Source organism: Phyllostomus discolor, chromosome 1 (genome assembly GCF_004126475.2).
Source record: "Phyllostomus discolor isolate MPI-MPIP mPhyDis1 chromosome 1, mPhyDis1.pri.v3, whole genome shotgun sequence".
In the NCBI taxonomy this organism is placed as follows: Eukaryota; Metazoa; Chordata; class Mammalia; order Chiroptera; family Phyllostomidae; genus Phyllostomus; species Phyllostomus discolor.
The window spans coordinates 157,655,977-157,904,980 of record NC_040903.2 but is presented as its reverse complement, the minus strand read 5'-3'; the positions used below and the strand labels follow the sequence as shown (position 1 = coordinate 157,904,980).

Genomic DNA, 249,004 nt, shown 5'->3' with positions numbered 1-249,004 from the left:
AGCCCAGACCCAGGTGATGACTGAAACCCTGGGAGTTTGGATACAGGTCAAGGCTGGTAAACACTACTTGGCCAGGTTCTGGTTCACTATAAAGTCTTTCTGTTTCCCTCCAGTATTTTCCAAATTTTCCAGGCTTCCTCAACCTGAGGAACACCCTTTAAAACACAGCTGTCTACTAGAAATATATGTGATGCAAGCCCTAGATCTAATTTTAAATGGTCAACTAGTCAGATCAAAAAGGTGAAACAAAACAGGTGAAATTAATTTTAATAATATATTTTATTCAACCCAATATATCCAAAATAATATTTTAACAAATATCTATATGAAAACAACTTTTGTGTACTAAGTCTTCAAGATCCAGTGCATATTTTATCCTCATGTACATATCAGTTCAGATTAGCCATATTTCAAGTGCCCATTGCTAAATCTGGCTGGTGGTTAGATTAGACAGCATGGTTCTGGAGTAACTTGACTTGCCTCCTCCTTCCCACTCTGCCTCCCACTTCTACCAGGTGCAGGGATTTGAGTGGTGGGCCAGAAAAGTTCAGGGGCCTTGTTGTGCTGATGTATGAGTCCACTGGAAAAAAACAAAGTTTCTCTTCTTATGAACCCTCCTCATCTATTCTAATATCTCTCTTCTTTCCCCTCCTGAAATCAGGTACTAGGACTAGTGCTTTCAGAGAATTTGGTCTGTACTGAATTATAGCATCTATTTCTCTCTTTTTTTTACAGTCAATTGTTTGTGTTTCAAACCCCTAAACTAGATAACTAATGCCCTAATGGTTTTTGTCCCACTCCCTGTCATTTCTCTTTGCAGTAGGTTTAGCACTTAGTCATCAATAAATGTTTGTTGAATGAATAAATGAATGAATGGAGACAACACTTACAGCATTGATGAACGTGTATTATGGAAACCTTTGTTTCATCTGGCACCTCCAGGTCCATACAAATCATTTCCTGATAAACAGTGAAGCCAATCAGGACACTGTTGGTCCCTGCCTAGAAACTGAGGGAAATACTTGCCTTTATCCTCTGGAATCTCATGCTCACGAATTCAACAAACAGTTCTGAACAACTGCCATGTTGCAGCTGTGGGAGCTGCAAAGATGAGTAAGAAATATCCTTACCTTCAAGCCCCTACATGTCTAGGAGGGGCCTTCGATAAGTATACATGAGTAATTATATTTTCAAAAAATTTTAATCCTCATCTAAGGATATGTTTTTTATTGATTTTTAGAGAAAGAGAGAGAGAAACTTCAGTGTGAGAGAAACATCAATCAAATCGCTTCCTGACTGGGGACTGAACCCACGACCTAGGTATGTGCCCTGAAGGGAATTGAACCCTCAAGCTTTTGGTGTACAGGATGACGCTCTGACTGAACCACCTGGCCAGGGCACAAGTAAGTATAATTTTGAGTTGAGTAAGTTGAGTTCTATAAATAGAATAAAGAGTCTTGTGGGAAGAGGAGTAAGAAAGGGGGTCTGCAAAAGAAGCTTCATTCAGACTTATCCTTTGAGATGATGCTTGAAGGTGGGACAGATGGGAATGGAGGAAGGGAAAGAAATAGCTTTAAAAAATATGACAGATGAGGAAGAAACACAATACAGAGGGGGTGTGGTAAAGAGACCAACTCGGGCAAGGAAATGAAACTGATTCCAAAGATAAGATCAGGATGGAAGAAATCACAACAGGATAGCAGAGGAACAAAACCCATTAAAGGGGTGAGGGGTCCACAGATGGCAGGTACTCTTGTTTAAGAAGGCAATGCCACAAAGAAGAGCTCACCAGAGCAAAGTTGGGAATCCCAGGAGGGGGTGAGGTAGGTTTGTGTCACATTCATAGCAGCAAAGGCAGGGACTAGAGGAATAAAAAGCCCTTAGGTCGAGGAAGAAGAAATCTCCTAAAGAATGTTATGCAACCAGATTTGAGCAAAGCCCCAGAGTGAGAGAGAAAGGATAATAAGAGATTAGGTAAGCCAGAAAGAACAGTACATTTCATGGGAGAGATATTGTGGCTGTCCTGTACTGAATGCCCCAGAGATCACAGGAGCAGTTACAACAGGGAATCATACACCAGTCCAGGAAATTAACCCTGGGTGGGGAGGTGGAAGGAGAATGGAAACAGAAACTAAGTTGGAGTCTACCTTACAAGACCTGATAGTCTTTTCCAAGCCACTAAAATCAGGATTCATGCCTGGAGGTGTGTAGGTAGTTTTGTACACATACAATAGTTGTGCCCACAGCAGTGGGAAAAATTCCAAAACGCATTGGGGCAGGTGTACAAAAGGAAAGCAGAGAGAATCTGATTTAAAGACGAGAGTGATTCACTTTAAATTTCATTTTTTAATTTTAGAGTCCTTTTATTTTAGAAAAAAGACAGACCAGGCCCTTTTGTAACTGGGCAGCCTGGAGTATGACTGCATTCCACCACGTAAAAGAATGACAGGAAGATTTGTAGGGAAGAGAAGAGGTTTTTATTAACAGGGCACACAGTTTGAGGGGGGTGGAAGCATCCCTGTTACGGGTTAACCTCTGCTGCAAACCACAGAAATTCCCTTGTTTCCAGAATGACTGAAGTCCAAATCCATGCCCAGAAGTTCCCCATTATTGCTCATCTGTAGCCCAGGGTTGTTACTTGAATGGGTCTCTATCTCTCCCGCTCCAGGCTGTCTCCCTCTCACCTGGCACAGCTCTCTCTCTCTCCTGGGGTCTGGGGTGTGCTGCTAGATCACTTCAGATGGTCATGCAGGGGAAGCTCCATCCATGGAGCCAGGAAGCCTGAGGCTACCTGTGCCCTTGGGGCCAAGGAACTTTCCCAGCTCAACCTCTGTGTGCAGCTCCCAGCCTCCATTCACTGCTCTCAGTCCAGGACCTGTGTGGAGTGTTGCACAGTGTCCCAAGGGCTGGCACCTATCAAGGCACATCCCAGCATGGGACTCTGCCTCCGGGAGCTGACTCCTGACGCGCGAGGCCTAAGCCCCAAGCACACCCCAGCCTGGGGCCTAGGCAAGAAAGAGAGAGGCTTCTGCCCACGTTCTGTTTTAAAGTCTCCTCCCAGAAACCCATGTACTGTGAGAGTGTCCAGTTTTTCAATCAATGCGCACTAATGTTGGCCATGTTTGTCTTTGCCCCTCTTCCAGCTGCTATGTTCCGGGGCGGGGGGCAGAGTTCCTAGCCATGCACAAGGGCGCACAAACGTCTCAGCCTGGGGTGGCACACCTGAACTCTGCGGCAGCTTGCTGACCTCTGCCATACACATGTGTTTTGAGCTTTTCAGCACCGCACAGTTGCAGTGCAAGCTCCCTCCCACTGGGTCACAAGCTGCAGTAATTGTTTGCTTTCCCTGGGAATATGGAAGCGTGCCCCAGCTCTAGTTTTGATCGCAGGCTGCCTTCCACACTTCCCCACCCCACTCAGGGGCCCTCTGGAGAGTGCGGCTCTGCTTCTCTGTCCCTCCTCCTGCTAGCTGTGCTGCTCAGCTGCTGCTCAGCTGCTGCTCAGTTGCAGGAGCAGCGCATGCTGCCTTGTTTACAGTTGCCTCTGTTTACAGTGATCTCAGGCAATCGCCCTTCGGAGAAGGAAGGCTCCCGCTGCCACTTTTCAATCTGTCACCTTAGCGTTTCTCCCTGCCCTTCTGTGGAGAGGTGCTGGTTCTGGTGTCGCTTCTGGGGTCACCCCTCTGTTCCCCAGCAATTTGGCCTGACCACTCTGTTACACTTTCACCTTTCAGAGCATGCATACAATAACACCCGAAGAACACGTGTTTTTGCACTCGATGACACACCAAGTCTGTAAAGGGAGCTCTTATGGCCAGACACAGCCTGCGACAACTGCTAGGCCCTGTGCAAAGCGTTTTTACAGGCATTAACTTACTCCTCACAATGTTACCTACCTTTCATACTATCTTTATCTTTCAGATGGGGAACAGGTTACAAGATCATAATGCTATTGAAAGTTTTTTTATGTCATAAATTATTTTTATCATAAAACTATTCAGATTTCTTCTTTTTTGTGTCAGTTTCAGTAAAATATATTTCCTAGAAATTTAGATAGTTCACTTAGATCTTCAAAATTATTAGCATCAATTTGGTCAAATTTTCTCTTATAATTTCATTAATTAATGTTTGTAGGATCTGAGATGTAGTCCTCTTTTCATTTCTGATACTGGTTATATATACTTCTTTTTCTTTTTCTTGACAGTCTTGCCAAAAATGTATCAACTTTATTAGTCTTTTCAAAGAAATAATTTCTTGATTTGTTGCTCCTATCTGAGTTTGTTTCCTGTTTCATTAATTTCTCCTCTTATCTATATTATTTCCTCCCTTCTATTCTTTTTGGGGGCATTTTTGGTGATTTTTTTCCTAATTTCTTAAGACAGATGCTTAGCTCATTGATGTTCAGCCTTTATTCCTGTCTAAAGCATGTGTGTAAGACCACCCAGAGCGGGGCACTGGCTGCATCCCACAACGTTTGTGCTTTATTACCACTTAGTTTAAAACATTTTCTAATATCTGTTGTGATTTATTTTTATACATGGGTTATTTGTTTTTATACATGGGCTTATTGTTATATTGAACATTTTCAATATTCAGATATGAGAATTTTCCCAGTTATTGTTTTCTACTGATTTCTTGCTTCATTGCACTTTGGTAAGAGAATATTTCAATTCTTTGAAATTGTTGAGACTTGCTTTATGGCGCAATGTATGGTTTACAGCAGATTATATTTTCTAAAGTCTGTAGCAGGTTACATTTTTCAAAATGGCCACAACAATATTTCCAATGCCACATGATCTTTTGCTAAGTGATTTTGCCACTTGCCCATCAAGGCAGAGGGGTGGGGGGAGTCTATGTTTCCATCCCCTTGAATGTAGGCAGCCCTATAACTAACTGAGAGAAAATAGCTGGCCTGATAGCTTTTGCTTCTAGCTTCTTAGAAGATGGCCACCCTGTAAGAAGCGTGACTACTCTCAGACCACAATGCTGTGAAAGACTTAAGTTATGTGGTAAGACCCTAGAGGATGAAATATCTTGAGAAAAGAGGCCAAGGAGCACCAAGGTGCCGGGACATGTGACTAATGTTGCCATCTTGGATTTCTAGTCTAATGGAGACTGCAGTCAAATGGGAGAGCTCAGGTGAAAACTGCCTATCTAAGCTATCGACCACAGAACCCTGAGAAATAATAAACTGTGACTCTGAGCTCTATATCTAAGGTTAATTTGTAATGTAGCAATAATTATCTAGAACATGGTTTTGTTTAAATGCTCTATTAACAACTGTAATTGTTGGGTGGGATGTTCCATATGAGTCAATTAAGTCAAGTTCATTAGTTTGTATCAATATGTCCAAATCCATGTCCTTAATGATTTGTTTTGTTTTATATAAATTACTGAGATAGGTATCTTGAAAATTTCTCAGTATGACTTTATATCTGCCTAGTTCTCCTTTTAGCTCTGTAAACTTTCAATTACATATTTTGAGGCTAAGTTATTCAGTGAGTGCAAATTTAGAGTTGTATTATGTATCTTCCTGGGGGAGACAACCTTTTATCATTGCCAAGTATCCCTCCTTATTTCTAGTAATGCTTTTGCTTTAAAGTTTACTTTGTCTGATATTATATAATTACACCAGATTTCTTTTGGTTAGTTTTTGCATGTTATATAGACTTTTCCATTCTTTTACTTTCAACATTTCAAGATCCTTATATTCTATATTATATACATATGTGTATATATGTATATTTTATACATATATCAACATTTCAACATTCTTACATTTAAATGTATTTTATAAACAGCACATAATTATTTTTAAAACCAGAACTGCCAGTAGTGGTCTTTTAATTGAAGCATTTAGTCTCCTTACCTTTAAGGTAGATATTGATATACAAGGTCCAGCACAAATGACACCCTTTTTATTACAAAATGTTTTATTACAAAATCATAAGCATGTAATTCTGTAGTATAACAATTTCACACTCAAGCACACCATAGGACATTTCAGGTGAAATGTTCAAATTGCTGTCCATTTCATGTGAGACATTCACATAACCTACCAACCACACTCAAGCGGGTGTTATTTCTGCTGGACCCTGTATTTAAGTAAAAATTAACATTTCTACTATATATCTTTCTTTAAAAAGGGAAAATTTTTTCTCAGAAAAAAATGTTCACTTAAAAACTGTTGAGAACCGCCCTGCCTGGTATCAGAAGCTGTAACCCCCAAGGCTAAGGCTGAGGGAACGACCTTGGAACTGTAAGCCACCAAGGAGACAGACTTAACTCCCTGGCAGGAGCACTGCTTCTGCTACTTCATTCATAACTGGCCCCCAGTGTTTGGTCGGTTAGCCAATGACAGGTAAGATTCCCCAAGGGGGGAATGACCTAAGACAGGCACAATCACGTGGGAGGTACCCAAGGAAGGACTTTGGGGGCTACAGCAAAAGGGGGTGATGGACCCTCGCCCCTCAGCTTTGACATAGCCTGAGTCCTCATCCTCTGGGAGAAAATCTCCTTATCTCTTGGTTGCCTTAGTTCCCTGGCTCCATCTAAGCCTGAAACAATGACAGGGTGGTGCTGCTCTGTGCTGGAAAGGGTGGATTCCCTGGGTGATCCGGCCTAAGAAAGAATATGTAAAATCCTGTGAAACCTGCTTTGTTTAGCATGCTCTCAGTTGAATGATAAGGGTCCAAGGAAGAAGTAAGTTTGTTCCTTAAAGTTTTACAGCTCTTTGACCCTGACTCAAGATAGGCCCTCAGACTTCCTTGTTATCTGTTGTTTGATCCTTACTTCCTAGTAATGAGTAGTGAGCTTTACCTGAATTCTTATGCAAATGAAACCAATAAAAAGCATCTCCGGCGGGGGAATGGGGTGCTCGCCACTAGAGAGAGTGGCCATTCCGTTCCTACTTCCCCATAGCACCTGGTTGTCTCTGTGTATGTTTTTCTTGTGTTTCGATGAGCCATCCACAGCTTTCCGCGGTCACTGCCTGTCAGTGATCATGTCAAAAAACTACTCCAGCCCCAATCGGTGTGGCTCAGTTGGTTGGACATTGTTTCTCAAGGCAGAAGGTCACCAGTTTGATTCCTGGTCAGGGCACATGCCTGAGTTGTAGGTTTGGTCCCTGAGTGGGCTGCATACAAAAGACAACTGATCAATGTTTCTTTCTCCCATAGGTATTTCTCTCCCTTTCTTCTCCCTCCCTTCCCCCTCTCTAAAAATAAATAAATAAAATCTTTTTAAAAACCTACTCCAAATACATCGTCTCTGTCAACTAAGATGTTTTACAAGCTTTTGTTCAAGGTCTCAACTATGTAAATGTCTTGGATAAATATATTTTTTTACCTTCAGTTACTCTGGTGTCTTCCAATCCTTTAGAAAAAAAAATGGAGCTACCATGAACTTTTTGTGTCTTACAGGAGACCTAATGCCTCCATACACAATAATCTAAAATTCAGTTCAGAAAGTATTAATTTAATGATCATGCATCATCTATTTTGTGACAGAAACCAGAATATGTTAGTAATAGTAATAATGAAACTATAAAGCTTTATTATTAAGTGCTTAGTAAGTGCTAGGTGTTGTCCTAAGCACCTTACATGTATTACCTCCTTAATTTGCACAATTTGCTTATAATTTTGGCATTATGACCCCCATTTACCACAGACAGGTTAAATAACTATTCTAACATCATACCACTATAGTTGGAATTTAAAACAAGACGGTCTGATTCTGTGCTCTTAGCCATACCTTTGTACCACTACTGACCTGTGCTGCCCTCTTTGGTGCAGAGGGTATGAATCCAAGTAGCATTTATGAGAATGTTTGCTTTGGCATAATGCAGAATGCAAAGTAAACATAAAAAACAGATAGGTACTCCAGGCATAGTCAGTATATTTAATGAAATATAAAAAGCTTTAAGTGGATTCTCCTGGTTTGCAGTAGTAACAGGATGACAGATATATCACTGGGCCACTAGGTCTTTCATTCGAGTACTTCAGGGAATCACTCATGTTAAATAGAAATTTATGCTAAATAGTATTTCTGGGAGTAATTCGTACCTAGTAAAAATTTATATACTCATAGGTCTGAAAGGTCCCTTAGAGAACAATTAATCCAGACCACTCATTTATAGTATTGGTAGTTATTATCTCTCCGAGGGGGCATTCTAAGGGCCTTTTACTTTCATATTATTTATTTATATGCTGTTTACGTTTTTATAAAAAAACATCACACATAATCACAAAAATAAGGTGGTTATTTCTGCTGAGACAATTCAGTGGAAGAAAGAATAGTCTTTTCAACAAATGGTGCTGGAACAACTGGATATCCACACGCAAAAGAATGAATTTGTACCCCTGCGTCACATCATATATAAAGATTAACTTAAAATAAATCACAGACCTAAATGTAAAAATTAAAGCCAGAAAGATCTTAGAAGAAAACAGCATTAAATCTTTATGATCTTGGTTTAGTCAAAGACTTCTTAGCTACAAAACCAAAAGCACAACCAACAAATGAAAAATAGAAAAATGGACTTCATCAAAATTAAAAATTTTTGTGCTATAAACAGTGCCATCAAGAAAGTGAAAGACAACTCAGAGAATGGGAGAAAATATCAAATCTACAAATCACATATATGACTGGTATATGTACCCAGAATATGTAAGAACTCCTAAAATTCATTAATAAGATGACAAGCCAAATTTAACATAGGCAAATGACTTGAAGAAATGTTGGTTTGCAAACTCAGGAACTTCCCAGCTGAGATCTGTAACTGGCCTCCATACGTGAAGGGCAAGGAGAGACTGAAGAAAGAGGGAGACCATTCCAGATTGGTAGGTGGCAGGTTAATAAGCAAGGGAACTTACTACATATGAGTCTTGTCTTGGACAGCCACAAGACAAGTAAATCTTTGCAGCTGTCCACCAGAATCTTAATAGTTTATATAGAGGCCTTAACTTGGTTCAGTCCCATATGCCATCCATATACCATCCACATGGTCTCAAAACCACATGGCCCTCAAAGCTGCATCCTTGAAAACGGCTCCCACCATGGGAAGCATGGACAGAATGTACATTCCGAGGATGGGAAGAGGTAAAGAACCTTGGATTGCCCAGATCCAGCTCATGGGTCAACCAGTGTCACATCTTCTTGATGACCTCCTCCAACAATAGACATTCCTCCAAAGAAGATATTAAAAAAGCGGTCAATAAGCACGCAAAAAATGTTCAATATCATTATCCATATGGGAAATACAAATCAAAACCTCCATGAGGTACCACTTTGCACCCACTAGGCTGGCTATATTAAAAAAGACAGATAATAACAAGTATTGATGAAGATTTAGAGAAATTGAAACTCTCATACATGGTTGATAGATTTGCAAAATGATGCAGTTACTTTTGAAAACAACTTGTCAGTTCCTCAAAATATTAAAACATAGTTACCATGTGATTCAGCAATTCCACTCTTAGATATAGATCCAAGACAAATCAAAACATACATCTACACAAATTGTACACATAATGTTCAGAGCAGCATCAGTATTCATAATCGCCGAAAAGTGAAAACAACCCAAGTGTCCATCAGTTGATAAAGAAATAAAATATGTATATAGGTGATGTAATGTAAGTTACATTTAAACTTATATAATCTTACTAAAGAATGTTACTCCAATAAATTTAATTTAAAAAATGTTTGAATGTGACATATCATACAGTGGAATACCATTGTACTGGCAATAAAAAGGAATGAAATACTAAAACAACCAATACATGGATAAACTCTGAATACATTATGCTAAGTGAAATAGACTGTCACAAAGAGCATGTTTTATATGATTCCATTCATATAAAATGTCCAGAATGGGCCCATCTATAGACACAGAAAGGAGATCAGAGGCTGCCTAGGGCTGGGGGAGTGGGCATGGGAGAGGGATATGGGCAATGGCTGCTAATGCATAAAGGATATGTTTTAAGGGTAATGAAAATATTCTAAATCAGATTGTGATGATGGTTTTACAACTCTGTCATTACACTAAAAACCATTGGACCACACCCATTAAATGGGTAAATTGTATGGTATGTGGTTATATCTTAATAAAGCTGTCAGAAGAAAAAATGGCAATTTCATGAAATTGATGCAATATGATTTAAGATGTCATTCATTACTAAAGGTTATTTTCAGCCAATACTTTACAGACAAAAAGACAAATACTTTATAGATATAAAGAACTAGTATCTTCCATGCAATTCTCTCCCACAGAGTGAAGGCAGCAGCTTGTTCATCATCAAGGCCTCACTTATGATTAGTTTGGAAGTTTATTTCTGTCACATGAAAGTCTAGGGGTAGGTGATCCAGGACTGAGATGGCAGCTACCTCCACCATGCCTTCAGGATCCAAGGATCCTTTCAGTCTCCTGCTTTGCCACCCCTAGTGTATGCTCGTGTGGTTCAAATGATAGTTATCACATTCTCATTCCAGACGACAAGATGAAAGAGGCAGCAAGAAAAAAAGGAGTGAAAGGAAAGGGAGACAAAGGGCACCTGTTAGATGTCTTTAAGAAAGGTTCCCAGATGCCATTTCCACTGTGCATCATTGGCCAAAACATTGTAACACAGTCATACTTAATTTTAAGTGAGACTGAGAATATGGTCTTTATTCCGGGTACATGTGCCCAGATAGAAATTAGGGGTTCTATCATCATGGCAGAAAGGGAAATAGACATTCAGAAATAACTAACAGACTGCCAATGACACATAGCTTATCTAATGACACAAACCCTTACCAAAAGCTAGAAAGAAAAATAATCTGGTCACAAAGGATAAAAGAAATAAGATGATAAAATTATACACTTGAAACTTGTATAATCTTATTAATCAATGTCACACCAATTTATTTTTTTAAAAAGATAAAGTGAACTAATAACTAAGAACTACACACTAAATTAAACAGTACATAGTCATTCAGAGTCATTCAGAGGAATGACTATGTCTAATAGTGAAAAGCATCAGAGGAGACATAAAAGGGTAGAGAAATACCAAAATTGGGGGGAGCATTTTTATTTTATTTTATTTTATTTTAAATTTTTATCCTCACCTGAGAACAATTTTTTCATTGCTTTTAGAGAGAGAGGAAGAGGGAAAAAGAGGAGGAGGAAGTGGAAAAGAGAGAGACAGACAGACAGACAGACAGGCATCGATGTGACAGAAAAACATCGATTGGTTGTCTCTTGTACATACCCTAAGGACTGAACCCACAACCTACGCATGTGCCCTGATCAGAGATCGAACCAGCAACCTTTTGGGTTATGAGATGATGCTCCAATCAACTGAGCCATGCCAGTCAGGACAAGGGGGAAGCATTTTTAAAAGATGGGAGCCAGGGGCAATATCCATCAGATATGCTGTGGCAAATAAACAGTTCAAACCAGCAGTAGGTAAAATCATACTGCTTTTTACTTCCTGTTAAGACAATAAAATTTTAACAAAACAGTTTATCTTTAGCTATTTTATTCATGTGCTTTGAATTCCTGAAAGGCTTATCAACTGATTTTTATTGCTTCTGGTGGTATTTCAAGGATATATATATATGGCTTCTGACCTTTTCTATATACACCTAGTGATACAATCACTTTGGGAATCACTTTTGTTTTGCTGTAGTGTTTTTTAAGGATTTTGTTTATTTATTTTTGGACAGAGAGGAAGGGAGGGAGAGAAACATGAATGTGTGGTTGCCTCTCATGCATCCCTAACTGGGAACCTGGCATGCAACCCAGGCATGTACTCTGAATGGGAATTGAACCAGCAACCCTTTGGTTTGCAGGCCAGTGCACAATCCACTGAGCCACACCAGTCAGGGAATATTTTGCTATAGTGTTTGATTTACTATTTTATTACATGAATACTGCCTGGCTGGCACAGCTCGGTGGATTGAGTGCAGGCTGCGAACCAAAGCATCGCAGGTTCTATTTCCAGTCAGGGCACATGCCTGGGTTGCAGGCCACAGCCCCCAGCAACTGCACATTGATGTCTCTCTCTCTCTCTCTCTCTCTCTCCCCCTCTCTTTCTCCCTCCCTTCCCTCTCTAAAAATAAATAAATAAAATCTTTTAAAAATTTTTGAAAAATACATGAATACTACAGAGGTCAAAAATACTTGAACACTCTAAATGTACACAATCCCAATGTACACAGCTTGTTGTAAATTTACTTAATCCTTTTAATAATTAAAGATACACAGACAGGCTTGGTTTCTATATAAGAAAGATAATCTACTGGATGTGACTAAGATAAAGTGTTCAAGAAAGACAATATGTATTATGTTTCAGGAAAAGATAATTATTTAGGGTTTTTAGAAGTTTTTAAATTCAGAAGAGTTAAACCAAAATCATGAATATAAACAAGGAAAAGTTACTATGCAGGGAAAAATAGAACTTTCAAATGCTGATAGTGAGATTATTGTTAAACTTTCGTATTATGAAATTTGATTCATGAGAAAAAAAGCCAGAGCCCACAACATTCATATAACCCAAATACTAAAAAAGGGTATTTTCTTTAGAAAATGCTATGGCTGGTATGTACTTCCTAGGAGAGATTATAGTTTTAAGAAGATAATAGCATCACAAATAATGTCATTTATAAGTCTCCAAAATGTAATAAATCCACCAGATTCTATAGAGTATGACCATATGAATAAAGAAGTTGCCTTCCCGAAATCACTACATCTCAAGACACAGTATATCTGACACAGACTAGAGCAAATACCATGTGGGAGAGTAAGGATAACTGGCCTGGAAAATCAAAAGCATTGTGTTCTAGTCCTGGTTCAGCCCCCAATTAGTCATGTAGGCAAGACTCCCATTCTAGGCCCTCATTTCCTCACTAAAAATAATAAATGGGCCCTGGCTGGGTGGCTCAGTTGGTTGGAGCATTGTCCCATACACCAAAAGGTTGCAGGTTCAATTCCTCGTTGGGGCAAATACAGGAAGCAACCCATTCATATTTTGCTCGATCTCTCTCTCACTCTGTCTCTCTCTCTCCTGCCCCTCTCACTCTCTCTCATCAATAAAAACATTTCCTAGTGTGAGGAAATAAAAATAAATAAATAAATGGGTTAGACCTCACATTCTCTGACTATATTCTCTCAGATACTTTCTAGTACTATGATTCTAAGACACAATGAGAGTTCATTTCAGATGACATAACACTGTTTGTTTTAAATCACTGTGTGTGGGGGGGGCGGCGCTCCACCCTCCATGGGTGAGATTAAGTCTACCAAGACAAGATCTGCTTGGGGAGGAAAGGTGGCCAATCTCTCAAAGGAGAAGGGACTTGAGCCTGTTCCTCAATGGGCTTTTATTGGGTTTAATTTGCATAGGAATACAAGTAAAGTTCATCAATCATTGTCAGGCAGTAATGTTGAAACAATAGATAATATTCAAAGAACTATGAGGCTTTATTCTGAGTCAGATAACTAAAGGGCCATGAAACTTTGAGGAAACAAACTCATTCTATGCTTGGATGCTTATCATTTGAATTGAGGGTATTCTTAACAAAGCAGGTTTCACAGGATTTTATGCATTCTTTCTTAGGCTGGATCACCCCAGGGAACCAGCCCTTTCCAGTACAGAGCCGCACCCACCTCTGGCATTGTTTCAGGCTTAAGTCAGTCAGGGGAAGTAAGGCAGCCAAGAGATTAGGAGACTCCTTGCAGACAGAATGAGGACTCAGGCTATGTCAAAGCCTAGGGGTGAGGGTCCACTACCCCCTTTTTCTATAGCCCCCCAAGTCCTTCCCTAAGGGCCCCTTCATGACCATTCCTGTCTTAGGTTGTCCCTCCCTTGAGGAATCTTACCCATCATTGGCTAACCAGTCATCTATCTGGGGCCAAACAGGGTAAAGTAAAAGGGGGCAGAGGCAGACCTCTGTCAGGGAGATAAACTTTGTCTCCTTAGTGGCTTATGGTTCCAAGGTCCTTTACTCATCCCTAGCCATGAGGGATTACAGCTTCTGAAACCAGGCAGGGTGGTTCCCAACAAATCACTTCTGCTACATTATCAGAAATTGTCCACACATGAAGTCTGAGTTATTAAAATGTTTTACTTCATATTTTCAAGTGAGAAACAGTAATTCAGAATTCAACTATAGCATTCTAACTTTTAATCAAAATAAGATAACCAGAATCATACATTATCATACATTTTATATTTACATCACTGAACCTAGAAAAATATATATAATAGAATGTTAAAGCCAAAAGAGGATGAGAGAGAGAGAGACAGAGAGAGACTGAGACTTCTTATCACATGTTTCAATGACAATTACTCAGTAACAACTGCACACTCAGAATTTGTGGGCATGTGTTACAAGCTGGGGAAAAAGCCCAGCCCAAATATCAAAATACAGAGACAAAATGATTCTGAATTTCCTAAAGACATATTTTTTAAGAAGAACAAGAAATCATCCCCATTTTCCCACAACTGTGTCCCAATGGGAGAATTTAAAATTATGCCCATCTTTGATAATATTTTATAAAAAATAAATGCCCAGACATAAGGATAATTTAACTTAACATTTCCTCTTCAACTTATTTTTTATAGAAGACAAATTAATTTCATTTTGAACATGGTATGCCAAATATCCTGAACTTCCAGGAATAAAGTCATGTAGCTCCCCAAGGAATTTCTTCATGGCATCAATAGATATATAGTCTACAAGATAAAAAAAAAAAGTATATATTTGAAATCATATCATATTATCTGATTTTCAGTGTATTTGGTTTTTTAGAGCTAAGATTTCTTAAGTTTCTTATAAAAGAAAAAATAATACCAGTGAGAAGATTCTTCATGACACTTGATAATTATCAAGGAACACCCTTCTTAACCCCTTACCTGCTCCCTCCAACCTTCTAACTCCTTTTAAAATATAGGTACTTAATTACCATTTTGACTTTTAAGAGTGTGATGTCAAGGTTGGGATGGAACATTAAAGTACCTAGACCAAAAAAAGCGGAAAGTGTGCATCTGGCTTAGAGTGTAATCACCTAGAACTGTACAACTAGCTATTAATGGCACAAATGCTTCATCTTTCCTAGTAGAGCAAGAAACATTTTCCCACACTGCTAATGATAGGGTACTTAAGAGTTGGAAAATTTTAGTTTAAGGTTAATAGTTATAAGCCTAGGAAGTAATATATATGTTAAAGCTTTTGTTTAAGAAACTACAGATAAGGCCCATCCTGGCTCCTGGGAAAACAGCCAACCTCCTGGGGTGTTGCTAAAGATTACCACCTGGGGACAAGTGGAGGCAGGCAGGACATTGTGTTTCAGAGAGGGGCAAACAACCACCTGCCCCTGGGAACAGCTAACTGCCCAGGACAAGAATGTTGCAGTTTCTTCTACCTGATCCTCCTTATTTATTCCCTGCTATAAAAACCTTGGCCTGGAAAGAAAAAGGAAGATGGTCTGTTAGGGTACAAACCCACTGTCTTCTCAGATTGCCAACCATCTGAATAAAACACCCATAAAGATTCAATCACTGTCATTGCTTATTGGGTTTGGTAATGACAGGCAGCCCAAACACCAGTGTCTTCTGGTTTCACTAACATTAAGATAATATATATATATTTTTAATTTTGAGAGTACATTTATTAAAAGTGGGGAAAGGAGCCCTGGCTGGCGTAGCTCAGTGGATTGAGCGCGGGCTGGGAACCAAAGTGTCCCAGGTTCGATTCCCAGCCAGGGTACATTCCTGGGTTGCAGGCCATAACCCCCAGCAACCGCACATTGATGTCTCTCTCTCTCTCTCTCTCTCTCTCTATCTATCTCTCTATCTCTCTCTATCTCCCTCCCTTCCCTCTCTAGAAATAAATAAATAAATAAAAAATCTTAAAAAAAATGACATCTTTAAAAAAAAAAGTGGGGAAAGGCTTAGGAAAGGCTCAGGAAAGAAAAAGCAACAGAAGAGCATGGGCTGGGCTGCTTTGGCTCTGTAGAAAGTCAGAGAAAACAAGATCTTGGAGACAGGTTCAGGACAAGCTGCCACTGCCCATTGCTCTCCTTGTTGCAAGTCTCAGGGGCACCCTTAAAGTTTAGGAGATGCATGCCTGTGGAGGAAGAAGAGGGGGCAGGGAAAGGCATGGTTATGCTCCCAAGAGGGGGAGTACCTGAGATAATATTCTTTTAATAAAAAAAATTAATGGGAAAACTGATATTATTACTTAGTCAACAAAGGTTATGGGTATGAGTAATTTTGATGTGATAAATAATCTGAAATAGATATGAGTAGCAGATAGAACACCTAGAATAGGGAGAGCTTACTTAAGGACTCAACCATTTTAAGCAATATAACTTCATAGCAATTTTTTAATCTGAATGATAATATTTATTGTTTTTAAGAATTTTATTTATTTATTTTTAGAGAGAGGAGAAGGGAAGGGAGAAAGAGAGAGAAAGAAACATCAATGACTGTTGTCTCTCACAAGCCCCCTATGGGGAACCTGGCCCACAACCCAGGTATGTGCCCCAACTGGGAATGCAACCAGCAACCTTTTGGTTTGCAGGCTGGCACTCAATCCCCTAAGCCACACTAGCCAGGGCTCAATGACTATATTTAATATGTAAATAAGTATTTGTGGTTTATATTGAAAGTGAAACTTAATTTAAAAGTAAATCCTGTATGAAAAGAACAATTAAATTTAGTATTTCCTAGTTAGTCAGTTAGTTAGTTAGTTAGTTTTAGAGAGAGGTGGGAAGGAAAAAGAAAAGGAGAGAAATGCTATGCACATAGACAGGTTGCGTCTTGCATGCCCCCAACTGGTGACCTTGCTTGCAATCCAAGCATATGCCCTGACTGGGAATCAAACTGGCAACCTTTTGGTATGCAAGTTGGCACTCAATCCACTGAGCCACACCAGCCAGGGTGAACTATTGAATTTAGGACACCACCACCATCAACAGGTTATCTATGCATATAGTTTGGTTGTTTCTTTGAATAGATAATAAACTCACGGTTAATAAATTAACCATGAATTCAATCATATAAAATTGGTTAGTACTATTTTTAAAGATATTTTAATCATAGTCATTTACCTCAGAAAATACCTAGAAGCACTATTACTACATTAGTGATATCACCTATTACCCTATGGTTCATGATATTTGCCTTAATGGCTATTTCCTGTGTAAAATAAACTAGTGCAGAAAATATTAATGTCTAGTTAATTGCATATACATACTGTATGAAGTTTCTAAAGATGTATGTGAGGATACAAATTTTTAAAATAATGGCTATAGTAATAACATCTACAGTAATAAAAATATTCCTGTAAGTATAAGAAGGCTAGAACATTTATGGATCAGAAATTGTTTATTGTAGCAATTTTGAAGATTATTGTGGAGATAGTTTTGACACTGCTAAATAAAGGGAGAAATAAATATGTAAATGTTTTAAGTAAAATTTCAAAAACCCATACTTTTAAAATTGCTGTTTGAAAAACAATTTTTTGAAACCTCTATTTTTAAAATCATCAATGGCCCACTGAATACTACCCGAATCAAGTATCCAAATATCCACCTCATTTAGCACTATCCAAATTCCAGTGGCCACTATTCAACTGCTTTTCTGGTTCCATCCTCTCGATGTCAGCTTCAGTTAGCTGTTTTTTCTGTCCGGCACTAGGAAACCCAAATATGGAGTCCGTGGACACCTGAGTGATCCATGAATGATCTTCTAGGCATATATGAGCCTCTTTAAATTATATGTAAGTTGGTAAGTGTATGTGTATGTGTGTGTGTGTGTGTGTGTGTGTGTGTGTGTACTAGGGAAAGGGACCTATGTTTCATCAGATTCTCGGAGGAAATGGTGATGAGGGCTGTCCATACAATTTTTCTTCCAAACTGGGACACTTGAGAGTAAAAACTAATACTAAGAAAATAGGCATAAACGGGAATGTCTGTGTAAACTGGGACATGTCTTTACCCTACCTATAGACTAGCACTTTAACACAGAAAATATGGGGCTTTCTTTTGGTCAGTTCTACAAATTAATGTATTTAATGTGCAAATCTCCTCTATTAGCATGTATAATAGAGAAGGTTCTACTGCTAGGCTAGTACAATAGCAGCTTTATTGTATAAAACATTCCCTTGGCCCTGGCTGGTGTAGCTCAGTGGACTGAGCTCAGGCTGCAAACCAAAGGGTCGCCAATTTGATTCTCAGTCAGGGCACATGCCTGGGTTGCAGGCCAGGTCCCTAGTGGGGGCCATGTGAGAGGCAAACACACATTGATGTTTCTCACCCTCTCTTTCTCCCTCCCTTCCATTCTCTCTAAATGAATAAATACAATCTTTTAGAAATAATAAAATATTCCCTTGTTTCTTCCCTACTTGAGTTGACTCTAAATTGTATTTTAAATTACCTGTTACCATGTTGTTCACTGGATAATTCTGAAGAGGGAAGTACATCTGCTTTTCTGCAATTGGAGTCCTTATAAAATCCTTTCTTGTGCTGTAAATTGAAACATACAGAAAATCACATTTATATTTATTTTTGGACTTGTTTTACAAATGAGAAATTATTCCAGGCAATATACATAGTAATCTAATTGCTCTTTGATCAGATTTGAGCCTTAATTGGGTAAAAATATTAAGTGTTAACAACTTATTTTGTGTGTCTAGGTAATAAAAGGGCCCATGTAGATATTTTTTATTCTCTTAGCCACTTCACAAAATAAGTATTTATTGAGTTATATAGATGCCTGAGTCTTTCACTCAGTATTCCTGATGCACAATAATTCAACAATACTTTAAAATTAGATAAAATATGTAATGTTAAATATGCCAAAAGAAGAGCATAATAGGCTCTATTTAAATAATCATAGCATTTTTTATTTGATTTTAGAGAGAGAGGGGAAGAGGGAGAGAGAAACAGCACTAAGAAAGAAACATCCTCCGGTAGACACTCTGACCAGGGATCAAGCCTGCAGCCTAGGTATGTGTCCTGACTAGGGATCAAACCCGTAGTCTTTGGGTGTCCAGGACGACACTCCAACCAACTTATCCACTTGGCCAGGGCAATCACAGCATTTTTTGTTATTCAGTGTTCAAATAATTGGAACTCTATTACCTAGACCTTCTATATTTTAAAATAAAAATGATGTCTGGGAAAATCAAGAGTTACACTAAGATTCTGAAGTGACTTCTGAGTTAAAAAGAAAAGAAATTATTCTGAGTGTGATTGTATAGTATAATTAATTATATTATACTTTTTAAATATACTTTTTATAAATACTTTTTAAAGAGCTAAGCAGTTTTCAACTAAAATATCCTATTTTCTAACTGCACCAAATAACAATGCTTACTATATTTATATTACACATAAAAATAAACAATTGTATGAAAATTAAAAAACTCCATAATAAAAACTGGATCATCCTTAAATTTATTATTTTCCTAAAAATCTAAAATTATACTGAGTGGTAATACCAGCTCTATTTTAAATTTGGTTAAAATAAGATTTCCTCTAAACTCTTCTAAAAGAAACTAACCATACCTCGCTTAGAATGAGATCCTACAAATAAAGCAAAATAGTGGTTCCTCAGTGGGGATTAAACAAGGATAATATTATCATTTTTAGTATTTATCGTGGCTCTAAAATTTCTAGCCAAGCAATAAGAGATGGAGAAGGGGAGAAAAAGAAACAGAAGAACTATTTAGTGAGAAGGAAGAAGCAATACTTTCATTATAACAGATGATATGATTGGTCACCCTGAAAAGCTAAGAGAATCAGCTGAATCTTAGACTCCAAGTAGGTCAATATAAAACAAATACATCCAAATCAATAACTTTCCTGTATAACAGCAATAACTAATACAAAATAAAATGGAAGAAATCTAGAATAGCAACGAAATACATTAAAATTTAGGAACAACCATACTAAAAAATTTATGATATTATATGTAGAAATATAAAAAACTTTGCTGAGATATAAAAGACAAAAGTACAGGAAAACCAAAAGCATTCTCCTGGATAAGATTATTAAAAATTATAAAGACAGCAATTCTTCTGAAATTGAAGTTTAACACAATTCTCAATAAAGTCTTAAAGGGATTTTAGAGCTTAAGATAAAAAATAATTCTAAAATTCACCTGAACAACATGTTAGAAGTTCTAATAGGAAGCAAGACTAAATTTGTAATAGAATGAAAAACATATCTAGGAATAATCTTAAAAGAAGTACAAGATTTATATAGAGAAAATATGAAAATATTCCTTAGGAGACACAAAAGAAAATATGAACAAATGGAAGAAAAGAGCACTACTTTTCTCAGATAGGAAGATTTGGCCTCAAAGGTATTGTCCCTAAATTAATCTATAAAATTTTGTTAATGTCCCTAAAAAATAACAACAGGTATTTTTTTAAAACATATGAACAAAGTGGTTGTAAAAATCAGATGAACAAGTTCAGAAAAAATAGTTAAGAAAACTTGAAAAAGTGTAAGGAGGAGGAACTAGTTCTAGATATTAAATCATATTATAAGTAATTAAAACACAGTGGCACTGTTGCATCACAAATGAATGAAATACAGTTTATTACTTTTGTGCAAAAAAGGATAAATTAAAGAATATTTATATAAATTTGCTAGTATATGCATATAAGAAACTGATAATATGGGTTGCCTCTGGAAAGAAAGTGGCTTGCTAGAGGCCAGTATACTTTCATAGTATCCTCCTTTGTATATCCTGAATTTTGAACCACGTGCATATGTTACTTATTAAAAGTAATTAAAATTTGAAAAAAGAAAAATATCAAGTAGGCATGAAGAGCTAAGGAAAAGGAGTTTTGGACTTATCTTTAATGTATTAAAATACTGAAATAAAATGATCTAACTTAAAAGAATATTGTATTGATATAAAAATAGATTCCCAGATTAGTGGAATGAAACAGTCTTTTAGGTATATAGATCTCCATATACATAAAAACAACATATGACAAAGGGAAATCACACATCAGTTGAAATAGATTTATTTTTCAAAAAACTGATGGAAATTTCTTATTTGCAAAACAAAAATAAATTTAGATCTTCACCTATTATTTTACACCAGAATAAACCTATTTGATCTCTGAATGGGAAAGGACTTTTCTTAAGGTAAAGGCAATAAGAGGAATTATAAGGAAGAAGTGATTAATTTAATGATATAAAAATTTAAAATTTGTATTTCTGAAGAAGTATAATCCAGACAACAAACTGAGGATATAATGTTAGAAACTGACAAAAGTATAATATAGGTATTATACAAAGATGTCAGATAAGTTGATAAGAAAAACAGTATGACCCCCCCAATAGAAAATGGAGAAAGAATAGGAACAAAAAATGCCACAAAAAAAGGAAATATAAAATTATAATAAATTCAAAAAAAGTTCAACCCTATTACTAATCATAGAAAAATGCAAATTAAAACAAGATGCTATTTTCATCTATTAAATTAGCACAAGGCTTATTAAGGCAATATAATGATGAGGATGTAGTGAGACCAACACTGGTGGTAATTTAAATTTGTACTTTTGTGGCAAGCAATCAACAGTAGGCATCAAGGCCTTTAAAAATATTCATATCTTATTATATTGTAAATTACATTAAGAAAATTATCTTTAAAAGTAGAGATTTATTTTTTAAAAGATTTTGATGAAGGTGCCATAAGAGAAAAAACTTGAAAATAATTTAAAACTTTTTAATTATTACTGATACTATTACAGATGTCTCCCATATCCCCTGACCCCTTTGCCCACCTCCCCCCAGCCTTTGCCCACCCCAGCCTTCACCACACTACTGTCTGTGCGTTCGTATATGTTCTTTGGCAAATTTCCTCACCTTCTTCTATCCAGCCTGACTGCCCACCTCCCTCCCTTCTGAAGTCTGTCAGTCTGTTCCATGTATCCATGCGTCTGGTTCTTTTGTTCATCAGTTTATTTTGCTCATTAGAATCCACATATAAGTGAGATCATATAGTGTTTGTCTTTCTCTGACTGACTTATTTCTCTTAGCATAATAATCTCCAAAATACCACATAAAACCATTACAAATCATAATACCAAATAAGGCTTTTCAGAATGAGGAACTGCCCATAAAACACTAATGGGAAAATTAAGAGACAGACTATATATGCAGTCGATATCAACTCTATTTAATGAGTGTATTTGTATAAAACTAGCAAGAAATGTACTAATGTTGATGGTAATTATCTCTGAATAGTAGGATTATTTACAGTAATTTAAATTTTCTTTTATATATATAGTTTATTGATTATGCTATTACAGTTGTCCCATTACCCCCTTCATTCTCCTCCACCCTGCACACCCCTCCCACCCACATTCCCCCTTTAGTTCATGTCCATGTGTCATAAATTCTTTAGCTTCTACATTTCCCATACTATTCTTGCCCTCCCCCTGTCTATTTTCCACCTACCATCTATGCTACTTATTCTCTGTACCTTTTCCCCCTCTCTCCTCCTCCCACTCCCCTGTTGCTAACCCTCCATGTGATCTCCATTACTGTGGTTCTGTTCCCATTTAGTTTCTTTTTGTTTTTGTTTTAGGTGTGGTTGTTAATAACTGTGAGTTTGCTGTCATTTTACTGTACATGTTTTTTGTCTTCTTTTTCTTAGATAAGTCCCTTTAACATTTCATAAAATAAGGGATTGGTGATGATGAACTCCTTTAGCTTGACCTTATCTGAGTAGCACTTTATCTGCCCTTCCATTCTAAATGATAACTTTGCTAGAGAGAGTAATCTGGGATATAGGTCCTTGCTTTTCATGACTTAGAATACTTCTTTCCAGCCCCTTCTTGCCTGCAAGGTCTCTTTTGAGAAATCAGCTGACAGTCTGATGGGAAGGAACTCCTTTGTAGGTTACTGTCTCCTTATCTCTTGCTGCTTCTAGGATTCTCTCCTTCATTTTTACCTTAGCTAATGTAATTATGATGTGCCTTGGTGTGTTCCTTCTTGGGTCCAACTTCTTTGGGACTCTCTGAGCTTCCTGGACTTCCTGGAAGTCTATTTCCTTTGCCAGATTGGGGAAGTTCTCCTTTATTATTTATTCAAATAATTATTCCACTTGTTGCTCTTCCTCTTCTCCTTTTGGTACGCCTATAATTCAGATGTTGGACATTTCAAGATGTTCTGGAGGTTCCTAAGCCTTTCCTCATTTTTTTTTTTTGAATTCTTATTTCTTCATTCTTTTCTGTTTGTATGTTGTTTTCTTCCTTCTGGTTCACTCCATTGATGTGAGACCCAGCTTTCTTTCCATCACTATTGGTTCCCTGTGCATTTTTCTTCATTTCACTTATTGTAGCCTTCACTTTTTCATCTAATTTGCAACCAAAATCAACCAATTCTGTGAGCATCCTGGTCACCAGTGCTTTGAACTGTGCCTCTGATAGGTTGGCTATCTCTTAGTCGCTTAAAAGACTGGTTCTGGGGCTTTCATTTGTTCTTCTGTTTGAGCCATCTTTTTTTTCCCCCCTTTGGTCTGGTCGTGCCTGTTGCATATGAGGGGCAGAACCTTAGGTGTTCACCAGGGCGGGGCACCCCAGTGGCTGGGTTGTGACATGTATGTGAGGGCGGGGTCTGAGAGGGAACAATGGCGCTTGCTCTGTTCTCCCTTCCGCCAAGCAAACTGGGCCCCTCTGGTGACAATTCCTGTGTGGGTGAGCTTGTGCATGCCATGAGACTTTCCAACGACCTCTCCTGTACAGCTGAGAGTCTCTCCCTGCGTCTCAACCCCAACAGGTGTTTTCAATCAGTGCCCCAAGGTTCTATTTCCCAGTGCTGGGATCCTGGGTTGCATGCAGTCCCTTGCTTCACAATCTCCACCTCTCTGGGTCTGCTGGTTGCCACCCTTGGCTGGGGTCTGCCAGCTGCTGCTTGTGTGCCCAGGGTCTGCCCACTGAAATCTTGCACACGCTGGATGCCTTATGTGCCCAGTCCAACACTCTCTGCTCTCTGCACCACAACTGGCACCTGGCTGCTTGACTCCGCCCCTCCTACCAGTCTGAATGAACACTATTTTAACTCCTTGGTTGTCCGACTTCCATACAGTTCAATTTTCTGTCAGTTCTCGTTGTTATTCTGTTTCTAAATAGTTGTCCCTATCTTGGTTGTCTAAATTTTCTTTATTCTTATTTATATTTTCTATTTTGACAAATTGCATGCACTATATTCATAATAATAAAATCACTGTAATTAAAAACAAGAAAAATAAACAAAAATCCAAGCAACTTTCTGTAGATTTTGGGGACATATTGAGAAGGGAAACAGCATAGTGATTAAGAGTTTGAACTCTGAATCAGCTAGGTAGCCTTGGTTTTAAATTCAGCTTCACTACTTAAATAACATTGGGTGAATTATTTAGCTCTCTTACTTGTTTCCTCAATTGTAAAACAGGGCTAGTAGTATTTATCTATCTTATAAGGTAGATAAGATTTATCTATCTTATACGGTTGTGAGAATTAAATGAATTGTCATGAAATGGTGAGCTCCCAAGTCTTGTATTTAACAAGTACTTAATAACTAGTTCACCACCTAGTGTTCAATACTAGTAGTAGGACAAAATTAAATGCCTCAAAAGTTCAGTATATTTTATCTGTGTTTGTACTGCACCCTCTGGTGGTCCCACAAAGAAAAGGCTCTAGGCAGACACCTACTGAAGGTGTCTATCAATATCCTTTGTCTATTTCTGTTACTATTGGATTGATTTCCCCAGGTTTGTAAACCTTCTTTGTACATTAAAGAAACTAGCCTTTTTCAAATGTTTTTCCCAGTGTGTATTTTTCTTTTGACTTGGTTTGTAGTACTTTTATTGCCATGTACAAGTTTAAAATATTTTTTGTAGTCATATTTACCAATCTTTTCTTTTATGGCTCCTGTGCTTTGCAGGACAACTGTTTCTTAAAGAAAGAATATATTTTATGTCTTTCCTAGTCAAGTGAGTCACTGGGAGCTATTTTTTATTTCTATTTCCTATTCATCTCTTACAAGGTCACTTAGGATAATTGTTCTCTCTTTTATCCATCCCTTAAGAATATTTTCACGGTCTCATCTCTTATATTCTCATTTTTCTTCCTCTCCTCACCAGTTCTTTATCTCAAAATGCATAACAAGAAAATTCATAAGAATGTTACACATAGAGACACAAAAGATCTAAAATATGGAATCTCAAACTTAAGTGGTAGAATATCTAGAAGTCACAGGACCATGAAGTAGTGGTTTACTAAACTTAATATAATTGAATACAGAAGTTTTTGTTAAGTCAGATAATAGCTTACATCAAATAGTAACAAGCCAAAATAACAGGTATTAAAATATAAGAAAGATGATGGGAGAAAAACTTAAAATGGAAAAAATTATATAAATTAAACCTATCACATTTGTATTGAAGAAAGACAACTACTATTGCTCATTTTTACTTCAGTAGCCAAATACCAGACTTCCATATGATAGTGTTCCCTATGAATATTTTAAGACCACTGAAGTAGAAAATGTGAAATTAGGACTAGGTAACAAATAAGCCTGTAACAAGGGGGACTCTCATAGACTGGCCCTAACACAATTTCTTAAGCCAAAATAATCACACTACAAACAATTTGCAAAGGAGAGGGGTAAATCACTCAGAACTTCCAACCCTAATACAATTATTGCTAATATTTAGTATATTTTCTTTTTATTAAAAATATTTTTTAAATAATGTAATAGTAATTATAATATAGATAAAATTCTAGTTTCTTTTCTGTAAGGTTAGTCTAGCAGAGTATTTAAATGCATGGGCTCTAGAATTTGACTGACCCAGTTTAAATCCTGCTTCTCCCCATTTAATAGAAGACTGGGCAAATTACCATCTATGTAATCTTAGATCTCTTTTTCTGTGAAATGGCAATGTGATAATGATAATACAATCTCATAAAAAGACTGAAAATTACATGAGATAAGTACACAGTCAGTGCTCAAATATGTCTACATTGAATTGAATATCATCGAAGTATATGAATTCAATACCTTTTGGATAATTCCCTTTTGTGATCTGTGGCTAGTTCACTGCTTTCCTTATGGGCATTTATTTCATTTGTTGTTACTTCATCATGCTGTGGATAGCAAGAGAAATCACATTTTTAAAAATCAGCATACTGCCCAGGTTGTGTGGCTAAGTGGATTGAGTACCCACCTGTGAACTGAAAGGTTGTAGGTTCAATTCCCGGTGAGGGCACATGCTTGGGTTGCCCCAGTTGGGGGTGTGTGAGAGGGAACTGATCAATGTTTCTCTCCCTCTCTTTATCTCTGCCTCCCCCTCTCTCTGAAAATAAATAAAATCTATTTTTTAAAAATCAGCACACCAATGATTCAATCAATACTTTCTTAATAAAAGAGTATGTTGGCAATATATATTAACAGTCATAAACATATTTGTATACTTATATACATTCAATCTAGTTTGGTGGAAAAAACTTTAAATTTTGTATATACACGCATAATTAAACTATTTTTAGAGATGCATAAAGAAAGAACAGACTTTTTAAAATATCAGCTGTGGTTATAATAGATAGTAAAACTTTTGGCCAATTTTATTCTTTTTCAATTTTTCAAATTTTCCAAGTCATATTACTTTGTAGTTTTTTTAAAATAAGAAAACAACAAAAAAGTGTCATTAAACTGTCTTGAAATTTTTGAATTGAAGATTCTTAGGCTGCCTATGAGGTACAAATAAAAAATATGAAGTAAGCTGAACAAATCTTCCCTTTCAAAATCAAAGTGAAGTATTTAGCTATGAAGTTACAAAAGGACTAAATGTATACTAAGTTTTTCCAAAAGATTACGTGAAAGTAACTCAGATACTGGTAGCTATCACATACTATATTTACTTTGTATACCATTAGGAAATTTCTGTATTTAGGTCACAAATCCACTCTGAATAATAATAATGTTCCTCCAAATTACTTTCCAGATTTACCCTTGTTGCCATTCAATGAAGTACCTTCTAGTTATATATACTATAATTACATTATAATTGGCTGATATTCAATATCAATCAATATTTTAAAAGAACTAACAAAATCCTTTATTATATAATCAGATAATTTCTAGTGCCAATAATCTCCAGTCTATAGTATAGCAGACATGTTCTACTAAATTTTAGTAGAGAAAAAACTGGACTGGGTTGAAGCTGAGAAAATTTTGTTTCACTATGCTAATAATATCTGACTATATGAACCTAGAGAAATCTTTACTTCTCTTTACCTCAGTTTTCTCATTTCTAAAACTGAATGATTAAATTAACAATTTAAGGACTTTTTAGCTCTAGAGTTCTGGTATACTCAATAATTACTGCCAAATAATAACCATTCTATAACCCTTCGTGTCCCTGGAAGCACTGTGACAAGTCAAGGATTAAATATTTTGGTCCTTTGTACAAGATAGACAAAGAAAATACAGAACTAGTATTTTCAGATGATGACACTTTGAAAAGAAAATATAAATTAATAAAAGGAGTACAAAATGTGTAACTAAATTGTTTGGTTTTAGATATATTATGCAGATTTTCTCCTTTTTTTTTTAAAAATTTTAAATTTACCAAAAGTCGCCCTGGCTGGCGTAGCTCAGTGGATTGAGTGCGGGCTGCGAACCAAAGTGTCACAGGTTCGATTCCCAGTCAGGGTACATGCCTGGGTTGCAGGCCATGACCCCCAGCAACTGCACATTGATGTTTCTCTCTCTCTATCTCCCTCCCTTTCCTCTCTAAAAACAAATAAATAAAATCTTTAAAAAAAATGATATTGTTTTAAAGAGCCTAAGCCAGCTAGTTATTTTGTGATATTTCCAATGTTCTAGAAGCACCTGAGTGTTTATTCATAATTAGATTCAGCTTAAGCATTTTGAACAAGAACATTACATATATAATATTCTGAACTTTTCATTATATTATATCAAGCTGAACATAATGAGAGGTTGTTTCAGTATTGGTGATGCTAAATTTGATTAGTTGGTTAAGGCAGTGTCTGATAGATCTCTCCGGTCTAAAGGTACATTGCTTATCTTTATAATAAGTAATCTATGGGGTGATCATTTAAAATTATAGTTTTAAGATCCATTAATGACACTTGCCCAAATCAATTATTCTATTGGGAGTGGTAAAATGGAGATTTTTCTATTCCATCATTCTTTGTGTATTTACTAGCTGCTATTCTATAAGGAAAATTTCTCATACCCCACCTCTTCCTTCCTTCCATTACTCCTTCCTGCCTTCCTTCCTCTCTTCCTTTCCTCTATTCTTCCTTTTTTTTTTTTCTTTAGGCTTTAAGGTATCACTATAGAATCATGGATGTTTTATAACCCATTACAGTCATTGTTGTTTTTAATGTTCAAAGAATCCCAAATTTGGCTACTGCATAAAGACTCTGAAGTAAAAAAATACAGGCAAATTTGAAGTAGGATGGCAAAATTCATAAAATGTGTTTAGTATTGTACACATTTATTGAGGGGTGTTATTCAAAACATGTAACAAATGGCTCAACACAGTAATTAATCATTCAGAATCTATACTGGCAGTAAAGAGCTAATATATACTGTACAAATATTACTCCCTTAGTATTACTGAGAGATGCAAATTTTCAAGTTATGTGAATAATTTTATTCATACACAATATTTCAATATTACTAATGTACTAGTATAAAAACAATGTCAAATCAGATATTGGACAATAAAAGCATGGCCTTTAAATTCCTTAATCTGGGTCACTGGTGCTGACGTGTCACAGGTAAACATTCTGAAAATTACATTGCTTTCAAAAATTTTTGAAACTGTAGATTCTTATTAAGTATCTTATTTTACTCTTACCTTTTCTGTCAGAAAATGTTGGTCTTGTTCCCAAATAAAGCTACCAATTTTTCTTCTTATTTCTGTGGTAGGGAAAACAAATCCAATACTATTTTTAGAAAAGTAAATGTAAAATTTTCTAAATTTTACTAGGAGTTTGACATTTCTAGGCCAGTATTATTCCACTTGTATCAAAATCACCTAAGATACTTGTTTAAAATGTAGATTCCTATTGAATGAGCTTAGGAATTTGCATTTCTAACAAATTTTCCAGATGATTCCAATGCATTGTAAGAATCATTGTTGTAAACTTTTCCTGCTTGAATATACATCTTCATTACATATCAGTGTCTTTAGGCCAAGCATTAAAAAAGAAGGCAATTGTCCAACCAAAATAAGAGCTATACAATTCCTGAATTTGTAGAATAGAGGTCCTCAAGAATTCAGTAATTTACTCTGCTAAAAGAAGAGTAGAAAGAAACATGTCTACTGGGCATGGTAGTGCAGAAATTCTATAGTGCTCAGTATGTCAAAGGACTATGTAATCATCCTAACTCAAAGATCTCAAAAATTTTCACAGTAGCCCATTCAAGCACAAAAAGGTAACATTCCTTCAGGGGTGTCCAATCTGTGGCCTGTGGGTAACATGTGGCCCAGATGGCTATGAATGTGGCCCAATACAAAATCATAAACTTACTTAAAACCTTTGTTTTGCTCATCAGTTTTCATTAGTGCTTGTGTATTTAATGTGTGGCCCAAGACAGCTCTTCTTCTCCCAGTGAGGCCCAGAGATGCCAAAAGGATGGACACCCCAACCTTTAGTTAACAGTAGCCACTGGACTAGTTACATGTAGGTACCTTATTGACATGTGCCACTAGTTCAAACCAAGATGTGCTGCAAGCATAAAATAAATATTTAATATCAAAGACTTAGTATATAACAAAAGAATGTAAAATATCAATAATTTTTTAAAAGATTTTACTTATTTATCTTTAGAGAGGGAAGGGAGGAAGGGAGGGAGGGGGAGAGAGAGAGACATCAATGTGCGATTGCTGGGGACCGTGGCCTGCAACCCAGGCACCCAGGCATGTGCCCTGACTGGGAATTGAACCTGCCATGCTTTGGTTCGCAGCCCACACTCAATCCACTGAGCTACGCCAGCCAGGGCAAATATCAATAATTTTTATATTTATTTCATATCAAAATGATATTTTAGATGTGTTAGATTAAATAAAATATATTCTCAAAATTAATTTTACTTTTTATTCTTTTTAATATGGCTACCAGAAAATTTAAAATTAATATTTAGCTCCCATTTGCATCTTCATACTTCTACTAGACAATACTGGTCTAGGTGGATAATAATATATAGTTTTCATTTTTTAAAGGAGCATGTTTTCATTTCTGACAGTTTTAAAAAATTTAAATACATTTTAATGTAAGATGCTAGACCCGAAGACAGGAGTTATTAATTTATTTACTTACATAACCACTTTGAGCAATTTATTGTTATAACTAGGTCCTATCAGGACATTAATTATGAAAGGAACCCAATCTTTGGGGTTTCTGAAACTCTTCTATAGAAATCTTTTTTAAGTTTTTTTTTTAACACTTTGCTCACAGGGAATTTGTACTAGCTTCCATCTGTCTTGATATGGATGGATACAAACACATCAAGAATTGGGTGATAATGCAAGACCTACAAAAATGGGATATTTAGAGTTAGCCCATATAAGGTAGGTAGGATTTTAACAGAACAGGATAAGAAAGTGTGTTCCAGTCATGGAAAAGTAAAAGAACAAATTTCAAAAAGCAGTTTATTTTCTTGCCCTTTAGTTCACAGCATTGCTGAAATAATGTGAAAGTACTTTCAAAAGTATAAAGAACAATAGTCATATGTGGATTTATTATCATCATAAATCTTTAAATATCAGAGAACATAAAAAATTGTGAAATATAATGAGAAGATTCAAAACAAGCAAAGAACATCTTATTGAATGCTCACTTATTGGACTACTTAGGTTATCTCATTTTATCCTCAAAACAACTAGAAAGACGTTGCTAAAGGTCACAGACATAGGAAGTGTTGGCTCCCAGCCAGGGAATGCTATGAGGACAAGATCTACATGTGTGTTATTCACCATGGAATCCCCAGCACCTGGGTTGAAACCTGGCACACAGTAGGATTTCAGTGAGTGAATGTGTGAATGAAGGATAAACAAATAAAACTAGAATATAGACCCAAGACAATCTGATCCAAAGGCCATGCTTTTCCACTTAGATCATTATAGTTGGGTAACAGCTGGATTTGGCTGTCTAACAGGGATCGGGTGAATGATCTTTGCTAACCTTCTTGTAGGCATGCAGGAGGAAGCAGGAAATGACCTAAAGCCACCGAATTTTTAGCTTCAGCTTTAGCTACTGCAGAGAGATAGTAGGCATGAAAAACTGTAGCATTATCATCTGTGTAATCGAGGCTCTGATATATTCTAGGAGAAAGAAAATACTTTAGGTTATGAAATAAACAATAATATTTTCAACCTTTCAAAAATAAATGAATGAAAGTAGGGAGAATTATCTGTAGGTAACAAGGAGACTGGGGTGGAGAAGCAGGACAACCAGGACAGTGCTTAGGCTTCTGCTTCGTAAACACAATCAGACAGCAATATGAAGGAGGATCACAGATGGACAGATTGAAGGCTGGGCGCCCTCTCGGAAAAATACCCTGATAATCCGGGCACGAGGTAATTAGGCTGTGTACTAAGGTAATGACCGCGAGTGCTAAGAACATTTACAGGGGTACAATCCATGGTGTTTGGTCACCGACTGATTAATGGAGGTAGGGGTTGGTATTCAAAAGAAACTATGAAGATTTTAAGCTTGAGAACACAGGACCTGGTGCCCGTCTGAGAGGCGATCAGGAGTTTGGTTTAAACATATTGAATAGGAGGGGCGTTCGAGATGGGGAAAGGCAGCTGAAAACATTGGAACTGGAGAACTGACTCGGGGACCAGGTAGGGAGCCATGCTAGTGTGGCGGAAGAGAGAAGAAAGGTTATCTGTTTTCATCCCCACATCTAAGACTGAAAACTTGCTCATTTCCAGTCTATTCTGTCATCCCTATTTATGCGTGGACTTCGATTTCCACCTCCAGCTCCCAGCTCTTCATGATGCGAGAGGCACTGCCAGGTGGCCTTCAGGTACCTCAGCGTGTCTGGGTGGGAAGCATCACAGCTGAACAAGAAGTCAGCAGCCCTCACGTCACTGATCGTCCCCCCTTCGGCCACTGTGGAGGCAAGAGCAAAGAGTAGGCTAGCAAGAACCTTTGGGCCAAGGCACAAGAGTGGGGAGGGGTGCTACTCTCACCACCTCACCCACCCCTTCCACCCAGCTTCCTACCCCAGAATTGCCTCAGGTCCTGGCTGACGCTGCGGCAGAACCAACCCCGCTGTCCTTGAAACATGGCGCCGCCTGGCAGACTCGGACGTGCGTGAAGGGGCTGTAGCAGAGATCGCTGATTGGTCTCAGGTCTGAAGCCTAGTTCAGTGATTGGTTGTCAGGGTAATGGGCGGGAAAAACCTGAGGCAGGAGGAAGAAGGGTCAAAGCACTACCAGACTGAGTTGACCAACTCATAGGATTGTGGAGAGGACTCTCGGTTTACTGTCCAATGGAGGGGAGGGGTCAGTATTCATGCTTGTGAGTTTTAAACCCTAAGTATTAACAAAATTATTATGCTATGTTGTACAGGCATGGCACAGGTCCTGTAACATCAAATATTTTTAAATGAAGTAAAATTGACTTACGATATTATATTAGTTTCATATAATAATTTGATATTTATGTACATTACAATGTGATTACCCCGCAGATCTAGTTACCTCCTGTCGCCATACAAAGTTATTACAGAACTATTGGCTATTATCTATGCTGTTTGTTATAATCTCTGTGTCGTATTTATTTTTTAACTAGATATTGGTACTTCTTAATCTCCCTCACTTGTGCTCCACCCCGCAACCCTCTACCTCTCCACCCCTGCCTTCCTCTGGCAATCACCAGTTTGCTCTCTGTATCTATGAGCCTGTTTATTTTATTCTATTTGTTCATTTGTTTTGTTTTGTTTTTAGATTCCACGTATAAGTAAAGTCATATGACATTTATCTTCTCTGTCTGATTTACTTAGCATAATGCCCTCCAGGACATGTATGTTGTTTCAAATGACAAGATTTCAGTATTTTTTATGACCCAGTAATAAAATTCCATCATATATACACCTCACATCTTTATCCATTCATAATTCCACAAACACTTATCTTGGCTATTGGAGATAATGCTGCAACAAACATAGAGATGCATATGTCTTTTTGAGTTGCTTAAATACCTGAAAGTGGAATTGTAGCGTCAATTGTTATTTTGAAGGAAAACTCATTTTATCATTTCACCTATAAATATTTTAATCGGACTTTTTCAAATTGATTTTAGAGAGAGAGGAAAGGACAGAAACATTGATTTGTTGTTCTTCTTATATGTTCATTGGTTGATTCATTTTTTTAAAAGATTTTATTTATTTATTTTTAGAGAAAAGAGAAGGGATGAGGGAAGAGAGGGAGAGAAACATCAATATGTAATTGCCTCTCACATACCCACTACTGGGGACCTGGCCAGAAACCCAGGCATGTGCCCTAACTGGAGACCTAACCAATGACCCTTTGGTTCTCAAGCTGGCACTCAATCCACTGAGCCACACCAGCCAGGGCATTGGTTAATTCTTGTATGTGCTCTGACCAGGGGTCAAACCTGCAATCTTGATATATGGGGACAACATTCTACCCAATTGAGCTACCAAGGCAGGGCTTAATTGGACTTTTTTAAAAATTTAAATTATTATATCATTGTTCAATTACAATTGTCTATATTTTCTCCCCACCCCTCCCTTCCTTGCTTCCACCCTTCCCCTTTGTTTTGTCTGTATGTCCTTAATTAATTGGACTTTTTAAAAAAATACAACCACAGTACCATCATCACACTTAAAAATAATAATTTTTTAATACCGTCAAATATCACATGTTCAAATTTCCATTTGTCTCAAAATTATATTTTTCTTATACAATACCTAGCCTCCTCCTTAGATCAGTTTTGATAAGTTATACTTCCTGGAGTTGGGCCCATTTAATCTAAAAGTTCAAAAATACTGATATAAAATTGTTCATAAAAACTTTTCTAATGTCTGCAAGGCTCTGTAGTAATGATACCTTTTTCATTGTTGATATCAGTTATTCGTTCTTTATATTTCTTAGTTTTGCCAAAGGTTTGCCAATTTTATTAGTCTTTTCAAAGAAGAAACTTCTGGCCTCATAGATACTCTCCTATATTTCTTTTCTATAGCATTAATTTCTGCTCTTATAATTTCCTTGTTTTTAAACTGCTGTTAATTTTCTAATGTCTTGAAAGAGATGACTGATTTCCATCCTTTGTTTTTCTAAAGTGTGCATGTAAGTCTATAAATTCCTATTAAATTGTGTGCCACAGTTTTTGAGATCTCATTTTTTGTTTAATCCTCACCCAAGGACATGCTTATTGATTTTAGAGAGAGAGGAAAGAAAAGAGAGAAATATTGATGTGAGAGAGAGACATCGATCAGTTGCCTCCTTTTTGCACTCCAACTAGGAATCAAACCCACAGCCTAGGTATGTGCCCTGACCAGGAATTAAACCCTCATTTTTCAGGTGTGTGGGATGACACTCCAAACAACTGAGCCACCTGGCCAGGGCAAGATGTCATTTTTTATTATTCAATTTAAAATATTTTTGGATTTCCAACAGTAAGTTATTTGATCCATGGGTTAAAATATTTTAAAATTTGCAAGTACATGGTATTATTTAGTTACTTTGGTTGATTTCTGGATTTTTAAATGGATTAAGGTCAAAGAATATGGCCTGTGTGACAATAATCCTTTAAAATTAGTTGAAATTCTCCTTATGACTGAAGTATATGGTCGGTGTTGTGTGTTTAAAGAATGTTCTACTGTTGGATGTTCTGAGGTGTTGGGTGCAGTGTTCTACATATGTTCATTGGGTCAAGTTTGTTCATCATATTGTCTGATTCTTCTATCAATTACTGAGAGAGGCAGGCTAAGACTACTTGTGGTTTTATCAATTTCTTCTTGTTAATTTTTGCTTTATATATATTGAAATTATGATGTTAGTTGCATGCAAATGTACTTGCTACTTTCTGGTTGATCAAACCGGTAAGCATTTAAATATGTAATGCAAAGCTTTAAAACATATGAATAAAACACAGGAGACTATCTCTTGGCCTCTGAGTAGAGAAGGATCTTTTAAATGAGACACAAGTATTAATCAGTAGGAGAAGATATGGTAAAGGATTGGTATCCAGAACCTATAAATGACTATATGGATCAGAACAAGACAAACAACCCAATAGACAAATGGCCAAATACCTGAAGAGGCATTTCACAGATGAGGGAACTTAAATGGCCAATAAACTTTTATGAAAACATGCTCAACCACAGTGATAATTAGGGAAATGCAAGAAAAAAACACACATAAAAAACCCTACAATAAGATAGTATTATGTACACTCTTTAATAGCAAACATTTAATTGGCAAAGACAGATTAATAGGAACTCCCACTGCTTGTGAGGATGTAAATTGGCATAATCACTTTGACCAACAGTTCAGCATTACTTACTTGCAGGATTGCATACTGTATGTCCCAGCATTTATTAGGTATATACCTAGAGAAACTCTTGCTCCTATTCATCAATACATATATATAATGTTTATGGAAACATTGTCGTTAAAGCAATAGCAACAAGCAAAAAACAAAAGTAAAAAAACAGTAGTTTGGATATTTAAATTGTTTTATTTTCATACAATGGAACACAACATAATTTTAAATTTTTAAATAACTGAGGAAAACATACAACATGATTCCACTCATTTAAAGTTCAAAAAACAGGTAGTGAAACTATACTTACATATGTCTTATAGAAAAAAATTAAACAGTACATTTGTTGAAAAAGCAGACCTATAAATTATTTTCAAAAAGGAAAAAGCCAGATACAAAATGTAGATTAGTGATTACCTCATGGCTAAGAGAGGTACACAGGGGCCTTCAATGGTTTTGATACTGTTCTAAAAAGCTAGATGATCAATCAATGAGTGCTTGTTTTTATATTATAATCTAAACTGTACATATACATTCCATACATTCTTCTGTATATATTTTACAATTTAATTTTTTAAAAATAATCAAGAAAGTAACCCTGGCTGGTGTGGCTCAGTGGATTGAGTGCTAGCCTCTGAACCAAAAGGTCATCAGTTTGATTCCCAGTCTAGGACACATGCCTGGGTTGTGGGCCGGGTCCCTGGTAGGGGGCGTGTGAGAGGCCACCACACATTGATATTTTTCTCCCACCCTTCTCTCTCCCTTCCCCTCTCTAAAAATAAATAGTTAAAACCTTTAAAAAATAAAAATGTTATAAAAGTAATTAAGAAAGTATGTTAACTTAAGAGGACTTTTTCTAAAGTGATTAATCAAATATTTGGCCTTAAATAAACCATGTTTACTCATCTGAAAAATTAATTTATTAAAAGCATCTCTTTCCCTGAAAATACCTAGTAATTCAGTTTTACTATTTTTTTCTTCCTGTATTTCAGCTATGTTATACAACTGTGACTCTAAAAGTCCAGTCAGTTAGGAAAGAATGCAAGGCATTCTCCTTATAGGGTTATCAACTCAGTGAATTCTAACACACTGGGGCTTCTTTTATTTTCTAGACTTCAATCAAGGAGGTTTTGTTACTATCAGCCTCATCTCCCATAGCTTGAGATAAAAACAGTGTGTGATAGCCCCAGTCAAGCTTCTTAGTGAATACTGTTCAGAGTCTATATCTAGCAGGGAGGTCCCATATTGGTGTTTTATGACTCATATTCATTAGAAGGATTACTGCCTTTGATTATAATCTAAGTTCTAAGTAGAGGGATTTTTAAAATTCTTCAGTATAGAATAACCAGTTACTTGGGAAAATAGATTTGTGACATCTAAGTGTTAAGGCAAGTGCTGGAGAGCAGAGTTAGTATGTGAGAGAAAGTATTAAGGTAGACACCTATAGAAGTGGAAAATATGTGTACACTTGTGGTCTGTCCTTTTTCTCCTGGTGATCTGAACAATACCTTAATATTTTTCTTTTCCTTTTTTATAAAAACAGCTTTATTGTGGTATAATTCACAACCTGTAAAGCCTGCCTATTATAAGTGTACAGTTCACTAATTTCCAGTATATTTACATAGCTATACAAATATCACCACAAAAATTCACTTTAAAGAAACATATTCTCTAAATTCAGATTAGTATTTTTATTCATTTCTACTCATTTTGTACTATCCAATTTAGTCACAACTTTTCCTTATCATTTTCTTCTCTTATTCTGGTGAATATTGACCTCTCCTTTCTCTGATCTCTGTAACATTTGTCTGTCCCCAAGGACAGATTTTAGATGTCAATTAGCTGGAACTATGCCTATTACTGAAGAAGAAGCAACTAAGCCCACTTCTATCCTCCAAACTGTTTGTCATGCTACATGAAATTCTTTACCACAGTTCCTAAAACTCCACCATTAGAAATATTTACTTATTAAATATGGACTGAATATTAGTAAGTAGTATCATGTCAACGTTAAATTTTCTGAATTTCAGAGTGATTATATAGAGAATATCTTGGTTCTTAGGAGAATATCTTGGTTCTTAGGAGATACTTGCTGAAGTATTTAGGGATAAGAATTATAATACCTACAACTTAATCTAAGGTGGGTCAGCAAAATAACATTAGTAACAATTATATACATACACAAAATCCTGTGGGGTAGGTGTGAGGGAAACTAAGAAAATGTGAGAAAATATTAATAACTGGTAAAGTACTTTAGAGTTAGAAAGAAGGAACAAGCTACATGATGAGTATATTGGAGAGGACAAGATGAAAAATACTTAAAATGACTTCTGGTCTAGATGACAGCATAAGCAGACATGGCTCGTTTCTTATCACAACCACATCAAAATTACAATTAAAATATAGAACAACCGTCACTCAAAACCACCAGAAATTGAGTTGAATAGAAGTCTGACAACCACAGAACTAAAGAAACCACATCTGTTCAGACAGGTAGGAAGGGCATAGACTCGGAATGGGCTGGTCCCTCACCAACATGGGTGGATAAAAATTCAGGAGGGATATCTCAGGAACAAGGAATCCCAATCCCAAACTAGGCCCCAAGCCTACGGTTCTAGTGTCAGGAAGATAAGTCCCCATAACTTTTGGCTGCAAAAACCAGCAGGAATTGAGTCAGTGGAAGAAACTGCGGGAGCACCAGGTAGTTCCTCTTAAAGAACCCACATATGGACTTCCCTACTCAGACTCCCTCCCTCTGAGCTCCAGCACCAGGGTAACAGCTTAAAAGTCACCAGTGGAATAGGGGGGAAACTGAAGTGGCTGGCATCAAGGCAAGCAGAGGTCATTGTCCCTTTTCTAAACCCTCCCCACTCAGAGCCACAGAGCCCACAAGCTGGTGCCATATATGAGACTCCATCAACCTGGCTAACACTGTTTGGCCCACCTTGGAGATCCTGAGAGACTGCCCCACCCAACCTACAGGCCCACCCAAGCTGCTTTTCCATGTGAACGGCTGGTCTTGTCTCATGCTGCACAACTTCCTAAATCCTTTCAGATAACCAACAGCTGGCTTCAGTGAGCCTCAGGCCAAGCACTAGCAGCAGCCTACTTAGATTCACAGCTTGGCTTTGCCTGGGAATCTCCAATCCCAGCACAAGTATCAGCCATCTCAGATTGCTTTATAGCTCTGGCAGGGTGGCCCCTGGCAAAACACGGGTGGGGGCTGACCTTGACCTGTACCACCTGGGAAACCTCAGGGCCAGCACACCCAGTGGACAGCTACAAACCATGTTGGAGCACCATTATTTTGCCCCTGTATAGCTTATGTCAACAGCAACCACAGCTCAACTACAAGAGGAGGGTGTACTCATCCCACAAGAAGGGTGCACCTCAAGAACTCAGCTTGGGTAATAGGGGAGGCTGTGCCACTGGACCCCATAGGACACCTACTACATTAGGCCACACTACCAAGACACGGAGTCAGAGCAGCACACAGAAACAAACACAGGGAGGCTGCCAAAATGAGAAGACAAAGAAACATAGCCCAAATGAAAGAACAGAATAAAGCTCCAGAAATAGAGCTAAATGAAATGGAGATAAGCAATCTATCAGATGCAGAGTTGAAAACACTGTTTATCAGGATGTTCAAGGAACTTAGTGAGGACCTTAGCACCATAAAAAAGATCCAGTCAGAAACAAAGGACACACTAATTGAAATAAAGAACAATTTACAGGGAAACAACAATAGAGTGGATGACACCAAGAATCAAATCAATGATTTGGAACATAAGGAAGCAAAAAAACAACCAACCAGAACAAGAATAAAAAAGAATTAAAAACAAAAACAAAAAACAAGGATAGTGAGTGTAAGTGGCCTCTGGGACAACTGCATTGTGGAAAAGGTATAGGGATTAAGAAGCATAATTGGTAGGTACAAAATAGACAGGGGAACGTCAAAAATAGTATAGGAAATGGAGAAGCCAAAGAACTTATATGCACAACACATAGACATGAACTAAAGGGGGAGGGGGTTGCTAGAGGGAATAGGTGTACCAGGCAGAGGGGTGCAAAGGGGGAAAAACTGGGAAAACTGTAATAGCATGATCATTAAAATACACTTAAAAAACTAAATTAAATAAATAAAAACTAATTTTTCTTCTATAAGTAGAAAGAGAAGAAAGATGAAGGGAGGGAGGGAGGGGAAAGAAAGACTCAAAATTCTCTTAGGAAACTGAGAATGCAATTCAATTTGTGAATCCTCTTTTCATTATTCCAGTTCCCCATAAATTGGGAAAAGAAACCAGTGAGATTGGGAAACTATTTCAATACCTCTTTAATAATGCTTTGAATTTACACAATAGTATGACTAATTACTGTGGATGTAAGATTTGTAATGGTTGTTTATTCTGCCCACCATCATTGAGGCAAGGGCAAAAGTAGGGATAAAGTTTCTCCGTGAAAGTGCTACTAAAGGTGTAAATGTGTGTCATGGTTTTGGCATTGTAGAAGGACACCTGCCCTCCTTCATAATGTAGATATATGCCCACCTTGTCGAGGTTGTTAGTCAGTTTCATGCTGCAAGAAGGCAAATCCAGAGCCTTTAGATCATTTTGGTTCCTTAGTCTTAAAAGCCAGAATCCTTGCTCGGGAGTTAGAGGACAACTACCTTTTCTAATGATGGATTCTCTGACAACTCCAACTGTCCACTTTGTCTTCTTTGCTACTCCTACCTCCCAGTACCATTTTCCAGATGTGAAGCCTTTTGAGCCCAGCACAGCCACACTTGAGTCAAATCTCTCTGGATCATCGGGCATTACCTGCTTAAGGTCATCATGCCACACACTGGTTCGGTCTTTGGAGAGCAACAAATTTGGGTGCGCTGTTTTAGGGTCCAGAGTTAATGGAGATAAGCCTAGTAAGAAAATGAGAGCAAGCAGGGCATGGGGGGAAAAGCATGAATGCAGTTTTCTGTAGTAAAAGGCAGTATTTACATAAACACCGTAATTTATCTCCCCATGCACATGTACTCTCAGGCAGGTAATTACTTATATATAGTCTTTATTACTTTGGTACCTTTGTGGCTATATTCTAGACATTCTTATATTTGTGGTAAAAATCAGACTGTATTCTGAAGCAATTCTCTAATAAAGAAAACAGTACAAATAATATACAAATGATAAAGAGGTAATGATTAGATAAGTTTGTCCTAGAAAAGCTTTTTAAGACAGTAACTATTTCAGCTGTGATATAATATCTCTGAGATGTATTCAGGATGCTTTAGATAAACAGAGGCAAAAAAGGAATGGATTAAAAGCAATAGCTTCTCTGGCTGGTGTGGCCCAGTGGATTGAGCGCCAACCTGGGAACCAAAGGGTTGCCAGTTCAATTCCCAGTCAGGGCATATGCCTGGGTTGTGGGCCAGGTCCCAGTAGGGGCACATGACAGGCAACCACACAATGATGTTTCTCCCCCTCTCTTTTACCCTCCCTTCTCCTCTCTCTAAAAATAAATAAATAAAATCATAAAAAATATACAAAGTTCAGAGGCCAATGGTGAGAAGTTTATATTTGGTTTACTAGATAATGAGACTTTTGAGATCTAGAATGGTTAATGCGACTGCTAATTAAAATGTGGTCCACACTGTGTGGTTACCAGTCTGGAATGAGATGGTACTGACATCAAGAGTTAGCTCTTAGAAACATTCTTAGCAATCTGACAGAGTAATTTTATGTCACTGAATTTAATAATTTAAAAAACTGGGCTTGTACTTTGTAACCTTTGTTTTTTAATTCCACTTCTTCAAGTAATTTATGTTTTATTCTACAAACATATCAATCCACACCATGTTGAGATTTTAAAAACTACCCCTTCATTACACTAGTTTTATTGATTTATAATTGAAAATAATGTGTAAGTTTAATCACAGGTAATTTAATAAGAATTGGTTTAAACAAATGAATGGGCAGCAGTATAAAAAAGAATTTCTGAATAGAGAGAGGTTGGAAACATACCAGCAAAAAGATGACACAAATTCTATGTGTGAGATAATTGAATGCTGGCACAAAATGTGATAAAAGGAACAAAAACTATGTATGTTCATATCATGGACAGAAATGCACATATACGTACATTTGTTGTTAATAGACTTATTTATCCTTGTTATATCAGTCCAGTCCAGCTCTCTCTTCCCAGAAAAGCCTGAGTCTTTACCATTATCCCAAGGATTTCTTTTTCTAACAAGAGATTTTGAAGAATCCTGAATTTCTCCATACAGGCTGAATCTTCTCTCCTTCACATACCCCCATCCACCTTGGGTTGTTACTCTTTCCCATGTGAGGACTAGGGCTTCTCTGGAGGTATTAAGACTTCTTACCAATCTAGTTAAAGCCCCAGTCAGCTCTTATCTCCAGGCTTCTGATACCACCAGCTAGGTCAGTCTGCACTGGCTCTGAATATTTCCTAGGAGTCAGCATTGGGTCTTCTCTTTTCTCCTCATGCAATATTCAGTCCAACAGTAAGTCCTGTCAGCTACATCTTTAAAATATATTCTGAGCTTACTAAGAATATATAGAAAGATAACTTCAAAAATACCACTGGCCTGGAACTACTGCAATAACTTTTTAACTGTTCTACTTCCACTCTTGCCTATCTGCAAAATATTCTGCCTGTAACATGAATGAGCTTATCCAGTTCTTCTACTCAACACATTCTTATGCTTTTCATCACCCAAGATAAAATGCAGACTCCTTACAGAGCAAACAAGGCCTACATGGTTTACCCACCTCTCTGACCTCATTTGCTACCACATTGCCCTCATTTACTTTGATCCAACCACTTTGCTTTTTGGCTGTTTCTTTTTCTTTTTTTAATTATATTTTATTGATTATGCTATTACAATTGTCCTAATTTTCCCCCCTTTGTCCCCTCCACCCAGCACTCCCTACTCCCTCAGGCAATCCCTTGGGCCATAGTTCATGTCCACTGGTCATGCATACAAATTCTTTGGCTACTCCATTTCCTATACTGTACTTTACATCCCTGTAGCTGTTCTGTAACTACCTATTTGTACTTCTTAATCCCCTTACCTCTTCACTAATTCTCCCCCAGCCACCTCCCATCTGGCAACCACCAAAATGTTCTCCACATCCATGATTCTCTCTTCTTGTTTGCTTAGTTTGTTTTTTAGATTCAATTGTTGATAGATATGTATTTTTTGCCATTTTACTGTTCATAGTTTTGATCTTCTTAAATAAGTCCCTTTAACATTTCATATAATAATTGTTTGGTGATGATGAACTCCTTTAGTTCATTATCATTTCTTGTCTGGGAAGCTCTTTATCTGCCCTTTAATTCTAAATGGTAGCTTTGCTGGGTAGGGCTAAATGTAGGTCCTTGCTTTTCATGAATTTGAATATTTCTTGCCAGTCCCTTGCCTACAAGGTTTCTTTTGAGAAATCAGCTGACAGTCTTGTGGGAACTCCCCTGTAGGTAACTAATGTCTATCCTCTTGCTGCTTTTAAGATTCTCTCTTTATCTTTAACCTTTGGCATTTTAATTATGATGTGTCTTGGAGTGGGCCCCTTTGCAATCATCTTGTTTAGGATTCTCTGTGCTTCCTGAACTTGTACATCTATTTCCTTTACCAAATTAGGGAAGTTTTCTTTCACTATTTTTTCAAATAGATTTCCAATTTCTTGTTCTTTCTCTTCTTCTGGCACCCCTATATGTGAACATTGGATAGCTTAAAGTTGAGTGAGTATGCAGGGACTTCATCTGTTTTGTTTTTTCATATATCTTCAAAATTTGATACTGTTCTTAGATATTCAAGTAACTATTTGTTAAATAAATAAGTGAACTTAAAGTTTTGATTGAAACCGTGGCACCATCTAATTCCACTATGCCTCATATTCCTAGTATCTTTAGCCCAAACCCAGAATATAGACTCCTCCAATGATTTATCCTCTTACATGCTCTTGTCCTCATTATTGTGTTCTTTACTTCCTCTGCCTTCATGTACTCTCCTGCTCTCATCAAACCCTTTTCACTCTGACCTTTGGAACTAACTACCCTCCTAATGAACTCTCATGCATCTTCAGTTTACATAATTCTCTCATTACTTCCTTACTCTAACATAAACTTGACTGGTTCTTCTTCCAGAAACATAGCTGTTGAAAGTTCAAAAGACTATTTTCTAAATTCGAATGCCAGAGATTCAATGGCCAACACTGCCACTTCCAGACCCCTACTCTACTCCTCATCCTTATGTAAAAAAATCACTTTTCATTTAAGATGTTTGCTATTCAATTTCATATTACCCTCTGTCTCTGTTTCATGCTATAATGTACAAACTTCCTGTTATACTCCCTGCATTTGGGTTAGCTTTACTTCTCTACCCCGATTCCAGCTCACCATCTCAAATAATTTCACTATCTTTGGATCTATAGCTACTTTTCTACTCTTGTGGGTCCTTGACTTCACTGTTAATGACTTTTGACTCCTTTTCAACTGTTCATGTCAATGACCATATTCTGGACTTCATAGTCATCAGGAACTATTCATTCTCTAAAATATTAAACTCAGATATCCCATTATCTTATTTTTTGAGTTTTTTCACTCTCATTTCCTCTTATAACAATTGCTTGACTTCATTAATCTAATTCCTAATTTCTCTTTATTATCCTAAGCTATCTACTTCATGGCTTAAAATCCTTTCCCAAATAGCTTAGCATTGGCAGTTTTGTTGTCAGTAACTTCAACACATTTATTTTATTTTCTGCAGCACCTGTCATGCAACTCTCCAAATCTGGATGTACCCAGTTATTCAAATTCACACCCCAATTTGTTACCACTGCAGGAAGAAAAAATCACAAAATTATATATATAGATACCACAACAGATTCATTATTTCCACTTTATATTTGACCATCAGCACTGCCCAGAATTCCTATATTTACCAAATCAAATCATCACCAGTTCCTCACAACAGCAATTTCAAACCTTCAACTCCCTCTGCAAACCTCTATTCTACCACTTCTCTCTTTATTTTTAGGATCCTGATGTCATTTGTTAAGTTGCACAATAATGAGATTAGCAAAATTATAAAACAATGCCACTCATTTTTTTTGTTTTGAAAAATAGAGATCTCTTTTAATAGTTTTACATTATGTTCACATACAGTAGGTTCATTATTATTTTTAAATGAATAAATATTTTAAAATTTTCCTAGTTTTAGTCCTGGCTAGTGTGGCTCAGTGGACTGAGCATTAGCCTGAGAACCAAAGGGTCACTGGTTCGATTCCCAGTCAGGGTATATACCTGGATTGCAGACCAGGTCCCCGGTTAGGGTCATGTGAGAGGCAACTGGTCAATGTATATCTCTCACACATCAATGTTTCTTTCCCTCTCTTTCTCTCTCCTTTTTCATCTCTCTAAAAATAAATAATAAAATCTTTAAAATTTTTTTCCTGGTTTTAATTTCTAGTACAATGAATATTGACAGCGATAACTCACAAATCAAAAACCCTTTGGAGTTCTAAATAAGTTTTAGAGTGTTACAGGGGCCAGCATTCAAGAAGCACTGTTCCAGACTGTACACTCTGTGAGGGTGTAGGTTGCATTTATCTTGATCACTACTCCATTGTACCTGGGAGATATTTGAAAAGTGGTTGGCAATACTTGTTGAAAAAGTGATTGACAGAATGACTGTATGACTGAATGAATGATATTCAAAATGGACCTTGTCAGGCATTCCAGACAGATAGACAGTCTGATAAAAAAGTCCAGAAACAAGAAAGTAAAGATTTTAGAAAAAGAGTGCTCGCCCTTCCCTTAGATCTCACTCATTTTTCCCTATTTTCACCAACTTTCCCCTTTCTTATAGCAATGATTTCTGCTTTTATACAGGCTGCTTCCCTTCAGTATGTTTTTAAAGTCCTCTTTTTACTCTGCTCCCACATTCACACCTCTCCTACTTAGTGAAACTTTTCAAATGAGTGATCTGCCCACTTCACTACTGCCTCATTGCAAATCACTCCTGAACCCTTCACAACATAACTTCTACCCATTCCACTCTTTTGAAATGGCCCTTACCAAAGTCACCAGTTGTTGTTAAACATATCTTTTCCAGTAGTTTTCTAAATTGATCTTCACATTTGATATGAATGATCACTCCCTCCTCTGACAGTGTATTTCCTTAGATTCTATGCCAGTTTCAGTTCTTGGAATTCTCTTGCCAGAATTCATAATCTCTTTTGGGTGCTTTATTGTCCTTTATTTGTTGGTATTCTCTATTATGTGCTCCCTTTTTGACTGTATGTTATCACTTTCCTTTGGAAATCTCATTTACATCAATAGCTTCAGCTACTTGACTCTATATTTATTCCAGCCTTGGCCTCTCTCTTAAGCTTAAACTGGAATAGCACCTATTGGAATATATTCACTTAGTTATCCTGTAGGATCTTCCACATGACATGACCATAATTGAAGTCTACAATCCCCTCCAAAATCTGCATCTCCTATATTTCCATCCTTGGCATCACCTTCCTCATCCCTTACCACTAATTACTGTCCAGTATATTTCAGGTCCTAGAATTCTTCTCTGGAATCTATTCTTCATTTTCCAGTACCTCCCATGCCTTTGGCTTAGATCTTAATAATTTTTCGCCTAGATAGCTACCACAGACTCTAAGTTTGTCTTCTACTCTTTTGGGAGCAGAAACTGTTTTATATTTTTCTATGCTTGGAACCCAACCTAGTGCTTAGCATATAGTAGGTCCTCTTTAAGAGCATATTGAATGAATGAGTAAACATTGGTGATATTTTACTGATACACACAAAACTAAAGGAAATATGTTAAAATATTTTAAATTAGAATTGGTAAAACTACAATCAGCAGGCCAGGCTGCCAGTTCTATAAGTAAAGGTTTCTTGGAACACGTCAATGGCCATTCATTTACATTTACATATTGTCTGTGGTTGCTTTTTCACTACAATGGCAGAGTGAAGTAGTTTTGACAAAGACCATACAGCCCACATAACCCAAAATATTTACTCTCTGACCATTTACAGAAAGAAAATATCAGCTCCTTTCCTAAAGCAACAGTCTCTATTATAAGGCAGGGAAGGAGAGAATATGAACATACAGAATAAGCAAGGGCCTAGAAATAAGTATGAAGTATATTTTACCAGGGTTTGATCACGGTTACATTGTTAGTAAAATAGCCATATATTAAATAAATCCCATTTAATTTAGATGTGAAATCTAAATTAGATGTGAAATTATAAAAAAAAATAAAGAAAATCAATTTGTGGTTTAAATGATTGCTAGAAGTAAAGTTTGATTTTACAGGGCAAAGAGTACAGGAAGAAAAACACAATATTATCCCAAGACAGCTAGAGTAGAGTAACACAGAGAAGGGAGCTGCACACAGACTTTTGAACATCTACAAAACGATTCCCTCAAGACTATGACTGAGTATTGATCTTCAGTGAAATTCATTAGGGTCCGAGAAAGAATATCTAGAAAGCAGTAGGCTGAACAATTTCTAGAGCTCACACAAGACTGGTAATAATTTTCAATCTTGCCAGCCAGAATGGAAAAATGTCATAATATATGGAATACCAGGCAGAGGACTCAGAAAGGTGTTACCTTAGGAAGTGGGCTAAATTAGCCCTAGTTTAAAAGCTGCCATTGAACTACTTCAATAAAGCTTGAAAGCTTCAACAAAGCTTAAAGAAAGTATCAAATAGAACAAAGTTATTTTAAATAACTTAATTACATGCCAAAGTTAAATCCAATAGGGCTTAAAATTAACAAAATCCAGCAAACATCAATGCAAAATTGATCATGTTTGATATCCAATAAAAAATTACCAGCCAGAAGAGACAACTCTCCCATGCAGAAGAATTTCAAATAATTTATGTAAATATGCCATTTTCAAGGAGAATGCGCATAACTCTCCACTTTTTAACTGTGGGCTCTGCATAGTAACTTCCTTCTGAAGAGAGCAGTATGGAAAGTGGAGGGAAAGAGTAACATTACAGTGGAGAAACCTGGCACTCACTGCCTCAGCTAGGTGATTAAAACCAACATCAATGGTCATAAATCATGTTGACAGTATATGTACTTGATATGATATGATATGATGAAAATGGCACTTTTAACTATGTGGCCTTCCTTTTAATAACTTATAACCTTGATCTTATGAGAAAATGTCAGATAAATTGCAATAATGTGGCATTCTACAAAGTACATGACCAGTGCTCCTTAAAAATGTTGAAATAAAAAAAAATATGTCAAAGTCATCAAAAACAAGGAAAGTCTAAAAACTGTCACAACCAAGAACTTAAAGAAATACGACAACTAAATGTGATATGGCATCATAGATGGAATCCTGGAACAGAAAAATAAAATTAGATAAAAAGAAAAGAAACCTAAAGAAACTATGGATGTTATTTAATAATAATGTATTAAAATAATAATACATTAATATTAGTTCATTAATTGTAAAAATAAATCACACTAAATATAAAATGGCATTAACAATAGGAGAAACTAGGGATGAGGTCTATAAGAACTTCATGTACTATCTTCTCAGTTTTTCTGGAAATCTAAAAATATTCTAAGAAATAAGTTTGTTAAAAAGAAAAAAAAATTATGCCCTGGCTGGTGTAGCTCAGTGGATTAAGCACTGGCCTGCAAACCAAAAGGTTGCGAGTTTAATTCCCAGTGTAGGGCACATGTCTGTGTTACAGGCCAGGCCAGGTCCCCAGTAGGGGGCGCACGAGAGGCAACCACACATTGATGCTTTTCTCCCTCCTTTCCCCTCTGTCTAAAATAAATAAATAAAATCTTTTATTTTAAAAAAGAAAAAATATTACTAGCCATGCAAAGCAGCAGGAAAATATGACCCATAGTCAGGAGAAAAATCAAGCAATAAAAACATATGCAGAAATAACAAGGAGGAATTAGCAAAGACATTAAAACACCTATCATAAATATCTTCCACTTGCTTAAGAATATAAAGGAAAGCATGAACATGGTGAGGAGAAAAATGGGAGATATACAAAGACCCAAATGAAACTTTTAGAAGTGAAATGTATCTGAAATGAAAAACATCTTGAAAATAATTAACAAAAGATTAAGCAGTGAAGAAAAAATGAGAGAACTTGAATAGCAATATAAACTATTCAAAATGAAGTACAGAGGGTAAAAAGAGCCAAAAATTACTGAGCATCAATGACAGGTGAACCAATATCAGGCGGTCTAACATATACAAATTAGAGCACAAGAAGGAGAGAAGAAAGGGGGATAGATGAAAAATACTTGAAGAACTAATAGCTAACATTATTTTGAATGTGATGACAACTATAAACCCATATATTCAAGAAGCTCACCCTGGCTTGTGTGGCTCAGTGGGCTGAGTACTAGCTTGCAAACCAAAGGGTTGCCAGTTCAATTCCCAATCAGGGCACATGCCTGGGTTTCGGGCCAGGTCCCCAGTTGGGGACATGAGAGAGGCAACCACACATTGATGTTTCTCTCCCTTTCTTTCTCCCTTGCTTTCTCTAAAAATAAAATAAATAAAATCTTAAAGAAAAAAGAAGATGCTCAATGAACCACAAGCAGAATGAACACAAAGAAAATCACACCAAGACCCAGTATAATTAAACTAGTAGAAAGAAGTAACAAAGAGTAAATCCTAAAAGTAGCCCCCAAAAATGCATACAGAAAAATAAAGATAAAAATGATAATAGACATCTCATTGGAAACTAAGCAAGTCACAAAACAATGGAGTAATATTTAAAGTACTGAAAAAGAAATCCATCAAACAAGAGTTCTATTCAGGGAAAATATCTTTCAAAAAATAAGGTAAAATAAATTTTTTTTTCAGACAAACAAAGGCTGAGGTAATTCCTCACAAGCATACTTGAACCATAAAAAATTTAAAGGAAACTCTTCCAGCAGACAGAAAAATGATATCAGATGCCAGATAAAAAATACATAAAAAATAAAGAGTGCCAGAAATTGTAAATATGTGAATGTAAAAGATATTTCTTCATTTAAAAAATTTTATTTAAATGATAATTGACTGTTTAAAAATATATGGAGTTTATAATTTGTAGAAATAAAATGTATGACAAAGGGTAAAGAATATAAAAGTATACTGGTGTAAATTTTTTACGCTACATGCAAAGGGCTGGTACTTGCAGGTAGATAGTATGGGAAAGTAAAATATATATTGTAAAATGAAAGAAACTGAACATGTAAAAAATATGTTTAAATAAAATAAAGAAGTAGAGATAATAGGCCACTAGTGAAGATGAAAGGGAAAACTAAAAGACATGAGCAAAGATATCAAAACACCTGTCATACCTATCTGATTTGCCTCTTGCTCACCCCCAGCTGGGGACTTGGCCCACAACCCAGGCATGTGCCCCGACTGGGAATTGAACTAGCAACCTTTTGGTTTGCAGGTCAGTGCTCAGTCCACTGAGCCACAGCAGCCAGACCAATGAGGTTTCTTTTTTTCACTTAATCCCTTCACCTTTTTCATCCAGTTCCCCTACATCCCTCTCCTCTGACAGCTGTCAATCTGTTCTCTGTATTTATAAGTCTATTTCTATTTTGTTTGTTTACTTTGTTCATTAGATTCTACATATAAGAAATCATATGGTATTTGTTTTTCTCTGACTGGCTATTTCACTTAGCATAATGCTCCCCATGCTCTTGCAAAGGTAAGATTTCCTTCTTTTTTATGGCTGAGTAGTATTTCATTATGTAAATGTACTACAGGGTTTTTATCCACTTACCTACTGACGGGCACAGACAACAAAATGATGATTACAAGAGGAAAAGGAGGGTGGGGGGAGATAAAAGAGAATAAAAGTAGGAATAAATAGTGATGGAAGGAGACTTGACTTTGGGTGGTGAACACACAATAAATACAATATACAGATGGTGTATTATAGAATTATACACTTGAAACCATATAATTTTATTACTCAATGTCACCACAATAAATTCAATGATTTTTTAAAGTGAGTTTCTTCTATGTTAATTACACCAGAGTAAGACTGATTTTTTAAGTGTCAATTACCTGGAAAAATTGTTAACAGGGATAGATTTGTGATTTTCATTAAGTCAGTAACTACTACTAATAATTAGTCTATATGAATTCTATAAAAATTATATTTAGAACTTTTTAATTTTTATAAAGATTTATATTTAGAACTTTATGTTCTTGAAATACCATTTGTATTCATTTGTCCTGCTCAATTCTTTGGTATCTGCAGGATGAAAATAACTTAGTGTTCATATTAGGCACACCTATTGAAATTACTGGTTTTCTTGTATTGTGCTATAGATCTCTAAATAATCTTCTAAGATATTATACTCTACATTAACATCAAACACAAGACTTATAAATACCCTATTACATTCAAAGAATATGTACAATAAATTTCCATGGCAGAAAAGCTCCAGGGATCTATGTAACTCATTTAGAAAAGCAAGATAAAATATTCATTGTCACAATGTATATAACAATTAAAACAAAATCATAGGCTGAGAGGTAATTCTTGTATCGGACTCTATTTGCCAGTAAAAAGCCATTAATTCTTAGGTCATAGTACCAGAAAAAATTCAGTCACACCAACTAGCCTTATTTTGCTAAACTCGATCCTTCCCCCATCCCAGTCTCCAAAGTACTAATTAAGGCCACAGAAGTGGTCCCACAGATGAAACATACATTAGGAGCTTCAGGAACCAATAGCTATTATCCACCGATACCTGGAACAAGAATGGACTGCATTTCCCTCCACACCATGTACTGGATGGGACCTTTGTACAGCCCTGGGTTCAGCTTTTTGGAGATAAGCTCTCTGGGTGTCAGCATCGTTATTCCTTGCTCCAAGCTGGAAGGGACATAAATCATTTATTTTAGACATCCTCCAAGGACTGAAGGTAGGGTACTAATATCATATAAAAACACCACCTACCTATCCAAGAAAGGTGTGATGTCCTAGAAGAGGAAAGGAGAAATAGAAAAGTTAGATGCCTGTTCATCGACTGCAGAAATTTCTTAGGTGGTACTGGCCCCCACTAGAGTTTAATGGTCAATACTGGAATCCTGTGCAGATGGTCCCCATTCCATCGCCACCTTTCACCCTTCATGTATGTGTCTTTCTAATCTGCATCCTTCATCTAACCCAAGATAAATTGGCTTTATCTTGCTCTAATTTTCTAGTTCTCTTTCACATGGAAGAAGAAAGAAGTTAAGATTAAGCTATACTTACCTATACTGCCACATAGTCTCAAGAGAAAAACACAATAGGTATTCGTACCCCAAGACCACTGTTTCTTAGTCTGGGTGATTAAACTGCTGAGTGTTGAGGTGGCAACCAAAGCCACTTTAGAAGTGAACCTTCAGTTAGCAAAGATTGGCAAACAGCTTTTTAAACAGATCTCTTTATAATTGCTGAGAGCCAAAGATACAGCTTAGGTCACAGCATTCTTTTTGAGAAATAAAGCTTCAAAGTTCTTTATGGAGAAATATTAAAATATTAATACAAATGTCATTGATAGCATTTTATTATCTTCTTTTCTAGGAGGATGAAAGTAAAACCTTATAGTGAGTGTAAGGCAAAAGTAGCCTCCTGCTTTTCTCCCAGAGAATCTTCAAAGCACTACAGCAGGTCCCCCCGCCACCTCCCATGGGGAAAAGCTGCTTCCACTTCCTTTCTAACCCTCTTTCCCCTAGTAGTGTACCCATAGTCATGTTAATATGGAGTCTTACTTGGAGAAAGTCGAAGGGGTTCTGCTGTTCCATCCGTGCCTGGACTCTCAGCAACATGTCCTTGACTAGAACATACTGTTCTTGAAGCTGGTTGACATTCAGTTCCATCTGCTCATTCAAGGCTTTCCCCTCTTCCCGGAGCTCATTTAAAATGTCCTTTTCTTTGCATTGAAGAAACTGATGTAGCTTAAAAAACTCCAAGGAGATGTGTTGTTGCAGATGTAGCTTGTTTTCCTGGAAACCTCCATGATCATCACCATGGTAATTACTGAGACTAGTTTTCGGGGATGGGGGCCCACACCACCAATACTCACACAACGGGAAATACCATAACAGGAAAATGCATTAAAATGGCTACTGAGTATCCACATTCAACCATACTAAAAGAAGCCCTTTTGAGGTGGAAACAGAGACTTAGCTCCATCCTTCTCAACTAGTTTAATGGTTCAGGATGAAATAGTCAAAAGTGACCTACAGGTTCTTATTACAGTACTGAGGTGGTAAACAATGCCATATTAAATAGGACTTTAGGGTTAATTAAACATTCTAGAATGAATGATAATACCCTCCTACTCCAAAGTGGAAACCAATATCTACTAAGTGATGTTGTTAGATAGGGCCATAAGGAAGCAGAAAGAAGTGTCCTTATCAAGAATTCAGATCATCAGAACTGGGGGGATGCCATACCTGCTGCCAGAACAATATAAAAGAAGAGATGGGAAATGTCTGAAGCACTAAAATTGATAACTGATACACTTGCAGCTTTTAGGTGATCTCAACATCCTCATGGGTGACCCATCTGATATTCTGGCTTCTTGGTTCCTTATTCTCATTTTTAGTGATTTCCACCTTTATCTGCTCATTCTCTTAATTACACTGAGGATTTTATCATCCCCAGCAATTTCACCATCTCCAAAATTAACTTTTTATACTCATTTACTCAGGTACCCCTATTGCAATTGTTGGGTCTCACTGAAACCTGTATATTCACCCTTTAATTTCTATTCCTTCAGCTTCTCCCTTTATGTCCCCACTTATCCAGCTTTGATTCCATGGTCCATCATTGTCATTGCTTTTAAGATAGGCTTAACTCTCTTTCCTCTAGGTCACACTTTTCCAGTTTTTCTTTTACCTGTTTTACCACTGTTTCTGTCTTATTTGTTGGTTCTAGAGTTACTTATATTCTGTCTTGGGCTCTTTTCCATTCTCATTTTACACTCTTTCTCCAAGTAATATCCTCTTTTCCCGCAGCCTAAATGCCATCTATTTGCTGACTTCTTATCTAGCCTAGTCCAACTTCTAAGCTCCAAATTCCTATACCCAACTATTTATTTGACATCTACACTCACTCCTAAAATCTAACGAATCACCCCATCCAGGTTATTTTTATCTCCAAAGCATACACTGAAGCTGTTTATTTCTTTCCATCTTCACTGCCTTTCTAGGGCAAGCCACCATCATCATTCCCTGGGATCACTGCAGTGGCCTTCTGACCATTATCCTTGTCATTGTCTCTCTCAATTCATTCTCTGCACAGCTACCAGACTGAAGTTTTCAAAACGAGATTAAACCATATCTTATTTAAACCTTTTAATGGCTTCTCATTATTCTCTGCATGAAGTCCAAAATTTCTAACATTTATCTACAAGGACCTACATCTTTGGGCTCACATCTGCCTGTTCAGTCTCATCAGGATCCAGTTTTATTGGCTTTCTCTCTGTTTAACATAACAGCTGACATCCTCTCTCAGGGCTTTTCTGTATGCTCTTTATTCTTTATAGAACGTTCTTCCGAACACTTCCTTCATCTTCTCCTCACTAGTTCACTTAGATAAGTTGCTTACCCTTCATTTCTCAATAATTAGTAGGTGACTTTTTCAGGAAACAGCCCTACCTCAGTCTAAATTAGGTTCTCCATTTATATGCTCTCATAGCACCCTATATTTTAATTAAAAGCAATTATCACAGTTGTTATCTTATTGCTATTGGTGGGATTATTCATTAATATTCATCTCCCAACTGAGTGGAATATAGAATCTAGCCTAATGCCTGACCCGCTCAATAAATACTTTTTGAATGAATGAATTTTAACTGTAATAGCTGACCTAGGAACTCTTGCAACAGGAACAAGATTGTTTACAGGCATCATTATTTCCACCTATTCTTTCTCTCACTGTATATAATACTTCTTTCAGATGCCAAACACCAGAGAATACTCTCCTCCATAGAATAATTAATAAAAAAAATAGAACTCCCAATTTAGCCCCCCAATCTAGGGACTGATTTGCCAAGTCTCTAACCACTAATGTCCTAGAGCTCCTTTGAAAGTATAGGCAATAGTGTTACTTTGTTAGGGGGAAGCTAGGCAAGATCAAATCAGATGATAAAAGCCACCAATCTGAGAGACCTTGTTTCAGAGGTAGACTGGTTGTAAACCCAAAGAAAAGAAAGGTGTTTCTTTGGACATAGCTATCTTCAGTTGATTTGCCATATGTAAATTTCTTATTTTGCCAGTAACCAAGAGGAAGGACCAGACAAATCACAACCCCACAACAATCACCCAGTAACTGAACCATCAAAAGGATCAGCATATTAGGGGAAAGGCCAGTGTGCTCTCTCTCTCTGTTGCTCCACTATTGGGAACCTACTCTACTGCTATACTTCTTTCTACCCTATTGTGTCCATTTTTTTAATTCTATAGCCCAGGTCTCTATAGCCCAGTGTGTTGATAATGTATGTATAGGCACATTTCTACTCAAATAACTAAAGTCATAAGGAGGGTATATTCTAGTTCTATCTCATTACCCCCTACCCTGCCCCTCACCTTGTAATCAGCAATAGCATCTTTCTGCGTGTTCTTCAGGGCCTGAAGTTTCTTCAGGGTTGCCTCCAGTTGACCTTTATAAATGATAATCTCCTCCTGAAAATACCACATAGAATTAACCCAGACTGTTCCGAGAGATGAAGGGCCATAGGGGGCATCTCCCTCAAAGCCCTAGTATGTCAAAAAAAAAAAAATCCAGCTTTTGCTGCAAAAGTCTTTCCTTTCTCCACTGTCATAGTTTCTGTCTCTTCCAAGAATTTTGAAGGAAATTATAAGCAACAGAAAAACTCAGGGGTTTTTTTTTTACCTTCTTAGTAACTACAGGGGTTTGAGAAATGTAACTACTATGTTTTCTACTGTAGTTGTGCTGTTCTCACTATACCTTTATTTACATTGTTCTCACTTCAAATACTCATTTCTTCCTTCTGCCTATCCAAATCCAAATGATTTCCCAGTTCAAACTTTCTTTCACCATATATCCCCTGAATATTTCAGTTTTCTATCATCTTTTCTGAAATTCTGAGCATTTATGAATTACTAAAGTGACAAAATTTAGCTGTCAGTAGTATACTATATTATATTACTTCTGTTGTTTTATTCATTTTGGTTGAATTTCAAAACTCTCATAACAAGAGCAATACCTTTAACATTCACATTTTACATGAAGTTTAGTACAGCACTGTCATGTCAAGGTTTAAGTAAATATTCAATTGATTGAAAGACTAGGCCACAGCTCCTCCACTACTTTCCTGTATCAGCACCTCTAGAGAAAGAACACTGTAAGATATATTGTATTTTCTGAGCATTCTGAGCTTTCTAATAATTATCTGAAAAAAAGATGAATCATCTGGAAGAGATAAGAAGCCCTACGAAAGATTTTCCCCACAGCTTTCCTCAGGTATTGTGCAAGACCCGGGGCTCACCCACCATGAAGAAATGGACAGCATCAGAGATCTGCAGGTACTCTTTAGATGGTTCCACAGACAACTGAGCATCTTTGCATTGAAAGCAGATCAGCTTCCCTTCTGGCTTACTGAACAGTTTCAGGTTCTCTCCATGTTCTGGGCACTGTGGATAGCCCTTGAGTAGGTGTAGTTCCTTAATCTTATCTATCAGCTTATCCAATACAAGGTTGAATGTACAGTTGTTATATTGACATGTCATCTTACACTCAGGACAGAATGTTTCCTGTGCTTTTTGCTTCCAAAAGTTTTGAATACAGGCCTGGCAGAAGTTGTGGCCACAGGTTAGCATCAGTGGATCCTGGAACCAATCATTACAAAGTGGGCAGTGTAGCTCCTTAGTAATATCTTGTATCTGCTCTTTAGAGGGTATCCGTGTGATCAAATCATTCACTTCGGTGTAGTTGTATGGTTCAATGTTGGAGGAGGATTTGGAAGATACCTTTAGGGAAAAAACAGCTAAAATGAGTTCTCTTTCTAGCTGTCCACCCCAGGATAGTGGACTCCATTCCTAAAGAAGCTGAGAATTGGTGCAGCCAAAGTAAAAGCACCCTAATCCTTTCTATGAAAGTGACCCAATAAATTTAGTGTTTTGTAACATCATCATTTATTACTACTTTCAACCATATTTAAACTTTAATAGAGAGCCAAGACAAAAGAAGAAAGAGTACTCAACCAACGAAATATATTTTGTTGTGCATCCCTCCCTTCACTTCCTTTCCCCATGTGTCAGTTGAAAGTTAAGGGCTCAACAAATTAATTAGGAGAATGGATGTTTGCCCTTACAGTAAGTGAGGTTACCACTTTGCTTAAGGTAACTTGTCTGAATCTCTACTCTTATAATCCGTCCTCTACCCCACCACTTGATAGAAACTGCTTAAACCTTGCTGTGGAGTTTGCAAACACTCATGTAATGACTTGCTCTCAATCCTCATTCTCTTTGACTTAATGAGTCAGTCCTTTGGCTCTTGTGGTGCAATACTGTCATAGTTCTCCTACCTCTGCCTTGGCTGGTTTCTCTTCCTCTTCTTACTTTCTTAAGTGTAAACAATCACTGTGATCTGTCTTTACCTCTCTTCTGGTTCTATTCTCTCTTCTTACCAAGTGAGCTATTCATTCCCATTACTTCATGTACAACTTCTATAGAGGTGACTCCCAAATCTGTATCTCTGAGGTCACATCCCTGAGCCCACAACTGGGTCCTTCAAGCTGGAACAATACTGAAATAGAATTCATATTTCCCCCTAAACCAGTTCCTTTTCCCTACTTCCTTGTTATCATACCACCAATATCCCATTTGTGAAATCTGAGTTATTTTTCGTGGTTCCTTTCTTCTTTTCCCATCATCTAATCAGTCGTAAAGTCCAGTTAATAATGATTGCTAACCCTCCTCTGCCTCCAAAATCTTCTGTTGACTTGAATAGTCTACCAAACATTTTGTGGGTTTATTTTAAAGGGCCGTAGAATTCAGAATTCTCTACAACATGTTGCAAACTAATATTTATAGTTTATTTCCCATGATTTTTTGTACAGTGAAAATTTTAAACTTAACATCATTTTACACATTAACAGTTCATTCAAATTCCATTTAACCAAAAGAAAACAAAAGGGTTTTTTTTTAAGACTTATTCCATTTTTTGTACTAAGTTGAGTGGACAATTCTATGGAAGTGAAGAGAGAAATAAACCTGTTTATTCTCCATCCCCTCAATATGTGCTTAGAAGATCAAACTCAGAAAAATATGCCCATCAGGGAATATCCAAGTACAAAATATAGTACATTTTAAGCCTATCAGGCTGTCTTAAAAAGTTTAAAATTAGATGTATTCCATATAAGGTAAAACTTGTGGGAGAACCTGGCCAATTGAAAGTGACTTAAGAAAAGGGTTGCCTAGCAGAGCCAGTTTTTAATTCTAGTGAATGCAGTACGTTTTGGAAACAGAAGCAATTTAGGAACTTTATTGAATGTGGTTTTTTTTTTAATACATTTAAAGTACATTAGTAGTTGCCAGGGCTGGGGAAAGAGGGAAATGAGGAGTGATTATTGATGGGTATAGAATTTTTTTTTTGAGGAGAGGGATGTGCAGTGAGAAAAGAAACTTTATTCAGCACAAATAGCTCCATTGTGATACAGCACAGCTGTGGAATAGCTAGATAGTGTTACGGCTCAATTATGAAGCAGTACCACTGTGAAACAGCATGGCTGTGAGGAGGCCCTGGGGCCAGGCCCCTCTTTGGCTAGACAGCTCTGCTCTGCTCTCTTCCGCTCTGCTCCACCTGCTCTGGTCTTGGTCTGGTCACTGTGCTCCACTCTGCCCTGTTGGAATTTCTTTTGAAGGTGATAGAAATTACCTAGAATTAGATTGTGGTGATGGTTGTACAACTTTGTGACTATGCTAAAAAATCACTGAATTGTACACTTTAGAAGGATGAATTTTATGATATGAAAATATATACTTAATGTTATTGATTGTTGATTGTTATTTAATCAATTCATCTTGCTGCTTGAAGTTTTGCCAACTGCCCTGACTTTCAAGAATATGTCTTATGCTATAAAACAAGTGATTAGACCTGGCTGGGGTGGCTTAGTGGATTGAATGCTGGCCTGTGAACCAAAAGGTTGCTGGTTCTATTCCCAGTCAGGACACATGCCTGGGTTGTGGGCCAGGTCCCTGGTTGGGGGTGTGGGAGAGGCAGCCAACTGATGTTTCTCTCTCCCATCTATGTTTCTCTCCCTCCGTTCCCCTCTCTCTGAAAATAAATAAAATCTTTAGGGAAAAAACAGATTATTTTAATCATATTAGCTAAGATTTACTCAGCATTCACTGCAAAAATGGTTTACGCGCATTATTTTATCACCATAACAGTCTAGCCCACAGGCTCCAGACCCAGCAGCCAGCTGTGGTGGCTTATCCTAGCAAGCAGTCACCACTTAGAGAAGACAGCAAAAGGAATTTATCTGATTACCAGTGACATTTAAGTATTTGTGAATTTAAAAATTATAACTGCAGTTCTGGTTCATGATTGTCAAAGAAAGCAGAGAACATAGGGTTTACAAAAGGTAAACCCTAGGGTTTGGGCAGATATGAAAACTCATGCTTTGTAAACTTTAAAATAGGAGCTGGAAATATAATGGTGAACAAAACAGTTGTTTCCTGCTCTCACAAAACTTAAATTTTACTGAGGAATATAAAATCAAACTAACAAGTAACAAAGACCCATTCGAGATGTAGTGGTTTCAGCAAGACCTCAGTTTCCTTCTTTCTGCCCTTGTAATTTAGACAGCTGTTCCTTTCAGATTTTCATACATTACTGTCATAACTCTCTATCGTGTTGACCCTGCTTTGCCTTATATCAGTGGTACCTCCAGAAAAATACTTATTTGGGGCAATGTTAAATTTTGCTGCAGTTTTATGCTACCATTTATGTTTGTTATAAGCAAATTCATCCTCTGAATCCTGAACAGAGTTGTATCATCAGATTAAACAAAGCTGGCCTTGTACTTGGGTTGCTGCATTGTTTAGGATTTTTCTAGGTGGCAAACTTCCAGAAAACAACCTTTGTTATTGTATATAGTGGGGGAAAAGTAACTTTACAATTGTTCATATGAAAATAATGTAATAATTAATAAATAATAATACAAGAATAAACTCTGTGTTTTGCATAATCACAACTATAAACTTACTTTTGCCCCACCCTGTACACATATGTGGAGCTGTGCTCACCTTTGGTATCAGATTATTATATATGTTTGTTCAAGCCATCCTTTCCTACTGAATGAAGCCCAAAATTCATGGCAAACAAGTCTTCTGGATCAGACTGCTGTTGGTTATTTGGTGTGGAGTAAGGGCATTTAGCATGCTGACTTGCTCATCACTTTTGTACATTGGCAGTTTTGTCACAGATGTAGCACAGAAACTCCACTAGAACTGCAAGGACAAAGGTTATTTGTTTCACATGATCACTACTGCAGCAGAATGGCCTGTGTCATTTCCTTTTCTTTTTTTAAATTAACTAAGCTCCTTACTTTATTCGGACTTCCTTAGTTTTGGGTTGGTTTTTTTTTTTCTAAATTTTTAATAAGGGAATAGTCCCAGTGATGGGACCTTTTTTTTTAAGACTTTATTTATTTTTAGAGAGGGAAGGGAGGGAGAAAGAGAGAGAGAGAGAGAAACATCAATGTGAGGTTGCTGGGGGCCGTGGCCTGCAACCCAGGCATATGCCCTGACTGGGAATCGAACCTGCGATGCATTGGTTTGCAGCCTGAGCTCAATCCACTGAGCTATGCCAGCCAGGGCCAGACTTCCTTAGTTTTTCCATGATATCCTTTTTCTGTTTCAGGATCCCATCCAAGCTGTCATATTACATTTTGTAATTGTCTTGTCTGCTTAAGCTCTTCTGAGCTAACATTTTCTCAGACATTCTTTGTTTCTGATGATCTTGACAGTTTTGAGGAGTACTAATCAGATATTTGTAGAATGTTTCTCAATTTGGGTTCATCTGATGTTTTCCTCATGGTTATCCTGGTGTTATGCGTTTTTGCAAAAGAAGCCACAGAAATCAAGTACCATTCTCAACTAGTTCTATTTCAGTAATGAGTAGTCATATTTCTTATGAGTAGTAATATGGTACTACTCATATTTCTTATGAGTAGTACTATTAACTTAAGCAAATTGGCCAATGACTTCATGAAAATTATCTTTGTTTCTTCATAGTAAAAGGACATTTGACTCATAGTTAATCAAAAAACAATTTTTTTCCTCTGTAATTAAAATGTACCATAAAAGACTACAAATTTGCATTGTGGTAGTCAATAGTTTAGCTTAGTATTTCCCTGTTTATCCTTTCTCACCCCTGTTCTTTGAGGCTAAGAATTTATCTAAAATGCTGCACATTCTCTTTTTTTCCACTTAAATTGTGTTTTACTGATTATGCTATTATGGTTTTCCCATTATTTTCCTCTTTGTCCCCCTCCATTCAGCTTCTCTCCTCAGCTCCCTCAGGCAGTTCTCACACCATGGTCCATGTCCAGGAGTCATATATATCTGTTCTTTGGCTACTCTATTTCCTATGCTGTACTTTACATCCCCATGGCTATTCTGTAACTACCTATTTGTACTTCTTAATTCCTTCACGTTTTTCACACATTGCCCCTGCCCCCCTCCCATCTTGCAACTACCAAAATATTCTCTATGTATGATTCTTTTTCTGTTCTGATTGTTTATTTTGTTTTTATATTCAATTGTTGATATATATGTATTTCTTGCCATTTTATTATTTGTATTTTCAATCTTCTTCATCTTAAAAAGACCCTTTAATGTTTTGTTTAGTGCTGGTTTGGTGATGTTGTATTCTTTTAGCTTTTTCTTGTCTGGGAAGCTCTTTATCTGTCCTTCAATTCTAAATGATAGTTTTGCTGAATAGAATAATCTTGGTTGTAGGTTCTTGCTTTTTATCACTTTGAATATCTCTTGCCAATCCCTTCTAGCCTGCAAAGTTTCTTCTGATAAATCAGCTGTCAGTCTTATGAGGGCTCCTTTGTATGTAACCTACTGCTTTTCTCTTGCTGCTTTTAAGATTTTCTCTTTGTCAGCTTTCCAGACAAAAGGAGGCTAAAAGAATACATCTCCACCAAGCCAGCATTGCAAGAGATGCTAAAGGGACTACTTTAACAAGAAGAAGAAATAGAGAAAGGGGGAGTACACAGGTACAAAGGGAAAAAATGACAATGAATAAGTACCAATCATTAATAACCTTGAATATAAATGGATTAAATGCCTCAATCTGATGGATAAGAAAACATGATCCACACATATACTGTCTACAAGAAACCCACATTAGGACAAAACATACACACATGCTGAAAGTGAGGGAATAGAAAAAAATATTCCATGTAAATGGACATGGAAAAAACCTAGGATAGCAATACTTATATCAGACAAAATAGACTTCAAAACCAAGGCCATAAGAAGAGACAAAGAAGGTCACTATGTAATACTTAAGGTAGAGTCCAACAAGAGGATATAACTCTTATAAATATATATACACCCTAATAGGTGCACCTATATATATAAAAAAATTTTGGAGGACTTTAAGAAAGAGATAGATAGCAATACAGTCATTGTAGGGGATTTTAACACCACACTGTCAACAATGGGTAGATTTTCCAAACAAAAAAATTAACAAAAATATTGTAGCATTGAGTGACACTCTATATCAAACAGACTTAATTGGGATTTATAGAACATTTCACCCCAAGGAGCAAAATATGCATTCTTCTCAAACACACAAGGAACATTCCCAATGACAGACCATTGTGGGACACAAAACAAGCCTTACAAATTCAAGAAAATTGAAATCATATCAAGCATCTTCTTAGATCACAGTAGCTTGAATGGGTTAACAATGATATCAAGGAAGAAATTAAAAAGTAGCTGGAAACAAGTGAAAATGAACACACAACAACCCAAACCCTATGGGACAAGCAAAGGCAGTCCTGAAAGGAAAGTTCATAGCAATACAAGCCTACCTAAATAAGATATAAAAATCTCAAGTAAACAGCCTAACCCTATATTTTCAAGAACTAGAGGAACACCAACAAAGCCCCGAGAAAGCAGAAGGAAGGAAATAATCAGATCAGAGAAGAATTAAATGACATAGAGACAAAAAAACAAAAACAAAAACAAAACAATTCAAAGGATATATGAATCCAAGAGCTGTTTTTTGAAAGATAAACAAAATTGACAAACCATTAACCATAGTCATCAAGGAAAAAAGAGAGGACTGAAATAAGTAAAATCAGAAATGAAAGAGGAGAAGTAACAGCTAATACCACACAAATACAAAGGGTTGTAAGAAATTACTATGAACAACTATATGCCTAAAAACTGGACAACCTGGGTGAAATGGATAAATTTCTAGAAACATACAATCTTCCAAAACTGAATCAGGAAGAAGCAGAAAACCTGAATAGGCCAACAACAACTAGCAAAATTGAAGCAGTAATAAAAAATCTACCAATACACAAAAGCCCTGGACCAAATGGCTTCACAGGCTAATTTTACCAAACATTCAAAGAAGAACTAACTCCTATTCTTCCCAAACTACTCCAAAAAATTCAAGGAGAGGAAAGACTCCCAAACTCTTTTTATGAGACCAGTATTATCCTAATCACAAAACCAGATAAAGACATAACAAAGAAAGAAAATTATAGGCCAATATGCCTGATGAACATAGATGCTAAAACTCTCAACAAAATATTGGCCATCCTGATCAAGGGACACATTAAAAAGGCCATGCACCAGAATCAAGTGGGATTTATCCCAGAGATGCAAGGATGGTACCATATTTGCAAATCAATAAATGGGATACATTTCATAAACAGAACAAAAGACAAAAATTGCATGATCATATCAATAGATGCAGAAAAAGCATTTGATAAAAGCCAGCACTGATTTATGACTAAAAAAACACTCAGCAAAGTGGGAATAAAGGGAGCATACCTCAATATAATAAAGGCCATATATGAAAAACCTACTGCCAATATCATACTTGATGGGCAAAAAATAAAAGTGTTTCCCTTATGTTCAAAACAAGACAAGGGTGTCCACATCCACCACTCTTAATAACATAGTACTAGAGGTTCTAGCCACAGTGTTGAGACAATAAGAGGAAATAAAAACCATCCAAATTGAAATGGAGGAAGTAAACTGTCCTTGTTTGCAGACAACATGATGGTGTACATAAAAAACCCTATAGGCTCCACAAAAAAACTTCTCAACCTAATAAGTTAATCTGGCAAAGTAGCAGGATACAAAGTCAATATTCAGAAATCAATGGCATATGTCTATACCAACAATGAAATATCAGAAACAGAACCTAGGAAAAAATCCCAATCAAGTACCTAGGAATACATTTAACCAGGGAGGTAAAAGACCTGTACTTAGAAAACTACAGAACACTGAAGACAGAAATTGAGGAAGATACAAATAAATGGAAACATATATTATCATAATACCTTGTTCATGTATTAGAAGAATTAAGATCATTAAAATGTCTGTATTGCCCAAAATGATCTATAGATTGAATGCAATTCTTATTAAAATACCAATGGTGTATTTCACAGACCTAGAACAAATACTACAAAAATTTATATGGAACAAAAAAAAATACCCCAAATAGCCACAGCAATCTTGAGAAAGAAGAACAAAGTTGGAGGGATCACAATACTTGATATCAAATTATACTACAATGCCAGTGTAATCAAAATGCCATGTTACTGGCATAAGAACAGACACATAGATCAATGGACAGAATAGAGAGCCCAGAAATAAACTCATGTCGGTATGGTCAATTAATATTCGACAAAGGGGGCACTAGCATACAATGGAATAAAAATAGCCTCTTCAATAAATGATGTTGAGAAAGCTGGACTAATACATGCAAAAAAATGAAACTAGACTGCCAACTTCCACTGTGCACCAGAATAAACTCAAAGTGGATGAAAGACTTAAATACAAATTGTGATACCATAAAAGTTGTAGCAGAAAACACAAGCAATAAAATTTCAGATATCACACATAGCAATATATTTGCTGATATATCTCCCAGGACAAGGAAAATATAAACAAATGTGATGTCATCAAATTATAAAGCTTCTCCATGGCCAAAGAAACTATCATCAAAATGAAAAGGGAACCAGCTGTATGGGAGAAGGTATTTGCCTATGATACATCGGACAAGGGCTTAATCTACAAAATATATAAAGAACTCATATGACTCAACACCAGGAAGACAAACAATCCAATTTAAAAAAATGGCCAAAGGACCTAAATAGACACTTCTCCAAGGAGGACATACAGATGGCCCATAGACATGTGAAAAAAATGGTCAACATCACTATCATCACTAACCATCAGAGAGCTGCAAATTACAACCACAATAAGATATTGCCTCACACCTCTCAGAATGTCTATCATTAATAAATCAATGAACAACGAGTGCTGGCAAGGATGTGGAGAAAAGGGAACCCTAGTGCACTCTTGGTGGGAATGCAGACTGGTGCAGCCACTGTGGAAAACAGTATGGAATTTTCTCAAAAAATTAAAAACACAACATGCCTTTTGACCCAGCAAATACATTGCTGGGAATATACCCCAAGAATCATGAAACACCAGTTCAAAAGAACTTATGCACCCCTATGTTCATAACAGTGCTATATACAATAGCCAAGTGCTGGAAACAGCCTAAGTGCCCATCAGTAGATGAGCAGATTAAAAAACTGGTACGTTTACACAATGGAATACTATGCAGCAGAAAGAAGGAATTCCTATCCTTTGTGGCAGCACGGATGTAACTGGAGACTATTATGCAAATAAGCCAGTCAGTGAAAGACAAATACCATATGTTCTCACTTATGCTCTCACCATAAGAGGAATCTAATGAATGAAATAAATTAACAAGCAAAACAGAACCAGAGATATAGAAACAGGGAACAGCATGACAGCTGCCATAAGAAAGAGGGAATGGGGAAATGGTGGAAAGAAGAGGAAGGGACTAGTCAAAGAACATATTTCAATGACACATGGACATGGACAGTGTGGGGTCTGACTGTGGTAGCCAGGGTTGATCTGGGTGGAGGATAGAAAAGAAGGTAAATTGGGACAACTGTAATAGAATAAACAAGAATAAAAAAAGATTCTCTTTTCATCTTTAACCTTTGGCATTTAATTATGACGTGTTTTAGTGTAGGCCTCTTTGGGCCCATTTTGAGACTCTGTGCTTTCTGGACTTGTATGTCTATTTCTTCACCAAGTTAGGGAAGTTTTTTGTAATTATTTTTTAAATCTATTTTATTGATTGTGCTATTACAGTTGTCCCAGTTTTCCCCCACTTGCCCCCCTCCGCCTGGTACCCCCATTCTTTCCAGCAATCCATCCCCCCCACCTTAGTTCATGTATGTCCATGGGTCCTGAATATAAGTTCTTTGGCTTCTCCATTTCTTAATACTATTTTTAACATCCCCCTGTTTATTTTGTTTGTTTGCTTGCTTTTTAAGATTTTATTTATTTATTTTTAGAGAGGGGGAAAGGAAGGGAGAAAGAGAGGGAGAAAAGCATCAATGTGTGAGAGATACATTGATTGGTTGCCTCTCACACACCCGCAACTGAAGACCTGGCCTACAACCCAGGCATGTGACCTGACTGGGAATCAAATCAGCAACCTTTCAGTTCTCAGGATGGCACTCAATCCACTGAGCCACACCTGCCACAGCCCCCTATTTTGTACATACCAATTTACGCTTCTTAATCCCTGCACCTTTTCCCCCATTCTTTTCCTTCCCTCTCCCAGCTGATAACCCTCCAAATGATCTCCATATCTATGATTCTGTTCCTGTTTTGGTTGTTTGCTTACTTTGTTTTTTAGATTCAGCTGTTGATATTTGTGGATTTGTTGCCATTTAAATGTTCATAGTTTTGATTTTCTTCTTTTTCTTAAATAAGCCCCTTCAACATTTCATGTACTAATGGCTTGGTAATGATCAACTCCTTTAGCTTTACCTTGTCTGGGAAGCACTTTATATATGCTCTTCCATTATAAATGATAGCTTTGCTGGGTAGAGCAATATTGGCTATAAATCCCTGATTTTCATGACTTTGAATATTTCTTGCCAATCCCTTCTTGCCTACAAAGTTTCTTTTGCGAAATCAGCTGACAGTCTTATGGGAACTCCTTTGTAGCTAACTCTCTGCTTTTCTCTTGCTGCTTTTAAGATTTTTTTATCTTTAACTTTAGGCATTTTAATTATAATGTGCCTTGGTGTGGTCCTCTTTGGGTCCAACTTGTTTGGGACTCTCTGTGCTTCCTGTATTTGTATATCTGTTTCCTTCACCAAATTAGGGAAGTTTTCTTTCATTATTTTTTCAAATAAGTTTTCCATTTCTTGCTCTTCCTCTTCTCCTTCTCATATGCCTATGATTTGGATGTTGGTACATTTGGAGATGTCCCAGAGGCTCCATAGACTATCCTCATTTTTTAAATTCTTTTTTCTTCTTGCTGTTATGATTGAATGCTTTTTCTTCCTTATGTTCCAAATTGTTGATTTGATTCTTGGCTTCATCCCTTCCACTGTTGGTTCCCTGTAGATTTTTCTTTTTCTCACTTAATATAACCTTTATTTCTGCCTGGGTCTTTTTTATGCTGTTTCCATACTCAGTGGGTTCTTTGAGTATCATGATCACCAGTATTTTGAACTCTGCATCTGATAGGTTGCTTATCTCCATTTTGTTTAGTTCTTTTTCTGCTGTTTTGTTCTTTTCTTCTTTCATTTGGGCCATATTTCGTAGTCTCCTCAATTTGGCAGCCTCCTGTGTTTGTTTCTGTGTGTTAGGTACAGCTGCTTTGAATTCCTGTCTTAGTAGCATGACCTACTGTAGAAAAGACACCTATAAATTTTGTGGGCTGGAGCCTTAGGTAATAGCCAGGGTGGGGCAACCGTTTCACCACTGTGTGGCTCTATGTGAGGGGATGACTAAGAGAGGGGATAATGCTGCTAGCCTCTGGAGGTTTGCCCTGCGGAAAGTTGTCTCCCAACACTCGTTCTGTTTCCATGTCACTTCACTTTCTCCCATATGCCGCCAGTGCCCTTCCAGCTGTTGCCCTGGTGCTGAATCCCAGAGGGGGTGGGTCTGCGTAAGTCCTAAGTTTGTGTGGGTCCGTTAAGAGGAGTCTCTTGAAAATCTGGCAGTTTCTTCTGCCAACCCAATCCCCATTGGTTTCTACAGCCAGAAGTTATGAGGATTTATCTTCCTGGTGCTGGAAACCTAGGCTAAGTGATCTGGCCTGGGGCTCAGATCACTTGCTCCCAAGGTATCCTTCCTGATTTTATCTACCACATGTGAATGAAGGACTGCCCATTCCACTGCCCCTCCATGCCACACCGCATCTCTGTGCCTCTCCACCTGCCTCCATGTCTCCACCCCTCCTATCCATCTGGATGAATGTGGTTTCTTTAAATCCTTGGTTGTCAGACTTCCATACAGCTCAACTTTCTGAAAGTTCTGAGTGATATTTGTTTTGTGGTCTAGTTGTAATTTTTTCTGTAGTTGTGTGAGAGGACAAAGTGTGTTTACTTATGCCTCCATCTTAATCAGAAGTCCATATGTGTCATTATTTTTTCAAATAGGTTTCCAATTTCTTGTTCTCTTTCTTCTCCTTCAGCACCCCCATGATGTGAATGTTGGTATGTTTGAAGTTGTACCACAGGCTTCTTAAACTATACTTATTTTTTGTATTCTTTTTTCTTCTTGCTCTTCTGACCGGATGTTTTTTGCTTCCTTATATTCCAAATCACTGACTTGATTCTCAGCTTCATTCACTTTTCTAATGGTTTCCTATAAATTGTCCTTTATTTCAATTAGTGTATCCTTCATTCCTTATATTCTGAATCACTGATTTGATCCTTAGCTTCGTCTACTCTACTGTTGATTCCCCATAAATTATTTTCCATTTCAGTGTATCTTTCATTTCTGACTGATTCTTTTTTATGATTTCCATGTCCTTTTTTATGCCATTAATGGTCTCACTAATTTCATTGAGCATCCTTATAACCAGTGTTTTGAACTCTGCAGCTACTAAATTACTTATCTCCATTTTATTTAGTTCTTTTTCTGGAGTTTGTTCTGTTCTTTCATTTGGGACATATTTCTTTGTGTCCTCATTTTGGAAGCCTCCCATTATTTGCTTCTATGTATTAGGTAGAGCTTCTAAATCTCCTGAGCTTGGTTGAATGGCCTGATGTAGTAGGTGTCCTGTAGGGTCCAGTGACATAGCTTCTCTGTTCACCTGAGCTCAGCACTCCAGGTACATTCCCCTACCCTACCCAGTGAGGGCTCTGTACAACCTCCTGTTGTAGTTGAGCCTTGATTACTGTTGGAAGATCAGTGGGAGTAATTTACCCCCAAGCCATTCAGTTGCAAAGACTGACATGACTGAGGATTAGCTGGGCAGAGGCCCACTGCATGGAGCAGGACTTACTTCAGCAGGGCTCTTGTGCCCGATGAGTCTGCCCCTTGAGTGTGTCACTTGTGGAGGTGACTGGGTGGTGCTTTGACATGGTCTAAAGCTGTCAGCCAAGTGTGCAGGCTCTGGGGCCTCCCAGGAGGTGCAGGCCAAAGTCAGCTGCTACCTTTGTTCTGCCTGGACCCTCCCAACCTGAGCTACAAAGTAATCTTCACATGGCTTCTACTTTTTCTTATACTGCTTGTTTGAGAGCTTTTAGGAAAGTCTGAAGCATGAGCTGAGACAGGCTATTTTTATGGAAAAGCCACTGGAAACAGCTTGGGTTGGCCTGATGGTTGGGTGAGGCTATGTCTCAGGGAATCACCAAGGTGGGGCTAACAGTGTGAGCCAGGTTGATGAAGTCTCATATATGGCAACCACCAACCAGCTTTGTGAAGAAAGGGCTCAGAAAAGGAATAACAGCTTCTACCAGCACTTCTGTCTGGGAGGAAGCCACCCCTTTAGCCCTCACCTTGATGCCAGACAATTCAAGTCCTCCTCATATTCCTCTGGTGCCCTTTGAGCTGCTGCCCTAGCATTGGAGCTCAGATGGAGTGAGTTCCATAAGTCTATATGTGGGTCCTTTAAGAAGAACACCTGGGACTCCAGAAGCTCTTTGTCTCATTTAGTCACAATCCCTGCTGGTTTTTACAGCCAGAAGTTGTGGGGACTTCTCTTCCTGGCCCCAGAACCCTGGTCTTGGCTGCCTGGTTTGGGGCTTGTATCCCTCACTCCTTGGGGCAGGTTTGGGGGACCTCTGCAGATTTATAAAAAAGGTATCCTTCCTGATTTTTATATACCACACATGGATGTGGGACCAATCCATTAAGCATCTATTTCCCACCTACCAGTCTCAATGTGGCTTCTTTTTTATTTTCTTAGTTGTAGGACTTTAGTTATATTTCAGACAGTTCTAAATGATGGTTGTTCTGCAGTTTAGTTGCAATTTTGATGTGGTTGTGGGAGGATGCAAGTACCACATTTACCTACACTGCCATCTTGACCAGAAACCTGTCATTTGCCTTCTTGTTTTATTTCTGACTTATGTCTGTGATTTTCAGAAAATTTCTTTAGGAGTAGAAGTCAGTTTACATAGATAACTCTCTATGACACTGCTCCTTGCCATATTAATAATGAAGGAACATTATCTACTTTCCAGAGATTTATGATGAAGGGTTAAATATTTCTGTGAATATTATGATTCTCAGGGATTGGGGAAATATTCATGTTACTTTTTCTGCTCTGAAATTTTTAACCAATGAATCAAGGCTGACAGTGACATTGATGTATACTGATATCAAGAGACATGAATTAAGCCATTTCATAAGTTATTTTAAAGGGTATTTTTTAGAGGACCACATAAAAACATTTATGCCTATACTCTTTTATCACAGGAAATAAATCCAAAGGACTACCAACAACTCCTCATAACACCCTTATGAGATGGGTAATATGCCATTTTTAAGGAAATTAAAGCTTAAAGACGTTAAATAACTTGCCAGGGTCACTCAGTAATTAAGTGGTGGAGCCTGGATTTGAACTATGTATCTGGCTCAAAAACCCATTATCCTAATCACTGAGTCATCAGAGAACCAATCAATGTTTTGTGCAATTGAATTTATTAAATAGATTACGTTTGTGTGGCAAAGTAGCTGGAACAACTTGCACTGCCCTAGAGGGTAGAATAGAATTGGAAACCAAAGGAGATTCTGAAATTTCTCTACCTAGAAATCTTAGGAAATCATACCCACTGCCAGCCTCTTGGTGAAAGCTTGATCTTAAGGCATAGGGAGGGAATATCAAGTCAAGGACTGATATTTATCCTTGCAAAGCCTCTGGCTGGCAGGAATTACCTTCTTAAAAAGCATATCTATTTCTTTCCACCAACCTGGTGCATGCTCATAAGGCAGAGAAAATGCAAGGAGGAGAGCAATTAAGTCCATGGAAACTTGCGAAAGAAATAATTTTTCCCAGAGTTTTCTTTTTCTGAGAAGTTTTAGACTGTGAACTTTTGAAATCATGGATACTAAAATATTTAAGGGAATCTGTTGCTTTTAAAGGACATTTGTTGCATATTTAAGGGCATTTCTTGCTTTTCAGTTTTTATTCCTTCGAAGTAATATTTTGAAAACTCTCATGGCCAGATTTTCTGAAAAATTAGCCTTAAGAGCAGAGAAATGCAATTCATTCATACAAGACAAACCACATGGCACAGCCAGCTCAAATGCAAGAGCCATGTTTCACGTGCCCTGCCATTTTCACATGAGAAGGAAATATTATGGTCTGTTGACTTACCGGAGCCTCTTAGAGTTGAAAGGGATCTTATGTCATTTAATTTACTCCTTTCCAAACTGCCTGAAGATGTGAAATAATTGGAAGCTCACCATTACACAAACTTTTTTATTATGGAAATGTGTGTATTTTTACTGACTTTGCTTTAATAAAAGTGTAGTAGGAATAGGCAACAGTGATTACTCTCTCTCTAGAAATTATTTTAAAAATACTTATAACTTTGTTTCAATGGTTAAGGACAGAGAAGAGAAAGAGAATATCTGAAGATCCTGTAACCAAGGAAATTAGAACCTGATCTTAATGATTAATATACACTTATATCAAACTTTATAATAAAAATGGAAACTGATGGATAACTCTTTACATAAGGACTTGTGTCAAAATTTCTTGTTGATGAATTTTAGTGATTTTTTCTAGCTTTCTTATAGTAAATAAACATTTTCTCTTGTCTGTCTATCAAGAGAACTATTAGTTCAGAATATTACTTCCTTAATTTTAGCTCTGAATGAATCTTAAAGAAACTCAATTAAAAATGTTTAACCTCTGAGAATCCACTCTGCTTTAAATATCAAATATCAAATGTGATAGTATAATGAACAAACCAAATTTGATATAATAATCTTTTTCAATCTAAAATAAAGTGATAATACATTAAAAGGAAAGTACATTTTTATAACATTTAATTTTTTTTAAGTTTATGGTGGGTTTCATTACTTTTCTACAACCTCCTTATCTAAATTCTTGGTTATTCCAAGACCTGGGTACAGTACAGACGCTATAAGCTGTCACAGTTAAATTGTTCCCTGAATTTCCTTTTATGCTCTAAAATGCATACCCCTCTTCTAATTGGATTTTCCAAATTATACCTAGAAAACCAGCTGGGTTGAAAAAGAGTAACTTACCTCCATTAAGCTTAACATCAGGTCACCAAGGGCAGAAGCAGGCACTTGAACCGGAGCTCAACGGGCTCAGGATGGCTACAGACCAGAAGTCCAGGACATGGTAGCTTGCTAAGGATGGGCTCAGAGCATGACAGAAGGAGGAAAAGTTCAGAAGCTGGGGAGAATGGGCAAAGCCAGAGTGAGGTCTAGCAGATTCCGTGACAGTTTGTCGGTTGCTTTGATCATCATTAGCTTAAGAGAAAGAGAAATCTTGAGTGGCATGGCCTACCTGCCCACCCTTTTTTTGCAGGGAAGGGGGAAAGCAACTTATTTAAATTTGAGGGTGACAATCTAATCTTTTTTTTTTTTTGACAGTCTAATCTTAAGGTTTACATTGTCCCATTTCTGAACTAGGGGCCTCTACAAAATAGGAAATCATCATCATTTGTCCATAAGTCCATTCTCATTTCACATGAGAAATCTCCACCTCATCCCTCATGATCCCATCACAGCATTGAGACCCCATTTAAGTAGCTTTAATAGAGAGATATTCCACCTCTCGGAGCTCATATTCCATTGAAACAGCCCCTACTCTTATGTCTGAGAAGGTAGCAAATGCCCAGGAAAACCCAGGCTGTAAGGAAGTACTTAACAGTACCTGGCACATAGTGAGAACCCAATAAATGGTAAGAGCTATTGAGTTGGCCAAAAATTTCATTTTGTTTTTTCCATAAGGTGACTCTAATAGCACTTAGTTGTCTCTAACTTCATTCAAAACAATTTGGTTAGATTGTATTGTGACAGCTGTCATATCAGCATGCATTTTTTAAAAACTTACCAAAATTGGTGAATCTTTGTGTAGCCATTTTAATATTGAAGATGGATAAAAATATGCAACATTTTTGGTATATTATGCTTTATTATTCAAGAAAAGTAAAAATGCAACTGAAGCACATAAAAAAAGATTTGTTCAGTGTATGGATAAGGTGCTGTGACTGATTGAACATGTCAAAAGTAGTTTGCAAAGTTTCTTGCTGAAGATTTCTTGCTGGACAGTGATGCTCCACGGTCAGGTAGACCAGTTTAAGTTGATAGCAATCAACTGAGACATTAACTGAGAACAGTCAATGTTATACCATGCAGGAGATAGCCAACATACTCAAAATACCCAACTCAATAAGGTTATTGGTGAAAATGAAAAATGTGTCTTTTATTTTGCAGAAAAAACTAAACAAACTTTTTGGCCAACTCAATGTTGTTGTACTAACATTGGTATAGTAAATGGTTTACAAAACTTCTGCTCCCTAAAATGAACTTTTTGACTTAAAATATAACGGGATATAAGTAGCTGTTGACCTTCATGGACTCCAAGAGAGCTGAATATAAATTAAAAGTTCACTTTTTCATCCTCTAGACTCCAAAGACATTACAGAGAAGTCAGTTGTTTTCTCTTTTATGCTTCTTTTATGTAGCATCTAGCAGATATTTTTATCATAGCTTTTATTACACTGGATTATATCCTTCATTGTGTTGTAACTATTTGTTTTCATATCTCTTGCCCATTATCTGGTAACTTCTTAGAGAAAAAGATGGTCTTATTCATCTTTTTAACTACACAAGCCTACCACACTATCAAAATTTAATAAATACCAGCTAAATGAGCAGATGAGTGAATGAATTAATAAATGGCCTGTGCCAGGCAATGCACTGCACCTTCTCTCTTCTGATTGGAGAACAGAGAAGCTGCTATTAATGTGGATTGGGCTTGTTCAGAAGGGAAGAGAGAAGCTGTAGCTTTAAAGGCTTTCTTCTCAGCAGGAAGCTAAGTGGTGTGGTTATCTGACTGCCTCTCTCCTGCCACACCACACTAACAAGCCCCTCTGCTCTCCTTTGAATGAAGATTAAATATTACAATTTGAGGTTTGGGCACTGGTGCTGATTTCAGAAGTTAATTTGATAAAATATACCAACAAATTGTTTGTCAGGCTTCTGAACCAAAGACTTAATGTCAAGATGTTGGGAAATTTCTAGATGTTCCCTTCAATTCCAGCTGTTTTAGATCTGTTTATGTAGGGTTTTTCCTAAGATTGAACTCCTATCTTTACTTAGTAAGACCTACTAATCTGTTGTAGGGGGGTATTTTTTCTTGCCATATAGCTGAGCTGTTTGACAAAGCTCAGCAGAAACTTAGTGTGAAATATAAGATCTTCTCCCATAGTCATTGATGTCCTCTACAACATTTGCATATACTAGAAAATGCCTTCAATTTGTGTTTTACCAGAATTTTGGTACTGGTCAGAAGTTTATACCAAAAAAAGAAGACTCTACTTCTCAGATATAGAGGATGAGCGATGCTGGCACAGCCACACCTGGGGTCACATGCCTTCTTCATGTCACTCCACAAGAAAGGGGAATATGCCCTGTAGGACCTGTTTGCCTGCTGAAAGCTAAGGGAACAGGAAAAGTTCCATATTAAATGCTACCCTGATTTAGCTTTCATTCTCTGCTGTAACCTCTCAGTGAACATGAGGAAATGGCAATGAAAATTGCCAGATTATCTCATTAGGGGACTAACTGTGCCTAAAGCTAGTTCAGGCATCAAGTGGATAAATTTGACTGTCCACCTCACTTAATCTCATTTCCACTGTCACCAAAGAAGCTCCCACTTTTCTAAAAGGTACCTGAAAGCTAAATCCAAACTGCCACAGCTGTCCTCCTGGCTCTTATCATTGCCACCTCAGACCAGTGACCATCTCTCAAGAGCTACCATAGCTCGAAGTCTTGCACAGCTCTGTTGGAATACACCACACAGTGCTGTATTCATGATGTGCCTTAATCTTCTCTTCTAGCTTTAGTTCTCACTTCTTCCCACAACCGTGTACACTAGTTGCCAAATTATTTATGTTAAGTGTCCTGTGGCAGCTCCCTTGAACATCTGTTCTTACATTATCTCAGGTTCCTCCTGTTGCCTAGGTGTATACCTTGACTTCCCATGATGTGTTAATTGCTTAGTACTGTGCCTGGAACATAGCTATTGCTTACAAAAATGGCAGGTATCATTAATAATATCTCCTTGCTTCAATTCTTTAAAAAGAGAGTATGTCATGTTCCCACTAAAACAAACCCTTGATCCTCATGCTTATACTCCAAATCCCTATCAAATTTTCATCCCTGGTAAGCTGAGCTAAACCATGAAATAGTAAAAGTCAATGTCCCCAAACATATCCATGGTGATAGTAATCAGTACAGTGGTTGCCTCTGGGAGATGGGAATTAACAAGAAGGGGGCATCAGGGAACTTCTGGGATGATGGAATTGTTCTCTATTTTGATTCAGGTATTGGTCATATGAATGTATATATTTGTTCAAATTCATCTAGTTATACACTCAATATCCGTGCATTTTGCTGTCTGTAAAATTTATCTTAATTTTTAAAAGTCAGAATCCTATTGTATTCCCCTAAATCAGGTATCAAAATCTCAAATGTCTACATGAGCTTGGCAGGTAAGGTAAGTATGTAGTGGGCTGGGTAGAATACAACAGGGAGAGCTGAGGGACGCTAGCACACTGGAGAGAGTGTAGTCTTTTTCTAGATCACATGGACAATACATGCACAAGCAGAGTCTGTATTTAGTAGGGCACCTCAGGTGTTTTGATTATTAGTCAAGTTTGTGATACACTGTGCTGTCACAGAGTTATTAATACTCTCCAAAGTGGGATATACAAGATGATCTATTGAAATGTTAAGAAGATAATGCTTAGAACTTTCTTCTATTATTTTTCATGTTCATGTTTTTTTTCTTCCTCATTTCACTTTAAAACATACAAAAGAACCCACAGAATGGAATATACTACATTCATCTTGGATCTTCTGTGCCAAGTCAAGCAGCTGAGGTTTGAAGTATAGCACATTCCGGAGACCGCAGTGAGTAGACAGACATGATGCAGGGGTCGGCACTCCTCCACTGGTGAGACTCAGCCTCCATGGAAGAAAGCAACACTGCTACAACCATTGTAAGTGAGGAATAAGCTGCACTGCACATTTCATTCTGAAGGAAAAGGGGAGAGCACCATGGAAATCACACCCTCTCCAATTCCAAAGTACAAGCTGAATTCAGTGCTAAGTGATTCTCTGCAAAAGAAAAATGAGCTAGTATGTGTGTTTGCAGTGGAAAGAGGAGGTCTTCCCAAGGCCTGTGATGTAGCCAGGCCACTGAAGCAGCTGGGATAATGATACAGTGATGTGCTTGTTTAGAGAAGCATGCCAATTTGATCAGCAGACCATTGTGGTAGCAGGCAGGTACACCTGTAAAACCAAGGCGAAGGCAACCCCTCTCTGGCTTGGCAGGTCAGAGAGCACAGAACCACAACTGTAGGTTCCAATGTGCCTAGGCAACTCCCCACACTGGCCTTGAAAGCCACTAGTCCCAGCAGGACATGGTACATACCTGTGTTAATGCCCCACTCCATCCTGTTGGTTGGACAGGTAGTCAGAAAGGACTAACTTCCTTCCACTTCAATGGAATCAGAAAATCCAGAGAAACCCAGAGATAGCACCCTGCCTAGTCCATTAATTAAAATAAAGCTTCATTGCTCTAAACAAGACCCAGTATAACAGTTACTTAAGCAAGAATGAAGTTTATTTATCTTACATAAAAGTCCAAACTTATATTGTGGCTCTTGTTTGCAGAGTCGTCAGTCTCCCGGCTGCCTTCTGTCTACTTGCTCCTCCATCTTAGGATGTTGCTCTTATTTACATGATCCAAAATGCCCACATGTGGCCAGTTAAAAATTGATTACTATGAGAAAAGAAGGGAAAATTGTTTTGAGGACATCCACCATTCTCTGATTCACTGTAACAACAGAAGTCCAGCCCTGTAGCATGAAACCGAAGGAATCAAAAGGCAGTCTCATAGTTTGTGAAAAATAAAAGGGTTTTCCTACACTCCAGAAAGCAATTTTAAAAGCAGGCTTTTTGAGCTCAGAACATTGGATGCCAAAACTCCATAGTTTCTGGACAAGGACATGGAAAAATCCAGTCAGGGGGTTTGTCTGTCTTGAGCAGCACAACACAAATCATACGTAAATGCGATGGTACTGATGGCGGTCAATTTTTTTCAAACAAACCGGGCAATTTTTAGTATATTGAAGAAAAGTGCAGAGGCACCGACTACAGAAGATGTGGCCACATTCTGTAGAGTAAATGTGTTGTCTACTCATTTCGATCTCCAAGTACCCATCCATACAAATTCGGCACTGAATATAGCCAGGCAGTGTGCAACTTAAAGTTTCTTTTTCCAGGGCACTACGGTGAGCACTGTTGGTCACATTTACACCTCTGTTCCTCATCAACCCCTTCTTTTCACTGCTCTCTGCACAGATGCCAGTTTGGCTTTGGAATGACCTTCTGTTTCTACTTGGCCTCCTCCTTTCCTCAGTAATCACAACAGAGTCATGGTGAGTTAAGTCAATCACTGCAGGTTCTAGAGATTCAGAGGTGAGGTCGACCACTTCATCACTTTCTCCAACTTCAATCAGTTCTGCTCCCAAGATTATCTCAGCAGCTGGGCCTTCTTCCCCAGTTGTATAAAATTCTCCAGCTTCTCTGGAATTCATGGTGCTACTATCACATGTACTTGCATTCATCGTGCTCTTTGGATCCAGTCTTCAGAGCAATAAGTGACCTATGCCAACATTCACAGTGACTGTTAAAACCCTCCGTGTCTCACAGCTGTTGGTCAGTCACTCTCTGACTTACATAAGAATTTAGAGTCCAGATTTTTGAATATATCTGAACAGTGATTTTGGTTCCAGTCCTGTTTCCACCTCCACAATTGCTGTGCTCTCTTAGGGGTGAGGGGAGTGAATCTTCTAGGAGCCACTTATAAGACAACTCAATCTGAATTTTGAACTGAAAAATAAGATAAAAATTAAGCTTCAGTAATATTTAAAATAAGATTGGTAGTAGTATAAAATGTTTAGATATATAAAGAAAAATGCATAGTCAATTTTTTTGGATAGTTATGCATTTAAACAAAGCTTAAGCTTTGTGTCCATCCTCATTCTATGTCCTGATGGTAGAGAGAGAAGGAAAGCCCGAGGGGCACTTACATGAAGAGAAGTACACAATCATAAACACCAAGAAAGGTTTGCAACTTCATGCAAGATCCATTATGAGGGATTCCAGGAAATACTTTTTTACCAAGTAAATATGGAGAGGCCAAAACGCTCTATCCATATTTGAGTTCCTAATAGCAAATAAGAAATGAATTATTTAGTTCATGTAAAGGTTCATCTTGCCCAGGCTTTGCCTTCTAATAGAGACAGCAAGTGGAGTTTTGAAGAATTTTAGCACAGATTCTGTTCTAGGAAAGAGGGGATGGATTTGTCATACAGAGACTTGATTTGAGTAGACTCTCTGTGACTTTTGGGTATGTGACCTAGATGGTTAAAGTTCTCAAAACTTTATAAAAGTTCTATAAATTATTTTGTGATTTTAAAATAATGTATCATTAGTCATTAAGAAAATGCAAATCAAGGCCATAATGAGATACCATTTCACACCTCCTAGGATGGCAATAATAAAAAAGATAATAGCCCTGGCTGGTGTGGCTCAGTGGATAGAGTGCTAGCCTACAAACAAAAGGGTTGCCTGTTTGATTCCTAGTCAGGGCACATACCTGGGTTGTGGACCAGGTCCCCAGTTGGGTGTATGTGAAAGGTAATCACACATTGATGTTTCTCTCCCTTTCTTTCTCCCTCCCTCCCCCTCTCTCTAAAAATAAATAAATAAAATCTTTTTAAAAAGATAGTAAGCATTGGGGAAGATATAGAAAAGTTGGGACTCTCATATACTACTAGTGGGAATGTAAAATGGTGGGAACATAAAATGATGTGGCAGCTTTGGAAAACAGTTTTGTAGTTCCTCAAAAGGTTAAACATAGAGTTAGCAGATGACCCAGCAATTCCACTCCTATGTTTATACCCAGAATTGAAAACTTAGGTTCACATGGAAAGCTTGTACATGAATATTGATAATAGCATTCAAATTATTCATAATAATGAAAAGTGGAACAACCCAAATGCCCATTATCTAATGAATGGATAAACAAAATGTGGCATATCCATACAATGGAGAATTATTCAGCAATAAAAAGGAACAAAGTGATGATGATACTTGCTATAGTATGGATGACTTTTGAAAACTTCATATTGTGACAAGCCAATCACAAAGATCACATACTGTGTGACATTTATATGAAATGTCAATAATAGGCAAATCCATGAGGGGAAGTGGGAGTGACTGCTAACGGGTACAGGGTCTCTTTGGGGAGAGATGTAAATGTTCTCAAATTAAGGCGATGATTATACAACACTGTGAATATACTAAAACCCACTGAATTATATACTTTAAATAGGCAAGTTATATGGTTTGTGAACTATATCTCAATCAGGCTTTACCAAAACAAACACATAAGCTGCCATAGAAATGTTACACAAAACAGCTGACACGATCTGGATTTACACACAAGCCTTAGAACCTGGTTGGCACTCGAGAGGAAAATGGGGTGAGCCCAGAAGAGAGTGCAGTGCTGAGCGCTTCATCAGATGTGCTGACCTACTTACGGAAGCAATACTTTTCTTAGATTCCACAGACACTTGCCTTGTGTCAGATCCTCACACCGCCATTTACAAATTCGCCTTTCGCAACCTGCGGGCCTCTCCCTCTTCGCGATGAGCCCAAGGAAAGCGCACCATCCGGGATGAGGCTGGGCAGCCCAGAAAGCAGTGCCCCCACCCGAAACCCGACTCACGCATCCAGTTACTCACCAATGTCCTGCTCCGCTTCACCGTGCCCAGATAGCTATCCAGAGATGATGGAGCAGGAAGCGTGTGCTCAAGTTGCACATCGTTCGGGGATCTCCGCGGCTTCCCGGTCCAGTCCCAACAGCTGACCACGCTGAACCAGGGTGCCTGGCTTCACTAGGCAGGGAAGGCTGACTGGAGTCACAGAGCCAGGGAGAGCCAGTAAATAGAAGGAAGCAGAGGGAGAGGACAGCCCAGCAGGCGGTACGCACCTCCAATGCACCCAGGCTGGCGGTGGCGCCCTGAGAAAAAGAGTCCAAGTGACAAGCTGAGGAGTCACAGCACCTATTCCCGCCAACTGGGTAGCAGAAAGTACTGGGGTTTTCCCCGTTTTTAACCGCTTTTTGCTTTTCAACAGCCCAATCAAATCCCTAGCCCGGAGTGGTTCGTCACTGGTTTCTGGGCAAAAAGTGCTGTTCCAGGATACAAAGGGGATTTCCCGTCCGTAGTTTCCTGTTTGTCCGAGGTGTCATGCTTTCTGAGAAACCGGGAGGGCGGGGTTGTTGTGTTTTTTTTCTTCTTCCCTTTCACCCTAGTCATTAAATTCATTATTATTATTTTAATCCTCACCCAAGGATATGCTTATTGATTTTTAGAGAGAGGAGGCTGCGGATAGGGGGTGGGGAGGTGAGAGAGAAACATGGATCAGTTACAGGATGGACCCCGCAACTGTGCCCTGGGAGGATGGAACCCTGCGACCTTTTGGTGCACAGGAGGATGCTCCCTCCAACCAACAGAGCCACCCAGCCATGTGTTCTGGTGATTACATCAGTAACTCCCCACTCTAGAAAAGTGGTTCTCAATGAAGGCAGTATGTGTCTCAAAGAAGTTTTGTAAATTAATAGGGCTATTTTGGATTGTTCCAATAATGGGGTTACTACAAGTACTTAGGGGCTGAGGGACAGGAATCCCAATTTACACACACACACACATACAAAATGTATGAAAAATTTGCTTATAATCTGGGCTTTATAGTCACATGAAAAAAACATGTTTTATTGTTCAATTATTTAAATTTATTTCTTGAATATTTATTGACCATCTACTATGACAGGCCTATACACACAGAATTTTCCAGGGATGCAAGTACAAGGCAGCTCAAAGGAAGATGTATTTTTTAGTTTTTTTTTGTTTGTTTTTCAAATTTCACCTAGAGATTTTCACCATTTCAGAGAATCACACCACAATCAGCCTTCAGTGTCATAGTTTAGGCTGTAACAGAAAACAAAAAGCATTTATTTGAGCAAAGGATTCCAATACACTAGACACAGATTCAGGTAGCAATTCAAACTGCACTCTGGAGAGAACAAAGAAAGGTAGGATTCATAAAGGCAAAAAACACAAAATGCAAATGAAGTCTTGCTGGCTAGCTTAACAATGATTGGTTAGTTCCAGTACACAAATGACAGAGGCAAAAACTACAAGAAAGGAGGTAAAGTCCATGTGTGTCTGTTTGACAGTTGTTCCAGTATATTTATGGCTTGCTAACCTAAAAAAAAAAAATAAAAGGCTTTTCACAATAAGAGGCAACAAGCATTTATTTCAGATAAAATAAATAATGGAATAAAAGAATAGTCAGTAGCCACTGATTCAGGCAGAAACCCAAACAGTGTTAGATTAAGAGACAACAGCAATGGTTATTGATGAGAAAGGGAAGAGGAATGATTACATTGATAGAAGGAAGGCATTTCTATTGGTGCAGCTAATGTAGTGATGTCAATTTTAAACGTTTTTATTTTCAGTCCCATAATCATTAGCCCTATAGTCATAAATATCTACTTTCTTTTTTATATTAAGATATTTTTTAATATATTTTATTGATTATGCTATTACAGTTGTCCCATTTCCCCCTTCACTCCCCTCCACCCTGTGCCCCCTCTCCCACCCACATTCCCCCCCTTTAGTCCATGTCCATGTGTCATACTTATGAGTTCTTTAGCTTCTACATTTCCCGTACTATTCTTGCCCTCCCCCTATCTATTTTCAACCTACATTCTATGTTACTTATTCCTCTATACCTTTTCCCCCTCTCTCCTCCTCCCACCCCTACTGCTAGCCCCTCCTTGTGCCCTCTATTTCTGTGGTTCTGTTCCTATTCTAGTTGTTTGCTTAGTTTCTTTTGGTTTTGCTTTAGGTGTGGTTGTTAATAATTGTGAGTTTGCTGTCCTTTTACTATACATGTCTTTTCTTTATCTTCTTTTCTTAGATAAGTCCCTTTAGCATTTCATAAAGTAAGGGCTTGGTGATGATGAACTCCTTTAATTTGACCTTATCTGAAAAGCACTTTATCTTCTCTTCCATTCTAAATGACAGCTTTGCTGGATAGAGCAATCTGGGATGTAGGTCCTTGTCTTTCATGACTTGGAATATTTCTTTCCAGCCCCTTCTTGCCTGTAAGGTCTCTTTGGAGAAATCAGCTGATAGTCTGATGGGAACTCCTTTGTAGATTACTGTCCCCTTATCTCTTGCTGCTTCTAGGATTCTCTCCTTCGTTTTTACCTTGGCTAATGTAATTATGATGTGCCTTGGTGTGTTTCTTCTTGGGTCCAACTTCTTTGGGGCTCTCTGCGCTCCTTGGATTTCTTGGAAGACTGTTCCCTTTGCCAGTTTGGGGAAGTTCTCCTTTATTATTTGTTCAAATAACTTTTCCACTTGTTGGTCCTCCCCTTCTGGTACCCCTATAATTCGGATGTTGGAACGTTTAAAGGTGTCCTCAATGGTCTTAAGCTTTTCTTCGATTTTTTGAATTCTTATTTCATCATGCTCTCCTGCTTGGTTGATTCTATCTTCCTTCTGGTCCACTGTGTTGTTTTGAGACTCAGATTCCTTCCTTTCATAATTGGCTCTCCTCCGTATGTCTTCCTGCATCCCTTTTATGGTAATCTGCATTTTTTCATGTAATTTGGATCCAAAATCAACCAGTTCCGTGAGCTTCCTGATCACCAGTGTCTTGAACTGTGCATCTGATAGATTGGCGATTTCTTAGTCACTCAAAAGGATGAGTCCTGGGGACTGATCTGTTCTGCTGGAAACATATCTTATGTCTTTCCCTATCTCTCCTATTATTTTACTTATTTATTTATTTTTTCTCCGGTCTGGTCGCTCTTGTTACGGTGGGGGGCAGAGCCTTAGGTGTTCACCAGGGCTGGGCACCCCAGTCGCTAGCTTGTGACGTTATATGTGGGGGCAGGGGCGGGAGCGGGGACAGGAGGGATCAATGGCGACCCTTCCGTTCTCCTGGAGTCAGACACTTCCCTGGGCTTCTGGGCCGTGAGCTCTGCCCTGGTCCACAATCGCTGCCCCACTGATTCCCCCAGCCGCTGCTTGCATACTCAGGGATCACCGCTACACCGCTGCGCTCTTGCGTCCCGGATTGCTGTCACCGACGATTTTGCGCCAAATTTCCCCCGACCTACGCGCGCCTGCGACCCACGCCAGCCCCGCACTCGCTCGCTCAGCTCGTAGTCCCCTACCAGTCTGGATGTACGGGTCTACTTCAACTTCTTGGCTGTCCGACTTCCATTTAGATAAATCCTCTGACAGTTCTGATATTATGACTGCAAATCATTGTTGTAAATTATTGTGGTCAATATCTACTTTCTTGTTATCCTTGCAAACAGTTTTTTGGGACACAATGTTGCTTTATTTATTTATTTATTTATTTATTCCGTTTTATTTTTCCACTATCAGTTCACAGAGATCCAGAACCAGTGCAAGCATCTGGGCACTTCTTTATACCAGCCAGTGCAGCCAGGCTATAACACTGAGGTACTAAATTGCTTGGCTTTCATAATCAAATTAGTAAAGGGGGCATAATGAGACAGTTTTTATAAAAAGGAGGTGTTGGGAAAAAGAGGAGGTGTAGGTGTTGGATCTCATCAGAGCTGAAACCTCTGATCTACACTGGAGTCCTGGGGACTGTGCCCAACTCAGCCTACCAAGCCTGACCTTGAGTACTGACTCCTTATCCTTAGACATACAGCAGATAAGTCTCTAATACACAGGTCACTTGCTTACTGTGCAGTTAGTGGTTAAGAACTCTTCATTTTATAGATAAAGAAACTGAAACTAGGAAAGGTCAAAAGATTTGAAAAAGAATGAACTGTGACAGAGGCAACACTAGAAGCTCCTGAAAATGCAGTTAGACTTGGTGAATTCTTTGAGCAAAACCATTTCCAGAAATCCCGTGACTGCTAGAGGAGAGCTCTGCTTATAGACTTACCTCTTTGGAAGAACTGTCCAGAGTGAGGACCATCTTTAACCTAAAGCTATTTAGGGAAAGGAAATCCACCACAGTATTTTTGATTGGTCGGTTGGTTTTGTTTGTTTGTTTTTCTTTGTTTGTTTGTTTGTTTTTTCACCAGCTAAATGCCAAGAAATTTCGCCTTATATCTCTTTGCTGTGGTTTTAGATAATTTTATGTTCTAGAAATCTGTGAAAATGAGCAACCACTGGAAGTAAAACAGTTACCTACAGCTTTACATTTTATAGTGCCCTTCTTATCATTTTCCCCTTGTCAGAACATCACTGGAACTGTGCCTGGCACAGAACAGACATTCCATATTTGTTGAACAAATGATTAAGTGAATAAATAAATGAACTTTATGATGTAGGAATAATGATACCATTTTATGGATATAGTGATGAAGAGTCGAGCCAGGAATACATGAATTTTCCTATTCCTTTTTGGGAATTAGGATTCAAATTCAGGTCTGAGTTCAATGGCATTAACACTTCAATGCTAGCTCCTTAGAAACTTTGAACTTTTAATTGAAGCTTGGGATGGCATGTGTTGTGGGCTTAGCAGAGGATGTTAACAGGAAACTCGCAGTAGCAGACCAATGCCCCTCCCTGACTCTATGAGCCCATCCCCAGCTTTTTCATATTTTGCTGCCAACAACTAGCACCTGCACATTATCCCTAGTCCTGCAGATTAATTTTGGACACTGAAGTAAGCTGGAAGCACCCAGGAGTTTTCTGATTCACGCCACTTCACACTGCTGGACAGCCTGTAGCTTCAGACAGGAAAACCCAGCTCCTTTGCTTTGGGGCAGAACAAACTCTGAGATTTGTTCTTTGTTCTAGAGTTCCCCATAGGAACAGGCTGAGTGTGGAACTACTTCTGAAATCACACCCTCACTTAGCTCCTACCCATTTCCTACTCTTTACCCCCTACTCCTTTGTTGGTTTCTCCTGAGAGCCCTTTCTCAGTAAGTGACTTGCATCCAAACCCCTGGCTCAAGGTCTGCTTTTGTAAGAACTAGACCTAAGACACTCACTGACTCTTCCAGTAATGAAAATAGCATGAACACTTGAAGTCAGCTGCAGCTACCAGTACATAGAAAACCACTTCAAATAGCACCATGTTTTTTTGTGCCGGCAAGAGTCCTCTCTGTGTTTTTCTAAGTGAAAACAGTAAAGAGGAAGTGGCCCATGGGGGAGGGGAAGCCTGCCACATCACTCTGGCCTACAGTTGAGCCTGTGTGCTGTAGAGATATAAATATGTCTTCATTTTCATAGACTTTGTAATTATCTATGTTGTGGAAGACCAAAGAAGACAAATAACTGCATCCAACTAATGAGAGAAGATGTATAGAATTTAGTGCATAGTAAGTACTTGATACTAATGTTGTAGCTCTCCAAAGTATCAGAATAATTTTTAATCCATAAAGTTTCCAGTCAAGGTAGTCACAGATACTTTATTTATTTTAAGATATCTAGGATCTCAATGTTAGTCTTCATTTTTTTTCCCTAAAAGCCCAGGGTCCATGGAGAGACAAGGCTAATTTTTGCTCCTAAAATCTTAAAGGCTACATCACAAACGAAATGTTTATTTTATGAAAGAAAGACTTTGAGTTTTACCTCAAGAATTTACAATATATAAAAGGCAAGTAAAAAGCAACAGCCCACAAGACTGGGAGAGTGATTGTTGACAAAAACTAGAGAAAAACATTTGCCAGTACTTTATATTGTTTCTATTTATCCCATGTTTTCCTTAGAGATGGTGAAAAAATGATATATAAAAATTATTTAAAAGTATTTTAAATAAATATGATGATAACAATAACAGTTTTACACATAGAATAAACAAAAATCTGAGGAGCTAAACACACCCAAATGAACATGATAAGTGATCATCTCTGGGTGGTGGGATTACCAAATTTTCCTTTCTGCCTAAACTTCCTATTTTAAAGAATAATGAACATAAAAGTTATAATACTTCAAATCATAGAAGTATGCAGAATAATATTGTTAAATGTCTGCTTTTATCTTTCTCCTGCCATCGTAGCCCCTGTGCCGAAGTAAACATTAAGAGGTTGTTGTATATATTTCTGAAACTTTTTCCTGTGGGTTTATGTGCTAAGAGAGATTGGGGGCGGGGACTAAAAGGACTAATACAGTTTGTTCAGAAGTAGCACCTCAGTTTAGAGTGCCAGAGATAGGAAAACGTTAATGCTCTGATAGGATGAGCAGGATGTCTGTCACTGCTGCCAACAGTTGAGTGCCACTCTTGAGGAATATTATACACAGACCACTAAGTTATAATCACAGTCTCATCTCTTGATGTTTTCCTTGGAGGTCCTTGGGACAACAGAGCAGTTTCAAGTTAAAACTGCTGAATTCAGAACAAATATAAAGGACACATGGACAAAAACTGGCAGGGGGTGGGTAATGGGAGGGAAGTGGGGAGAGATAGGTGGGTGGGCTGGAATGGGAGTAAAAGGCAGAAAACTGTACTTGAACAATGATTAAAATTTAAAAACAACTGCTGAATTCTAACTCACATTTCTGGGTTGTTGTTGTTGTTGTTGTTTCACTCTCCCTTCCAGATGCATTTTTCCCCTTTACCTTGGTGAACTGGCCTAAGCCATCACACCCTCCTTACAGCTTTTTCTCACTATCCCTTCCTTTGGCCATTTAAATATGGGGTCCTCTCAGGCTATCCTTAAAGGTCTAGAACCTGCATCAAAACATATGCTGTCAATATGCTGGGAATCAGCATCAGGAGAGCCCAACTTGCTTGTGGGTAGCAGAGGAAGTGACTGAAAGCAGGGCAAGAGCTGAGCAAGCAGCATTGTTCCCTCTCAGACCCCTCCCCCACATACAGGGCCACAACAGAGCAGAGTGGGTTGCTCCACCCTGGTGAATACCTAGGGCTCTGCCCCTGACTACATAATAGGCAGCGAAGACAAAAAAAAATATGGCCTAAATGAAAGAACTGATCAAAACCACAGAAAAAGAACTGTGAACTGATCAAAACCACAGGAAAAGAACTCCTCAAGTGAAGAGGAGATAGCCAACCTATAAGATGCAGAGTTCAAAATGCTGGTGATCAGGATGCTCACAGAAATGACTGAGTACAGGCACAAAACAGAGGCAGAAGTGAAGGCTATGCAAAGTGAAATAAAGGAAAATATAGAGGGAACCAACAGTGAAGAGAAGGATACTGGGACTCACATCAATGATTTGGAGCAGGAGGAACAAATAAACATTCAACGAGAACAGAATGAAGAAACAAGAATTTAAAAAAATGAGGAGAAGCTTAGGAACATCTGGGAGAACTTTAAATTTTTTAACATCTGAATCATAGGGGTGCCAGGAAAAGAAGAGGAAGAGCAAGAAATTGAAACTTATTTGAAAAAATAATGAAGGAAAACTTCCCCAGTCTGGCAAAGGAAATAGACTTCCAGGAAGTCCAGGAAGCTCAGAGAATCCTTAAGAAGTTGGACCCAAGGAGGAACACACCAAGACACATCATAATTAAATTACCCAAGATTAAAGATAAGGAGACAGCTACCTACAGAGGAGTTCCCATGAGACTATCAGCTGATTTCTCAAAAGAAACCTTACAGGCAAGAAGGAGCTGGAAAGAAGTATCCCAAGTCATGAAAGGCAAGGACCTATATCCAAGATTACCCTATCCAGCAAAGCTATCATTTAGAATAGAAGGGCAGATAAAGTGCTTCCCAGATGAGGTCAAGTTAAAAGAGTTCATCGTACAAAGCCCTTATTATATGAAATGTTAAAGGGACTTGCCTAAGAAAAAGAAGATCAAAAGTATGAACAGTAAAATGACAACAAACTCACAACTGTCAACAACTGAACCTAAATAAAGACAAACTAAGCAAGCAACTAGAACAGGAACAGAATCACAGAAATGGAGATCACATGGACAGTTATCAGCAGGGTGGTATAGTGAGGAGAATGAGGGAAAAGGTACAGGGAATAAGAAGCATAATTGGTAGTTACAAAATAGACAGGGGGAGGTTAAGAATAGTACAGGAAATGGAGAAGCCAAAGAACTTGCATGTTTGACTCACGGACATGAACTAAGTGGGAGAATGCTGGTGGGAGGGGGGCAGGGTGGAGGGGTATAAAGAGAAGGAAAAAAATGGGACAACTGTAATACCATAATCAATAAAATATACTTTAAAAAATACTGTGAAAACTTATGTCCATACAAAAAACATGCATATGATATTTGTATCAGCTTTATTCATAACTGACAAAATTTGGAACCAGTATGCTCTTTATTAAGTGAATGGATAAATAGCCTATGGTACATCCAGACAATGGGATGTTATTTAATGCTAAAAAGAAATGTGCTACTAAGTCATGAAAAGACATGAGTGAATCATGAATACATATTACTAAGTAAAAGAGGCCAATCTGAAAAGGCTACCTACTATATGAGTCCAGTTATGACATTCTGGATAAGGCAAAACTATGATGGTAACAAGATCAGGGGTGGCCACAAGTCGTTGGGGTTGAGGAGTAGGTAGGAGGAATGAACATTGGGAGCACAGAGGTTATAATATCATAATGATGAATACATGTAATTTATACTTTTGTCCAAACCTATCAAAGGTACAACACACCAAGAGTGAAACATAATGTAAAGTATGACTTTGGTGATACTGATGTGTCATCAGTTGCAACAGATGTGCCCCTCTGGTTGGGGATGTTGATAATGCGGGAGGCTGTGATAGGTAGGGGTAGGGAATGTATGGGAAATCTCTACATTTTCCTCTAAATTTTGCTGTGAACCTAAAACTGCTTTAAAACACAAGGTCTTAATTTAAAAATAACAATACTGTTGTCTGGCTGTGCTCCCTACATAGAGACTGCAATTTGGCCCTCTGGATTGGAGCTGAGAGCTGGAGTTTTTAAATAGACTAACTTTGAGAGCTACTATTTGTTAATAAGTTCCACAGGTCATTCTAATGTGAATCCAGGATAAAGAGTTATTGATACAGAGATCTGATTAAGATAACTCAGACAAATGGGGAGAAGTAGGGAAGGGCTGTAGGAGGAGTTTGCCAGGGCAACTGTGGGCAGTCTAGGACAGGATTGGCTGAGAAGCTGGATACCTCTGGAAATAAAAAGAGGGCTGGCTCTCTGGCTCCAGAGCTGGTTCTCTCGGGCTCTCTCTTGGGCTTTCTCTCAGGCTTTTCTTCCTCGAGGATGCCTGGATAATTGTGCTGCAGCTCCCTGCATTTTCCCATGGATGGTATCTTGGATGGGAAGGAACTCCAGGCATGGCCTAGGATCAGGCTAGCCTGTAAGAGGGTGGCAGGTTTATTCTTTTGGTGTTTTAGAGGGAACAAGCTCTGAGGCAGAAGCCTGCCATTTCCAAAATTTTGTAGTTTTTGTATATTATGTTTTTAGTTTGTAAACTAACACTATAGAAACAAAGTAACTAAAAACTGAGAGGAAAAAAGGAGAACTCAGGTGGTAGAGTTTAGCTTTAATTTGTAGGCTTAAGTGATTAAAGCTGTGACTTGATAGGCTTAAGTAACAGCTTTTGAATAAAGACTTCTTTCCTTTATCACCAGACTTGTGCCTCTGGAATTTTTGCTTAGAAGGCAGTGGTGGGCAGCAAAACCCTAAGTACTGTTCCGTAACATTACTGATCTAAGTCACCCCTCAATCTTCTCAGCTAAGTTACTCTGAATCTTTCCCCCCAGGTACCTTGGTTCTGTTGTTCGAAATTATCCACACCTGTCGTACTTCTATACTTGTCATAATTTGCCCCACAGCCTGAAAACTCCAGGCCCCACTCACCAATAGGGAGAACCACTACCCACCAAGTCTCAGCTCGAGCATATGGCTTCCCTAACGCCTACCTAAGATTTTTTTGTTGTTCCCTGAACACATTTTCCTATCACCTAGTTCTTTGGACTTACCTGTGCTATACTCTTTAACAGGGTCATTTTAATTGTTTGAGTATATGTCTGCCACTCCACTAAACTGAACAATTTGAGAGCAATGCTATGTTTTACTCATTTTGTCAATATCTAAACACTAGCTAACTGAATCTCTTGGTCAAATAAACAAATGCACAAAATGGGTCATCATGTACAAACTATGCCTTGACATATAAAATTGAGTATTTTTCATTCACAGTTTACCGCTTGCTAAATTATAAAATTTTCCAGATACTCCTGCTCCCACTTTGAGTCTGCACATTCCTCATATCTTGACCCAGGGAACAGAATTTTGGCTAAAAGATGGAAGCCTGGTCTTCCAGCAGACTGCTGTGTCGCCCTGACTAACTCTTTTAACTTCTCTCGGATCCTGTTCTTCATCTGCAAAATGCAGATCACTCAGGTCCCTTCCACTGTGAATATACCTGCTATATATACCAGGGGTTTACACTCTTCTTCAAGTGACACCTGAGGACCATTTCCCTGTTTAAAAACAAAAGGGTAAGAGAGGGAGAGATATATAAGAAACCGAACACATCAAGTTTTATCATTGTTTTAATTGGTAAAGGAAAAAATATCAAAGTACATGCAATGCAGATTGAGGTAAACATGAATTTTATATAAAAGTTTTTTCATAAGGTTAATGTTGAATTCCCTCCTCTCCATCTTGAAGCTGTCAGGACCCCCCTGCCCAGATAGGTCAACCCCAGATACCAAAAATCCTGAAGTGAAATGGTAAAGATTGTATTTGTATTAACATCAGTATTGTTTCTTAGCTTGTCCGCATAAAGCATAACATAAAAGCATTAAAAAGAAGGAAAACACAATATGAAATTAGTTCATTCCCAATGAGTTATCTTCAAACCTGAAAAAAAAAAACAAGTCTTGTTAGTAAATATATTATTTGAATTACAGATCGCACCACCTAACTTGTCTAACTTTTGCTGTGTATATCGCCATTTGTAAAAGAAGTAGCTGCAGACAATTTTCCAGACCCATTACAAAGAGTATTTCCCATTAGTTTATCCCATTGATTCTCCTACAACCTAAGAGAAAAGAATGCTGGTATTAGAGTTCAGATTCTGGCTCTACCATTTTAGTTACTATGTGTCTCTGGGCAGATCACCCAGCTTCTATGATGCTCTCTTGAATTAATTTCCATGCCCCAAAATATAACAAGAGATCCGAATAGGTTTTCAGTACCTAAGGCACCCTATGGGGAATTTCATTGAAAAGCTGGATTTTCTACCTCTGGATTCCATCCAAAGATGCAAAGAAGTCCAATTCCTCCCTCTTTCATGCCGCTAGAGCTCCTTATAGATACATCTATTTTACTATCTTGATATTGCATTACAACAATCTGTTTCTATTTCCTCTATTGGACAGGGAGCCTCTAGAAGGCAAACAGTGCCCATACACTACGACTTCACGAGATATTGAAGGAATGGGACATCTTCAGAACCATGTCACTCATCTCTTCTGACTGAATAATATAGCAACTGCTATGCAACAGAAGAGAATGGTTCATTTTTGAAGGCCCAGAGATGCCCCATGTGGAAATGGCAGAAAAAAGAGCAAGCCCTTGCAGGTGGAATGGGTAAACCAGCTGCCTCTGTCCTGTCACACCACAACAGCGTCTCCTCTGACTTATTCTAGAGAGCCAGGGATGCTGGCAGAGCCACAACTGGGGCCACACACCTTCCTCATGCCACCCCACAGGAAAGAGGATGTGGCCTCATAGGAATTTTCTCTGCCTGCTGAAATGCTACTAATGTCCTCCATATACAGAGGGTTATCATATTAGAGCTGCCCAGAAATAGTGCCCAGGATAATGAAACAACAACAAAAACGCATTTTCTTAGTTAGAAACTTACCTCCATGATGCTGGTTAGTTATACTGATCTATGAAAAAGAAAATGGGGAAAGAAAAAGGAAAACAGTAAGTTTTAATTTTAAAATACTATATATTAACAAATGTCTAACAAAATAGCCTGCTGTGCTTGACCATGAATACCTTGTTTAGAACTACCAGTAGGATCCAAACCTGCCTACTAGCCTCAGATCTCAACCCAGGCAGAGAGTACTGGAAAAGTCCAGATTGCAGAGTGCTAGAAGAGCAAGAGCTGCAAAGGCCTGTGCCTCCCTGAGAAGCATGTTGGTCCTAAGAATCTGTGAGGTTGTCAGGAAAGTCTAAGGAAGCCAGTAGGTAAGAAATATTGGGAATGAGTGTGTATTTGTGCAAGCGCTATTGCTGCTCCTTGCTTTTGCCACAGGAAAATTACCATTTCCCGGGCCACACTGTGCAGAGGTCTCTCAGAAGGTGCCACTTATCAGAGCTTCAATAACATTACCTGACAATCCCAGCATGCATATTTTTTAAAAAAAATATCAAAGCAGCTTTGTTCTGTGGCTAACGTCAGATACAATGGCCAGCCACTAAGAAAAGAACTTGAAAACTTACCCCACTTAACTGTCTTGGGCTCATTCAGGGTAACGTGTTTCACAACACAGGTGTAATCATCTGCTGCACTGGGAGTGAAATTTGCATGCACCAGAAGATAGAAAGACCAGTCCTTGCTGAAAGACAGGTCTGACTTCTCTGTTTTCATCGGTTTTCCATTCTGGAACAAATCAATTTCAATCTGGGGTGGATGGAACCCAGATACATAGCAGTTCAGGAAATTTGGCTTCCCATACTCCACTGGGTGCCGTGAATAAACCTGAATCTTCGGAGGACCTGAGGAACATCAGGGAAAGACAAATGAAAATTGCAGAGGACTTCACTTGGGGCTTCTTTGGTCTAAAGCTAGACCAGACACCAACTATTTAAATTTGATCATCCATTTCTTCCAATTCCATTTTCACTTTTCCAAAAGGCTACCTTATAATTCCCCTATACAAGCATTTTTGGCTTTTTCTACCAGATTTCTAGTAGTACCTTCTGTCACTGGAGATTGTACCAAATCTTCAAGAACCGTTCTGTGGAGGCTTTCAAGAACTTTTGATGGCTTCTCAGCACCCATAGAACTGTACACTTGAAACCTGTATGGCTTTGCAAACCACTGTCAACCCAAAAAATTCGACTTTTTAAAAAGTCTACATGATTTGGCCCTAACCTACTTTTCAAACTTCATTTTTCACTTCACACACCCTCCCATTGTAGCCACATCAAAGAACTCATGTTATCATACCCTGTTTCAGCCCCTTCAATTTTTTTCTTATGTTTACATGTTTCCTTTTGGTTCTTGCTCCTGCCTAGATCAACACCCATCTGACTTCTCAATATGTATCAAGTATTAGGTAAAGTGCCTGGCACACAACAGTTGCTCTGTAATTGGCAGACATTATTATCACCTACTTGCTCAGGCTCCTAAGAGAGTCAACACAAAGTATGTTCCTGCAAAACACAAACTCTTCATCCTGCTCAGAGTTTATATACCAAACCCCTATCTGATTTTGTACCTGATTTCATGAGCTACAAGATTTAAATAGCAAATAGCTTAAATGAGTGACTTGGGCTGGATCAGAACAAAAGGAAAGGGTGAGGACTCAGGCAAATGGGAGAGAACATATTCTCCCTTATGACCAAATAGAGTAATGCATGAAAATAAGACTTGCATTTTAATCAGCACCCTAAAATGATTCTTATAACTGAGCGTGTTTGGAATACATTGCATAATGCTACAGAACAGTGGTTTCCAAAAAGGGATGCATGACCAGACTTCATGCATCCTAGGGGCTTCAGAAAGAAAATATAAACTTTATTTCTATATTTTTCACCCAAAACAAAGAGAAGTTTTATTGCTACTAAATATACAGGCTAACACTAATATACACATATAATTCACTTTAAAATACATGCACATTCAAGGTACAAGATTACCACAGGGCTGCTCCTCCAGTTCCAGAAGGTGGTGGGGAAGAGAAAGAGTACCAGGCTACTCTGACCATACACATCTGCCTAGAAACACTCTGTCATCAAAGGAAAGGGCATCAGGAAAGGAAATATTAAAAGTCCACAAGAACTGGACTGGGGATCCCAATGCAACCCTGATTTTATTTTTTTCATAAAGTTAAAAGTGAAGATAAATCAGAATGCACTTCGTATTTGAGTGTCTGATAATTAGAATATAATAAATGCCACAGGAGTCAGAGCAAGGTTCATCTGGCCTGGAATTCTTATTCTGAGAGAACCAGGTAGGGTTTTGTGAAAACATCATGAAAATCTCTTCTAAGAAGAGGGTCAATATCAGCCAGGCCTGGATTTGAATCTGGACTCATCCACTTATTGGCTCTGTGACTTTGGGAGAATTATTTTAGCTTCCAAAGTTTACCTGAAAAATTCATTTATGCCCACAATGAATCAAACAAAACCCATACATGAGATAGGGCAGACGATTGACCCCCGGAGGTAATCACCATAACATATTTCTTGTGGTTCTTCCAGAAATGATCTATGTAGGGCATGTATGACTCTGGAAATTTTCAAATTAAGATTTTTTAATGTCAGCTTGTTATTTTTCAAAAGGCTTCTATAGTCAGCAGCAAATAATAGTGATGACAGGTATTATGCTTTATTTTGTAAATAAATTATAAATTAAATATCTTTTTGTCATGATCAAAAGACCATGCTTCACAGAGGCTTTTATGAGGGGAAAAATGAAAGTCAGCTATATCACAGGGTGTTTGGAACATGCTCAACGTCCCTGGTGTCCCCAACAGACAGCCTGGGTAACCACTTTGATTACTTAGTCACTGGTTTTACAACCTCTCTGACCAATTAACCTTGGCTTTTTCAAAACTGAAAGTAGAGTAGAGGCTCCGCTCATCTTGGAAAGTACCAGGCAAGGAGCCAAAGAGGAAGCCCTCTGCAAAGAAAAAGCCCATGGCTGCCCAGTTTGTTTCAGACAATCTCACATCCAAAGGAGGCAGTTCCGAAAAACATGCGGACTACATACAGCCGGAAGGCTAACACCCCAGCATAACGCTCTGTCAGGAGCCACTGTCTGCCATATATTCCCTGTGTGATTAAGTTACTTAAAATCTTGGTGCCTCAGTTTCCTCGTCTGTGAGATACCGATAACCTTCATGTTTACATCGTAGTTGCATTCAGGGGTGTCCAACCCTTGGCCTAGGATGGCTGTGAATGTGGCCCAACAGGAAATCGTAAATTTACTTAACATTATGATATTTTTTTTCTGTTTTCGTTACTGTTTGTGTATTTAATGTGTGGCCCAAGACAACTCTTTCTCTTCCAGTGTGCCCCAGAGACGCCAAAAGGTTGGACACAAAAAGGACGTCCCTTTTTAAAAAGTGCACAACGTCCCAGGCACACTGTGAGTTGTCAAAACCAGGCAGCTTTACTGATTGATTATTAAAAGCGGCATGTAATGGGAACAAGTGGATTAATGATGTGAAAGCGCTCTGTAACACCTCAAAGCATTCTACACACGTTGCGTGCTCATCCCCCGCCAAAGTTTGATCCCATATTTACGTGAAAATACCAAGGGGCAGGTGAACCTGGTGGGTGCTAGGAGGAAGCCCGAAGCCCTGCGGTTCCCAGCAGAACTGCAGTGGACTGACTTACCTCGGCGGTGACTTCCCCAAAGCCCAAGCGTCTGTCTGTCTCCACCCAGTCACAGTCCCCAGCTACGCCTGTTGGAACCCGCCTACCCTCTTTCCCCTGAGTCCAGCTGAGTCCGGGGAGTGAGAGGTCCCACGAAGGCGAGGAAAAGAAACCCTCCCGAGTCTCTCTGGAACTTATCAACACCCCGAAACTTTGTCGGCACCCACTCAGGCAGAGCGCGCCAGCAGTGTCCCCCACGCCCGGCTCTCGGGGGAAAGAAGAAAAAAGCTTCATCCTGGGCTCGCTCCCACACCGCTCCCCCATCCTCCAACCCAGCCCGGGGCTAGTCCCTTAGTCAGGGAAAGAGAACTTGGGGAACCAGGGTCTTACAGAGTTGAGAGTGCCAAAGAGGGTGGGGGACTGGGAGAGAAAGGGTGAAGGGAGAAACGGAGAGGAGGGGACACTCACGTTGGATGGCCTCCAGGCCTGACAGAGAGAGCAGTCCGAGCAAGACACACACCCAGGGGAGAGCCATCGCCACTAGAGCAGCGCCCGCCAATAGAGCAAAGCCCGACAAGTGAGGAACCGAGCGAGCTCCAGGCTGCACCTCTCCAAATGCGGTCTCCGAGCCTGCGCCTCGGCTTATATTACACGAGTGCACCACCAATCAGAACCCTGCCCGTCACTAGTCTCCTAGCTGGCTGCGCTGAATCAGGTTAGAAAAGGACATTTCATTTCAGTTTCAGTTTCCTGTAAGGCCTCGTGATGCCTAAGGCATGGGTTGGGCGGGGTGGGTTCGCTATTTATAAATGGGCGCCCTCTGATCTTGGGTGCGTCCCCAAGCTTGGGGCGCAGACCGTCCACCCTAGAACTTCAGCCTGGACGCACCTTTGTCCAGCACCTCGATTTCCAGATCAGCCCTCAGAGATGGCTGAGTCATTTGCTTACCGTGCCTGAACCAGTTAGGAACCTAGAACCTGTGGTTTTCATTTGAAAAAAAATGGAAGCCCAGAAAGATTAAGTGCGTGGACAAAAGATGAAGGGTGCCCGACAGAACAAGAACTGTTATAAATAATTACAACCCGGGATACACTGTAGCTTTATGGATTTGCGGGGCAAGAAAAATAGTCCAGGAACCTCGAGGATTCCTGAGGACAGCTCAGAGAACTAAGTGAAGTGAAGAAGGACTTTATTGCTTCTGGAATTCCTTCAGGGAAAGGTTTCTTTCTGTAAAGCTCCTTGCCAAGAAGTTCTCCGTATCTTCCCGTTGTTGTGTAGGTGATTTTCTTTGTTTCATTGATTTGTGGGGAAAACTACCACTGATAGTAAAAGCAGTAACAGCTTTGAGCTTTAGAGATTACAGACCCCTGTCCGTGCTCCATTCACTAACAGCTACCATACTGGAATGGTGCTTGACACCTAATAGGTATTGGGTAAACTGAATGAATGGAAGGGGTGGATGAATGACCCAACTAGCAAACAAGGGAGAAATACTTTAATAAACTCTAGGAGGTAGGGATTACCTCATTAACTTTTGCGGACAGGGAAAACAGAAGATAAGAGACCAGGATTCAAAGTCTGGCCTGATTCCATTGTTATTCATGCTTGTGACTCTTAGAAGGTAAAGGGCAGGGCAATTTTAGTTAGAATTTAAAATGTACCCAGCCACGTAAAAAAAGGTGCTGCCCTGATAGGGCTGCTGAGTCCTCGGGCCTTCTGAGTGCAACAGTGAGAAGAGGAAGTGAAACATGCCTCGGGAAAGGGACAGATCTTGGAAATCCCTGTTGTTTTCATTGAAGGGAGTTGAATTGTGCTCCCCCAAGGAGAACAACAAATATCTTCTGGATTTCTCTCACAGATTGTTAGACCTCTTAATATTCCCTATTGTGGGGGCCATGGCTGTAGAAAAAGTAGAATGTTCTCCACAGACCTAATGAAATGAGATCACGCACAGAGAGCCTCACACCGTTCTTAACATATAGTATCTATAATATTTAACAAGTACCTTGTAATTACTGTTCATGAACTAGTGAATATTCAGAAAGCTAAATTTGAAGCCGGTACAAAAAGCTTATCCCTGTAACACGTGCCACACCATATAGACTTCTGCTTTTGTCAGTCCTGAACACCTTCCTCTCTGAATTTTTATGAATTTCTATTTCACAAGGATGATTATACACTGGCAACAATATGCAAATAAAATACTTAGTATGTAAAAAAAGAAAAAGATTACCAGATCAAAATAAAGTTTTTTGACTTTATTTATGTATGTATTTATTTCCATTTAGAAGCCTTACATTTTTATGTAGGTAAATTTGTCTATCACCCTTCATGATTGAAAGGGCCTTGTCTACTTCACATATTTAAAAAAAAAACCTCACATGTTTCCTTTCTTTTTAAAAAAATATATTTTATCAATTATGCTATTACAGTTGTCCCATTTTCCCCCCTTCACTCCCCCCCACCCTGCACACCCCTCCCACCCACATTCCCCCACTTTAGTTCATGTCCATGTGTCATAGTTATAAGTTCTTTAGCTTCTACATTTCCCATACTGTTCTTACCCTCCCCCTGTCTATTGTCTACCTACCATCTATGTTACTTATTCTCTCAGATGTTTTCTTTGAATATTTTTAGGTTTAATTTTTTAATATTTAAATCTTTGTTCCATAGGAATTTACTTTGGCATAAATGTCTTCAGTATAGAAGTTTTACTTTTTTAGTCAAGTCTATGTATTTTTATGATTTCTAACTTAGGTATCATAAGGTTTGTTTCTTAGAATGACATTTATTGGGGGGAAATGTGGAGAGTTCACTGAAGTAGGACACAGCCAGGTGGCAGGCAAGAAGCCCCATCTGAAGAAGTTTCTGAGGGGTAAGATCATTATTTTTCACTTCAGCTCAATTAATATTCACTGAGACTGTACTCTGATGCAGATATTGTGTTAACCGCTAGAGGCACAAAGATAAATAAGAACATCTCTGTTCTCAGGTGGGGGTGATAAATACAGAAACAGAATTGCAACTCAGTGTGGTAAGTACATAATGAGAAAAAGATGTAAGGATTAACGAACGCACATTAGAAGGGCACCTCACGGAGCCTGGAAGGGAGAAAGGTGTCTTAGAATGCTTCCTGAAGAAGGTCAAGCCTGAGCTGAGGTTTTCCCCCCTTTGAATGTTTAAATTATTAGAGTGAGGCAATTTAATAAAGCATATGAAATGACCTTCCAATTACATAAACACTTCCTTAGCAAAATCATTTTGCTTGAGTGACACAATGTTTTTCTGCTAAGATACATGTGTTCAATGTCATTGAAACGATAGACAGAAAAGACCTCGGACAGGAAGCAGCTTTAATCAACAACTGAATAAAACTCCCAGACGGAGGATAAGAGGTCCCCAGCGCAGAGAGAGGGGTCCATTGGAATCCCACTCTCCCCATACAGCTCAAAGGAGTTCACTAGTTCTGAAGCCAAAACTAGAAGGAAGGGGAACTTTAAGATAGGAAACTAGAGAGGCAGTCAGGGTTAGATCTTAAAAGGCCTGTGCCTTTTGTAAAGAACAGGAAGTGAAAACCACTGAAGGGTTTTCAGTTAGGAAGGGTCAGTTCTGACTAAAGGATGTCATCAGCATGTAGGTGGTAGGAAGGTATAAGTGGATGAGATTGCCCAGGAATAACAAGTTGCAGAAGATTTAACCTTTTGAGGGATTCTTGTTCTCTTTGAGAATGTGAGGAAAGTTCTGTCTTTCCAGAAAAATGTGCCTGCTAAAAATCACACAAACATATGTATCAATTTCAAGGGACCCTTAGATTAAGAATATTCAATGTGGAGGGGCAAGAGAAGAGGCACGAGGAATAGGATATTTGAAACATGGCAAATGGAAGAGGAAAGTGGGAAAGGGGTCAAAGAAAGATGATCCAAGAGGCACAGAAAGACGCAGGAGACTGAACTGTCAGGAAGCTGTGGGAATTAGAGACGTACAGAGGGCATGATCAGCAGTGTCAAAGGCTACAGAGACTTCAACAGCCTTAAGGTAAGGGCTACAACATGTCTTTTGCACTTACAGTTTGAAAATTACTGGTAATTAAGAATAGTTTCTGAGGTGTGATGGGTAATGGTAGTTTTGATTTTTTTTTTAATTCAAGAAGTGTTCAGTGGTGGCATCTTAGTAGAAGTGAGAGTAGGCGATTTGTCATGATGATGTATTTGAAGAGTACTAACATAAGGTTGAAAAATTATCAGTTGTCCATAGGAAGGATTGAGGGGCTTGTGGGATGATGTCAGTCTGTCCACTGGTGCCCCATTATGATGGATTCAAAAGCCAGGGAGCAGCAGCTGAAGAAATGATATGAGTTGAGGAAATGGAGAAGCTTGGTTTGTTGGGCAGGAGACAAATAGCAGGCAGTTAAAATAAGAAACAAAAAAAAGATAGGGATTATGTCTGTAACAATGAACACATCCTGATGTATCTATGTTATGCCATAAGAAAAAGAAAGGAGGAAAAATAGAGAGGCTGAAGACACAGAGGAGAGAGAGGCATGACTGAAGTGGCGGAGGGCATAGGATCCAGAGAAAGAGGTTAGACTAGAGGACAGGACGTAAACCTGGAAGATCGAGGGAGGAGGCCTGTGCCTGCAACTCAATTTCCTCCAATTGTAAATTGAAGTACCGTATTTTTCAGACTATAAGATGCACCTAGGTTTTAGAGGAGAAAAATAGGGAAAAAAATTTGAAGCAAAAAATGTGGTAAAATATTTAATAACACAAATAACATAATATTTCACCAATGTAAATGTAAAGCTACATTTGGACTATAAGATGCACCCCCCCATTCCCCCCAAATTTTGTGGGGGGGGTTCATTTTATAGTCTGAAAAATATGGTAGCTCAGCCCCAAAGGCCTCTATTTCTCTATAACAGAAGAGGTGAGGTGACTGCTGAGAATAGAGTCATGCAGGGGACTTAAGGACAGTAATTATGTTTTAGATGCTGATAATTGAGGGTTGGGACAGAAAGCTGAAGAAAAACAAAGAAAAGAATGGCTCAGGAGGCTGGTGATGGAGATGGTATCAGTCAGGGTCCTAACAGGAAACAAATAACACATTCGAGTCTGGTAACCAAGGAGAGTTTTGTGATGGGTGTATTTACCAAAGTGTGAGCAGAATTAAGGGAAAGTGATAAAGGAAAGTGAAGCACCCCTGGTGCTAGAAAGGGTGGCAAGCCTTTGCTATGCCTAGGCCTCGAGAAGCAAGAAGAGAGCAGATAGCAGATACAGATCTCAGAGAGAATGGGTATAATTTAGGAGAGGGCTGCCACACTGGAGCCCACATGACATAGGCGTTGACATTATCTGCCTACCAGGCAGCCTTCTCTGTCTGCAGGTTTTGATAATGGCTCCATCCTCTGGCCCTTGCCCTAAAGTGGTAACCACCAACTATTACCAGTCCTAGGGGACTGTACTATTCCTTATAATGGCACTACATTCTTTCTATACCTTTACAAATATCCCTTTATTGAATTCTACTTAAATTATCCAATTTGAGTGAACTATCTACTTCCTGAAGAATCCCTGACTTAGAAACTAGAATCCTGGTTTTTTTTTTAAGACCAATAAAATAGACAAACTAGGGAAAAGAAGAAAAGAGGGGACAACACGTAAATAATGTTAGAAATAACAAGAGAAACAAAGTACAGATTTAAGCATGAATTTTAAAAATACTCTTATACTATAAACAACTTTATGCCAACAAATTTGAACTTATAAGAAATGGACACATTCCTAGAAGATTATATAACTTAACAACACAACCTCAAGAAAAAACTGAAACTGGAATAGATCTACAGACCTTAAAGAAACTGAAATGATGGATTAAAAATCTCCCATATAAGAACTGTCCTTAGGTGTTTTATTTGGCAAATGTAAACTTTTCTTTTTAAAAAAATGTTATCTTTACTGTATTTTTCCCATTACCATTTAGGCCCCTTATGCCCCCTCTCCACCAACGTAAACATTTCCAATATATCTTTGATCTAACAATTCTGTTTACTCGTCTGTACTTGTCCCAAAGCTGTAAGAGGCCCTGGGTGGCACCTGCTTTATTCAATTGCTGTACACCAAGCCTAGCACAGGTTTGGCTTAAACTTAGCACAGCTGAACTGTGCCAGAAGTTTAGACAATCTACAACTTCATGAGACTTCAGGAAAAAGTAGAGGACTTTCACAAAACCCACTAGGTCCCAAGTAAAATTTCAAATAGCCAAGTCTGGACTATAATCTTGAAAACTAAGCCCTGTCTTCACCTTAGTACCAGTTGGTACAAGAAGTTCCTTCAGAATGCAAATCTGTATGCAGCAGGTGGCTCTCCCTCAGACATGGTCTCTATAACAACCTAATAACTCACTTCTGGAACACTAAAATTCACCACTTAGCCCTTTTGTTAGTAATACCAAAGTGAGCTACTAGGAAGTTCATGAGAGAAACAGCTGAGAAACGATACCAAAAGGCCTGAACCCAATTAAGATATTTGAAAAGTTTTTTAGTAACTTTCAAGCTACTTAAAATTTTGCCTGCCCATATAATTTTGACCTACAGCAAAACTTTTGAAACAAATATTTTTATTTAGAGGCATCAAGAATTATAGTCCTATAACCAGGATGATAGGGCCCTAACTTGCCTTTCTGATGTGGAAAAATTTGCTTTGCTTTTATTCTTACTCAGAAGGTCTACAAAGTCATGTGAGGTTCAGCTGAACACAGATGTGGGCACCGAACCCAGCCAGGATCACTTGGGGCTTAGATGAAGCTCAGGTGGGGTCTTGGATTTTGCCTACCAGCAGTAGTTATATGCTTGTTTTTATTGTTATTCTTTCCTTCCTTTTTATTCCTCAGCTTCTGAATCAGTTTTCCATTGCAGCAGCCAAGAAGATGCAAGATTGTGTAATCATGCAAAAATGTTTTTACCTTGAAGATCTGACTTCTAAATTCACGGGATTCCCTTATCAGTTAGAAGTGGGTAGCAGACTTAAGTTCACAGACTTGATGAAGGGCAGGCATCACCAGGTGGATTGCAGGGATCCACAAATGCACTGCCCCACCCTGAGATCTTGGTTGCTAGGTAATCTCCCCAGGATCCACCAATTTTCCTATCCAATTTTGATGGAGCAAAAGTAGGGATTGAAGGGAACATAACCTTACACAATCCCTATGATGGGAGAAGAACACAGGGATACCCTTTTAAAATATCTGCTCCCAAATATCAATCCCAATAAACTGTACTCAAAACTTGAATGATTAAAAATACAGTTTATTTCTCTTGCCCTTTCAAGGATTTTCTTTATCATAAGATTATGTTTTCATGTGTCTATCAAGATGCCATGTTTTGGGGATGCTGGCCCTTTAACAGGAGAGTAGGGGAGTGGCTGGGACTCTTAAAGCCGGGGCAGCAAGCCAGTGCTGGCCCAGGCTACCATGGCAAAAGTAAGCAGAAAGGGCAGCAACAAGGTAGCTGTGGGCTCCCTCACTGTGCACAGATGGAAGTGGTGGTGTTTGTGTGGGAGTGTTTCTCCAACTCCTAGCCCTGTTCCTCCTTTCTGTCCCTTTGCAGAGCAGCTGGGCTGGTGAGGTCATAGGGTGGACGTTTAGGGCAGTCTGAGAGCCAAGGGCTGTGCTCCCCTGACCACCTTGCTGGGGGATGACCATGGTTTTAGAGTACCATGCCATCCTTACTGAGGAGGAGGGTGCCTCTGGGTCTCTCCCCTGTCCCAGGTTTACGTTCCAGAGGCTGACAGTGCTGTCTCATCAGAGGAAACAGCTATGGAGAAAGTCCACCAGCCTGTAAAGATGAAATGTCTTGAAGGTATCACTAAGCGGGCCACAGTACCTGGATAAAAAGCCTGGGGATGCGGAGACTTGCTGTTCTGGTTCAGTGATGGACATGGGCTTGTATGTCCAGAATCACTGGGAGTAACTCTAAACTCTTCTACTTGCTAGCTATATTATGCTGGGTGACTGAAATCACTTTTCTGGGTCCCTATTTCTCACCTTCATAGTGAAATGATCAATACAGGCTTATATGATTTTTGTGAGAGTTAAATGAACATATACACGTGAAATATCTGGTGCACAGTAGGGTTGGTTAAATTGCAGTGAGTCAGGGCAGCTGGAACTTGGTTGATTAAAGAGGCCCAGAAGTGGCTATTATGTGGAGGAGAGCAGATGGAGAAGCCTGTGGTGGTATCTAATGAGGTAACTGAAGAGGGGATGTAGAAAGTAAAGGTGTCTGGCATGTGCCAGGTACTGTTTGCTCTAGTGGAGGACAGGTAGGGGCTCTCTGGGGTAGGGAGGCTATTAAATGCTTAGAACAGTAGGACTTCTTAGAAGGTGGTGCTGGAGATGGCTCATGAACAAAAGTGGTACTGAGAAGCTGCCTCTCTAGATGAGACTCCTCACACCTGAGCCCCCTTCTACTTCTTTTTCAGGCCCCCACTCAAACCAAGGCCCAGGCAAGTCCTGTGGCTGCTTGGCTCCTAAAGAGGAGCTGGTGCCTGCCTCCCAGCTGGAGGAGGAGGAAGAAAATGAGCAGGAAGAGGACCTGAATCCAGATCTAGCCCCAAACCTGGAGGAGGAAGTAGATGAAGAGGGGGAAGATCTTGGGGATCCAGCTGTCCTCAGTGTGGTCCACAACACCCAGGTGCCATGGCAGGAGGGGCTGGAGGGACTGTTGTCCTGAACTGTCTGCTGTTCACAGTGTGGCTAGACAGCCCTCTCCTCTTCTTCACCCCTTTTAAGATAGGTTCTGGGTTAACACTTTCTATTTCAGGTTTGAACATGAGTAGGGACTTTTTGTTACCTCTTTCTTCCTGTCACCCCCACTTAGTTTCTGATGCTGTCTTCACTTTGAAAACCAGGTTGTATCAGGGCTGTGCATCACTCATAGGGGCTGGCCCTGCTCTTGGTGCTTTGACCCTGGGCCCTTGTGTCTCAGCAGTCCATTCCTGGTATGTATTCCCTTGGATTTCCACAACCAATGGAGAGAGACAAGGATTCCCATGAGGAATGGAGTGCCTCAGATCAACCTGCTCCTGAGATACCAGTTTTGCTTCCCCTCAGGGAAGGAGAGGGGCCTGGCCCAGTTGACTTTGATTATGAGGGAGAACCAGGCTGCCACTGTCATGGGTATTGGAAATGGTTGGCCTTACTGCCTCCCCACCCCCGTAGACACAGATGAATTTAGAAGACACTAAGGGGCTCACGTGAACCTGGGTTTTCTTCCCTCTCATTCCAGAGAGGTCTTCTCAGGTTTCCTGGAATCAAGGCCTCTGGTATGCTGGGGATGTCACCTACCTCCTTGCAGTTTCTATGGCAGGTGAGTTGCTCTAGGCTCCATAGTGACAGAAAGTGACTGGTTGCTGAAAAGAAGCATGCCAAGTGTTCCTTATTTCCACTATGTTCAGTCTTCTCTTAACTTTGCTCTTGGAGATGAGGCACCCAAAGTAAGATGAAGGTATGAAAAGTGGGAGATGTCCTTTCATGTAGGGAAGCTTGGTAAATGACAGGTGGTACTAGTACAACTGGCCATTCATATGAAAAAGGACAAAGTAGATCCCTACTTCCACTCCCCTGCCTTTAAGCAAATAAGTAGCACTGAGCTTAGGGTTAGAAAGAGCACTTGCCCTTCAATTAACTGCATAATGAGAACATGGCCTGGGGTAGAGGAACTGCAGGAAATACTGCAGGGAGAAGAGTAGGAAACTGCAGGTCTCAGGAGGCCTTCCAGTGACTCAGAAGAGGCAGCTAAGCATTGTCCCAGTGACTGAAGGCACAAGAGCCTGAGAGAAAACTATCATAGAGAGGAGAGCAAGAGATGTTGGCTCACCAGACAGTAGGGAAAACACATGTCTCTACATTGTCATGGACTGAAGAGCTGCTCCCTAGGAGGTGAGAAACCCTGCTGGGAACAAGGACAGGATCCACAGTCTGATGACCTCACAGTTGGCTTGAAGTTCACCCAAGACAGCAAAATGTCTGGTGAGGTTCTTGAGGGTAAAGGCAGGTGAGAATGTAGAGACAGAAAAGGGACTTAGCAGCAAGGGCAGCATTGACTTGATGGAGATGCCCTCCTCACAGACCTCTTATTTCTCTTAGACCCTGGACTACTTGTCTCCAGTTCCTTTCCGGCCCACCCTTCCCAGCACCAGCTCTCCAGTGCGGCACTTCGGACCTCGACTGCTCTCACCAGACCCATCTCTCTTCTGCAGCTCACCGACCTCATGGCCCCCTAGGTTCAGGTACTGGTTCAGGGTGCCAGGCACCCCAGCATCCACAACAGTCGGAGCTCCTCTTCGAAGGTCTCAGGAGGTAGTGGCTGCAGAGGGGTGGGGGCCACTCTACCAGTTGCCATAGAAAAATACAGAAACTTAACAACAGAAGTCTGAGATGGAGTCCAAACCACTTTCCCTCACAAATGAGGAAATGGAGGCCCAGGGAGACAAAAAAGAACTTACTCGAAGGTTAGCTGGCATGCAGAACTGAGGTTAGGACTCAGAACTCCTGGCAACCAGACTAAATCATTTTCTACTGTGTCAACATTTCCTGCAGCCAAATTGCAGAAAAATATATATTAGAGGGGCCTGTGGGTCCTGTTGAGCTAGGATTGTGATGTTTCATGTGGCTGACTTTGGAGAGGCATGTAAACAGTTCCCTTAGATGTCCAGCTGAGGTTACCAGAGGCTAAATGAGTGGGAAAGGTAAGGAGCTGAGACCTTGCTTTCAGCTAAGTTTCTTTCTAAGTCTCCCCAGTCATCTGACCCAGCTTCACCCCCAGCACCAACGGATCCTTCAGCTGCAGCAGCATAGTCGAACACCAAGGTAAAAACTAGACCTGGAGCAGGGTTGAGGGCAGCTCATCTGCATGCTGGGTATTTCCCCAAAGTCCCTGCACAATTTGGAGCCCTACAGCACTGCCCACCTCTGCACTCTCTCCCATCCTTCCCAGACAGCTCCACTCCCTGCTCACCACTCCTTGAGAAGTTCACTGTGGCAGGGGTGGGTGGGTCTAAAGGGATGTTCCTCCTGGCTTAAAGTCCCCCAGCCAAGAAGCCTTGGTCTCAGCAGCCAGACGCCTATGCTAAACTCATGACCCGAAAAGAGAAGGACTGGGTGATAAAAGTGCAAATGGTTCAGCTGCAGAGTGAGAACCCCTACCTGGAAGACTATTATTACCAGGTGAGCCCCATATGCTCTTCCCAGCCTCTGACCTTGGGGTCAAAAAGGTCTGGACTCCATGGGCCCTCTCAGGTCCTCTCTTCAGCTCATAGGGGCCTTATTTCTAAAGTTGACATTCTGACCTCATTTACCCCTCTGTTCTCCTACACTTCAGCCCAGTGGGATTCTTTACAATTCCCCAAACACACTCTGAGGTTTTGTCTCCATCCTTTGCCATGAATTTCCCCTATTCAGCCTGGGAATATGGACTTTTCCACCTTTGTGCACATTTATGAGTCTTTAGAAATGTCTTGTTATAAACATTCATCTATTTACCTTTACTTTTTTTACATCAAAATCACAGGGATCTTAGAAATAGTGGGATTTGATTTGTTCAATTGAACAAATGATGGCAGACATTTTGATTCATTTACTCCTCCTTCCTATCTTCATGCCACTAGCTAATTCTGTGGGAAGCACAGGTAGAATCACATTATCAAAATGGGGAGGTGGAGGATATGGGGCGTGCAGTGGATAACTTAGGAATGCAGGAAGGTTGCAGATGCTGGGAACAAGGAATGCAGGAAGGTTGCAGATGCTGGGTCAAGTTTGCTTCCTGGCACTCCATTTTTCTCTCTGCCTTTTTATCAGACCTGGTAATAGTACCTAGTTCTTGAAGGCCTTAGTATGGGAATCGCAGCATGAAGTAGCATGAGGGCCAAGGTGTTTAAAATACTTTAGAATGATTTCCAATAGGGCCTAAGGTGCCAGGAACATTTCTGGAAGGGATGCTACAGGACAGTGTGTGTTAAGAAGTTTCACTGGAGAATCTTAATTCTAAGTTTACATTCCATGGACTCAGAAGTATTATCAGAAACTAGAGAAGAAGGAGGCAGATGAAGAGCTTCTTGGACGAAGGAACAAGGTTGAGTCTCTCAAGCTGGTAACACCTTATATTCAGAAGGCAGAGGCTTACGAGTCAGGTAGGAGCAGGCTGACCTGCTGGGTTGGGCTAGCCATCTGGGTGGATAGAGGGTGGAAAGTGGAGGGAAGTATGTCCATTCTGACTTCTTTCGTGCAGTGGTTCGAATCGAGGGTTCCCTAGGCCAGGTAGCCATGTCGACGTGTTTTAGCCCTCGCCGAGCCATTGATGCCGTACCCCATGGAACTCCAGAGCCGGTAGGAGTGATATCTTCCCAGAACCTTTTTCTGCTCCTTGTTTTGGAGCAAGGTTTTGAGCACCCTCATGCTTGAGTTCAGTTTGTGACCTACATGGGAGGAATAAGTGCAATCAGACTTCGTGTTAGCTTTTCCAGCTCAATTTCTAGCTCGCCGAAGACCTGGACTGCCGCTGTGGAAGTGCAGCTCATGGCTGGGGACTCTTTCTTCTAGGAGACAGGGGCTGCCAGCAGTCAGAGGCTTCGGGTGTTGTCATGGATTGAAAAGGTGAGATCAGATCTTTAGGAATGACTTCCTAACTTATCCTCGAAAATGGGATATTGCTCAAATTGACCTCTTCTTCCTCTTTTCCCACCCTCAAATTCCCAGATGTTTCTTCAGTTACTAGAGATAGAGGAGGGCCAGAAGAATGGGCCTCCACAGCCCTACTACTCGGAGCAGCAGAGAAACCACGTTGAGAAGCTCTTCCAGGCCTTAAAGACCCAGGAGCAGAACAACCCGGAGTGAGCATGGGAGAGTCACACCCCCCCCCAGCAAAGACATTGGCTTTGCTTCAGCCTCTTCCTTCTGGCATGTTGTCCTCTCCTCTGTGCACAGCCTGAAAGTATTCTCCTATCTCACTCACAGGGAAGCAGCAGATGGCTTCCTGCAGGTGCTGTCTGTGAAGAAGGGGAAAGCCCTAGTGGCCCGCCTGCTCCCCTTCCTGCCCCAGGAGCAGGCTGTTAGCCTTCTCCTGGTTATCACCCACCATCTGCCTCTCCTCATCAAGAGGGATGCAGCTGATCAGGTAGCGTGGCATTAAGTGGAGAAGAGGATGGTGTCATGGGTGGGTTAGGGATGTTTTCTCCTCCAGTCCCCAGCCTCAGAGATTCCAGAGGAGGTGCTGGGAACTGAGGGGTGTAAAGCCTGCCACCCTCGGGTGAGGGGTTACAGAATGAACTGTAGGAACAGCTGATCATCTGTGGGTATAATGAACAAAAGAAAACATACAGGCCTTGGTTGCACAGGTGTGAGTGTGCTGTGGAGGGTGTGAAAATAAGAACTTCCTGACAAGAGTTGAGCCCTATATCTACTTTTCTTAGGGAAAGCACCATAGAACTAGTAGGATTCGAAGGGTCAGGATTGGGGATGAAGAGACACTAGTGGTCATAGGTCTGGTAAATAACCTGACTGGGTAGGTAAAAAAAGGCAGGTCAGCCAGAAAAGGGATCAGGGTGGGGGGTACAAGACAGGAGGAGGTGAAGTTGCAGAGGAGTCTGAGAGAGGCACTCACCTTCTTGCAGGTCCTACAAATGTTATTCAAACCTTTGGGCAAATACATCAGTCACTTGACCTTCCATGAACTCCTCCAAGGACTTCAGGGACTAATGCTGCTTCTACCTGGCTCCTCAGAGCGGCCAGTCACTGTGGTGCTGCAGAATCAGGTAACATGTCTGGGGGTTTTTCTCTTGCCATAGATGGCCTCCAGGTGGTATCACTGACATGGAATAAATGAGGGAATGTTCCCCTCTCCTCATCTTTCCTGCTTATCCTCTGCAGTGCTTATCAGCTTCTAGAGAGCATTAGGATCACCTGGAGAGCTTATTGAACACCAGTTCCTTGGGCCCACTGCCAGAGAGTCTCATCTAGTAGACCCAGGCTGGGGCCCAAGCATCTGCTTTTCTAACAAGCTCTCTGATGATGGTGCTCATGTGCCCTCTAGAGCAAAGGTCACCAAAGTTTTTTTATTGTGTTTCTCTTTTGGTTAAAAAAAAATCTGACACATCACCTGTGTGTGTCTATAAGTCACTTATATGTAACACTATGCTAATATTAGGTACATAATAAATACAAAATAGAACATTTTAAAAGATGAGAGTCTAAAGGTGAAGTTCTGGTATGTTCTAATATGCCAGTGGATTGTCTTATGAACCCCTCTCCAAAGACCTTTGCCTAAAGCAGTGCTTCTTACGGTGCGGTCCACAGACTACCTGCATCAGATTCCCGGGTCCATTTCTGCCCTATTCCTCTGACTCCTGACTCCTGGGGGCAGGACCCATGAGTATGCATTTAGTCAGTTCCCTAGAACAGTGGTTCCCAGCCTTTTTTTTGGCACCAGGGACAAATTTCATGAAAGACAATTTTTCTGTGGACCTGGGTAGAGGGATGGCTGTATAGTCTGCTACCAGATGCAGCTTAATTGTCACTTGCCACTCACTGATAGGGTTTTGATGTGAGTCTGCAGGCAATTGGTTTATTATGGTCTCTGTGGCATCATACCTCTATGCTAATGATAATCTGTGTGTGCAGCCGCTCCCCAGTGCTAGCATTGCTGCCTCAGCTCCACCTCAGATCATCAGGCATTATATTCTCATAAGGAGCACGAACATAGATCCCCCACATGTGCAGTTCACAGTAGGGTTCACGCTTCTATGAGAATCTAATGCTGCTGCTGCTGCTCTGACAGGAGGAGGAGCTCAGGTGGTAATGCCAGCGATGGGGAGCAGCCGTGAATACAGATGAAGCCTTGCTTGCCTGCAGCTCACCTGCTGCTGTGCAGCCTGGTTCCTAACAGGCCACAGACTGGTCTGTGGCCCAAGGGTTGGGGACCCCTGCCCTGGAAGAATCTTTTGGAAACTTCAGAGCAGTGATTCCCTTGGAAAGATCTGAGAGTTCTTTGGCCAGCCAATGTAAAATTTAATAGTTTTATGGGTGTTGGACTCAATTTGTACATGTAAACTTGCTGTTGTAGTTAAAAAGACAGCGCCAAGGAAGCACCAAATGCTTAGGGCGAACTCATTTTCCCTGGATGCTTTATCATTTGCAGTTTGGAATATCTTTGCTCTATGCCCTGCTGAGTCATGGGGAGCAGCTGGTATCCCTGGATCCATCCCTAGTGGAATCCAACAGTGACCATGTAGCTTGGTAAGATCATAACGGCCTGTAAATATTATTCCAGTACCTCTGGGATGTGTAGGCTGGACCAGATGAGTTATTTCCTGAATGGTGTACTCAAGCATCAGGAAAGAAGCTGGTCAAAGGGAATACTAGCAGAGCTGTAGCTGCTCTGCCTTTTATTGCCCCCTCTCTTTAGTCCCCTAGAGTGTTATTTTCCATGGGAGGCAGTATAGCATAGTAATTAAGGGGACAAGCTTTATTTTTATTTTTATATTTTTAATTTTTTTTTACATTGTATTTTTTTTCCCATTACAATTAGAAGGGGACAAACTTTGGAGTCAAACAGGCCTAGGTTTGAATTTTGCCTCTGTCACTTATTATTACTGTAACTTTTGGGTATGTTACTTAGCTTCTCTTTAGCCTATTTCCTCATTTATAAAAGAGGAATCTAGGGATGACAGTACTAGCTGCTTAGAGTTCTGAACATTAAGAGAGAAGATGCATAAAGCATTAATCAGTGCCTTGGCATATATCAAAAGTGCAAATATTCTCTTAATTGCTGCATGCATAGAAAGTGATATTGGTGATAAAGTATAACAAGGATCTTGGCCTTGAGCCTCTTTCCTGTATAAATACAAATACTTTGATATATTTCTTCCTCTCTGCCCCCCAGGACAGACATAGTGATTCTAATCGCCTGGGAGATAGCTCAGATGCCCACAGCCTCTTTGGCAGAACCCTTATCCTTCCCCAGCAACCTTCTTGCCCTGTTCTGTCGCCATGTGGACAAACAATTGGTACAGCAGCTAGAGGCTACAATGCAGTAAGTTATGGCAGAAACAAGGCCATAATCCCTTGTTTGAGCCCAGTCTAGGTTCTGACACTTCTCTATTTCTTTCCAGCCAAGAGCATGGAGGAAAGCTTTCTTTTAGAAGTAGTTGCAGACACTCTGGCATTCACTGAGTAACGCGTCTACCTCAAATTAGGTCCCTATGGTCTGTTTCTTTAGCTAAACCACTTAAATGATTCCCAGGTATTTTGGTCATTTATCATACTAAGCTATTTGAAGGCAAGACTTAATTTCAGAAACTGAATTGTTCATTCAAGAACTATTTGATGGGATCAATAAATGCAGCACAAGATGTCTGAATCAATGCAGAGCAGCCTGGACATTAGTCTCTGAACAGGTCCCCTTGACCAGCAGGCCCACAGCACACAGGCACACTGACAGCTGCAGTGTCTGATAGACCTCCAGCACTGCTACTGAAACAAGTACAGGAATCAATGAACCAAGTATCATCCCTAATTGTCCCAAGAACAGAAGAGACAGTGGAAGAAACTTCCACAGAGGAACTGACCCTGCGAGTAGCAAAGACAATGTGGAAAACAGCTGATACTAAGGAACACAATAGCCCTAGTATAAGAGAGGTGAAACATTTCTACATTCCTCTTTCCAACAAACAGAGCTGTAACATCAGTAGGCAATGCCAATGAACACCAAATTCAATGCTGAGGTGAATCACAAGTCCTGCCTGGATCAAACACAGCCCCTCCATCCAAGACTACAGCATGTTCCTCCTGTAATCTAGCCAATAGTGGAGTAGCCAAGAAGCAATCAACAACAACAAAATATATATAGAAGGGGTCAACTATTCCAGAATACAAACATAAACAATATGGAGGTCATCTCTGTCCTCAGAATTAAACATCTGCTGGAAAGAGTCACATATTAATTTTTTAAGATTTTATTTATTGTTAAGGGGAATGGGAAGAAAGGAGAAAGAAAGGGAGAGAAACATCAGTTGGTTGCCTCTCACATGCCCCCAACCAGGGCCCTGGCCTGTAACCCAGTCCTTTGCCCTGATTGAGAATCAAACCAGCAAACTTTCAGTTTGTGGGATGTCACATAACCCACTGAACCATACCATTCAGGGCCAGATATTGATTAAATCACAATAATACTTTAGAAAATGGGATCATTTGCACTTAATACCTGTTGTCTTTGTAGGCTTGCCTGGGTCTACTGATCTCACTGCTCTGGAATGAGGACATGTGGGAACAGTTTGACCATCAGACACCAGTTGTATGGGCTATGTCTACAGGGATCCAAGAGTCTGAAGACATTTCTTATGCCTTATGATATGTTGGAGGGCCCCACCCAAAACATTTTCTTATGCTTTCTTCAAAAATCTGATGCCGAAAAAAAGCCTGAGATAGTAAGGTGTAATTAGAGATATTATAATAATGTGTTAAAACTTATTTGTAAATTAGGATGTATAACGAAAGCCATTTGCTTATATGTGAATGCTCTAAGAATATTGTTAATATAAGGGACAAGGCCTTGTTATGTCTAACAAAACTATGACCTTGGATATTGCTTCAATGTTGCCATTTTTTTTTTAAATAAAGAGAAAATAGCCCTAGCTGAGCAAAGAGAAATGAATTTAAATATTTGTTTTGGGATATGAAATGTTTGGTGTAACTTCACAGACAAGGTTATGCATTTGCCAGCAAATTCTGGAGTGCCTTTTATGAACTAAGAACCATATTAGGTGTTAGGGTAACAGTGTGGAGCAAGGAAAAGTCCCTGCTCTTCTGAAACTTACATTCTATTTGGAGAGGGACTGATACAAAATGTCAAGTGGTGATCAATACCATGGTGAAAATGAAAGTGGGTGATGAGTGATTATAGTGGAATGGCCCGGGAAGGCCTGTAACCTCAACAGAGGTTACATTTAAGCTGAAATGAAAAGTATTTCATGAAGAGGCCCTATTGAACACAAAGCCACCAAAATGAGATGAACTTGGTGTGTTTCAGGAAAAGAAAATGTAGCTCAAGTACACAGATAAGTGGGAAGGCTATAGATCTGTAAGCTGTGATTTTTTTTTTATTTAAATTTTTAACTGCAGTGAAGTCAGGATTTTAAACAGGAAAGTAATGTGACATGATTTCATTTTTAGATTATTCTGACTGCTAAATTGTTGGGGAATAATAGAAGGCAGGAAAATGTTCAGAGGCTTTTTTTCAGCAGCTCAGGCAAGAATTGAGCAGTGGTGACAAAGCAGAGCAGAGATTTGGAATAAACCTTGGAAGGAAGTGAGAGTTGACAGCCATTGCTGATAGTCTGGATAAGAGTGGTGGTTAAGAATCAAAGATAATTCCCGGGTAGAGTGAATGGAGGGTGCTCCATACTGAAGTGGGGAAAATGAGAAAGATGGGCTTGTGAGGGGTTAAAAATCAAAATTAACTTTAAATTTGAGTCCTGTTAGAAATCCAAGTAGATATAACAAGTAGGCAGTTAACAGCAGTCTGGAGTTGAAGGAAATGGTCAGGGTTAAAGAGACAAAAATGGGACTTATCAGCACAGAGATGTTATTTAAAGATGGAGAGGGGGAGATTATGTAAGAAGAAAAGCCCACTGAGGGGAGGTATTAGTGAAATAGGTAGAAAACTAGGGAAGTGGTGTTACCAAAGTTGAAAAGAACAAAAGATAAAGCTAAAGAAGTTCATTATCACCAAGACCTTATTATATGAAATGTTATAGGGACTTATTTAGGAAAAAGAAGACGAAAACTATGAACATTAAAATAACAAACTCACAACTATCAACAACTGAATCTAAAACAAAACAAAAAACCTAAGCAAACAACCAGAACAGTAACAATCATAAATATGGAGATCACATGGAGGGTTATCAGCAGGGAGAGGGAAGGAGGAGAATGGGGGGAAAAGCTACAGGGATCAAGAAGCATAATTGGTAGATACAAAATAGACAGGGGAATGCTAAGAATAACAGGAAATGGAGAAGCCAAAGAACTTATATGCACAACCCATGGACATGAACTAAGGTGGGGGATTGCTGGAGGGAAGGGGGGTACTGGGCAGAGGGGGGCAAAGGGAGAAAAATTGGGACAACTGTAATAGCATAACCAATAAAACATACTTTTAAAAAAGTGAGGCAGGAGATAGGAAGGAGGAAACCCCAAAAGTGCCCCAGGGCTAAGATGAAGGACGATGATACAGGACAGAGACCCTGTCTAAAACCGGTTTTTCCCACTTTCTGAAAAAGCACTGAATCATGGTGAATCATGAATGTACCTTTGCAGAAGATGCTACATGACCCCTGCTTCATCATAATAGTATAATAAATTAACGTTGTGCTACCCCCTTCTCCAGTGGCCAGTCAAGGAAAATCATGGGAGACCACATGCACAGTAGCTTTAAAGTAATATAACTGCTTGTACAGGCACAATGAAAGACCGCCAAAACTAGCCAGGAAAGATCTGCCCTATAAGAATAGAATCCCTCCACCCCTTGAGGTCAATCTTGGCTCAGAGCTGGCCTGTTCCCATGTTCTGTGGAGTGTACTATCTCTTAATCTGCTCTCTCTCTTTCCTTTATAAACTCTTTGTGTGTTTGGCTCAATTCTTTGCGATCACCAAGAACCTGGTTACCCGTGCCCACCTGTGACAAAAGTACTTTAAAGAAAGGATTAAAGAATGATAGGTGATGGCTGGTTGTGGCAATATAGAGATCAGTAATCTTGAGGAACAGTGTGGTGGAGATAGCAGCCTGGTTAGAGGGGTTGAGGTGAGGAGAGGAGTTTTTCTAACCACAAGAAGAGGCAACTTGGAATTTTCTAAAAGGGAAGCAGAAATTTGACAGTAGGTAGACGTTGGTGTAGATTAAAGGAAGTCATTTTTTAAAATAACATATGTTTTAGAACAGAAAGAGTTACTCCACTAGGTGCTAGCAGAGCCAAAAACTAAACACTAAGAATTGCAGTGGAGAAATAGTGGCTATTTTATTGATGAATGGCATTATCCAGGGAATGGGAAACTAGTGTTCGAAAGCTGGAACTCCTCAATGGCTTGTCAGTTATAGGTTACATAGGGCAACTGATTAGTCAAAGGTGAGGTAAGGGTAATGAATCATTTCTTCAGGTCTTGAGGACAGTTCTGAAGTCTTTTCAGGCTCCCTCTGATCTCATGGAAAGTAGCCAGGGGGTTGTTCAAAAAACTGAAACACAACTTGGAGCAAGATGTTATGTTTAGTTTGCCAGAGGTCTGGTCAGTGTGACTATTAGGTCTGGGGCTACTATCTTCTGCATCAGGGTTTGCTGAGGATCCAGGGTAGGGGTGTCAAACTCCTTTTCACCAGCGGCCACATCAGCCTCGTGGTTGCCTTCAAAGGGCTGAATGTAATTTCAACTCCTTAACAGTTAAGGAGTAGTTATATTTATACAGTCCTAAAATTATTTCAGCCCCCGGTGGAAATGAGTTTGACACCCCTAATCTAGGAAAAAAGCTAGGGCTTAGGGTAATATATAGAGAGAAAGATATGATTTATAAGCCAAGATTTAAAATGAAATTTAATCAAAGTCATAAGGACCATGGGTTTCACATATTGTAGCAGGTCTGCATGATAATGAAAGCACTCTAATATAGGGAGAAAAAGTAATACAGGAGAAAAAGAATTTTACAGGCACAGAGCCCTAGAACAAGAGGAGGATTGGAGTCAAAGCACAAATGGCCTAGAACAAGAGGAGGACTGGAGTCAAAGCACAAACGGAGCTGATTTTCGTAGCCCTGTGATCCCATTCGATTGTGGAAAAGAATGTGTTGTTAAAAGCAAGGCACTGCTGTCTATTAGGGTCCTTTCCAAAAAAGCCTACTTCACACCCCATCTCACTCCTCCGCTCTTCTTCCTCACTTGCTCTTTCTCCCTCTCTCCCTCCCAATAATCTTGCATCATACTTCCTGGAGAAGGGTAATAATGACAAAAGAATTCCACCACTTCCACCCCTTCTCCTGTTTCCCCTGTCAATTACAACACGTATTATTTTGATTTCAACACTCAGGTCAGCTCCCTCATAATTGATCAGTCCACACTACTAAGGACATTACACTACTCCACGTTTTGTAAACTAGTAAAAATAATAGCACAATAAGAAAAGAGACAGGAACCGGGTCCCAATAACTAGGCGGTAAAGGGTACTTCTACAGAGTGAGCAAGCTGTTACAGCCTGCCTTAAGTTGCTAAATTAGGCCCTCAACGATTTCACAGTAGTTATGTAAAGAGTGGGCTTGAGCATGCATATGCAGAAGTGGCTTGGACGGAGTGGTCGGTGCCGGCCTCTACAGGCAAGGAATGTAATCTGGCAGAGACTTCTGAGCTATAGCTGCGAGCCAGAGGGCAGTGAGAGGGTCTGCTACACTGCGCATGCCCAGGACGCAGTTGGACTCAGGTGACCAGAAAAATTTGCCGGGCTAAAGATGGCGGCAGAGAAGTGGTCCGGAAGTGCTGCCGCTGGCGGCAGCTGCATCGCTGAAGAGCGGGAGCGGGTTCTACCTATGTTGCTGCTGCCCGTCCCCGCCGAGGCAACGGGGCGGCTGGGAAACTGGGCGCAGTTGCACAGAGAGCAGGAGGTTCTGGGGAGCCTGACCGCTGCAGGCAGCCTTCAAGTGCTTTCTTTGGCGCCAGGCGGCCGGGGCGGGGGTGGCTGCTCCCTAGACGGCCCCTTACGGCAGTAAGTGCTGCGGGAGGGCTGGGCAGTGTTGGGGGGCAGGGGGTTCTGGAGCCCTAGCTCGGATGCCCCCAATGCCCCGTTCCAGGCCGGGCAGTGGTGGAAGAGGAATGACAGCTGCGGAAAATGCCTCAGCTGTTAGCCCTATTCCCGGTCGGGACCTTTCTCGCTTTAGTGCGTTTCTGCACCCTCCCTTCCTTGTTCCGGGTGGGCGGAGCCGGCAAAACCAGGAATGGGTCTCAGCTTGGACGCTGATTCTTTTATTCATTAACAACTTTCGATTAGTCAACATTGTACTCTGCACCTTGCGCATTTTCTTCTTTCAGTTAAATCGTTAAAGATATCAGCTGGGGATCATGTTTAATTGGGATGAGCCTGATACTTTTTTCTTGCCCCTGAAACAGCGAGTTCCTTTACAAATGGGCTTTCCTCCCATTCTTCTTCAAGGATGGAGAGCCTAGTTGGTACACTCATTTATTCGCTCAACAAATATTTATTACGCGCTTACTATTATCTAGGAAGAATGCCTAAAAGTTGAGTAAGACAGTTCTTACACGAGGCTTGCGTGATTTAGGAATGCAGTAGAAAAAACCCTATAATTACAATCATATTTACTTTCCATTTTTGTAACTCTTGGTCCAGGACTTAGTTTTTACATCAAGTTTGGTAGTGCCCCCTGAGCCTGACTGGCTCTTTTTATAATAGAAAACGTTTTGGAAACCATCAATTCTTTAAGACTGAGTGGCCAAGAGGTGCCTTACCTTGGAATCTCCAGGTTCTATAACAGTGTCTGACAGTAGAGATCGTTTGTTAAGCCAGTGAATGCTTTAAAATCTCTTCTGTGTTTGTCTTCTTTATTCCTGATCTCTAGTTGCTAGAAACAGGAAACTCTCACTAGGGGAAGTAGGCTTATTCAACAGTATTAAGTACCCTATGAATAGAGGGTTGCAGAGTGAAAAGTAGAATGCTTTAGATGTTTGAGAACTTAACAGAAAGTAAGACATACATGCATGAGTTAATGGGTCATTCATAAGTTAACTGCATGCAATTAATAGGAGGGGGTGGATCAAAAAAGCTTTTTAATTGGAATTGAATTGAATTTTTATTCAATTAAAATACTTCATAGGGTAAAAATAAGGACAGGTTTATAGTTTCCAGGGGTTTGCATCCTGCTTTTAAGTATATGTAGTCCTTTTTATGTTGTTGGAATCACGCTACATTCTATATTTTGTTATTTTCATTGAAAATTTTGTTTTTCCACGTGATAATACAGCCCATGTGCTAGTGATGTTAGTGATGTCAAGTATTCTGCCTTTTAAATGTATCTTAATCTATTAAACATTTTCCATACTCAACATTTATATTGTTAAGGAGGTGGTATGAAAGAGGTGACATCTTTTTAACTGGCTGCCTTCCAGTGGCATGGAGGTCTTATGCACTGTGTGAGTTCCCCAGAATTTGTGTATTGAAACCTTAACCACCCATGTGACTCTATTTGGAGATGGAGCCCCTAAGGAAGTAATTAAGGTTAAATGAAGTGAGAAGGGTGGGTTTCTAATTCTGTAGCACCGGTTTCCTAATAGGAAGAGGGAGAGACACTAGATCTCTCTCTCTCTCTCTCTCTCTCCAAGCACACAAAGTAAAAACCTTGTGAGGACAGAGCAAGGAAGTGGCTGGCTGCTAGCTGGGAAGAGCCGCCTCACCAGAAACCACTCTGTGGGCACCTTGATCTTAGACTTGTAGTCTCCAGAACTGTGATAAATATATGTGTTGTTTAAGAAAAAAAAAGTATGTTTTCCAAATTTTCGGTATAAACAATCAGGAATTTGGTATCAATGAAAAAATTATTAGGCACAAGGATAGAAATACATAATGTGTTGATCTTCTCTAATAAGGACATAATAGCACCGAGTCCAATTTTTCTAGATATAAAATTTACTACTTCTGTAGAAAAAAAGCTTTTTTAAAAAGATGAAACTTTATCAGTGTAGTAGCCTCATTTCAGTCCATTGCATTGTTTTCAGAATTGGGACCCTTTTTTTTTAATGTAATTTAATTTGATTATTTAACTTGAAGCTATAGCATCATTAGTCTCTTTCCATCCTTGTTAGCCAGTGTTGTTACCTGACATTACACTGCTGTAAAAATTCTGTAACTGTGCTGTCCAGCATGGTAGCCATTAGCCACACGTGACTTAAACTTTTAAATTCATTTCTTCAATTGCATTACTCACATTTCAAGTGCTCAATAGCCACATGTGGCCATTGGCTACTGTATTGAACAGTGCTGATATATTGATCACTTCCATCTTCAGAGTGAGAGTTCTGCTGGACAGAGTTATACTATAACATACCATTTTGGAGTCCTAAGGTCAGTTAATACAAATAATCACTTTCTTTTTAAAAGTTTTTGAAAGCATTTAAGTTACCAAAACTTATTTTGTTCATTGTGAGCACCACCTCAAAAAAATTATATACATACTTGGTTGTTGGAACTTGCCCTTAATTATGACAGTTCTTTTCAATATGTCACCAGTCAGTATTCAGGACGAAGAAATAAAAGCAGCTGTCATTTCTTGCCCCATGCATCCTTTTTACCACCCACTTATATATTCTTGCATTGGTGTGAAGGGGCTGAGAGGAAGAAGTAGGAAGGGGAAGGGGGGAAGAGGCAGGAAGTCCTAGAACAGTTTACATTCTCTTAAGTTTTTTTAAGTAACCTTTTTTTGAAGATTTTATTTATTTATTTTTAGAGAAAGGGAGGGAGAAAGAGAGGGAAACATCAATGTATGGTTGTGTCTCATGTGCCCCCAACTTGGGGACCTGGCTCCCAACCCTGGCATGTGCCCTGACTGACTGAGTATAGAACAGACCAGCCTTTGGTTCTCAGGCCGGCACTCAATCCATTGAGCCACACTAGCCAGGGCCATTGTTTTAATTTGATGTAGAATTAATGCTACCAGGTGAACTAAAGAACTGTACTCATTCTGCCCTTTAAATCTTCCCGTTGTGGGTGAATATTATTGTAGATATAGACTATAAAAAATAACCTAAACTTTTTCCTTAGATTTGTGTGGGAGGATTCTCATAATAGCAGCACACCAACAGAGAGGCCCAGGCTGCTTGCTCTTAGTGAAAATTATGAACTGCTCATCTATGACTTTAACTTGAAAGATGGAAGATGTGATGGAACCATTTTGTATAGCTGTAGTGAGGAGATACTGCAAAAGCTTATTAAAGATCAAAATATCAGTAAGTATTTACAGGTAGTCTTTTAGTGTGTTTAAATTTGTGATATTACTACGTAATTTTGTGTATTTCAGGGAAGATTCTTACATCCCTAAAATTGTGGGAGATCTGCTTTGTCCAATACAAGCCACCTGAGTTCTTGAGCACTTGAAATGTGGTTAATATGAATTAAGATGTCCTTTAAGTGTCAAATACATGCCAGATTTTGAAGACTTAGTACAAAAAAGTGAAATCTCTCCATTATAGGTTTTTGTATTAACTATATGTTGAAATAATTTGGATATAATGAGGTAAATAATATATATTAAAATTAGTTTCACCTTTTCAATGCAGCTAGTATTAAAAAAATTTAAATTACATGTGGTTTGCATTTGTGGCTGACATTATATTTCTATTGGATAGGGCTAATCTAGACTGGTTACAGAACTGTTGACTATGTCCCATTCTGAGGGCTTCAGGGAGCAGAAACCAAGGCACTCGGGCTTCTGTTTTTAAGGCAGTAGTAGCATGTTTGCCACTCTGGATTTTAAGGTTCCTTCTTTATAATTTTTCAACTTTTTAAATTTATTTTAGATTTTGTATTTATTGTTAGAGGGGAAGGGAGGCCACCACACACACATCAGTGTGTGTGTGGTTACCTCTCACACCCCCCCACTGGGGGGACCTGGCCTGCAACCCAGGCATGTGCCCCAACTGGGAATGGAACTGGTGACACTTTGGTTCACAGGCCAGCACTCAGTCCACTGAGCTACACCAGCCAGGGCCTTCCTTTTCATTTTTTTAAAAAGGTCTGTGATTGTCCTTGTGGGGTCCCATGGGTAAAAAGGCTTTCTGAATGTTCTTCTGGTGTGCTCTCAGACTGGCCATAGCAGAAGGAACAGAGACAGTATAGACCATCTTTATTCATCCCCTTAACCTGCCCTCCAGTGACCACTTGCCTAGGTGGGTATAAATAATAACTGTTTAGAGTTCACCTAGTTAAGTGCTGTTTCTTTTTTGTTTTACCTGTTTTTGTTATATTTGCAAAATCAAATTTACCTATTGTAACATTGTGACCAATGAGTTTCTTATAATATTTTGTTTCATAGGTATTTCCTTATTATCTTTGAGAATTCTGTCATTTCACAATAATACATCATTATTATTCATCAACAAATTTATCATTCTACACATCATGTTTCCTGAAAAAGATGCTGAGATTAGAGTACTCAACTATTTCACTTTACCCTTGCCTGCCCAGGCAGTGGATAGTATTATTGACACGCAGCTCTGCAGAGGAATTCTTTTTGTTTTGAGTAGTTTAGGCTGGATCTGTATCCTTGATGGTAAAAATGTTGCTATTCAGGGGAGGAGAATACCTAGAAAGATTAATCTTTTTAGGCTCTTAGTTTTAAGGAACTGGGGTATAGGTATTTGGTTGCTTTTTCAGTAAAACTTTTCAGGGAAAAAGATCTTCATGAACTTAGAATAACTTTATTGATTCATATTCCATTCAGATATTTTCCAGTGTATGCATGGTTTTTCATGGTAACAGTCATCTTGTCCAGCTTATTTGTGTTCTTTTTAAATTGTGTATGGTCTGCATTACCCATCTATTCAAACATGCTTATTCTAGGAAAGATTTAGATGACTGCTTATGGTATGATACATCCACCTCATAGAATGATGATTCCATCATATTAGTGAATCATATGGTTTGCCTAACCACTTTTATTTATTTTTTTGGAAAATATTATGGTTTTTGTGTTGTTGCTTTTTTTCTCTCTAGCAGATCCATTGGTAATCAGCAAAATTATTTCGAAGGCTTGAAAAATGACCTGTTATGTGACTTTGGAACTTTCATTTCTGGATTAAAGGAATATATATGTAGATATATATGTTATAAAATTTATATATAGATAAATTTTAGATATATCAGCCTATATTAAAACTTTTGTAACAATATCAAATTATTGGATTGACTTTATTTTTGTTGCCAGGTTATAGAACTGTGCTGTCCAACACAACACTGAGAAATTGGCTAGTATGACTGAGGAACTAAATACTTTATTTTATTTAATTACTTTAGATTTAAAAGCTGGTACTCAGTTCAGCTATTGGAAAACTTTTATGTATGTTTCAAATGTAAATAGACTTTATAAAGTCTAAATACAGATCAGGTATTTTCAGTGAAAATTCAATGTCAAAATTGAGATATGCTGTATATAAAAAATAACAGATTTTGAACACATATAAAAATGATGTAAAATATCTCAACTTTTTTTCTGATTACAGGTTGAAATGATATTTTGGATATGTTGAATTAAGTAAAATATGTTATTAAAATTAGGTTCACAGATTTCTTTACTTTTTAAATAAGGCTACTAGAAAATTTTCAATGATGAATGTGGTTCACATTATATTTCTCTTGGACAGCATTGTTGTAGAACACTAGTGGACAATCTTACCAGAGTGGGTATTCAGCAAGTATTATTTAATGAACACTCTGTCGGGTCACTAACTTCATAGTCACCTGGTGCGAGAATGGGGGCAGCCTCAGTGTCTTTCAGCTATTGCACCCACAGGGTTGGAGCAGCAAAGTCTATAGCTCTGTCCATTTTGTGGTTTAAATGGTTAGGCATACTTAAGACTGTCGTTTTCTTTAACTCTTAACTCAAAGACATTTTTGACATTGTGGATGGTGCACATGTAGCTCATGTGGATTTAGCACTTCATCAAGAAGATATGTGTAATGAGCAGCAACAGGAGCCGGCCAAGATTCCTTCCTTTACTTCACTGAAAGTGTCTCAAGACCTAGAAGTTGCAGTGATTATCAGCTCCTCCAACTCTGCGATTGCTCTTAACTTAAATTTGTATTTCAGGTATGTAGATTGCTGCAATCTCTAGTTTGAAGTAAATAATTCAAGCCATAAAGGGTTAAAAAATGTATTTGTTAGCTTTTTCTTTATACTAGTTTATTTCTATTCATTTAGGTCATGTTTTAGCTACTACATAGTGAGGTTATTCCTGTGTAACAATGTGTGCAAATGACCACTGGTTACCTTTTTATTTCTGATTTTATATCAAAATGTTGATTTTGATTTATATATGTCATTATATATGGCTAATGTCATCCTATAAGTGGAAAAGTTATCCAGCACAATTTTAAAAGCCATTGGCTTTTTTAAAAGATTTTACTTATTTATTTTTTAGACAGAGGGGAAGGGAGGGAGAAAGAGAGGGAGAGAAACATCAGTTGGTTGCTTCTTGCACACCCGCAACTGGTGGCCCAGCCTGCAACCCAGGCATGTGTTCTGACTGGGAATCGAACCACTGACCTTTCAGTTCCCAGGCTGGTACTCAATCCACTGAGCCACACCAGCTAGGGCAAGCATTATACATTGTTTATTCATCTCTTGCCTCACATTAGAGTAAAAGAGAAATGGTATTTTTCATGTGATAGGATTCTTATGTGGCTCAGTGTCCTGGCTTCCTTGGGAATTACTTATCTCTTAAAGGAGTTTGACAAGATATAATAAGCTAACTTTATTCATCTGAGGATTTCCTCAGGTGTTTTCCTTGGAGAGTTCACACTTTTGACTGTCTAAACATATTAGTAAAAATTGAGTGCTTATTTATGTTGCTTTTCGATTCAGATAGTATTCTAGTCACTTATGATTCTATAATGTTTGAGAGGGGTGTGTGTGTGTGCGTGCATGTTCACACACACCCCCCAGGAGCCTATACATTGCAACTTGGTTATGTAAAAGTTGGCCAGTCCACATTTAGGACTTTTAGTATTTAGGGCCATTCAAAACCATTTGGATTTGTGGTCCTAACTTAATATGAATGAGATAAACGAATCCATGTAATTAGAATGTATTTTGATGGGTTTTATTGCTTATTGGATCACCAAAAAAATGATAAATTCATCTTTACATTCTACCAGAACTTCTCATCACTGTGATTTTTCTTTCTTTCTTTTTGGTTTTAATCTTTGAGTAGGGTTGATTAGCAATATTCTCAGATTGTGTGCTTGTTCATCAGTAGGCTATTTTTACTCACTAAATCATACCTGTATGTGTAGTTACCCTTAATAATCAGTAAAAACAATTTGACAGGAGGAGGAAGAAAAGCCTACTCAGCCAGTCTGATCCTTGAGTGTAGGGTTGTGTCCCTTTGAGACACTGAGACAACTCTGAAGAGGGCACCAGGCACATTCCTTTGAACAAATTTCATTGAACTCAGCCATGTAACATCAGCCAAAGAAGAGCTACTGTTCTGTTCCTTGCATTAAATTTAGGGATCTGCCTTGTCCAGCTAAATGAGTGATCTCTTTTCATTAATTATTTACATAATGCTCTTTAATTAGTGTAACTTCTTTGCAGTTGACTGCGTGTTTTATTTTTAAGTGTGCTCTGAAATCTGTCTCTCTCTGTCTTTCCTGCTTCATGGTTCCAGCTCTTTCCCCTGATACAGAATGTTAGTCCCTCCTTTTCATTTTATCAAGTCCTCTTCATCCTTTGATACCCACTGATTTCATGAAGCCTTTTCTTACTAAAAATCTTTTCCTCTTGTAATTTTATACTCATTTTATAATTTTTTCCTCTTTGAACTTCCGTAGCATTTCTGCTTTGAACTACCATTTAGCACTTAATTGTATAGTCTTGTATTATTTCCCTAATTTTTTCATGTTTCTGAAAGAGCTGGGAAGCTCCTCAAGAACCCAAACTCATGCTTTTTTAAGTTCATTGTCAATTACTTTTCTTCCAGTTTATCTTAGCTGTCCACTCTCATAGTCATACCCTGGGCTTTGCCATCATTTAAAACTGCTCCTCCCTCACGTCACTGTTCTACATATCTCATCACTGACCACAGCTTCCCAAATTTTCCAGCTTGCTTATTCATTCAAGTACTCCCACTTCTCCTGTCATCTGACCTCATTGGAATTTCCAGTTCGTGGACTTTTCGCTCTCCAGCCTCCTCCTGTCTTGACTTCCCTCTTTCCAGCATAGGTTCTATGACCCAGTGTTTCAGTTGCTTTCTTGGATGTACTCTGAACTCTTGCTCCTGCCCTATCATAGCACTTGCTCTGACAATTATTTTTTTACTCTCCCTTCTGAGTTTCTGCACCCAAGCAACTAAGCACTTGTATAAAAATCACAAAGAAAAAATTTTACCATTGTAAGTTCACATTCACGACCTTCAACTGGTCTCTCGATAACACCTGGAAATTTTACAATGATTTTTTTTCCTGAGCCCATTTTTTACAACAATGTTTCTAAGCCTCTATTTCCCTCAAACCTCTATTCATTTCTTTACCCCCAGCTCTTCTTGGGTGACTTTGCCTCCTGCTTTATAAAGGAGCAGAACCCATATAATGGGAGCTTTGCTTTCTCACATTATATTACAAACCCACTTTTCTTCACCCATCTTCTCTGTCTTTCCTCCTATTACAACGGAAGGATTTCCCACCTTCTAGGAAAACCCACCCTAGTGTGTGCTCTGTCCTCAGGGATCATTTTCCATTTCCCCTCTTTTCTGTATTTGCAGCCTCTTGAGTATTAGATCTACATCCAGTTAATCGCCAGGTCGTAGCCATTCTATCTTCATAAATGTTTCTTGAATCTGTCTACCTTTCTTCACTCCTCTGTCATCACTGGTCCATGCCACTGTCATCACTTATCTGAACTCGCTTGACAGCCTTGTAATTGGTCCTCCCATGTCTGTTCTTACCTCCTCAAATCCATCTTCTGTAGAGTAACCAGAGTGATGTTAAAATCTATATCCTATAAGAGGTAGAGCCAGGTATTAACATCTGGGGACAGGGTATAGACCTTCTCCATGTATCATCTTGTTGCACTGTCACCCTGCCTCCTTTAACTTCTTTTCATCATCTCCTTGACAAATCTAACATATTACCTTCAAATTGTTGAAAGGGTTATTAGTTAATAATTTAACTAAGTGCTCAGGGTTTAAATGCCTTCCTTTCTCCCCCCAGCTACTCTTCTGCCTCTGATCATGTCACTTCCCTTATCTAGCTCTCTTTTCCCCTCCCCAAGATAAAAACTAAAAATCCTTAATAACCCATAAACCCTGAACCATCTGTCCTGCCAAATTCTCCAGCTTCATCTCACACCACCTTGCTTCCCTTCACTATGCTTTAGCTACTCTAGCCGCCTTTGTGTTTCTCAAACATCACAGCCCTCTCTTTGCATGTACTCTCCCACATGCATATCTTTGTCTTCCTAGTTTTTATGCATTTCTCCTGTCTCAGCTTAAATCTTTGTGGTGTCGATGTAATGAGTGCTTAAAAACCTTTATGGACATACCATAATTCAGCTCCACTGTTTCTCTGAGCCTTGGTTTCCATATCTATAAAATGAAGGTGTATTATTTCTTTGGGTTATCGAAAGGCTTAAATGACATAATTTATGTAAAGTTTTTATCATAACATCTGCAATATAGTAGACAGCAAATCTTCTTGTATCTTTGTAAAGCTAACTGCCCTTAAGGGTCAACTTTTTAAAAATTCAGATGTAATTGACATATAACATCATATTAGTTTCAGATGTACAACATAATGATTCCATATATGCATATGTGGTAAAATGACCAGCACAGTAAATCTAGTTAACATCCATCACCATACATGGTTACAAATGGGTTAAACTCTTAAAGCTGACTTTATCATTCTGCTGTAAGTAATGGAGATAAGAAGGAGTCCTGTCGGGGAAACTTGTCTGTATTCTTCCTTGTCTGTGGCATACCCGCCTCTCACCTCCCCATTTTTAACTGGAGCAGTAGTAATACAGGTTTGGACTTGATCTCCATTTTTGACTGTGCCTATTATTTTTAAATGTAGGCAACACCCAGAACACCTACTTTGTGAAAAAATTCTGGAAGACGATCCTATTGAAGGCCCTAAGGGGATAGATGAAGATGATCCTATTAATTCTGACTACAACATGAAACTGACCAAGTTTTCCTTCCAAGTTGATAGGTACAAAAATGTTTTTAGATTGTTTTATTATTTTCATTTTTTGTCATGCTCACGCCATACCTTTTCACTAAAGGTATTTACAGAGATAGACACTTTTTTGAAAAAGGGCAGCTTGTTCTTTGTTGAGTGTTTTACTTAGAGCCTTTTCCATGTAACAGCTGTGAGTTCTACCCTGTCTTCCAGGTCTTGGAAAGCCCAGCTGTTATCACTGAATGAAACCATAAATAGCTCCAAACTGGAGGTTTCCCATTATGCTCCATGGTTCCAGGATATTCTGCATCTGGAGCCCCCTGGATCTAATAACCACTGCCCCAGTGTGCCAGTTTGGGCCTTCGTTCCACAGGACATGATGCGCAGTCAGTATAATTTTTCACAGAAAGATCATGCCAAGACCAGTGTCCCAGAGAGAGCATGGAAAAGAATGTACATTAGTGAACAAGAGGAACCCATCGAGCTTAGATGTGTGTCTGTGACAGGATTCACTGCACTGTTTACTTGGGCAGTGGAGAAGACAGGCTGGACCATTATCCTTTGGGATTTGGAGACTGAGGGCATGCAGTGCTTTTGCCTTGGCAAGAAGTGTATTCCTATAGATAATAGTGGAGACCCACAACTGTGCCTTGCTTTGACAGGTGAGAATGTCTTGTATCAGGTTGTCCGTTGCTGAGAGGACATGTGCTTTCTCTTGATGTATTTTACTTTTGCTGCCCTGTGGTGTTAGTGCCTGCTTTGTTCTCTCTTTTTTTAAAGATTTTATTTATTTATTTGTTTTTTAGGGAGAGGAGAAGGGAGGGAGGAGGAGAGAAATATCAATGTGTGAGATGAATATTGATTGGTTGCCTCTTCCACACCCCAAGTGGGGACCTGACCTGAAACCCAAGCATGTGCCCCGACTGGGAATTGAACCAATGACCTTTTGGTTCACAGTCTTGTGCTCAACTCACTGAGCTACACCAGCCAGGGCAGTGCCTACTCTGTTTTCTAAGTGATAATCTTTCATAGACGAAATTTGTTGTTATTCTTGGAAAGGTTTTCTCATATGATTTCTGCTCAGCTAAATGATAAGATACTAAGAGAAAGTTTAAGAGTAATAAAGTTTGGTTTTTATACAGCGAGTCTTCACTTGACTTACATCCATACAAGCATAGGTTGCAAGCTAGCTGCTCATGGGCCATGTGTGAACTGCAGATTTATTTTGTTTGGCTTGTACTATCTATACTTTTAAAAAAGATTCTATTATAAACATGTAAAATTAGAGGACTTCACACAAAATCTAGATTTCCAATTGTTCCTGAAAAATTGTAAGATCTGGCAAACACTGGACCTGCATTCCTGCAGAGTAATTTATGAGTTGGAGCTGATTTTCAACTCCCTAGATGAGCCATTTTCTTTCCAGTTAGCTTTCTCTTGCATGTCTTTCACCACCTGCCTGGTCCCTGTAGACATCTGGGTTTGATATTTCAGATACACATTTATTCCATAACCTACAAAGCTACTGGATGTTATGATTGAATGAACCATGTGTGTCCTCAATACCCCACTTCTGGTAATCATGTATTTCTGTGTGTCAGGAGCATGCTATTAATTGTTTCACTTTAGTAAACCAGAAGTGTAATATGTCTTTAAATAGTTAAAAATTCCAGGTATTGATTGTACAAGATAATACAAAATAGAAAAGTGAAATTTAGTGCTATTTAATAGACTGCATTGTTCTTACTAGAATTTGTCTTATGGTCAGCATTTTATAAAAAGAATACTTTAAAAACATTTAAAAATCATGATGACTTAATTAAGATCACAATAGTACCTGGTGTCCAATAAATTTATTTGTTATTATAGTGCAGAAGTGTTGGATAATTAGACATTAATTCCTGGCCCTGGCTGGGTAGCTCAGTTGGTCAGAGTGTCATCCTGATACACCAAGGTTGTGGGTTCAGTCTCTGGTCAGGGCACATATAAGAAAGCAACCAATTAATGCATAAATAAGTGGAACAACCACTTGATCTCCCTCTCTCTCTCTCTCCCCCTTCTCCCTCCTCCCTTCCATAATCTTTCTCTAAAATCAATAAATAAAGTTTTTTAAAAGAAATTCTGTCATAATCCTAAAACCCAAATCCTGCTAATTTATTAAAGTTAACTTTTTTTTTTCCTGTAGAAAATGGACTCTCTCTGATTTTGTTTGGTTTGACTCAAGAGGAGTTTTTAAATAGACTAATGATCCATGGAAGTGCCAGCACTGTGGACTCTCTTTGCCATCTCAATGGTTGGGGAAGGTGCTCAATCCCCATACACGCACTAGAGGTAACAGAATTAAATGTCTATAGAACTTTGTTTGATTATTTTTTTGTCATATACTCTTATTTGACTGAAGATTTGGGAGAATTTATTTAACCTAGCAGCAAAAAGAACTATAGTCTTTATCCATCCATTTGCTTATTTCTGGCTGTTTCATTACCCTAACTCTGCTTAGCAGTTTACACTTTGGGCTTTAAAAGATATAAGATTATAGTAAACACTATTTAAGGAAGCAAAAGTCACAAGAAAGGGAGGCAACAATGAGCTGATGAGACTAAATGACATGGAAGCAAGCTATGGAAAGCTTGAACAGGAGTGATTTTTTATTCCTTCCTTGTAGTCCTTACTACTCTAAGTCAGTTATAGAGACAGCATCACCTGAATTTACATAGCATTTTCTAGTTCACAAACACTCTTTTTATATGTATTATCTAATTTTGTCCTAAAATAACCACATGGGATGGGTTGGGTAGTTTTCCATTTCATCTTTCAGATGAAAATTCTTAGACTCATAATGGTTGAATGAGTGGCCCATAGCCATGCTAATAAAGGCAGGAGCTAGAATCAAAGTTAGGGCACTTTTTACTATACCATACAGCCCCTGAAGTCAAAACATGGAAGTTAATTTTTAAAAATGATAGCTTTATTGAGGTATAATTCATAGACCATAAAATTCACTCATCTAAAATATACAATTCAGTGGTTTTTAGTATATTCAGAGTTGTGCAGCCACCACCACCATCTAGTTCCGGAACACTTTCCTCACCCCCCAAAAAAACTCTGTACCTATCAGCAGTTACTTCCTATTCCTTGAGGACTCCTAATTCCCAAGCACAAATCTGTCTGTCTCTAGGTTTGCTTTTTCTGTACATTTCATATAAATTGTAATTTAAAAATACATGGATTTTTGTGCCTGGCTTCTTTGACTTAGCATGTTTTCTAGGTTCATCCATGTGGTAGTATATTTCAGTACTTCATTCTTTTCTATGGCGGGATAATACTTAATTATATGAATCAGTTGATAGATACTTGCATTGTTTCCACTTTCTGGCTATTATGAATAATCCTGCTATGAATGGTTTTTGTGTCACCATACGTTTTCATTTCTCTTGGGTATATAGCTAGGAATGGAATGACTGGGTCATTTAACTTTTTGAATAGCCATCAAACTATTTTCCATAGCAGTTGCACTATTTTACATCCCCACCAGCAATATATGAGGGTTTCAATAGCTCCACATCCTTGTCAACACTTACTGTGTTCACCTTTTGTGTTATAGCCATCCTAGTGATTGTCAAATCAAAATGAAGTGGTGTCTCATTGTGATGTTGATTTGCATTTTGCTAATGACTCATGCTGAATATGTTTTCATGTGGTTATTGGCCTTTGGAGAAGTGTCTATTTAAATCCTTTGTCCATTTCTAAATTGAGGTTTTTTGTGTGTTTATTGTTGAATTCTAAGAGTTCTTTATATGTCATGGATACTAGACATTTAAGAGCTGTAAAATCTGTAAATATTTTCTCCTATTCTGTGTATTTTCTTCTCATCTTCTTGATGGTACTCTTTGAAACACAAGTTTTTCATTTTGATGAAGTCAGTTTTTTTTTATCACTTGTGCGTTTGGTGTTATATCCATGACACCATTGCCTAATCTGAGATTTGCTCTTATAAGAGTTTTATAGTTTTAACTTTTACATTTTAGGTCTGTGATGCATTTTAATTAATTTTTTGTGTATGGTATGAGGAAGGGATTCAACTTCATTCTTTTGCATGTGGATATTCAGTTGTTCCAGCACCGTATGTTGAAAAACTTACATTTGTATACTGCAATATATCATTGTAGAAGACTTAAGTAATAGCAGGAAAAAGAAAATTTGGCACTTATAAATCTATTATCCAGAAGTAATCTTAGGTGTTATCTCATAATCGTATTATCAACCCTGTAGGTAAGTATGACTATTATCCCCATTTTATAGATGTGGGAACACAGAAATGTTAGGAAATCTAATTCAGATACACATAGACAGTAGGTGATAGTGGCAGGATTTGAACCCAGGTAGTGTGAATGCAGAGCCTCTGCCCTTACATAGTGTAGGTGCATGTGTGTGAGTTTAATTAGGACTTCATGGAATATATAGCACTGTTTTGGCCCCCCACATACAAGTGAGTGAATATGTGTAAGTGATATCACAATAATAAAACAAATACCTTTGTACTTACCATGCAGGCAAGAACTAGATTATCAGCAATATATTTTTTAAATATTTTATTTATTTATTTTTAGAGAGAAGGGAAGGGAAAGAGAAAGAAAGAGAGAAACATCAATGTGTGGCTGCCTCTCACATGGCCCCCACTGGGGACCTGGCCTGCAACCCAGGCATGTGCTCTGACTGGGAATCGAACCAGCGACCCCTTGGTTCACAGCCTGCATTCAATCCACTGAGCTACACCAGCCAGGGCAATTATCAGCAATATTTTTTAATGTGTGCTTCTCCCCATTCTGTTTCCTTACTTCACCCAGCTTCAGAGTTAAGTGCCATTCTGAAAATTTTAACCATTCCCTTTCTTTTATTTATTTTACTCCATATAAATGTATCTTCAAATAATGATACTTAGTTTTGACTGTTGTTGAATTTAATGTAAAGTGGAATCACTGTGTGTATTCTTTTGGGACCTACTTTTTTCTTTTTCACTAAACACAATTAGTTATTCAAGTTCTTTCATATAACTGTAATTCATTCAGTTTCACCCCTATTGTAGTATCTTATTGTATAAATATGTATTTACTCAACTTTAGCTTGTTCTCAGTTGTTTGCTGTTATAAACAATGTTACTATAAACAGTTTCTTATGCATCTTCTGTAGCACTGTGCAAGAGTTTCTCTATAGAAGTAGTAGAATTGCTGGGCATGTGCATCTTTAACTTTATTAGATAGTACTCTGGTTTTCCAAAGTTGTTTTATCAGCTTGTGCTTTCACCAGCAACATAGGTGAGTTCTCACTGTTATATGTCTTTGCCAACACTTGGCATATTCAGATTTTAAAAGTTTTTGCGACACATGGGTAGAAAGAAATCATATGGTTCTTGACTTTTTCCATCTGACTTACTTTGCTTAGCAGGATATTCTCAAGGCCCATTCATGTTGTCGCAAATGGCAGTACTTCATCTTTTCTTATGGGTGAATAGTATTCCATTGTATATATGTACCACATATTCTTTGTCTAATATCTATCAAAACACAGTGAGCCTTGGCTGGTGTGGCTCAGTAGATTGAGTGCTGGACTGCAAAACAAAGGGTCACTGGTTTGATTCCCAGTCAGGGCACATGCCTGGGTTGGAAACCAGGTCCCCAGTAGGGGGTGCCTGAGAAGCAACAACACATAGATGTTTCTCTTCCTCTCTCTCCCTCACTTCTCCTCTCTCCAAAAATAAATAAATAAAATCTAAATAAATAAAATTTAAAAAGCTTTACAAATCTTAAAAAAACACATTGAAACCTATATAATTTTATTAACCAATGTCACCTCAATAAATTTAATAAAATTTTAAAATATTTTGCCTGTCTTATGGTATGATGGGTTTTAATTTGTATTTCCCTAATTACACTTCTGTATCTATATATATTTATATTATATTTATGTTTATATAAACATATACATGTTTATTTGTGTTTATATAAATATAATGTTTATATATTAACATTAACAAATGTTTACATATGTTTATATAAATATAATATCATGTTGGAATTTGGATTTCTTTGGTAAAGTGACTGTTTAAGCCTTTTACTCTCTTAGGGTATTTGTCTTTTTCTTAGTGGATTGGAGTTTTTTATATATTCTAGATACCAATGTTTTGTTGTAAGTGCAGTGAATATATTCTGATTTGTCTTTTTACTTTCTTCACCACATTTCTCATTTTTTTAAACCTTTTTTTTTTAAAGATTTTATTTATTTATTTTTAGAGAGGGAAAGGAGGGAGATAGAGAGAGAAACATCAATGTAAGGTTGCCAGGGGTTATGGCCTGCAACCCAGGCATGTACCCTGGCTGGGAATTGAACCTGCGACACTTTGGTTCGCAGCCTGCACTCAATCCACTGAGCTACGCCAGCCAGGGCACATTTCTCATTTTTTACTGTCTTATAATCCTTTTATTATTTTTTATTTTTTAAATATATTTTATTGATTATGCTATTACAGTTGTCCCAATTTTTCTCCCTTTGCCTCCTCTTCCCATTACCCCCCTTCCCTCCAGCAATCCCCTGCCTTAGTTCATGTCCATGGGTCGTGCATATAAGTTCTTTGGCTTCTCCATTTCCTGCACTATTCTTAATATCCACCTGTTTATTTTGTACCTACCAATTATGCTTTTTTAATCCCTGTACCTTTTCTCCCATTCTCCCCTTTCCCCTTCCCAGTGGATAACCCTCCAAATGATCTCCATACCTATGATTCTGTTCCTGTTCTGGTTGTTTGCTTACTTTGCTTTTTAGATTTTGTTGTTGATAGTTGTGAATTTTTTACCATTTTAATATTCATAGTTTTGATCTACCTTTTCTTAAATAAGTATCTTTAACATTTCATGTACTAATGGCTTGGTGATGATGAACTCCTTACCTTGTCTGGGAAGCACTTTATATCTGCCTTTCCATTCTAAATTATAGCTTTGCTGGATGGAGTAATCTAGGTCCTTCATTTCATCCATGCGAATACTTCTTGCTAATCTTTTCTTGCCTGCAAAGTTTCTCTTGAGAAATCAGCTGTCAGTCTTATGGGAACTCCCCTGTAGGTTACTAAGTGCTTTTCTCTTGCAGCTTTTAAGATTCTCTCTTTATCTTTAACCTAAGGTATTTTAATTATGATGCGTCTTGGAAGACTCTCCTCTTTCTTTTGAATTCTTTTTTCTTCTTGCTGTTTTGGTTGAATGCTTATTTCTTCCTTAGGTTCCAAATCATTGATTTGAATCCTGGCTTCCTCCTTCCACTGGTAGTTTCCTAAAGATTTTTCTTTATTTCACTTGGTGTAATCTTCATTTCTTCCTTTATGTTGTTGCCATACTTAATGAGTTCTTTGATCATTCTGATCACCAGTGTTTTGAACTCTGCATCTGGTAAGTTGGTTATCTCCATTTCATTTAGTTCTTTTTCTGTGATTTTGTTCTTTTCTTTCATTTGGGCCATATTTCTTTGTCTTTGCAATTTGGCTGCCTCCCTGTGTTAGTTTCTGTGTATTAGGTAGAGCTGCTTTGAATTCCTGTCTTAGTAGCACCACCTGTGGTAGCACACTATAAATTATGTCGGCAGGAGCCTTAGGTAATTGCCAGGGTGGGGCAACTTATTTCACTGTTTTGTGGCTCTGTGTTGGAGGAGGGCTCAGAGAGGGGACAGTTAGCTACCTGGCTTCCAGACATTTGCCCAGCACTCAGCCAATTTCCAGTCACTTCACCTGCTTCCCATATGCGACTAGTGCCCTTCCAGCTGTTGCCTGGTGGTTAATCCCAGAGTGGGTGGGTTCATATACCTTCTAAGTTCCTGCAGCCCTTTAAACCTAGTCTCCTAAAAATCCAGCAGTTTTCTCTGCTGCCCTAACCCCCACTGGTTTTTACAGCCAGGTGTTATGGCAATTTATCTTCCTGGTGCTGGAATCCTGTGTTGTGTGTTCTGGCCTGGGGCTGGGATCACTCACTCCCAAGGTTTTTACCCACCATACATGAATATTTATCTGTTCCACTGTTCCACTGCTGCCCCTGCCTCTCCACACCACACTGTGTCTCCACACCTCTCTGCCTGTCGCCATGACTCCAGCCCTTCTGCCCTTCTGGATGAATGTGGCTTCGTTAAATCCTTGGTTGTTGGACTTCCATACTGCTCAATTTTCTTATAGTTCTGGGTGCTGCTTTGAGATCTCGTTGTAATTCTTTCTATGCTTTTGCCAGGAGGTGAAGTGTGTCTACTTATGCCTCCATCTTGACTGGAAGTCCACATTTCTAATTTTTATGTAGTTTAATTAATCAGCTTTTTTCTTTATAGTTTGTGACTTCTATTGTGAAGTCATGAAGATGTTTTTATATTTTTTCCTAAGTTTTAAAATTATGACTTTGACATTTAAGTCCTTTTCCATTTGGAACATATGTTTATGTGTGGTCTTTACCTTATGGTAAAGACCTATTCCCCTCCCCCCATATTGATTACCATTTATCTCAGCACCATTTTTTTTTTTCAGAAGTCCTTTTACCACTGATCTGAAATGTCTTGCCAAGTTTCCACATATGTATGAGTTTGTTTCTAGGTTTCATTGGTCTCAGTCTGTCTTTAAGTCATTTCCATTCTCTCTTAATTATAAACCCCTCACTTTATTATTCTTCGGGATGTTTCTGTTATTCTTCCTTTCTCTTAACCTTCTTCCATATTTCAGTATCAGCTTTTCAAGTTTCATGAAAAACTGTTAGGACTTTTATTAGAATTACATTATATCTATATATCAAGTTGGGAAGAATTGACATCTTTAGGATAATGTTCCTATCCATAAACATAATCTCTCTCCCAATTTTTTAGGTCTTCATTTATGTCTTTCACTAAAAATTACAATTTTTACAGTAAAAGCCTTATTTCTTTTTGTTAGCTTTATCTTTGGTGTGTGTTTATATTTACATATCATATATGTACATATATATTTCTATTTAAATACTATATATTAAAATATATAGAATACATATTTATATTTAAATACTATATATTGCTATTATAAATAGCATAATTTTAATTTACATTTTGTTTGTCAATGGTATATAGAAATACATTTAACTTTTCTATATCGATTATTGTATCTGGCAAATTTGCTAATTTCTCTTATTAATTCTAATAATTTACTTGTTAGATTTTATTGAAGTTTCATATAGTTAATTTACATTTAATATCAAAATAATACAATTTTGTTTCTTCTCTTCAAATCTTTATTCTTTTTACTCTTTTTTCATGTTGGGGTTTTTTTTGTTTTGTTTTGTTTTTTTGCTGGGACCTCTAGTATAATAGACCCAGAAGTAACACTGGGCATCCTTATCTTATTCCTGATTTTTAAAAAGTATACCTGTAGTGTCTCACTAAAAGTTCTGTGTGTGTGTTAAGGAAACCTTTATAAGATTAAGTTCCCTTTTTATTCCAGCTTTGAGTTTTCCACGAGTGGGCATGAATGTTATTCAAATATATTCAAATACTCTGAATATATTGAGATAATTTTATGAATCATCTCCTTTAATCTGTTACGTGATAAACCACATTAATCCATTTTATTTTTATTTTGAAATATATATTAAAAAGTATACAGAATATATGACAGTTTAACAAATGATTACAAGGCTGAAATTCTTGTAACCACTATGTAGGTCAGGAAATAAAACATTACTGGCCTGTCTGGTGTGGGTTAGTGGACTGAACACAGGCCTGGGAATGGAAAAGTCACCGGTTCTATTCCCAGTCGGGGTACATGCTGTGGCCAGGTCCCAGGTTGGGGCTGTTGGGGCCCTGCAAGAGGCACTCTCACACAGCAGTGTTTCTCTCCCTCTCTGTCTCCCTTCTTTCCCCTCCCTCTAAAAATAAATAAATAAAATCTTTAAAAAATATATTACTAACACTTCAGAAGCTCCTGTGCCCTCTACTAGTTTGGATATTAAATGTTCAGTTTATGTTCTTCTACATATGTCCTAGGACATATAACGTGCATATTTAAATTAACAAACCCAAATTTAGTAACTACCCTTCTGTATAATACTAGCCCGTTGAATGCTTTAACTTCATTTACTCTTTTCCTACTTGTGTTAGTGTTGTGGGGTTTTATAAAACCACATTTTTATGTCATTTTTGAACAATGTTTTTGCTGAGTATGGAATTCTAGGTATGCAACTGATTGCCTTCAGCACATTCACGATAACTTCCTGCTCCTTCTGGATCCCATTGTCATTGAGAAGTCAGCTATTGTTCCTTTGAGGGCAGTCTTTGTGTTCGCCCTCAGGCATGTTTTATAAGCATTTTGATTTGAGTGTTCCACAGTTTCACTGTGATTGTATGTCTCATTAATGAGTTAGGATCCTCATTGGGAAAATATTAGTCTATATGATATTAATTTTCATTTATTTTCTTTTTAAAAGATTTTATTTATTTATTTACTTTAGAGAGAGGATAAGGGAGGGAGAAAGAAAGGAGAGAAAGATCGATGTGCTAGAGAAGCATCTGATAGGGTTGCCTCTAGCATGCTCCCAACTGGGGACCTGGCCTGCAGCCCAGGCGAATGCCCTGCCTGGGAATTCAACCAACGACCTTTTGGTTTGAGGGACTACGCCAACCCACTGAGCCATACCAGTTAGGGCGATACTAATTTTTAAAAATTTGTTGAGACTCAGCTTATAGCCTAGTAAATAGTCCCATTTTCATAAATGTGCCCTGTACCTACAAAGTGAACATGTATTTTCCACTTGTCACAATGGCACTTCGATCAAAGTAGTTAGAATTTTCATACTTTTTCAATTTCTCTTAACTTCTACGAGTTTAACATTATGAATAATTTCCTTAGTTCTTTTCAGTTATATCTAATCTGATATTAAACACATCCATTGAGTATATAATTTCAATTGTTATATTAGTTCTAGAATTTTTATTGGGTCATTGTTTTCAAATGTGATGTTTTGAATTTTCAAATTTACAGAGAAACTGCAAAAAATAGTAAAGTGAACTCTAAGTACTTTAGCATATATCTCTTAACAAGAATATTTTTTTATTTAATCATTCACAATATAAGCTTTCCTTCTACGACTGAGAGCAAAAGCATAGTTTGTTTATGGTCTTCCTGTGGGGGAAATAATTTTTCTAGTTCAGCTTTTTTCAGAGTGTCACTTCGAATGGACCCTAGGTTTATCCTTTTTTCCCTCCATACATAACTTACACGAGTATTTTTCACCCCGGCCTGCTTCGCCTGTTAACACCCAGCACTTTGGCCCATTGGCTCTCAAAGTGTTGGCCTTAGACCAGCAGCATCACTATCACCTGGGGATTTTTGAGAAATACAAATTATCAGGCCCCATCCCAGCCCCAGGAAATCAGAAACTCTGGGGCAGGGCTCAGCACTCAGCACATTTCATAACTTCTTTAGGTGGTTCTTAACAGTACTTTAGACTAGGAGTGGCAAACTTTTTCTGTGAAGGCCAAATAGTAAATATTTTAGGCTTTGCACACCATATGATTTCTGTTTGGACTAATTAGTTGTGTTATTGTAGCCTTTAACAGTATGTCAATGAATGGGTATGGCTGTGTTCATAAAGCTGCATTTACCATTTCTGGCCAGGGCTGGATTTGATTGGTGGGATTTTGGGTTTCCAACCCCTGCTTTAGTCCATCAAAGATCTGCAGGTGACCTTAGGCATCAGTTTGCTTTAGAATGCAGTTACTTTGCAGAATTTGTTTTCTCCTCCTTCTTTTTATCCCCTGAGAATTTTTCTCATTTTCTTTTCTGTTCAACTGAGCATTTAAAGATACACAGAGATTTTTTAAAAATATTCTCTATAGAGAGGTTTCTTGAGATACCTAGTCAGAAATGGGAGTCTGTTTTTAGCCTGCTTTTCAGTTAACTTTATATCATACTACTTTAACATTTTAATTCATATAGACTAACTTAATTGTAAGGTACTTGATCCATAAGTACCTAACATTGAATTGTTTTTGAATTACAGAACAGGAGAGCTGGAAGGGTGTTCTAATCTCACTTTCTGTTTCTACTAAAACAGAAATTGATGTTCAGAAAGGTTGCAGAGACTTGCCCAGGTTGCATAATTAGTCATTGTCAGAATCCTCACTATAACCCAGGTGTTCCTGCAAGGTAAAGGTAACACTGCGTCTTCAGTCTCAACACATTAAGTTCTGAAGTTGAAAGAAAAAAAACTGTAACCTGATTTTCTTCCTGTTGTAATTTTTTTCTGATTTTCTCCCGTTTCAGGCTGGGATAGAAAATCGTCAGCTGGACACAGTAAATTTCTTTTTGAAGAGCAAGGAAAATCTTTTGAATCCATCCCCCAAATCTCCTGTACCTGATCAGTTTGATCAGTTTCCATCTCATTTATATTTAAGAAGTAAGTAAAACAAAGATGTCTACATTTGTTGTTATTGTTGTATCTTTTTATCACTTTCAAATTATTGTTTTGCTTTCTGATGATTTCTTTACTTAGCAAAACTCAATCATAAGATTTTATTTGTGAAAAGTTGAGTTGTGAGAATCTAAAAATGTTCTTATTCTAAGTGAGGTGTTTATTGTTCATATCCTGTACTGTGCTGTGTTTTTAGAATGCAAGGAAGAGGTGATCTTTCAAATTGAAGAGGTTTTTATTTAAAAGAGAATAAAATTCATTTGCACAGTTGTCTACCCTTGTAATTGTCGAAAATGTACAGTGACAGTACAGCTGGCTGAGTTATTGATTGGGACTTGTTATGAGTTTTCAGCCTGACTCATCTGATGAATTACCAACACTTTTTCAAGAATTTGGCTTTCATTTTTAATAAACAGGAAAGCTAACTTTTATTCTTGGACCAGATAGCCATACAGATCCTCTCTTCAGAAGCACAGAGTAGAAGTAAAGTGTTTTTTCCCCTTGTACATATTGTTTATAATCTTACAGCTTTTCTTACTTGATGATACATTATAGACGTCTTTCTTGTTAATAAAAGATATGCTTATTATTTATGGGATTAGTGAACATTTGGTCCTGTCTAAGACATTCATGGAAACTTTTGGTTAGTGCAAAAGGTCCTCAAAATTTAGTCATGTCCAAAATATCCACAGAGACATTTGGTCCACAGTCAAAGGTCCTGGAAGTTTGGTCCTGTCAAAGACCTCAGTGATCATATTGGTCCGTTCCCAGGGTTCTTGACATTTGATCCTGTCAAAGTGTCCATGCTTGGGAAATGTCCCTGGGTTTAAACAGCCCATGGCATTTGTTCATACTTTTGGTTTATAGGATTATTACATAAAAATACTATTGTTTTATTGGTCCAATAGTTGTGTTGTGGCTGTATTGCCAATAATAACCCTTATTGCCTCAGTAGCCTAGCTGGTGGTGTTAAGGTAGATAGATGAGTTGGCACAGACCAAATGTGTGGACATTTTGGACAGGATGTTTATGGAACATAGAATTTCACTGAATGGGATGTGCCATAATTTACCCAACCAAACTTTATTGGACATTTGGATTGAATCAATTTTTACTGTTATTTTCAGTGTGCTGTAAATGCTGTGTGTGTAGTGTAGTATTTCACATATGTACAGTTAATTACTTAGGATAAAGTTTTAGATATGGAATTTCCATGTCATTGAGGTACACATTTTATATTTTTAAATGTTTTGATAAATTGTCCTTCAGAAAAATTTTAACAGTTTGTATGCTAGTTATATGAAGAAAATGACAGCCTGCTTTTTCCATCAATGTAGAGTTAGTTCTCACTGAGAATGTGGATTAGAAATTTTCTTTTTAAAAAACATTCTGTTTTCATGAACACAAACAAGTGTGGTGATTTCAGGGGGTGGGGGAGTCAGTGGAGGTGGAAGAGGGTGTGGTGGAATAAATAAATGATAATCGAAAAAAAACTTTTAAAAATTCTCTCTTATTTTGAATGCAGAGTTTCATCTCCTCCCTTTTGAATTGCTAACATTTTTGTGCTCTATTTTTTTAATCTGCTCAAATTTATAGAAAGCAGCCTAGTTCGTAGTGGTGAATGGGGCTATACCAGTGATTATGTGGTCATTATTTACTACTGCTTTTTGGTGGTCCGTAATTTCTCATGAGTTTACTCTCACCTGCATTGCTCTGCCCTGAAGGGAGGGGGGATGAGTCTGGAAATAAGAAGCATGGGAATAGCTTCACCTGCTCTCCCAGAGAAAAACCCACGTTTCCCATGCTTGTCACTCACACAGATACAGTCCTAGAGCTAATGCTGAGATAAACAGGAATCTTTCATTAGGGCCTGCAACTGGCAAATGGAGGATTCAGGGACCCACACTCCTTGCTTTTACGTGAATGTTTAAGAGAATGGTTTTGGAATCAGACCTGCTTAAGGTAGAGTTTTGGCTCTCCCATTTCCTTTCCAAATTAGCTTGAGCAAGTTATCCCCTCTTAACCTCAGTTTCCTCATCCATGGGAAGCATGGGGCTACAACACCTACCATTCAGGTTGTTGAAAGGAATAAATGAAATAACATTTATAAAACACCATGTCCAATACTTATGACACAGCAAAAATGATAGTTAATAGTAATACTAGTAAATAATGACTAGTAGTAAGTAGAATTGCTAAAGTCTGCAGGTAATAAGATTATAAAAGTTTTGTGAGCTTTTTGAGAATAAGAAATTGGTCCTTGTTTTATGTTTTAAAATATTGCCACATGATTTTTTTTTAAAGATTTATTTTATTTATTTTTAGAGAGAGGGAAAGCAGGGGAGAGGGAGAGAAACATTTCTGTGTGGGAGAAACATCGATCGGTTGCCTCTCATATACTCCCAACTGGGGACCTGGCCCACAACCCAGGAATGTGCCCTGACTGGGAATCAAACCAGCAACCTTTCAGCGCCCATCCCACTGATCCACACCAGTCAGGATGCAACATGGTATTTTTGGATATGTTCATTTTATTGAAGAACATCAGTATCCTGGTGTTCTTCATGTTAATTTCTTTGGTTCTTTCTCAGATGTGCAAGAGCTTACACCAGCATTGGATTTACTTTGCTCAGCAATTAGAGAAAGTGATTCTGAAACCCAAAGCAAAAACTTTTCAGAACAATTGCTTAATCTTACACTGTCCTTCCTCAACAAGCAAATAAGGGAGCTTTTTATTCAAAATGAAGGTAAGAATAGCAGCAAAGAAAGGTGCAATTGTCCAATTCCTGTGTCAGAACAGAAATATAAGCGGGCCTACTGCCAGAGAGCATGTAAGCCAGTGGAGTGCCATTTGCTAAAGTTGGGTAAAATCAATGTGTAACTGAGTAAGTGAAATGAAAGTTGGCAGAAAGGCCTAATCATTGTGAGAAGGTTATAGTAAATCACAGAGCTACTTGTAAATGGGGAAAAGCTCATATATTTTTGTTTAAAATTTTGAAAACACTGAGTTTGAATTTTGACATTTTCTAGATTTGTAATTATAACAGTTTGTGATATATTTGCTTTCCTTTCCTATACACACATATTTTTATGTGTATATGAAATCAGTATGTTGGTGTTTTCCATAGAGTTAGATGAATATCTACAGAAAGGGGTGAACATTTTGACCAGCTATATTAATGAACTTCGAACCTTCATGATAAAGTTTCCTTGGAAGCTAACAGATGCTGTAGATGAATATGATGTAAATGAAAATGTCCCCAAAGTAAAGGAGAGCAATATATGGGAGAAACTCAGCATTGAGGTAAATATGAGTAATTATCACTCCTTTTATTTGCCAGATTAAGAGGATCTGAGAAAACAATAGAAGAAACCAAATTTAGACTCTGTACACTCTGATTAAGACACTTTGGCAAGGGTTTTAGGTTTTGTATATTTGGAGGTCTTTGGGCACAACTTCAAATTTATGTTTTCAAGCTTTGTTTATTTAATTCAGAACACAGATAGGCTCCTTCTTAGTGCCACATCTGCCCGCTTGGACCCAGTGACAAACACCCAACCCCAGACTCGTGAGCAGCACTCCCTCAGCAACACTCTCTGAGTGGCAAGGGCCTGGCACTTTGGGCTTCAGCGTTCTGCCTGATCTTCGAATTGCTGCTGGTGATTCAGTCTTAGAAAACTTGTATTTTATGACATCATCACCTGGAAATATACTTAATTTGAGTCCTATCTCTGATTCTAGTTAAGGTGTTTTGCCAGTTAAATTTTCTGTGCTCATCTGCTGGACTAGGGGCTGGAAAATCCCTCCATCCACATGGAGACTATTGGCATTGGAAAGACAAAGGCCAAAGTAGCTTAACCCAGCTGATCAGTATCAATAGGGAGTGAAAGTGATAAGGCTGAGAGACTGCCAGTTTCAAAGGACTGCAGTTCTTAGCGTCATCGAGACTAGGAAAGTACCTGACATAATTGCATTTTCTGTATCTCTTATTCATTCTCTATCCAAAAATTGCTTGATTTTTTTTTCTACTTTATTGGGCTTCTCTTTTCTAACCTCCTTTGCAGGTTTCACCTCCTCTGCCCTCCCGTTTCCCCCTTTAATGTCTTCCAAGCTCCATCCATGGTCCTCTGCTCTTTTTACTCAAAATCACTGATTTTTTTAAACTTGGAGGGAGGTTATAGTTTACTTTGATGAAAACTGTGTACTCTCTCTCCAAAAACATACATGTGAATGTATGTGTGTGCGCATGTATGCAATTTTGCACATGGCTTAATGGGATTTACAGATCCCTCTAAAGCTGCTGGTTAAGAATGCCTCCTTTCTATTCTCTCTTGGGTTGTTTAGGTTTTCAGTTTATGGTTGATTTCTTCTTCCTTGGATTATTGCAATAACCTAATGCCTCACTATCTTGGACTTGAATCCCTTTCAGTCCATTCTTCTGATTGCTGCCTGAATATTCATGTAGATATCACCTCATGCTTTTAAGATCCTTCAGTGCTCCACATAAGTTTCAGGGTAAAATCCATCTCTCACACACAATGCCCTTCATGATGGAATCTCCGCTTTGCTTTTAAGTCCTATCCGCTATTCTCCCCAGTGTTCTTCTCCTGCTATATTGAGTAATTTGGAGTTCCCTGACGACTTGATGCTGTTTCTTGCCTCTGTGCCTCTGCATATAATTTTCTTTCTTTTTGGAACTCTTGTCTTCTTTTCTCAATATATGGAACACTTAACTTGTCCTAAAGTTTTAACCTCAGGAGTCATCTCCACAAGGAAGCCTTTTCCTTGTTGTCACTCCTCTTATTTAGGTGCTCCTTTTCTGGACCCTCCTTTCTAGCACCCTGGGATATCTGTGTCCTCTCCTGTATCATGCAGTACTATAGTCAGTACTTTATTTGTATGTCTTGCACTAGTCTAAAAGCTTCTAGACAGCAGGGCCTGTGTTTCAGTCAGCTTTGTATCCCCTGTGAAAAGCCCCAAATCTAGTAGTAGATTTTCAGTAAAAGTCCTACATTACGTGCTTGATAAATGTGTAAGTCCATGTTGATAATCATAATAAGGAAATAAAAAGGAACTTAAAAAGCAGATGTTTTTCTTTCTTTTCCTAGGAAGTTATTGCTAATGCCATTTTAAACAACAAAATACCAGAGGCACAAACTTTCTTCAGGATTAATAGTCATTCCGCTCAAAGACTCGAAGAGCTTATTAGAATAGGTCTAGATTTGGTCTTTGACAATTTGAAAAAGAACAATGTAAAGGAAGCCTCCGAGCTTTTAAAGAATATGGTGAGTGACATAATCTATTTGATCTTAAATTTCCTAAAGTAACAGAAGATCTCTGCATACTTAATACAATTTCTGATTGATATAAGAATTGATTTGTGACTGCCCTGGTCATTGGGAAATCAGATTTGATTCCAGCCAGTGTGAAACTTTTATCTCATAGTTACAATGGAACTACAGATGTAATGAGAACACGCAGCCTTTTTATGTAGATGTGGTAGCATGAATGTTTTTATGACATGGAAGGCCTTATACAGGATCATACTTAGCCCTTTAAATATGCCAAGGTAGGACTTAAATTTTTTAGTACAATGCTCAGATTGAAGCTAAATCGCATTTTTTAAAATAATCTTTTGGGTATCTGGTCAGGAGGACACAAGATTTTCTCTGTTTACTATGATGCAATAAACTCAACATATGTTGGCCACCTTTAGACCACTATGACTGATCTGTAACTTCAAAAGGCCACAGTTGACTATGGCCCAGCCTTCCCTACCCCACAAGATGTAGATAGGAGCTTGAATTGACCTATTGAGTATAAAATAATAAAGCCAAAATTTTATCAAAGAAAAGAATTGATTTTTATTCATAGTTGTTTCATAGACTAAAATTTGTGCAGCTTTTACGAGGTAATAATGACAATAATACTAAAGTGTTTTTTGGTCCTGAGAACTTTCTTGAAGATAATTTTTATTCGAGTTTCCATCATTTGCTCTCTGTTAGACCTGTTACTTTGGTCAGCAGTAGACAGTGTTTCTGGTTTAAGGCTACATGTCCAAGCCTACACAGGACCTCCTCATTTGTTGGGGAACATTCTGTATTGTTCATGTGACCACTTATACCCTACATTTGAACTGTCCAATGGCTTATACTTTTGCTTTGTGGTCCATGGTTTTACTTCATTTGAGGAGGGGAACTCCTAGAGCTAGGGCTCCAGAACTAAGATGTGGCCTTCACCTTCATCATTAGGGTCTTACCCATGCTAACTTTCTGTAAGTGCAGAGGAGTAAAACTATATCCAGGTTGTTATTTGCATTGACCTTTGTTTTTAAGTGAATCATCATAGCAGATACCAGTAGTTTTGGTCCAGTGATAACCTGGCATTACCTTAAATTGTTTGATGTGCTGCCTTTGTTCTGGCAAAATGCTTAAGGACTTTAGAGATAGGCTGTAAATATGTATGATAAATGCAGAAAATGAAAAAAAATAAAATTCGTGTTCACAAGAGTGGGGAAACTATAGAATTCTATCTATGCCTATAATAGGGCACTTCTTTATCCAACATATATATTTATATTAAAAATAACTTCATTTCAAAATTATGTTTTCTCTATATTTATTATAGGGCTTTGATGTAAAAGACCAGTTGCTCAAGATATGCTTCTATACAACTGATAAAAATATACGGGACTTTTTGGTATGTAAATGTGAGCCTATGTAGTTTATATTTTCTAGTAAACCTTGGTGAAACTTCAGAATAAATTATTTTAACATTCAAATAATATCCAGTAAGTAAAAGTAAGAGAAATCTTTTGTCTTTTTAAATGATCATTTTGCATTTGTAGTAAAGGACAATTTGTATGAATATATACATCCCTTAAAAGTTCAAAATACAGTTCTTAAATGGCATTTAATTTCATAACATTTGTTTTGCAAATGTGCTTGATTTTTGTGAGGTCACCTCTTTAATTACTTTTTATTCAAGGTTGAAATTTTAAAAGAAAAAAAATATTTTTCTGAGAAAGAAAAAAGTACTATAGACTTCGTGCATCAAGTTGAGAAGTTTTATTCAGAATATTTGCAAGAAAATATGCAGATCCAGTCCTTTCCCAGGTAGTCTCATTAGTCCCCTTTTGATAATATGGGAAGAATATTTTAGATAGTGTGTAATTTTTAATTGTTCATGAGCACGTGTTTCTTTTGTAGAACTGAGCTTACATTCTTTTTTTAAAGTGTTTTTTATTGATTATGCTATTACAGTTTTTCCAATTTTCTCTCCCTTTATGCCCCCCTCCCCTGCCCCCCCAACCCTCCAGCATTCCCCACCCCTTAGTTCATATCCATGGATTGTACTTGTAAGTTCTTTGAGTCCTCTGTTTCCTATACCATTTTTGTCTCCCCATCTATTTTATGGCTGCTGATTATGCTTCTTCTTCCCTGTACCTTTTCTCCTCCATTCCTCCCTTCCCCCTCCCCAATGAAATCCCTCTAGGTGATGTCCATTTCTCTGATTCTGTTCCTGTTCTGGTTGTTTGCTTAGTTTTTGTTTTCATTGTTGTTCTTTTCTTTTAGGTTCAGTTGATAGTTGTGAGTTTGTTGTCATTTTACTGTTCATACTTTTGATCTTCTTTTTCTTAGATAAGTATCTTTAACATTTCATGTACTAATGGCTTGGTGATGATGAACTCCTTTACCTTGTCTGGGGAGCACTTTATATGCCCTTCCATTCTAAATTATAGCTTTGCTGGATGGAGTAATCTAGGTCCTTGGCATTTCAAACCTTTGAATACTTCTTGCTAGCCCCTTCTTGCCTGCAAGGTTTCTTTTGAGAAATCAGCTGACAGCCTAATGGGCACTCCTTTGTGGGTAACTCTCTCCTTTCCCCTTGCTTCTTTTAGGATTTTCTCTTTATCTTTAATATTGGGTAACTTAATGATGATGTACCTTGGTGTGTTCTTCTTTGGATCCAACTTCTTTGGAACTCTCTGAGCTTCCTGGACTTCCTGGAAGTCTGTTTCCTTTGCCAGATTGAGAATGTTTTCCTTCATTATGTGTTCAAATAAGTTTTCAATTTCTTGCTGTTCTTCTTCTTCTGGCACCCCTATAATTCAGATATTGGAACGTTTCAGGTTGTCCCAGAGGTTTGTTAGACTCTCTTCACTATTTTGAATTCTTGTTTCTTTATTCTGTTCCAGTTGGATGTTTATTTTTTCCTTTTGTTCCAAATCATTGCTTTGCGTTTTGGTTTTCTTCCTGGCACTGTTGGTTCCCTGAATATTTTGCTTTATTTCATTTTGGATATCTTTCATTTGTTTTTTCATTTTTCGACCAAGCCACATCAGCTCTGTGAGCATTTTGATTACCAGGGCTTTAAATGGAGATTAGGTAGGTTGGCTGTGTCCTCATTGTTTAGCTCTCTTTCTGAAGCTTTGCTCTGTTCATTCATTTGGACCATATTTGTTTGTCTTGGCACACCCAATAAGTTGTAAGGGGGCAGGGCAAACCTCCTTGCTGTACTGTGGTGCAGCCTGTGGGGGAGGGGCCAGAGAGGGAACAATGCAGCTCTCCTGCTTGTCCCTAGCAGACTTTCTGATGGACTCCGGTGTAAGACTAGGATTTTTTCCCATTGTAGCAACCCCCGTATCAACTCTGAGTCTCAGTTTTCCCTTAAGTCAACCCCTTCCTCACAGCCAGCTGCCTTGACACAGCCAGCCCCACCACCAGGTCTACCACCTCGCCACAGTTTTTCTTGGCCAGCTGGCCCACGTGGTCCACTACCTTACTGGTCTGGTTGTTCTGATTGATTTTTTCTTTAATTCCTTGGTTGTTAGAGTTCCATGCAGTTTGATTTTCTGGCACTTCTGGTTGTTTATTTATTTTAGATTGGTTGTTATTCTCCTTTTCGTTGTGTGAGGAAGCAAAGGGTTTCTACCTATACCTCCATCTTGGCTGGAACCAGCTTACATTCTTTATGAAGGTAAAACTTGCTATCATCCAGAAGGGACTTAGGAATTTCCCATTATGTATGTGTGTGCATGCACATGGGAATAAATACAAAATTAAGAGTATGAAAGTATGTGTTCCCCAAAAGCACAGAAGTTTTTGAGCAGATATAAAGAAATGATCGTTTTTCCTCCAAAATTAAAAAGAAATTATATCATTGTTTTAGGTATTGGATAAAGGAACAAGATTTTTTCAAGCACAAATCTGCTTTGGACTCATTCCTGAAATATGATTATATAGATAAATTTGACAAACAGAATCATACAATTGCATTAAATTGGGCTCAGTGGTGGAATCAACTAACACAAGAATCTATCCTTCTTCCCAGGATAAATCCAGAAGGCAAGTGTGAGAAAGCCTGAAATCTGAACATAATGAATGAATATTCAGTTAGGCATTAGTATATTTGGTGGTATGTCTCCATTGTAGAATTCCTTTGGGGGAAAAATATTCAGTTGTTTTAAAATGCAAGTCATGCCCTAGCTGGTGTGGCACAATTGGTTGGAGCATCATCCTGTAGCAGAAGGATTGTGTGTTCGATCTCTGGTCTGGGCACATGCAGGAGGCAACTCACTTATGTTTCTCTTTCTCCCTTGCTCTGTCTCTAAAAAGCAATTTAAAAATATCCTTGTGTGAGAATTTTAAAAAATGCAAGTCATTAACACCTTTTATCTCAAGGTTATTGTAAGGGACTTGTAATAGTGAAAGAAAAAAGTTGTATGGTTCAGTAAATTGAGATTTCAAAGCTGAGTTCTTTTTTTTAAAGATTTTATTTATTTATTTTTATAGAAAGGAAGGGAAAAAGAGAGGGAGAGAAACATCATTGTATGGTTGCCTCTCATGTGGCCCCCATTGGGGACCTGGCCCGCAATCCAGGCATGTGCCCTGACTGAGAATCAAGCTGGCAATGCTTTGGTTCATAGCCCATGCTCAATTTACTGAGCCACACCAGCCAGGGCTTCAAGGCTGAGTTCTTTTTCCTGCCTCAAAGTGACATTCTTTATTTTTCCAAATTAATTTTGAGTTTCTTCTTGTGTAAATTGAAGATCTGTATCACATTGGGGCTCTGGGGAATAATTAACCATGGTAATTCATAGGATGTCAAATTTATGTTTATTATTATAGCCAAAGTTTTTATTTATATTAAGAAAAAAGGGAAAAAGAAGGCTGATAATTGAAACACACAGCTAGTTCCCGAGTTTCATTTAACCTCTGTACTAATAAGAAGCAACATTTAACTCTTCCTCCAGCTAAATATTAATTATAAAATGAAGAGCAGCATAAAAGAGGAAAATAGTAAGGGAAGCAGAGGGCCTGAATAATTTATATATGTAAATATTTGTCCATATATTCATATTTACTCAGTTGATTAGTGTTGAGTTTTGTGTCAGTAATCATAATTCATTGCTATTTTAAAATGTATATTGTTCTTAATATAGAATACAAATCATATTCTCCTGAAGCCCTTTGGAGATATTTCACAGCTCGCCATGACTGGTTAAGCATTATCTCATGGATTGGAGAATTTCAGACCCAGAATAATTGTTCTTCACTTCAGCAGAACAAATGGCCTCCTCTGACTGTTGATGTCATTGATCAGAATACTTGCTGCAACAACAACATGAGGAATAAAATTATAGATGAGCTGGCCAGGTACTATAACGGTGGGGAAGAGCAATAAAGAAAATTCTGCAATTTTTCCTTTGAAATGCCATAAATGCAGTGGGATGTTGTTTCATAGTATTTTAAAATTGGGGTTTTAAAATCTTATGCATTTAGCATTATGTGGTAGTGAATAGGCTCTCAAATTCCAGATGAAGGTATGTGCTTTGGTGTAGAAATGGTCAGCTGTCAGAGGGACTACAAGGACCAAGTGGCAAGAGCTGAAATGAGGATAGCTTAGTGTCATGTGATGTCTCCCACTTTCCTCACTGCACCCATGTCCTATGTATGGTCTTGAACTAAAGAGGACTATTCAGTTAAGAAATTAGTGAGAGGAAGAGGATCCTGCAGTGTTAAGGGAAGACTTTAAACTTTAATTTCTAAAAATAATTCTGTTAGATCAAACCATGTAAACTTGCCATTTGTGTGGGTCAAAAACGGATGAATATCAGCAATTTCATATCATTCAACCTACTCTATCTTCCTAAGCTATCAAAATAATATAAGGAGACTTAACATGTATGTTAATTTTTAAGTTTCTTAAACTTATTTCTTATGTATACTTATTGGGAAAGAATAGCTATATTGTTTACCCAACTTAAAGATATGGAGGTTGATATCCAGAGAAGTTAAGAGCTTTGCCCAATCCAATACTTAAAGGCTTTAATTATTTTAACCCTTAACTTTCTATTCACTCTTCTTTCCATTGCATTAAATACTCTTCTTCTTGTTTACTAAAAGTAAAATTTCATATAACTTGTATGCTTATTAAATATTTTGCTTAACATTTGATCATTTAAAAAGCTAATATATGTATAATTTATCATGAATTATGACAATAATGAACTAATGAGAGACTTCCAGCCAAGTTGGAGGTGTAGGTAGACACACTGTGCCTCCTCACACAACCAAAAGAAGGACAACAACCAGTTTAAAAACAAAAAACAACCAGAACTGCCAGAAAATCAAACTGTGTGTAAGTCAGACAACCAAGGAGTTAAAGAAACATTCATCCAGACTGGTAGGAGGGGCATAGGTGGGCATATGGGGCAGAGAGGATACATGGCAAGGTGGCAGCCAGAGGGCCCAGGCAGTCCCACATTTGCATGCGGATAAACCGGTAGGAAAAACTGGGGAGCAAGACAGACCACACAACCCAGGGTTCCAGTGTAGAGAAATAAAGCCTCAAAACCTCTGAAGAAATCTGTGGGGGGTGCGGTGGTAGGAGAAACTCCCAGCCTCACAGGAGAGCTTGTTGGAGAGATTCACAGGGTCCTAGAATGTACACAAACCCACCCACCTGAAATCAGCACCAGAAGGGCCCAATTTGCTTTTGGGTAGCAGAGGAAGTGACTGAATGCCTACAGAGAGCCAAGCAAGCAGCATTGTTCCCTTTCAGACCCCTCCCCCCCTCCATAGTACCATGAAGCAGCAATGTAGGCTGCCCTGCCCTGGTGAACACCTAAGGTACTGCCCCTTACTATGTGACAGGCTTGTGGAGACCAAAAAAAATGGCCCAAATGAAAGAACAGATCAAAGCTCCAGAAAACATACAATTAAACAATGAAGAAATAGCCAACCTATCAGATGCAGAGTTCAAAACACTGGTAATCAGGATGCTCACAGAAATGCTTGAGTATGGTCACAAAATAAAGGGAAAAGTGAAGGCTATGCAAAGTGAAATAAAGGAAAATGTACAGGGAACCAACAGTGACGGGAAAGAAACTGGGACTCAAATCAATGATTTGGAGCAGAAAAAAGAAAGAAACATTCAACCAGAACAGAATGAGGAAACAAGAATTAAAAAAAAAATGAGGAGAGGTTTAGGAACCTCTGGGACAACTTTAAACATTCCAACATCTGAATTGTAGGGGTGCCAGAAGGAGAAGAGCAAGAGCAAGAAATTGAAAACTTATTTGAACAAATAATGAAGGAGAACTTCCCCAACCTGGAAAAGGAAATACTTTCAAGAAGTCCAGGAAGATCAGAGAGTCCCAGAGAAGTTGGACCCAAGGAAGAATACACCAAGGCATATCATAATTACATTAGTCAAGATTAAAGATTTGGAGAGAATCTTAAAAGCAGCAAGAGAAAAGGAGACAGTTACCTAAAAAGAGTTTCCATAAGACTATCAGCTGATTTCTCAAGCGGAACCTTGCAGGCAAGAAGGGGCTGGCAAGAAGTATTCCAAATCATGAAAGACAAGGACCTACATCCAAGATTACTCTATTTAAGAAAGCTATAATTTGAATGGAAGGGCAGACAAAGTGCTTCCCAGATAAGGTCAAGTTAAAGGAGTTCCTCATCACTAAACCCTTATTATATGAAATGTTAAAGGGACTTATCTAAGAAAAGAAGATCAAAACTATGAATAGTAGAATGACAACAAACTCACAACTATCAACAACCAAACCTAAAAAAAACAAAAACAAACTAAACAAATAACTAGAACAAAGAATCACAGAAATGGAGATCACATGGAGGGTTATCAGTGGAGAGGGGGAGAAGGGGAATAGAAAAAAAGGTACAGGGAATAAGTAGCATAAATGATAGGTAGGAAATAGGGACAGGTTATGAATAGTATAGGAAACGTAGAAACCAAAGAACTTACATGTACAACCCATGGATATAAACTAAGTGTGGGGAATGCTGGCTGGGCATGGGGAGTGCAGGGCCAAGAGAATAAAGTGGGGGGAAATGGGACAACTATAACAGCACAGTCAATAAAATACATTTAAAAAAATGAACTAATAGGATCTACTACATTAACAGATCAAAGGGAAAGATACCACCCTGACAGATACACAAAGCATTTGGTAAAACTCAACATCTATTTATAGTAAAAAATGTTAGCAAACTTAGATACAACTCCCTTAACTTTAAAAGGGTGTCTAAAAAAAATCTAGCTACCATTATACTTAACAGTGAAGCATCACAAGCATTGTCTTAGATTTGGTGTAAGACAAGCCTGCAATCAATTCTTCCCAAATTGATCTTTAGATATAATACAATCTTAATAAAAATCCGAGCAGATTTTCTTCTGGATTTTGATGAGCTGATAATTAATATAGAAATGTAGAGGGTCAAGAATATCCCTGAAAAAGAAGAACTTCCCCTACCAGATATCAAGACTTTTTCTAAAGCTATAGCAATTAAGACAGTGGGAATGTTGGTGTAGAAATAGACAAATAGACCAGTAGAACAGAATAATGAACATAGAAACAGACTCATATATGCATGCTCACTTTATATGTGACAAAAGTGACACCACAGAACAGTGGGAAATGAGTAGTCTTTTTGCCAAATTGGGGTGGCAAACTGGATGCCAAACTGGATGATAACTATATGGGGGGAAAGTTAAATTGGACCCTCTGCTTTATATCATGCATGAAATCAATTCCAGGTAGATTTTTAAACCTAAATATCAAATGTGAAACTATAAAGCTTTTGGGAATATAGAAGAACATCTTCATGACTGTGGGAGTAGTGTACGTCAGCCAACCTGCAGTCACCCAGCACAGACAGAGCCAGGGCGTCCCCACCCACCCTTTTTCTGACTCTTAGCTTCTGGGGTGGTGGTGTCTGCCATAGGGCACACCAAAACAGAAGCCTGAGGGCAGTGGAGTCTTCTGGAGCAACCAGTACAGGTGAGCTTCCAGGGACACAGAGCAGAAGAAGAGTAAAGCTTGGATCTGAAGGGGAGGGTACCAGTGCAGTTAAGCATTTTACAAAGAGAAAGCAAAAATGGCCAATAAGCATATGAAAAGGTGCTCTTCCTCATTTGTAGTCATACAAATGTAAATTTATTTTACAAAAAAACCTAAGGACAACTGCAGTGACCATCAAAGGTAGAGCAGATAAATAAAATGTGGTCTAATCATACAATGTAATACACTATATAACAAAAACTAACAAACTATAGCTATAGGTATCAACACAAATAAATTGCATGATGTTGAGTAGAAGAATTTTCCAAAATGTACCAGAATGTTTTATTTACATACAAAGTTTAAAATAGGCAAAGCCAAACCATGTATTATTTGGGGTTACATATATGAGTGCTGAAACTATGAATAAGACTAAGGGAATGGCTATCACAAAAATCAGGGTAGCAAAGGACATGCAGTGGGGAAGGGATACACCAAGAGCTTCCGGTATAATGTGCTATAATATGGGTGATGGCTACGTGGTGTTTCTTTAAACTCCACATAATATATTTTCTGTGTGCCTTTGGTGTATATGATGTGTTTAACAGTAAATTTATAAAAGTACTATTTTAATACAAATTTCTATTGTTTAGTAATTGGTTTATTTAAATTATTCTGCTTTAGTTTCTTAGTAAACTAAGTAAATTATTCTGCTTTAGTTTCTTTTTTGTTTGTATATTTTGGTAAATTTCTCAGTGCTAAACACATGCAGCTTCAAGAGCTAACCACTGTTGCACGCTGGATTGTACAGTTCCAGTCATACAAAAAAATGGAGATAGCTTAGTTTAGGTTTTTGAAATATTTAAGACAACTCAAGACTGTTATTACTACCTTTAAATACTAAAATGATTCAGAAACCTTTGTTGGAAATCAGCAAAATGGGTCTTCCACTGTGTTGATAGAGTAAGAATTGTCAGTCTTAGTTTGTAAGTACTTTTTTTTAATGCAGTAAGTCCTCTCTTAACATCATTGATAGGTTCTGTGACTTTAAGTGAAACAACATATGATGAAACCAGTTTTACCAACGGCTGATTGATATGAACAAGAGTTAAGTTACTACAGTATCTCATCAATATTATAAGTTAAAACAAAATGGCATTGAGTGAAAAAAAAAAGGGCATTATTTGAGTGTCTGCTATAGTTAAAACTTAAACTAATGGAAGTAGTTTGGTATGCTCTGAATCTAACAACTTTCTAACTTTCCGTCTCTTAAACCTGTCTTATAGGAATGGGATTTTTCTTATATCTGAACTGGAAGACTTTGAACTCTTCCTCCTAAGACTGAACCGCATTGGGGGTGTGATGCAAGATGCCCTTCCTGTTCAAAACTACAAATCCAAGGAAGGATGGGATTTCCATTCTCACTTCATTCTCTATTGTTTGGAGCACAGTCTGCAGTATCTTCTTTATGTCTATCTTGACTGTTATAAGTAAGTACTGAGAATTGATTGTCCTTGAGCAGGTCTTCATAGTTCCTCATTCAATTCTATTTGAATGTGACAATAGGAAAATATTGAGTATTCACATGAGGAATACTGATTTTTTTTTCTTTTTTTCAAATTGAGTCCAGAGAGAGGGAAAGGGAGGGAAAAAGAGAGAGAGAGAAACGTCGATGTGAGAGAGAAACATTGATTGTTTGCCTCCTGCATCAGCCCTGACTGGGGACTGAACCTGCAACCCAGGCATATGCCCTGACCAGGAATTGAATCTGTGACCTTTCAGATTGCAGGTTGATGTCCAACCAACTGAGCCACACCAGTCAGGGCAACTGATTTTTGAAGTAGTTCTTTCCACTGCAGCACTTGGTATAACTTTTAGTTCCATGCCACATTCAACTAAGTGTCTATCTTGTGTGTTTTGGTGATATTAAATTTGTAATATCTGTTAACCTTTTAAATAGCTAGAGATTAGAATAAAGTGAAAGTTTAAAAAGAGGATGAGCCCTGGCTGCTGTGGCTCAGTGTACTGAGTACTGGCCGACAAACCAAAGGGTTGCCAGTTCAATTCCCAGTCAGGGCACATGCCTGGGTTGTGGGCCAGGTCCCTGGTTGGGAGCATGTGAGAGGCAACTGATTGGCTTGCTTCCCCTCTCTCTAAAAATAAATTTAAAAAGTTAAATAAAATCTTTAAAAGAGAGGACAATTCTAAAAGTTAACCTAGAGTTCTTTGATACTTTCATTACCAGGCAAATGCTAAACAGTTTACATTTGGATAGATGAATAGATGGATAGATGGATGGATGGATGGATGGATGGATAGGCACCTACTTAAGATCAACCTGCAGATTCATATATGTGGCCAGTGTTTATTGCTATTGGGTTAGTAATAACAACAATAGTAGTAATGTCTAATATATGAGTGCTTACAATGTTCTTGACTCTTAGGTTATCTCATTTAATTTTCACAAAAACCCTATGAGGTAGTTATTTCTATCTCCACTTCACAGATGAGCAAACCAAGGCTTTGAGAGAGAGTAAATGCCTTATGGTTCATAGCAAGCACATGACAAAGTCAGATATAATTCTACTTATGTTCGATTCTAGAGCCCACTTTCAGTATATGCTAACAAAAACATTTTTATTTTGGGTAGTAAAGACTAGGATTTCAAACACATTGGTTCATATCTTTGAGGCTTGCTTCCACACAGAAACATTTTCCCCAAAGCTACTGGCAAGAGATGATTTAAAAGTCATATTTTCAAAGGACCTATTCTGACCCTTAGTTGCTCAGTCCTAGCTTCTCTGTAGTCGTGTAAAGGTTTTTGAAGACCTTGTAAGGTGTGCTTCAAAGCACACTTCTAAGAATCAATGAATCCAAGAGCTAGTTCTTTGAAAAGATAAACAAAATTGACAAGCCTTTAAGCAGACTCATCAAAAAAAAAAGAGAGAAGACCCAAATAAACACAATCAGAAACGAAAGAGGAGAGATTACAACAGATACCATGGAAATACAAAGGATTGTAAGAAATTACTACAAAGAACTGTATGCCAAGAAATTTGAAAACCTAGGTGAAATGGACAAATTTCTAGAAAAGTATAATCTTCCAAAACTCAGTGAAAAAGAAACAGAAAGCCTGACCCAACCAATAACAGCAAAAGAGATTGAAGCAGTAATCAAAAAACTCCCAACACACAAAAGCCCTGGACCAGATGGTTTCACAGGAGAATTCTACAAAGCATTTAAGGAAGAGCTAACCCCTGTCCTTCACAGACTATTCTAAAAAATCCAAAAAGATGGGAGACTCCCAACCTCTTTTTATGAGGCCAACATCATCCTAATTCCAAAACCAGATAAAGACACAACAAAGAAAGAAAACTTCAGGCCAATATCACTGATGAACATTGACGCTAAAATCCTCAACAAAATACTGGTAAACCGCATCCAACAGTACATTAAGAAGATCATACACCATGACCAAGTGGGATTCATTCCAGGGATGCAAGGATGGTACAATATTCACAAATCAGTAAATGTAATACATCACATAAACAAAAGCAAAGACAAAAACCACATGATCATATCAATAGATGCAGAAAAAGCATTTGATAAAGTACAGCATCCATTCATGATAAAAACACTCAGCAAAGTGGGAATAGAGGGAACATTCCTCAACATAATAAAGGCCATATATGAGAGACCTACAGCCAACATCATACTCAATGGGCAAAAATTAAAATCTTTTCCACTAAGATCAGGAACAAGACAAGGCTGTCCACTTTTCACCACTTCTATTCAATATAGTACTGGAAGTTTTAGCTACAGCAATCAGACAAGAAAAAGAAATAAAAGGCATCCAAATCGGAAAGGAGGAAACAAAACTGTCACTGTTTGCAGATGACATGATAGTGTACATAGAAAATCCTATAGACTCCACCAAAAAACTGCTTGACCTAATAAATGAATTTGGCAAAACAGCAGGATACAAAGTCAATATCCAGAAATCAAAGGCATTTCTGTACACCAACAATGAAACAGCAGAAGCAGAAATCAAGAAAAAAATCCCATTTGAAATAGCAAAAAGAAAAATAAAATATCTAGGAATAAACCTAACCAAAGAGGTAAAAGACTTGTATTCAGAAAACTACATAACACTCAGGAAAGAAATCAAGGAAGACACAAACAAATGGAAACATATACCATGTTCATAGATTAGAACATCCATGATATTCTAATGCCCATTAGAATTAATATCATCAAAATGTCCATACTACCCAAAGCAATTTACACATTCAATGCAATTCCTATTAAAGTACCAATGACATATTTCACAGACATAGAACAAACACTTCAAAAATTTATATGGAATCATAAATGACCCCAAATAGCTGCTGCAATTTTGAGAAAGAAGAGTAAAGTAGGAGGGATCACAATACCCGACACTAAACTATACTACAAGGCCACTGTAATCAAAACAGCCTGGTACTGGCATAAAAACAGGCACATAGACCAATGGAACAGAACAGAGAGCTCAGAAATAAACCTAAGTCTCTATGGTCAATTAATATTTGACAAAGGAGGCAGCAACATAAAATGGAGTAAAAATAGTCTCTCCAACAAATGGTGTTGCGAGAACTGGACAGCCACGTGCAAAAAAATGAAACTTGAGCACCAACTCACACCATATACAAAAATAAATTCAAGATGGATAAAAGACTTAAATATAAAACGTGACACCACTAAAGTCCTAGAGGAGAACGTAGGTAGGAAAATCTCAGATACTTCACAAAGAAACTTTTTTACTGATTTGTCCCCTAGAGCAAGGGACATAAAGGAAAGAATAAACAAATGGGACCTCATCAAAATTAAAAGCTTCTGCACAGCTAAAGAAAACAGTATCAAAATTAAAAGAGAACCAACTGTATGGGAAAACATATTTGCCAATGATACCTCAGACAAGGGTTTAATCTCCAAAATATATAAAGAACTTACATGACTGCACTCTAAGAAGACAAGGAATCCAATTAAAAAATGGGCAAAGGACTTGAACAGACACTTCTCCAAGGAGGACATACAGAAAATCCAAAGATACATGAAACGATGATCAATATCGCTAGCTATCAGAAAGATGCAAATTAAAACCACTTCACACCAGTCAGAATGGCCATCATAAACAAAGCAACAAACAACAAGTGTTGGAGAGGTTGTGGAGAAAAGGGGTCCCTAGTGCACTGTTGGTGGGACTGCAGACTGGTACAACCACTATGGAAAGCAGTATGGAACTTCCTCAGAAAACTAAAAATGGATCTGCCTTTTGACCCTGCGATTCCACTGCTGGGACTCTATCCTAAGAATACTAAACACCAATCCAAAAGAACCTGTGCATCCCAATGTTCATAGCAGCACAATTTACAATAGCTAGATGCTGGAAGCAACCAAGATGCCCATCAGTAAGTGAATGGATCAAAAAACTATGGTACATTTACACAATGGAATTTTATGCAGCAGAAAGAAAGGAGCTCCTACCCTTCGCAACAGCTTTGATGGAGCTGGAAAACATTATGCTAAGCGAAACAAGCCAGGCAGTGAAAGACAAATACCATATGATCTCACCTTTAACAGGAACCGAAACAACCAAAATATAACCAAAGACACTGAAATAGAGGACAGGCTGACAGTGACCACAGGGGAGAGTAGAGGGAATTTCAGGGGACATTGGGAAGGGTTCACGCGAACAAATTTAAAGGACACATGGACAAAAACTAGGGGGAGGGTGGTAATGGGAAGGAAGTGGGGGGGGGGTTGGGAGCGGGGCCTGGATTGGGAGTAAAAGGGAGAAAACTGTACTTGAACAATGATTAAAATAAAATAAAAAGAAAGAAAACCTTGTAAGTTTGAAAATGCTATAGAGTTTTGTTGTAAAAATAATAAAATACAGAGTACCTTGAAGAACTTAATAATATTTAAAATGTGTTTACTACCATAATTTTACCAGTTCTGTATAAGATTAATAGATAACTCACACTTTGTCTCTGTCTCTAAAATTTTCATCTGTTTCTAGATCATAAGGAATGTGTAAAACATCACAAGTAGGGGTATATTGTGTTGTATTTACTTTTAAAATCCAAGGTTCTATTTTTATGCTCATTATCACCTGAGCAAATATGATTGTAAGTGTCTGTCTTATCCTGTGTGTTAAACAGAGTGTGTTTTTTATTTTATATTTTTATACAGGCTTAGTCCTCCAAACTGTCCCTTTTTGGACAAAAAAGAATTATATGAAGATCACCCTTGGTTTGAATTTTTAGTTCAGTGTCGACAAGTTTCCAGTAACTTAACAGGTATGGGTGTATTGTATTAAATACAGAAATTTCTGTGGATAAATAACTGGTCTGTTGAGTAGCATTTAACTTGTGAACCTTTTTAAATAAATCATTTGGCTATAGACAAATATCTGACCATAATCTAGGCTCAAGCTTTCTTTAAGAAGCAGAAGACCAAAAATGTTAGCTTCTTCCCAGCTAAGAAAAGCCAGACTTGGAGCAGACAGAGCATGAAGTTGTTTCCTTTCACTCTCAGCCTCCTGCTCTATTCTCTTTGGATATCTCTCATCTTACTAGTTTATCATAGCTGAATTTCTGCTCTCTGGCAGATTGACAGCCTTTTCCCATGAAGAAGTGGTCTGTCTTCTTTTAGTAAGGAACTCCACATGGAGTGAAAAGTGCACAGTATGTGTGGTCTTGTGTCTTCTATAGCAGAGCTGCTGACCGAGAGTGTTGCTTTGGTCACTATCAGATAAAATAGTCCTGTGAGCTTTGAGGGCTTAGCTGGTGCTGTTCCAGAGATTCCTAAAAGGGCAAGGACTGTCAACAGCCAGTCTTTTGCTTCTATATAATATATGGTTTCTAAACAAATGAAGAATATATTCATAATGTGTTTTGTTTTGTTTGTTCTTTTGGTGTTGATTATAAAGTAATATATGTTCATTGTAAAAAAAAAAAATTGGAAGCTATTGAGAAGATAGATAACTGTCCATTGGTAGAAGCCTAGGTAGATAGGAAAATCCATAGGTAATTCTTTTTTCTGAATTTATTTTATTTTATTCCATCACCATTTATCCCCCTTCCACCCTCTTCCACTTCCACCCACTCCCTTCCCCCCTACAATCACCAGCCCACACTGTTGTCCCTGTCCGTGAGTCTTTTCTCTCTTTTTTTTTCTGCTCAATCTCTCCCGACCCCAGCTCCCCACATAGCTCTTAGCCTGCTCTCTGTCTATGAGCCTGTCTTTATTTTGCTTGTTAGTTCAATTTGTTCATTAGATTCCACATATGCATGACATTTACATGACACTTGTCTTTCTCTCACTGGCTTAGTTCACTTAGCATAATGTTTTCCAGGTCCATCCATACTCTTGCAAAGGGTAAAATTTCCTTTTTCTTTTCTTTTTTTTTTTTTTTTTTACAGCTGAGTAGCATTCCATCATGTAAATGTACCATAGCTCTTTTTTAGACTCATCATCTACTAGTGGACACTTGAGCTGCTTCCACATCTTGGTGACTGTAAACAATGCTGCACTGAACATAGGGGTGCTAAAATTCTTTCGAATTAGTGTTTTGGGTTTCTTAGGATAAATTCCAAGAAGTGGAATTGCAGGGTCATAAGGCAGATCCATTTTTAATTTTTTGCTGTAACTCCACATTGCCTTCCACAGTGGCTGCACCAATCTACATTCCCACTAACAGTGCGTGACGGTTCCCCTTTCTCCTCTTCCTTGCCAACATTTGTTTGTTGACTTATTGATGGCCATTCTGACAAGTGTGAAGTGATATCTCATTGTGGTTTTAATTTGCATTCCTTTTACAATGAGTGATGTTGAGCATCTTTTCGTGTGTCTGTTGGCCATCTGTATATCGTCTTTGGAGAAGTATCTATTCAGGTCCTTTGCCCATTTTTAAATAGGATTGTTTGGTTTTTAGTGTTGAGTTTTATAAATTCTTTTTTTTAACTTTATTTATTTACTTTATTAGAGAGAAAGGAAGGGAAGGAGAAAGAGAGGGAGAGAAACTGCAATGTGTGAGACATACGTGGATTGGTTGCCTTTCGCACACCCCTAAGCAGGGACCTGGTCTGCAACCCAAGCATGTGCCCTGACTGGGAATCTAACCGGTGACCCTTCCATTTGCAGGCTGGCACTCAGTCCACTGAGCCACACTAACTAGGGCAAGTTTGGTAAATTCTTTATAAATTTTGGATATTAAGCCCTTATCAGATGTATTGGCAAATATGTTTTCCCATTCATGGGTTTTCTTTTCATTTTGTTTACTGTTTCCCTCGCTATGCAAAAACTTTTTAGTTTGATGTAGTCCTGTTTGTTTGTTTTTCCTTTTGTTTCCCTTTCCTGAGAAGATGTATCAGAAAAAGTATTGCTATGAGAAACATTGGAGATTTTACTGCCTATATTTTCTTTTTTTAAAAAAAATAGTTACTTTTTGCCCTGGCTGGCGTAGCTCAGTGGATTGAGTGCAGGCTGGGAACCAAAGTGTCCCAGGTTCGATTCCCAGCCAGGGTACATTCCTGGGTTGCAGGCCATAACCCCCAGCAACCCCACATTGGTGTTTCTCTTTCTCTCTCTCTCTCTTTCTCTCCCTCTCTCCCTCCCTCCCTTCCTTTCCCTCCCTAAAAATAAATAAATAAAATCTTTGAAAAAAAATAAAAAAAATAGTTACTTTTTTATTTAGGAGGGAAGGGAGGGAGAAAGGGAGAGAAACATTGATGCAACAGAGAAATGTCTATCTGTTTCTTCTCTTACTCACCCTGACCATGGGACCAAATTTGCAACCTAGACATGTGCCCTGACCAGGAATCTAACCAACCTTTCGCTTTGCAGGATGACGCCCAACCAGCTGAGCCACACTGCCTAGGGCTGTCTGTGTTTTCATCTGGAATTTTTGTAGTTTTGAGCCTAACACTTAAGTCTTTAACACCATTTTGAATTTATTCTTGTGTGTGGTGAAAGAAGGTGCTCTAGTTTAATTTTTTTTTGCATTTATCTGTCTAATTTTCCCAACACAATTTATTTAATAGACCATCTTTAGCCCATTGTATGTTTTTGCCTCCTTTGTCAAATATTAATTGATTAGAAAGGTTGGATTTAGCCCTGGTCAGTGTGGCTCAGTTGGTTGGAATGTCGTCCCCCTGCACTGAAAGGCTGCGGGCTTGATTCTTGGTCAGGGCACATACATAGGTTACAGTTTTGATTTGCAGTTTGGGTGCGTATGGAAGGCAACCAGTCAATGTTTCTGTCTCACATGGATGATTCATTCATATTAATATTCTCTCTCTCTCTCTCTCTCCCCTCCCCTCGCCCCATCCCTCTCTAAAAGCAATGAAAAAATGTCCTTGGGTAAGGATTGAAAGAAAGGAATGGGTTTATTTCTGAGCTCTTTGTTCTGTTCCATTGTTCTATGTATCTGTTTTTATGCCAGTACCATGCTGTTTTGATTACTATGGCCTTACAGTATAGTTTGATAGTAGGTAGCCTGATTCCTGCAACTGTGTTTTTCTTTCTGAAGATCGCTGTTGCTATTTGGGGTCCTTTGTGGTTCTATATAAATTTTTGGACTATTTTTTCTAGTTCTGTGAAATATGCCATTGGTATCTTAATAAGAATTGAGTTGAATCCGTAGATTGCTTTGGGTAGTATGGACATTTTAATGATATTCATTCTTTTTTTTTTTTTTATCTTTTATATGTTTTTTTTTATTTATTTTTATTTTTTTAATATATTTTATTGATTATGCTATTATAGTTGTCCCATTTCCCCCTTCACTCCCCTCCCCCCTGTGCCCCCTCTCCCACCCACCTTCCCCCCCTTTAGTCCATGTCCATATATAATACTTATAAGTTCTTTAGCTTCTACATTTCCCGTACTATTCTTGCCCTCCCCCGATCTATTTTCAACCTACATTCTATGCTACTTATTCTCTATACCTTTTCCCCCTCTCTCCTCCTCCCACCCCTACTGCTAGCCCCGCCTTGTGCCCTCTATTTCTGTGGTTCTGTTCCTATTCTAGTTGTTTACTTAGTTTCTTTTGGTTTTGCTTTAGGTGTGGTTGTTAATAATTGTGAGTTTGCTGTCCTTTTACTATACATGTCTTTTCTTTATCTTCTTTTCTTAGATAAGTCCCTTTAGCATTTCATAAAGTAAGGGCTTGGTGATGATGAACTCCTTTAATTTGACCTTATCTGAAAAGCACTTTATCTTCTCTTCCATTCTAAATGACAGCTTTGCTGGATAGAGCAATCTGGGATGTAGGTCCTTGTCTTTCATGACTTGGAATATTTCTTTCCAGCCCCTTCTTGCCTGTAAGGTCTCTTTTGAGAAATCAGCTGACAGTCTGATGGGAACTCCTTTGTAGGTCACTGTTTCCTTATCTCTTGCTGCTTCTAGGATTCTCTCCTTCGTTTTTACCTTGGCTAATGTAATTATGATGTGCCTTGGTGTGTTTCTTCTTGGGTCCAACTTCTTTGGGGCTCTCTGCGCTCCTTGGATTTCTTGGAAGACTGTTCCCTTTGCCAGTTTGGGGAAGTTCTCCTTTATTATTTGTTCAAATAACTTTTCCACTTGCTGGTCTTCCCCTTCTGGTACCCCTATAATTCGGATGTTGGAACGTTTAAAGGTGTCCTCGATGGTCTTAAGCTTTTCTTCGATTTTTTGAATTCTTATTTCATCATGCTCTCCTGCTTGGTTGATTCTATCTTCCTTCTGGTCCACTGTGTTGTTTTAAGATTCAGATTCCTTCCTTTCACAATTGGCTCTTCTCCGTGTGTCTTCCTGCATCCCTTTTATGGTAATCTGCATTTTTTCATGTAATTTGGATCCAAAATCCACCAGTTCCGTGAGTTTCCTGATCACCAGTGTTTTGAACTGTGCATCTGATAGATTGGCTATTTCTTGGTCACTCAAAAGGATGAGTCCTGGGGGTCTGATCTGTTCTGCTGGACACATCTTACGTCTTTCCCCGTCTCTCCTATTATTTTACTTATTTATTTATTTTTTCTCTGGTCTGGTCGCTCTTGTTACGGTGGGGGGCGGAGCCTTAGGTGTTCACCAGTGCTGGGCGCCCCAGTCGCTAGCTTGTGACGTTATATGTGGGGGCAGGGGCGGGAGCGGGGACAGGAGGGATCAATGGCGACCCTTCCGTTCTCCTGGAGTCAGACACTTCCCTGGGCTTCTGGGCCGTGAGCTCTGCCCTGGTCCCCAGTCGCTGCCCCACTGATTCCCCCAGCTGCCGCTTGCGTACTCAGGGATCACCGCTACACCGCTGCGCTCGCTCCTGCGTCCCGGATTGCAGTCGCGCCGATTCTGCGCCAAATTTCCCCTGACCTCCGCGCGCCTGCGACCCGCGCCAGCCCCACGCCTGCTCGCTCGGCTCGTAGTCCCCTACCAGTCTGGATGTGCGGGTCTACTTCAACTTCTAGGCTGTCCGTCTTCCTTTTAGATAAATCCTCTGACAGTTCTGATATTATGACTGCAAATCATTGTTGTAAATTGTTGCTCTGTTCTTGGTTGTGCGAGGTACGGTGCGCCCACCTATTCCTCCATCTTGCCGTATCCGATATTCATTCTTCCTATCCATGAACATGGTATATGCTTCCACTTATACCATGTGACTTAATTTCTTTGTTCAGTGACTTAATTTTCCAAGTACAGGTTTTTTACATTCTTAGTTAAATTTATTCCTAGGTATTTTATTCTTTTTGAAGCAATTGTGAATGGGTTTGTTTTCTTATTTTCCCTTTCTGATAGTTCATTATTAGCATCTAAAAATGCAACTGACTTCTGGATATTTAATTTGTATCTGGCCAATGTAACCGAATTCATTTATCAGTTCTAGTAGTTTCTTGGTGGAATGTTTAGGATTCTCTAAATACAGTATTATGACATCTGCAAATAATGGCAGTTTGACTTCTTCTTTCCAATTTGGATGTCTTTGATTTCTTATTCTTGTCTGACTGCTGTGGCTAGGACTTCCAGTACTATTTTGAAGAAGAGTGGCAAAAGTGGACATCCCTGTCTGGTTCCTATTTCTGGATGTAGCTTACTAATATTTTGTTAAAGATTTTAGCATCTATGTTAATCAGGAATATTGGCTTATAATTTTCTTCATAGTGTCTGTATCTGGTTTTGGAATTAGGATAATGCTGGCCTCATAAAATGAACTTGGGAGTCTTCCCTTCTCTTGAATTTTTTGGACTAGTTTGAGAATAGGTTAGGTCTTCTCTAAAGGTTTGGTAAAATTCACCTGTGAAGTCATCCAGTCAGAGCTTTTGTTTTGGGGGAATTTTATTTATCATTGCTTCATTTTCACAAGTTGTAATCTGTCTATTCAGATTCTCTGATTCTTACTGATTCAGTTTGGGAAGATTGTATGTTTCTATGAATTTATCATTTTACCCAGGTTGTCCAATTTCTTTATATATGGTTGTTCATAATATTTTCTCATAGTCCTTCGTATTTCTTTGGTGTCAGTTGTTACCTGTCCTCATTCATTTCTGATTTTATTTATTTGGGTTCTCTCTCTTTTTCTCTTGATGAGTGTGGTTAAAGGTTTGCCAATCTTGATTATCTTTTCAAAGAACCAGCTATTGATTTCATTGATATTTTATAATTTTTTGGAGTATTTCATTTATTTTTCTTCTGAGCTTTATTATTTCCTTTCTTCACCTTGGGCTTTGTTTATTGTTCTTTTTCAAGTTCCTTTAAGTGTAAAATTAGATTATCTTTTTGAGCTTTTTTCTTGTTTCTTGAGATAGTGCTCTAATGCTATGAATTTCCCTTTTAGGATGTTTTCCCCTGTGTCCCACAGATTTTGGGTTATGTGTTCTCATTTTTGTTTGTTTTAAGGTATCTTTTGATTTCTCCCTTGATCTCATTTTTAATCCATTCATTGTTTAGTAATATGTTATTTAGCTACCATATCTTTGTGTGTTTTTCTGTTTTATTTTTATAATTGATTTCTAGTTTCATACCATTATGGTCAGAGAAGATGCTTGATATGATTTCAGTCTTAAATTTATTGAGATTTGTTTTGTGTCATAGCCTCTGGTCTATTCTAGAAAACATTTCATGAGCAGTTGAGAGGAATGTATATTCTGCTGCTTTGTGGTGAAATGCTCTCAAGAAATCAATTAAATCCATTTGACCTAGCTTGTCACTTAAGGCCTTAATATCCTTGTTGATTTTTTGTCTGGAAGGTCTATCCATTGATGTCAATGAGGTGTTAAAAATCCCCTACTGTACTGTATTACTGTCTATCTCTCCCTTTGTGTCCATCAAAATTTGCTTTACATATTTAGGTGCTCCTATGTTGGGTTCATAAATGTTTATGAGGTTTATATCCTCTTGTTGGATTGCTCCCTTTATCATTATGTAGTGTCTTTCTTTGTCTCTTGCTATAGCTTTGGTTTTAAAGTTTGTTTTCTCAGATATAAGTAATGCAACTCCAGCTTTTTTTCCCTTTCCATTTGCATGAAATATCTTTTTCCGTCCCTTTACTTTTACTCTGTGTGTACCTTTCTTTCTGAGGTGGTCTCTTGAAGACAGCATATATATGGGCCTGGTTTTCTTATCAATTCAGCTACCCAATGTCTTTTGTTTGCATTGTTAGCATTTTATGCATTTACATTTGGAGTGATTATTGATAGGTATGTATTTATTGCCATTTTATTTTTAAATTATATTCTGTTGTTTGTCCTCTTTTTCTTCCTTCTTCTTCTTTCTCTTCCTCCTTCTTTTTCACCTTTTGTGTGGGCTGAGTACACCCTCCCTCATCTTATACTTGAGACTTGATTGCTGTTGGCAGGTCATTGGGAGGGATTTACCCAGGCTAGTCAGTTTCCTAGGACTGGCTGTGACCACTGACCATCAACCTCCACCCTCTGTGGAGGATCAGATATGTGGGAGCAAGGTGTTGGTGCTCCACTGTGGTGTGTAGCTATCCACTGGGGTTTCCTGGGTGGTGCAGACCATGGTCAGCCCCCACCCGTGTTTTGCCAGGGGCCACTCTGCCAGAGCTATAAAGCAATCTGAGATGGCTGCTACTTGTGCTGGCCTTGGAGACTCACAGGTGAAGCCAAGGTGTGAATCTAGGCTGGTTGCTGCCAGTGCTGGGCCCGGGACCACTTAGCATGAGATATAGGGACAGGGGGTGGGGGTGTGTCACTGAGGCTGGCTGTTGTTTGTTTGAGAGGGTTTAGGCAGTTGTGCAGCATGACCCAAGATCCCCCAGCTCTTGCCTTGATGCCAAACACTTCAGATTCTCCCTGCATGGCACTAGTTCCTTTCAAATTGCTACCCTGGTGCTAGAGCTCAGAGAGAGTCTGAATAAGCCCGTGTGTGAGTTCTTTAAGAGGAACTGCTTGGGACTCCAAAAGTTTCTTCCACTGACTGAGTCCCTGATGGTTTTTGCAGCCTGAAGTTATACAGACTTATCTTCCAGGAACTGGAACCCTGGGCTGGGGTGCCTGGTGTGGGTCCAGGACTCCTCACTACTGAAATATACCTCCCAAATTTTTATCTACCACATGTGGATATGGGACCAGCCCATTCCGCGTCTATGTCCCTTTTATCAGTCTGGATGGATGTGATTTCTTTAATTCTGTGGTTGTCAGATTTCCTTTCAATTTGATTTCTGATGGTTCTGAGTGATGGTTGTTCTGTATTTTACTTGTGATTTTGATGTGGTTGTGCAAGGAGGAGAGTTATGTTTCCCTATGCCGCCATCTTCACCAGAAGTCCCAACCTTTTCAGTTTGATGATGGTTTCTTTTTTTTTTTTATGTGTCTTAAATCTGATGAAAGACAGTATTTTTTTTTAAAGATTTTATTTATTTTTATTTTTTAGAGAGGGAAGGGAGGAAGAGAGAGAGAGAGAAACATCAATGTGTGGTTGCTGGGGGCCGTGGCCTACAACCCAGGCACGTGTCCTGACTGGGAATCGAACCTGCGATGCTTTGGTTCGCAGCCCGTGCTCAGTCCACTGAGCTACACCAGCCAGGGCTTGATGATGGTTTCTTTAGCCATGCAGAAGCTTTTTAATGTGATGTAGTCCCATTTGTTTATTTTTTTTCCTTTATTCTCCTTGCCCTAGGAGATGTACTGCCAAAATTTTGCTACATGGGATTTCTGAAATTTTATTATCTCTGTTTTCTGCTAGGACTTTTATGGTATCATACTTGTATTTAAGTCTTTCATCCATTTTGAGTTTATTGTGGTATATGGTATAGTTTTGGGGGGTTTTTTGCATGTGCCAGTCCAATTCTCCCAACACCATTTATTGAAGAGGCTATTTTTACTCCATTGTATGCTCATTCCCCCTTTGTCAAATATTAATTGACTGTAGAGACATGGGTTTGTTTCTGGGTTCTTTATTCTGTTCCACTGATCCATGTGTCTGTTCTAATGCCAGTACCAGCTCCTCTGGTTGCAGTGGACTTTTAGTATAGTTTGATATCAGGTATTGTGATCCCTCCAACTTCATTCTTATTTTTCAATGTGCTGAGGCTATTCGGAGTCTTTTTTGGTTCCCTATAAATTTTTGGAGTATTTACTCTAGATTAGTGAAATATGCCATTGGTATTTTAATAGGGATTGTGCTGAATCTGTAGATTTCTTTGGTAGTATGCATATTTTAATGATGTTAATTCTTCAGATCCATGAACAGAGTATGTGCTTCCATTTATTTGTATCTTTCTCAGTTTCTTTTTCAGTGTTCTGTAGTTTTTCGAGTACAGATCTTTTACCTCCTTGGTTAAATTTATTCCTAGGTACTTTACTGGGATTTTTTTCCTAGGTTCTGTTTCTGATAGTTCACTGTTGGTATACTAAAATGTCATTGATTTCTGAATATTGACTTTGTATCCTGCTACTTTGCCAAATTCACTTGTTAGGTTGAATAATTTTTTGGTAGAGACTAGGATTTTCTAAGTACAGTATCATGTTGTCTGCAAATAATGACAGTTTCACTTCCTCTGTCACAATTTGGATGGTTTTTATTTCCTCTTCTTGTCTGATCACTGTGGCTAGAACTTTTAGTACTATGTTGAATAAGAGTGGTGAAAGCAGCCACCATTGTCCTGTTCCTGATCTTAAGGGAAAAATTTTTCGTTTTGGGCCTTTAAGATGATGTTGGCAGTAGGTTCTCATATATGGTCTTTATATGTTGAGGTGTGCTCCATCTATTCCCACTTTACTCAGAGTTTTTATTGTAAATCAGTGCTGGGTTTTATCAAATGCTTTTTCTGCATCTATTGATATGATCATGTGGTTTTTGTCCTTCATTTTGTTTATGAGGTGTATTATATTTATTGATTTGCAAATATTGTACCATCCTTGGATCCCTGGGATAGATCCCACCTGACCATGGTGTATGATCTTTTCAATATATTGCTGGGTCAAGATTGCCAATATTTTGTTGAGGATTTCAACATCTATATTCATCAGAGATATTGGCCTATAACTTTCTTTGTTGTGTCTCTACCTGTTTTTTTAAGTAGGGTAGCACTGGCTTCATAAAAAGATTTTGAGAGTTTTCTGTCTTCTTGAATTGTTTGGAATAGTGTGAGAAGAGTAGGAGTTAGTTCTTCTTTGAATGTTTGGTAAAATTAGCCTGTGATACCATCAGGTCAGGGTGTTTGTGTGTCAGGAGTTTTTTGATTATTGCTTTGATTTTGCTAGTGGTTATCGGTCTATTCAGGCATTCTGCTTCTTCTTCATTCAGTTTTGGAGATTCTGTGTTTCTGTAAATTTATCCATTTAGCCCATGTTGTCCAATTTTTTGACATATAACTATTCATAGTAATTTCTTACAATTCTTTGTATATCTGTGGTGTTGGTTGTTATTTCTCCTTTTATTTTCTGATTTTATTTATTTGGGTGGTATTTTTTCTTGATGAGTCTTGTTAAAGGTTTGTCAATTTTGTTTAACTTTTCAAAGAATTAGCTCCTGGATTCACTGACCCTTTGAATTGTTTTTTTTAGTCTCTATGTCATTTAATTCTGCTTTGATCTTGATTATTTCCTTCCTTCTACTCACTGTGAGCTTTGTTTGTTGTAGTCCCTGTAGTTGTTTTAGATGTAGGGTTAAGGTGTTTGAGATTTTTCTATCTTCTTTAGGTAGGCCTATATTGCTATGAATTTCCCTCTCAAGACTGCCTTTTTCTGTGTCCCGTAGGTTTTAGGTTGTTGTGTATTCATTTTCATTTGTTTCCAGCTACTTTTTGATTTCTTTCTTGATCTCATTATTAACCCATTCATTATTTAAGAACATGTTATTCAGTCTCCATGTATTTGAATGTTTCTGAGGGTTTTTAAAAAAGATTTTATTTATTTTCAGAGAGAGGGGAAAGGAGGGAGAAAGAGAGGAAGAGAAATATAAATGTGGTTGCCTCTCATGCACCTCTACTGGGGACCTGGCCTGCAACCCAGGCATGTGCCCTAACTGGGAATTGAACTGGTGACCCTTTGATTCCCAGGCCAGCACTCAATCTACTGAGCCACACCAGCCAGGGCTGTTTTTGAGTTTTTTCTTTTAGGTTGCTTTCTAATTTTAAGCTGTTGTGATCAAGAAGGTGCTTGATATGATTTCAGTTTTCTTGATTTTGTTAAGGCTTGCTTTGTGTCCTACCATGTGGTCTATCTTTGAAAATGATCCATGTGCATTTGAAAAATATGTGTATTTTGATTGTTTGGTGTGAAATGGTCTGTGAATATCAGTTAAGCCCATTTGATTTAGGGTGTCATTCAATGCCACAATATCCTTGCTAATTTTTGTTTGGATGATCTATCCATTGTTGACAGTTGGGGTGTTAAAATTCCCTATGATGACTATATTTCTGCCAGTCTCCTTCTTAAAGTCCTGCAGGGCTTTTCTTATGTATTTAGATGCTCCTATGTTGTGTGCATATGTGTTTACAAGGGTTATATCTGCTTGTTGCACAACTCTCTTAAGTATTATGTAGGACCTTCTTTGTCTCTTGTTATGGCCTTTGTTTTGAAGTCTATTTTGTCTGATATAAGTATTGGTACTCCAGCTTTTCGTGTCCATTTGCTTTTTCCATCCCTTCACTTTGGCCTGCGTGGATCTTTTGTTCTGAGCTGGGTCTCTTAAAGACAGCGTATGTGTGTGTCACGTTTACTTATCCATTCATTTACCCTATGTCTTTTGATTAGAGCATTTAATTCATTTACATTTAGTGTTATTTTGATACGTATTTCTCATTGCCATTTTCCCCTTTGTTCTTGTGTTTCTCTCTTTTTTTATCTTTTTTAATTAAACAATTTTATTATTTTTTATTTTTAAAAAATATTTTATTTATTTTTAGAGAGAGGGAGGGAGAAAGAGAGAAACATCAATGTGTGGTTGCCTCTCGTGCGCCCTCTACTGGGGACCTGGTCTGCAACCCAGGAATGTGCCCTGACTGGGAATCAAACTGGCAACCCTTTGGTTCACAGGCCGATGCTCAATTCATTGAACCACAACAGCCAGGGAAATTTTATTTATTTTTAGAGACGGCGGGGGGGGGGGGGGGGGCGGTGAGAAAGAGAGGGAGAGAAACACCGATGTGAGAGAAACATCAATTGGCTGCCCCTCACACACTTCCCATCCATGGGCCAAACCTGGAACCCAGGTATGTGTCCCAAACAGGAATTGAATTGGTGATGTTTTGCTCTGCAGGATAATACCCAACCAACTGAGCTGCACCAATCAGGACTTTTTTTTTTTTTCTCATCTTCTTAAAGCAGTCCCTTTAGCATGTCTTGCAATGCTGGTCTGGTAGAGATGTAGCCTGTGTGTGTGTGTGTGTGTGTGTGTGTGTGTGAGAACCTCCTTATTTTGTCTTTCCCTTTATGTGAGAGCCTTGCTGGGTGTAGAGTAGTCTTGGTTGCAAGTCTTTGCTTTTCATTAGTGGAATATTTTGTGCCATTCTCTTATGGCTTGTAGTGTTTATGTTGAGAAATTAGCTGGTAGCCTTATTGGAGCTCCCTGGTATGTTACTTGCTGTTTCTGCCTTGCTGGGTTGAAGATTCTCTCTTTGTCTTTAAATTTTGTCATTTTAATTATGATGTATCTTGGACTGGGCCTCTGGGTTTATCTTGACTGGGGCCCTCTGTGCTTCCTGAACTTGGTTACTTTTTTCCTCACAAGGTAGGGAAGATTTTGTCGTTTTTTCAAACAGGTTTTCTGTCCCTTGCTCCTTTTCTTCTCCTCTTTGAATTTCTAAGATGTGAATATTGTTGTTTTATGTTGTCCTGTAGCTCTCTTAAACTATCTTCATTCTTTTTGAGTCTTTTTCATTTGTTGCCCTGAGTGGGTGTTTTTTCTACCTTGTCTTCGAACTCACTGATTCACTCCTCTGATTCATCTAACCTGCTTTCAATTTCTTCTAGTGTATTCTTCATTTCAGATATTGTATTCTTCATTCTTCTCCTGGTTTTTATTCATAGTTTATATGTCCTTTTTCATGCTGATGTAGTTCCTTGTCTAAGTTCCTTGTAGTTCTGACTGAGTTCCTTTAACAATCTTAAAACCATTACTTTGAACTCTATGTCTGATAAATTGTTTGCCTCAATTGCATTTTGCACTCTTTCTGGGGATTCCTCCTTTCCTTTCGATTGAGTGTTCTTTGCCTCCCCATTTAGGTGATCTTTTTGGTTTGTTTCTGTGTATCAGATCGATCTGCTTTGACTCCTTACGTTGTGGAGTGCCTATGGTAGGAGTCTTATGGGTCTCAGTGGTATAGTCTCCTTGAATTCCTGAGCTGGACACTCTAGGGGTGACCTTTATGCAGTTTATGTGGGCTCTCTTGTTATATTTGGGTTTTGGTTATTGTTGACTCCTTCACTGGTGGGTTTTCCCCTCTGGCTGGCTGACTGAGAGTCACAACCCCCATCAGATCTTTTATGCTGTTGTTCAGGAGCTGATGGAATAAAACAAAACAACCCAGCAAACAGTACCTACACCAGCAAAAATACCCCTAACCACTATCACAATATCAACAACAAATGAGCTACAATTAATAAAGGTGAAAAGATAGTAAGAATATTGTACAAAAGGCAAAAAGAATATGAGGTGACTAACACAAAGAAATTATTTTGAGAGGATGGGGGAGGAGAAATAGTAAGAGTAAGAAATAGAAATAAGGTGAAGAAAAGGAGAAAATAAAATTTACAATGTAAATAAAATAGGGAGGGAACAGGGCAAACTGGAGTAAGAGAACGGGAGAGTACAATATGAGGTTTGGAGGGGGAAATAGTGGAAAAATAGGAACTAACTTGAAGAAAAACAACCACTGCAGCAATATCCATGACAAAGGAACAAAGACTAATAAAGGTAGAAAGAAAATAATAATATTATAAGAAAGAAATAGAAAGAAAAATATTGTGAGATGTCTAAAGGAAAGAAAACTTATTTTGAGGGAATAGAGGGAGGAGAAATAATAAGCTTAAGAGTCAGAAACCAGGATAAGAAAGGGAGAAAATAAATTTTAAAACAAAAATAAAACAGGGAAGGAGGTAGGCAAAATGGAATAGGACAGGGGAATAGTAAAATATGAGATTTAAAATTTAAAAAATAGTGAACAACTATGGATAAAATTAAAGAAATGCCACAACAACCTCAATATCAATGATAATCAAGCAGATACTAATAAAGGTGGAACAACAATAATATAAGAAAGAAAAAAAGAATGTGAGATGACTATGGGAAGAAAGATGGTTTTGACAGTTGGAGGGAGGAGAAATAGTGAGAGTGAGGAATAGAAACAAGACGTAGAAAGGGGAAAAAATAAAATTTAGAACAAAAATAAGAGAAGGATGAAGGTAAAATGGCGTAAGAGAAGGGAAGAATAAAATATGAGATGAGAATTAATGAAAAACATAAAAGTAAAAGTAATATAAAAAATAAAATAAAAATAGTGAAGTAATAGGAACAAAATAGAAGACAAAGAAACAATGTAAAAAGCTATACAGGAGGAAAAATAGCACCAATAATGAAAAAGAGCGAGGTGGAATTCATCTCAGTAGAGTCTAGTGTTTGTTGGCCTACTATCTTCTCCTTTAGGTTCCATCCCTGATGTCAGGTGGTGTCCCTGTCTAGCTTTAGACAGCCGTTTGAAGCAACATACGATCCACAGTCTAGGGCTGTCTCCTCCTTGTTCAGTTGGTCCTCGCTGTACTGCCTACTGGCTTTTTATCAGCACAAGGCCCAGGAGTGGTTCATTTAACGTCTGACAGCACTGCAGCACTGCATGTACCACCTCCACCTGCCTCCAGAGGGAACCTCTGGTGCGATCAGGAGGGTGGGGTCCTGGGATCACCCACACACACATACACCAGGAGGCGCTGTTCAGCCTTCAGAGAGGATGGTGGGTGTGTTCCTCCCACCTGCAACACACACGTCTTGGTCTGTCCCAGATTATTTCCTGTAATGTATAGTTTCTGATGAATTTGCTGTCTGTCTCACGTGAGGAGTCAATCTGTATAAAAGGGTCAGTTCTTTCTTGCTTGGCACTGATGGTAGCTCTGTGTGAGAGGCAAGGCTGGGTGGGGCCATAAGTACCTCTTATTGTCCCAGTATCTAATCTCTCTGCTGTTTCAGTGGAATGGGGCCTCAGGAAGAGCCAGCATTGGATATAAGTTCATAAAGGACTCCTTGGGAGATTCTCCTTCTTTCCCCTGTGGATATTCCCCTGGCAGGGAGTTCTTGAGCTTGGTTCTGTGGAGTTTGCCATCCTGTAGGTGGGGGATGGGCACGCATTTCCTCCCCAGGGGTTTGTACTCTGTGGTTTGGGAGACCCTGCCTGGCTGCAAAGAACCTCAGGCACTCAGCTATAGCCTACCCAGTTCCTAGCTCACTGCTCTCACAGGAGGCTCAGACCCAAATTCTCTGTTCTGCACACAGCCCCCTTCTCGTGCTGGGAGGGGCCCCACAATCCCTTCACCATGCAGCCTTCTACTTTTCTTGGCCAGCTGGGTTTAGTGGCCATGAACTCTTTCAATCTGGCCTCTTTTTTGGCAGGGCAGCTGTGCACACATGTGCAGGTTCCCTGCTCAGCCATGCCTCCATTCCCCTCTTTAAAAAGTCCCTACATGGCACCCACAGCGCCTGAGCCACTGTCCAGCTCTGCACGCACTCTACTTCCCCATAAAGTGAAAAGTCTTGTTCTTGATGAGGGCTCACCACAGCTTGCCCATGCCTCCAGCAGTTCTAGAAGCTAGAATTTCTCTCTTGGACTCTTCCGGTTGGCACTGCAGCTGTGGACGTGATGCTTGCTGCATTTGTGCAGCCTGAGTCTCCCGGGCTCCATATATCCTCCCAAGTCTCTCCCAGTTAGGGTTAGGGCTTCCCTGTGCAGGACTGGGGCCCCACCCCTCTGCAAGAGGTGGGAGCTACTAAGCTGCATTTCCTCCCCTCTGTTTTCTCCCTTGCTGCTGGCACCTTGTACAGGGTATTTCCCCTTCAACTTATAAAATCTCTTACTGGGCAATGCACAACTTGTATATTCCTTTGCTTCAAAAATTCATATTAGCTAAGATCCCACTGGTTGTTCAGGTCACTTGTTGGAAGATCAGCTGAAAATCCATGCTGGAGGCATAAGCAAGTGGGCTCATCTTCCACCTACTTGGCCGCCATCTTCACTACCTATTTTTATTCTCTCCTTCAATTTTAAATGATAGCCTTGCTGGGTAAAGGAGCCTTGGTTGTAGTTCCTTGCTTTTAATTACTTTGATTATTTTATGCCAATCCCTTCTGGCCTGCAAAGTTTGGGTTCAGAAATCAGCTGAGAGTCTTATGGGAGCTCCCTTGCAGGTAACCGCCTTTCTCTTGAGGCTTTTAAGATTCTCTCTTTGTTTTTTTACCTCCATTTTAATTATGATGTATCTTGGTGTGGGCATCTTTGAGTCCATCTTGTTTGGGACTCTGTATTTCTTGGACTTGTGTGTCTTTTTCCTTCACCGGGTTAGGGAAGTTTTAGGTCATTATTTCTTCAAATAGGTTCTCAATCCCTTGCTCTCTCTCTCCTCCTTCTGGTACCCATATGATGTGGATGTTGTTGTTTCATGTGGTCCCAAAAGTCCCTTAAACTATCCTTACTTTTTAAATTCTTTTTTCTTTTTTGCTGTTCTGGTTGGGTGTTTTTTTTCTATCTTGTCTTCCAAATTTTTGATTCAGTCCTCTGCTTCATCTAAGCTACAGTTTATTCCTTACAGTATATTCTTTATTTCAGATACTGCATTCATCATTTCTAATTGGCCCTTTTTATGGTTTGTGTCCTTTTTCATGCTGTTGAGCATCCTTATAATCATTATTTTGAACTGTATCTTATAAATTGCTTGCCTCCATTTCATGTAGCTCTTTTTTGGAAAATTCTCTTGTGTTTTTTGTTTTGTTTTGTTTTGTTTTTAATTTGGAGCCTATTTCTTTGTCTCCCTGTTTTGGCTGCCTCTTTGTTTTTGTTTTTATGTATTATGTGATCTGCTATGACTGCTGGTCTAGGTAGGGTAGCCTTATATAGTAGGTGTCCTTATGTAGTAGGTGTCCTGTGAGACCCAGGGGCACAGTCTCGCAGATCACCTGAGCAGGGTGCTCTAAGAATATTTCTTGTGCGTGTTATATGGACCCGCCTGTTAAATAATTGATTCTTGATTGCTGTTGGCTTATTTGTGCATGGGATCGACCCTCATGCTGGCTGGCTGTGAGGCTCTCTCTACCCCCAACACAGTGTGCAGGCTGCTGTGCAAGTGCTGATCACATGAAGCAGAATTCCCCTCAGCAGAGTTTGGTGCCTGCTGAGATCTCCCTGTGGATATGCTGCTTGTGAGGTTACTGGATTCTGTTCTCTTGTTGTCTGAGGCTCACTACTGGGTATGTTGGTTGTGGGCCTCTTTGGAGCCAATTCTGGTGCAGGATGCTGCCTGTGACTGGCCCTGGGCAATCTATTTGGAGCTGCCAGTGATGCACAGCTTGTGGCTCCCTATGCTGGGCCTTAATGTGCGCAGAAGAGACCAGTTTGTGCACCAAGGCTGGCTTTTACCAGCACTAGGCCTGGGGACAGGTCAGCAGAAGTCTCAGCACCAGAGATCCACCTCTGCCTGCAGGCTGCCTGTTAGGCTTAGTCACTGAAAGAGCTTCTGGCTGTACTCCTCAGCAGGGTTTAAGCTCACAGGGTGTGGTCAGAGGGATTCCTTCGGGTGGGCTATTGCTTCCCCCAGTGCTGATGCCTCAAGGAAAGGAGTGCCCTGCTGAAGAAGGGTGGCTTCTGCAGTGTGGGGAATGTCTGAGGGAAGAGATCCTGGCAGCTGACCAACCCCAGACTCTTCACACGGCTCTAGTCTACACGGCCCTCTCTCCACCAGAGACCAAAGTGAGTGGCTGTGAACAAAATTTTGTGTGTTGGCCCTAATTTAAGAATGTGGCTGCAACTCTAGCTGTCTCTCCCTGGTAGAAAGAAACCCTACTGCTTTTCACAACTGGATATTATGTGGGCATGTTTCTTCGTTCTGGTGCTATAGGCTAGGAGCCTGGTTTAGACCCAACACTTCTCAGGGGAACCCCCTTCCCCCAGACCTGAGATGTCCCTCTGTGGGTGCCTGGCCAGCTCTCTCGTACCTCCGCACTTCCTACCAGTCTCGATGTGGCTTCTTCTGTTAAGTCCTTGGTTATAAGGCTTCTCTCTAGCTAGTCTTCAGTTGGTTATTCAGGATGATTTTTCAATAAGTTAGTTGTAATTTCAGTTTGGTCCTGGGAGGAGGTTAGTGTAGCTTCCACCTAATTCACCACCATCTTGGATCTCCCCGTAGGTAGCTCTTGATATAGTTGAATGTATTTTGTTCTAGTTATTTTCTCCATACTTTTTTCAACCTAGTCTATATTGTATTTCATTCATCTAACAAATATTTATTGAGCTCCTACCTTGCAACAGTCTGTAAGTGCTAAGGATACAACTAGAAACATTTGTGTATTTGTATACTGCTTTTTTCACTTAGTAATTATAAGAATTTTCCTGTGTTCCTAGAGACAATGACCCTTTTTATGTTTACATAATATTTAATTATATGGATATACCCTTATTTAATTTACAGTTCTCTTATTTTTTAACATTAAGACTGTTTTCATTTTTTCTCCTATATATAGTCTTGAATATATGTGAACACAAAATTTTTGTCTTCATTTCAGATTATTTCTTTAGTACAGATAGGTTTCTGGATATGAAATTACCAGGTCAAAAATTATACACACTTTGAAGGTTCTTGCTATAAGACCAGACTGCTTTCCAGGGAGTTCATATCATTTTATCCATAAGTCTCAGCTATTCTATATATTCTGACCAACTCTATGATTAGGGTTGATTACTTTTTAAAATCATTGCTGTTTTTATAGGTGATATATGGCATCTAATTATTTTGATGTGCATTTCTTTATTTTTAGTGAATTATATATTTTATGTGTCAGACAAGTATTGTTTCTTCTTTGTAAATGATTTTTCTTTTGTCTGTTTATCTCTTGTAGTCAGTATTTGGGGCATTGTTTTGTATGAGCTCTTCATTTTAGACATTAATCCTGAGGTTGTTATCTGTTAATTTTCCCCCCTAGTTCACTACTATTTTTCAATTTTTTAATAGAAGTTTTTATTTTTACCTAGACAAATTTTTCATATTTCTTTTTGTGATTTTTTTATTGCTTTTAAATTTAGAAAGTCCTTCTTACTGTGGGTAGATTTAAAAATAATTTTCTTCCTCAGAATTATATGTAATTCTTAACTTATGTTAAGGAGAAAAACAGGAGCAGGGGGTGGATGGGGCAGAAGAGAGCAACAGGGGAAAATTGGGACAACTGTAATAGAACAACAATAAAAAAATTTTAAAAAGGAGGAAAACATACTTCTTTATTTTCCAGATCCTAAGCTGATCTTCCAGGCTAGCCTTGCAAATGCTCAAATACTGATTCCCAGCAACCAGGCCAGTGTGAGCAGTATGCTGCTGGAAGGACACACGCTCCTGGCTCTTGCCACCACGATGTACGCACCTGGCGGTGTCAGCCTGGTATGGACAGCACCTTTACCTGTTATAGCAAACTAGGGCTGATTTTAGATTCAGCAGCAGTACCTATGGGTTTCCTAGAAACCAGCTGCTATTAAAGTATAACCACTTATAAGTATTTCATTAAAGAGTGTAAACCAAGGTGAATTTTAAAATTTTATATCATATTCTCTTAAGTTGAAAGGGAACCTAATGTGTTGTATAGAGATTATTTTTCACTGTTATTTGTTTTCTAATGATCCAGGTTTATTTTCAGGATAGAATCAGAATCTTGTTGTTTCTGGAAGTAAGTGTACCTTAGACCTTTAGCTTAGGAATGATTTTGTACTGTTTGTCCTGTTAAAGAGGTAAAAAAGAAGTCATAATTTTTAGCTATTCATGTAAACTCATTTGAAGGAGCCAGTGGAAATTTGCCCATTTCTGCTTTTTTGAAAGTTATAGTGTGCCTAGTTAGAGGAAACTTAAGAACTTTCTTTTAAACATTTAATCTTCAAAAGTTTCTTACTGATGATAGCTTAATACCAGCTCTTTTAGATTGTTGCAGTATACATAACTTAGTTACTTATTCCTCTGTTCTTAATCACTTGTCAGAAATTAGTCATAAAGTAACAGAGCTGAGGAAAAGTTGTGTAGTCTAGTAGTTATTTTTCTTTTAAAATATTTACTATTTAGTACCTAATTCAATATTTGAGTATTTTAAATCTTATAGTAACAGTCTTGTTTCAAACAGCTTTCCCACACACAGTTTGAAAACCACTGATTTGGATTAAATTCCTGATTTTGTAGATGAGGAAACTGAGGCCTGATGGTAAATATCTAGCTGAAGGTCACACAGGTAGTTTGTCTTAGAATCAGAATTATCAGCTTCTGACTCCTTGTCCAGTGCTGTTTTCACTACCATGTATTCTCTCAAACTAACCTTGTTTCACAAGGTTCTTGTGAAAAAAGGACATAAACTTAGAGAAGACAAAAACATGACTTACACCATGTTATCTCTTGTTTAGGTTGTCCAGAATGAAGAAAACGAGAACTGTTTGAAGAAAGTGGATCCCCAGCTATTGAAGATGGCATTAACTCCTTATCCCAAGCTAAAGACTGCTCTCTTCCCACAGTATGCTGCCCCTAGTGTCCTGCCGCCTGACATTACACTCTACCACCTGATGCAGGTACAGTATTTATTTCCGTGGCTGGTATTTAGGGATATTGGTCAAGGTTCAGCCAGGAAAACAGAAACTACTCTGGGTCTTTCAAATGGAGAACAATTCAACATAGAGAATTACTTATACAGAGTGACAGAATCAAAAAACCAAACACGTGATGCTGACACAGTCCCCAAATTGACAAAGAACAAAGCCATCAACACCTGTAGGGTTGCAAGGACATTTAAAGAAAGTGGTGTTATGAGAACCCAGAAGCCTGAGCCATTTCCGGGAGCTAAACTCAAAGTCAGGCTGCCTGACAGGAGCTGGGAACACAGAGGGTGGGACTGGAAACTTGGGGGAGATGGCCCAGAAAACAAAGTGGAAAAATATGTTGGTTTCTCCCCTCTTCCCACCTCCCGTGTTGTCTGTGGTGGCTAACCCTATCTGCTAGCCAAAGGGCAAGTGGGCTTGGGAAATAGCAGTTCTCTGTAGTACAGGGAGAGCAGGGGAAATATGGAATGTTTCCGACCTCACCTGATTGACCTTCATACTTGTCTGCTGCTTTCATCAAAAGCTTCATTCTACCACTGATAATTTCTGTCTCTTCTCAGTGAGTACCATTGCTTATTTAAATCAATGCTTCTTAACCTTTCTAGGACAGATACCTAAGTATAAGGGAGCTATGAACCCCTCTAACCAGAAAAATTGCACAGATGCATATAATTTTGCTTATATTTCAAAGGAATTCACAGATTCCCTGAAACCTATTCAGGGACCCTCATTTAAAAATACCTTTTTTTGCTCATTTCTCATTTCAAAGGACTTTTGCTTTTTCTTCCTCTCGGTTCACATATTTCCATAATGTCTTCAAAATAAGCTCTATAATCCTCTGAAGATTCAAAATCTCTCTTACTCTAATGTGAAGAATTCTTGGGGTATAGACTTGCTACTCCAGACTGGTCCCCAGGCAGGTGCCAGTCCATGAATTACTGTTGCTGAGATGAAATTAGGATATTTCACCAGAGTATAAATCAGTGTCACTAAGCACACTGTATAGTTCAGCAGGCTTTTTTTTTTTTTTAAGTAACAAGAATTTCTTAAGGAAGCAGTAAGTGGATTTACATTTATCACAGGCTTCTTTCTCATCTCCTTGCAGATCTACACTTTGAGTAACAGTGGTATAAACTATATATAAGTGCATTATGTAAAAACAGTTGCTCTGCATAAAATAGATGCAATCAGCCTAAAACAGAAGTGGTTTTAGGTTGTTCTTTGTTCTGTTTTCAATTTGGCTCACACCGTTTTTTAGTCCTGTCATCATTACAGAGCAACAGTCATCCCGCTGCCCGTTGCCACGCTTCAGGCAAAATTCCAGAGGCAAAGGTTTGGCGATAAAGAAAAGGAGTCTTTATATAAAGCTTCACAACCTTGGAGTAACAGCTTTCTGCACACCTTAGTCACTTAAGCTTGTCTATTAAGGCTAAACTCTTTTAACACCTGAGTTCTGTCATTCCCCCTGTTAGTTTTTAATTATCTTACTTCTATAGGGTTAGTTTACAAACTAAAACAACATAAGATACAAAAGCTACACAACAGAAGAATGGCAGGCTTCTGTCTGGGAACTCATCACCTAAAGAACATCTGAAGAACAACCTTGCCACTTTTTGCCAGGCCAGCCTGATCCTAGGCTGTGCCCAGAGTTCCTTCTCACCAAAACTGTCCATTGGGAAATGCAGACAGCTGCAGCACGGTCATGCAAGCATCCTCAAGGAGGAGAGCCAGCTTTTTATCCCAGTCTGGATGCTTTCAGCTTCTCAGCCAATTCTGTCCTAGACCACTTACCATTTCCTGCAGCAACCTCCTCCTATAGTTCCTTCCTGCTCCTCCCTAGTGATCAGATCTCTGTATTATTATTCCAGGAGAAGTATTCCTTAATAGACCACAAATTCTCCCTTGACTTAAAATCAAAGCTGCTCTTTATGTAGCTATCCAAACCTTGACTTAATAGTTCTGTTTTCTCCTGTATCCCTCCAACCATGTATTTATAGTCTTTGCTAAACCTTTGGCCTAGAAAATTTTCAAACAGCCACTGCTTCCTGCTCCTATAAGTTTTCTGACTGACTTGACCTTAGTCTACTTTTTCCTTTGTTGTTGATGATTTTTTCATCACATTTCTTTAACTTTTGATCTGATTGTCTTACTCTTTTTCTTTCCTGACTTGCCTTAGCTCACCTTGTCATGTTTATAACGTAAAATTTTCTAGCCTCCTAGTCCTCTTGCCTTTTGGTTCCAAAAGCATTTCTGAAACCCATTTTACATTATAATTAATGCTGCTTCTACCAAAAGAGGGTGCACTTTGCAGACATAATTTGACATGAAGAGAGTATTTAAAAAGAGCATTGTCAGTTCTATTTTTATTAAGATAGAAAAGTGTCCCGTACATTTTTTTTTTTAGCCAAGTTCAAAGAATTTATGCCAGAAAGATTTTTAATTGCCCTGGAGAAGGGAAGCAGACTACTGTGAAGTCCTTTCATATAATTTTGTTTACTTATTTTAGCATCCATTAACTTTTTTGTTTCCTTTAAGACAAGGGTGTCAAACTCATTTTCACCAGGAGCCATCCCATTGAATATCTGGGAACTCCTTTTCTTGCATTTGCCTTCAAAGGGTCGAATGTAATTTTAGGACTGTGTAAATGTAGCTAGTCCTTAACTAGGGGCAAGGAAGGTACCTGGCTGGATTCGGTCCATGGGCCTTGTGTTTTGCCACCTGTGCTTTAGGAGCCTCAGTGAGAGAGGGCCTCCACCCCCTAGGAGGGAAGGAAGGGTCTCTATTAAGCCATCTCTGAGGCTTGCATGGAAGTTAATAATGAAGAAAATATGATTAGCAAACATTCAGTTAGTTTCAACGTTAGTTTTCTCTTGTGGCATCCCTTTAAAATTTCTCCAATTGGTTCAGTATCTGATTCATTAACTTCTAAATACATTTCACCCTTCTGGAAAAAGGTTATGTGGGCATTATTGATTTCAAGAAAATCTTGTCCTATCAGGTGAATTGGGGCAGATTCGATAAGCAAAAATATATATTGTCCTATAATATTCCCCAGTTTGAAGGGATCAGGTTCTGATTTAAAAACAGGCATTGGTTGATTAGATATTTCTACCATTTGTACAGACATTTTACTCTGAGGGAAAAGGCAACTTCATTGGGTATGATTATGAACAGATAAAGTAGCCCTAGTATCTACAAGGACCTAAGTAATTTTTCTTCTTTGAATTTCTCCTGTACTATTAGTAAGGAGAAGAAAAAATGCCCTCTCATAGTCCTGGTAGCAGCCCTAGATTTGTTTCTGTTTCTTTTCTCTTTCTAAATCCCATTTCAGTTGTCTATAACCCTTCTTAAAGGCAATCTGGCTTTCTACAATAAAAAGTCTCCTCTACAGAAGTTTCCCATCAAATTCTATTTAGTAATTCTGTTGTTTTGCTCCCAGAAACCAATAGGTATACTAATTGGAACAGGTCAGAATAGTCAGGATCACATGTTCTAACAGTTAAATTAAATTTTTTTGTGCCCTGGCCAGTGTGGCTCATTTGGTTGGAGTGTTATCCCATAAACTGGAAAGTTACAGATTTGATGCCTGGTCAGCGCACATGCCTAGGTTGCGGGTTCAGTCCCTGATCTGGATGCGTACAAGAGGCAACCCATTGATCTCTCTCTCTCCCTCCCTCACAGCTCCCCCTCCCTCCCTCTCTCTCTAAAATCAATAAGCATGTCCTCAGGTGAGGATAAAATAAGTAAATAAAATAAATAAATGCCTTTGTGAACCCATCAGGGTTCTGGAGAAAGTCAGGAAAGTCTTTAGGTAGATTCCTTAATTCTGTACCATTGCTGGTTCCCCTCTCCCTGAGACTGGCTTTTCTGGTTTTTCACTGTGCGTGGTCCCTAGGTCAGTAGGGAGCTGTACTGCAGGAGGTGAGAAAAGAAAGAAGGAAAAGAAAAGGAGAATAAGTCCAGACGATGATGTAAAGGGTGCAGGAGCACAGTTGAAGAAGAGGGGAGAATGGGGTGTTGGCACTGAGAGCTTCAGAAACCTCCATGAGTTCAGAGACAGGCTCTAAAAGTTCTTAATTTCTTATAGAAGAGAGAATTTATCTGTGCGCCTCCTAGAAGCTTCTAATTTCTAGTCAAGATAAGCTTCCCATTCATTCAGTTTAATTTTAGAGCCAGCTTTTTCTAATTTTGCATACAAAAAATTTAATTTAGGTGTCAAAAGAGTTCCATTTTTGCCATCTTAAGTTGATACAATTTCTAGTTGAATCTTCCCATTTACATAAGTACTTGCAAGTAAAGGCTTCCTACTTATTATGTATCTGCAGGAGTATTAACGGGGGCTGGGAGCTAGAAGTTGCAGGCCTTGGAGGCACAATTTTAGTTTTATTTTGGGGCCTGTAGAGCCTGAACAGATTTGATTTCTAAGGATGTTGTTGTAGCTGGTTGAAGTGTGCTGCTTATTGGCTGAGCTCCAAAGGGCTCTTAGAATCAATTAACTTTTAACTCCAATTTGACTTTTCCCCTTTTACAGTCATTATTGCCCTTTGATCCTAGCAGACTGTTTGGCTGGCAGTCTGCCAACACACTAGCTATAGGAGGTAAGTCATTATGGGTACTTCTTGCTTTGGAAGCATTTCAGTAGTGTTGATCCGTAGGAGTTGATTTATGTTAAGCCAATCCAGTTTTTTTCACTGCTTTCTATTAAATAAAAATAAATAAATAAAGGTGTATTCCAATGAATTGAAAACATGCTGTGAGTTAAAAGCCATTGTATTAAATCACTAGTGCTGTACATGCCGGGAAATGTGTACCTGTTTAATTTTTTTCCCCAAAAAATCCCTTTGTTAGCGATACAGTATTATTAAGGTTAAGAGCATGAATGTTGGCATTAGATAAATCCTGGCTCTGCCATGTAGCAGCTATAGGACCCTGGGCAAGTGATTGAACCTCTCTTCAATTCCATATAAAAGAAGCTTAATAACAGTGGCTACCTCACATGTTACATTGAAAATGAAAGGAGACAAGGGCACTTAATAAGTTCTCACAGTTCCTGGCACATGGTCAGCACCAGATAACACACACATTGCCTTCCTCACTAGGCCGTAAAAATTTCTGGGGTGTGTGTGTGTGTGTGTGTGTGTGTGCCTTTTTAAAAGTATAGTTAACATTCATATGCCCTTCTTAAACTGCTTTTTCTTTTTGTTTTGGGTTTTTTTTTTGCATTTAGAGTTTTAGCCTTCAATATCACGTTACCTGTGGTGCCTCCACCTAAACTATTCTAAAGTTGGCTTCAAATTGGTACTTAGCACATGATATATAACCCACATTTATTGGCATACATAAACATGAATTTTCTAATGTGTCAGTTTTATAAATTCAAATTTCAGTATATTGAATTTACCTAGTGTCCAGAGCCCATTGCAGGCCTATACTAGATATTCAACAACTATTTCTTGAGTGCTGAATAAAGTAGTGCTTATTGTATTGTCTAATGAAGACACAGTGAAGTTACTAGAGAGTAGACAGAATCCTCTGTCCTGTTCTTAGCATCCAACACCATCACTTAGCCAAGGTCATGACCTCTGTCTTGGAGACTGAGCACTATAGTAGGTAGGTAGGTAGGTACATGCCAAGGAAACAGGAAATTGAAGGTGTACATGTTCCCTGCCTGGTTTTCAGACATTTAAAACATATTTGAACAAATAAAGCACAAAGTAAATGAAACAATAATACAGATTCATAAAATTGGAGAATTGTATTTAATTAGAATGTTTACTAACTTTTTCATATGATTTACCACTGAAAGGGAATATAAAGAAACTACATGATGACTTCGCTTCTGTGGCAGGTCAAAGAAAAAGAAAATTTTCCCTTTAGGTAGAATTTTCTCTTACGCGCAGTCTCCACGCTAGACCCCAATTCCTAAAAAATCAGGGTCTTATTTGAATAAAAAACTTAAGTTTACTCATTTGGTACCTGAAAGTACCATACACTTGACATGTATTCGGCAAATATTTAATAAATAAGTAGTTTTATATGGAATTATAAGTTAACAAAATTACTGTGATCTCAAACATACAGACAAGGCATGTAATGTGACAACTTTTAATCTCAAAGGGGGTCTACTTTTAAGTAATAGCTTGTAAGATGTCAAGACACCATTGAGGTCTTCGTCTTTTTTTGTAGGAGCCAAGTCACAATATAAAAAATTCTTTGGAATTCCATAGGAGGATAAAACTTTATTTCAGAAACAAGCTTTGAAGTTTGAAAATGAGAACACATGCACTGTTTTCCAGAATTGGTTCCTTTAACTGTTCAGAATGTTACCTCTCTTTATTTTTTAAATAGGTAGTAAATGGTTAAGAGACAAATATTAGGGCTTGACAGGAATGGTTATTTCATATTAACTTCTCACATCTAGATATCTTCTGACTTTAGATTTCTCTAAGAGTAGAAAAGAAAAATTTTTTGGCTATTTTCATGGGCATAGAGGAACCTTAAACTGAGTCACTCCACTGGTCTTGGAAAGATGGTACCACATGTAGATAATAAGGTGCTCTATGTATACAACATCAGGAAACACAGCTAGTGATGACATGAGGAGGTGCAGGAGGGTATTAATATGGAGAAAAAGATGTTCTTCTCAAGGTATTTATTGGAGAATGGTATAGTGGGTTGGCCATGGTAAACAGAGGACTCACAAATATGTTAAACAGAAATTTTATTGCATAATGAGCTGCATGAGTGAATTAAAAAGCATTTGCAGATCTTTGGAAGAGATTTTGCAGCTAAAGGGTTGCTGTTATTGTGAAGTCACATATAGAATTAAAGCATCTGAAATTACAACAAGTTCAGTGGGGGAAAACACAATTTATAAATTTTCATGCATTTTCTCCAGTACACATTTTTGCATAAATGAGGACTATCTCTCCATATTAAAATAAAACTGTTATATTTTGGTGGTTCAGAGTGACACAATGGTACAAAATAATTATAGCAACCAGTTTTCTTTTACCATTGCAGACTTAAGATTTCCATGTGCAAATCTACAATTAATCATGGTGAGGTACAGAGCATTAATACTGCTTCACTTTCCCTTCAGATGCATCCAGTCATCTCCCACACTTCTCTAGCCCTGACCTGGTGAATAAATATGCTGTAGTGGAACGTCTGAATTTTGCTTATTATTTATATCATGGGCGGCCATCATTTGCATTTGGTACTTTTCTGGTCCAAGAGCTAACTAAGAGCAAGACACCCAAACAGCTGTGAGTATGTAAAACATCATTTGTACTGCTTTTAAAAAGCATATCATTGTATTTTACATGTGCATTTAAAAAAATGTACTGGAACATGTATACCCGAGTTAACAGTGATTATATTTGGATGGTGATTTTTTTTCATTTGTGCATTTCTGTGTACCCCAAGTTTTTGATACTTAGTGTGTGTTACTTTTGTTAACAGGAAAAAATATAAGTTTATTTTAAAAGGTAATAAATATATTTTAAAATCCTATTTTAAACAAATGATCCAGGAGCTTGCCAGATGTTACCATAAGCCTAAGAGAGAATTCTATGAGTTGTGGATTCTTTATTTAAGGTCTTTGTTTGGTTTACTTTATTAGTTTGTTTTCTTTTTATTTTTATTGTATTTTTTCCATTACTATTTAATCCCCTTGTTGCCCTCTCCCCCTTGAAATTATTGGTTTGTTTATAATTAACAAGGTGTAATGGATTTTTTATGGAAAATATTCAAGTAGCTCAGAAGGGTGAAAAGTGAAATGTATTTTCACTGTCTTATATCCTCATTCTACATAGTAAATGAACATGGTTAATTTCTTGTAGGTCTTTCCTCAGAAATTTTCTATGCATGTAAAAGTACACATGAGTCCTTTAAAATGTTTGTGCTTTAAGATGTCAAACTTTAAGTGGCATTCATTTTTTTGGTAGTTTGTGTACATATAATTGACAAGATCACAAGTTGACAATCTTTTGGAAAAGTCACTCCCTGTTCCCTGGATGAAATTTGAAACAGAATAATCTGGACTGTGAGTGAGTGTTTTAGGAGAAGGTAAAATATAAGGAAATGGGGGGCTATGGAGCCAAAAGACAAATGAAAGCTACCAAGAACCTGAGTGAATGTGTTCAAGGGGTGCAAAAAGGAAAGGGGGAAGAAGCCAAAACTCACAGGTGTCTGACACTCCATGTTACCACTGACGTGATTCCATCTGCTTCTCCTGGTGAGATGCAGTTTTCATTTGCTGATATGATTTTGCTTTCTTTCTTTATCAGGATCCAGCAAGTAGGAAATGAAGCCTATGTTTTAGGCCTCTCTTCCTTCCACATGCCTTCAATAGGAGCTGCCTGTGTTTGCTTCTTAGAATTGCTTGGCCTCGACAGCCTCAAGCTCAGAGTTGATATGAAAGTGGCCAATATAATTCTGAACTACAGGTGTACCAACGAAGATGCTCAGTATAGCTTTATCAGAGAGTCTCTAGGTACAGTACCTTTTCTTTCTGTGGCTTGGTTTGTTTGAAGGACCTGGGATGAATAGATCTAAGGCAGGGGTATCCAACCTTTTGGTGTCTCTGGGCTACACTGGAAGAAGGAGAGTTGTCTTGGACCACACAGTAAATACATTGTGACACATAATCACAAAAAAAAAATCTTAATGTTTTAAGTAAATTTACGATTTTGTGTTGGGCTGCATTCATTGCCATGCTGGGCTGCATGCAGCCTGCAGGCCGCGGGTTAAGGCATTGACTTGTGAGTGGTTGGGGAAGAAACAGTGATCTTCCTGTTTCATCCTTTTCCTACAGTGTGTTCTTTAACTCACTTTCTTGGGTCCTTTAACTGGATACTGAAATGGCCCTGGACCGCACTTTTCAAACAGAAATGCCTAGTTCCTACCTTTTTTCTTGACCAAATTTGTTTATATTTCTTGTAGCTGAAAAACTTTCTAAACTGGCTGAGGATGAAAGGGCAGCCATAGAAGAGTTGCTTGTTCTCTTAGAAGAAGGTATATGGAACAACATTCAACAAGAAGAAATAAAAAGGTTTGTGAGTTGCAACCCCAACCTCTTTTCCAGCGATCTTTATTGTTCCCGTGTTTGCCTAGTCTTTCCTCCAGCATCTCAGAGTTTTTCACCAATCCCCCTAGACCTTATCTTCTTACTCATCCAGCATATAGCAGATTCTTAGTAAATGGAGAATGGGGGTTTCTTTCTTTTTTTTTTTTAATTTTTTTTGATAATGGGTTTTAAGTGCATCTTACCATCAGTAAAAGGAAGGTGAAAGTAATGATTCCCTCTTAAGAGATGGAATTTCAAAGAGCTGGAGAGGAGCTTTCTGTCCTCCACTGACCTACTGGTCAGGGAAGTCTGTTAAGTGTTACATGTTGAAATCATTTCAGAAGCTAAGAAGCTGAAGGATATCAGAAAATTTAACTCGGGTATCCTTAATTTTTTCTTGCTAATATGTCAGTTGATAATGGAAGTTGAGGTGAGCATCTATCCACAGAAGCCCCTCTCCTGACATAGAGTACAGCAAAAGTAGGTTTACAGTTGTGAATACGTGAAACAGAGTTTATTCTTGTATTTATTAATTATTGTACTATTTTTTCACACGACCAACTTGTAAACCTACTGTGCCCTGCTCTGTACTTTCTCACTATCTTTCCTCTGTGCTATCCCACTGGGGCTGACCCAGCCGTGCCAGACCATGAGAACACACCATTCCTCTGTAACTCCTGTCGCCGACTCTACTTTCAACAGCTTCCTGCTTTTAGCAGGAACAGGTACCCTCCCCTTAATGAGGAAGTCCATGCACCTGTCAGGGCTCTAATTTTCTAAAGTGAATCATGAAAGATCATTAAGCACTCAGAAGATTTCTTGAGTGACTATTTTGTCACTTCTCCTAAAGATTGTGTGTAGCTAATTTGACAGATATTTGGTTGATGAAGGGAATGAATTCTACCAGCATGCTAAGAAAACTATTGTGTGTTATAGTAGGAGTCCTTTTTTTGTTTTTTCAAAGCAGTCTAATAAATATTTGGTATTTGTTGAAAAGCTTTTTATAGAATATACTGTGGTTAAATTGATTTAATTTTTACTGATTTTCAGTTTAAAACTAAAGCAATATTTTAACGAATTTTTTTCTCTACCTCTCCACCCCCAATTACAGGTTATCCAACGAATCTAGCAGCCGTTGGACATTAGTGGTACAGTTCTGCAGGCTCCACAATGTGAAACTAAGCACAGCTTACCTTAGAGAATGTGCCAGAGCAAATGATTGGTTACAGTTCATTATTCACAGCCAGCTCCATAATTACCACCCTGAGGAGGTAAGCCACTGATTGCAAGTTATTCAAGAAGAGGATATTGAAACACTTCTTAGAATAAAAATAGTGTTCTTTCTGTTGTGAACACATACATTTTTGTTTGATATAATACTGTTGTTGTTACTAAAATTTCAGTGGGTTGGCATCAGACAAAGGACAGTCATTAGTACTAAAGAGATGAAGGAACAGTTTTGTAATTCCAGATTGCAAATGGAAATTCAGTCAGAAGCAACAAACAACTTTGTAAAATTATATGGTCACCTCGACACAATTGAGGTTGGAAAAGAACAATTTTGCCTATTTTTTTTCTAACATTTTCAGCTCCAGCTGAAATTGAAAGTTGGTTATCTGCCTTGTGCACTCTTAGTGGGATTGCAGACTGGTGCAGCTACTATGGAAAACAGTTTGGAGGTTACTCAAAAAATTAGAAATAGAACTACCTTATGAACCAGCAATTCCACTTCTGGATATTTATCTGAAGAAATCCCAAACACTAATTCAGAAAGATATGTGCACCCCTCTGTTCATTGCAGCATTATTTACAATAGCCAAGATATGGAAGCAACCTAAGTACCCATCAGTAGACAGTTGGGCCCTGGATGGTGTAACCCAGTGGATTGAGTGTTGGCCTGCAAACCAAAGGGTTGCTGGTTTGGTTCCCAGTCAGGGCACATGCCTGGGTTGCAGGCCAGGTCCCTGGTGGGGAGCGTGCTAGAGGCAACCACACAATGATATTTCTCTCCCTTTCCTCCTCCCTCCCTTCCCCTCTCTCTTAAAAAAAAAAAAATAAAATAGACGATTGGGTAAAGAAGATGTAGCACATATATGCAATGGATATTACTCAGCCATAAAAAAGAATGAAATCTTACCATTTTAGACAACATGGATGGACAGAGAGGGTATTATACTATGTAAAATAAGTCTGACAGAGAAAGACAAATACCATATGATTTCATTTATATGTGAATCTAAAGAACAAAAGAAATAAACAAAAACAAACAGACTCATAGAACAAACTAAGGGTTGCCAGAGGGAAGGTGAAGGGATTAAGAAGTACGAATTGGCAGTTATAAAACAGTCATGGGGATGTAAAGTACAGCATAGGGACTATAGTCAATAATATTATAGTAACCGTGCATAGTTCCAGGTGGGTATTAGACTTATTGAGGGGATCACTTTGTAAATTATATAAATGTCTAACCATTATGCCGTATACCTGAAACTAATATAAAATAATATTGAATGTCAACTATAATTGAAAGATAAAGGCCAGCCATGTTTCCCTGGGTGCCAGTGTCGGAACATTTCGTCCTTCCTGGCAGTGGCTGCCTTGCTTTCTGGTAGAGGCGTGGAGTGGGTGGCCGCGGCCTCTGGAGTGGGATGAACTGCGCGCGCTCTCGGGGGAGGCAGCGGAACTGAGCGGGAGCCATGGCCAGTACAGTGGTAGCAGTTGGACTGACCATTGCTGCTGCAGGATTTGCAGGCCGTTATGCTTTGCAAGCCTTGAAGCATATGGAGCCTCAAGTCAAACAAGTTTTTCAAAGTCTACCAAAATCTGCCTTCAGTGGTGGCTATTAGAGAGGTGGGTTTGAACCCAAAATCACAAAACGGGAAGCAGCATTAACACTAGGTGTAAGCCCTACTGCCAATAAAGGAAAGATAAGAGATGCCCATCGACGAATTATGCTTTTAAATCACCCAGACAAGGGAGGATCTCCTTATATAGCAGCCAAAATCAGTGAAGCTAAAGATTTACTAGAAGGTCAAGCTAAAAAGTGAAGTAAATGTATGATGAATTTTAAAGTTCTTGTCAGTTATGTGTACAAGTACCAGCTTTTTATAAAATGTCCCAAAGCCACAAATTTTAGAAGTGATTTAGCACAAATTAAGTCGAACCCTTGTATCAGTTTGTTTAAATTTGAGGAATCTGTCAGATTATAGAAGTTACAGATTACTGCTCAGTAATTATGGGTAAATACATACCATTTGAATAGAAATATTTTTCATTAATCATTTAGCAAGTAATTTAATATTTACTCAAGGCAAAGTGAACATGAAGGTCCCTGCTCTCAAGGAAGTCCAATCTAATGGGAGACTGATAATCTAGTAATTAAAATTCAATGTGATAAATACTATGATGGAAATTAGCAGAGGTTACAGGAGACTCATCTCATTGGGGAGAAAGGTTGTCGAGGTACAGAGAGCTGGCTCAGTGGCTTGGAGCTGTGAATTAAAAAATTTAGCCACAATTTGACCTAAAAAAAATTCATGTAGGTATGTGTATGTCACTGACAGGATTCAGATTTCATACATTAAAAACTTGATTAAAAAAGAAAAAAAGAAAGATAAAAAAGAAGTAAAAATAAACTTGCCCTAACCAGTGTGGTTCAGTTGGTTGGGCATCATTCTGCAAAGTGAAAGGTCACCAGTTTGATTCCCGGTCAGGGCACCTGCCTGGGTTGCGGGTTCCGTTCCTGGTCAAGGTGCATGTGAGAGGTAACTGATTGATGTTTCTCTCTCACGTCAATGTTTTCTCTCCATATCTTTCTTCCTCTCTTCCCCTCTCTCTAAAAATAAATAAAATCTTTAAAAATAAAAAATAAACTTGGTTGTCTGCTTTAATCATCTAATATGTTTTCCAGGTGAAATCTCTTCTCCAGTACTTTAGCCCTGTCCTTCAAGACCACTTAAGGCTGGCTTTTGAGAACTTGCCCTCAGTGTCCAACTCCAGCATGGACAGTGACCAAGTCTGCAACAGGTGCCCCCAGGAACTCCAGAGACACAAAGAAGAGATAACTGATTTCTTTGAAATTTTGTTCCGGTGCTCCAAGGAGCCAAACTCCTGGTGCTGGCTTCTGGCTGAAGCAGTGAAACAACAGGCCCCAATTCTTAGTGTCCTAGCCTCATGTCTCCAGGTGAGGATCATGAGAAGCCTCAGTTAAAGATCCAGAGAACAACAGAAAAAGTGGGGAGGGTTAGGGAGGCTGATAATCAGGGAGCATGTGGAGGAATGATGATATTGAGGCTCTAGAATGTGTTTCCAAGGTCACTGTAATACTTTATGCTTCTCCAACTTAGGGCCCAGGCCATCTAGTGCACTTTCTTGTGATCAGAGCCTTGGTTCCTGGTTGGCAGTCATAGAGAAGGATGCCTTGGTGGACTGACCACCACAGCCTTTGAGCCAGGAAGAAGGATAATCTACACCAGGGGTGTCAAACTCATTTTCACTGGGGGCCACATCAGCCGTGCAGTTGCCTTTAAAGGGCCAAATGTAATTTTAGGACTGCATAAATGTAACTACTTAACTAGGGGCAAGGAGCTGGGCACTGCCGCCAGGTAGAAACAAGGTGCTGGCTGGGCTGGATAAAAGAAGGTTCGGCCGCGGGCCTTGTGTTTGCCGTCTATAGTCTAGATAGTCCCTTGGTCAGCAGTTCTGTGGTGGGCAGTTGTGTTTTCTTATATTTAGCACTTCCCTGACTTTCACACGTATCCTGTCAGTCCTTTTAACCTGCCACACTATACCCCGAGTCTACAGAATGGTTTATAAAAGTCCCTTGGTTGTTCATTCAGGTTTGTTTCATGTTTGGAGGCTTTTCAAGCCTTATTAACAAATTTACTGAGGTAACTTGTTCTGAACAGGAAATAGCCATCCATAGTTGTCGTATTGCCGTAGACTTCCTCTATCAAGTAATTCAAACCCAGATGTTATTTTATTTTGAAAAGTTCTTATCCCATGGTAGGGTGCCAGTGGTATTCCTTGTCTCTGTGTTTGGATCATCACTTCTGTGGAGGACAGTGTTGCAGCTGAAGCAATGGGACACATTCAAGGCTCCGTGGAGGGTCATACCTGGGATCTCGAGGACCTCTCAGTCATCTGGAGGACATTATTAAGAAGGCAGAAGAGCAAAACTCTCATCAGAGGTTTCCAGCTTTTCTTTAAGGTAGTGATAGTCACTTCATTTCTTTCGTGAGTTTAAAAGGTTTACTTTAGCCCTGGCTGGGTAGTTCAGCTGACTAGAGTGTTGTCTTGATATGCTAAGGTTGTGGGTTTGATCCCCAGTCAGGGCACATATGAGAATTAACCAATGAATGAGTGCATAAATAAGTGGAACAACAAAAATCAATGCTTTCTCTCTTTCTCTCTCCCTCCTTTCTCTTGCTTTCTAAAATCCATCAATAATTTTTTTTAAAAGGGTTACTTTAGAATATCCCATTCTGACTTTTTCACTTATTCCTATTCCTGGGTTTATTTTTTAGCTAACAACAAATAATGATAATAACTACCATTTGTTTAACAATGTGCTTTGTATACATTTTAGCTAATTCTCTCAATAGTCCTATACAAAGATAATATGTATGAGGATATTATGAAGAGGTCTTATTCTCATCTTACAGAGTAATAAACCAAGGCTTACAGAAGCCTTGAAGGCTTAAGTAACATGCCCAGGGTCTCAAAGTATTTTAGTAAGCGGTGCACTTACAGCTCAGATCCACACTTTCTGATTCCCAAACTCCTGTCCTCTGACTGAAAATCTCACATTGACATGATGGAACTGTGTGGATTGATGCCACAAGGAGCAGTAGGTTGGCAGGTCAGTAAAGCCCATTATCCAGGAGTGTACATAGAGGTTTTCTAGCACCATCTAGCGGAACATGTTTGCTCATGTGTAGTGGACCAAGTTAGAACCAACAGAAAATGGACTGTTGAGTAGATATACCTGGACAGAGTATCTTTTTCCAAAAGGAAAAAGAAGTATAAACTTAACTTCCTTTCTTTTTAACACACATGCTTCTAATTTTAACCTTCTCTTATATTGGCATTTTTCATGAGAGAATAATATTAAGTTCAGAATTTTTACATTTCATTCCAACTCTTCTTCAAAGGATTCCCCATTACTATTGATGATGGAAATGTATGAACTCTGTATGTTCTTCAAGAATTATAAGGAAGCCAAAGCTAAACTACTGGAGTTCCAGAAGACCCTTGAAACTGTAAGTTAGAATTATGTGCTCTTTCTCGCTGATTTGAACTTCCTTAGAGTGGCCTGTTGTCTGCTAGGAGTCAGGAAGTGGCAGCAGATGAATAGCTGCTGTGTGGCATGATTCAAACTAAGTTATGTGTACTGTTCCAGGGATGAGGAGGCAGGGCAGGAGTTGCAGTGGCCCTGCTTATAGCACCTCGGTTGCCAGAGATGACAGAGGTTCCATCTAATGTGCTACAACTCTGGTCAGCATCCTGATGCTGCAGCCAAGCTCAGTGGGAAAGGAGTTAATGGTATTTACTATGGATGCTGGAGAGGAGTATGGTGATGCATGAGCCACATTCTACCAATTCAGGATAGCTCCAGCAGCATTGAGTGTGAATGGTGTTTGTTTGTTTGTTTGTTTGTTTGTTTTTAAATCGACACTTCTAGTGGTCCCTGTCCAAATGATGCTGAGCCTTGTGGCTTTACTTATCAGAAGTTTGTTTCAGGCCTGTTTATCACATGGTGCTTCAATAATGAACCCTCGGGGGTTAATTCCTCTGGGGGGGATTTATGAGAAAGGAAAAGAACTATGCCTTAGTTCTACCTGGGGTTTTGTTACTTTTACCTTGTCTATCGCAAAAGAGCTCTATGATAAATGAGACAAAATGACTTACTGATTCTACCCAACAAATATATCACAGTGGAACCTCAATATGGCTTTGCCTTCAATCACATTGGTCTTAACTGTAATGAAGATTAGATTATTATTTATTATTTGAAAATACAGAATCAGTTATTCAAATATTTCTGAGGTTTCTAAATCACAGAAAATAAGGGCATTGATTTCCTTGGTCTATCACTCTCTATCGATGGGGCCCTAACAGGTATCATTTTTATTTTTTAGTATTACTTTTTATTGTGGTCAAATACACATAACATTTACCATCTTAGCCATTTTAAGTGTGCAGTTCAATGGTATTAAATACATTCACAATATTGTGCAACCATCACCACCATCCATCTTCGTAATAACTCTTTTCATCTTGTAAAACTGAAACTATACTAATTAAACAATAACTCATTCCCTCCTATCTCTAACTCCTGGCAACCATTATTCTGCTTTCTGTCTTTATGATTTTGGCTACTCTAAATACCTCATATAAGTAGAATCATACAGTAGTTGTCTTTTTGTGACTGACTTATTTCACTAAGTGTAATGTCTTCAGAGTTCATCTATGTTGTAGCATATGCCAGGATTTCCTTCCTTTTTAATGCTGAATAATGTTGCATTGCATGTATATACTGCATTTTGCTGGTCCATTCATCCATCGATGGACATTTGGGTTGCTTCCACATTGCCACTGTTGTGAATAACGCTGTAATGACATGGTGTACAATTAGTTTTTCAAGATCCTGCTTTCAGTTCTTCTGGGTATCTACTCAGAAGTGGAATTGATGGATGATATGATAATTATATTTTTAATATTTTGAGAAACCACCATACTATTTTCCACAGTGACTATATATATTCCCACCAATAGTGCAGAAGGGTTCCGACTTCTCTACATTCTTACCAATACTTGGTTTCTGGTTTGTTTGTTGGTAGTAATCATACTAATGGGTGTGAGATTGTATCTCATTGTAGTTTTGATTTGCATTTCCTTAATGATTAGTGATGTTGAGAATCTTTTCATATGCTTATTGACCATTTGTATATCTTCTTTGGAGAAATGTCTATTCAAGTCCTTTACCAATTTTTGAATTGGGTTGTTTGTTTTTTCTGTTGTTGAGTTTTAGGAATTCTCTCATAGTCTAGCTATTAATCCCATACCAGATATATGATTTGCAAATATTCTTTCCCATTGTGTGAGTTGCCTTTTTATTCTTTTGATAGTCTCTTATACACAAAATTATTAAATTTTCATGAAGTCCAATTTGTATATTTTTCTTTTGTTATCTGCACCTTTGGTGTCATTTTTAAGAAATCATTGCCAAATCCACTGTTGTAAAGCTTTTATCCTATGTTTTCTTCTAATTGTATTGTTTTATTTTTTAAATAATTTTTAAAAGGTTTTATTATTTATTTTTAGAGAGGAGGAAGGAAGGGAGGGAAGAAGAAAGGGAGGGAAACATCAGTGTGTGGTTGCCTCTCATATGGCCCCCACTGGGGACCTGACCTACAACCCAGGCATGTGCCCTGACTGGGAATCGAACTGGCAACCCTTTGGTTAGCAGCCTGTGCTCAATCCATTGAGCTACACCAGCCAGGGCTAATTGTATTGTTTTAGATATCAGATTTAGATATTTTGTCCATTTGGAGTTTATTTTTATATATTTTGTTAGGTAAGGGTCCAACTTTATTTTTTGCATGTGGATATTGTTTATCCAGCACCATTTGTTGAAAAGAATGTACTTTCCTCATTGAACTATTTTGGCACCCATGTCAAAAATCATTTGATCGTATGTGCAAGGATTTATTTCTGGGCTTTCTATGGTATTCCATTGGTCTACATGTCTATTTTTATTTCAGTACCACACAATTTTGATTACTGTAGCTTTGTAGTAAGTTTTAGTAAATAAGTGTGAGTTTTGTTCTTTTCCAAGATTGTTTTGGCTCTTTGGGGTCCCTTGAAATTCTATATGATAGAATGGGTTTTTCTATTTCTGTGAAAACATTGGGATTTTAATAGGGATTGTTTTGAATCTCTATTGTTTTGGATAATATTGGCATTTAGACATTATCCAGTCTAGGAACATGGGATTTAATTTTTTTTATGTCTTTAATCTGTAAACATTAAAATGACAACAAACCCACAACTATCAACACTAAATCTAAAAAATAAAAACAAAAACAAACTGAGAAAACAACCAAAACAGGAACACAGTCATAGGTATGGGAATCATTTGGAGGGTTATCAGCTGGGAGAGGGAAGGGGGAAAAAGGGGAAAATGGTGCAAGGATCAAGAAGCATAGTTGGTAGAAATAAAATAGATGGGGAGATGTTAAGAATGATATAGGAGAGGGAGACGCCAAAGAACTTACACAAATGACCCATGGACATGAATTAAGAGTGGGGATTGCTGGAGGGAAGGGGGGCCCTGGGTGGAGGGGGCAAAGGGAAACAAAAGTGGGATAACTTAACAACATAATCAGTAAAATATACTTTAAAAAGATTTTATGTATTTATTTTTAGAGAGAGCGGAAGGGGGAGGGAGAGGGGGAGTGAAAAAGAAACATCAATGTGTGAGAGAAATATCAATCAATTGCCTCTCGCACGCCCCCCATGGGGGACCTGGCCTGCAACCTGGGCACATAATCTGACCTGCAGAACTGGTGACCTTGTGCTTTGTGGGATATCTCCTAAACCCCTGAGCCACACCAGTCAGGGCCTCCCTCACTTTTGAAGAACAGTTTTGCTGGATATAGGGTTCTTGATTGACAGGTTTTTTTCCCTTTGAACAGCTAAATGTGTTCGCCCATTGTCTTCTGGCCTCCAGATTGTCTGGGGAAATCTGATAATCTTATTGAGGATCCGTTATATGTGATTAGTCATTTCTGATTTCTTTCAAGATTCTGTCTTTGTCTTTTGAAAATTTGAGTATAATGTATCTCTGTGGGTGTCTTTGAATTCATCTTAAACAGGATTTATTGAACTTCTCAAATGTTTATATTCATGTCTTTCATCAAATTTGGGAAGTTTTCAGCCATTATTTCTTCAAATATTTTCTCTACCCTTTTCTCTCTTCTTCTGTGACTCCCATAATATATATTTGGTCCTCTTGATGATATCCCATGTGCCCTTAGTTTCTCTTTACTTTTTCTCTTCCTTTGACTCAATAATTTCCATCATCCTATCTTAAGTTAGCCATTTTTAATTCTGCCTGTGCCAAAATCTGCCTTTGAATTCCTCTAGTAAATTTTTCATTTTAGTTATTGTACTTTTAGCCCCAGAATTTCTTTTTTGTTTCTTTGTAGGTTTTCTCTTTATTGATATTTCCATTTTGTTCACAAGTAATTTTCTTCGCTTTTTCCAAATCTTCCTTAGTTCTTTGAGCATCTTTAAAATATTTGTTTTGAAGTTTTATATACTATATGTGCCATAATGTCCTTTTTGGAGACAATTTCTGTTGATTGATTTATTTTTTTTCCTTTTGAATGGGCTATACTTTCCTATTCCTTTTCTCTCTCTTTTAAAAATATACTTTCTTTTGTTTTAAGATTTTATTTATTTATTTTTAGAGAGAGGGGAAGAGAGGGAGAGAAACATCAATGTGTGGTTGCCTCTCAAGCTTCCCCTACTGGGGACCTGACCCACAACCCAGGCATGTGCCCTGACTAGGAATTGAACTGGCAACCTTTTGGTTCACAGGCTGGCACTCAATCCACTGAGCCACACCAACCAGGGCTGTCTTAGTTTTTAATGTTGGGTTCTGAAAGGAGAAAAAACAAAAAGTGAAGGGGGAAGAAAAAGGGTACCAGCCCTTTAAATCCCTTGGAAGTCATTTAAGCTGGAGGGGGTGGGGCTTGCAGCAGTTGGCGAGGTGAAACAAAAATGGCTGCTCACCTCTTTGCACCTTCGTGATTAGAAGCAGCAATCAGTGATCAGAGTACAGATCTGTATTTGGAAGACTGTGTCTTCCCCTACACCCCATTCACACACTCCTACAAGCTGTGTGCAACTGCTTCAAGAACAGATGTACAGCTGCCAACCAAGTGACTGGGGTTGAGGAATGGGTAGGTGCTACTATGCTAAGGACTGAAATTGACCATAATTATTGCAGTTTATCTCCCAAGTCTTCTACTGTAAGTTGCAAGTCATAACAGACTCCAGAGTTTGAAAATAGTTGCATTGGACAGATTCTGCCAGTGTAATCGTTATATAGATGTGGAGAGGGATTCCCTGTGCTTTCTATTCTGCCATCTTCCCCCTCCCCATTTTTAAGGAATTACTTGTTAGAGGAGTTTTAGTTCACAACAAAAATTTATAGGCAATCACAAAATTTCTTTTGTACCTCCATTATCATACTGATAATAACTAACAAGAATGGTCCATTTGTTACCAAGATGAACCTTCATTTGACACATCATAATCACCCAGAGTCCATAGCAATTCACTCTTGGTGTTGTGCATTCTTTGGGTATACATTTGGACAAGTGTATAATGACATGTCTCCATCATTATACTATCATACAGAGTATTTTTAATACCCTAGAAATCCTGTGTGTTCCACCTATTCATCTCTCCTTGTCCCCAACCCCTGGCAACCACTGATATTTTTACTGTCTCCATAGTTTTGCCTTTTCTAGAATGTGCTATAATTGGAATCATATAAAATGTAGACTTTTCAAATTGGCTTCTTTCTCTTAGTCATATACACTTAAGTTTTCTCCATGTCTTTCTTTTTAATGATAAATAATGTTACACTTTCTGGATGTACCACAGCCTATCTATTCACCTACTGAAAGACATCCAGGTTGCTTCCAAGTTTTCACAAACATGCAGGATTTTGTGTAGACATAATTTTTCAACTCCTTTGGGTAAATACAAAGGAGCATGATTGCTGGATCATATGGTATAAAGTAGGTTTTGTTTCATAAGAAGCCACCAAACTGTCTTCCAAAGAGGCTGTACAATTTTGCATTTCCACCTGCAATTAATGAGACTTCCTGCATCTCCTTGTTCTTGCCAGCCTTGGATATCGTTGGTGTTCCAGATTTGGCCATTCTAATAGGTATGCTGTGATATATCATTGTTGTTTTGTTTTGTTTTTGTTTTTTATCCTCACCTGAGGATATTTCTTCATTGCTTTTAGACAGAGAGGAAGGGAGAGAGAGAAACACTGATTGCCTCCCATATGCACCCAGACTGGGGATCATAGGTACCCAGACCTTTGATCAAACCTGCAACCTAGGCATGTGCCCTGACTAGGAATCAAATCTGTAGCCTTTCAGTTGGGGGACAGTGCTCCAACCAACTGAGCCACACCAGCTAGGGGTCTTGCTGTTTTAATATGCATTACCCTGAGAATGCATGATGTTGAGCATCTTTTCATATGCTTATTTGCCTTCTGGATATTTTCTTTGGTGAGGTACCTATTAAGGTCTTTGACCCATGTTTTAATAGGGTTTTTTGTTTTCATATTGTTTAAAGAGTTCTTTACATATTTTGGATAAAAGTCCTTTTTCAGATGTGTCTTTTGCAATATTTTCTGCCAGTCTGTGGATTGTCTTCCAATTCTCTTGACGTCTTTTTTAGAGCAGAAGTTTTTAACTTTAATTAAGTTGAGCTTAACAGTTAGAGTTTCATGTTGGGTCTTCCCAGGTTTCTTAGTCTTCTTGCCTGACTGCTCCTGCTCCATCCTCCTGCAGAGAGACAATGCAGCTTCTCCATTCTAGTCTCGGTCCTTTATTTCCATATATTTTTTCCTTTAACCAGCTCCATCATCTGCCTGCTGCAGTCCCTCTTTTTAAAGCAACAAAGATAGGTAAACCAGTAAATAAAGACTAAGCAATCATGGTCTGATTCAAACTAATGAGGCCTGCTACTTGGGGTTATTTTCCAATTACCATTTTTAGCGTTTCATGGAAACGACATAAACCCAGGCTTTTTAATTGAGATCCTTCTCCAGCAATATTATAAACTACAAGCTAACTAGTAGAATCAGCTCGGCAGTGTTAAGCAAGTCTAAGAGGTCTTCCTTCATATGTGAATTTCAAATCCCCTGGGCTCAAGAGCAGGCCTGTACCCTCTGAAATAGCTCTTCAGTGAAATATGCCTGGTTATTTCACAGCAACTCACAGGGCTGTAGGGTAGTCAGTAACTGGGGGTATTTGCATCAGTTCACCCCAAAGTAGTCTTAGGTGTCTTTCCCATCTTTGACTTTCATACACAGGCCTCTACACGGAGATGGCTCACAAAGACACAAACTACACATCTGCCAAGGAGGGCTTATTTTTGCCACTCTCCTGAGCCACACACTACAGATTCCTGCTGTCAAAAGGACTTGAAGAAGCATCCCCTTTTGTGATAAGAAGTGGCTTTTGATAGCACATTGGTTTTCTTACATATTCCCACATTCAGAGGTTTTGATTTGCTGTTCCTGTGAAAGCACTTTCCCTGACCCTCTTCTTTTTTTTATAGCTTGAAACAGCAGCCATAAAGGTCCACACTGCCATCCCCGTTCCATGGCTGAAGGAGCAGGTGTGTTTTCTTCTGAAGCTTATGCTGCAGCAGTGTAGGACCCAGTATGAGCTGGGGAAGCTTTTACAGCTGTTGGTTGCAATAGAGCATCTCTTCTCTGATGGTAAGACAAACCTTACATTCAGGTTGCTGTTAAGAAGTTAGCTTTCTTAATCTTGACATATTTTAGAAGGGCATTCAGGAAATTAAAATACTTATGACATAGAACATTACATTTATGGTCTGTAACAGGGTTTGAAGATGAGGTTGTGAAAGTTCCGCCATGGGTAAAGCATTCAAAGCATAGCACAACAGCATATCACATAGACAGTAGAACTATCTACTCATTCTAAGCAGCTGTCAAATAGCCGTGTTTACCCTCTGGCTAGCTTCTGCACTAGCCTGTCACTGTCATTCTTTTCTCTGTCAAGTAACCTAAACATGTCATCACTGCTCAGGGTCACAGACTTGTTTCAGGAACGTCTAATTCATTCTGAGGGTTTTAGAGACAAATTGTGCTTATTTTTTGCAGGTGTTTCTAGACAGTGGCAGTCTCTAAGCTTGTTGTTTATTGAATGAAACCAATATTGCCTTACCCTCTTTTCTACCTGTTTGATAATTTCAAGTGTTTGTTGAATGATAATATTATTCTGTAACACTAGATTCTGACATTTTCACTACTAGGGTTATTTTACTACATTTAAACTCACACATGTTCAGCTGGAGAGCTCACGTTTGCACAGAACACAGAGGATGCTGGGCGGCTGGGCGCAGTGCCATTGTTGTAGGCTGTGAGGCCGATGACTGGAAGAAAAGAGGGCTGTTTCCTACATGTACATGCAGGGTGCAGAAGATAACTATGTAGACCAAAGTAGATCCTCTTAATATATCAGTGTTTTCATTGATCTTTAGCAAGTTTTTCTTTCAGAAATGAATTTCCTGTTTTCTTGTCAGTTACTCTATCTTTGAAAAATCACAAGGATTGTCTAGATTGTTAACATTTACTATAATGCTTTTATTCATGTAATCAAATTAAATTATATTATAGAATATTTGTGTGTGTGTACCACATATGTGCTTGGAGAAAAGAAATATTTTTTAAACCTATTTTTTTATATGATGCCAGCAAAGGAACTTAGCATGCTCACACTGGTGGTTATTGTGCAGGATGTCGCACTGTCGCTAGAACTACCGAAATCAGACTGCAGCCCAGCAGGTGACATTGGGAGCAGGCTGTTATGGAATGTTTTTAGACTCTTCCTTTATGGTAGGGCACACATAAGTCTTCTCACAGACTTTTTGGGAGTGGGAGCAAACCTAGCCACATAAGCTGTTGGCAGAGAATTCCCCATGTTACTGATGGTAAGAATTCCTCAGGAACATCAGTAGGAGCTCAACTGGGTCTCACCAGGTTAAGTAGATAGGTAACCAGAGAAGCAAGTGATGCTCCATTCCAAGTACAATGTGCCACATTACATACAGCTTTGGCTGTTGGCCAGCTTCAGTTTTAACTGCCCTATAAATTCTGTGTCTTAATCCACATGACACCCCATTGAATGAATGAGTGAACAGTCATAAAAACAAATTTGTTCAAGGTAGGAGAAAAATCCAGAAAGAAATGTGACTAACTTGAATGAATGGCCAAATCTTTTCAAGATTGACTGAGTGGCAGCTACACAGTAGACTACCAACCTCTGACCTGTGTTTAAAACCAGATACGTGAATTGAGTCCATGTGCCAACCTCTAAGAGTTCTTCTATAAAGGAGCTGCCTATGGCTTCCTGTGCTCTTCAACCAGAGTAAAAAAAAGACATTTTTGTTTTTCCTTTAACCACATTATTATGTTAAATTTACATATTTCCCTCCTGATAGTTACTCTTAAAATGCCATAGTGGCATTTTATTGATGAAGTGTTTATATCCTCTTCTCTTTGGCACAGGTCCAGATATAAAGAAGCTGTGTGTCCTAAGCCAAATTTTGAAGGATACATCCATAACTATTAATCATGCAATTATTACCAGCTATAGCCTTGAGAATTTTCAGCATGAATGTAGATTTATTTTGGAAAAACTGGAGACAAATGGACAGTTTGCTTCGGCTAGAAGGGTAGCAGAGTTAGCTGAGTTACCTGTGGACAACTTGGTTATTGAAGAGGTAACATTAAGTCTTTTAAGTTACTTAAAATCTTAGCTTTTTGAACCAGCATTAAACAAAGACTCAAATGAGCTATGTGATTTATAGGAGATGAGTTTTCTTTTTCTTTCTTTCTTTCTTTTTTTTTTTTACTTTTGACACACATTAGTTTCAGAAATGGATGAGCATGGGATTTCCATTATTGAAGAATGTATGTTTGAAATGTAAGGTTAGCTTACAGGATAATCTACAACTATATTCCTTTGAACAGAGTTAAATATAGGTGGCTGTCCTTGAACCCTATACAATTAGATACATTTAGAATTGTTTTTCATGCCTTAACTTTCCAGATAAAATACCCAGGATCATCTGTAGCCATGTCCCATGTCTTCTGACTTGGTTTTAAAAAGTGTGGTATAATTAGAGAGCAGTAGCTTTTATGATACTTCCTTACCTAGGAAAGGCTAAGATTCACATCATTAAATTTTACAGATAACACAAGAAATGCAGACCTTAAAACACATTGACCAGTGGTCCCTGAAACAAGCAAGAATTGACTTCTGGAAAAAATGCCATGAGAATTTTAAGAAAAATTCCATTTCAAGCAAAGCAGCCTCTTCCTTTTTCTCAGCCCAGGCCCTTGTGGCATGTGAGTACCCAAATGAGGAGGGACAGAGCAATACTGAAGAACGCCATCTGCTGCTCACCCTGGCAGGACACTGGCTTGCTCAGGAGGACCTGGTGCCTGTGGAGAAGCTGGAGGAGCTGGAGAAGCAGATCTGGCTCTGCCGTATCACCCAGCACACCCTCAGAGGAAACCAGGAGGAAATAGAGCCCAGATTTTCTCAACAGATCTCAACTAGTGGTGAACTTCCCTTTGATGGCTTAGCCAGTGAGTTTTCATTCTCTAAGCTGGCTGCTCTGAACACATCAAAATACTTAGAGCTTAATGGTCTTCCATCTAAAGAGACTTGTGAGAACAGACTAGATTGGAAAGAGCAGGAGTCACTAAACTTTTTGATTGGGCGCCTATTGGATGATGGCTGTGTGCATGAAGCAAGTAGAGTATGCCGGTATTTTCATTTCTATAACCAAGATGTTGCCTTGGTATTGCACTGCAGAGCGCTGGCTTCAGGGGAAGCTAGTGTGGATGACCTACATACAGAGATCCATGCTCTCCTACAAAGTGCTGAACTGCTGGAGGAAGAAAAAGAACCTAACATTCCTCTAAGGAAAGCCCCAAGCAGTAAGTAAAGGAGATCAAACTGCCCTAAGTCCTAAACAGTGTGTTGGCACTCTTTCCAGGAAGAAAATGATCACTTTGATATAATATTTACACTAAGTTAAGAGGATAGCAACTCTTTTCCAGGCAATCCATAAACTAGGCAATTGACTAGTTGATGAAATAGAACTACCTTGTCTTTTAACTAGCTGTGTATCAAAATTAGAGGGAATCCTTCTGACATGTAACTAGTTCATTAAAATGTATTCTATACAAATAGTCCTCATGGTTCCAGTTGTACATTGTATGTAGAAATATGGTTAGCTTTTATGTTAATCTTGTATCCTTGCTAAACTCACTTATTAACTGGGGATTTACTTGTAGATTCCTTGGGATTTTCTACAGAGAAAATCATGTCATGAATACACAGTGTTATTTTTTCCTTTCCAATCTATGTGCCTTTTGGTTTTTTCTTCCTTTATTGCCCTGGCTAGAACTTTCAGTATGATGTTGCATAGAAGTGGTCAGAGTGGACATCCTTGCTTTGTTACTGATATTAGGGGAAAATCATTCAGTCTTTCATTTTTCGGTATGATATTAGCTGTAGGTGTTTTGAAGATACGCTTTGTTATGTTGAAGATGGTCCCTTCTATTCCTAGTTTGCAGAGGGTTTGGAATCAATCACTGTTGATTTTTGTCTTGTTTTTTTTTTCTGGATTCATTGATGTGATCATGTGTTTTTTCTTTAGACTATAAATTTAATTGATTTTTTAATATTCAACCAGCTTTGTATTCCCAGGAAGAACCCCACTTGATCTTGGGACATTATTCTTTTTATATATTACTGGAATCAGTTTGCTGTTAGAGAATTTTTGCATTTGTGTTCATGAGGAATATTAGTCTGTACCTTTTATTTTATACTGAGTATCATTGTTAATCAGGGTAATGCTGGTTTCATGAGTTGGAAGCAATCATCTGTTTTCTGGAAAATATTGTGTGGAAATGACATTATTTCTTCTTTAAATGTTCATTAGAATTTACCAGTAACAATCTGAATGGAAAAATTTCTGTTTTGGAAGATTTTAAATTATGAATTTAATTTCTCTCATAGTTTGTATGACTAATCACGTTTATCTTTTTTGTCTTGGGTGAATTTTTGTAGTTTGTGGTTTTTAAGGAAACCTTCTTTTCCTGCCTTTTAGGTTATTGAACATTTTTAGTCTTCCATTTTAGTTTATTGTGACTTTGACTGTATATCTTCTCATAGTTTTTTAAATTGTTTGCTTTAAAGATTACACATTCTACATTATTAATATTTCAGTCTACTTAAAGTCAGTATTTTATTTCCTACTGGAATGCAAAAACTTTACCACATGTAGATCATTAACTTCTCTCCCTTTATATCCTAGTTGTCTTATTACATCCACTTGCATTGTAAACCCCACCAAATAATGTTATAAATTTTGTTTTCAACCAAAAAATATGTTTTTAAAAATACAAGGGGAAAATAATTTATTATATTTGCTCAGATATTTACAACTTTTATTGCTTTCCCCTCATTTCTGATATTTCTTTTTCCTTCTATCTAAAGGGCTTCTCTCTCTCTCTTTTTTAATCTACACCTGAGGTTATGTTTGTTGATTTTAGAGAAAGGGGAAGGAAAAGAGAAAGAGAGAGATGGAGAGAGAGAGAGAGAAACATCCATTGGTTACCTCTCATATGCATCCCAACCAGGGATTGAACCCATAAGCTTTTGGTGTACAGGATAAAGCTCCAACCAGCTGAGCCATCTGGCCAGGTCTGAAGGCTTCTCTTAGTAATTCTTTTAGAGTTGTCTGTGAGCAACAGATTCTCTTCATTTTTCTTTATTACTTTTTCTTCATCTAAGTATATCTTGCCCTGTCCAATGTGGCTTAGTTGGTTGGAACAACATCCTCTAAACTGAATGGTCACAGGTTCGATTCCTGGTCAGGGCACATGCCTAGGTTGTGGGTTCGGTCCCTGGTTGGGGTGCATACGAGAGGCAACGGATTGATGTTTTTCTCTCATATCAATTTTTCTCTCCTCTTTAAAAATCAGTAAGCATGTCCTCAGCTGAGGATAAAACCAAACAACAACAACAAAAAAAACGTTTATTTCGCCTTTATATCTGAGAGATAGTTTTTGCTGGGTATAAAAAATTCATTATTTTTGCCCTGGCTGGTGTGGCTCAGTGGATTGAGTGTGGACCTGTGAACCAAAGGATTGTTTGTTCAATTCCCAGTCAGGGTACATGCCTGGATTGCAGGCCAGGTCCCCAGTAGGGGGCATGTAAGAGGCAACCACACATTGATGTTTCTTTCCCTCTCTTTCTCCTTTCCCCTCTAAAAATAATAAATGAAATCTTTAAAATACATATATTTAAATAATAAATATAAGTAAATAAATACTAGATATTATATATAAGCATAATAAATAATAAATAGTATATATATACATTCACCTTTTTTTAAGCACTTAAAAATGTAGTACCACTTTCTTTTGACCTCCATGGTATCTGATGAATAATCTGCAATCATTTAAATTATATTTTTCCCATATAGATTATGCTTTTTTTTATTTTTAATTGTTGTTCAAGTAGATAATGCATTTTTCTCTGGTTGTTTGCAAGATTATTTTTTGTCTTTAGTCTTTAGCAATTAGTTGATAATGTGACTGGGTATGTATTTCTTAGTATTTATCCTATTTGGGGTTCACTGAGCTTCTTGAACTGTAGGTTCATGTATTCCACCAAATTTTGGTTGTTTTCAGACATTTTTTCAAATACATTTTCAGCACCATACACTTAACTCCTGTCCTTTTAAGACATGAATCTTGGAACTTCTGTTAGTGTCTCAAATCCCTGAGACTTTGTTTATTTTTTTTCTGGTCCTTTTTTCTCTCTGTTGTTTAGATTGGATAATATCTGTTCATCTATCTTCAATTTCACTGACTTTTTTTCCTGGCATTATCATTCTGCTATTGAGTTTTTTTTATTTTTGTGATTTTTAAATATCACTTATTGTTCAGTTCTAAAATTTTCATTTTATTCTTCTTTACACCTTCTATTTCTTTGCTGAAGCTTTCTGTCTTTCTGATGGTCTTAAGAGCATTCATAATTGCTTGTTGGAACATTTGTGTAATAGCTGCTTTCAAGTCTTTATCAGACAATTTCAACATTTGTGTCATTTTAGTACTGAGTATCATCTGTTGATCGTCTTTTTTTCATGAGTTGAGATTTTTCTCTATTTTTGTATGTTGAGTAGGTTTATGTTGCATCTAGACATTTTGAAGAGTATGTTATGAGACACTGAGTCTAATTTAAATCCTATGAAGAATGTTGATATTTTATAGCAGGCAATTGACCTGGTTAGGTTTAGGCTGCAAGTTCTGACCCACTTTCTGTGGGCTAACTCAGTTCAGTTTTCAAATCCTTTGTATTACTATTCAGGTCCATCTTTGTGTGTGTCATCCTGAGGTCATTCTGCAACCTGAGTAGTGGTTTATCTGTTAATTCAGTTCTCAGAATCTTTGATATGCTGGTTAGGATCAGGTTCATGCATCAAAGTCCAAGAGTGAGCCCTAGTGTTTGTAAACACCTTTGTGTTGCTTTCCTGAATCTCTCTCCCAAGTACTTTTGGCTTCTTGTGGCTTTCCTTTTCAGTCCTCTGGGCCAGAAGCTGGAGGTTTAGTCGTCCCATTCTGTCATGCACTTCCCTGATTGCCTGCATTCAGGACCAACTTACTGGAGGCTAACGCAAAAAGGAATAGTAGGTTCACTCCACCCCCTTGGGACCAGATCTCTTCTGATCTGAAAAGAAGATTCCCCTCTGTGTTTTGGCTCTTGCCAGCTGCTGCTTCAGCCTCTACCACTAAGGGCAAGGGGTTGCTTAGGAGCTGAGATGAGAGAGAATGAGCAGTAGGAGTTCCCATTTCCACTCCTTGAGCCCATACTAGAGGACTTTTCCTGGGGAGCACGCTCGCTCTGTGATCCTTCGTGCTTGGCTCTGGGTTTTAGGTGGCACTGCACTCAGGCTGGAGGTTACTAGGGGTGAAGGCCAATGGCAGTTCTGGTCATCTTTGACCCACCTGCCACTGTTTTCATTTCAGAGTCCACACGTAGCACTGTCTGCAGTGGCCAGGCTTTATGTGGGGTTCCGTGAGGGAGACAGGGTGGAGTGACTGTACTCCACCTTGCCTGGAACTCCTACCGAAGGGTTTTAAGCAGGGGGATAACATGGTCTGGGTTGCTTTTTACTTTCATCTTTAATGTGTATTTTTTAGTGGATAATATCTTAAATGTAAAAGTACTGTATTACACACTTAGTGTAACAAATAGCACAATACAGAAGTCTAGAATGTAAAAAGTGAAGTCATTTACCCATTCAACACTACCCTCACTAATTCCTTTAAATGACACAATGCTTTATTGATACAGATTTAGATTTTTCGATTTTGTTTTTGTTATTAGAAAGTGTTATGTAACTATTTTTTCTAATAAAAACACTTAATCAAATTAAGAAAGTTTTCTTCTATTTCAGAGTAAGAATTTTTTTTAGATCAGGAGTATATTTTAATTTTACTATTCCCTTCATCCAGATGATTTTTTGTGTGATTTGAATTTTAGAAAGATCCTGCTGAATATGTGGAAGATTGACCTATGGGAGAGGGGAGGCCAACAGCAGGAAATAGTAACAACCTCTTAGATGCAGGTCGATGAAGGCTGGAAGTAAGGTAGTGACTGGAGAGATGTTTTGGAGATACAGACAGCGGGACCTGGTGACTTATTTGATGTAAGGGGAAACTGAGAGAAGGAGGAGGTGTGGAGGAGAGCCTAGCTGTCAGCTTTGATGATGCTCGCTAGAGTATTGGTCAGGTGGCTTTGAGTCTTTTGTAGCCCATGAGACCTTTGAAATATTTCAGCCTGGAATTTCCTGGAAAAAGGCAATGGAAGAAGTTTAAGTGGGGTATGGGCCCTGTCAGAAGTGGTACCAGACCCAGGGGGACTCATGAGGGTGCAGTGCAGGAAGCTGTGGGCAGAGAGGTGGAGCCAGAGTGAACTGGGAAGAGGCTTAAATGTCACCACCCCCCTTCAATCTGTATTTGCTTCCAGCTTCAAGTTTGGATAGTCAGTCATTTGTGATGCTGCCCTCCAGTGATGAAGTGGTAACTAATCTCGAAATTCTGACAAGCAGATGCCTCCATGGAAAAAACTACTGCCGGCGGGTCCTCTGCCTGTATGAACTTTCCAAGGTAGGTGTCAAAGGGTAACACCTTCATTTTAAGCTCCCCCTGAAAGGGAGGGAAGCTGGCGGTGGATTTTGGACATTGCCAAGTCCGCCCATTAGATGATAATCATGCCCTGGGCATAGAGCTGTTGTCAGGATGTTGGCCCCAGTAAATCCATCCCTCGGGGATGGTGGGGAGGATGCCAGGCCAAGCCAACCAGAAGTTAGGGCAAGACATTTCACTTCTCTAGGCCCCTAGTTCTGGACCTATAAATGATTTGACCACGAGGGTCCCTTCTAACCCTAATATCTTAGGTTTTGCTTCAGAATTATTTGAACCTTTCCATATGAGGGAAGAGCCCAAAATAAGTTTTAAAATAAAATAAAATAGAATGTCATGACCCTAAAGACAGGAGCTAGAGCAGCCAGGAACTGTTTGTGGCTTTGTGCTGACTGAAGGAGAAAAACAGCAGCCTGTACGTGAAGTGGAAGAGCACAAGAGAAATAAAGTAGAGCACTAAAGCCCTTTGCCTTGGATAAGGTTCAGAGACTTCTTTGGAAAGTGAGGGTTTTGCTGCTACCGTGGGAACATGGAAGGGGCTCTTGCCTTTTATTCAACTTTCTCATGTTTTATAACATACATTTGAATAGCTCAATGTTCAACACGAGATAAGTCACCTGATGCTCCTGAAGACAAGTCTTTCCTTCCCTAAGTGAAGTGACAGAAAAAGAGAATACAGTGCTTGCCTCTTCTAAGATTCCTGCTCAGGGTGAGCCATGGAGTCAGTCCACATCAGAATTAAGAAAGGGCTAGCTTTTCCCTGCCTCCTAACAATAGCTTTGACTGACTTTGCCTTCCTCTCAGGAGTTGGGCTGTTCCTACACAGATGTCGCCACCCAAGATGGGGAGGCCATGCTCCGCACAATCTTGGCCTCTCAACGGCCTGATCGATGCAAGAGAGCCCAAGCCTTCATCAGCACCCAGGGCCTTGAGCCAGATCGGGTGGCTGAGCTCGTGGCTGAAGAGGTGACCCGGGAGCTGCTGTCCCAGTCAGAGGGAACAGGTACCCCGCCCTCCAGGCCTTCCCAGCCTTTCAGACAACTTTCACAAGTACCCCGTGTCAAGGATTTGGGTGTTGTGTTCACATACATCCTGCGTGCTGCCCTCTTAAGTCGCCAGGCTGCACTCTCTAGAGAGCACATTGCCTTTACTTTGTTGTTGTTGGCTGTTATTCTTTTATTGTTTTATGATGATTCTTAGAGTAGCTGTGACTTTCTCTGAGCTGATGAACTTCTGTTCTGTAAGATGACCACTAGGCCCAGAGGAGGGCTGCACTGGGAACTCCTTCAGCATTATTTACTGGTGCCCAGGCCTGGGCAGCATGAAGCTATTTCCTAGTCTCTCTCTCAACTGTCTCAGGGTAACACCTGCGCCTTTCTCCACATCTTTCTGTACAGGACATAAGCAGATGGTCACTCCAGCAGAGGAAAGCCAGGCATTTCTTCAGCTGACCGCTTTGTGTCAGGACCACACCTTGGTAGGCATGAAGTTGTTGGAAAAGATTTCCTCCGTTCCCCATGGGGAACTGTCTTGCAGTAAGTTTTTGGCCATTTTCTTACATGTTTGGGGCCCAAGCAGATCTCCAAGAAATCTTCCAGAGTTAGTCTTTCCAAAATTGAATTTGGTCCTTCTTCCTGCTGTGGATCCCTACGCCCCCAGCACAGTTTATAAAGCTGTAAATTTATTGAAGAAAGTTTAGGAAATACATATGGGAAAGCAACCCAAAATTTAAAATCACACACAAAAAGTAACCTTTTAACATTTGGTGTATTTATTTTATTTTACTCTTAAATTGCCTTGCAAAGTGGATATTATTGTCCCCATTTTAGAAGAACACTGACACTTTGAAAAGTTGATTGATTTAACTAATAAATGACAAAACTGGTATTTGAACTTGGTCTGTATGATTTAAAAACCCATTCACTTTCTCCAGTGTCTAGTTCATTACAGGCATTAAGTAGTATGTGCCCCTCTGATCTTTTTCTATGCAAGTCTGTAGGGTTTTATTTTTCAAATTGGCATTATACTGTACATAGTTTATAATTACTTAATGAATGTTATCATTATCATCTTTCCATGACATTGAATATTCTCCTATATCACCTTTAATAGTTACACAGTATTTCTCTTATCTGCAATTGAAAATTGTATATGCTATTGTGGGGCCTTTAGATTGTTTCCAATTTTCTGTTTTGGAACCTCCTTATAAGCAAATCCACAGGGTCCAGCAAATAATTTTATATTAAAAAATAACACCCCTTTTTATTACAAAATCATAAGCATGTAATTCTGTAACATATCACATTTAAGCACACCATATGACATTTCAGGTGAAATGTTCAAATTAAAACTACAACTTATTACACCCATATTATTACCCTACCAACCACACTCAAGCAGGCGTTACCTCTGCTGGACCTTGTACGTGCACATCCACGATTATTTCCCTAAGATAAACTGATTTAAGAGCATGCTCATTTTTAAAGCTTTATATATATAGTCAAATTTTACTCCAAAAACAAATCACTTCTTATTCCATTTAAGCAGAGTATGAGAGTAGCATTTCTTGGAACTCATTCCACTTTGCAAATTTGATAGACTCAAAAAAGGCATTTTATGGATGTTTAGTGAACAAATAAATGGATATTTTAAAAGGTTGAAGAGTTTTATTTTAAAAGTACCTTTCTGTCTCCTCAGTCCGGTTCGACAGTATTTACAGGGTACCAACCATGTGCCAGGTACTCTAAAAATCAGGGTTATGGTGAACAAGTATATCAGCAGTCTCTGGAGCCTCCAGACTACGGGTGTGACACACAGGAAGAGCCAGATTGCTCGTCAAGAAAAGTTTCTGGAGGAAATGTCCAAACCAAGGCCAGATGGACTAGTAGTCAAGGTTGCTCAGCAGCCAGTAGGTTTGGGGAGGGCTCCACAGGTACCAAGGCCCAGGAGGCATAGCATGGGAACCTTTTTTCTATCTTCAACATTGTAAATATTTTTCCCAGTTTGCCTTTTAATCGTGCTTACAGTGATTATATGTAAGAGTTTTACATTTGTATGTATTCAGGTTTTTCATTAATCTAGAAAGCCATTAGAAGTGCAGAACATCACATGGCACTTGATTAGGCCCTAAGACTTTTCACTGAGATACAGAGAATGCCCTTGGATTCTGGTTGGCATGGACTCCATCGATTTGTCTCCAGAGTGTTTCTCCATCATTAGAAATCAAAGATTCCTTGTTGTCATGTGTAAGGCCTCAAGCGGTCACTATGCAGTCACTACACAATTGTCTTTGAGCAGAGACTTGTTCTGTCACCGAGGGAATGTAGATACTGTTGGAGGACTGTCCCAGAGCTGGAGCTGGTGAGGTCAGGGACCTCAGAGGAGTGGTGAGACTGCCTTCTCCAGACAGCCCGTCTGTAGTAGTCCCCTTCACCCTCCTGCCTGGCACAAAACTAGACAGTGTGTGGCCAGGTTCACAGCCCCATCTTACCAGTATCCCACCTAACCAGCCACAGAGCTGCTGATTCTGGCCCATCACTGCTTCACGCTGACATGCCACATGGAGGGCATCATCCGAGTGCTGCAGGCTGCCCGGCTGCTCACAGATGACCATTTGGCCCCCAATGAGGAGTATGGGCTGGTGGTAAGTAAACCCCTCATGCCTACCTTCTACCCTGAGGAAACCTTTGAGAGAGCAGATAGGCTGGGACCAGCTCAGAGTTGATGTGGTGTTAGGGAATTTGCCATCTGGGTGTCACTGCCTATTCGGTAGCTGGCTGGGTAGTTCTGGACTGAGTTCTATCAGAATCAGATTGCTCCAAAGGAGAAATCGAAAGGATCCTTACACTATACTCCAGGGCTGTCATCCTCCTTGTCAGAGCAGTTTGCTTTTCTGGGGGGCTAAGACAGCTGTATCTTCCCAAAACACAAGGTTCAGACCTACCTCTTATCTCTAATTTGAAATGAGCTGGCAACTCAAGCCTCCTGTATACTGTAGGCTTGAAAGCGACCCAAGTGGCTGAGCAAGCTGTTGGGCACTGCAGTAAGCAGTAGTGGGAAGGGGAAGAATGCCTGGCCAGGAGGGTGGCACTTCAACACTGGATAGTCACTTCTAGAGACAACAGAAGTGGGAACAGCAAGTAGTATCTCAATGACTAGCATTTTTGAATGCTGCAGAAGTGGCCTCTTCTTGGGCACACAGGACAGGGAGCTTAGCGTGGCAGCCTAGACATTACCCCTTCTGCCCCAGGAGCTTGGTATCTGCAAGCAACCTTGAGGGTAGTGGTCTGGCTCAGAACTCTAAGGGAAGCTGATGGAAGCGCGAAGCTGCCTTCTCCTTTTCCAGGTACGTCTCCTCACTGGCATTGGAAGATACAATGAGATGACATACATATTTGAATTGCTGCATAAAAAACACTACTTCGAAGTGCTGATGCGGAAGAAGCTGGATCCGGTAGGTGTACAGTATTTGAGCTCCAGGATGACATGTACTACTGACTTTCAGGAGTCTCAGACTTTCTCAAGAATAATTCCAGTCAGAGTAAGACCCCTGGTATATGGAGGGAGGGAATTAAAGGCCTCCCTAGGACATATACTGTAACCAGTAGCTTAAGGTTACATTCAGACCACATAGCGATTATCCTAACAAGATGCTAAATAGTGAAGAAAATAAGTTTGTACGTGTCCACTTCAGCTGTCACCTGCCTCTACTATCCCAATGACTGCTCTGACAGGGGCAAGAAACTCTCCTAAGAGCCACACAGAAATGAGCTGACCAGCTCAGAGGCCATGTCTAAGGGCTAATTTTCAGTGGACCATGAAAAAGAGTGTTGCTGAGCTGTTAGGAAGTGAATGCCAAGGCCTGGGCCTGGAAATCTGTGGAGCTGTTTATGACAACCAGGAAGGAGGCTGGGAAGCAAAGCCCTGACTTGCCGGGCCCTTGGGCTTGGGCTTATGTCCTCAGCATGCTTCTGTGACAGCAAGCATGTCACTCATTTTCAAGTCATTCATTTAACTGATGCTTCATTGTTTCGGCCCATTTCACCTCTGAAGATTTAAAAACCATAGTATACTTTTGGCTTCTGGGAACTTGGGCATAGCCAAGCAGAAAAACTCCTTGATGCTGGGCTCCTTTTGGGACAGACCACTCCAGTCATCAGGAGAGGGGCAAGTCCTGGATGCCTTAAGATCCCCGAGGGGGTATTTAAATGGTTTTTGAGGCATTTTTGTTTCTGCATTTAAATATCCTTTTAATAACTTTATTACAAAAGTAATGCATGCTCAATATTAAGACACTTAGAAAACAGAACACAGAAAAAAGCCCTGTGTCTATCTACCATCTGGAGACAGCCGCTGCTAACACTTTGGTGTAGGCCCTTGCTGTGCACACATACCCACAAACATATATACATACAAATTTAATTTTTAGCAAAACATTTATCATACTGTCTGAATATGAAATAGTCTGCCCCTCTCACTTAATAACCATGTCATGAATATTCCCTAAATCAGTATCAGTTTTTAATGGCTACATGGTATTTTCTTAGCCTTTATTTTGGACATCTGGATTATTTCTAATTGTTTGCCATTAAATGTTCCTGTTATATCCATCTTAGCACTTCTCTCTGCTTATTTCTTTAAGGACAGATTTCTAGAAGTGGAATTGTTAGAATACGTGTGCATTTTTAAGGCTTCTTCCTTCTGACAGGTTTTACCATTCAAACTGCCACCAGCAAAGTGGATGCACTTGTTTCCTTATAGTCAGGATAGTGTAAAGTTATATATTCATTTTTGTCTTTTTCCTTTTTTGGGGAGTGTTTAAGGACTTTCAGAACCAAGGGACTCAGCCAGTCCTGCCTGCCTTGCCATCCCTGTTTGAGACCTTGGTATTCCCTTTTTTTCTGGGCAGAGTGGTACCCTGAAGACAGCCCTACTGGACTACATCAAACGCTGCCGCCCTGGGGACAGTGAGAAGCACAACATGATTGCCCTGTGCTTCAGCATGTGCAGGGAGATCGGGGAGAACCATGAGGCAGCTGCCTGCATCCAACTGAAACTGATTGAGTCTCAGCCCTGGGGTGAGCAGAGGTCACAGCACACACCCACAGGGAAGGTTCTTGGGACTTAAGGCAAGAGCCCACGAGATTGACTAATACCCACCTCAGCATCTAGCAGCCACTCACTGGGGCCCCAACTGGGCAGACAGGAGGTGGAAGGGGACTTGGAAGGCATCTGTTGGTCTTGTAGCTCATGTATCCAGGTGTCATCTGTCAGGAACCAATGTGTATGTTGATACCATGTAAGTCTGCCTTGATATTCCAGAAAGAAATGAACTAGATGGGGCACTGATAGATGGGGCACTGAATCCTACTCCAGATTGTGTGTATTCCTGGCCCAGTACCCTTTACCTGAGTGACACATCTCCACCTCCTGTGAACACGAGCTGGGATACTTCCTGTCCAGCTGTGATCACTAAGTGGAGTGAACAGCCAGCCTTGGGAGTCAGACACACCCACACGTTTCCTTTACTCCTCTGCAGAGGACAATCTCAAGGATGGACACCAACTGAAGCAGCTGCTGCTGAAGCCCTGACTCTGATGCTGGATGCAGCAGAGAGCTATGCCAAGGTAACCAAGGGGAGTCTTACACCAGACTGGTTTTGGGGCTTGCTTTCTTCAGGAATTTTGTCCCTGGGCTCTTTTCAAGTGAAGGGGAAGAAAGCCATGGGCCAACTGGGGGCAGAGGGGAGAGTTCAGTTTCTGGAGGGTTCAGAGGGAGATGATGGCAACAGAGTCTTTACCTGTGCCTCCCTCCACCCTGTCCCTCAGGACTCCTGTGTGAGACAGGCCCTGCACTGTCACCGGCTCACCAAGTTGCTAACACTGCAGATTCATTTTCTGAACACTGGCCAGAACACCATGCTTATCAACCTGGGCCGCCATAGGCTGATGGACTGCATCATGTCCCTACCTCGGTTCTACCAGGTGAGAAGGAAGAAGAACCTAGCCAGCACTGCCAGCATACTCTCTCCCGCTGTCTAATGGGACTCAGAGATTGAGTGACTTGCTTAAGGTCTCAGAGCTAGTGACAGAACAGGACTGTTCAGTTCTCCTGACTGAGCTGCATGACAAACTGCCTTTCTATGGTAGTATTTCCTGCTAGCTTGTTTGGACAAAGGGTGGGGAATGGTTAAGACACATTGTTAGGCCAGCAGAAAGACAGACAGCTTTGCCCCTCAGACGGTTGAGGTTCAGAGAAACATCACTGCTAGTGATCCTGCAAGCATCTCTCAGCCCCAGCATTTTACAGATACTGCACCCAGGTTAACACAGGGAGTCAAGTGCTCCCAGGAGCCTGGTTCTAGTCCCTTAATGAGAAGGGATAGTTTCAGAGAATCAGACTTTTCACTGTTCTTTATACAGTTTAGTATGAAAATGTTCTTTAAAAGTTTTATTAATCCACTGGTCAGTGTTTGGGGGTTTAAGGGAAGGGAAATGTCAAACTAACACCAAACTTTCCACCAATTCTGATATAAACAGAGCCTTTTAATATGATTGATAATGATCACATTCACTGTATGAGTGTACAGTGTTAAGTTTTCTACAATAATCTGCCTTCAATTTTACATTAAAAAGGCTTCAATGGTGCCCTTCCTTCCATCCTTTTAAGGCTTCTATTGTGGCTGAGGCCTATGACTTTGTTCCCGATTGGGCTGAAATTCTATACCAACAAGTGATTCTTAAAGGAGACTTTAATTACTTGGAAGAATTTAAGCAGCAAAGGTTACTAAGAACCAGTGTATTTGAAGAGATTTCCGAAAAGTAAGTATTAAAATGCCTCTACTTTGGTTAAGGCATGGTTAAGAATTTTATGGCTAAGTATAACATGCCTGTAGCCACCCCTCTGCTTGAGATGACAGAGAGATGTCAAGAATGCCCAGAAAGGAGAGATTTTTTTAACACATTTATGCAAATAGATGAATGAAAACACTTTATGGTACTCTGTACTTAAGATGGGAGTACAGCTACTCAGCTAGCCTGAGGCACCAAAAACTCTAAACATCAGAGGTCCCCTTTGGTGTACTAAACTTACTCTAATTAAGGTAAGCATTAAGATATATTTTTAATGAAACAATTTCATTGTTTACCAAATGCCCCCCTAATGCTAGTTAGTTTTAGATAATTTCCCAGACTCTGTCTAACACCACACCTTCTCCTCTGTAGGTAGTCAGTGTCAGAGCTGACAGTCCTCACTCAAGCTGCATTATCTTAACCTGTACGTTCTTATGTTTGTCCAGAGTTAAACAACGCCAGCCTACTGAGATGGCTGTGAAAAACCTGAAGAAGTTACTCACATGTTGTGAAGATGTCTACCTGTATTATAAGCTGGCATATGAACATAAATTTTATGATGTTGTAAATATGCTTCTGAAGGACCCTCAGACAGGTTGCTGTCTAAAGGACATGCTAGCAGGTTAGATGGATTCTGATGACATGAGCAAGGTTACATCGGTGCCTGTTGTCTTGTCCTGAAATGAGATACTGACAGATGTTTGTGATCACAGTAGAATAACACATTGGGGATCTTTGTTGTCCAAGTTATAAAACCCCAGAACTGATCATACCAGTCAGTCTGTTGTGAACAGTGGATAAAGAATGAGTTTCCACAAGGAAATTCCTGTTTTAAAAGTGACTGTTCCTCTGTACCATTTTATATAGATATTAGTGATAAGATCAAAAGTTTCATCTTCCTCAGGATAGCTTTTACTTTAGGACATGATACAATATTGATTAAAGAATACCTGTGCCTACAGATTCCAGTTTCAAAGGAATTTAATATTATTTACACAGTTAAGGAACAGATATACATTTCCATTAGTTAGAAACTGATCTCTATAATAAAATAGATTTTAAATTCAGTGCATGTCATTATTAACTGCTAAGAAAATCTTAGCCCTTGTCTGCCTTAAAATTATCGTTATTTGCTCTTAATTATTGCTGTGTAGTCACTGCTTTCTGTTAATTCCTCAAATCATTTAGATGGTCCTGTCTTCCACTTAGTAGCCTACAGAGCTTTGATCGACCCTCCTCTTCATGAGAGAAACTGAAAGTATTTTTCTTCTGTCCCTACTTTTGAGCCTGTGACAGTTGCAAAAAAAAAGACTCTAATCACAAATTTGGCTAAAATGCTTAAAAGAAAATGTATAATAAAGATACTCAATCTATGCTTACAGCCATAACCTGAGTTATAAGCTCAATTACTCCAAATAAATAATTCTAGGTACTTAATTAGGCCTTAGTATCTAAACCACCAATTTCCCCAAATAAATAAAAAGAGGAAGGCAGCCCTATACCTTTGTTGCTCTAGAGTGACACTATTGAGGGCCTCACAAATCATTTTTGTTTTAAAGCTATTAACTACTCATCAAGCATTTATTAAGCTTTGTAAATATATAGAGAACTCTAGTCCCAAGAGCTGTGCTCTATACTCCAAAAATATCTCTTGGGAGGTAACACAAAATTTAAGTCCTCACAATAGTGATTTTATTAAATTATTTGCTTTATAAAACATTGCAGATGTCATAATTGTTAACATAACAATTTACCAAACTGTAGTTAACTGGTGCAGCTTGCTGAGCATGTTTTATAAAGGAAAGGAAATGCCAAAACCCTGTTTAAAGTTGTTCCATTGCAGCCTAGGAGAACAAAAGTTTGTTTCTCAGACACTCAAATCAGGCAAATAAAACAGTTAGGGTTTCCCTCCCCGATCCGAAGCACTTCATCAGTAGAATAGTCTGATAAACTACACAGTCTGCATTCAAGAGATTCCATGACTTGTAATGCAATAATGGAGAGGTTTACCTTCTTCGGCTTCAAAGTCAGAGGGTTTTGGTCATTTAACTTTTGAGTATCAAACTAGTGCTTTTCAGCCGCCATATCTTCACTCTGAGATAAGCAGTCTTCTTCACAATGCATGTTTAATATCCTCACGCTCAATATTAAGACAAAGCAATTTTAATACTAGGTGCACACCACACGCCCTCGCTGCAAACTGCTTTTCTTGATAAGTTATGAAGTAGTTCAAGGAGGTATGGTTAAGGCTGTATTACTGAACGGTGCTGGTCAATACTACACAATTTTTTGTCATGTTGCAACCCTTATTTCCAATTTAGTGACTGCTGCTATAGAATCAAATAGCAACAATGACAACATTATTAGCTTTTTGTTTGTTTGTTTTTTAAAACTATGATTTAGTAGCAACTGAGGTTCCCAATTTTAACCCCTTGGCAGCAAGATACAAGTTCCCTCATTTGCACATTAGCACCTAAGCGTCAAGGGGTTAAATAACCAGCACAAAAGATACTGCACTTCTGATTGTAGCATTTGGCAGAACTGAAAGGAAAGGAAGTTGTGCTACATGTTGAAGGGATTGTGGACAACAGAAAGAAGACACCAGAGGAGATAAAATGTCACATGAAATCTTCATAGTCTTGTACATATCCTCCATCATAACCACCATAATCTGCCAGATCGTCTTTCATAGTGGCCTTTAATCCCCCTCCAGGAACCACACCTTTCTTCTTCTTTTTGGCTTTGCTTTGCTAAAGAAAAAAGAGTAAATTCATGAGACCTTACCTACCACATGCATCTAGTCTAGTATAATAACCCTCAAAGAGATACTAAAGCCTCTGGTCCCAGAAAACTTTAGTTCTAAGGGAGATCCCATACCTAAAACAGGGCAATTTCTATTATTAATTCAGAAACTGAGACTGTGAACATGTCTGTTTAAAAAAAGACAGTAAATGTCACACACTTATTCTTTTCCAATTTAAAGGGTGTTGGTGAATTGCTTGACCTTTAAATTTCCTAGGCTTGTTGAGAATACTATGTTTGTAACGTCATCCTAATGTAACACACAGTGCCCCAGGGAGCCACAGAGCTTGCTCTTACCTTTTCTTGCTTCTGTTTCTCACTACAAAGCACAGTCAATGAATTGGTAATCTTTTTCAAGTCATCAATTTCCACTAAAAAAAAAAGTATACCACTAATATTTAGTCATCTGGGGGGACAAGTAAAGGCAAAATATACATTTTTCCCTATGTGTTATGAGAAATCTAATTTATCATTAACTCCAATAACTTTGAGAAAGCTATCATTCTCCTGTTGGACACAGTGAGTAAAGAATCATTCAGTCTATAGTCAGGCTTACAAATCAGAACTATTCAAAGTAAAATGGCAAACTCAGCAACAATAATTTCTTTATAATGACCCATTATCATCAAGACACTAATGTTCAACCAAAGAGAAACTAAAAGTGTCTTTATAGCTAGCTCAATGTTGCGTACCATCCTTCCTTACCCGACCAGATAACCATGCCCTTCCACAACACATCCCTGATTCTAAGTGAGGAGCAGCTGAATAAACATGGAATGACAATTCTTAAACCTACAGAAGACAACCACCCACCCCCTGGGGTCTCCACTGTCTAAGACTGGAACTAGAATGAAAATAGTAGGTATCTCAGCAATCTGTGTCCTACCAGGAGACAAGCCTGTTTAGAGTGGATAACATATCCTTCCCTCTTTACAAAAATATAAAACTGAAAACAGACATCAGTTTTTAGCTACCAAAAATGTGTCCAGTTTTGGTTTGAGAACACCTTCAGAAACAGAGAAAATAGTATGGGTGTAATAGTACACCAACTATGGGTGTATAACTGATCATATAACCCTCAGCTTAGTAATAACTCCTCTAATAAAACCCAATTCAAAATTCATTATATAGAATTCCTTTTTCTCAATCTTAAAAACAGTAAGTACAGTACTAGCAAAACCAGCCCCTTACACATTAGTGCTGCACCACTCCAGCTGTCACTCCCACACACCCAGCCACTGAAATGTGTGACTCCTCTCGGAGCCTGGAACCACACCCAGGGACACAGAATAGGTGCCAGCTCTGCTGAGCAACCTGCACCGGGTCAGAGGCTTCCTCATCTGTAAAATGAACAGACACTTGCTGTGGTCTCAGCTCTAAAATGCCCAAAGAGCATTTTCTCCAAAAGACACTCCTAGCCCCTTTCAATATATAAATAAAAGAATAAGCTAGTTTTTCATCAGCTGCTTGGCAACAAATCTCAGATGTCTCTTTAGGAAGCCATTGTAAAAACATTAAAAAGGCAGCCTCAAAAAATGAACAAAACCACTCAAAGTAATTGCATATTTGCAGAATATTCTCACAGTAACTGCTAAAAAGCAAATCCTAAATCTATATTATAGCATCCCCTTACCCCAAAAAAGTCAACTGCCACTTTCCTGAGTCTGTCCTTACTAAAAACCACTCACAGAGCTACAGATTATAATTACTTACATGAAATACATACATCTCGAACTAAGGCTTCCAAAAAACTGGCATAATATAGTGACTTTTCATATTGTGTAATTTTATCTTTTAGTAACTTTCCAAACTCTGTGAAGTCATCTCTTGAAGATGGGTTCATAGCATCTATTCCATAAATTGTATTAGTAGTAACACCTGTAACACAAAGGGAGCACTGAAAATTCCAGAAGGATTTTAAAAGTTTATAACATAATTAGTTATCTGAAAAATCCTGTTATTTCATTCTAAAGCACAGATTTTTTTAACCTGCGCCCTTTAATTTATTGTTTCCTTGTATTTTGATTACCGGCAACAAATCGCAGTGGTACTAGTAAAGCCTGACAGCTACCAATAGAGATCAGATACTTTTGTATCACATCACCGTTGTCACAGATACCTTGAAACAGCGTTCACAGTCATTCCTTTCAAATCACATTACCTATTAGCCTGCCCTCCATCTTATTTAATGCATTAATAAAGAAGCCATGTAATTACTATAGCAAAAGTAATTTTAATATTTCAATACCTGTTTCAATATTAAAAGATTTCTTTTGTTAAGTAAATTCCCATGTTTTATCTTACACATTTAAAAACATATTTAGGAGAGAAGAGGGAATTTCAGGGGAGAATGGGAAGGGTTTATAGGAGCAAATTTAAAGGACACATGGACAAAAACTGCGGGGGGTGGTAATGGGAGGGAAGTGGGGAGGGATGGGTGGGTAGGCTGGAATGGGAGTAAAAGACAGAAAACTGTACTTGAACAATGATTAAAATAAAATAAAAAAAAAAAACATTTAAAAGAGGCCCATAGTAAAGTGGGGAGAGAAAGGATAAAAAAAAGATGATTCCTGTGAAAATATATAGCTAACTCTTGAGGCTAAGCAGGAGCAAACCATTTGTTAAATCCCAACAAAAACATTAATACGTCCTAAAACGGGTGTGAAACTCATTTTCACCAGGGGCCACATCAGCCTCACAGCTGCCTTCAAAGAGCTGAATAACTTTAGGACTGTATAAATATAACTACTCCTTAACTAGGGGCAAGGAGTTCAGTGCTGCCGCTGGTAGAAACAAGGTGCCGGGCTGGATAAAACAAGGTGGAGGGCCTGCGGGCCTTGTGTTTGCCACCCGTGTCCTAAAAGGATTCTAGGCAAGAGATGGTACGCTTTTGTATTCTCCTCAATAGGCAAGTGAATTAGTTGTTAACAATATCTCTGATTCAGTGTTTTAATATGAGAAACACAACCCTAAAATCCTATTAACCAAACAATGACTATGAATGCATGTTTTTGCCTTTTAATCTATGGGTACCACATAAACTCTTCTCTTTTAATAAGCACATGGGTGGCCTTTCCCACCCTATGAAGGCACAGGATAATGGCAGAGTGCCCTCTATAATGAGATGAGTGCAGCTAAGGTATTGCAAGCACACACCAGTGGACAGGCGCATTAAGAGCAACTGTTGAGATTACCGGTGAAAGACAAGGACATACTTCCCGTTGGAAAGGAAATGACCACTACAGTCAGCCTGCTTGATTTAATAGGGGTGGGGGTGGGAGGACTAAATCCTTGGTGCTAGGCTTTCATTTCAAGTTATTTAACTGTTTCAACATGACCTACTCTGCAAAGTACTCAATAGGTGACGACAACAACGAACTTGGTTAAACAAAGTAAGAGCTTCTAATTTCTCCAGCCATGTTCCTTTTACCCTCTGTGCCATGTAACTCTCCTCCTGGAACACTGAATTTATCTATTGGGTTGCCCAAAAAGTCTGCTATGTTTCTTCCCATAAAATAAAAACATTTTTCATTTTCACCAATAACTTTATTAATTTGGGTATTTTGAGTATGTTGGCTATCTCCCATTACCAGCTTCCAGTGGCCAGGGATGCTACTAAATATCTTCCAGTGCATACGACAGCCTCACAGCAAAGAATTATTTGGCCAAAATGTCAATACCAAGAAACTTCATAAACCACTTCTGACATAGTCAGTCACAGCACCTTCTCCATACACTGCACAAATCTTTATTTCCTTCCATCTTCAATATTAAAATGGCTGCACAAAAATTCATCAATTTTTGATTTTTTTTTAAATGCACACTGATAATGACAACTGTCACGATACACTCTAACAAAATTATTTGGAATGAAGTTAAAGACAACTAAGCACTACCAGAACAATCCTATGGGAAAAAAACGTAACGGACTTCTTGGCCAACTCAGTATTTACAGGATTCTGAAAACGTCTTTTATCTCATCTCTAACCACAACGGAGGGTATGGCATACAGAACTGGATGCACTATAGAGACAGGGCATGGTGAGGGCCAAGAAAGGTTGCAGAAAGAAGTTACCCTGAGCACAAGGAGGCATGACCCACGCTGAATGCCACCCCCTGATCACCACTCCCTCTCCCAGGACCAGCATGCAATATTGTCTAAGCCTTATCCAGCCTTAAAACAATAGGACAGCCCTACAGGCAGTCAATACTTAAAACTACAGACCTCACATTCCAGCGACATTTCATCCAGCTGATGAATACATTTTAAAAAGTGATAGACTTTATTTGGGTCCAATGACCTTTTATCTTAATAATCTTTTATTTGATATTCAAAACAATTATTAAAAAATCTGACCATGTATCTCACTCTACCATAATTAATGATATTGCAAATATAAAGAGAATAAAAACTGCTTTCTAATATCTAGTTAGCCAGTATATTTCTTCAAAAAAGATGTTTTCTGAACTTTCATAACTAGTAAGACTTTCCCAGTGTTACTTGGAACCTCAATGTTGCATTGTAATCGCACTCCCACTTACCAAAAGTTTCTTTTGCTAATTCAAGGTCTGACTCTTCCTGTAATTTCTTTAGCCTCAGTTTATCTGCTAATTGTTCTTCTGGTGTTAGCACTTTAGTTTCTTCAGGTTCTTCTAACTAAAATGAGACAGAATTGAAATTTTAAAAAGGCTGGAATCATCATAGGTGGACCCAGTACATCTATCTATATTGTATGCGTTTTTAATAAGCACGTGTCATTATAAATAATAGCAAACACAAAGTGTTTACATGCTGTATTTCGGCATTCTTCTAAACATTTTAGCTACTCTTTTCCTAACATTACAGGAAAAAAAACCCAAAGCACAGAGAAGTTAAGCAACCTGCCCATAGTAACAGAAGGTAACAGAGCTGGTAATGGGACAGAGCTGAGGTTCGAACCTTTTTCAAAAATAGAGTTGAGCCCTGGCTGGTGTGGCTCAGTGGATTGAATGTTAGCCTGCGAACCAAAGGGTCACCAGTTCAAATTCCCAGTCAGGGCGCATGCCTGGGTTGCAGGACAAAGACCCCAGTGAGGGGCACATGAGAGGCAACCACATATTGATGTTTTTCTCCCTCTCTGTCTCCCTCCCTTCCCCTCTAAAAATAAAAATAATAATAAAAATTAATAGAAATAAAGAATTAAAACTGTAAGTAAGGTGAAAATGGCACTCAAACCCTGCTGCTAACACTGAATATTGAAACAACTTTCCTAGGGAGCAACTTTGTAATGTATCAAGCCTTAAAATATTTTTATATGCTTTACTCAAATAATTCCACTTCTAGGTATGTATCTTAAGAAACCAAAGATGCACACAAATTTTAACCACAATGATGTCCAGAGGAGTAATATTTGTAACTTCAAATAAATTTAGAGATAAACTGAATGTTCAACAACAGAATGGTTAAATAAAGTATGGTATATCTATGACAACAGTATGAAAACATTTAAAAAATGTTTTTCCCCCAAAGAATCAGGAAATATTTCCTCCTTATCATGTTGCTTTGTACTATGAAAAACATAACACATTATCATTATAACAAATTTAAAACACAACAGAAGTGGTCACTTATTTCCCAATCACACTTCTCTGGGACAATGGTTAACAGTTAAATGCATATCATTTCTATATAATGTGATAAAATTTTGTACAACAAACACTTACTGCTTTTACTATGAGGGAAAATTTATCAAAGTGGGAAAAGGTAAAGGGAATTTGTGCCATTCACAATTATCCATGCCTATGCAGTTTGAAAATTCTAATTCAAAAGTCCACTTCTGTAATAGACCATGTTATTTCTCATGGATAAGATGAGAAAGTTTTTTTGCCAAGTTAGATAATCTCAGAATACTTTCTAGAAAGAAAAAAGAAAATATCTTGATTTAACTGTCCAATAGTTAAGTCTGGATATCAAGTATTTCCTGCATCAAAAATAAATATATCTCAATATTTGGCCTAAGATAAATTGAGTATACTCAAACTAAGGTTTATGTTAAGACACTAATATTAAGACACAACAAAATACAAAATAAGTATAATTCTAACTTTAATGACCAAGAAAGATCCAGTCAATAGAACTTTTTTTTTTAATCCTTATCTGAGGACATGCTCATTGATTTTAAAGAGGGGGAAAGGGAGGGAGAGAAAGGGAGAGGAACACTGATATGAGACAGAAGTATCGATCAGTTGCCTCTCACATGCACCCAAACTGAGGACTGAACCCACAACCTAAGCATGTACCCTGACCAGTAATCAAACCTGCAACCCTTTGGTTTACAGGACAACACTCCAACCAACTGACCCACACTGGCCAGAGCCAATCAGTAGAACTTTTGACTTCTGAACATATTGCATGTTTAAAAAGTAAAGTTAAATTAAATAAAAACCTTAAAATTGAAAACAAAAAATGTGTATCAAACTAGACATAATGACACAGGGAAGAGAATTCAAATGACTTCAGAACCCAGGACGTAATTATACATCCTTAGCAGGAGATATTCTAAACCAAAGGAATTGCAAGGAAATCCTAAACTTCATTAGCAGCTTTACACTGTTAGTAATGTTGGTATTATTAAAATACATTGTCTTAATGGTAAGAATAAGAGAAAATGTCGATATGAACTAATGATTACACACACACACTTTCCTAGCTTAATCCATGACAAAGGGTGAAGATGGCAAGGCTATCACAATAATATTGTACTAAGTACTAGAAGTACTTAGCTTTGTCCCCTAAATATCATTTCCCACTAAAAGAAATCTCAGAGGAGTAGCTCATTCCACACTTAAGAAGGATAGTTTATCAGGTGATCCTGGCACATCTTATTGGACTAGAAAACAAAGAAGCTTTCAAAGACTAATGGGGTTCTGTCAAAAGCATAAAAATAGGAACTATTTAAAGGGACTCCTACTGATCAAACTTGGGACAATCTGAGCATCAAAAAAAAAAAATACTGTATCTTAGTAAACAATGAATGTATAAAAACCTGTAAGTCCATAAGTTTAAAAATAAAAAATCCACAAAATCCCTCACTTTTCACCACTTGAAGCTGTTACACCCACTCCTTACTCTGAAAATTGGTAATTAAAAAAAAGAAAAGAATTAAGCTTTTACTATGCCTTTCTATTACAAACCATATTCAAAGTAACCAAATAGAAAAGAAAAAAAAAAGCTAGCCAATACAAAAAGAGAAATCACTAAATGAGAAGAAGCACCTTTCTACAATACCTAATGAAATAATTAGGCAATGATCAATGATACAAAACTATTAGGTGAGAAGCTGACGTGAAGCTGGATTACTTGCCAGAAGAAATAGTAATTTTATGAGAAGGATCCAACTATCTCCACCTTAACCCTGTGATCAGTTTTAGCATCACTAAAATAGGACACACATTACTGATGTGATACAGTATGAAGCACACAGCACAGCATTACTTCTAAAGCACTCCACTTGGGGATAACTGAAAAAATGCATAAGATTTGTTACTTGTTTGATCTTACTTAAAAAAAATAATAGATGAAGCAAATATGCCAAAATATTAACAACTGTGATGAGCCCTGGCTGGTGTAGCTCAGTGGATTGAGTGCGGGCTGCGAACCAAAGTGTCGCAGGTTCGATTCCCAGTCAGGATACATGCCTGGGTTGCAGGCCATAACCCCCAGCAACTGCACATTGATGTTTCTCTCTCTCTCTCTATCTCCCTCCCTTCCCTGTCTAAAAATAAATAAATAAAATATTAAAAAAAAACAACAACAACTGTGATGTATATAATTACTCATTATGCTATTTTATTTACTTTGTGTGTGAAGTTTTTCTTAATGAAAAGTCAAGGGGAAAAAAAACTGTCTATAACCTGATATGGAAAGATTTCCATAATATATTAAATAAAGGGAGGTGAAAACTATTTTAAAAAAAACAAGAATATACAGTTATATCCAAATGCATAAAGACACCCTGGAGACATAAAAAACCAGTATTTACTTATGGGAGGGATAGAGGAAGAGGAACAGAATGAATGAGTGAAGGATTGGGAGTACTTCTTAATACTGTTTTAATTTCTGAATCATGTAAATGTTTTCTATTCGAAAAACAAATGAATACAAGATTCTTTTTTTTTAAGATTTTATTGATTTATTTATTATTTTTAAGAGAGGGAAGGGAGGGAGATAGAGAGATAGAGAGAAACATCAATGTGTGGTTGCTGGGGGTTATGGCCTGCAACCCAGGCATGTACCCTGGCTGGGAAACGAACCTGTGACACTTGAATAGAAGATTCTTGATCTTGCTCCAAATATTCAAACAAAAACATACAGTGCATGGCAAAGAAATGGATGCTTTTTGTATTTCATTCAATACATACACTGCAAATAAAGACTAATCACAATTAGAAAGAACTACAGGTACAAGCAAAAAAAATCACTTACCATGGTCATTACACAATCACACTGTTCTCAAATGTTTGTGAAAACTTAAAAGGCATTCTAATATATAAAGCTTCTGGGGGTGTTGCTTTTTGGAAACACCACACATTTAGTTTTGGGATTCTCATATCTAATGATGTCCATTTAAAGTCTTTACAAAGCCACTCAAACTGTCAGGTAATATTTGCTGCCTGTTAAGACACTGTTACCACTGCTGATGTGAGAGTTCTGTATTTTTGAAAATCAACAGTACTTACCCGCTTTTTAATTTCTTCTTGCCTTTTCTTCTGTTGCCGTTCTTTCTCTTTTATCTTCTCTGTTATTTTTTTCTTTTCTGAAGTTTTTACTTCTAAAAGTAAAGAAAATTTTAAATCAATTATTTTGAGGCCTCGCTGGTGTGGCTCCATGGGTTGAGTGCCGGCCTGTGAACCAAAGGGTCACTGGTTCAATTCACAGTCAGGGTACATGCCTGGGTTGTGGGCCAGGTCCCCAATGGGCTGTGCAGGAGAGTCAACCACACACTGATATTTCTCTCCCTGTCTTTCTCCTTCCCTTCCCCTGTCTAAAAATAAATAAATAAAATGTTTAAAAACAATTAATTTTGACTATTTTCCAGTTTATGGATGAGACAGATATATTTGTGTACTTCAAGAGACCAAACCCCACCTCCCAGCTCCATTTCATACGGTAATTTCCTGGCAAATAAAGAACGAGAATGTTCAGGGGACTCTGCTATTTTCCTCTCTAACCTGACCCCTAAGATCCAAACATCTCCCTTCATATTTCCCCAGTCCTTCAGGCAGGACTGAGATCACTGAACTATAATGCCATACCCTTTACTCTCTCCTAACAATAATTCAGAAACAAAAACTGCAGGTATCTAACTCAATTATGTTGTTACGAGGAGAGAAGAAATGCAGGAAGAAGAAAATAAAGCAGGAATGGGATGATGTTTGGTTTCTAAATACCAAAATTTTCAATTTTATGAGCATTTTGTCATTAAAGCACCACATACTCATCAAGACATAAAACCAAAAATGGAGGAACCCCAGTGGCTCACCTGGTTTTACTTCTGCTTCCTCTTTTTTTTCATCATCATCATCATCCCAATTATCCTAAAGGAAAGAAACTCCATTAATAATTCTTGCATGTTTAGTTTTCCATTTGAACTTTATTATCAACTTGTGTAACTCCATGGAAAAACCATCAGTATTTTTTGACAGTGCATTAAATTGATAAATTAATGTTGGAGAACTGATATCTATCTTTGTGTTTACTGAATGATTTTAAAGAGAGGGGAAGGAAGAGAGAAAAGGAGAGAGAGAAACATTGATGTGAGAGAGAAATATCCACTGGCTGCCTTCCATACGCACCCATACAGGAACAGAATCTGCACCTTAGGTGTGTGCCCTGACTGGGGATCAAACCTGTGACCTTTCACTTTGCGGGACAATACCCAACTAACTGAGCCGCACAGGCCAAGGCAGAAAACTGACATTTTTATCATGTTGAGCTGCCCTCACCAAGAAAAAGGGCTCTTTCCATTTGTTCCAGTTAACTTCTATATCTCCCAAAGTGTGTTTTAAAGTTTTTCTCTTAGAGGTTTCCACATTTCTCTTTAGGTTTATTCCCAAGTATTTAATGTTCTGCATTACTATTATAGTTTTTCCCCCTTTTATGTCCTCTAACTGGTTATTTGTATACAGAAAAGCTATTATTTTTTAAATTGATTCTGGGGATGGGGGAGACATTACTTTGTTGTTCCACTTATTTATGCATTCATTGGTTGCTTTCTCATATGTGTTCTGACCAGAGATGAACCTGCAACCTTGGCGTAATGGGACAACACTCTAACCAACCCAGTTACTTGGCTAGGGCTTTTCTTTTTTTTTTTTTACTTTTTAATTTAATTTATTGGGGTAACATTGGTTAATTGTATGTTAATTTTATATCCTGCTACCTTATTGATTTCATTTATTAAGTTAGTTTTATCATTGATTCTCTAGGGTTTTCAAGGTATACTACCATATCATCTGCAAACAAGAGATAGCTTTACTTCCTTACCAATTCTGTCCCCACAATTGACTTCTTTTATCTAACTGTATTGGCTAAATATCTAGAGCACAATGTGAATAGAGGTAGAGATAATGGACATCATTGCCCTGTTGTTCTCCTAGAGGAAATGCCTCTCATGTTTCCCCATGAAGTGCCATGCACCCCACCACATTTATGCGGTAAAATATATCAATCATTTCTTTCACTGACTCTTGATTTTCTTACAGCAAAGAGTTTTCTTCTAGAATATGTATGATTTCATTGTTTTTTCATTTAGATATCTGATCCATCTGGAGTTTCTATGTTATAGTGTGAAGCATGGATCTAATTTTATCTTCTTCCAAATGGTTACCTAATTGTCACAGAATCGTTTATTAAAATATCCTCCTGGCTGGTGTGGCTCAGTGGATTGAGTGCCAGCCTGCAAACTGAAAGGTCACTGGTTCGATTCCCAGTCAGGGTACATGCCTACGTTGGAGGCCGGGTCCCTGGTTGATGTATCTCTTGCAAAACACTGTTTCTCTCCCTCTTTCTCCGTTCCTTCCCCTCTCTAAAAATAAATAAAATCTTTAAAAAGAAAATCGTCCTTTGCCCCATCATTTAACATATACTATTATTTTCATAAGTATCTGGTCTATTTCTGTATTCTGTAGTATCCCACTGGTCTATTGTCTCTTCAAAACCAGTACCATATTGCTTTAACTACATAGGCTTTATAGTATGTTTTCATGTAGGTTAGGGCTAGTCTCTTCTTGTAGGTTTTCAGGTATTTTAGTGTTTTCCCAGCCATTCTGCTTGCTTGCTTTTCCATGTGAACTTTTATATCAACTTGTCAAATTTCATAAAAAAGTTTCTCCATTAATGATTAAAACCCAGGCCATAGCCAGTTAGCTCAGTTGGTTAGAGCATCGTCCTGATATGCCAAGGTTGCAGTTTCAATCCCAGGCCAGAGCACGCGTACAAGGAGCAACCAATGAATATATGAATAAATGGAACAACAAACTGATCTTTCTGTCTCTTCCCCCCTCTAGCCTCTCTCCCCTTCCTTTCTAAAATCAATAAATGAATATTATTTAAAAATTAAAACATAAGACAACCAAACCAACAGTCTCTCTTAAATTCAGTTGTTTTAAAATAAAAAAAATAAGGACTTTATACTTCTTACTTTCTCACATCCTAACTATTGGCTCAATTATTTCAAGCAATATTTCATACAACACAACCCTGGTTACTGAAATCTATATAATACAGTGCAGGGTGGGGGAAAAGTGGGTTTACAGTTGGTCATATGGAAAATAATATAATAATAAATAATACAAGAATAAACTGTTTTCCACACTCAGTATGTAAGAGGATTCAAGAACTGTTAAACAGGTTCATGGAACACATTTCCCTAACTTGGGCAGAGCACTTTGAAGTAGATCTATACTCTTGTCTTTTCTATGCCTAACACAGTCATTGAGCTAAAAATAAACCAATTATCACACAATTTTCTAAAGGCTCCACAGAATTCAGAAGGGTTAAATTTAATAAGTACAGGCGTGGCCCTGTGTTTAAATAGTGCTTTGGTATACAGGTAGCCTGGTCATTGTCTAAGCACACTATGACACACCATTTGAAGCTGAGCCACAGGATGGCAGATGCAGAGCAGGCAGCCCTAATACTACTGGAAGATGCAGAGGCTGACTAATGTGCCTTAACTATGACATCAAGCTTCTAATTTTACAACAATACAGATCATAAATTTGAATCAGTCTAGGAATATACACTAACCAAGGCTTTATTATTAATAAAAATCTATAAATCCACCAAAGAAACAAAAAATCCTAATTAAGGTCTATAAGCAGAATAGTAAGAACTTATATAAAGTAAAAATATTTTTATAATCACCTTACCTTGGTAATTTAGCCCACAGTTCAAAGTTCACAGAATGAAAGCAAACCAAGAGTAGATTGGTGATTGCCAGAGGAGAGAGGGGTTGGGGGACTGGGTGAATGAGGTAAACGAATTGAAAAGTAGAAATCGGTAGCTACAAAATAGTCACAGGGATGTAAAGTACAGACATAGGGAATATAGTCAATAATATTGCAGTAACTATAGCTCAGTTGGTTAAGAACGTCGCCCTGATACACAGAGGTTTCAGATTTGACCCCAGGTCAGGCACATACAAGAATCAACCAGTGAATGCATAAACAAGTGGACAACAACAATCAATGTCTGTCTGTTTCTCCCTCTCTCTCTAAAATAAAGAAAAAGAAAAAAGTTAACCACCAGGTATTTTGTTTTAATCTCCAAAGAACATAGGAGAGCTGGGTCTGTGAGTGGTATGAGACTTAGGCAGTGCTTCAAATAGGAGGACCATTTGCTTATCTCCCAGGAGTACATATTTATAGCTCTCTTCTGATAATGATGATGATAGATAGAGAGCATTTATTGAGAGCTTACTTTGTGCCAGGCACTGTGCAAAGGGCTTTATATGTAACACAGTACCCCTCACAAAAGTCCTTTAAGGTGGTCATATCCCTATTTTACAGACAAAGACACTAAGTCCCAGAGATAGGTACCCCACAATGTCAGTGAAAAATAATGAAGGAACTTGTTCTGAATGGGCCAAATTCCTTTAAAGTGTGGTAAACATGATTACATGATTACTTACTTAAGTCCTAAAGTATAAAATAACTATCTGGGAGATAGGTCTGTCCCCACCAAAACTGTTCTTTCAATTAGTTCTGAATGAGCTACCCTTGGAAGAGCAAGGGAGCTCATCAAAGAGAAGGGTTATGTACATACTAAGAAGATATGCCCAGCTACAGCTACATCAGTTACCCATCTCAAATTGCCAGTGACGGTTTTATACTAACTTTATGAAACTACTCTAGCACGTCAAGTACTAAAAGGTTAAGAAGGGAGAAGTATGGCTTAAAACAAGCAGTTCTATTCTAAAAATTACAAAATTGAGAAACAGATGCAACAAAGCATTTTTATTCAATACTGTTGTTCCTCAGTTCCCTTTCCTGGTAAAATATCAGCCCCCCCCCCCCCCCCCCCCCCCGCCATATCACTGCTCCCTCGGTATCTCAATCACACTATGTCCCACACCTCTATCCATCTCTGGTTTCCCCATCAAAGCAAAAACCCTACCCCAGACAGTCAAGTTAAGCTGTCCCATCAGCCAGACACAATAAGACTACCTAGACCTCCACAAAAGAGGATTTTAGTAGCAAAAGCAGTGTTACCTATAAGTCCTGGAAACAACCACGACGTATATGCCTTAGTTCATAACAGGACCACTGAAAGGGATGCGTTTTCTGTCACCCTAACCCAAGAGTGCTCAGATACAAGTCTGCCCTGAAGTTTACTACTATACTGGTGACAAATCCCTAAAGGAGAGAGCACGGTGATATCAGCAAAAAGTGACTGGTCACATTTCCAAACAGATAATCCCAATAGTGAAAGGCCAGGTAGCTTTCACCAGAAACTTTTTGTTTCTGTTTCACCAGAGAATTTTTGTTTCCTTAGTTATAAAATTTGCAAAGTACCCTAAAAAGTAAATGTAAGGTAGAATTGTCTAAATCTGTCCAATTTTCTGTAAACACTAGAACTTCATAAATGCTGACAACAAATCCAGATAAAACGCAAAAAGGATGCCTAGAGCAACACCTAGAATTAACATTTAAAATAGGGAATACGCCTTAAATGGTTATTTGCTTCAAGAAAACACTTATCAATATCCAATTACTTACCCTAATTATTTTAGGTCCCAATAAATCTTCCAATTATTATGTCCAATTCATCTCCAAAAGATCAGCCAAGCTGCTCTCCTAAAATGACTAGCTTGCTTAGAAAAAAGGCTGTTTATAAACTACTACTTGCTTATCTATATACTCTTCTACAGATACACATCCAGTATCATTTCGGCCACTGCTCTGAAAGATATGGTTGCTTTTCAGGTTTAAAAACTGCTTCCCAATTGAAAACAACAACAAAAAAATTAAATCCTGCTTTCTTTTTATTTCTAACAATGTGACCAGTAGTTGGTTAGTCTGTCATTTTTTATAATATACAACTACAGAACGTCACATGCAATGAAAGAACACTTTTAGGGGTGAAAATGTTTTCCAACTTAAGCAAGATATATTTATAGATTATCAAATAGAAGTAGCGTCAACAGAGCAGTAAAATTCTTCTACCCCATATCCATAGCCCGCTAACATACACTCCTTCCTCTTTTTCTTTAAGTAATTTGGTTTAGATAAAGCATAATCTCTTGCAGGAAAAGAGCCTTTTACTGGCTGGTGTTGTATAAACTGTACTGACTCTGACACCTCTGGCAAAGCTGGACTTCCCAGCAAAATTCAGTTTTTAAAACAAGTTCAGCCATGACCAGTGTGGCTCAGTGGGTTGAGCCCAGCCCCATACAGCAAAAAGTCACCGGTTCCCGGTCAGAGCGCATGCCTGGGTTGTAGGTTTGGTTCCCAGTCAGGGCACGTACCAGAGGCAGCCCATCAATGTTTCTCTCTCACATCAATATTTCTCTCCCTTCCCCTCTCTCTAAGAAATAAATAAATAAAAATTTTAAAAGAAGTAAAAATGTCCTTCTACCATCTCAGAACTCTGTTGGTCTCTGGAAGCCCAGTCATTCACTTAATTCAATTTCATTAAGTTTTTAACATCCTGTTATGTACGGGTCAGCACTTAGTTGAATTCTATCTCAATGCCTACCTGTTTAGTATGTTTGTTATCAATCAATTCTACTTTAAATTCCCAGCTAAGGAAGATCACAATCAAGACACTGAATTTGAAACAAGTGGCTTATTTATTTTCAGTGTTCCAACATTACAATAACATTATGTATTTTTTCAGTAACAGATATGCTTCCTTACTAAAAACATACACTAATAAAAAATATCAGGGTATTACCCTGGCTGGTGTGGCTCAGTGGATTGAGTACAGACTGTGAACCAAAGGAATGCTGGGTGGGGAACCAAAGGGTCTCCAGTTAGGTTCCCAGACAGGGCACATTCCTGGGTTGTGGGCCAGGCCCCCGTAGGGGGCACATAAGAGGCAACCACACACTGATGTTTCTTTCCCTCTCTTCCTCCTTCCCTTCCCCTCTCTAAAAATAAATAAATAAATTTTTTTTTTTTTTTTAAAGTTAGGGTATTGAAATGACATATTGGGATTTTCTTCAAAATAATCTGGTTAGAGGAGGAAAGCAGTAAGTGGGGATATAGAAGAAAGAAGATTGGCCATAAGTTTATTAAACTTTTCTTTCTGTTTGTGTTTGGAATTTTTCCAAAGAAGTTATATATACACTTCAAGATACCCATTTTCTGGCAAAATGCCCACCTTCTGAGTATTTCCCAACAATCTCCCATTTCTCTGAAATACGGATCCCCTTCTTCAGAAGTGCTATTTCCAATGCTTGAAAAATGTCCTTTGCTGTGGTAGGTTTAAGCTATTAACCCACAAAGGTTTCTACAAGATGGTTCAATGGGTAGGATGAGGCCAGCAGTTTTCAATTAAGTCAGTTCTCCAGGATTTTTAAAAGAAATTCTATTAATAACATTATTCAAGCAAATGCCTGTACACAATCAGGAGCAGTTTTCTCAAAACAAACTCTACATCCTTGGCATAAATCTAGCTTCTAGTCTGTTTTATTAAAGAGCTAGAAGACTAGTAAAATGCAGAAAAAGTTGTATTGCCCCTGCTTGCAGTGGGTAGATACTCACTACCTTCTTGCCAACACAGCCTACACATCATTTCAGCAATGGGGAGAGTCCAGTGATATATACCAAGTGAATAATGCCTCCCACTGCTTCTACATAACATCAGTATAGTTAAGAAAAAGAAAATAAATCCATGAGTATTAACAATCCTACAATTTCACCTAAATCCAGTTCTGCTACTGCCACACAGCTACTGAAAAGTCAAGCACAGCAAAATGCTACAATGTCTACTGAAATATTGTAAACTGTGGGAGTACATTACTGCAACAAAGACATCAGTTCTTTCATTTCTCAGGACATTACAAATGACATTAAATCTATATTCTTAAAGGTTAAACACTAGATACTGATGTAAACTGAAGAACTTACTGTTTCCACATACCTTCTGAAGACTTTTGAAAAATTCTCATATTGTATTAAGGGCTATGACTTACTCGATCTCAAAAGAACTTAACTTTGCATCTCTTTAGGAAAGGATTAGGTACTAAAACATTAGAATTCAGAAATTTGGTATTACTACCATCCAAGGAGGCAAACTTCAACTCCAGACTGATAACCTTTGAGCAAGCAAAAACTTGCTTAGTAAACATGGTCATTGCATTCAAAACATAAAATTCACAGTAAATAGCCACTACGGAGAGAAGTTACCCCTGAGCTTAGGAAATAAAAAATGTGGCAAAAAGCACTAGACCTAAACAGCCTAAGCACACTGTCCATTAGCCTGAAAAAGTAAGACTGTATCTTGAAGAGTGAATTAACTTTTATTGAGTGCCAACTTTGCTTAATGCCTCCTGTACTATCTCATTTAAAATGTAAAATAACAGCCCTCCCCAGCTCCTATAATAACAATTTACAGATTGGGAAGCTAAAACAGCAAGATTAAAAAACTTGTTTATGACCACAAATACAGAAACTGTCAAGACAACAATATCAATCCAGGTCTATCTGACTCCAGAGTCCAGGAATCAAACTACTCCATGGATATAATATCATGAGAATCTTAAAAAAACTCAACAGAATTAAACCAATGTTTAAACTCAGAGATAAAACAGACAAGTTCAGCTTTTTTTTCTCCAAGATAAACTTCAAAGTTTATTTAACAGAAATAAGCTGTGTATAAAAGAAAAGAAATCCTGCACTGAAAGAGTGACTGGACAAAATGACTTTTATGGTCCCTTACAACTTGTAAATTTCCAAAACTAATTCCAAGTGGTCAGAATTATATTTATCAGAAATGACACCATTTAGAGCCAATAATCTCAGTCTACTTCATGACATCAGTCCAGACTACTCCATTCAAACCTTATTTTCTGATACTTTTGTCCAGATTTCCCTAATCTTTTCTTCTCATTTAATAACTTATTTCCAACTTTCATTTACAGATGTCTTAACTGCTGCATCCAGGTATACCCAGAAAAATTGAAAGGGCAAATCTGAACTAAAAGCTCAAAACAAATAATCCTCTGCAATGTAGGGAAGTAACTTATATCTTGAAATGAAGGGGCTAACACAATCCATTCCCATGTCTATACAACATGTAAATGAAGCATTTATGTATCTTCACAACAATACTACTCATTTATTAATCCCAATGTGTGCAAAGCTCCCATCAATTCTGAACCTCAGGTTGTTCAATAATTTGAACATTCACCTCATCAGACTTAGGAGAAAAGGGTAAAATCCAAACGAAAGTATTTATAGTAAGTTAAGTGATTTTCGAGCTTAAAATTTTCAACCCAAGCAGAAGGACTTGTAGAGTTGAATAAATGCTAAAGAATAGAAGTTAGGAGTAAAATATTCACTAAATGAATCAAAACCACGAAATACCATTTTCCAATTCATATAAAACTTTATCTGCACAAATATCAAAAAGTTTTGAGAACTTTGTTAATAAGAGTCTTAACATGCTGGACTTCAGACTTTTGAAGCTACTAAAAAAAAAAACCAAAAATGAACGACGAAGGTAAATCTGGTTCATATCTACAAGGCATAGGAAAAAATAAGCACTGGCCCCTTCTCTACTCCAACCGCCAAATCTTCGATATCCTCTTGTGTTAAGATTAATGTCACTGTCAACTCTACATTTTTCAGGTCGCTGTGTGGACTACTCAGGTTTCTGACCAATAATTGCTAGCACTCAGTACTCAGTTCATCCTTTTACCATTGGGTGTGGGAAGAAAGGCTAAAAGTCATTTCACATTACTGTTTCTACTTCTCTTGTGTGGGAAAAAATAGTTAAAATTAAGCCACAACATTCCACCTACCTAATTGTACAAACTCTACAACTGGGCCTTTGGGGTACATGAATGAATGAATGGCTCTGGGGAGACATCAGCTCAAAAGGCAGGTGCGCTGCAAGATTTTCCATATGGGACAAGCCGTGGGGCTCAATCCCCAACTTGCCAGTCTCATCTTGAAGACAGGCTCCTGACTACGAAGTTCGCACGTGGGCCGGCCGTGCCGATGCTGTCACCTCCAGTCCCCAGTTAGCGAATAGGATCCGGGCCGGGGCGCGGACCGACAAAGAAAGGCTGGGGCTGGGGAGGCCGCCGCCCTCGCTAAGGAAGGCCGAAAGGCCATGCTGGCCGTCTCCGGCCCATGGGATCGGAAAGCCGAGGGGAAGAGGGCATTGCCGGGCCCTAAGCTCGCGCCTAAGCCCAGGGCTCGCAGGCCCGGGCGGCACCCTTGGGACCAGAGCCCACCCACCCGCCCGTCGGTGGGCAACCCCGCCCGCGACGGCGCCAGCCCGCACCCACCTTGACGTCCTCGTCCTCGTCCTCGCCTTCCCAGCGGTCCCCGCCCGCGGTGCCGACACCCCCCATCTTCCGCACCGGGTCTTCCACGGAGAACGTGTCCGCGTCTACGGAAGAGAGCGAGCCACGTTAGTGCCTGCTTCAGCGAGGGGCCAGCGCCGGCCCGGGCCCTGCCCCGGAACTTCTCCTCACCCCAGGAGTCGGAGTCCCCCGCCGCCGCCGCTGCCGCCGCCATGTCGAGCCGGGTGTGAGCGTGAGTGAGGGGAGAGCCAGAGAGGAGTTAGCGCGGCAGAGGTGAGTCACTGGATTTGCTCTCGTTGGCCCGCGCAGGGCAGGCTGGGACCGTGGCTGACTGAGTGCCCGGGCCCAGGCCCCGCCCCCTCTGGCGGCGGCGACGCGCGCGCGGGTGAGAAGGGGGCGTGGGACCTAGCCAGATGTGCTGAGGGTCGCGGGGGAGGGCGTGACGGAGCCTTCAGTGTCCCGCGTTGGTTGCGGTGCGGGGAGAGGAGGTGGCGGGGATGGTGCCACGCTAACCTGGGCCGTGGGAGGAAACGTAACTGCGGGAAAGTTAGCCGGGATATCGCTTGGCTGGCCCATGCCCGCCCTCGCCACTCCTTCCCCTGCTCCCCGAGCCCGGGAGGGTGCAGCCTTGCGTAAGGGGAGGGAACGCCAGTGTGGAAGCCGGCGTGCGCGGGGCGCCAGGGTAGGACCGAGTGCAGAGGGCGGTGTTCCTGGCAGCTTTCCCAGCTAGGGTGCTCGGACTCAGTTCCTGGCACGTTTGCCTCGCGGTAGTCACGAAGGGATCGAAGAGAGAGCCCCAGTGCTCGAGGATTTTCCCTTCCTGTGAGCCGCTTGATGCCAGTGCAGGATTCATTCTTTCGCAGAATAACTTCAGAACTCGGTCTGCACTAGGCATAAACTCTAGCCCTGTCCGCAAGGTACGCACAATTAAGTATCTAAGATAGACATGTGGGAAATAGATTTCGACAGTGTGATGACTGAAACAAAAAGCAGTATTGTGAAGTTAACGTAAAAAGGCGACATTAACGGTGGGGGAGCGGGAGGATGCGTGAAAAGCCCCCTGCAGCTACCAAGCCTTTTCCTATTTTTGGACTTTCTACCTACAGTGCCCTTCCCACGTCTCTGCATGATTGACTTTTCCCCCCTTTCACATCAAAGTGCAAATTTACCCATGCAAAAGTGTCTTCCTTGATCTCCCTCCTGCAACGAGCCTCCCACAGTTACGCTAGCTCATCACTGTTTTTTTTTTGTCATAGCGATTATTACATCTCTAATTTTATTTACTTAATGTCTGTTTGAAGCACAGGCACCTTGTCTATGTTCTTTACTACTTACTGTATTCCCAGTGCTGGCATGCTCAATAAATGTTTTTGAAACTGTATGGTGACTGTCATCACAAGAAGGAATAAGTTAAGTTTTGGCCACACAGATCTCGACATTTCTGTGGGGTATCCAATAGAAATGGCTACTACACGTTTGGAACAATAGAAGCCTGGACTACGGATAGAATATTAGGGATCATCTGATTATGGCAGTGGATAGAATCATGTGAAAGAGGCCATCTGAAGATAAGATAGAATGAGAAGAAACCTTGAAGGGTGTCAACGTTTAAAGAGCAGTCAGAGGGAAAAAGTATAGAAAGGATAGAGTAAGATTTTTTAAAGCTTGTACCACTGTGAAACACAGTATGTTAATATTTGAAAATTCACAATTGGAAGTCAGAAGACCTGGGTCCTAGACATTGAAATGATGAGATTACCTTGAACTGAACACTGAACACTTCTGGTGCGGAGTGGGGAAAGCTAACAATAATTCCTCCTTGTCCGGAAATTGCCCTAGAACACAAGTATAAGTGGGAAACCACATTTGCTTTTTTACCATAGTTGATTTGGGTAGAGGGGTCAGAAGCAGATTAACTGTGAAGTTAATGAAGTTCTATCTTCAGGGCCTCTCATTGCATGGGCCCTCCATTTTTCAAGAAAACCTCCATTTTTCAGAATATACACATTGTATATTCTGCAAATGTTATAAAATCTAGATCTGCCCCTAGGTGTGATATAAGTAGCCCAGTGGAATATTCAAAATCCTGAGTAGCTAAACTTCAAAGATGGCCTTTTAGAGAATAGTACTCCAGCAAACCCTTATGTGGTCCCCTCCTCGAGTCTGGGCTAGCCCTGTGATTCATTTTTGATCATTAGAATAGGACAAAAGTGACACCCAATGCTAGGCCATAGCAAACCTTGCACCTGCGCCTTTTGGAATGCTCACTCTGGTGGAAACTAGCTGCCATTTAAGAGGTGTTATGACCAGATAGCCATGTGGAAAGACTGTTTAGGAAGAGAATACTCAGCTAACCCCTGGCTGTTTCAGATATCCCAGCAGAGGTGCCAGACATGGGAGTGAAGAAGCCACCTTGGACATCCATCCTGGTTGATCCTTCAATGATTCCATCTCCAAGCACCATTTCAGTGCACCCACAGAAGACCCAAGTAAGAGTTGTCCAGCTGAGCCCAGTCAACCCACAGATCTGTGAGAGATGTTATGTTAGGCCTCTTAAGTTTTGAGGCTAATTTTTATGGAAAGATTCTCTTTCCCAGAGCTTTAGAATTTGGAACAAGACTTTCACTGCCTGGGAATTGGTGGCTGATGACAGCCCCTGAAGGAGTTCACAAACTCCTGATGAAGTGATGACTTTCCAGGCCACCTTACTGCCTCTTGCCTTCTCTTGAGATCCAGTTGTCCAGCTCTTCCTTAAATGCCATGAGGAACCCCAGTATCTTTCCAGTGTTCCATTCTTGGCCTCAGCTGAAAATTTTAAATACATCCTAGTTGTCTAATTTTAGATAAGAAATTTTGAGAGACTAAGTTCTGCTGTACGTAATTAAGTCTAGGTGTGGCATAGAGTAGGCACTCAACTGTTGAGTGACCACATGAATACATGTCTATGCAGAACTGTTCCCACCCCTCAGGAAAAACCTGCCTATCAGGCCATTGTTTCTCTTCATGAAAGGTAGTCCCAAAAGAAAATTAACACAGCCAGGTCCCAAAGAACGACGCCTTTTTATTACATTATTAGTAAGCCCACAGCATCATAACAGCAACGTGAACTAGGAATGGTAAATAAGTGACTAAGAGGATGCAAGACCCAGTCAGCTATGCCAAGGTGGAGTCTCAGGAAAGCAAGACTGGCTATTTCTGAAGTGGTAATATAGTCATCTGTATTAACTTGCCTGAAGATGTTTTAAGACAATGTATCTAAAAATGTTAACAGAAAGTAGGTGAAATCTGAAGGCCAAAGAACAAGATCTGGGCAGTCTCCAGAGAAAAGGGTAAGCTGCTTGACAGGCTTTCAGCAGATGCCTCGTACAGATGAGGGTGTCCTGTTGACTTGATACTAGCCATGATGATTCTCTTTCAGTAGACCTTCCTCTGGCTCAACCCTTACCAAGCAGGCATGTGACTGTGATTTAGTTTCATAAGGAGGAAAATTGCCAACAGTAAACAAATGAAATTGAAATATAACTTTAAAAAATTAGTCTCTTGTGAATTTAGTGTGAACCAGTTCCACTGAGTCTCATCAATTCAGGGCTGCACTTGAATGAGTCAATTTTCTGGACTTATAAACAGAGGTCCAAACTTTGAAATGTGAGCATATTCACTTATTTATTTAACATATAAATACTGAGTGCCTATCTTGTATCAAGTACAATTCTTGTAGGTTCTCGGGATATTAACTTCAAGGTATTAAACCACACGTAATTGAAAATGAGGTGTAGTGTTTGCAGGTGCTATGGAAAACTGCATGGGCTATGTGCCCTGGCTGGGGGCTTAGTCCGTTGGAGCAACATCACGTGCACTAAAAGGTTGCAGGTTCGATTCCTGGTCAGAGCCCATAGAGGAGGCAACTGATCAATGTTTCTGTCTTCCCTCTCCCTTTCTCTCAAAAGAAAAACATAATCGGCTGTGTCTATGCAGCACTGATCAATTTTGAAGCAGAAGTTGAGAATTTATTCACGGTACTGTGCATGCAGCTTTTCCTTTTTTAATCTTTACCCAAAACTATACTCACTGATTTTAGAGAGAGAAACATCAATTGGTTGCTCCTCATCCTGCGCCCCTAGCAGGAATCGAACCTGTAACCTAGGCATGTGCCCTGACCAGAATTGAACCTGCAATCTTTTGGTGTACAGGATGATGCTCCAACCAACTGAGCCACCTGGCCAGGGCATGCATGCTGCTTTTTGAAATGAGGAAGCAGGGAAACAGTGGTCTAGAACTATGTTCTGGGGACTACATTTAGTCCTTAAAACCAACTTTTGATTCATGTTTGTCTCTAGGAGAGTCCTGTAATCACAGCAGTGTGATCCGCTTTACAGGTGAGCAGAGTAATTGATCAGTGTTCATTGACAAATTAAAACTTCTGCCTTCAAGAACTTCATCATTAGAGCTATAGGATAGTAAATGGCAGCGAAAATGAAGTAGAGCTGTTTATGGACCCTTTTGAGACAGAAGTGCCTTAAGCACCAGACTCAAAATCTCTTAAAGATGAAATAAGGCTGAAGGGGTTTTAATCACAAATAGAACCAGGTTAAAGCTAATTTACAAAATATCAAAATCACTGAATCATTCATTACATATGTAGATTTATGATTTGATGTAAACAACTGTGTAACTGAATGACCTTTTAAATTTTAAACTACCCCTGCCTCCCGCAAACCTACCCAAGAATCTTACAAGACATGAAATGTCAGCATGTGTCTCGTCTCCATGTAACTCTGTACCGTGAAATCCTAAAGCACCTCCCATTCCTGTCAGTAAACCAGACAAGCCATGTTTTCCTTAGGACTTTACCCTTCTCCTGACCTCAGACTGTCCATTACAATGCTAGCACCCAATGCATTAACCATTTGTTGTCTTGCAGAAAGGAATGCATTGTGTGGAGAATTAGGTCAGCTTCTACATCTTTTAACTGTCTCCCAATCTACCCACGGTATCGTCTGTGCAGCAGCCAAAATGGTCTTTCAAGACAAACCTGATCATTTACTCCCTTGCTTGATTTTACTCCTTCCCCCCAGCCAAACCTGGCTTTACAATTTTTTAAAAATCTTCTACAGTTCTCATCTTAAACAATACTTCAGCCAACCTAAGCCTGGCTTTCCAAACTAGATTGTGTTAGTGCCCTCAAATCTCCGTGACCCTTTTCCCAACAATACTACGTCTCCACTGCTAGACTGAAAGCTTGAGGGCAGTGTCAGGTTTGCTTCTGCTGCCACTCGCAGTGTCTCTCATACTAAGGCAGTGTTTTAAAGATTTTTACTGTCATTAGGAAGGCTACTTACAACTTCCTTCAACAAATATTGTCATACATCAAATCTAAAGTTCTAGTTAATTTGGCTCATCCATTACTAAGACATCTAACTTGGCATATCATATGAGCCTGCTACCCCAGCTATTATACTTACCAGACTTGTCAAGCAAATCAATCCTCACTCTTCAATTTCCCCATTACCCATTTCTTCCTGAACACTCAGCATATTTTCATTAAAACTTGTTAACAGTCATAGGTGACCTCTCCCTTACCACTTCTCCCATCTTTGAATGCACCTTACTGCTCATTTCTTTCATGAAGTCTCCTTGGTATCTGTAATAATACCAATTCTACTGCCCATTTCTGTCCCCTCTGATGTCAGTCATCTCCCCAAACTATGTATATCTCCCACACAAGCTCAAGAGAACTAGCTACTTTAATATTTCCATTCTGGTAGTTATTTGTACATTGCTTTTAGCGGTATCCAATCCATGGTCCACACAGCCCAGAGTGGCTATGAATGTAACCCAACACAAAATTGTAAATTTACTTAAAACTATTTTTTGCTCATCAGTTTTCATTAGGGTTTGTGTATTTAACATGGCCGAGATGCCAAAACGTTGAACACCCCTGCTACAGTTCATAACATGCTCTGACACGTTTCATCTTTGTAATTCTGAAAGGTAATCTTGGTGCACCCATTTTACAGATGAACAAACTGAGGCTCAGCTACTTTGGTAAGTGGACAAGAACTCATTGAATTCACATCTTTTGATCTTATTAACAATACTCTCAACTATTCATCTGAAACCCAGTCATTTATTTCTAAA

General features: G+C 38.8%; 7 protein-coding genes, 2 long non-coding RNA genes and 1 pseudogene across 11 annotated transcripts; 4 read left to right on the top strand and 6 right to left on the bottom strand.

The window, feature by feature from the left end:
• Positions 1-13,775: 13,775 nt before the first annotated feature.
• Positions 13,776-32,650, bottom strand: TERB2 (telomere repeat binding bouquet formation protein 2). The gene is made up of 7 exons (XM_028505415.2): positions 32,261-32,650; positions 32,066-32,147; positions 31,212-31,351; positions 28,883-28,944; positions 26,050-26,135; positions 18,419-18,507; positions 13,776-14,713 (listed from the first exon to the last, which is right to left on the bottom strand). The coding sequence occupies exons 1-7, from the start codon at positions 32,322-32,324 to the stop codon at positions 14,571-14,573; spliced, it is 666 nt and encodes a 221-aa protein (XP_028361216.1). The 5' UTR covers positions 32,325-32,650; the 3' UTR covers positions 13,776-14,570.
• A 7,113-nt stretch (positions 32,651-39,763) lies between these two features.
• TRIM69 (tripartite motif containing 69) lies at positions 39,764-72,651 on the bottom strand. The gene is made up of 7 exons (XM_028507576.2): positions 72,383-72,651; positions 56,096-56,572; positions 55,169-55,264; positions 52,346-52,579; positions 51,549-51,571; positions 51,340-51,464; positions 39,764-40,461 (listed from the first exon to the last, which is right to left on the bottom strand). The coding sequence occupies exons 1-7, from the start codon at positions 72,398-72,400 to the stop codon at positions 39,920-39,922; spliced, it is 1,515 nt and encodes a 504-aa protein (XP_028363377.1). The 5' UTR covers positions 72,401-72,651; the 3' UTR covers positions 39,764-39,919.
• Positions 72,652-76,981: 4,330 nt separating this feature from the next.
• On the bottom strand, positions 76,982-80,604 carry LOC114492790 (E3 ubiquitin-protein ligase RNF4-like). 2 transcript variants are annotated; one of them, XM_036032777.1, is made up of 2 exons: positions 80,175-80,604; positions 76,982-78,271 (listed from the first exon to the last, which is right to left on the bottom strand). In XM_036032777.1, the coding sequence occupies exon 2, from the start codon at positions 78,004-78,006 to the stop codon at positions 77,437-77,439; it is 570 nt and encodes a 189-aa protein (XP_035888670.1). In that variant the 5' UTR covers positions 78,007-78,271; positions 80,175-80,604; the 3' UTR covers positions 76,982-77,436. The 2 variants fall into 2 exon arrangements, with proteins under 2 accessions (XP_035888670.1, XP_035888675.1); XM_036032782.1 differs by having other exon boundaries at positions 80,439-80,601.
• A 10,428-nt stretch (positions 80,605-91,032) lies between these two features.
• B2M (beta-2-microglobulin) lies at positions 91,033-96,614 on the bottom strand. Its single transcript, XM_028508286.2, has 4 exons — positions 96,469-96,614; positions 92,896-93,171; positions 92,309-92,336; positions 91,033-91,299 (listed from the first exon to the last, which is right to left on the bottom strand). Exons 1-3 carry the CDS (start codon positions 96,533-96,535, stop codon positions 92,323-92,325), a joined length of 357 nt encoding a protein of 118 aa, XP_028364087.1. The 5' UTR covers positions 96,536-96,614; the 3' UTR covers positions 91,033-91,299; positions 92,309-92,322.
• A 5,408-nt stretch (positions 96,615-102,022) lies between these two features.
• PATL2 (PAT1 homolog 2) lies at positions 102,023-113,668 on the top strand. Of its 2 annotated transcripts, XM_036032758.1 has the most exons (16): positions 102,023-103,114; positions 103,765-103,855; positions 104,478-104,689; positions 105,284-105,364; positions 106,144-106,286; positions 106,789-106,866; positions 107,082-107,223; positions 108,065-108,185; positions 108,284-108,381; positions 108,595-108,648; positions 108,751-108,884; positions 109,009-109,168; positions 109,665-109,805; positions 111,188-111,285; positions 111,932-112,081; positions 113,267-113,668. In XM_036032758.1, exons 2-16 carry the CDS (start codon positions 103,813-103,815, stop codon positions 113,283-113,285), a joined length of 1,674 nt encoding a protein of 557 aa, XP_035888651.1. In that variant the 5' UTR covers positions 102,023-103,114; positions 103,765-103,812; the 3' UTR covers positions 113,286-113,668. The 2 variants fall into 2 exon arrangements, with proteins under 2 accessions (XP_035888651.1, XP_035888643.1); XM_036032750.1 differs by having other exon boundaries at positions 102,023-103,855.
• On the bottom strand, positions 108,415-109,717 carry LOC118502047. Its single transcript, XR_004904723.1, has 2 exons — positions 109,655-109,717; positions 108,415-108,470 (listed from the first exon to the last, which is right to left on the bottom strand). It is a non-coding gene; the product is annotated as an uncharacterized LOC118502047 (long non-coding RNA).
• Positions 113,669-117,501: 3,833 nt separating the features above from the next.
• SPG11 (SPG11 vesicle trafficking associated, spatacsin) lies at positions 117,502-222,112 on the top strand. The gene is given in 41 exon segments (XM_028505521.2): positions 117,502-117,788; positions 120,852-121,036; positions 122,122-122,346; positions 123,693-123,894; positions 127,878-128,015; positions 128,199-128,647; positions 130,171-130,316; positions 140,293-140,425; positions 143,032-143,187; positions 143,569-143,744; positions 145,550-145,726; positions 147,069-147,140; positions 147,429-147,556; positions 149,613-149,788; positions 150,886-151,099; positions 156,042-156,245; positions 160,987-161,093; positions 180,712-180,857; positions 181,859-182,020; positions 186,579-186,645; positions 189,150-189,315; positions 190,339-190,544; positions 190,994-191,102; positions 192,229-192,388; positions 195,028-195,300; positions 196,126-196,326; positions 197,270-197,377; positions 204,495-204,657; positions 206,473-206,687; positions 207,159-207,912; positions 213,020-213,159; positions 214,000-214,198; positions 214,593-214,730; positions 216,705-216,838; positions 217,541-217,648; positions 219,104-219,272; positions 219,734-219,778; positions 219,781-219,821; positions 220,023-220,178; positions 220,864-221,015; positions 221,492-222,112. Coding segments are annotated over 41 exon segments (7,335 nt in total). The 5' UTR covers positions 117,502-117,534; the 3' UTR covers positions 221,673-222,112.
• Positions 193,660-194,717, top strand: LOC114491475 (annotated as a pseudogene).
• On the bottom strand, positions 220,725-243,188 carry EIF3J (eukaryotic translation initiation factor 3 subunit J). Its single transcript, XM_028505522.2, has 8 exons — positions 243,038-243,188; positions 242,849-242,952; positions 233,369-233,423; positions 232,566-232,657; positions 228,390-228,504; positions 225,561-225,725; positions 224,145-224,218; positions 220,725-223,795 (listed from the first exon to the last, which is right to left on the bottom strand). Exons 1-8 carry the CDS (start codon positions 243,078-243,080, stop codon positions 223,664-223,666), a joined length of 780 nt encoding a protein of 259 aa, XP_028361323.1. The 5' UTR covers positions 243,081-243,188; the 3' UTR covers positions 220,725-223,663.
• A 140-nt stretch (positions 243,189-243,328) lies between these two features.
• Positions 243,329-246,180, top strand: LOC118502044. The gene is made up of 2 exons (XR_004904720.1): positions 243,329-243,783; positions 245,237-246,180. It is a non-coding gene; the product is annotated as an uncharacterized LOC118502044 (long non-coding RNA).
• Positions 246,181-249,004: the final 2,824 nt, after the last annotated feature.

What these genes read in the sequence shown, in the direction of transcription:
- TERB2 (XM_028505415.2), bottom strand. Translation starts at nt 32,324, where the DNA reads ATGTTTCAAGGACAGCGGGGTTGGTTCTGCCGCAGCGTCAGCCAGGAC. An exon ending in GGACCTGAGGCAATTCTGGG is followed by an intron (nt 32,148 to 32,260) that starts GTAGGAAGCTGG and finishes TTGCCTCCACAG; the next exon opens with TGGCCGAAGGGGGGACGATC. An exon ending in AGTGAACAACATGGTAACAG is followed by an intron (nt 14,714 to 18,418) that starts GTAATTTAAAAT and finishes TTTATCTTGTAG; the next exon opens with ACTATATATCTATTGATGCC.
- TRIM69 (XM_028507576.2), bottom strand. An exon ending in ACCCCTTCGACTTTCTCCAA is followed by an intron (nt 51,572 to 52,345) that starts GTAAGACTCCAT and finishes TTCCTCTTCTAG; the next exon opens with GACATCACACCTTTCTTGGA. An exon ending in GCAGTCCATTCTTGTTCCAG is followed by an intron (nt 40,462 to 51,339) that starts GTATCGGTGGAT and finishes TTTTCTTACTAG; the next exon opens with GCTTATCTCCATTAACTCTG.
- LOC114492790 (XM_036032777.1), bottom strand. Translation starts at nt 78,006, where the DNA reads ATGAATGCAAGTACATGTGATAGTAGCACCATGAATTCCAGAGAAGCT.
- B2M (XM_028508286.2), bottom strand. Translation starts at nt 96,535, where the DNA reads ATGGCTCTCCCCTGGGTGTGTGTCTTGCTCGGACTGCTCTCTCTGTCA. An exon ending in AGGCCTGGAGGCCATCCAAC is followed by an intron (nt 93,172 to 96,468) that starts GTGAGTGTCCCC and finishes GATGTTCCTCAG; the next exon opens with GTCCTCCGAAGATTCAGGTT.
- PATL2 (XM_036032758.1), top strand. Translation starts at nt 103,813, where the DNA reads ATGGAGAAAGTCCACCAGCCTGTAAAGATGAAATGTCTTGAAG. An exon ending in CCTTGCAGTTTCTATGGCAG is followed by an intron (nt 105,365 to 106,143) that starts GTGAGTTGCTCT and finishes TATTTCTCTTAG; the next exon opens with ACCCTGGACTACTTGTCTCC. An exon ending in AGAGGGATGCAGCTGATCAG is followed by an intron (nt 109,169 to 109,664) that starts GTAGCGTGGCAT and finishes ACCTTCTTGCAG; the next exon opens with GTCCTACAAATGTTATTCAA.
- EIF3J (XM_028505522.2), bottom strand. Translation starts at nt 243,080, where the DNA reads ATGGCGGCGGCAGCGGCGGCGGCGGGGGACTCCGACTCCTGGG. An exon ending in TCGAGATGTATGTATTTCAT is followed by an intron (nt 224,219 to 225,560) that starts GTAAGTAATTAT and finishes TTTTTTTTTTAG; the next exon opens with TGGAAATTGATGACTTGAAA. An exon ending in AGAAACAGAAGCAAGAAAAG is followed by an intron (nt 223,796 to 224,144) that starts GTAAGAGCAAGC and finishes TTTTTTCTTTAG; the next exon opens with CAAAGCAAAGCCAAAAAGAA.